Source organism: Thunnus thynnus, chromosome 8, assembly GCF_963924715.1.
Source record: "Thunnus thynnus chromosome 8, fThuThy2.1, whole genome shotgun sequence".
NCBI classification, from domain to species: Eukaryota; Metazoa; Chordata; class Actinopteri; order Scombriformes; family Scombridae; genus Thunnus; species Thunnus thynnus.
Window position 1 is genome coordinate 12,928,068 of NC_089524.1, and position 235,390 is coordinate 13,163,457.

At 38.8% G+C, this 235,390-nt stretch overlaps 7 protein-coding genes and 2 long non-coding RNA genes across 21 annotated transcripts; 4 read left to right on the plus strand and 5 right to left on the minus strand.

The window, feature by feature from the left end:
* Positions 1-3,572: 3,572 nt before the first annotated feature.
* mpv17l2 (MPV17 mitochondrial inner membrane protein like 2) lies at positions 3,573-8,931 on the plus strand. Its single transcript, XM_067596609.1, has 5 exons — positions 3,573-4,175; positions 6,041-6,202; positions 6,595-6,671; positions 8,260-8,388; positions 8,596-8,931. The coding sequence occupies exons 1-5, from the start codon at positions 3,986-3,988 to the stop codon at positions 8,692-8,694; spliced, it is 657 nt and encodes a 218-aa protein (XP_067452710.1). The 5' UTR covers positions 3,573-3,985; the 3' UTR covers positions 8,695-8,931.
* A 2,251-nt stretch (positions 8,932-11,182) lies between these two features.
* Positions 11,183-22,155, plus strand: LOC137187594 (protein CIST1-like). The gene is made up of 4 exons (XM_067596610.1): positions 11,183-11,345; positions 16,279-16,644; positions 17,965-18,128; positions 20,469-22,155. Exons 1-4 carry the CDS (start codon positions 11,285-11,287, stop codon positions 20,511-20,513), a joined length of 636 nt encoding a protein of 211 aa, XP_067452711.1. The 5' UTR covers positions 11,183-11,284; the 3' UTR covers positions 20,514-22,155.
* Positions 22,156-23,350: 1,195 nt separating this feature from the next.
* LOC137187590 (3',5'-cyclic-AMP phosphodiesterase 4C-like) lies at positions 23,351-141,351 on the plus strand. 8 transcript variants are annotated; one of them, XM_067596599.1, is made up of 18 exons: positions 23,351-23,532; positions 34,001-34,048; positions 43,015-43,223; positions 119,153-119,344; positions 120,032-120,073; positions 121,387-121,423; positions 123,516-123,589; positions 123,673-123,722; positions 124,009-124,121; positions 126,751-126,844; positions 131,444-131,616; positions 131,709-131,807; positions 132,069-132,233; positions 132,371-132,470; positions 133,397-133,551; positions 134,471-134,593; positions 135,190-135,372; positions 135,716-141,351. In XM_067596599.1, exons 2-18 carry the CDS (start codon positions 34,034-34,036, stop codon positions 136,322-136,324), a joined length of 2,433 nt encoding a protein of 810 aa, XP_067452700.1. In that variant the 5' UTR covers positions 23,351-23,532; positions 34,001-34,033; the 3' UTR covers positions 136,325-141,351. The 8 variants fall into 8 exon arrangements, with proteins under 8 accessions (XP_067452700.1, XP_067452701.1, XP_067452704.1 ...); XM_067596600.1 differs by lacking the exons at positions 23,351-23,532; positions 34,001-34,048; positions 43,015-43,223 and adding an exon at positions 48,714-49,070; XM_067596598.1 differs by lacking the exons at positions 23,351-23,532; positions 34,001-34,048; positions 43,015-43,223 and adding an exon at positions 83,649-84,392.
* LOC137187597 (uncharacterized) lies at positions 71,416-76,376 on the minus strand. Its single transcript, XR_010929244.1, has 3 exons — positions 76,321-76,376; positions 73,282-73,454; positions 71,416-72,100 (listed from the first exon to the last, which is right to left on the minus strand). It is a non-coding gene; the product is annotated as an uncharacterized lncRNA (long non-coding RNA).
* Positions 141,352-141,518: 167 nt separating the features above from the next.
* Positions 141,519-147,355, minus strand: LOC137187592 (gamma-interferon-inducible lysosomal thiol reductase-like). The gene is made up of 8 exons (XM_067596608.1): positions 147,266-147,355; positions 146,610-146,917; positions 144,997-145,185; positions 144,831-144,902; positions 144,660-144,749; positions 143,209-143,361; positions 142,443-142,511; positions 141,519-141,668 (listed from the first exon to the last, which is right to left on the minus strand). The coding sequence occupies exons 2-8, from the start codon at positions 146,760-146,762 to the stop codon at positions 141,609-141,611; spliced, it is 786 nt and encodes a 261-aa protein (XP_067452709.1). The 5' UTR covers positions 146,763-146,917; positions 147,266-147,355; the 3' UTR covers positions 141,519-141,608.
* On the plus strand, positions 147,282-189,341 carry LOC137187596 (uncharacterized). Of its 3 annotated transcripts, none has more exons than XR_010929243.1 (5): positions 147,282-147,369; positions 147,941-148,302; positions 187,062-187,143; positions 188,929-189,001; positions 189,237-189,341. It is a non-coding gene; the product is annotated as an uncharacterized lncRNA (long non-coding RNA). The 3 variants fall into 3 exon arrangements; XR_010929242.1 differs by lacking the exon at positions 147,282-147,369 and adding an exon at positions 147,493-147,774; XR_010929241.1 differs by lacking the exon at positions 147,282-147,369 and having other exon boundaries at positions 147,493-148,302.
* LOC137187591 (phosphatidylinositol 3-kinase regulatory subunit beta-like) lies at positions 150,434-176,317 on the minus strand. The gene is made up of 10 exons (XM_067596607.1): positions 168,151-176,317; positions 167,444-167,549; positions 167,090-167,188; positions 165,339-165,519; positions 163,827-163,952; positions 163,273-163,415; positions 162,910-163,086; positions 161,207-161,278; positions 160,770-160,931; positions 150,434-159,270 (listed from the first exon to the last, which is right to left on the minus strand). Exons 1-10 carry the CDS (start codon positions 168,272-168,274, stop codon positions 159,081-159,083), a joined length of 1,380 nt encoding a protein of 459 aa, XP_067452708.1. The 5' UTR covers positions 168,275-176,317; the 3' UTR covers positions 150,434-159,080.
* Positions 177,255-186,661, minus strand: LOC137187595 (GTP cyclohydrolase 1-like). Its single transcript, XM_067596612.1, has 6 exons — positions 179,328-186,661; positions 178,828-178,937; positions 178,423-178,478; positions 178,285-178,316; positions 178,114-178,198; positions 177,255-177,845 (listed from the first exon to the last, which is right to left on the minus strand). The coding sequence occupies exons 1-6, from the start codon at positions 179,587-179,589 to the stop codon at positions 177,716-177,718; spliced, it is 675 nt and encodes a 224-aa protein (XP_067452713.1). The 5' UTR covers positions 179,590-186,661; the 3' UTR covers positions 177,255-177,715.
* On the minus strand, positions 187,562-222,734 carry kank3 (KN motif and ankyrin repeat domains 3). Of its 4 annotated transcripts, none has more exons than XM_067596596.1 (13): positions 222,644-222,670; positions 213,595-213,726; positions 200,446-200,520; positions 198,863-198,947; positions 196,471-198,267; positions 195,966-196,068; positions 195,517-195,741; positions 195,148-195,238; positions 194,472-194,691; positions 193,629-193,771; positions 191,532-191,732; positions 189,255-189,356; positions 187,562-188,300 (listed from the first exon to the last, which is right to left on the minus strand). In XM_067596596.1, exons 4-13 carry the CDS (start codon positions 198,897-198,899, stop codon positions 188,241-188,243), a joined length of 2,979 nt encoding a protein of 992 aa, XP_067452697.1. In that variant the 5' UTR covers positions 198,900-198,947; positions 200,446-200,520; positions 213,595-213,726; positions 222,644-222,670; the 3' UTR covers positions 187,562-188,240. The 4 variants fall into 4 exon arrangements, with proteins under 4 accessions (XP_067452697.1, XP_067452695.1, XP_067452698.1 ...); XM_067596594.1 differs by having other exon boundaries at positions 198,863-198,951; XM_067596597.1 differs by lacking the exon at positions 213,595-213,726 and having other exon boundaries at positions 222,644-222,734.
* Between the last annotated feature and the right edge of the window lie 12,656 nt (positions 222,735-235,390).

Here is a 235,390-nt window from a genome sequence, read left to right on the forward strand (position 1 = left end):
ACCATAATCCTACCAGCTGAGGTACCTGCAGACCTCAGCGGGTTTTCATGACTCAAAATCAATTTGTTTTTAATGTTGTTTCTTTGTTTTAATTAGTGCTTTTTCAAAAAATACCAATGTATTGGGGTCCTGGGGCCCCCAGTCCAGTGGTTGAAAGAAACTAAGTACATTTACTCAAGTACTGTACTTAAGTACAATTTTAAGGTACTTGTACTTTACTTGAGTATTTCCATTTGATGCTACTTTATACTTCCACTCCACAACATTTACTTGACAGCTTTAGTGACTTTTCAGATGAAGATTTGACACAATGAATAATATAACAAGTTTTTAAAATACAACACGTTGTTAACCTTTTTGGCTTTAGGTTGGGAACCATTGAACTAAACTAGCTCCACCTCCAGCAGCTACAACAGTAACATGCTGCTTACACACTGATGCTTCAGTATTAATAATCTAATGATGTCATATATAATAATATATCAATCAGAGGGATTAAACAAGTACTTTTACTATAATACTTAAGTACACTTTGCTGCTAATACTTGTACTTTTACTTGAGTAGGATTTTTCATGCAGGACTTTTACTTGTAATGGAGTATTTTTACATTGCTGTATTGGTAAAGTATCTGAATACTTCTTCCACCACTGTCACAGTCAAAAAGGGGCAGGGGGAGGCAGTCGGTAGTCCTTATATGTTAAATATGTTGGCAGGATGGATGAGGGATAAACAAATCTGTTTTTAGTATCGATCTTATGTTCACTACCAGACCTGAACCCGAGCGCTAAATGGTTGTATTATGAAGGAAAGACTCAGTTCCGGTCTACCTTAAACTCCGCCATCTTTACGCAGCCAGCAGGTGGGCGGGGTCTCAACGGTCGTGTGGAAGATTGACAGCCCGTCTGACCAATCAGAAGACGCGCTGCAAACTGTCCTGAAATATTCCTCCTCAAATACTCAACCTGTCATTTATTATTGATGAGCGCTGCCGGGGAGACTGAATAATTGATTAGGAGGTCAGCAGTAACCACTGCTGCCATTTCCACCCAATAACAGACACTGGTCTTATGATGGTTATTGTAAAATATCACCACAAAAGAATGTCTGTGTAATTTAGTAGAAAACAAAGGAAATCACAAAGTCACTACATACTTCATGTTGAGTAACACATGTTGAAGTGAGCTCAGAAATATTGTGGTGATATATCAGATAATATTGTTAACTACTTTGAGTTATAATCTGTGAAGCAACATTATAAGAATATGCACAGTTTCTATCTGTTACTGGTTCACTGAGAATAAGTTAGCAACCATTTATTTGCAATGCAAGATCATTAATTACAGTAAGTAAGTACAAAAACAAAGATCTGGAAATTAAATGCAATTAATTAAGCATTAAAAGACCTACAGTATAAAGGCTATTATAGTATTATTAGCAGTGGTGGAAGAAGTATTCAGATACTTTACTTAAGTAAAAGTACCAATACAGCAAAGTAAAAAATACTCCATTACAAGTAAAAGTCCTGCATCAAAAATCCTACTTAATAAAAAGTAAATAAGTATTAGCAGCAAATTGTACTTAAAGTATTGTAGTAAAAGTAGTGGTTTGGTCCCTCTGACTGATATATTATTACATATGACATAAATAGATTATTAATACTGAAGCATCAGTGTGTAAGCAGCATGTTACTGTTGTAGCTGCTGGAGGTGGAGCTAGTTTGAACTACTTAATACATCTAGCTAGTTTAGTCCAGTGGTTCCCAACCTAGGGGTTGGGCCCCTCCAAAGGGTCACCAGATAAATCTGCAGGGTCGTGAGATGATTAATGGGAGAGGAAAGAAGAAAAAACAAAGTTCTGATTAACAAATCTGTTTTCAGTTTTTGGACTTTTTCTCTAATCTTTGATTTTTGGTGAAATATTGGATCATTTGAACATTTATTGAAATGAAACCATGTAGGAAGCTTAGAGGGAAAAATCACTATTTGGTGGAGCTGTTAACAACTAATAGACATCTGAAATGTGATCCCGACTACACACTGCTTTTTGTAAGACGTTAAAAGCCAACAAGGTTGGAAACCACTTGTTTAATCTTTAACAAAGTGTTGTATTTTAAAAGCTTGTTATATTATCCATTGTGTCAAATCTTAAAATCTTCATCTGAAAAGTAACTAAAGCTGTCAAATAAATGTAGTGGAATAGGAAGTAATATCTTTCCCTCTGAAATGTATTGGAGTGGAAGTATAAAGTAGCATAAAACGGAAATACTCAAGTAAAGTACAAGTACCACAAAACTGTACTTAAGTACAGTACTTGATAAATGTACTTAGTTTCTTTCAACCACTGGACTATGGGAAATAGGATGGTTAAAGGTTTTATTCATTAATAATTTGCAGCAATAACTGAGAATAAACACAAAGAGGAGCCCCACCTAGACAAACACACACTGGTGGACAGGAAACAGCTACATGCAGTAAAATATCATCAATCAGCAGAAACAAGTGAAAAAACAAGTTTTTTTATATTGTTCTGAAGAGGTTTTCTATAAAATTCTGTTGAAAAATAAAAAATGTTTTTGGATTAATTGTTGGTCATCCCTAGAAAAAAAGAGAAGAAAAACATTAAGTGGGGAAAAGAAGTGCATATTGTCAGAAGCTGTTGGTAAAATGAAGAAAAAAGTAGACGTCCCACTCATTTGGCGCCCTAAGCTTCTGTTTTCTTATTTGCACAGTTGCTTATTTACACATCCTACTGTGCAGTTAAAGAGCAACATTATCATTCATTGAGAGTTGTGTTTCTGGCCAGCTGGTGGATAAGTCCAATATCCACTCTCTTTTTGCTGTTTTTGGCCTCTATCTACCAACTCCTGAGGGAAATACCGGGCTCTTTCGCTGCTAAAACGCTCCACTGTGTTCACCAGCTAGTCGCTACCTGTGTCTGTCTGCTGTTTGCTGCTGAGCAGGTAGTGTACAATGGGTTTTACATTACATATTGTCATTTTATACATTGTGATAAAAAATATAATTTACAGCCGCTTTAAAGCTGGAGTGCAGGACTTTTGTTTCCCCCCTCTGGCAGTGAGAGTAAAGGGGGGCGCTGGGCTGGGCTATTAACACAGGTATGCAGCACGCTCTCATGCTCACACCGAGAGAGGGGTCCGGTCCACGTATTTTTTTTTTTTTTCGCAGTCCACCGCCCACCGAGATTCGTCCCTGTATTCCCGATGACCAATACACCACTGGTCGTACTGCAGCTGTAAAAAGCTGGATAAATTGTTTTGAGCGTCACACAACCCCCACGGAATGATAACATTTGGAAAGTCTAGAAGAGCCGCACGATTAACGGCCAGCGCGGGAATGTCGCACCTGACATAAGATTTAAAAACTCTGTATACTGTGAAATACAGAGAGATTTATCTGGCGGTGATAAGCTTAATTTGTGTGAACTCGTTTGGCAAGGGCTTGAATGTGACGGGCATTCATTTATATGGAAAAGTTCCGCACTGCAGGTTTCAGTAAACCCTAAGTACTTCTGTGTAGATTGTATGGAAACTGTCTTTAAAGCGCTTGTTCCTCCAGACCAGCAGGCAGCGCTCAAGCATTTGTTTCCTCCTTAAATCCGCCTCAGATTGTCCTTCCTGTTATCATTGGTTTGTTGCATGTGTTGTCTGACAGAAAGAAAAGAGATCATTGTGAAATTTAATGTTTTTTTGTGTGTCGATACTTATCCCAGCGCCTGTGTTGTGTCACAGAGAAAACGGCACTTTAGGCTGTTGTTACCGGCTACAAAGTCGGTGCAGCCCGGCGGCTATTTCTGGTTTAATTTAGCTCCGGTGACACTTATGTGACACCAGGTCAAGCAGTTGCTGAATGAATCGAAACTTTGAACCTTAAAACACTTTTTTGTCTGTTAAATACCCCCTCCAGAGAGAGCCCTAGAGGTTGTGTCTCCCGCAGATGACAGCGCTCTCTTCACGGTCCAAACATCATGTTTCACCGGGCGGGCAAAGAGTTTCTGGTCCGCATACGGTTCTGCTGGCGGCCGCTGTTCCAAGGCCGATACCTGCTGCTCACCAACACTCTGAGCGGCGGAGGTATGCTGGCGTTGGGAGACATCCTGCAGCAGACCCGAGAGACTTATAAGGACCCGGTCCGAGTCCGGGACTGGAGCAGAACAGGTGAGCCAGAGACAGAGCTACTGTAGGTGGAGACGGGGTGACGTCTTTATCACAGTGTGGGAATGGTACCTGCAACCCTGGAGGTGTTGGTGCCTTGTCCCACTCATGACCGGAGAGGAATCAGTATCTGATGCTGTTATAGTTTATTTTTTTATTTCTGTGTCATGCCAAACCCACATGAGATTACAAGACACCACTTATCAATTAATTTCATGCAAAGTTAAGTAAACAGACAAACGCTTTGCCTTTAAAACAGCAGCAGTTCTCCTCAGTACACCTGCATACAGTTTTTCAGGTACTTGGCAGGCCGGTTGTTCCTGCATCTTGGAGACTTTCCACAGTTCTTCTATGTATTTAGGTGTCTCAGCTGCTTCTGTCTCTTCATGTAATCCCAGACTGACCCGATAATGCTGAGATCAGGGCTCTGTGGGGGCCAAACCATTTGATGCAGGACTCCTTGTTCTTCTTTTAGGTGGAGATAGTTCTTTATGACTCTGGCTGCATGTTTGGGGTTGTTGTCATGCTGCAGAATAAATTTAGGACCGATCAGATGCCTCGCCGATGGTAATGCATGATGGATAAGAATCTAAACATCTAAAGTGCCTAAAACTTACAGTAGTATGTGCCTCTCTCATGCAACCATTGCTTTTCCTTTTAAGATTTTGCATTGATAACATTCAAGTCACATGAATAATTGATTGTTTCTGTTAAAAAATAAAAATAAGTAAAGGTTCATTTCAATTATTCAATTTTTATTTCAAACATGTTAAAAGAAAAAGAAATATATAGGCAAGAAAACAAGACAAACAAAATCATCAGCAAACATATATCAAAATCCATGTTAACAATTCAAATAAGGCAAAAGTTTATAAATAAAATTAGCAGTATGAGCATTTACTACACTTAGCCCATGTTCGTGATTCACAAAGACTGTTTTGTGTAAAACAAGATATTTCCTCTTCATCTTCACCCCCTTCAAAAGATGGCTTGTGTAGTTCCTTCCTATTTAGTATTTAGTCATATGAACGATATCAGATTCCTAATAGTGAAGAAGAATATAATATATATAATAGCTGCATCAGGATCTGGGTGTTTTACCACCTCTGTAAAACAATTTCATCTGGGAAATTTCCTGGATTCATGTTCAGCAGAATTTGAACAAATGGTGCAAATAGATTTAGTCAAGAATTCAGTTTTTTAGTGAACAATACTTCACAGTATCATCTAGTGTTTTATCAAACCCTTATATTTAGGGAAGGAGCTGTGCAGTAAACAGGATCTGCTTTGTGTCAGTGTCCTGATTCATCCCGTCACCGTTTGTTCTGTGACCAACTCCCTTTCTAACTTAGTCGACTCACACAGTGAGGAGCAGAACGGTGTGAGTTTTCAGTAGTTCTTTAAAAGAAACACATCGCACTGCTCCTCTCCAAAATACAATGCTTTATTTTCCAAATCTTTTCAGCCATCTTCTCTTCTTCAGGTTGATGTTGCGGGTTTCTTTCAGTTTCTTTATATGTATATATGCAGTCCATCAAGTGACCTTATAAGTCAAAGTATCCAAAAAACACTACAATAAGATCTTCAGAATAGTTTTATGAAGTACAGTATCTCCTCTTAAATGATAAAGAAGGTTCACAAAAATACAAATGTCCATAAATTCAATATGGGCTGCAGCAATGAATCAATAGGAAGTTTTATACTGTTTAAACCAAAACTTTCAAGACATCGCATACTAAAATCTCCTCTATATCTCTTAAGAAAGAATAATGGCATATTGAAGATGAATCGTGTAAAGCATTTAATTTTCTATGACCAACTCACAAACAAGAAAACGTAATTTTTCTCATTTTCATTTCCTCCTGAAGGCCACATGTTTGTGGTGGGCTGCTCTCTGGGTCCATTGATGCACGTCTGGTACAAGTGGCTGGACAAAGCATTCGTGGGAAAATCGATGAGCACTGTGATCAAGAAGGTTCTGACGGACCAGGCGATCGCCTCGCCGGCACTCGGGCTGTGGTATTTTTTAGGTAAGAAGGATTTCACAGTTATTGGTGCTAAGCAGCCAATCCACTTCCTCCTTGAGTGCACACAAACACACCTCAACATTTGTCAGGGTGTAAGCACATAAGCAGTGTCTCTATGACACACTCACACATAAGTCAGAGTGTACAGAGTCAAAGGTTGGACTTAAGGACGTGGGTGGGGTAAAACAAAAGACGGTCTATGTCAATATAAGAGGTGGATACTGTTCAAAGGTCAACTGTGATAAACAGTTTGGATTTGACTGTCGTTTTGTTTGTGACCGTCATTCGTGTTTTATAAGAGTTGGACACTTGTCCAGCCTCTGACCTTATCTGAGGTTGGTTTAGATGAAGCGTGGCGCTGACGCACAACTGACTGTCATCTCTGTTTATTGCAGGTATGAGTGTCATGGAGGGAAACACTTTATACGATGGATGGTTGGACTTAAAAAGCAAGTTCTGGGAATTTCTGGTGGTAAGTGCACATGTCAGAGTCTGACCTGCACATCTGGAGCAGCAGATAAATGCACATGTGATAAAATGATCACATCACAAGTTCTTCTGGGGCGTTTTTACATTTGTTACTGTAAACCAAACCTGACTATCTTGTCTGTGCTCGGGTCCTGAAAAAAAGAAAAAGCTGAACGTCCAGACTTTATTCAGTTTTGCTCAGCTTTCCAAATGTGATGAACTACATTCCCCTCTCACCCATTATCTTTTGTATTTTAGGGTCACATCAGTGCAGTTATTCTGTGCCCTGAGAGTCCAAACGGCAGGGACAACACATAACACATACACGCACCCTCTTACTGCACTCTTTTTGGTGCAGTAATCATCACCCCCTCCTCTCCTGCAACTGTAAAATGCCCAAATAATGATCTACTAACTGTCTCCCTCTCAGTAGGTTTCACTGCTTATTTGTCTTGGTAACATGAATTTAACTCAGATTTTGCCGATGCAATTTTAATGTGTCCTCTAAGGCATTAAACTAAATAAAATACATTAATGCAAAGTCAGAAATCAGCAGGTTATAGTAACAGCTATCTAAAAAATAATCCAGGACAGCTCAACCGCAGTTATAACACTTATTATCTTTGCTGTGACACGCTGTCAACAAATTTTCCCTTTGAAACATAAATCAACAAAGCCGTCAATATAAAACATTTGACGCCTTTGGTATGATGTAATCATTATGTCCACTCCTCCTTGTTCCTTCTTTCTAGAGACACATCAGCATAAAACTGTTGATGCTGTCTGTGGAAGAGCACCAAGCTTGAAACACTTTGCAGTCCAGAGTAGCTACTACTTCCAGCCTTTATAGCCACACTAGCAATGTGGCTGTAGGGACGACAGTGTCAGTCAGTCGATGCACCACTTTAGTCCAGACTGAAGTATCTCAACTATTATCTCATGGATTGCTATGAACTTTTGTACAGACATCCATGGTCCCCAGAGGATGAATTGTAATGGCTTCCCCTGACTTTTTCTGTAGCGCCACCATGAGGCTTGTGGTCAGCCTCATGAAATGAGTGAAATGTCTCAACAGCTATTTGGTGAATTGCCATGAAATGTAGTACAGATATTCATGTCCCCCTCAGTTAATGCTTAATGCTTCTTCTAGCACCATCATCAGGTCGAAATTTTGTTTTGTTCAGTTGGTTTGTGACTAAATACCTGCAAAATTCCTTTTTCATTAATTAATGTTAACTGTATTTATTAATGACCTTGGAGACTGTGTCCTCTTACTGTGTCTTTGTTTATGTTAAGGAAAATAGTTTCTTCAAAGTGGTGGTTTCCTCTGAATCAGCTGTTTCTTCTGTCAGTCAGATTTAGAAAAACAGAAAGCTCAGGTGCTGGCCAGTTGAAAGTGAGTGTTAGAGCAAATACAAGCTCTCAGTTACAGCCAGTGTTGACCAGTGGTTGGCTTGTGGCCTGTGTTGATTTCCCAGCCTGCTCTGCAGACACAGCAGACTTCTCTCCTCTTGCCACAGTTTCAACAATATTTGCACTGGGTAATCTCTCCTGGTTTGTTTATGCTAATCTGTGTTGTTTCTTGCTGGCAGGCGGACTGGTGCGTTTGGCCTGCGGCTCAGATGATCAACTTCTACTTTCTCGCACCCCAATACCGCGTTGTGTACGTCAACACTATCACCTTAGGGTGGGACACCTACCTCTCCTACCTCAAACACAGAGTAAGTTGGCTACACAGGAGATTATGGGGACATTCTGCTCAATGTTTCTCAGATAATTTTTCAACATCCTGTAAGCTTTACATGCTGAAAAATACATACATACATACATATAATTTTTTAAACCAGTTGTCTGCTTGTTCTGTAGTACAGAAAGTGAAGTGATATTGATTGTATTGATGTGTGTATTGGTGTCTGTTGTGTTGACAGGATGACAGCCAGCCCTCTGAGCTGGTATCAGACAGCAGTACTGTGGATGTACAGCAGGAAACGCTGCCACAGTCCAAACCTCTGGAGGAGAAACCTTAGAAACAGAGTATCGACAAACTGCTCCTCGCTCAAGTTTAAAACTGCTGCATGTTTCTGTTCAAACTCAGAGGAGTTGTGGATGTTTAAGTTGAAGTGCTGGAACACTTTTCCCTTCATGTTTGTAAAGTTTTAACGTGTCCCTGTCCAGTTTGTCTGTTTATTTATGCCTGAAGGATGTCCATTCCTGTAGGAGACGCATTCAGGGATTAAAAGCTGTTTCACTGCCTGTCATGCTGATGACTGTGAACGTTGTTTGAATCCCAACCTAGTTATGAGTGTAACTCTCTCTGCAACCAGACATTCAGCAAGGCAAATCCAAATTTTAGTAGTTGACAGTGGTTGTAAAGGGATGCTCATAATGCCATCCATCCATCCATCCATCCATCCATTTTCCACTGCTTATCCAGGACCAGGTCACGGTGGCATTAGACTGAGTAAGATACCCAGACATCTTTCTCCCCGCAACGCCTTCACGCTCTTCCAGGCGGATCCCAAGGCGTTCCCAGGCCAGGAGAGATATGTAGTCCCTCCAGCGAGTTCTGGGTCTGCTCCGGGGTCTCCTACGCCTCCAGAGGGAGGCGTCCAGGAGGCATCCTGACCAGATGCCCAAACCACCTCAGCTGGCCTCTTTCGATGAGGAGCAGCAGCTCCACTCCGAGCTCCATCCCATAATGGCAACGGACAATTTATCATCCAAAACTCTGATAAAAGTTTCCTTAAATTTCATTATTGTGGGATTTCTCATTCAGTTTATCTCTGCTGAAAACAGCTTCACTAATCAGCTGATGTGTTTTATGTGTTAACCTGTGAAAACTTTGCCTTAACATGGAGCCCAGTGCTGCGCTCTCTTTTCATGCCAAATAACTTCTGTTGTTTAGCTTCTTATCCCTTTTAAGATACCTATAAAAATTATCGCATGATTGTGATTATCTGCTCAATGAAAATCTGCTAAGTGATTGTTGTAAAATATAAGATTTTTTATATTTTTATCATATCCAAGAGTCCTTAACTGCAGGTATGAATTTGATTCCTGACTGCAGATGTGAATTAAGTTTATTTCTGCGCAGTAGTTTTACACTAGTGACTGTAAATGTAACCTAATGTATATTTCCAGCAGATTATTTATAAATGTGAAAGTATATTTAGTTATGACAGGTTTGAGGATCAATTAGTTTATGTGATGTTTGGAAAAAATAACTGCACTAAACGGTGTCAACCTGAAAGTAGAAATCTGTGACACACTAGATATCTTTGTTATTTTATTGACATCTGTGGCGCTGCTACTGTGTTCATATCATAATAGATTTACAATAAATATGATCTGCCAGTTGTCTCCATAAAATATATCATCAGCATTGCAATGTGTGTAAAGTATTGAAAAATAAGCATACATCTAGAGATCTTCAAATAATTCTGAATGCTGTATTTGTTTTATTGTTTTATCAATTTGGAAATGAGAAAATTAAATGACTTGAAAATTGTCAAATAATATAATCAAATTTAACAGAAATTCTGTTTTCAAAGTATGTGATGACGTTCTTTCAGTACCTTGTATCCTAATTACACATTTTCTTCACAAGTCTGCAATTTTTCCCCAGAAGTTTGGACAAGTGGAGAATAAATACATATTTATGACTCTTCATCTTTATGAAAATCACATTTGTTACGCACATTGTAGAATCTTTAAATACAGATGTTACAAACTGCGAAACACTTCATGTCTGCGATAAAGATTGCATCAGGAAAGTGAGAAACCATCCAGGAAGTCTTTTTTTCTTCTACTCTAAAATCATTTTCTGATATGCTTATTTGTACAAGCTTGATTCTCTTTACACAGGGAGGACGTTCAGTTCTTTGCACTTAATGGCTCACAGTGTGACACGGAAATAACAGGAAAGTTTGAGACCCAAGAAACTCATCTTAGCTTAGAATTTGTGTTATCATTGCAAGTATTTATGCCCGTCCAATGTTGCAAGAGAAACGTTATAGTTTGAGATAATTACTCCGTATGATTATACAAATTATAATGATACATATATAATGATAATCTTAACTTTTAAAGGCAAGTTTATTTGTGCAACATCTTTCAACAACAAGGCAGTTCAAAGTGGTTTTACAGAAGACATAAAAAAGGCATTAAGATGAGACAAACACAAGATGATAAAAGAAGACAAATCGTATTACAAATGTAAAAATAGGAGATAAAAATACAGATTGAACAAGAGGATAAAAATGACTGCAAATAAATAAGATATTAAAGCAGTGCACAGTTTGGAATTCGTACAGTTTAGAGCAGAACATTAATATCACTTTAATTTATTGTAGTCGGTTTAGAAATAAAACCATCTCTGCCTGAAGCTGCTTATTAACAGTTGCAGGGACGGAGCTATAGGCAAATAGAGTGTTCAAACATTGACCAAACAGCTTCAGGGATTTGATATGCAATGACCAGACCTTTAGAGCACTCCTCCTCAGCCATTCAACACATCCTGCTGTTAAGGATGTAGTTTGTGTGTGTGTGGTGTGTGTGTGTGTGTGTGTGTGTGTGTTAAGTTTGATGATATGACCGCCAGCCCTTTCCTTTCTCAACATGCCTGCAGCGATGCATCTCACTGTGCTGATGTCCCTGTTTGCAGTGACAGTCTGTACGAGTAAGTCATCTTTTCACATTTTTACCTGTTAAACTGTTAAACGTTTGTTTGAGAATTTGCCTAAAAGATCTTTAAAGATGCAAAGTTATGCAAACAGGAAACTTCCTGCTATGAGAGGGAGATTCAGCAGGTTTCACTGAAGTCGTTTGGTGCAGCTGTTTTCTCTCACTACACAGGAAAATATTGTATTTACTCCAATTTTTTACATGTAAAACAGCAATATTGGCATCAGAGACATTAAAAGTTAGAAAACATGCAGCCTCGTAGTAACACAGAAGCCTTTATATTCAGGCAATAAATGTATGTGTTACTGTAAAATAAGTTTGTCGTGTCGTGTCAAAGTGAAATATGCTTCTAGTAAACTGGAGATGAAGTTAAAGTAAATGGGAAGGTCACACCTGGGTGTTAACAAATATTTGATCTGCGGAACTGATCCTGAGTTGAACCTACGGTGGCGTCTACTACTTCTACAAACATTTTTATGCTCAGTGCATGTTCACAATGCCAGCTGACCATCTGCTGTCTATCTGCAGACTGTTATTTTTGCTTCATTAAACACGCCGCAGAGTCAACAGCCTCATCTGATCCTCAAGTTCAACTGTCTTAATGACACAAAAAGGAGAGACGAAACATGACAAAACGATCTCACTCCGAGCTCCATTAACTGTTCTGGAGCTTCTGATCATATTAAATGATCTGAGTTTGACAGTTTTAATGGAACTGTAAATGTTCAGATTTATATGTTGTTTTGATAGATTAGATTTTATTTGGAACACTTTAAAGGGGAGATATTATGCACATTTACGGGTCTATATTTTAATGGTATATCTATTGGTGTATCTTTGCATGATTATGGCTGCACTGTGTATAATCAATGTGTCAAATTGTGGCCAGTTTGTTACAGGGATAGTCAGTGTCTATAATGTGAATTCCTGGATATTCAATGTTCATCTGCAATTTTCTGTAGTGGTTCCAGTAATATTTGTTGTTAAAATGTACTGAAGTAGCATCACATGCCACGGTGAAGCTTCGTTTGAGTAAAAAGAGAAACGGTTATAAATGCACTCATATCTTGGGATGTTTGATTTGAAAGAGAATTTATTTTATTTCTTATTCTAACTATTCTAATTAGCTCTTTCATCAGTTTCTATCTGTGGATGTCCCTCATGCCTCTATGCACCTTGCATGAGGGGCTGCAGTGGAAATTGTAACTGAAAGTTTTGACAGCATTGGTTGCCAATTCAGGAAGCTTATCTTTTCGCCCAATTACCGCAGTTACAGTCAAAACAAACGCGACTGCAGAGCAGCAACCTGCACTAAACTGATATAACAGCTACATGAGTCACATGTTTTACCTGCAAGACTCGTGTTTTACTGCTGTTGTTCATCATTTGTGATGTTAAACCGTCAAAAGAAACAAAAAGCTTCTCCTCGCGTCTCTCCTGCCAACTGCTGACAGCGCTGCCAGCTGGTAGAGGAGGAGACGGCAGAGACACTGGTATATGTCTGTTTAAACAGGAGTTTAGCCGACTTCACTGCATTTAACACCGGAGCTGAGAGTGTCAGAGCTCGGAGCAGAAACACAGTCGCTCTGCATTCTGCTGCTGTCTTCCACTTCCATCATCTCACGCCCATTCATTTTGAAAGAGCAACGGCCAATGGGGAAACTCCTCTACTCGTCTGGCCAACCAATAGTGTAACTTCATCACTCACTCACCCAGGGACAACCACCTATATAGGGCTGGTCCGTGGCTGTTCCAGCCAAAAAACTCCTTTTTTATCTTTACTAACCCTTTATGCAGTCCAGCCTCCGTCTGAAACAGGCTGCCTTAGCTCCTGTCTCTTTAAGGCCCCCCTCCCGATGAGTCCACTCTGTTCTGATTGGCCAGTTCTTGTAAGCTGCCCCTCAGGACACATCCACTGGCTCCAGAGGCTTTGTCAACAAACCATGCAACACACTATAGCAGTAGGATTTCACTACTTCTTCTCATTCTTTACTCGAAATGTCAACTTCTCAAATACATCCGTAATATGAGAGTGGACAAAAAACACACTGGAACAACCTTAGCAACCAAGGCTACACAATGGGCAGCTGTTTATGGGCATGTGTGTAGAAAGAAATGTCAGAAACGAAGCATTCAGAGCAGGTTGAGGCCCTGACTTTTGACTTGCAGGAAACATTTCTACATACCTTCACCTCAAGTTTTGGAACTTTGATCATGTTGAACATACAGTAGATATCCAACATCATAACAGTATATAAATAACAGAAGATCACAAAAGCATAATATGTCCCCTTTAAGGCCTTGTCATCCTTAAAGGTTGAGGGTTCAAAGTGTAATGGTGAACTTGACAAAACAGTCATGCTCAGTTAACATCCACTCTTACTCCTATTCTGGATGACCCAGACTTTCTGCCAGGCTGTCAAGACCAGAACAGAGCCAGGGGATCTAGACTTTACTATACTTTCAGTAGCTACAGCAGTGATCTGGCTCACAGAAATGTGAATTTTTTAGATACTTATAAATCAGACACTTCATCACTAAAGATACCACTTTAACAACCAATAGTGCCACCTCACATGTAGAGAGGGCCTTGTCTTCACAAGTATCCAAGAAACGCATTAGTGTATTTTATAGATCCCTAATTTCCAACTCGTCTCTAACTTCCCAAGCTACGAAGCAAGCCTTGGAGAGAGACTTGGGCATCTCTATTGACGACCTAGACTGGCAGGAAGGACCGATACATGCTATGGAAATATCTATCTGTAATCAAACCAAATCTACTCAGTTCGGAATTGTACATTGCACACATATCACACCTGTTCTAAAAAAAAAAAGGATGCTGATGCGTCTCCACTCTGCTACATTCACTGTTTCTGTTCATATGTAAAGCCACAAAGCTCTTGGTTTGGTATTATGGATGAATTGTGTGTTATTTTTGGTGTTACAATGGAGGTAGACCCTATGTGCCTCCTACTTGGTCTTCCAGATGGTCATATTATAAATATCAAACACAAGAGGTTATTTAATTTATTGACTTTTGCTGTTAGGAAGAATGTTTTGTTCTTTTGGATCAAGGATGTTGCTCCAACAAAAACTTCAAGGCACAATCTTATAATGGAGTGTATCCCCAATGAATACATCTCATGTATGCTTCACTCCTCAGTGGACGCTTTCTATAAAGTTTGGTACCTTTACTTAGAATATTTTGGACCTACACCGTCATCTTCCATATCAGAAAGGGTTTCCTAAACTAGCTTAGCCTGTTTCTGTACGTTCTTTTACTGCAAAGCCAGTTTTCCTGTAACTTTTGTTTGTATATTTATTTACTTGATGTTGCTTTTCTCTGTTGTAGGGGATGGAGAGGGTTGGGGATGGATATAATAGCCACTGTTTTTACTTTTATTTCTTATTCTTACCTACTCATTTTATTCGTCATGCCCTGTCTGAGCTGTTTTGTTCTGTGTCGTATATGAAAAATTTGATAAATATATTCTTGAATAAAAACCCATATCCATACATAATAAACAGTGGGCCTCTTCATGACTTCAAAATATTGTTATTGACACAAATCTTTTCTGATCAGATTGGCCAAATTATCATTTACCTGTGTTATTCATCTGGTAAGTTAATGAGATGTTACAAGGTCATACTTATTGGGATTTATACAAGCCTTGTGTTCACATCTTCATCTACTGTAGATTTATGAAGAGTCATGTTGAAGATTTGATGTCAGCTATAGGAGGGAAAACTTCAGCTTTTGTTACAGAGCCAAATGTTTTTGTTGGAGGGCCGGATTTGGCCCACGGCTGCTATTTGCCTACCAATGCTCTAGAGGATAAGCAGCAGGATGGAAAATAGATGGATGGATAATACATCCAAGTCTACAACCCTGAAGCTGAGTTTTTATGAACTGAATGACATCCGCAGGAGCATTTAAGTGTTTATGGAGAAAAAGTCTGTTATCCCTAATATTATAAGGGCTCTCAGAGATAACACAGTGTTGTGCTTAAAGTATATCCACATATCTTAGTGCAAGATCAAAATAAAACGTTATTAAATCCAAGCAGATCCATGGTGAGGGTGTACGGTGGATGAGAGAATGGCATGAGGGTGAAATCTGTTAAATTGAGAGCATGAATTATTAAATTGAGAACACACATTTGGTATTTTTTTTCTCTGTGGCCTTTCCTGGGCTCCATAGAAAACAAACAACAGATTTGGATTAAATCTGCAAAATCTCGAACAAAATGTACCTAAAAAACACATAATTGTATAATCTGAAACCAACTGGAGCAAGCCAAAATGTTTCTGACTGCATCTAAATTGTACACCTCAGTGATCTACTGTGGATTAAAACTTTGACCTTTAAATACTATCAGGATCCAAAAACTCGAATTATAGCCTCTGATGAATTTATGTATTTTTGATCGATAGACATCATTATAGATTAACTTTTGGGCTGTGTTTTATCCTTAACTTTGCTAATCATCCCTACTTAGATACAGTTGCTATTCATATCAAGCTTTACGTTCTGGCACAACGCATGTATGTAGCTAAATGATGACGATGGCAGATTTACCACTCGAAATTCTTAGTAATAGCTGAAACAGTCGACGCCTCACTCAGATAGTGGTAGATGAAAGTAGACTTCTCATTTCTAGCTGCACCGTCGGTTTTGAAATGTCATCAGTTGGTGGCAGATTTTATCAGCTGTAGCTGTCTTGACCAAGTTCAGTACTGTGTGGTTTGTCGTGAACAAATACATTTACTCTAAAGTGGAGATGAGCCCATGATTCCCAGCTACACTTTAAGTTAATAATATTACTTTTGTTTTCTACCTTTAAAAAGCCTACAGACTCTCCAGCAGATTTATCTTGATCAGCTGTGGGTGCTGTTTATAGATTTTAATGCTGTTTGTTCTTTTATAGATAATTCCTCTACGACTACACAGGTGACAGAGATAACCACAAGTGCTAAACACCTCACCAGTGTGGTTTGGAAAAATGATACCAATTCATCAAGAGTGAAAACCTCTGACATCACACACACGCAACCACCAACAACTCACCAAATTTCCACTGAAGTTACTTCAGATAAAGTGTCATCAACACCTCCACCCTCCACTTCCCTACAAACATCAAACGGGACTGCGGTAACACATCCCAGCCCCCTTCCTCAGACGACAACCACCAACCAGACGTCCAACGAGACAGTTTCCCACAGATCAACAGTCCCAGCAGCCTCTGCATCACCCAACGTCACTGCAACCACCACCGTAAACGCAACCAGCCAAGGTCAGACCACTGCTGGGGCTGAGGGTTTATTTCTATTCTGAATCACAGATCAAAGAATAAAAGTGCAGCATCTAAAATCTCTAAAACATGACAGTTGATAACTTACAATAAAATGAATGAATCTGTACATAAAGCTTTTCTTAACACTAAACACTGCAGATAAAGTTTAATTTACAGTGAAATGGTGCTTGAGCTGTGTTTGAGCTGAGTTTCATTTCTGTGTATCTCACAGGCTGCAGTTTACATATTTACTTTAAAGCTGCAATCATTGATTTTTGGCAACTAGGGGGCAGAAGATCTTCAAATTGGCCACCAGACTTCAAAACAAGCTGTCTGTTCTGTCTATAATCTCATGAGAAGAGAGTGTGTTTCGTGTTTTGTGTTTCGTGTAGGTGTGGCATGCAGCAAGTTATGCACATTTCCAATAAAAGTTTTTTCTGAAAGCAAATATGAAACTGAAAACAGTATTGGAAAGCACATTTTATGATAGTGATCTCAAATCAGGAAATGATAAAACATCATAAAGGTATTGTAAAGATGAATGAGAAGAGTAAAAAAGAAAGGGGATTCAATTATCATTCTACTTGGCTAAATTTAATCTTTATTTAAAGAGGGAGTCTCATTGAGATTAAGATCTCTTTTCCAAGAGAGACCTGAGAACAAGACACATTCATAAGACAAGAACACAATCAGCAGACAGAAACAATACAACTACACAATTAACAAGGAATCAATAAAAACAGTTACAAGAAACATAAAAAAACATCAGACAATAAAGCTTGAAAATCTCCAAGAGGAATGTAAGACTCAAGTTTGAGGGCAGTTTGCAGTTCATTGTATTGAAAAGGTGCAAAGTACCTGAAACCAGTTCTGCCAACATTAGTGTGAACTGCACTGTGATACAGAGGGTTTAACTGCTGAAGTGTTGATGGGGCAGCATGACAATACACACACAAACAATCACTTAACAGCTAAAACAAGAAGATAATAAACAGACAATACTCCAACAAGGGCATGTTAGTATAAAAGATGGTCACAGATCTGATGAGATGTAAGCTAACAGTTAAACAGCAACTGCTATGAAATTATGCCAGAGGAGGTTGCTATAGCAACAAAATATTCAGCTGAAACAAACTGCTGTGTCAATTGTGTAAATTTCCCCTTGGTTGTAATATACTTTTCACTTTTTTGAGTTCCTCCAGCAAGAAAAGTTGCACCTTCTTTCTTCTGCAAGACTGATCTTTTCTGAAAGGCAAAATGTAGTTCATCCAGTTTGTTGATTATGTAGGAAGGTAAAGTTTTTGTTTGTGTCACCCTCAGCTCTTCCACATGAGTGGGAAAAAGGCGACTTGGTGGAAAATCCCGGTCTCGTTGCCGTCATCTGCATCTTCTGCATCGTTCTCATCCTTGTGCTGGTGGTGGCCATGGTGAAATGTACCCAATCACGGAGGTCCAACTTCGAGAGGCTTGAAGATGTGCCGATGGTGAGCTAGAAAACATGAAGCTGATGTTTTTACCCAGAGTGCCTCACACACCATGCCCATTTCTAGACTTTACAAGGGACATATTATGCTCTTTCTGGTTTTCTGTTATTTATCTGCTGTTATGTTAAATGTTAAATCTGTGGTCAAAGTTCCAAAACTTGTTGTTAACGTATGTAGAAATGCTCCCTGTGAGTCAAAAGCCAGGGCTTCAACCTGCCCTGAACACTTCGCGTGCAACAGGTTTTTTTCTACCTTGTCAATGAGCTGACGTCGGCTCGTCATGCATGCTCATAAATGGCTGTCCGTTGCGTAGCCTTGGTTGCTAAGGTTGTTGCTAAGGTTTCTCCACGTGTTGTTTGCATCGTCCACTCTCATATTTCAGATCAGATTCCGCCTCAAACATGTAACGATGTATTTGAGAAGTTGACATTTCAATTAAAGAATGAGAAAAAGTGGTCAAATCCTACTACTTTAGTTTGTTTCATGGTTTGTTGACGTAGCCTCCACAGTCGGCAGAAGCTGCCAAGCTGGCCAATCAGAACATTGGGAGGGGGGCCTTAAAGAGTCAGGAGCTTTACAAACAGAGGCTGAACTGAGGGGCTGCATAAAGGGTCAGTGAAGATAAATAAGGAGTTTTTTCAACTGTAAATCATGAAAAGATATTCCACTATATAAATATAGGAGGAGACAGAAAAAAGTTACTGATTTGTTTTGTGTTATTTTTTTGTATGTCATGCAATTTTTCTATAATTGTTTGCCACATTTTTGTAGAATTTTGTATAAACTGCCGGAACGCTTGAAGATTTCCTGCAATTGCAACCACATTTAGCTTCACATATCAGCTCCTACAGTGATGAACACCAAGGACACAACGAGACTAAGGACCAGGATCAGAGTTTGTAGATACAAAAAAATTGAAATTCACAATAATCAATGATATAACAAGAGTCTAGTGATCTTTAGCCCTGTCTTGTGTGTGATTTATCCATGATATTCCCACCAGCAGAGGCCGACACTGGACTGGGGACTGTGATGTATCCACAGCAGAATATAATCAAATCTGACCAAACTGTGACTCTTGCTCTACCTGATGAGCTTCACAGGGAATTGAACTTTCAAGCATGGCAGTGGATGAAGGCTGGCATTTAAAACACACACACACAACCGTCATGTGTCACTTCCCTTCAGCACTGAAGGCAGTGGTTTGCTGCTCATTCTTTTACGTAAACAGGAAGCCTGACTGGATTCTCAGTGTGAGAAAAAGTCTCAGAAGTAGGACAGAGTGTGGTGTGGTGAGAGTGTTGTGACTAAGCACTTTCTTCAGAAATGAATGCTCATTATTAGCAGTTCATTAGTGTCCTGGAGTCCTCAGGTGTCCTATCAGGTGACAGTATAATCAACCATCAGGGCTCCAACGTGTCAAAAAGTGATGATATAGAATATTACTACAGTCACCAGCTATCTATAAATCTTTATTGCTGCATGCACGGCTGTAGCTGCTGTAAAAAGCTTTAAGATATTACAACAGAGCGTTCTACATATGGACATGCAGTACACTGCAGCATGCACAGTACATGCCAACAATATGTGGGTACTAACAGCAGATTTTGCAAACTGAGCAGGTGATGATGAGCAGATAACTCGCAGGTTTCATAAATGATAGAACAATTGCATTTAAAAACACGGGTGAGGGACTGGAATATTAGAGCAGGTCTGATAATAAGGTTTTGTTTGGTGGGTGATGAGACCGGAAAAAGTGCATGTTACAGCCGATGTTTGTGTTTGTTGGTGAGTTATTGTGGTTAAGTTGTTAAGTTAGTTTTCTTTCTGAGTAAGTACGGAAAGAAGAGGGGGGGGGGGGGGGGGGGGGGGGGGGGTATTTTAAAAAATGAAAGCAAATAAAAATGATTTGTGTCCTCCAAAACAAAGAAAAAGCTAAGGTAGTTTTATTTTGTGTATCTTGTGAAATATTTCGTTTTCCCTGCTTGTGTCGCTGCTGCAACAAGAATCAAATTTGTCTTCTGGTCACCATTTTAACATTCAACAAGTTGACATTTGAAAGCCATAAACACATTTTTTGTCTCTTCCAGCAGTTTCTCTCAGTTTGTTTGTTGTTGGTTCTTAATGTTAAATTTAATCAAATTTGTCTAATGTATGATGGCAAAGACTTACGCTTCCTGTTACCCTTAATAGAGAACGGATGAAATCAAATAAAAACATTAAATACATTCTTGCTGTAAATGTGCCACTGCAGCATCTGACTCTCTGCAAAGACAGGCATTGTATAATAAATTACTTTTTTGTCTTTTATCACTTTTGTTGTTCTTTTTATCTCTCCAGGGCAAAATGAATGAAGAGTCTCCATTTGCTCATTACTCAAAGTGACAGAGGGGACTTCATGAGTCCAGGAGGAGGCACAAGTCTGACCCTTGTGGATAAAAAACCAGCAGTGACTCCAACGTCAAACACAGGAGAAGAAAAGTTCTTGTTTCCCCTTTCAGATTCTTACTTCTTCATTTAGCACCTCTATCGTCCCTTTTCAGTGACAGTGGGATATTTCTGCCTCTGCTTTGACCTTTGACCTGCTTAGTTGGCTGCTTGTAATTTTGCTGATTAAGGCTCTAAAGCTCAATCAACTTTTGCACTAACTTGTCCTCTAAAGTTTCTTTTGAGCCTGATGCTTAAAAGGTAAAAATATAAATGTCACGTTTCCCAAATCGACCAGATGTACTGAATGTCCTCATAAGCACTTTAAAATTCATGATTGCACTCAAACAAGTGATATTACTGACAAGAGTATAGTATGTATATATGTAATGGATGTATAGTAAGCATACTTGCAGATCTGTATGTAAAATTAATGTTATCTGTTGCACAAAGAAACAACTTTAATTGGAAAGTACAAGTAAATGTGGAATATGACGTATTAATAACATCTTCCTTGGCAACACAAGCTGGATTTGCTAAATTAAAAAACTAAAGAAACACATCAAGAAGCAAATAGAAGGAATGTACTGTAAAAAAACTGGAAGTCTATAGACTGAACTCTTGAAAATGAAAAAAACCTGTCTTTATTTTAAGTTCATAATCAATATGATTGAAGTTTTGATGAGCAGATAGTTGGACAGGCTGGCTCTTCTTCCACTGCTTGTTGCCGGCTCGAGACTTCAACAGTTTTAGTTCTACAAACAGTTTTCAGAGGCAGAAACAGTCTCATTATTTGAGTTTAATTTCAGTGGAAAGAGACAAAAACAAATGTTCATAGAGTTGTTCTCGCCAAGAAATATTAAACAGCCATGTAACAAAGGAAAGAGATAAAAAGTGGAGAAGGGTTATATATGGAGGATTTAGACATACTGCTATTATTAAAGCCAACGGTACAGTTTTAAATGGTCGTATTTGCCTTGCAGGTTAAAACTCGTCAGACTCGACCTTTTGAAAAAAAAAACAACTCATATTTTGCCAGTTTTCCTTCTCTGCTTTTTTAGCTCCTCTGAGGTATTTAATCTCAGCCAATGAACTCTGCCTTTTATAAATGTTTGCAGACCTGACACTATAGTCGGCAGAAACCTGAGAAATCATTGCAGTTCACCACATTTTAATCATAGCAGAGTCAACGTAGTTTTCACTCTGTACAGTTTTGACACACAAGTCTTCCCTATGATGTGATAAAGCTGCTCTGGTCCATTTATTTCAACATGAACTCCATCAAACCCCGGTCATCCAACATCTCCAATTGATCCAATGACTGAAAGACACACAGCTGACTGCTAATCAAGGATATTCTGACTAGATAACATTGATATTATATTGGCAATGTAATTTTGCTACAGTCCAATGTGTTTACACTCAGTGGACAATGTAAAGTCACTTTTGTTGCCCCTTTTTATTTTGTTCATTCATGGTTTAAAAAATCTGGATGATCATCATATGACCTCTTCTGTGTGAATTAAACAACTTCAGACTGACGTAAAGTGCATAATTGTTTAAATGTTTTAAATACAATAAAATTAAGATTTCCCCAAAATATTGTATTGAATTTATTGTATTTTATTTTTTCCCATATCTTCATTGCTGTCATCATTTACTCATCTTAATGTTATGCCGACCTTTAAACCAGCCAGTAATCGGGAAACCACCCAGCACACACCCAAAACTGCTGTCTGATGTCTTGTCACAGTTTAGCACGTTAGATGACTCAGGCTCCAGAGACACGGTTTGATGGTGAGGATTACCCAAAAAGGTCAGAGCCAGTACGACATGGACTGGATGAGTGTGTGGTCTGGCTGCACTGACTTTGGCCTGAATGTAACCTCAGTACTAAGACACTTAAAATAATCTGATGTTCCAGGGAAGACTGGAAAACTCTTTAGTCTTCTTCTATGGTAATAAACTGAACATCTCTGGCTTGTGGACTGTTAGTCGGGACGAAAGAAGACATTTGAGGACGTCACCTTGGACTCTGGGAAGCAGCGATCAACATTTTACACCATTTTCTAACATTTTACAGACCAAACGAATAATCAAGAATCAATAATCAACAGATTAGTCTATAATGAAAGTAATCATTAGCTGCAGCCCCAACTATATGGTAATTTTTTTGTATGTCTCTTTGTTTGTTACTCTACACTATCTTGATCAGGTCTCTCTGGTCAAAGAGATATTGTATCTCTAGAGGCTTCCTGATTAAATGCTGCTTACACATTAACACATGTAATTAATAATAATCCAGTATTATAATATGTTGCAATAATACAACATTCTGGAAAGGGCTGCCCTTTATAATAAGTACTTTCACTTTTGACACTTTAAATACATTTTGCTGATACAATACTTTAGTGAAAACTTTTGCTTAAAATGCTAAATGCAGGACTTTATGATGGAGTAATTTCATGTTATTGTATTGGCACGTTTACTTAAGTAGATAGATAGACTCATTGAGCAAGTCCATAAATAGCAGCGAGAAGGTCAACATACAACAAAATAAACAACAGATTCACAAACCTATTTGACCTAAATGAGTAAATAAATTACACATAAACAAACAAACAATCAGCGGGACTGAGTGTCTGTGAGGTGTCGTGTCCTTCTTCTCTCTGTGACAGCAGCCAGGTCAGTGTTTGGCAGTAAAGACGCAGCTGGAGCAGCAGACCTCGTGGCCGGCGGGAGTTGTTTACGTCCCGGAGCTACACTTCCTATCATGTGACCCGTTCGCAAACGTCACAGTTACGGCGGAGCCATGCAGCGCTGCATGTTGCAGAGTTTGAAGTCTAACCTAAAGTAACTCACCTGCAGCAATAAAAAATGGAAAACAGCGATAACCGCCGCAGTGTTACCTGACTGACCAGTTCAGCGGCATTTTTCTTGAAAGAAAAGCCTCGAGAAAGGATCGACGGCCCCTCCGGTGAGTGAAGTCTTTAAAGACTTATTCAGCAGACTTAAACATTGTGATACACCGGCAGATGCGCTTAATGAGACCGTGGATGTCTTTACACTGTACAGCTTTCCCTTGAGAAAGTTTCTGTGTGCGGGTTAAAGTTTTTTTTTCTCCTGGAAATGTTGGTGAAGAAAAAGAAAAATCACTGATTTCACTAAGTAAGTCTTGTATTATCCCTACAGTATTAATTTAAGGACATAAAGCAAGTATTTGACACTCAACATGGATCTTTATATCACAATTAATGTAATCATTAGATTTAATAGTCTGTTAGTGTTGCTTTACAGCATTTTTTCCTGTAATACGAAATCATTTTTCCTGTAGTGCTCCTGTAAGGACTTGCTCGGAAGTTCCTCATAGTATTCAATGACTCACCTATCTGTATTATACCCTCAATAGTGTTTAGCATAAGAGTAAAGCTGTGTGTACTCAGTGTGAGAATGAGTGGTTTCCAGTCTGCATTGTTTTGTAATGTAAGCAGCAGTGTATCTGTAAAGCTGTTTGTAATTCAGCTTCATGAGCAAACCAACATGGAATGTATTTCCCCAAAATATTTATCCGATCCCTCCTCCTGTCTTTATCTCCTTCCTTCCTCCATATCTGCTTCCTTTATTCTGTCTCCTACAACCCCCCCACACAGATAGAGACGGTCTCTGCACAGTTTGACATGGTCTAATCCCGTTTCTTCCTTCTTTCTCTTTCTTTTCTTTTGTGTATTTTCAGGGGAAGAGTCGAGGATTTGTCTTAACAGTCATCAACAATGTTTATCATTTCTTTTGTTTGCTTTTATCTCTGTTTTCTGCCTGACCCCCTTTCTCTCGCACACACGCACAACATTTTCAGAATGAGAAGAGGAATACTGCGTCACATCTGTCAGTAAATTTATATTCCAGTGTGCAGACTCCACTCTGTTTTCTTCCTGTTGAACTCTTGACCGGGATTTGTTTTGAGTTTGCTTTAAATTTTATGTTTCATTTTCTCTGAGTTTAAGTGTCCCTCTTTGCTTTGCTCAAACGCATTTGTTAAATGGAGAGAGCATAACTTCAGTCTTCTAGTCTGCAGATTCAAACCAGTCACTTTATAGACAGTAAAAACTGAAGGTCTCCAAAACGACGATGATTGTGATTGTTGATCATTTCTCGTTAATTGTTTCATTTTTAAGTTACTTATACTGATCTACTGTAGTCACCTGTTCTCGTGTCTAAATGAGTAACAAATAGTCTTTTTTTTGGAAAAGGTTTGGATTCATAAAATAGGAATGACTTTTTTTGATTCTTTGATAAATATCATAACATATTTCTACCCTAAAACCCTTTTAGCTTTAACGATCAGAAGTTTTGAGTTTTGAAGAGTTTTTGTCAGACTAGCTGTGATTGTGTCATCTCTTTACCTGGAGATGCAACAGGAAAATCACCAAAACTGGAGTTCATAATGTAATTTGGTGAGATACATAAAACTGGCAGAGTGTTAACTTGTACCTGCTGTGTTGACTTCTACATACAGCTACAGCGCAGTTACATAATCCTGCAGAGAGCCTCTAGCAGAAAAAGCTGTGTTGTCAAACCTGTTTCTCTGACTCAGAAACTTTGGGAATCTATCAGTGTCATCAATTCACAAGAAACACATAAACTAAGTATGAAAGTACTGTGTGGGTCCATTAGATGGCGTACTGCTCCTGCACTGAGTCGTCTCCTCCTGCTCTTATCGTTCTTCATCATCTGAAGCTGTTTAAGCTGCAAACATTTGCAGAGTCAAGACCTAAATCTGCTTTTGTCTGTCTGCATTAATCACTTGTAATTTGTCAGAAAATATGCAATTCACTTCTTAAGAAATCACTGGTGAGAGGAGGAGACTTTGAAAAGGAAACTAGGCTTCTATTGACAAGTGACTGAAATGCAGACTCTATATTTCAGTTTTGAAATATATGATAGTAGCTGCATTATGTCTGTGGAAGTGTGATTGCCAGTTTTGAGGGTTGGTTGTGTTTTAATGCTGTCCAGTTGCAAAAAATATTGTCATAGCTCTTGCATTTACAAAATTCTTTGCAGTACTCAGGTTGCAAGTACAGTAAGTGTGTGTGTGTGTGTGTCCCTCAGTAATTATCATCCAATTAAACTGAAGGCACTTTATCCTCTGTTTGCATGAGTTTGGCTACTTACCGTAGCGAGTATCACTCAGTCACTCAGTATGAGCTGGAAGGTGTGGGTTTAGTAAAGCACTTTCCTGTATAACGAAGACATAAAATACAAAGATATCTGGTCTCACTGAAGGTCAGACATTCTCCGTATAGTCTTAAAATGATTTAATCTTAAACTTGTACACACAAAGTTTTATTTTTCATGGAGCTTTTCCTGTACACAACCTCACCATTAAGATAAAGCTACATTTGTATGAGGTTTGAGTTCAGTTCAAATTCTGTTTATGTAGTTTAGAAATTTAAATGAGTGCAGTAGCTAAAGGTTACAGAAATAACTGTTTGAAATGTTCACGCAATAGTTTGATATTTTGGGAAAGATGCTTATCAGCTTTCTGGCAGACAGTTAGATGAGAAGATTGATGCCACTCTCATATCTGTACGGTAAATATAACGCTATTGCCAGGAGACAGTTAGCTTAGCCTAACACAAAGACTGGAAGCAGTTGGAAACAGCTAGCTTGACTCTGTCCAAAGGTAACAAATCCACCTTCCAACACCTCTGAAGCTCACTAATGAACAAGTTATATCTCGTTGTTTTAATCCATACAAGAACTTAAGTGTAAAAATGAGAGTTGTGGTTTTTACAGGAGGTTATGTACTAACCAATTGGTCAACTTTTTTGAGACTCAGCTGGTTGCCCGAAGACCTCACAGTGATGACAAGACTTCTTTCTCATCTAACTCTTGGCAAGAAAGTGAATAAGCATGTTTTACAAACCGTCCAATTGTTCCTTTAATATCATATCAAAAAGACTGGCGGTAACACATATATAAATAATGTAATAATTCACAGAGGTTTGTGTGTGTGTTTGAGAGAAGTTGGGCAACAATTTTCTCTCATATTTCCCCTCAGTAGATTTCTTGTTTCACAGTGAAGCTCTTGGACATTGCTCCAATTCTTTGCATGCCTTATCAGCGTCGGTCTTAACAAGCCTATCGGCTGTGCGTCACTACGTCGACAGCATCACAAGACACCTTACTTTATGATGGTTGATTGAACTGTTTAAGACAAGGACACCGCTGCTGTGATAGTTAATCATTACAGACCGAGGGGGTTCAACTCACGCTACACACTGTGTGACCTTTTGAATAACTGTCGCATGAGATGATATGCACTATATGATGCTATATAATAGTGATAACATGGAGTTCAGTCACAGGCAGAGCAGACGGTCACACTGAGCCTGCTAGCATCCTGCTACACAACACAAGAGCCACAGACTCTGAACAACAACCCACATTAGCTTTCCTGCTAAACTTTCCTTCTTATCTAACTTATAAACATGAAAACACGTCTTGTCCTGCACCTCAACTTGTTGAACGAGTCACTAAACAAACAAACATTCAACTGGGGAAAAATGCACTGATAACGTCAGTTTGCTGGCTAGATAGGTAATTAGGTGCTCAGCTGCAGCACATTAGACAGCATGTAAACATAGCTGCAAATACTCTGGTCCTTACTCATCACTGCCACTGCTAATAATACGCTGTCTGCCCATGACATGTAGACACCTGTCTCAAATCAGACAGGGATACACCCCTCCAGGCGCTGAGAGGAAAATGAGCTTTTCTGATACTCTCCCAAAGACCTTTTCTTTTTCTTTTAAGAATAAAAAACGATTGACAAAAAATTCATGACAGAAATGTTCACTGCAAAAAGGGATTATCAAATGTCTAACTTCAAGAAACTCTGCATCACAGCAGTTAAGTGTCAGCTCACGACAGAGAAAAGACAGGCTGTTATTATTATAAGAAATGAAAGACTGCCACACAAAGAAACTGACCAGAATTTCAAAGTACTGATGCATTGCAGAGGCTGACACATGAAACAGGGAAGAGCTCTGATCAAAAGAGGTCTGGCAGACTGTAGTGGAGCGTATCAGGGGGCAGAGGGTTTCCAGGCTCACTAGAAAGCTAGAAAGCCAAGTTATTTTTTTCTTCTTGGCAAAAGAAAGACAGAACACAGCAATGCAGTGAGTTTCAAAAGATAAAAACATAAGAAATGATTCACATACTGTAGGTAAAACTAGAAGACTCTCAGAGAGCACAGACCTCTGCCAAGGCTACACAAGCCTCCTTATTTGATAATTTATTGGTCTTTTTCATTTAATTTTGACTCGCCATACCAGGAAAAACACGTCTTACTAACAATGGCTCCATTCTATTCAAGTGTCCCAGTAAGTCAGTACAGTGTGACAGTGAGCTGGCATGCACAACACATAAACTGTATACAAAGATGGGCGTAGCGAGGTCTGATGTCACACGTTGGTTTACGCTGGAGCCAGTTTGAAGCTCAGAGTCGGTCATTGTCAGCACCATCTTTTTCGTTTGGAGCCAGGACCAGGTGTTGCCTTCCATGCTCTGGAAACATGCAGCACTACCTCGGACTGCAGCGAACGCTAGCTTAAGTGGGCTAACATTAGCTACTTTAGCTAAATTGTACTAATACGGCAGGTATCATAATCAAGTAACATTAAATATACAGAAATGTTGTGACAATAGTGCGACTCAGTGTGAGTCTAGTCTCGAAATCTGTTCCCTCGAATAGTTTTCCCTTCCTGTTAGAATTATGTTTCCCTTATCGCCGCCTCCATGGTTGGAGTTTGGGCTTAATTTGTTGTTAGGTATAGGGATAGCAGAGATAACTGGTTGAGGTTGGGGATAAGGGTTGGTGCAGGTTAAGGCAACAACTTCAACACAACACCAGAGCTGGGAGAGCAGCGAGCAAGTGTCACTGTCTCTTCAGAAATGTTACTAACAGAGCAGTAATTTCCTAAATGACCTCCAGTACACTTATTAGAGGGAGCCAACATCTAGTGACCGTCAGTGTCATTGCACTTTAAGGTAGTTCTGCATTAGCTTCAGCCTCAAGCCATGGTAGTTGTTTGTACCTACTGTGACAAATTTTACAGTATTTTGATGTGTCTGAGTCCTCCATGCAGTTAACGTCATAACTCAAAAGCAAATGGTAAAATATTTTAAAAAACACACTCTGTGAATGTAAAGAAATACTTGGATCTCTAACTGGATCCTGTTCCTTTTTCCTTTACCCATAGCCTGAATGTCCTTGAGAGATTCTTATTCTGAGATACTGTGCCAACTCGTAAACAGAGAAACAAAAATGAGTGAACTCAGAATTCAATTTGGTGGTAGGTAAAAATGTGCTGGTTTTGCCCATAAAGCCCAGAGGCACAGTGTGTTTTTGTTTGTTAAATACAGATTAAATCTTAGAAACAACTTAAAGCGACTATAATGCTCCTATCTTTGTAAACACTAGACTGTGATACCAGACCTGATAAAATAGTTTCCTGTTTAGAGTTATGATTTATAGGCTGTTGTGGTCTCAATGCAGTTTGTTTGTCCCATACTTCAAGATTTTGCTAGTGCTCTTCAGTGTATGAGCATGCAAAAACCACATACTATTTCATCAAATTCCACATTTCAAATATGAAAATCCTTGGATGAGCAGACTAGGATTTGCCTCCAGAATGTGAACAGCAGGTCCTGTTTACTGCTGTGCTCGATGAACAGCGCAGGCTGAATTTCCACTGATTTGCATGTTTGGTTAAAGAAGCAGCAGACAAGTGATGAGCAGCATAGACACATACTTTGTTCCACAGAACTGTTTGTGGTGAAGGAAAACAACAAAAATGTCACACATTCTTGAATATAACTGATAAACCTGGCAATATACTTGAAGACTGACAAGCGCAGCAGCAGCAGCAGCAGCAGCAGCAGCAGCAGCAGCCAATAGAAATCAACTCACTTGGTGCAAAAAGGAAACATGATAACATTTTGTTTATGTGGACGATAAATCAAAACCCCAGCTGTTTTTGAGCAGGCAAGTTGTAAGATAACGTATGTAGGGACTAGAAAAAATGGGCTTATGCACTATTTGCACCAGATTCATATAAAGCTGCAGAAATGCACAGATCTGTTTCATATAAAAGAAGAATAAAGTAAAACAAAATACATTTTGCGCATGTGCATAAGCCTCATTTTCACACCCATAGTTCCCCATAAATAGACGTAATAAATCAACTGTTTGCAAATAAAGACCTTTTGTCGGCTCCACTGATCTTTAGATCTTCAGTGAAAGAAATGACAAAAAGAAACTGCAAATGTCTGCATCACATTGGCAAGGTTATTTTATTGATTTATTAGTTTATTTAACAGGAACAGTACACATTAATAAACATTGCTGTGAATGCAGCCAAGAGGCAGTTTTTTATCTGTCGTCTCTGGACAACAACAACAAAAAAACAGAATATAAGATTTAAAATTACAAAGTTGTTGAGGTCACTTATAAGCATTTAGAGCAATATTAATGGAGGATATTAATGTTTGTAAAAAATACACAGGACATAATACTACATTGTCAAGTTCTATTTAAAACATGGGACACAGAAATACATACAAGACTTGCAACTCCTTCTCGGACAAGCGATTACACACAGCTAAAGATATTTATAGCACTCATACAAACACACATGTTCCTGTAAACTGTCATCATTACACCTGAAAAACCCCTTTCAGTATAACACAATGTAATTCATATGCATCACAAACCACAGCCTCCAAAATGACTGTAAAGTATGAAACTGCTTCAACAAAAACATTATGAACATTATAACCTTCATGAAGGTAGGATTTATCGCAGGGCTGTTGGATTACACTGCATTAGTTTTAGCTTGATGTACCAGATTACATCCACATTCAATCCTGTCCCCCATCTTATTTTTGTACTTCCACATCACCATATTAGACTCAGCTCGCTCTAGAAAAAACGCATGAATGCATGGTCTGAAGTATGTGCGTGCTGTACTCACTGCACGATCTTTTCTGCATGTTTATGTCTGGAAAAATTTATATGAATCCTTATTGTACATAGTACTAATCTCTACATCTGCCTTGAGGTCTTACAGTGCCAGATGAGGATGCATTAGAGGAGGCCAGTGAAAGGAAAGAGATAAAATGTATTGTTTGCAGCAGAGGTAAAAAAAAATGGCAAAAGAAAGCACAGGTCTGCCCTGTGTTAACAGTCTAAAACATGTAAAAGCATTTGGTATTGAGCTTTCATCAAGTTTTGTTTGATCAAACAGTGTCTGGTAGCTTGATGTAGTTGCCTGAATAATAAATGTGTTGGCAAGATTTCCTTGTTGAGCTTCATTGTTAAATTTACACAAGAATACAACTGAATGGTAGATTGAATGGACTATTATGACTTAAGGGCATGTTTAATAATCTATGAACTCCATTGACTCCAGTTGACTAACACTGAAATTACAACCAACTGATAAGATTGATTCCTCTTACATGAATCTCTGGCTCAGCTCTTCAGCTCCTGTCCCCTTGAGCTCCTACAGGTTGTAACTGACAGAAATGAACTCAAACTTTGACAGCAGAGTGTAATAAGCTAATGATAATGAGAGCAGAGACAACAGAAATAACCAGTGAAGTGGCAATGCTGTATGTCACCGTGCAGGATACTGGAAGAGGAGATGATTTGTTTGCTATGTGATTTAGTTGAAGCAGCAGGATCAAAGACACAGTAAGAGAAAGAACATTTTCCAAGTTCTAATCCTGTTATATGCTAAATATATGTTAAAATGTTTTTATTTGAGTATGTTTATATCAAAATCCCTCTTTTTTTCTTCCTGTAAAACATAAAACTTCATCTTGAGCTTTGGCCGTATACATTAATTTATCCAATCAAAAGTCTTTTGTGGCGACTAGCTAACCACACCCATCATATAATGGGGCGTAGTAGCTGGCAGAGCAGTATCACATATGTGTTTGGTTATCGGTTGCCAAAATCTTTGTTTACATTTCATAAAGAGTGTATTGTGGATGTCTCTCTTGTCCTCCTCCTCCTTATCTCAATATCGCAGGTGAGTGGAGGCCAACAGTCGCCAGCAAGTCCAAATCAAAGTCATACCTGCTTTTTATTGATCCAATCACATCTGAAGAATTGGATGTTTTTTCTTGTAATTATACCCCACCCACATACTCTGTTGAAGATAAAGACGCTCTAACGCTGCATTTGATAGACGTTGGTATTGAGGATGTGGGGGGCATCTAATTAAAGATGCTACTGAGTTGCATTGTGGGAAATGTAGGATCCCGTGTTTTTGAAGCTTTACTGCATACAATTGTGAGTCGTCCAACTTTGCGGAAATGCAAAAAACACCAGAGTAGCTTTGGTAGTTCGGTCCCCAGCTCCTTCTGTGTGCATGTTGAAGTGTCCTTGAGCAAGACACTAAACCCCCCCAAACCTTCCCAGATAGTAACTGCAGTCGGCCAGTGTGAGAGTGTGTGTATGTGTGGATGAATGGATTGTATTGTGAAGCAATTTGTACTGATCTCAGGCTAAATAAGTGCAGTCCATTGCCCATTTTATGGTTTATTGTCCCTCATATGAAGTGCTAAAGTATGTCCATGTCCACTAATTTAATTTGGCTTGAAAGACGAGACAACACATTTTTTCCCTGCTGTCGAGTTTGTGTAGTGATTTCTGTTTAATTGCATTAAATTTTGCTTTACCACTGCATCTGTATGGTTGCTGTCTTATCAGGCCGTGTGGGCTGAGTTCTGCGGGCTATGTGCATGACTTGAAAATAAACAAATCAGTTAATCAAAGCAACAAAAGTGCTTGTGTATTTTTCTCGCCAGATAAAAAGGCTTTTTAGCCTCGAGGATGCCTTCATCCACCATCACTGAGCACATGGAAATGCCAGCTGGTGCAGAACGTTTTGTTCATACCAGTCTCCTTTATTTTCCCTTAAAGGACAGGTTCACAATTTTTCAAGTCCGTCTTAAAGCAACAGTCAGGTGCCCATATACACACTGAAAGAGGTTTTCTTTGCTGTCAATTTGTGCAAAAATGCATTTAAAAGTTTATCTGAAGCTTATATGAGGCTTCAGCAGTCGGAGCTCGTCATTTTAGTCTTTTTAGCCTCTTTGTGTTTCCCTGTTGAGCTGCGGTGGAAGTATAGCAACAAAAAGAGGGACTTTGGCACTAAAAAGATAAATGTTGAAAGATATCTACTTGATTTGACTCATTTGGACGACTGAAGCTTCATATTAGCTTCAGATAAACTTTTAAATACATTTTTGCACAGGAGGACTGTGGATTTTGGCCCCATCACTTACATTGTAAGTGCATTATGAAGGGATCTGCTAAGGTCAGTATGAACAGGAGGGATGATTACAGCAAGAAAAACCTTGTAGGAGAATAAGCCTAAGTCTTTATTAATATAAAATCCTTGTTTGGTCACCACCTTCTATAAGAAACCTTTAATATCCAGGAGAAACATCAAAGCTTAATTTTAATTCTTAATTTGATCAATTAATCAGTCTCATAACCGTCAGTTCTTTTCAAAACAGTGATCTCAGTCTGTTGCAGCCAAAAGAAACAACAACAACTTCTTAGGATAAATGAAGACATTTATTAATAGCTAAACGTCTTGAGGATACATGATAAAGCATAAGATAATAAAGAAAAAGAATAATGAGGCCTTTAAATGATAATAAAAAATACAATAATAAAGAAAATTGTTTAGAAATAGCCCACTGGTGAAGATATTCAGCCTTGTTTCAGGCTGCACTGGGAAAGTCTCTCTGTCGGCTTAACTCCCAGTTTGGCTGTACTGCTGTTAGCAAGCCGCCGGGTATCTGGTTCAGGCATCGTTGCTTTCTTTAGAGCAACGCTTCAGTTTGAGTTGAGGATTTATTCAGTAGTGGATAAACTCGACGTGACTTCAAAAGCAAATACTATTCGTAGAAACATGAGACTTAATGTTACAAAAAAACTTAAAGATTAAAATACATGCAGACTTTGTCCAAAAACAAAGAAAAGAGACGTCTTAATAGAAGAATTTTGTCTCGGCTCATGAGTTTTTGGAGGCCAGCTTAGAGAAGAAGTTTGCTTTTATCAGTTTGGACGAGGCAGGCAGAGTTTTGGGTGTGTTTTAAACATTATGCGCTGAAGTTTTGAGGAATATTTAATTTATTTGTTTGGGATTTTAAGGTGTAACTGTGTTTACAACCTATTTCAATGTTCATTTGGGCTCCTGATTATTGTTTTAAGGCAGACTGGTGAACCTGAACCAGCTGAACCGGCTCTACTGGTGTACTGCATAATGATCAACTTGTTATATGTTTGGACAAAACTGGATTATTAAGAATGATGAACATCATTTCAACACCACTTCTCTTTGTTGTTTTTTTCTTTGTTTCAGCTGCTGTCTTGCTGCAACAACTAACCAGCATCAATGTCTTGGCTTGAGGTAAACGAGAGTCATGACTTCCCTTCTTACACACACACACACACACACACACACACACACCTCCTACCCGCCTTATCATATCTACAGTTTACTTTAGTGATAAGACCTATGCAAGATCCAAACCCAAGTCTGACTCTGCAGCTGTCTATCACGTCGTGTCGCTCTGTTTGATGATGACTCAGTTAGGAAAGTTTTATCTTGACTCCAGGGCTTTGTTCACAGTTCATAAAGAGACAGAGGACACGCACTCACACAGACACACATATTGCACATGCGCACACACACACACACACACACACACACACACACACACAGTGAGTTATCATAAACTAGACACATCCGTTGTTGCGTGTCGAAAAGCTAGAGGCATTTTAAAGGGGCTTTTAATTATTTTTTTCACAGTAGGGTGAAATGGCTTCAAAGACTGTTCTGGTGAATTTGTTACTTATTAGGTTGCAAATGCAGTTTCAAGGAAATATATTGAAGCTTATTCTACTTTTGCAAAATAACTCTTTTCAAAGTAAGGTCCAAAAAGTTACAATAGTGTTTTCAACGTCTTGGTCTTAAATTGTTTATTGTGAGATTAATACCTCTAAAGATTGAAAATGGAGGTTACAGTTTTTTTGTTACAAATGTTTGTACACACTGTAAAAGTGACTATTAAGAAAAAGAGTTTAAAATTAATTTAAAATGTCAACATATAGCATGGATATTCTTGCACAAGTACAGTATGTTTAGAAATCTCAGTTTGGTGCTGAATAGACTGTGAGTTAGAAAATTAAAGCAGTGTTTGTTACGTAATGTTTGCCTGAAGCTACTGTTTCATATCAATATCTGAAGAACATCAGCAACACCAGAGTTTAGAGGACAAAGTGGATGTTATCACCTACATCAATCAGATGCAGACACTGTCCATTTAATTAAACAAATGACCATCCTCACTGTTCCCAGAATGTATAAATATGCATGCCTTTGCTCTGAACTTGTACAACAAAGCACAAGAAAAAAGCTCTGAAGTCAGTGATTCAATTTTCACTGCCCCCACAAAAAAAGAAAGTGCTGTTTCCCAAAAAATGTCCCTTGCTGTTACTCAGCATTTCATGTAGAATTTTAAAATAGAAAGCTGCATTTTTTAACATCTTCTCAGTGGACGTGGCCTCACTGCCTTATTGCCTCTGAGCTGCACAGGGAATTAGAGCTGTAATGATTAGTTGAATAATTGATTAGCTGCCAGCTAATAAATTAATCGCTAAGTATTTTGAGAATTGATTAATCTTTTTTTTTTTTTTTAACCATTTTTAATTTTTAAGAAAAAAAATCCAAATTCTCTGAATTCAGAATATTTTCTGGTGTTTTTAGTCTTCTATGATAATAAACTGAGTATCTTTGGGTTGGTCAGGACAAAACATTTGAAGATGTCACCAGCTTTGGGAAACGTTTTTCACCATTTTCTGACATTTTATGGACCAAACAACTTATTGATTAATTAAGAAAAATAATTGACAGACTAATCGATTATGAAAATGATCATTAGTTGCAGCACTACAGGGAATTGAACTACTTGCAGAACAGATACTTTATAACAGAACTACTACACCTTCTAAACCTGTTAAATAATGTGTTATTCAATTTTGAGTAAGCTTCAGAAAGTCCATAAAACCAGAAATTCAATTAACATTCACCATAAAATATTTTATCTAAGTTATGATTATATATTTGTACAATAAAAGCTTGAATAACATAAAAAAGCGAAGAAATGCATCTGTCTAAGTATGACAGAGGGCTGAAAATAAAGTTGGTTGATTTCTGAAAGCCACTTGGATGAAAAGTGCAGCAGTGTTACCTTATCTCAGCTTTACATATGTGTACTTTTAATCATGTGCAGACACGATTGAGAAACTGACAGAGTGTCACCATAAACCCACAGCTGCTATACAAGTTTAGCTTTTTGAGCGTACTTTGGAAAAATTCATGAAAACATTCTGTTTCTGCTCCTGCAGAGTTAATCATGGCACACACACCTACAGAGAGAGGTAGAGGGGGGGTGAGAGGGAGGGGGGTGGCGGACACGGTTGATTGGAGACAGGCTCTATTTATGGTGCAATGCTAATCATACTCTTTGCACCCCTGGGTGTCATTATACATACAGGTGAATGTTGTCAGCTTTGCATCAGAGGAGCAAGCTTCTTCTGGCTGTCTGCCCCGCTCACGTCACGTCACACATCACACACACAGTGGGGGGGTTTGTCCAGCGTGCTTCACATTATGATGAATTAATATTAATTTTCCCAATTAGGAAAATAGCAGCGGGTTTGCTCTCATGAGTTCATAGAAGATCAGTGTGTCCATGATGAAATGCTCTTATCATCTGATTACATCATCATGCTGTTAACTGTCAGAGCTTGTCTGTGTGCCGCGGGTATATACGCTGTATATATTATATGTGTAACTGTGTTTTATGCATGTTAATACAGTATATAGATGAGTGTGTACATGCTGTGCCGAGCAGATGGAGCTCAGTGGATTGTGGGATGCCTGCGATGTTTAACTTTGGATGCATGTCGGACCGTGGTCAGAACAGCGAGATGTCTGAGCTGCCACTGATCTTGCTGTTAGCACATTTCTCTCTCTCTCTCTCTCACACACACACACACACACACACAGAATACTAGGTGCTTTGATTTTGCTTTGATTTGATTTATTCACACATATAAAACATTACAAATACAGTATGTACAGTTTTTTTATAAAGTGGATGTGCAGGTGAGGTAAAAAACCCGTCTAGGGCTAAAACCTCACCACAACTTAAAAATTTAAATCATAAAAAGGGGGGAAAAAGAGAAAAATTAGAAAACAAACACTTAAAAAGAAACAGCTAAAAAACAGCACTTTTGCATCCTCTGATGGGTTAAAATCTCCACAGTGAGATTATCTGTCACTCAATGGGGTTTTTTTTCCCTTTTTATTTGACCAGGATGTGTGAACGCACTGCAGGAGCAGGCAGGCTTTAGCTCTGTCTGTAACAGACAACACACAGATTGGAATTGTTAAGCAGTCCTCTGTTGTGTACTGTGAACACAAAAGGCTGAAATATAAAAAGCATTTTATGAGTTTTTCCGATGAGGATTGGTAGAAGGTGTTTAGAGCCAAATTACAGAGATCTGTCTAGTGACACAAGCGACTGTAGAGAGTGACTGCAGTTGAGGGCAACTGTAACATTTACACAACAGGCAAATCAACTGATTTGCAAAATTGAGAGAGAAAGAATCTGCAGAGAAAAAGATTTATCAGATCATAAATCCAAGATGAAACATGCAAAAACAAACTGTCGTAATGGGCATAAAACTGAGAACGAGGCTTTCTAGAGAAGCTACAACTGAACTGAATTGGCTGCTACAGCACATTATCCTGCTGTTGAGAGTGGAGACATTAGATCATCTAGTCACACTGTTTATTTATACATGACCCAAAATACACAAGAATTTAGACAAATACAATTCTATGTCTGTATTATTATTATTATTATTATTATTATTATTATTGTTATTGTTATTGTTATTGTTATTATTATTGTTATTGTTATTATTATTTTAATCATACATACTTAATAAGCTTGTTTTTCACACATTCCCTGTTCTTCTGTCCGATGCTTGGCCATCGTTCTATCAGCTTTTTGGTTGTTTTAACTGCGTAGTTTACTAATGCAGGACAAGGTTATTTAGCTGACTTGCTACAGTAGCTTAGCAGAGCGTGAAGGCTCTGTGAATGCGGCTTGTGCTCACATCTACACTGCGCCCTTACACTTGCTTATTTATTTTTTTCTAAATAAATAATGATAAAAACATAAAAAGAAAATGTGTTTTCTTCGCAAAATTACTATTCTGAGTAAAAGGTTTGTTTCCCAGGTTGGGAACCAGTGAGCTACAATATTTGTTCATAGTTTGAGAATAGAAAAGGTTTTTAGCTATTTAGAGCATCAGGGCTTAACATCCGGCGTTGCTGTTAATCTCTCAGTATTATACAGGAGGGATTTATTTCAAGGATTGTGATTTTACACTGCACTCAGTAATCATGCAGGGAGAAATCAATTATAAAAGAGGCACAGACTCTATTTTTACTGGCAGAAAGGTACATGAGAATAAAATGTGGTTATAGTTGAAGGTTTGAGTGATGTGACTGTTATTGTCACACAACTCATTCATCTATACTGAACTGAGCTGCGATCTGCCATTACTCAGTGACATTTGGGGCTTGATTCGCGCTGTGTCCTGCCACACTGTGCTGAAAATACGACAAGCACTTTAGGAGAGCGTGTGAGTCATAAGCATCAACACAGCGCTGAACTCTTGATTAAGGGGAGACGCGTGGCGAAGACGAGTGCTGTCAGCCCACTGGATTTTAGAGGCAGAGGCCTGCTGAGCGTTCGCCATCCCATCCGAACACACACCAGACCCACTGCTTCCATCTCATTCTCACTTTCTGTGTGTGGCATGGTGGGAGATCGGCCAGGTGATAACACAGCCAGCTGCTTCCTCTTGGCTGCTGATTGGCTGGACGAGAAAGTGTCATTCAGCTGAAAAAACATGTTGAAGCAACCCAGATATGGTGCTGCTGAGAATGCAGTTGTATTGTGTTGTTATCAGGTGAAAATGTCATTCTGCCAAAATGTCGACTTTGGAAGAAAAATAGCAGATCAGTGGGAGTTCTTCAGAAACAACAGTGTACAGCTCACACACAGAAAACCTATTTTAACCCTTTTAAGCCACTTTTTTGGCTTTTTAATTTGCGATTTTATGTTAATTTTGGCTGTGTCAATGCATACGGCATAAAATTTGACAAGGGTGTAGATTTTTTTGTCCAATTTTGAAAGTTCAACCTCATTTCCTATAATATGTTCATAATAAACTGTAATCAAAATAATGATACTCAGATCCTTAAGGACAAAAATGCATTGAAACCCATTAAAACCTTAATTTCACATTATTTTGATATGTGACATTTCAATAGATTATGTTATAGATGCAAAATATTACAGAAGGAAAAGAAGCAAAAAACATGGATGTTGGTTTGTGATTGTGGAGAGCTCTTTGTGTGTGTGCATCTCTGCTAATTAAAGACACGCAATTTGAGGCTTTTGTGCTCTTTGCAGTTTTCATTATGGACCAATCTGTGTGCTGAAATGTGGAGGAAAGCATGAAACAATGAAAACTGCTTTCCTCACTGCAAACAGAGTGAAGGGGGGCTCTGGAGGAGAGAGCCGGGGGCAGAGCCGGGGAGCCTCTGGAGGAATAACACTCAGTCACACCAGATTCCTCTCTGATCCTGAGCTGTCTACCGGCGGGAGGAGAGCTCAGAGTTTGTTTTTTGTAAAACTTTTGGGATTAAAAAGTGGATTTATCTTAACTCTTAATTTCTTTTCATCCATGTTGACTGCTGACTGGGGGGGGGGACAGAGACGTCACGGATGTCAGCATTGATTTTGACCATGAAAATAGGGTTAGTTGTGCGAAACTTCGCAAAAATAGAGCCAGAGCAAGCGTTTTTTCAAAGAAGCGACTCATCACTCAGCCTGTTCGCTGACATATGGAGCAGGTTAAGACATCTTCATTGGGAAACACTGAAATAATCTGATGTTCATTCGCTTGCTCACCTGTTTGCATCACGTCCAGTTAGGAATCAGTGTTACTGTGAATCACAGAGAACCTCCTGCATCTTTTTACTGCAAGTGTTGCAATGTAGGGGCATTTGAGGGGATACAGTGATTGGCGTCTTAAAAAGAATGTAGGAGGAGGGTAAAGTGGGGGCCCCCTACTTCCAGCGCCAGTTCAGCCATTGTTAGAAGACATTAAATGTCTTGAAAATCGTGGTATTGCAGTTGACATCAAAGGTCAACTCCATTTGCCTCTTGACAGCTGACAACCTTGCTTGTCATTCCCTTTGTGGGTATTTAGAGACTTTCTTGACTAATGTGTTTTGTCACTTCAGCTGACAAAAAAGCTGCTCAATATGTCTTTGAAGAAGATGAGCTTAAAAAGTGTACTAAGGACGGTAATCAACAACATGTAATGCTGAACGATTCCACTTCCACAGGCATCAAGCAGGACTCTTGTTTGAACACACTTAAATACTTCCATGTAACAGAGGGTATTTGTGTAAAATTCATGCATGATGTATTAGAAGGTGTTGCCCCTTTGGATATAAAGCTGCTGCTGCGACAGTTAATATATAAATGAGGACAAACTGTCTACATTGGAGCAGCTTAATGATAGAATATTGAATTTTGATTATGGCTACATGAACGAGAAGAACAAGCCATCTGCCATCTTAGAACAAATGAAAATGCTGTCAAACAGACAGCCAGCCAAATGTGTTGTCTCCTCCTCTTTTTGCCACTCATGCTAGTTGACCTAGTTAGTAGGCAGAGTCCACACTTGAAACTGTTCCTTATTCTCAGAGAAAGATGCAGTATAGTTGATAATAGACCACCATAACATGTTGAAGACACTAGTTATGGTACATGAGGTTTTGAAAGTAAATACTGTCCTTTGAAACATCAAGCTCAGTAACTTTAAAAACATATCTAAAACACTGGCTTACAAGAAACAAATATAGTTTGTGAAGCTGGAAACATGGGAAGCCACTTGAAAGAGAAATATCAGTTCCAAATGCCTCTCTGGTCATTGTAGGATCTTTAGACCTCAGTGAGCAGCTCCTTGAAAAGTTGCATACAGAATGAATCAAGATCTTGGCATTTTAAGCATCATGTTGCACACACAGTTAATGTGTTTGGTCAGACCTATAGAACAGTTCTTCAACTTGCTTGATGTTGAGCTTTACAGTTCATCAACTCAAGGTCTACTTAGTTGCTTGTTCCAGAGCTTTGGGCCACATCACAATCTCCCTCTGAGCATTTTTAGGACTTTTTGGCTTAAAATTTGAGCTTGACGGTTCATTCTTGGCCTTAACAAACCTGACCTAAACAACAGTTTACATAACAATCTCAACTCAAGATTCTCCGACAAGTATAAATCCAGTCGTTCAGATACATAGTGAATTTATACACTCAACACTTGGAGGGCACAATCTTCTGAGACTCAGAGAATTTGAGATGTAAGACCTGAGCTGCATCACTTCAACAATTCAAGTCACTTTAAATTCAAGTCAGCAATTCCAACCTTGTGGAGTGTAATATCTAATAACCAGCATAAAACTCCTTTGTTTGTACTAACTTTGAGAAATAACCAAAGGTGAGACAGGTGGAGACCTTTGAAAATCTTTAGATCCACAGGAAAAAGCAGGATCGATATCCAATAGGATCAGAGACGAATAAAAGTCTGAGACAACAAGTGCGTGTTATAGCCTGAGGTGGACAGCAGGCCGCTCAGTCATGTTTGGTTTTTGACGCTTAACAGCACCAAGAAGGAAAACGAGGCTTGCTGTTGCAGCTTTGAAGATGGCAGATCAATATCCATCAGCTCTCACTGAACCACCAGGTGACGACTTTGTCAACTCTACCGAAGCACAAATTACATAGAAATAGAAGCTCTGAGCTGCCGGGGCTGAGGCCAAAGTGGGGGTAGATTTTTTGGGGGTGTTTGTGTTTTCCTGGCTGTCTCGGTCTCATGTGACACTTTTTAAATGGGGATAAGTCATCTCGGTGTGGTCTTGAGTAATGTTTATACAAAAACACAGACACAAATAGGCAGACTCAAACAGGATTTACCATACCATCATTTATCAACCAGACAAAGCTGCTGTCTCTCCTCCTGTCGTCTTTCACCTTTGAAATCCATTACAATGCATCAACGGATATTAGCCTAAATTGATTTGCAGGGAGAACATGCAAAAAAAAAAAAGGCCAATTTAATGCACAGAAACAAAAACAAACAAACTACTTAGTGTCAGATGTGAAAAATGTTTGTGCCATGCCTGCGGTCCCCAAAGGGCAGAACGTGCAGACACCATCAAGGTCCCTGAATACCAGATTATGCATTTAGATTCAGTATTGCTGTGTCAATTCTCTAAAGTATTCGTTGAATTATTTCTAATTTATACAGAAAAATAATTTCAGCATTTGGCTTGTTGAGGCAAGAGTGTCATGAATCTCATTTGGACTATTAAATGATATATATACATAATATATTCACCTGTCAGTTCTGATGTTTTGCATACGTATGGTAATTGTAACTGATTATATGCTATTGAATAATTCTGTGGGACATTCAAGTCTCATCTCTAATGTTTTATTAATGGACTTTTGAGTAATTTGTGTTTAGTGCGCAATGTACTTGGTGGGTACATTGTGCGGTCAAATGAGACTCATCTATATCATACAAATTAACATTCAACATCACATTGAATTGTATTGTGTTACAGCACTGTTTGCAATATTTAGTCTAAATACCCTCACTGATATAAATTGGGTGGACAAAATGTTACAAACATCTTTAAGTATAATGTAGAGCTGCAACTATTAGTTGATTAGTCAAATAGTTTCTAACTATTAAATTAATTGCCAACTCATTGTTTTGAGTCCATTTTTAAAGAAAAAAAGTCTAAATTCTCTGATTCCAGCTTCTTAAATGTGAATATTTTCTGGTTTCTTAAGTCTTCTGTGATAGCAAACTGGACATCATTGGGTTGTGGACCGCTGGTCGAGACAAAAGAAGACATTTGAGGACGTCATCTAGGGCTTTTAGAAACACTGATCGTTGTGTTTCACCATTTTCTGACGTTTTACAGACCAGACAACTAATCAGTTAATAGAAAGAAAGCCCCAGTATAATGCAATACAGTTCAACAGCATCACAAACTACTGCCTCAACTTTTTTTTCTTTAAAAAGTTTTCAACAAAAGCTGAACTTGTGGCCACTGATTGTATATTCTGTATTTGTTCCAGCTTTTCACTGAAGCTTTGTAACTATTGCAGCATTACATTCATATCTTCCCTCTCTGTCTCTCTCCAGGTGCAGGGTCGTCGGGAGTCTCTCCCTGCAGCCAACCAGGCGGTGCGGCGGCGTATGTCCGGGCCGTTGATGCTTCCTCCGCTGTGGAGGAGACACTCCTGCCAAGAGCGCCCATGTGACGCCCGGCGGTCGTCAGCAGCTAACGGCCTACCACTGGCCCGTCTGGAAGTACTGTACAGCCGAGCACTGGCCAGTCATGATGAGCAACGGTCAGTTAGTTTCTTTCTTCCTTTCTTTCTATTCTTTCCTTTTTAATTTCTTATGATTGTTTTTCTGATGTGTGTGAAAGCTGTTGTTGTTGCTTCACATCACAACAAATGTCAGTGTGGGTTGTGTTTGTGTTTTATTTTTTTCCATACACAGAGTGCTTTTGGTTCTTCTGCTATTATTATACTGCTGACTATTGGCACCACTCCTACATTATTTGAGAGGACAACCCATTAGAGGAAGAATCTTGCTTTTCAAATGTGGCTTGTTGAGATTCATCCAGCACATATAAATGAATGGATGTTGTTTTTCTTGTTGGAATTCATCTTGGGAGTTGCTGTGGTGTGTTTGGTTTTGATATGGAGCATCTGCTGCTCTGTGTAACCGAGACAAGTGATTTGCATTCAGCTCAACATTAAAGCATTTGCAAGAATATTCAGCTGATCAATCGTTCTTTCTTTCTTTCTTTCTTTCTTTCTTTCTTTCTTTCTTTCTTTCTTTCTTTCTTTCTTTCAGAACAATCCCTATTAACTGCATATTGTGAAGGATGTGCCTGACTTAAAAAACCGTACTGGGTGTCTGTTAGAGTTCAGCAAGTCATTTGAAAGAAGGATCAATATCTCGGCAGAAAAAAAAACAATAATGGTCAAAGTGTTGAACAAAAGTAAACTGAGTGGTCGGACTGATACTCAGTGGAGCTCATTTGGCTCTCAGTGATGAGGTGAAGCCTGTGTGGAGAGAACTGTACAAACCACCATCAACTAAGAGGGTTGGTGACTTAATGTGGAGAGTTTTACACGGGATTGTGGCTGTCGGTGCTTTGGTTCCATTGTAAATCATAATATTAATGACTGTTGCAGACAATGTTCCACGTTTCATCTGTTAGAAAAGATCTTCAGGATGTTTGGAGAGGTATTTTCTCAGTGTGTGTTTATTTTGGGTTATAAGTACACTCAAAAATGTGAAAGTGAAGTGCCAGCTGTTTAACTTTATTTTGGGACAAGCAAAAATGGCTATTTATGTTAGGAAGAAGAAAGGGAAAAGAATGAGCTCTCTTTGGATTGTGATGCAGGAAGCATTTTTATCAGGGTGGTAAAAGCCAGATTAAGAGTTGATTACAGATTACAATGCGATTAATAATGTGGAAGAATTCATAAATGTCGGGTGTTGTTAGGACGTGTTTTGCTCTGCTTTCTTTCTTTCTTTTTTTATTTATGTCTTTCTGTCTTTACCTTTCTCTAAGGTCAGTGGTGCAGAGTCGCCTCAGCTCATTATCTCTGAGTCTCTTTCTTGTATCTTTGTGTTTGGCTCAGTCCAGGTGGACGCCAAGCGAGCAGCAGGGTTTCTGTCTGAACAGCTGAAGCTCTCTGAGTGACAGTGAAGGCAACAGCACACACATGCACGCGAAGTCGGGTTGTATGGTTTCGGATGATAATGAAAACCCTCTTCTCTTTTTCAAATGCCTGGTAATTGCAGCAGCAGGAAGAAACCTGGCACTGAAAGGTCATACAGTGGGTGTGTTTGTGTCTGTTTGGCATCTACTTTATCTCCTCTCTCTGACCATTTTCATTCTGAAGATTTTGGTAACGTCATGTATGTGTGTGCAGTCCAGACATTAATAACAGAGGGGTGAACTCTTTTTTTTTCACAGTGAAAAGGCTTCTTGGATAAACAGCTTGTTAGGTAATCATCTACCCCATGTTTTTTTTCCCTCACAGCTGGATAAACACAAGTGGGTTTGGTGACATTCAATAATTTGAATGAGCCTGTGTAGCTTTCCTGTCACGTTGTAAGCAATTAATAAAGACCTTCATACAATTTACTGTAACCTAGTAAAGCTAGCAGTACTGGACATTGAACAAAACCTAACAATGACCAAACATTTACATAATCAGTCATGGACTAAATAAATACTAAACAAAACCACATTATTGAGCTAATACTTAGCTACCAATTTGCCATCAGTTTTTGGAAGGAGTTAGATTGTGTTGCATAGTGTAAAAAATTAAATTTAAACAGTTAATGTGCGTGTGTTAAAATTAGGGCTTCAATTAATGATTATTTTTATTATTGAGTGATCTGTCTCTTATTTTTATGACTCATCAAGTTATCATAGTCTATAAAATTCCATTGCCTCTCCATACATGACAGAAATGTTAAAGTTGTCTCCGTTATGAGCCTCTAATGGTCGCATGAGGTCAGCATGACTTTTGAGATGTGGGATCCCTGTAGCTAAAAATGCTTTGAAGAGCTTCTTATATTATTATATATATTATATGGTGCCAGTCTGAAATCAGCTGGACAGGACTACATGGGAGCAAACTAGACACTGAATCTGGACACTACTGCACTTGGTCATCATCAGAGTGTTACTGTTGTTGCTTTTTGTATAATTACCCTGGACTCAAAGCAGTATTGATAGTTATCTTGGTAAAAAATTAAGTAAAATAATACATTTAATTGTCAGAAATGTGTAAAAAAATATCCATTACAATTACCCAGATCCCTATAAGGGAAATGTTGAATTGTTTTGTTTTGTCCAGAACCCAAATCTCTAGTGATACTGTGATGGTTTCTGCCTTAGATAACTGATACCCCTTGCCGATGTGGATAAAGCCCCGGCAGACGGCTGTCCTCTACCTCTGACCTAGGTATCAAACGGGTTCTCAACATCTACACGTGAGACCACCTTAGCCTGCATAGGGAACCAAAGTCCAGCTTGGCTTCTATAATCACTAGCTGTCGTTGAATCACTCCAATTCAGGCCTATTTAGTCAGGAATGCCTGACAGCTAGATTACAACGAAAACGTGTGGGTGCAAGTAGGTGTTGGAGGTTTGAAAGCGGTCCAAGATGGCCCTTTAACGGACTATCTCTGGAGGAGGCCCACTGTGTTGGTTGAGTGCACTCGCCCAGTTTTATAGGGTGGCTTCAATGTGCATCTTTTGCCAATTCAACCTTTTAATCAATTATGCTTATTATAAGTTCTACACTGAAATTATACCTCTATCACAGGTGCATCAGGTTAAACACATCTAGACCTGTCAAAACTGTTAGTTAATAAACATTGCATATTTATCCTTAGCAATTTCCATTATAAATTTTCAATATAAATATCAGCCATATCTCAGGGGGGCGTCTTTCTTACCTTTAAGGGCTAACCAGAAGACCTCAGAGATGAGCACAAGCCAGGAGCTTTGGTTAGAGTGTATAAAAATACAAACCAGTTTTATTTGGCTTTTTAAAAAAATGAGTATTACAAAATGTAAAAAGTAAAATACAAAAACTTGAATGTGAAAGTTAAAAAGGAGAAAAAAACCCTTTCTAGGATTTAAAGGAGTCAAAAAAGGCCAGAAGGCAAAAAAGGGCAAGAGCCAAAACACAAAAGAGGCCTAAAAGCAGCAAGCCTCCGAAAGCTAAAAAGGCAGAAAAAGCAAAAAAGGCAGAGAGAGCCAAAAACGAAAAAGCCTTGAGACTCTCTGGCCTCCACTTTTATGTAATTCTTCTTGAAGCATCTACATCTAAAAATCCATATATGTGCACCAACCAGAACATCAGCAAACTTTTGGATAATATTTGTTTGCTTTGCACAACACAATTCTTAAAAGTCTGACAATATAAGATATTTTTTAACATTTCCAAGACCTCATGGTTAAAGGTCAAGGATGTAGAGTGTCTGTATCAGGTGCGGAAACCACAGCTCGCTTTGCAGCCTGACTTCCTGCTGATCTAAGCAGGTCTGTTAACTTGCACTTGCACAAAAGCTGCACACTTGCACAAAAGTTCAGTTACACGAAACAAGAATAGTGCTCCTCAGATTTGGCATTGATTCTACAAGTCTCTGAACTCTTCTGGAGGGATGAACACCATTCTTCCAAAAGATATTCACTCATTTGGTGTTTTGATGATGGTGGTGGAGAACGCTGTCTAACACGTCAGTCCAAAATCTCTCATAGGTGTTCAAATGGGTTGAGATCTGGTGACTGTGAAGGCCATAGCATATGATTCACATCATTTTCATACTCATCAAACCATTCAGTGACCCCTTGTGCCCTGTGATCTGGGGCATTGTCATCCTGGAAGAGACCACTCCCATCAGGATAGAAATGTTTCATCATAGGATAATGGTGATCACTCAGAACAACCTTGTCTTGATTTGCAGGGTCCCTTCCCTCTAAGGGGAGAGGTTGACCCAAACCATGCTAGCAAAATGCCCCCCAACAGCATAACAGAGCCACCGGATCCCCTCACTGTAGGGGTCCAGCATTCAGGCCTGTACCGGTTTTCCTTTAATTTGTCACCTGTCTGTATATACATACACACATATATACATATCAGAATCAGAATCATCTTAATTGGTCAAGTATGTTTACTCATACAAGGTATTTTACTCTGGTTTAGTGACTCTAAATGGACTTACACAAAACAACAACACAACAAACTTCAGAAATATACACAAGGAATGACCCTAACCCTGACCTGAAACCATTTCTGTAGACGGTAAACAGGATACAAATAGTGCAAAGAAGTGAAGAGTGCAAGCAATGCTGAGATAAATATTAAATGGTAATAAAAAATGATGTTACTTTATATACATAGTTGGTGGCTATGTACATTATATACAGCCTGTTCATATATACAGTAATGAGTGAAATGTATTGCACAATTTAACATAATTTGTAGGTGCAGTGGATTTGATAGTGTGTTACAGGGTTAACTGTTCATAAGTGTGACAGCAAGGCGGAAGAAACTGTTCCTGTGTCTGGTGGTTTTGGCACACATATACAGTACTGTGCAAAAGTTTTAGGCACTTTAGATGTTTAAATTCTTATCCATCATCCGTCACAGAAGAACAGAAACTTGTTCTCCAAGATGCTTGGAACAACCAACCTGCCAAGAACCTTGAAATACTGTGCACAAGCGTACCAAGGAGAGCTGGTGCCATTTTTAAAGGCAAAGTATGATCACACAAAATACTGATTTGGTTTAGTTATTTTCTCTTTACTGAACTTTGTTTGAAGCTAAGTGATAAATAAAAACTATACATAGCATTATGTTTGAGAGCATCTTCACTTTCATTTTGGTGCCTAAAACTTTTGCACGGTACTGTACATACACATATACAGTATATATACACATATATACATATATACATACATATATACATACATATACATAGGATAGAGGGGTCACAAATCTTGTTTTACAGTCTGATGGCAGCGGGCGCACCGTTTTCCTCTTTGTTGGAATAAGAGACCACAATAAAAGATAAAAGGGAGAGACACATAAACAGAGGAGATACGAGAGAGAGAGAGAGAGATAAAGTAAAGGAGGAGGAGGAGGAGGAGAGAGAGGCATAGAGAGTAAAAGAGGAGAGAGGTAGAGAGAGAGAGTCGGTATTGACAGAGAGGCAGAGCAGTTTCAGCACTCGGGCTCGTGGACAGCAGCACCACCATGCTGCGCGCGCTGCTCTCTGTCAGTTAAGGGGTTTGAAGCGCGAGGTAGTTTCCTCCTCAAACTCTCAGACTTCTCTTCTTCTTGCATCGATTATTTTATTGTCATTATTAGTATTATTTGTCACGGTTTGAAGCCAAAATTCGTCAAAAAAAGAAAGCAGCAAACTAACCGACAAATAAAGTAGAGAAAGATGGAGTGTGCCACGCTGAGCAGAGAGGGAGCGGGACTCGCCAAGCCACCCAAACATCTGTGGCGGCAGCCCAGGACTCACATACGGATCAAACAACGCTTCAACTCGGACACCGAGCGCTACCTGTGCCGCAACCGGACCCTGGAGAAGCTGCGACCCGGGTTGAAGAAACCCCGCATGTCCTGGCCCTCTTCGTTGAAACGGTAACCCCTTTCCCCTCCGAAGTGTCTCAGCTCACCGCAGGTTGAATTATTACACTTTAAATCAGTTTCTACATAATGAAAAAGGTCCAAAACTTGACTAACTGACCGACTGCAGCAAGATTTTATGTTACTTGGTCATGTTTGATGAATTAATACAGTAGGTGTAGCTCTGTGGCTGCCTCATGCTCCCCAGAATTAAATGTTTATATCATGACATGTTAAATATGAAGGAGAAATTATTCAATTTGATCATTTTGATGGACAGAGATCATAGATTCAGGCCATCGCAAAATCTGACAAGAACTGACAAAGTATAAATTAGACCAAATATTTGATATAAGTCTGCTTAAAGGGCGGTTCACAATTTTTCAAGTCTGTCTTAAAGATCCCCAAAAATCCACAGTGTGTCCACACAGTCATTTTATGCAAAAATGTTAATCTAAATCTTGGATATCTGCCACATTTACAGTCTTTTTAGCATCAAATTCCCTCTTTGTGTTTCCTCGGACCGTGTTTTCCTGTTGAGCTGCAGTGGAAGTATAGTAACAAAAAGAGGGACTTTGGCACTAAAAAGACTTTAACATTGAAAGATATCTACTTGATTTGACTCACTTGGACGGCCGAAGCTTCATATTAGCTTCAGATTAACTTTTAAATACATTTTTGCACAGGAGGACTGTGGACTTTGCCCTCCTTCACTTAGATTGTAAGTGCATTATGAAGGGATCTTCTAATGGTCAGTATGAACAGGAGGAATGATTATGGCAAGAAAAAACTACTTCATTGTTCATTTGGGCACCTGATGAACCCGTCCTTAAATTACAGCACTCAGCTACATTAAATAACAAAGAAGTATTTTTTCTTATGGTTATGAAGATGCTATTTTGGAGTTTTGTGTGATCTGCATCAAATCGTACACATAAAACTGTAGCTTAAAACCTACCACCAGACCTCTACAGTCTACCTTCATATACACTGTTTAGGTGAGACAACTTACAGTAGACAAAGTTGAACAATGATTTATGACTGAATGTCTAGATTTAGCTGTTTTCATAGTTATGAAATATGACTTGGGTCATCAATCTTTCCTGCCTGTTGTTATGAAATAGAAAAAAAGTCAAAAACCTCCTGATATAAGAGATACTTTATTAATCCCAAAGGCAAATTTAATTTAAGTAAATTTAATTAACTTTATCTGAGTCATAAAATGATCAGAGTCAGGAAGACTCCCCTAAATGTCATTATGTTTATTGAACCACTAAATCATCAGTCAAGTTTGTTAAAATCTTTAAAACACCTGCTAGAAAGTCTTCAATCTGTCACATAGTTCATTTTCCAGATTTACATCTCTGTAAATGCAACAAATTAAACCAACAGCTTTGATTTTTTTTCAGCTGTGTAACAAAAATAAAAATGGATCTCTCTTGTGAGGGATGTGTTATCATATATAAACCTTTTTAAAATGTGTGAACCACAGTTTCACAGTACATGCATTTCTAAACCTGTGTCTTCACATGAACCCTCATGTTCACAATATTTCTCCATATATGCTATTTAAGATATATAAATGTAAGTAGCTTCCAAGTTTAACATTTTCTACACTCTTTAATCACTCAGACTGTATTATGTGTGTAGAATTTTACAGTCAAGTGAAATCTAAGACATTATTTTTCATACCTGTATTGCGTCCAGTAGTCAACTCTAGATACATTTTTCATTATTTTACACATGATTTGGTGTCTTTGGAGACTTTTATCTTTGAAACAGAGTTCAGTATGTTGAAAGCCATGAGTGTTTTCATTTATGTGTTTGGGGAGTGGGGTGAAGAGTCACTGATTCCCAGTGACTTCTTCTCATCTGTCATCTCAGTCAGTCTTCCCACGCTCCAATTAGTCCTCAGTGAACAAAAGCATTAAGATGGTGTCTGTTGAGGAAATTTTGCATAAGATCGACCCAATAATTTGTCACCTTGGGAACGTTTCATTACTAGATGTGTTTTTGTCAGTAGGGCAGAAGGCTTTATGAGAGATCAGGTTCACATGACTTCAAATTTTAATGCTATTGAAGGGCTTATGGAGGGTAGAGGAAAACACAAACACCGCCATTTTTGTGGTGTTTGACAGTGCATGCTTGGAAAATATGAAATTATGCAATTTCATGCAATTTACCTGTTAATGCAAGTTCAGAAAACATGCAATAGCAGAATAATTTTGTTCTCTAACTGTTGAAATTGATTGGATTCCCAACACATAGCAAAATAAGGAAGGCTATAATTTCATTATGGTACCGGAGGGTGTTTTGGATTAAAAGCCTACAAAAATGCACACTGTGACTGAGTAGGTGTCTCCTGAAGGGGTTTTATTTTATTTTGTTTTATTCTGTGCACTATGAGGGATGATGGAGGAGATGTGAGTGATGGTTTAGCTAACCATGTACTGCCCTGTAAACCTCATCAGTCAAACTGATGAAGGGCTCTGATTCCTTCTCCTTCAGTTCTGCTTTATTTTCTCATTCCTTATTTGGTCAAACACAAGCACTGCGAGGGAAGAGAGTGATGGCCGGTGTTCGTGCTTCAGCTGTTTTTGTGGCATTTTTACACGTTTTAGTTTGACAAACATCCTTTCTTTGAGATTGAGGATGTGATTTTAAAATTAGAAAAGAAATGTAAGGAAATGAGAAGGAAACAGCAAAAAGGAGTAAATAAAATTAGTGATGCACTGATCTGACTTTTTCACTCCTGATCTTTATTATTTTTGTTCATGAAGTCAACTGTCTGTCATTAGGAAAGAGAAACATAATGACCACATTACTGTGTATGTAACAGTGTGTGAATCATTATCCGTTTCATAAAATTCATTTATTTTATTCATTTCATCAGTGCGGTGCCTCTCACGTCTGTCTGCATGACACACATGTCAGATCACTCTGTGGTTCGCTCCGTGGCTGCCTGCTGCTACACTAATCAAAACTTTGGTTTAGTCTAATTTTCGGGACAAACAGGACAGGTTTCGGAATTCAAGACAACTGCTCGTAATTTGGGACTGTCCCAAATTTTTCGGGATGTCTGGTCACCATAGATAGCAGATAGGCCCATTGTCACCCATACCTGATCCAGCTATTTAAGTCAGTATCGGACCGATATCCGATATCAGTATTGGTGCATCTCTAAATAAAATTCATGTTTTACTACGGTTATATGATTCTTGGTGAAAAATGTATTTTAATAACTATGGGTTTTGTGGAAACTCATTTCGTGGGGCATTTTTATCTCGGTTTCTATGTGGACATTTAGTGTTGTGGTAATTTAAACTCTGATTCAGACTATTCCCACCTCAGCACGATTATAGGGAATCACTGCTCATCCTGTCATTGCAGTATCACGTTTTTAACGGCAAACACTTGGCCAGTATCTCTACAGTATGTTTACCACAAAAAAGAAATGGAAAAGCTTTAATAAAAAAAATGACCATAGAAGAATCTGTGATTGTCTGCTGCAAAGTTGGACAGGCATGAAAACCGCTGTCAGTTCAGCTCCGCTCCTCAGACGACACTTGCTGTCAACAAGTGATGCTGCGGCTCATCTCACCTCAGAAGCTTTTCACACACAAGCTGGAGTGCTGTTTTTGTCCCCTGACAGTGCTATAAGAAGATAATTACCAGGAACGGTTTCACTTGAAAGATTTCTTTTTACTTGGGAGAACATGAAAGGAAGAGGATTTTAAAACAATGGAAACTGCAGTGTGGTGTTCATCAGTATCGAGAACCTGACTTTAACATGGGCCTCGTACAGTATTTGGTTTGTGTATTGATGTACTAGATGCTGGATTATGTTTACATTTGACAGCCACCTCAGACACGTCTGAGGGTGGCTTTCAAAGGGACAGTAAACACCTCGTCTGGCTTGTTCCCAGTATCCTGACATTTAAATAGCTTCTACAAGTGTTTTTTTGTTGTCCAGTGTGTGTTTACTGTCCTCTGCAGTTGGTTTGACTGATCAAATCAACAGTGCACTTTGGTCTTTTGGTCCCAATCTGATTACAATCTGATCATCCAGAATCCATTTTAGTTAGTCTGAGTGTATTTGTATAACATTGTTGGGTGTGCATTGACACATGAGAGCATTAGCTCATCTTACTGGTGATTGTCGGCATTTAACCTTTTGTGGGATAGACACACCTCTCTTTTGGCTCCTTTGCAGGTACATATCTCCACGTACAGAGGAGTCAGGAGTGGTTGCTGATGCAGTAACAGTTGTTCCTTTGCCTGTGCTCAACAGCTGAACAGTTGTTATCAGCCCTCAGCAGCAAATTAATCAACGCTTGCACTGCTATTTCATTATTTTTCATGATCGAATGTGCCCCAATAAATAATATTAATTTGTTATTTCTGCACAAAGGTCATACACAAAGCATTTGCTTTAATTTTATGCTTGTAGATTTCTGCGAGGCTGAAGTTTTGTCATAGTGATATTAGATAATCTCGCTTCATAATTCAAATCTGAGCAGAAAAGGACATTAGAGCTGCAACGATTAGTCCATTAACCTCTAAGTTCTGAAATGTGAACACAGTCAAAATTCATTTCATTCATGATGAGGAGTCAGAGATCAAAAGGTACTATAGGGATTGTGTAAAGTTTGTATTTTCTGTTTAGACTGAAATAACAGAGTAAAAATACATCGATGCAAGTTACATGGCTGAGAAAAAGATATTTTTTAGGGTTACACACAGAAGTGAAATAAAGTAATCAAGTTGAAAAAGATTCAATTTAATATGTAGCAGATTAGAGATTCTGATCTGAGCCTCGCGACCACAACAATTTGATATGTATCAGATCTTTGTCTTCTAGATTTCATGAATAAAATGCAGGCAACCGCAATATAGGAGAAGAAGAATATACATGCACTGATGGTGAACGTGTGAATGCACCAGTGAGATGATGCAGTATAATTTTATTGAGGTGCGTTTGGATGTCACTGAGTGAGTGTGTGTGTGTGTGTGAGAGAGAGAGAAAACAAATTATAAATAGATATAAAAATAAAAATGGATGGTCTGAATTTACTGACATCCACCTCTGCAGAGTTGAACGGGCATCAAAAAACGCTGTCCAGTTACCTCGGCTTCCCAGTCAAGGCTCACCTTTAATGTCAGCATACAACCATGACTATATCACATCAGTTCTTTCCTGACACTACCTTGAGTCTTGGCAGCGTGAATGCCATCTGCGCTGACTGCCCGGCATTGAATGATGACGGTGGAAATGTAAACACATCGGACTGTAGGTGGGAATAAGAGCAATGAGTCAGCCAGCATTGTAGGCACAAGCGATGACACCACTGGCGCCGCTTTTATCCTTTGCTGAATACATTTTTCTTTTTTTGTCCCAGAATGACACCGACTGTGTATCATTTCAGATGACTCAGATCAACCTTTAAAAATAAGACATCCTCAATAGGTGGGGTGAAAATGATGTAAGACTAAAATATAAAATAGGAACAGTTATGAAGCCACTAACTGGCCAGTTACATGTACATGAGGTGAAAACTAGAGATGGTGATTGCTTGACTCACTTTATCAGTAATTCTTATCTTCTGTGGGGAAACCTGATGTTTCAAACTGCAAGTTTGTTGAAATTATATTTATATATGTATTTATTTAAGATGTTTTGGGAAATAAGTCACTAGACTACAGAACGTTTAATGTCCTTTTTTGATTGAATAATCATAATTGGCCTATTTCACAATACCGTGAGCGCAAAATGGATGTTGGAAAAACCTTCTTCCAGTTACAGCACTAGCTTAACTTGCAGCCTAAACAATGGCAGAGTTTAAAAGCAGTCAGGCGTGTAGTGTTAGACTTTCCACCTGACGAACATTTAAAAAGGAGATGGATTTTGTCCATAATTGGAGACGAGGGAGCAGGATTTTCCATGAGGAGAGGCAGAACTTATGTGTGTGCCTTTCACTTTAAAGAGGATGAGGTCTTTACCCACCCAGAGTCTGGTCACAAATATTTGAAACCACAGGCTGTCCCTTCCAGATTTCTGTGGAATAACTGGGGAGAAATGAAACCAAGCCAAACACAAACAGCAGAACAAAGTGGTTGTCATCAATAATGTGTGTGCTGTGGTTCTTATTCAGCTGTACAGCTACTGTTGCTATGGATACTGAGACAATACCTTTTTAGCACAGGTATGAAATGAGAACCATCTGTTTAACAGGAACAATGTACAATTTAACATTAGCTATTTACTACTTATTATTTTATGTACTTACCCTGTGCTTCCTCACAATTTCTTAGTGATCTATAGCATCTGGCCCTAATTATCACTTTCCCTGCAATAATATTTGAGACTGGACATGTGAACAAACACACAAACGCATAGTTGACAAAAAAGTTTTTTTTATTAAAGCATACTTTTAAGATCATCTAACTCTTAACAGGAAAGTGCTGAACTAGAAACTAGTTTACATATTAGCTAGCTAGCATAGTACTTACCTTGATAATCACAAATGAATTACTCAAAAAAGAAGTTGTATCTGTCGTCCAACTTTGACCTTTTCACACCTCCTTGAAATAAGACAGACAACATCTGCACTTGTGATAATTGGCAGAGAAAGGAGAGACTGGGAGAAAATACGCTGTTCAGCGTCCGTAGTAGCAGCAGTAGTGGTGACAAATTCCAGTTTTGGTCGCCATATTGTGAAATAGGCCTATTGTAGCCAAGACAATTTAACAATAACATTATTTCAAGATCTAGTTCTTATTTTGTACATTTGTACATATTACTTATATACTCATTTGTTTTCTTCATTAGGTATCAGCATATTGATAGGGAATCATAGGGAACAAAAAATGGCACAGACATGTTTGGAGTAAATCTGAAACAGTGTCTCCATTAAATAGTGTGTCCACCAGTGAGTAGAAAAGTTTATTTTTCAGCAGTAAAATGTCCCACATAGTACATAATTTAGTTATCATTCTAGTTCTATATATAATACATTAAATTTAAAAAATGTTTATGGTAGGTGTTCATGTCAAGAACAAAATCAGCTGATATATAGTTATTCTCAAATATCTCCGTATAATGGTATCTGCCTAAGAAGTCCAATATTTGTCATGCTGTACTTATTTTTCTTATGCTCTTGTATCTCCTCTATGAATGTGAACAGCGTCGACAACATTAGACTTGTATTTAACGTGCTCACGTCTTTTGTCAAAAGAATTGTACTCTGAAATGTGTCCTGAAGTGCACAGAAACACACAGAATCCTGCAACACTGAAACATTTCCTTTCTCTTTATGTTAAAGCAAAATTACACACTTGAAGAGATCAAAGTTAGTGGAGCTATTTACAGGTATTAAATACTGTAGTCCTGCTCATGTCTGGTGCTGATCTCCTTTGTCACTGTGTTATGAAGGAGCTGTAATTCCAGTTTCACATGCAGCTGTAAAGTAACACTCCTTGTCTTTGTATATTTTCTTTTTGTCGCTGAATCTAATTCCTACTTCATGTTATCTGCTACCTATCTATTCTGCTGTTTTAATATGCGTAGCCTCAGGCATGCCGCTGACAGGCTCATAAATGTCACAGAGCATGTTGGCAAGGCCGATGGGGCAGATGCACACTACAAAGTGAATGGTATTTCAGGCTTGGCTGCTCTACAGGCTGAATTACAATGAATTAACAAGTGGTGGTTCACTGTCTTGCTCAAGGACACTTCAGCAACACATGTTACTGTTGATGGAGGCACGTCGGCTCTTAAGGGGAGCGAACTGATGGCCTTTCAGTTGCAAAATGTTCTCATGCTGTCTGGAAGTGTCTGTGCTCCCAGGTTGTGAGAAACGAAACTGACCGGTGGTCAACTTGAAATGGGAACAGCCTGCTTCGAAAGCACCTCTTAACGCCAGTATGGTGAAAAATTACACCTGTTGCTATGGTAGCCCATCTGTTTCCCAGGGATAATAGCATAAGGGGGTCCCCACTAGGTTATCAGACAGGGGTAGGGCAACTATTGAGACAGAAAAACTGAACGTTATCCAACCAATCTCATGTTAACAAAAGACACAAAAGCATGTCAGGATTGGCCGTTCGTTCTGGGAGGATTAGTGAAAGCTAATGTATTAGTGTGTAATGCATAGCTACATGAGGTGACCCACAGATGTCAGTTGTTGTGTGGATGTTGCTTTTATCAAGATGCAGTACTAATATACGGCATTTAATGCCACTGAGACCACTGCAGAGAGCACTGCACTGAGACTTTGCTTTAGGTTACATTAGGCCTTGGTTACATAATGTATTTTTTTGTTTCATTTGTGTGTTTTATTAGTTCTGATCATGTTTTCATTTGAGTTGTGCTGCTGGGTTGCTTTTTTAGAAGATGATTCACACCTCAAAATACAAATATTTTAGCATGAGCTTCCAAAGAAAGCTTGTAGCTTGTTTATAATCACATTCTTAAGAAATCAGTACAGTGTGATTCATAAAAATAAAAACATTGCATTAATGTTGTGAGTGTGCTACTTTCTCCTTCTCCTTCATGTCTACCTGTGCACCTTACTGGAATAGGTGTGCAATTTCCTTCAGTTCCTGAGAAATCAGCACAGCCAGTGTTATAACTGTTATCACACTCTATCCTGCCCTGATGAACGATTTTATATAAATAGTGCTTTTGTTGAGTTTCCAAGCATTCAAGTGCTCCTTCCAGGAGGCTTGAAAAAGGGTCGTTATTTTAAAGGTGAAGATGAGAATCCAGTGACTAGAACATTGATTTATTATTATTGTTGTTTATTGAAAAGCTGACAGAGGAAACACGAAGCTGTCTCCACCTCTCCACCACACTGTCAGCTAATGACAATTACAGAGGTCCAGAGGGACACTGTTCAGTCTCTGAGTTTGTTTTTCAGTAACCATTCTTAGCCAGGACGCTGGGGACTGCTTTCAGACAAGGTTAAATACAAGCTAAATAAAACTTGAATATGGCGCTACTTTGTTAGAAGGGCTCATAAATGTGAGCTTTGATGATAATCAGTGATGAGTTTCATTTTTATATCAGAAATCACCACCATATTAAATACTAATATTCAGTGTGTTTAAAGCTCACTATTAATGAAAAATAGTGGGGTTTTTTCTTTATAGCCCGGGGTTTTACATATTCATGTTAAATTGTTGCCCTCTGTCAAAGCACAGTGTGTTTTCTGTCTCGTGTTAATTATGTTCTACATACAGTTTAATACACTGGGTATATACTACATACACAGATATAGTAGCACATATACGTTAGAGGTCGACCGACAGGATGTTTTACAAACTATTGGAATCAGCAGAACTTGGCTTCGATAGGCTGATGGCTGTGCAGCCTCCATCGGTCACGCAGAGACATACATCACCGTTTTGCATTAAGGCTCCATACACAAAGTCAAGGTAAGGATTTCCCTTCCATTATAACGCTCAGGCGCAGCACCCAAGTGTTTTTTCACAGAGCCTAAGTCGAATGAAAAGAAAAAAACTATGCTGAGAGTTTTTGTGCCTTTTATGGTCTCGCTGATTCTCTGTCCTCTCCTCTGCTCTCTGCGTTTGAACGAGGGCAGGGCTGAGTTAGTGAACAGCAGAGCAGATGCAAGGGAGCAAACAGTGACGTGAAGTTAACTCGAAGGTTACTCGAGTTGACAACAGCTACGCTCATTACTGTAAATGCAATAAAACTTTCACGAGGAGAAGCCAATAAGTAATTTATCAAACTACCTGTACAACAAGCATTTAGAAAAGTGATATTTCCACCTGCTTTGTAGTCTAACTGTTTTAGTTTGCCAAAAATCTTAAAATTTTCCAAATTCTTGTAAACTCTTCCCTCTACCAGCGGTACCTGCAGGCAGTGAATCACATCAGCAGCTGAAGGAGATATTTCCAGTGAGATATTATTGAGTGTATATAGTGACTTTGCTGTTGCTACTCTAGAAACAATATTCAGTAAAAATATAAATCAATTCTAATCCTGTTCTGAATTTATTCTTTTTAAAAAATGATAATTTAAAAAAAACCCAATTCTTAGTAATGAAAAAGAACCAGTGAGAGTATTGATAAAGAACCAGGCCGACAAGAGTATGGGTAAGATAAAGATAAAATCCTAACGTATCCGTCCTACAGGTGGTTAGTGGCTTGTGGTTCAAACCCCTCCACTATAAGCCTGTAAGGTTTTGTTAAATGTAAGACTATGACTGGATCACATACAGCACAGTACATTCAAGAGACATTTTTGGAAATTCTGGAAAATCAACACAGACCATGTGGTTCTTGCTCTAGGGGATAGTGGAGCCAACATGGTGAAAGGCATGAGGCTAACTGAGCTTCCAGACTTAAGCTGTACTGCTCACTCTACAGCTTGTAATCAACAATAGCCTTTCCAGCCAGAGAGCTGTGCTGGACATTATTACCAGACTGAACAGCTGTGCGGGTCACTTTGGCCACTCTGTACTGGCCAAAGAAAGGCTGGGAGCAATTCAAGAAGAGCTTGGCCTCCCAACACACAGCACCGTCCAAGCTGTTTAGACTCGCTGGAACTCAACACTACACATGCAGCAGCGTGCACTGAACGTGTGTGCAAGCAAGCATGGCCATATCAGCTGTCAATCTGCTGCACAGTGGGATATCGTGTTAAATTTGACTGATACACTGGAACCACTTGAGGATATGACACTGGAAATTAGCCACTCAGTCTTCTGCCTCATACGTAATCCTCAGTGTATCTGTTCTGAAATTGATGCTGCAACAGGAAGCAATCATCAAAACCTTGCAGAAGCCCATGCCTGACAGCCTGACAAGGCGATTCTCCAAGACAGAGGACACAAAGTGTTTGGTGTTGGCAACTGTCCTTGATCCCCATTACAAGGACAAGGCCTTCACTTCAGCAGAGACCATAGAGAAAGCAAAAGAATGGCTGAAAGAAGCTGTACATGACATGGCAAAAACAGTTGAAGTGACTGGTGAAGCGGAAGATCCAGCAAAAAGACAGAGTCCAGACTGATCCCCCTCCAAGTCTTGTGGACAGTCTGTATGCTAAACTTCTTGGAGCTTTGAAACCCAGCTGAAAGAGCCAGTGGTTGAGAGGATTACCCGACCTTTGGAGTGGCGGAAGAGAAATGAGGACAGACTTCAAAGACTTGCTGCACTGGACGGAAAATATCTCTGTCCGCCACCCTCCACCGTCCCCAGTGAGAGAGTGTTCAGCAAGGTCAGGATCCTATACGACAAGTGGAGGAGCCGCCTTTCTGGAGAGAAGTCAGACAAGCTCTGTTTCCTCCATTGTAATATCAGGCTTCTCAACTGGAATGACTGATTTTCAGGGAAAGAAAAGGCTCAAAAAATAAAAATGACTTAAAGTGACTTTTTTACATACTAGATTTTTTACGGGTAGTTTGTTGTTCGGTTGTAGATGTATATATTTAAGTATTTATTACTTGGATTACAAGGTTTCTCATCTTCACATAGCGATAACATGACAAATATGATTTACGTTAAAGGGAGCTGTTGCATTAAAGAGTCTTAAGAGGTCAAGATGTATCTTTTGTCTTATTTGTTCATGAAGATGTAGTTGACCATTAAGTTCCTTCAAACAGACTCATTATGCGTAATGAATGTAATTTATCCTCATGAACAGAGAACGGCAGACGCTTTGTTTCCCCCTTCTTTTTGTCTTTGCTGTTGAAGGGAGTTGCACAATCAAAATGTTAATCAGATGACGTGTAATTATTTTCCAAGAAAAGCAACCAGAAATCCCAGTTCATTGGAAAGCACTGACTTGTTTGTTAGTCTGATGTGACAAAGACTGATGTAATCCTTAAAAAGTGGACATTGCCAAGTGTTTCGCCTAAGATTGTTTTCAGAGGGGGTGGAAGGCCTACTGAAAGTACTAGTGTTGTTGCTAGTAGGGATGAGTAGACCTATCGTTAGGATTTCATCGATACTACTACTCTTATCGATACTCCTTATCGGTTTGGTTCTTTATCAATGACTTTGAAAATCTTTTAGATAACACTTAGCTATGCTTTCTGTACTCCAACACAACAATTGATGATGATATCAACTCAGCTCTTGTGAGATTTCAGAACGACGCATCTCCTCAAGTGATACTTGGTTAGACACAATATCAAACCGACCGGATCAAGCGAAAAGTAAGGAAAAAACTAATGTTGTTGCTGCCTGAGGTTGTTCAGGCCAGTGGAAAGTACAAATAGCAACACAAATGTTTTCATTCTGGAGATCAAACATTTCTCTTTGAACTTTCTTACCACATAGCAAATATAATGTCAGCTGTTTTCTTCTCTATAATTTAATACGAATAGTATGCACCTCTTGTGCTGAGCCTTCTAATGTTTTATTTTATGTAGATTAACTTTCAGCCTGGCATACATAATAACTAAACACAACAGTGATATAAACCCACATCCATTTAAAAAATGTGTGTTGACTTCTTGCTCTCTGTGTCTCTGTGTTTTTGCCGAGGGCTGGTTGATTCGTGCAGAATTGACAGTGTTTACTCGTTTCCCAGGCAGACCAGTCGCCTGTGGCAAAAACAGGTCAGGCGTTCCTTGGAAACTGCTTTTGCTGCCTGCTTGATAAACTTGTTTGTTGATTTTACTCAGGATGTGATGTTTAATGGCAGTCTGATGCCCTGTTATACTTCCATGGAATACATTTGTCACTGCCTTCCTCCCTGCAAAAGAACAAAGCACAAGAAAGTGTGAACGTTGAAAATTGATTTACCTTAAAGCTATACACTGTGAATGTGTGCAGAAACACGACTCATACATTATTCATCCACAGATGCTGAGCAATGACTTTCACTCGTCTTTCAACAATTACTTTTGACGCACACAAAGACAGCTGTAATTTGATTTGGGCCATTTTTTCAAATGCACAAAAAAGGAAATCGGATGTGCATATTTCATCACGTTATATGCCAAAAAATAACACGACAGATTGTCCCATCAAACCTTTTATCTTTTTCCATCGTCTCCCTTCATTTGGTGCTAAGGAACAGTAACTTAAGAATGGAGCTTCATTCTTGTTCCTCTTGGGAACAGTATGTGTGACAAAATAATCTCAACTCCAGAGAGAGCTGGACAATAGCATCCAATTATTCTGATTTATTATTTTGTTTAATTATTCAGTGATGTGATACAGTCACATTGTATGGTTTTAAACACTTATAGTTGGATTATTTTTTCAGATTGACTTATGTTTCAGGCTTTTTTCTTCTTCTTTTTTTTGCTTGACTATACTTGGTCAGGGCACATAATGTATATATATCTGTGTTAGGGATCAAACTTATGATATATTTTGAGCAGCCAAGTCTTGTCAATGCATAGGCTGCTCTGTCAAACTGATCTGCTTCCCAGTTAGTCTTAATTATGAATATTATCTTATCATACCTCGTGCTGTTTACTCTGCGTTTCCTACTGTTTACATATCTTACTGTTTATACTGCTACTAGTGTTCACACTGTATATATCTTATTGGATTCATATCACTCTGTTCATACTGTTCATTCTGTTAATACTGTTCATATTGTATATATCTTAGCATATTCATACCAGTGGCGGCTGGTGACTCAAAAAATTGGGGAGGACAGGAGGAAAACCAACATGGAATCTTACAACAAACCCCATCAAACTATATCATTGTCCCACCTGATGAAATCGGAGGGGTGGGGGGCAATTTTATATGCCAATAAAACAATTTGCTTGAGTGGTGAAAAGGCTGCTTCTTTAAAGACATTTAGCATATTGTTTCAGTGCTGAATACAAGAAACAATGAACACTAAAAACATTCACAGATCTAAAAGTGTAGGTTCACATCAGAAAGTATTAATGCACATATCAAATACATGACTTACACACTCTGATCTATATGCACGACATACAAAATATAGCCTAGTCTACAAAGCTGACATGTTAACACCTTAACAATAGGGGTGTTAACATGAACACAAAACTCACGGTTCGGATCGTATCGCGGATTTGAGTCACGGATCAGATCATTATTAGGATCAGCGAAAAAAAAGGGGGAGACAAATAAAACTTTGTTTTCCATTTATTCGTCCTTCCATGGATGTATAAAGAGTCCTTCAGGCTGCTACAACTAGCTAACTGTTGCATTGGCTAACACAAGGTGCTATCTACTGCTGCTACTCTGCCTTACAGTGGAGAGAATTGAAGATGAAATCTGTAAACTATCATTGGACCAACTCGATGTCAATATTGCATTCTGGTTGTTGATTTGTAAGGGAGGACAGCCTCCTTTGGAGCGTCATTTTACGTGTCATGGCCAATCACAGATTAGCATGAAAAAAAAAGAAATACATTAAGTCCAATGTAAGAGATCCCGCCCTGCGGAGGACAGCAGGCTGTCCTCCTCTTTTCATTGTGTCAGTACTTGTACTCTGTGCAGTGACAATAAAGTTGAATCGAATCTAATCCAATCTAATCTAATCTAATCTAATCTAATCTAATCTATGAATGCCATATAAACAGGAAATTAAAAATATTAATGACAACAATGTGAGGAATATCTTTTGTTATCTCTCCAGTGGCATCCCACTCACAAGAGACAAAGTGAACTGCATCCAAATGGCACAGACGGCCAGTTCGATCTGAACATCAGCCAGGACTGTTGCCTCACAGAAAGAAAGTCCAGCAAGGTCCTTCATTGTAGAGCTCGCATGTCGTCTCTGTCTGATACCTCCAGCAATTCCAATATTATTTCACACTAAAAGACAGTTCAGTATTAGGAAAATCAAACTGGAGCTGGTCTCTGGGTGCTGCACTGTGACAGTCACTGCTTCTAAATCAATATGATGGGACACCTTTGCCTGCATTTGACTAATTAAACTTAGCCTGAGGCAACTGCTGGTATGGAATAGAAATTACTTTCTGTTTATCTAATGTGCACAGAGATTTAAGAAAGGGGAAGCCTGTAATATAAACCAAGATCATTGCTCATTGTCGTGTGGCAATGTGCCATATCTTTCTGAGTAGCAAGCAATCACAACAGCAAATAGGGTTTCTTATCCATCTGGCAGCAACACAGCAATAGCTTGGTGATTGAACACTACAGGAGATGAGCAAAGCACTTCTTGTCCATGTGTATACAATGCTCACTGATTGAGTCAAGGTACAAAAGCTCAGAGAAATGAATGCAGTAGCTCTTGATAAACCTTGATAAATTACCAAACAATACATAGTGAATAGAATAGACATTTGTATTCCTGCCCTTGCAGTGACCTTACTCTTGTCAGAGGCTGAAGCATCAATCTGATTTCATTTGTTCTAGTGCTCCTCAAAGTGGTGAGACAGAGGGGAAATTGCACTTTGCCCTTGTTAATATTTTTCTCATGTCAAACTATAGAGCTCTAAAATGGCACACACCTGTGCCAATAGTTCTCCAAATTGCTGTTATATTAAAAACCTAGATTATCATCAACACTACCACAAAAATTTCAGGAAATAGATTTAGTTATCATGCAAAATTCACTTTAGAATTTATGATCAGCTTTCCGTATCTGCTGGTTTCATAATGGTGGCTACAAAGTCACTGAACGTCCCATATACAGTGAGTAAGAATGAGGGCGACACTTGTCACCACCTGAAGTCATGACAAAAGAGAGGATGCAAGCTAAAGGCAAATAATGAGTAATTTATATAAATAAAAAGTACAACAGTAAACACAAAACAAACTAAGAATATAATGGGATGTGATTGTTAGTAAAGTCAGTGGTGAGGGTGCGTGTATGCATGAGTGTAATATGTGTGAGGAAAAGATGTAGGATGGCTGAAAACAAAGCAACAATGTTCCAGGGGGGAAGAGAGCCTCTTGGCCAGAAATGCCGGTCACCGGGTGCTTCCAACTAGGATGATCGGCTCACCATCATCTGGGTTCCTGCTGCATTATAGAAACAACAGACAGACTATAAGAACAGGCCAAAGGACCACCACACACTAAACTAAATTTTAAACTTTTAAAATAATTCATGGACCACAAACTTCTCTAAAAGTAATATTCCTTTAACCGTAAAATGAAAAACAAATAAATGAAAAGTGGAAAGTAGTGGTACAGTACAGTAAAAAGAGGACCTTGTAAACTGATGGTACATACTAGAGGTCATCACAAGTTTGAAAGTTTGGAGCTGATTTGAAGAAACCAAACCTGACATGCATGAAAAGAAGAGACCCACTGTAAAACTGACCCGAGGTTAGTCAGACCAAGTATGAAATGGACACAAGGATACAATAATTAGATCCAATCCAGAATGTGGTTGAACCGAAGAGACACAGAACACCAACAATGGCGACCGCGTGATGCACCACCAATTAAAGAGCCGCCTCAGTCAAAAAGAGTGAAATACATGTCATTTTGCTCTGCACTTCACAGTCTCCATTATCTGTCTCACCTCATTTTAATCTTTTGATGGTTATGATGCACCATGAGATTGGTGCTAATAGCGAGATTGCTTGTATCTCTTCGGGTATTAGAGATATTGGCTCAGCAGAAAAAGAATGGGACTTTGCCCAGACCTGATTAGACTGAATATAATTTGGACTCTCCCCGACTCGAGTCATGGGTCCTGTGAAGTCATCTAGTGCTTAACTGTATTTCTGTTAACTGTACAGCATATATAGACATTAATCATTTGACAGATGATGCAAGAGGTGACAAAGTCCAAAGTTAACACAGTAGCATCTTTTATATAATACATTATGTTACTCTAAAATTAACATAAATTTGGGATTGTTGTAATGCTTTGAATTGGTGTCAGAAAGATATTTTCAGCTAATCGGCTATGACCGGTGAACGGCCTGGTCAGTCTGATATATCTGATTTTTTTGCAGATTATATTTTCCGCATTAGCTGCACTATGGTTCACGATGCATGCACAGCTGCTGTGGCACAGACAACACACACAACATGCACGTTGGTGTGGAAGTTCTTCAGCGTGAGTGAAGACACAAAGCTCGTAATTTGTAATACTTTAAGTCCAGAATAAGCAGTGGAGGAACAACCTTGAAAACATTTGGAACAACTAACTTATTTAGACACTTAAAAAACCATCACTGTGGTGAACATGCCCAATTTCAAGAAGAAAAATGTAAGTTATTTAAATAGGTAATGAACATACAATTGAATTTCAATTGTGTATGCTGTCGATTATAGTTCTTAGAAAGAACTATAATATAACTAAAAGAAGAAAGAAAGAAAATATATAAAGAAAGAAAATTATTTTTCTTATATAGAAAGAAAATTGGAATCGGCAGAAATCGGAATCGGCAGGTCAGATATTTAAATCGGAATTGGCCAAGAAAATTGAAATCTTCTCTATATTTTACTCCTGATTTCACAACACAATGAAAGTAGCCACTATGGACAACTGTAAACCTTTCCTTAACCTCAACTTGGCAGGATTTGGATTTACAGTTTTAATGGCAAAGTGTTTATTTGCTGCCTAAAGACAGTAGATTATACACACGAGTCTACAGTATATACAGTGAGAAGACTACAGAGGATAACACCAAAAAAGGATAAAGAAGACTAACTATATTCTTCATACTGACAGCAACATCTAGCACTGCGAGACGCATAAGCAATTTATTTAAATGCAGCTATTTTTGAAGTACTTGCCGCTCCACCTGCCGATTGCTTGTTGGCAACAGGTTAGTCGCCTTCACCCCCCCCCCCCCCCCTCCCCCCTCCCACCACCACCACCACCACCACCACCACCTCACACAGAAAAAAAAAACAAATCTGTAATATCTGTAATTGCTTTAGTTTGACCAGTAATATGAGAAGCAAGGACAACAGATCCGTTCCAGGAGCAAACAGGAGGCGGTAGCCATAATGACCCTGATTCGTCACATTGATAAAGATCTGTTGTTGTGTTGAGTCAAGGGGAATCTCAGTAACGATTAGTCAGACACAAGCAAAGAATGGGATTCATCTTGTTGTTTAAGCAGGAACGCCTGGCCATCTTGCACGGCAGCAAACAGTCATCTCCCTGTTGGTGTTATAAACCTGTTACAGCATGTTAATCATCGTCACATTATTGCCAAATTATTTGAATTATATTAGTTTACAAGCCAGAAACAAATGAGATCATGGTGGAGACGGTTAGTTCCTCCCATCTCACGTCTTGTGTTGGTTTTCTTTTTGTCTTGTAAAACATATTTTAAAAGGAAAAAGGTGACATAAGCAGCAGAATATTGGTCTAAATATCTAAACTTAAGTACTACTAGTGAAGTATTACAGTAATAACTTGTGTCTCTGTGCTCTATTGTGAGACCAGACTATATAAAGAGCCAAACACTCAAACGTTAGCATCTTGTTAGTAATAAGCCTGTTATGAATAAATTACTTCTTCTGAAATTGTATCAGAAGATGATTAACTCACAGTAATTTGAGTATTTGAGGTTAATTTGTTTCTGTCTACACAAAAATAAGCTTGTAGTATGCACACACGTCCAAACTGTGGAGGGCAGGTGCTGGTCTGGAAGTGAGCAAATGTTGAAATAAACGGATAAACAGCTCACACACTGCAGGGCTCTGCTGTCCACTCATAATTTATTGCACCATGGTGCAGTAAACCTCAGTGCAATAAATTATAAGTGGACATTGTATCCCTGCGGAGCTGTTTATCTCTTTATGTCTACAAAAAATTTAAATGGTTTTTGGAACCAGTTCTCGAGTAGCTACTGTTTAGTTTGTTGCAAAAAATATGACGCTGCCCTGTGCTACATTATACTAATGTATCAAAACAAATGTGTATTAACTGTTGTTGTTGTTGTTGTTGTTGCTTAGGGCTGCAACTAATTATTAACTGATTATTTTCATTGTTGATTAATCTGCATATTATTTTCTCCGTTAATCATTTAGCCAGCAAAATGTTGAAAAATAGTGAAAAAATAGCATTCACAATTTCTCAGAGGTCATGTTGATGCCTTCAGCTTAATTGTTTTGTCTGACTAACAGTCCAAAACCAAAAGATATTCAATTTAGTGTCATATCATAAAGAAAAATAGCAAATCATCACATTTGAAAGGCTGGAAGTGTAGAATTTGTGGCTTTTTTGCTAGAAAAATGACTGAAAAAATGAATTGATTATCAAAATAGTTGCTGATTAATTTTCTTTTGATCAACTAGTTGACTAATCGTTGCAACTCTATAGTTGCTTTATGTGAAATTGCTAATGGCTGTCTGTGTTATAAGCTCTGCACTTACAGTAATCAGAAAAAACTGTAGCCCTTTGCCTCAAGAGATTGTGTTAATGTGATTAAAGAAATAATTTATGTTTTCATTTATTCCTAACAGAATTAAGGCTGTATTAGGCAAGATTTGTATGTTAAAATACACCCACCTAAGCAGCCTAAATCACAAACTGTTGCTGTAAAGGGAAGGGTGCGTCGTGTCCCTGGGTTGAGATGCTGTTGATCAAATCTAATTAAGTTCTTATCTGTATAGTCACGATTTGGATATCTGATAAACACAAAAATAGACTGTTAAACTAAAGAGCAAAATTTAAATTCAGTTGTTATTAACTAAAAACCATTTTAACATGACGTGGAGTATTAACAACATATACAATAATGACACTCTGCAGATTGAACACAAATTACTGAAACCTTTCACCGAATCAGCTGCAAAGAGGAAGCAAATCTTATACATGTATTTTGAATCTGTATGTGATTAAAAGGTTTATGGAAATCCAAAAATGAAGTTTTGCATTACATTGTGCTCCTGCTGATTAGTGTCAGCTAGCTTTTGTCACCAGAAAACAATGTAATTTCTTGAGGGCTCTTCATTTGATGAGCAATAATTAATCTGTGTGAATAATAATTCAGCACTGTCACGCACGAGTTTGTTTTCTGTGGATTGTTTCTTATCTCTGGGAGAGGATCAGTAGACGTCTTCTGTTGTCTTCTTCCATGATTAGTTGCCAACTTCAACTTATCTGTATCCCCTCCAGAAGCAAGCTGTGCCACCATACAGAAGGTTTCCTCCCACCAGTGATATGATAATGATAATAATCATAACAATAATATTCCACAGAAATAATGGACTGAATGACATTAAACTGAATTAATTTCACAACTATGACAGACTATGATTTGATCATGAGACAATGATTACAAGGTTCTTCAGAGACGACATATTTCCTGCTTCTCCGTCCCTGAATTCAACTGCGGCTGAACATCAGGGTCAAAGTCATCGGCTTTGAAACGGTCCATGAGCATTTCAAGGGAGCTCAGGTAGCTAATGGGGAGTAGATTGCAGTGTCTAACCCTTTAGGTAATGGCTGTTTGTGTCTTGTAGGATTTTTCAGTCTTAGGTCTCTAGAGGGAAGTCTCTCGCTTTTCTTTTCACTCATTTACACTATGAGGTTTTCAGGTGCCACACCACACACAAACACACTATACTGTAATCCCCTGAAAAACCAACACTCTCAGTCATAAGGTGAACCCGGTGAACTCAACAACAGTCTAAACAAATAGCTTTTCTTAAAACTGAGCCATGAAGGAGGAAGGAAATACTTCAACCCTTTGATAGGAAGTCGTCTCTAATCTTGATTCATGAAGTCCTCTTTTCAGTGAAATCCTGACACTCGTTCAAGTCACAAAGCTTGAAAAATACTGGATGCACTCCATCTGGCCTTGATGGCAAAGGCGGGGATAACTGCTTAAGTGGCAGCAGCTGGTATGTTGAGTCCATGGCAGAATATCTATCACATGTTGAGCAAACAGTGGCCGGTGGTTTGGTAGAAACTGTGGTTATGTTCATTTTTAAGGGCAAGTTGTACCAAGGAGTGCTAGGAAATGGTAAATAACAGGTCGGGCATCAGCCAGAAACTCAAAATCACGAGTTTGTTACTGAAAAGAAGTTAATTGCATTGGTGGCCTATTCATTAGCTCATAGAAATGTCTCCAATAACAATTAATTAATTGATTTCTTGTTCTGGTTTTACTAATTTTGTCATCTTTACTTCCTGGTTTAAAGGCTTGGTAATAAATGTTATGTTTTGTCCTTAACACCGACTTAGGCAAATAAAACAACTTTGGTTAGTTAACTAGTATGATTAGATAAAGGTTAAGTAAAGTTTTGGTCATTTTTTACAAAAATTTAAAGGTCACCCCACTGAAAATGAGTACTTCCCTCTCAGAAGACTTTCTACCCGTAACATCCTTCACTGCAATGTTTCATATGACCCTGTAATGTTTTGAATATGAAATGCACACAATGCTAATAAACTGTGCCATATAACAAATAAGATTAATGTAGAAACCTTTTCCCGTTAATGTTACAGATGTCAGATGAAGAAAAATAGCACATCAAGCTTTTAAAATGTCATGGTATTTCTTAACTTTCATGGGAGAGAAATTGCCGATGGAATAAAAATCGTTCTCCCAAAAGGCTGAGAACCCCCTAATGCTCCGACCTTTTGGTGACAACCAGCCTCTCACCCAGGGTCTTCATACAGCATGGGGAACAAAAGTGTGACCTTCTGGTTGAAACATCATCAATGAACCGCCACCCTTGGGACTGTCAAAAGGTTTGCTCATCCCTGAGTTCCCCCTTGTATTGGATTAGCTCTTCCTCCCTGCAGCGTCTTGTGAATGGATGCTTAACCTTTCCTGCAGTTTGTTTGGTGTGAATAATATGGAGAGAGTATGATACTAGTCTCTAAGGAGAGTGTTTGCAAAAATTGTAGTTTTGAAAACAGGATGAAATTTGATAGATGGAAAACATCACATATGAATGAGATTATAAGTTAGACATTCACGATAGACCAGTACCTGGCGCTCAAAGGCCTCAGTAATTCAGTCAGGTATGTTTTGCGTTACATACCTTGTTTTCTTATTTGTTTTCTCCACACAATTTTTTCCATCCTACCCAAGATTTAGGCCAATCCTATGTTTTGTTTTGCCTTGAATTGGAGAAGCTTAGATAAATCTTATAACTGTATTTTGAAAAAGTCACATTTTAATGACATTTTTAAACCGTCTAGTGCATATTGTTTACATATACGATGACGCATTCTCTTGAAAACTTTCCCAGATAACTTGAAGGTTGTCTGGACCACCTGTCAGGCTGTTCTCAGTGCTGCCGATGATCAAACATGTAGTGAAGCAGGGTGGAAACAGAAGCATATTGGACATGTGTAAATGAAAACTCCTCAGCTTTAGTAACACATACTGGTGTTACTTTCCTCACTATCCAGTGTTGAATTATTCCACATCCCCTCCCAGCAGCGAAGAACATATGCAGTTTCTAATTATGGCAAATACCCCAAAGTGGTCCAAATACTGTTCGATCTACAGCAGATCTAATAATTCAGGTCTTCTGAATTTAAGTTACTAAATAATTACTAAAAGTGACTTAATCTTAATGCTACAGTGCTCAATGTTTCATGGTTAACATTTTACCTGGTGTAGAACAAAAAAATGCCTTGACTTCAATGTGATTATTTAATTTCTTCACAATTAATTTATGTTACTAAGCACTTTCCTGCGGTATTGTGATAAAAAGCCACCCTTTTCACCATTTTGTGCTGAAAAATTAAGCACAAAAAACTGCTAATTGTACAGAGAACAGTCAGTGTTTGAATGTTGTCTGTGTATGAAAACTTCAGACATAGGACAAGACAGGCTATAACACGTATCAGTCATATTTTAATCAAACAAATTAAATCTCAGAAATGGCCACAGAAATGTTTTAATCTACTTCCTGGGCCACTGAATCTGTCCTGGTGCCAAACTGAGGGGTGAGGTAATGAAAACGTTGTGAACATTATTGATTGAGAGGTTTTCAGTGCAGGCCGTTTTTGTTCTTTTGGAGCCCAGCCCATCTTTTCTCACCAGGTGATATGTTTTCATGGAGGTCTGACTTTCTGGTCAGCTGAGTGGGGCTTAAAAACCGCCTGGTGGATTTGGAGATGCTGGTAGTGGGAAGTCGATCCTCTATCAGTGAATCACAGATGGATATCTTGACTGCTGTGAAAAACAGAAGAGCTGTAATGTGAATTTGTGGTTTAAAATGAGATAGGTTAGGTAAGAAGTATATAATAGGATGAACACTGACTGCATCACTTGCTAAGGCAACAAAACATCACATTTTCAAGTCGTATAGCTTTGCAGAAAAGGCCTTTTTTACACTCTTAGCGCTGCCTTTGTAGAGCAGAGCTGCTGAGAGGCTGACACATCATTAGGACAGAGGGTGTTAACATGGGTGTCATGTCTTACTGCAATAATATTCAGAATTTGATTTCAGTATCATAACTTTTATAACACTTTATTAACAAGGCAGGCTGACAAAGTTCACACTCTGACAGGAACAGAAGTACATAGTAGTATTTCATGTTATTGTATAATATACGAGAGGACAAAATTATGCTGTATAGTTCAGTGGAGTGGTGTGAGTGTGTCCCAAGTGTGAAACACTTCTTGCTTAGAAAATCACTTTTACTGTCCACTATTATTATGATCTTGACTCCAGGACACTTACTTAAATGCTAAATTACACTCATTGAAATACGTCTGTCAAGCCTATGTGAGGCAGGTTCATGACCATAAATGGCAAAAACAAAACTAACTGCTGTCAAATGGTGCAGAAAGAATCAAAGATCACTTGAAAATATGCCTTCACAAAGCTGTGATATCTTAACTCACATCTTCTATTTAAAATACAAGGGCAGTAGATTTAGGGAATGGCAATTTAGCAAAGGGATTGTTGTTTGTCTTTTTCCTAGGGGATGATGTCATCTCTCATCCCCTGTCAGACTTGACCCTGAGAATAGTGACGACTCGACCGTATCAGACCACATCGTCCACGTGTTGTTTGTGTTTCCCTTCAAACCTTTGTGACTGTTTACTTTTGCCTCTTGGTTTTGTTAGCAGTGTTGCCAAGGAGTGTTTGTTGATAAAACCAACACGGGAACAGTTTCTTATAAAAACAAGGCAATGTTTGCAGAGCAGTGCTTTTGTTCTTTTCTTTCAACAGCAGATTGAGTCATATAGAGTAAAATTGCATCTCCATCTTCAACTTCTGTTTACAGTACTTTTTTATTACAAATGCATTTAACAGCACAAGCTTAGTGGTTGCAGCTTCAGAGGCAACCAAGGACACCAAGTGGAAGTAAAGCCTCAGCAGACGTCCTGTTTGAATAACAACATACTGTTTGCCATCGAGGAGCTCCCGGTTGCCTAGGAGATGCAGCAGACCCTGACAGACAGTTAGATCTGATGCAGTGTGATGAGGGATAGGATGGCTTTTTCTAGCTGACAGTCAGGCCCCGGCATTCATTAGCAGAGCCACATCACCCAATCCAAGAGTTGAGGTCAGTTGAACCTGTAAACAATTGAGACACATTGACGGTGCTTATTCTACTGAAGCTTGTTTGCTAATAGACAGTTTAGTAAAATAGGACACAATTTCTATTAGAATGATGTAATGTAGTTTTGTATTGTAGTGTATAGATGAACCCAGGTTGAAGGCGGAAGTAAACTAGTCATCATTACTGCAGTGGCACCTGACCAGTAAACCGTTATAACACTGTAAAGGATCCACCTTTATTAAGAGGTCTGTCCAGGAGATCATGTACAGCTGGTTATATGATGAAACTTGTTGAAACACTACACTAATGAAAACATAAATTTCTGCCAAGTCCGTTCCACCAGATGCCACTAAATCTTACACACTGCACCTTTTAAAATAAATGTTAGAATCTATAAAACAGGGATCAGTAAAAACTCAAATAAAACATCTGCTTACACAGGGTCCAGCGATGATGAGCGCTACATAGCATTTCTCTTGCTAGAGACCCTTTCCTGGCCGAAATTCCACTTTCCACCATCATGTGTTTCCATTTTTTTTATTAAATTATACATTTCCGGTCATTACAATGCAAGAAATCATAGAGTTTGATGATTTAAATCATAAACCGGCATGAAATTCATGCTGGGTTTAATTAGCTGCTCCAGACAACACTTTTACTTTCATACTGTGGAGGTTGACAGAAGCTTGTGTCATGATTAATTTCAGACTAGTGCTTTGAAACTGAATAACTTTCACAGCCACGCAGGCTACCTTCATCTGCCAATACCCAAACATCTCTGCTTTCACTGTACAAAATATGTAAATGTGTCCCACTCTGCCACAGCAGTAATGACAGCGAAACTTGAGAGTTAAACACATATATCAGCTGCCAGATTCATCTATTGCATCATAAACCTTTGTTTTTAAAATTGCTAAGCACAGTCACGACTTTCATGCACTAACAGCATTTGTTATTTGATATATGACATGATAAATGCTTTGGTGAAACAACAAAAAACAACAATTCTAAGAGCTGCCAACAGGTTTCATGAGAAACATGGACAGCTCTTATATATGATTGCTTGTCTTATTGGAGTGCTGTACTTCAGGCTTATACCTCAGAAGGGTGGCACACTGTTTTTTATATTCATGGGAAAAACTCAGAGAAGACTCAGAGAAATATTACTGTTTTTAATGTTGTTTTTCTGTGGCAGAGCCTGCTGCATAAATCTGCAGCTAAGAATGTTATTAGTGTCAGTTGTGATAAAGTCCTCCACACCCTGAAACAGCATAATGCAAATCCTTTTTTTTTTTTTTTTCAAAGAAATTACCAATTAAGGCTTAATGAGCTGAGACGATAACTCACAACTACAAGTTGTAGGCTGTTAGTTAGTTGTGGGAAGCGGTATTTGGTTGCATGATTAACCCTGTGTACAAATGTCTGTCAATTAAAAAAAAATCAAGTTTGAATGAATGATAGCAAACATGTAATTTGATTAATTATTTACTACATTAATTATTAATTAACTACATTGTATAATTGATGTAGTTCTATTCATTGTTGGTACTTCTGCTTCACACGAGTGAAACGCTGGTGACACATGACTGCAGATTTGTTGTTTTGATAATGTTTCTGTACGGCAGTTGGAATTTTTAAAGGTAGCAAATGGCTTTACTTTTACCCAGATTTTTCCATCTGTGGTGTTGAACCAAGCAGCAACTACCACAGCTTAAGGCTGAAGCCAACGCCAAGTCTCTTAAACTGCCGCCGACGGCCGCTAGATGCTGGCTCCAAAAAATCCCAAGCTCCAATTGACTCTCATTCAAAAAGCGTCAACCTCTCTCTAGAAATACTAAGTCAATAATTTAGTCATTATGGTCTCAATCTAAAGACTTATAGTAGCTTTCATGTCTGGCTCGTGGGCATTGATTGACAATTCACTCACCTGCTGCTCTCCCTGGTTCTGGGACTCTGAGTCCTGAGTACTCAGACGGAGTCGGACTATTGTTGCAATATTTCTGTAAGTTTAATGTTACTTGATAACGATACCTGCCCTGTTAGCACAATTTAGCTAAAGAAGCTAATGTTAGCCCAATGTTACCCGCTCAATGTTCCCAGTAAGCTACCGATTGTTTTGGTTCAAGTTAGCGGGGCGTGTTTCACTTTTTAAACATACTTTAAGTTTTTGCAAAGGAAAAATACATAAAGGTAAAGAGAACAGTTTCAATAAAATACATAATTAACAATAACAATAATAATACATCAAGATAATAATACATATCATCAGCAATAATAAATACAGGGCATAAATTACAATGTTAGCAAGGTCGGTGCTTTAACTTTTTAAATATATACTATACTATCATGCTAAGTTTTGCACAGGGAGAAATTATATATACATACAAGTAAAGAAAACAGCTTCACTAAAACACACAATCAACAACAATGACAATACAATCATCAGTCTTAATCAGTAACATAATAAAACATCATCAGCAACAATACATCATTAATAATAGTGATAAATAAATTTACAATGTTGACAAGTGCCAAGATCTGAGTCTCTTTCGTCTGATGTCCATTGTTCTTTGTCTTTTCAGTTCAGTTACTATTTGTTTAAAGACAACATCACTTGTAATAGTGGCTTGATGAAGGACAACAATACACCTTGTCTTCAAGTGTGTTGAGACTCAGCAGCCACACATTTCTCCATTTAGCGTCTGCAGGTTAGGCTAACCCATTGTTGCTAACTTAAGAGCTAACCCCCTTCACTTTTCCAGCAGTTGGGGAAACAACAGACGTGACTTTTCTTAGTCTTGACAAGCTGCAGGATTTATTAACTGACACACTGTAGTCTGTACTGTACATTTACTGTCAGATTGACAACTTACTGCTAACCTTTTCCTCTGCTCCGCTCGCATTCACCGCCACTTTTCTGCCGCTCGCTCTCTCGCTCAACCACTCACTCACTGCCCTATTCCTTAAAAGGAGCTAAGCTACCAAGAGTTTCTCAGGCAACAACACAGACGTTAACTCACGTTTCAAAACAGCGCTGCTCAGAATCAAGTGGCGTTGTTTTTGGCATTTAAAAACATTTTTTTGGCCTGGTGGGGGGTTCTCGTTGGCTCTCGTTGGGAAACACTATGTTCTACCTCATAGATCCTCACAGTGCACTCAATCTTCATCAGGAAAAATTGTGAGGCGGTAGAAAGATTTTGTTTCAGATCACTGCTGTATTGAGACTAAACATTCAGTGTTGTGTTTCTTGTGAATTTTCGATTATCTTTAGCATCATAATTGGTTTTCAACCCTGAATGCTGACTGCAAAATATGATGAATGAGTCATTTTGAATGAACAGTAACCTTTCGCAGCGACTGTCCTAAATTAATGAATGACTAATCCTTAATTTAATACTTTTAGCATGAAATCCATGCCTCACAAATGGAACGTTAATCTAAATATAAAAGTGCTCAGTTTGAATGTACCAAAGACTTAAAAACCATTTCTCATATTTTACCACTCAGGTGTGCAGTGAAGTAAAAGTGCTGAAATATTTTTGAAATTTTGTCTTAAATTAGTGTTTAATATTGATATTCTGTGGTGTTAGTTCTAGTCTATCATTTAGTGACCCAAACACAAACATTTGAACATAGATGAACATAGACGGATATAAATGGGGGAATGTGATCTGCAGTCATTTGACCAGCAGGAACGTGTCGACAGCCTGCTGAGAGTCTCTACAACATAGGATGCTGGCTTTGATCCCAGCTCTTGGCCTTTTCCAGAGGAAGTTGTCCAGAATGAGCCTCTTCATGTTCCTGGCTCTGCTTCCCCAGGAGCTAGCTGGGACTTGATGGCTCCATCTGGACAGGTTTACCATCACTCTGTGCATCTCTCTTCACTCTGAAACCTAATCATATCTGTTTTTCCTCCTTTACCTTTTACATTTTCATTACAATGTAGGTATTTAACACGTATACTTTTTTCAAGTTTATCAGCAGATTTATCCTAGATCCTTTATTTATTCCTAGATCAATGTTATGAGCAACTAGTAGAAAAGGGTGCAACAAGTATACACAGTAGATGGAACATATACATTTTCTTGTGTTACTATGTTAAAAAAAATCCTGTGTTAAAGTGTAAATCTGGTGATATTTTATACTTATTGTCATAAATGTGTATGAAAAGACTAAAATTAGCATCATATTTTTCCTAATAACAAACATTGCCTGCATAGCCAAAGCTTGGCATGCAGTAGTTTAGGTGAAAAGTGGTTCTCTGTTCATCTTCCAGCTATGTGCAGCTGAAATAGGTGTTTTTTTCTGAACAAGGACAACAAACTTTTGAGAAAAAAAGAACTGGAACACACTGATAGATATGCAACCTTTGATAGTGCAAACAAACCAACATTTTAACACCACTGTGTCTTCATCAGAGCCAAAATGGACAAAGACAAATAGGCAAGTACAAAAAAAAAAGGCAAATACAAATATAGTCAACCCCGAGCAGGTGTACAATTGTCATAATTGGATAATTGGTTGAATGATAATTGATCTAAGGGCAAGAGGTGCCATAGCCAATGTCCAAGTGCAGCACCCTAGATAGCATATGGAAGTGGGCCACTTCAGGCAATGATGTGGCACTGCTAGCCTGTAAAATAGCAACTATGGCCCAAATATCCCATATCAAATGTGGGCCTTTTTTGGTAAAGATGTGGTGCTCTCAGGTATGTGTATTCTGGATGTGGGCCAGTTCTGGTTTATCTGGTTTGTTCTTGGTTGACGTATAGCTTGCTTGTGGCCCAGATCTGGGAAACAGGAGCGGTTTGTGGGCCGGATGAAAGTGCCAAAAGTGTCGGGTGTGGGCTGGACCTGGGCCACAGCAATTTTGCTATCTGGTACCCCATCAAGCATCCATCAAATATAATCGTTGAGACATAGTTCAGCAATAAGGCTTGCCCGATTGCCCGAGGCGAATAAAATGCCATGTTGGGCTAGTAAATCTAGCACCTTGATATAGTTTATTGTTCTATGGATTTCCATTTTTATCCAAAAATTATAAACTTGCCAAAATACAGGTTGTTCTTAATCCTTCTCCTGTTGGTGATTTACTTTTGGTTGGTTTATATGTTTGCCTGACACTTAAGTTACAGTGCATGCATGTTTAATTTTAATTGATTCTTATTAATCATTTCATCAGTGTGGATTGCAACACCCATAGTGGCTGTAATTGTCTTTGGTTATGTGTCTCTAACTCTCAGTTCCTTATAATGAAATTTGGGTAAATATCCAGCGATAATGCATTATTTCTTTTTTTATTACTGATTTCATCTCATTGGATTAGATATCTTGGAGTTCATAATTGGAATAAGCTAATTGTTGACTGTGGGTAGCTATGATTCATGTCGCTTTGAAAATCAAACTTAATATCGGATATTGTCTACAGTGACAGTATTCTCTAAACAGATGTGACTGCGGCAGAGACAGTAACAGCTGCCAGAGGTCGCTAAAAGAAGCCGTTTTGAAGCAGCAGCTGAATCGTTACTGTTGTTTTGTTTTTTTAACATATGTTTATAGGCATTTTTTTGTCTTTAATAGAGAGCTGATAGTCGAGGCAGGAAACAGAGAGAGAGAGAGAGGGGTATGACATGTAACAAAGGTCCCAAGCTGGAGTCGAACCAGGGGCATTGTGGTTGTTTGTGCTCTAACCATTTGGCTGCCAGGGCGCTCTGAACTGTTATTGTTTTAATACTGTATAATCGATTCTTACAGTAGCTCCAGTAGATATTTTGTGTATTGTTAACTTTTGGGGGGTGCTAACCTTTATTTAAATTGTCAAAATGTCTGTTCATCTGTGCTTTAAGACACACACTCACTAATGGATGTTCAGATGTACATTTTTTAAATGCCACCAGTAATGAAACTCTCTGAGAAAACATTAATAGATAATGCTGTAGATACATCTTCGCAGTGAAAAGGCTGAATTTGATGGTTGTGCTGAAAAATTTCTTTGTGTAAGCAGGATGCTGTAATCAAGTTAATCTTGTGTATAAATTAGATTAAGCCATTTTCTCCTTGATGGAGTGAAAGTATCAGTTGTTCAGCCTCCTTCCCTTTAACACCCTGGCATCTGTCATTCATCTTGATGAACTCTCATCAATCATAAGACTGCCTAGACATACAGTCCTGTATTTAGTCTGAACAATGCAAAAAAGTCAAAACATGTTTAAGTGTTAAATTGATTTAATCTGATTAGATGCCCGTTGAAAGGTCAGTGGCAAACAAGATTAAGGTTTTAATAATATGAATTTTAAACATAATGACCAATTGTGAAACCAGCAGCGCCCATGTTGGCCCTGCTATGAGGCTCAGTATCATTGTTCTTTCCTTGAGAAAACCAGGGCTCATGCTGGTATGCAGTGATGCTGTCGGTGTCGTCAGTTGGCAGCAACACACATCAGCTGCATCATGTAGTATTGCGTTATTCGATGGGCATTATTTGGCACACACCGGACCTTCCAGACTGAATGTACGTAGCCAGGATGTTCTGATGCAATAAGCAAACTGATAAAAGAGCCGTTTGTCTGGACAGTTGTTGCAACACAGGAGAGTGGGACATCATAGCGTGCTGAGACGCTTCCAGGCTTACATAGAAAACAAAGGGTGTGGGTGTTTTATCCTGCATCATATGCTGCCAGTGTGTGTTGTATTTAAAGCTGAATATAACTTCCATGGTGGGTGAAACTGAACTTCACCATTTTCCGAACATTAAAGCTGCACTGTGTTTTGTTCTGTTTTATTTTCGTCATGCTTTTTTGTTGTTGTTGTGATTTCCAACTCTTTGGCTAAAGGCTTCACTTTGAAAACCACTCCCAGCTCACTGCTGGCCACAGCTACAGGTCTCATTCATACAAAATGATTAATAGGAATGGGAATATATAAGATTTTATCGATGCCAATGCCATTAACGATTCTGCTTATCGGTCCGATTCTTTATCGGTTCCTGATCGATTTTTTTGTGTGGAAAAAAAGTAGGCCTACACAGGTTTTCAGTGTTAATGTAACTGTTTTATCATCTCCACTGTATCAATGACCTTGCATACTGATGAATATATGAAACATAACTGATAGTTCACCGCATTAACTAATGAATTAATTAATTTGAAAGCATCTTACAATCTCGTGCCTGTATGAGAAGAACAAACTGAGGGCGAGGCAGAGTGCTCCGCTGTGTTGTCAACGTCATGTCTCCAGCAGTGGAGAGCAGCCTCTCTGCTGCGAGACGCTGAGCGGGCTCAGGGTTTCTGAGTTATTTTCTTCTTGTTTTCTATTCTCTTTTCTTTTTCTCACCTCAGAGTTGGTTTACGTCGTTTAATGCTGCAGCGTGTGTTGGTCAGCTGGTCTCATCTTGTTTGTTACTACTGGAGTTCCCTAACGTTAGTCTCTGTGTGGCGGCGTAGAAAGTTCACAATATAGTTCACGTTCATCTTGCAAAGGTAATTATTTAGTCATTAAATCAAAACATGCTGAAAACTGCTGCCTTATTTGAAGATGAACTATAAGATAGCCAAATATAACTGTGGTGTGTGCACGCTGTAGACAGTCTGGAGGCTGTTCTGTCAACACGACGTCTGGGCATCGATAAGAGGAAATGATAAGCTCAGAGGCATACGATCTGATGGATTGGACAATTTGGAACTGGTTCTCGATTCCCTAATGGTTAACACTCCAAAATGTCCCGAGCATCACTGATAAGCAAAGAGAATTAGCGTGTTTATTGTGAAAAAAGTATGTAGTATGTAGCTTTAATCATCTATCTTTTTTGTTAAGTCTGTATCAGAAGAGTATTACAAGTTTTGTCCTTGAAAATTCTTTTTAGGTTTTTCATTGTTTTTGTGTTGAACTGCTGCCTACTTCTAGATCCACTTAAATCCAAATAACCTCAAATATCCTATCACCTACTGTGAAAGCATTGGTCTCTGTTATCCACTCCACTGCAGCACCACTGCAGCACCTGAAGGGTCATTCATTATGGAAGCTCAACGGCTGAAAATACACACACTTTAGAAGGAAATCTCTTTTTATTAAAAACACAGCCTTGAGAAAGAGCCTTTCAATAGGAGCTTCTGCTGGCTGAGGAAGAGAGAAATGAGTTTATTAAATGATGTTGTATTTATGTAGTTAGGTTGTTTCCATCCCTTTTTAATAAAAGTGCTTGGCTGAGTAGGTGAGAGACTCTATGATGCAGTTACATCTATGAATACTGGAGCTTAATGGATAAACCAGTATGCATACTGTCAACTCCAAAGGCTTTCAGGTATCTAACATGGGTTTGCTGGTGTATTTAAAAATGAATTTGTGTGTGTGTGTGTGTGTGTGTGTGTGTCCCACCTCAACCAACACTGATTGTGTGCATATGTGTGTTTGTGTTTGATCTGGTGTTGGTGGTGGGAGGAGGAACGGTATGTGACTCAGTCGAATAAATAGTTCCACATATCCCAGCATTAGTCACTAAGAAAAGATATGGGATTCATCTCCTCGGCTTTTCTCCCCACTGACTCATAATGGCAACATTTGATTGACTGGGCCCACGCAGTCTACACTTTTTTGTGTTTTGAATTATTTTTTTTTCCCACTCAGCCAATATTTCATTCAGTCATAGGCCTAGTGGTAGACTGTGTTAGCAGATGATGTGGACAGTTTCCAGAATGAGAGGTTTAAAAGGCGCTGGGGCCACCTTACTGGACATACTGTTATGATGCTGTAAGCTGCTGTGGATAAATGTTTGACCAAACATCATAAGAATAATGTTCTAAAGTCAAAATCCCACAGGGTGATTTGACATTTTGTGATCCTGAGTTTATGTCATGCTGGTATTTCATGTTAGTGTGTTTGTGTGTGGGCACCATCTGCTGGTCACATTTGGCAGCACCTCAGACAACAGCTGTGTTTTTGTTAGAGAGCTCATTGCAGTGACCCCTCCTGACCCTTCCTGAGTTAAATCAGTACTTTGGCAGTCGGCCCCTCGGGCTGAAGAGCCCTTCTATCTCACTACTTTAAAGCTTCATTAAAATGGATGCAAAGTGACACAGAGACTTTAAAACAAAGTGAATGAATGTTGGGCTTATTTTTAAAATTTACATAAGGATGTTAAGATACTTAGCAGAGATAACTAAAAGGTAATAATTGCGGGTTTGTATTGTATTAATCACATTACTCAGCCCTCGATGGCACTTTCCTATTAATAAGAGTTATTTAACCTATAGGTTGTTAACATTTTCTGTTCTAAACACTTGGTGTATGCAGCTCTCATGTTACTGTGATTGAACAAACAACGGCAAAGCACCACCCACAGAAACTTCATCAACAAAAAGGCATTGTAGTCCCACTGTTTGATTGACAGGTGATCTTTGATAATTGCAGTGCAGAAACTGCACAGCAGTGAACGTCTTAATAACAAAGAAGGTCAGAAAGAGATTGAAAAAAAGAATGAAGATCTTGCATGAAAGCATGAAATAGTTTAAACACTTTAGATAACGGTGATGGATGAAGCAGTTAAAAAGATTTGAGATGTGGCATATCCTTCATAGTTTCTTGATCTGTTTTCTGATGTGGGGGAGGGGTTGTGAAACTGAAACAGAAATGTTTATTTAACCACTTCTTACTAAAGCGTGTGTCTCCAGATCACAATTACAGTGAAAATATTCCAGTATAAGGCTCATGTTTGCTTTTTGCTGCTGCCATCTTAAGCCTGTCAGTGATAAACATGAACCTGTCCATTTGATTTTTGACAGGAATAGACATGTAAGTTACATTTGAGGTGTATGGACTGAGGTCATGAACTGTTTGTAAGGAAGGGACTACTTGTATCCACAGCATGATACTTATCAAGGGAAATGTTTAGGTACAAGCAGATTTAGGACTTCAGTTTGTGTATTTTGGCTGAATTCACAAGGTTTTGTTTTGGGTAGAGGCGATGTGGGTCAAAGATGAAACTCTGCTTGATCTCTGTTTTTCCATCACCCCTCAGCCCCCTTGGGAAAGAACTATTCACTTGAGATATGAGTAAAAGTTTAAGTGACATTTCCAGGGTTCCTCTTATCTATTATCTCAAGTTGGCTCTGTTTTTAGACAGAGTCGGGACCCGCTGACCAGCATAATGAAAATCTATCTTGGCTGCAGCCTCTCAATGCAAAACAGCTCTGGCATGTGTCTCCACAGGCAGAGCTGTGTTTGTGCACCGATGGGCTGAAGAAAGAAACAGATGTAAACTGGTGCGCTTGGCGGTTGCCAGTTTACTTCTGCTTGAAGGGAGTGCTGGACACAGCTAGACACCCGTGGAACGAGCTAACAACGCTATAATTCAGGCCTGGCCATATATAGGCAGGGTTCAGAGCTATGTAAACAGAGCTTCCTGCGGAGGGGAGGGCTCACTCCCTGCACTCGTGTCCGTGTCCATCAACGGAGCCGGCAGATAGCTCTGTTGAGAAAGGTGATGAAGATTCTAACGCCAGAAAGTAAAAGTGGATTTGAAGAATTTACAGACTTCCACAAGCGCCTCCGAGTATGAAGTGCGTCATTATGAAATGAGCTGGAGAGAGATTTTATAAACTCCCTCGCGGAATTTTATGCTGCTGCTTTGAGATGGACCACCTGGACTACCTGTCAGCATCGAGAGGGCTGCACAAGAGATCAGCGTAAGACGAAGGTTTTGTTAAACCCTTACACGGCAGCATGAGTGAGGCCTTCTGGGATAGCTTTGAGGAGGCTCATTCCTCCCCACTCAGCAGCGGTCTGCCTATCAAACTGAAACCGCAGTCAACCTCTAGCTCGCCCTGTGGATCCCCCAGGATGTCCCCCTGTGGCTCTCCTCGAATCTCTCCCCGTCACTCTCCCTTGCTATTCCGCAGGCTCCTGATGAACCGTAGCATCGCCCTGCAGAGACGCTTCACCCTGGCACACACACCCAGGTACTGTTAATGATATAGAACAGTTTGGGTCACATTTCATTAAGAGAGTTATGTAACATTTGTCCTGAAAATTTGTCATCTTCTGAGGCTTTTTGACACTGTGACTCAGCTGAATTTGTGTAAACTCCTAGAACATGCATTTGTTTCAGGGGCTGATAGGTAATTGGGGTTTGTCCCAGTATTACAGAAGTTGCGCTTTCACGTCATCAAAATGCGTGTCATGGGTTTGCTGTGGCAAAAAAAGCCCCATTGTCTGACGAGAAGGTAACTGTGGGAAGTCATGATTTTGTTGACGTCGGGACCGGTGTCATCTCAATGGACCCTGTTGTTCCTGTTATGAAAGAGAGGGTGTTGTTTCGTGCCTTAGGTGTTCAGCGCTGCATTCAGCAGGCCTGGCGCAGGTCAAATAATGAGGAGAAAGGATCCTATAGCAGCAGATCGACTGCTTGTCTTTGACCTGAGGTTGCTGTTTAGAAAAGACAAAGCTGAGTTCAGAGGGATTCAAGATACCTCACCACAGTAAACACAAGGTTGACGTTAAATGCCGCACTTTCATTTATTCACTCATTCCTCATGACTGAAAACAGGCAGCATGTGTCTCCTTTACGTCAGAACAGATGGAGCTGATTAAATTTGTTCAAGTTGCCACAATGTTTAAATAGAATTTTTTATGGCTCAGATAACGTGAATGGTTTGAAGATATCTGCTGAACTCTGTGATGTATTGTGATATGTGGAGATTATTAGTCATTTCAGAACCGAAAGAGCGACTTTATGAAGTCATTTTCTGATTTTTAAAATTGAAACTAACCATACCAGTGAAGGAAAAAGCAGTGCTGGCGGGTAATGACCTAGGAAATAGATTTTCCATGTACACAACCATGACCGGTAGGTCATTTAAGGAAACATAGAGAAAGCTGCCTGGAAGGAAATCACTCTGCTGTCTAAAGCCCTTATTTGTCAGTCTTGGCTGTAAACACCATTTAAAAAAAATCTATTTTTAGGTTTATGAAAGTTTACAAATCTGCCACTGTACACTGGAAAATTGTCTAATGAGCTTTAACAACGTTTTGATATTTTCCATAGACTTGCTCACAGTGTGCCATTATGATCTGAGTAATTGCTGCTCTTACAGACAGCTGTTTCTTCTTAAGAAGACTTTAACACCAAGAAATAACGGTTTCCCACAGCTATCTCAACAATGTTGTCCTAAGTCATTTGATTTTATTAACGTGCTGTCACCATAAGGCTCAGAACTTCTCTTTCATGTGGCTGCAAGCTGTTTGCAACAGAAATGTTGTCTTATTCCTGTGGTTTTCACTTTAGCCCTCCTTTAGTTTCACATGCACACACACAAGATAATAATGAAAATAAAAACTGAGGCCTTTATGAGCCTTTGAAAGCACAGAAGAACGTTGATATTAGAATATGATATAGTGTGATATTCCCAGTACAATTATGATTTATAAGCCCTCTGGACAACCTCCACACAGACACAAAAAACATTGCACTTTAAATCTGTTTACTATATTTACAAAAAACTACCTGCCGCTGAAACTACATTAGTAAAAATTAAGCTCCAGTATTCGTAGATGTAACTTAAAGCTATATTACTCTCTTGCACTACAGTCTCCATCTCACAGTTAACACTGTCCTCTTGTACTAGTGTCTTGTTTTACAGTTTACATTGTCTTTGCACTACTGTCTTATAGTTTATATTGTTTTTTCACTACAGTCCTCATCTCTGTTATCTTATGCACAGATTTGTTCAATTTATGTCCTTTTATGTCTTGCACTGTCCACCTGTTGCACCGTAGGCTCCTGGGAAACGATATTTCACACCAAATACATACTTATACATTTATGAGTGTGCTGACAATAGAGTGTGAGTGTTATTTTGGTTACATGCACAGAGCCAACCACAAACACCACACACACTTTTGCTTCTTCTCATCTCTCTTCATTAATACAGTTAATGCTCCAACCTGCACAACCAACACATTCTTATTAAACTATAAGGACAAAAGCTCCCTTGCCAATCAAAGTTACAACCGACTTTCAAAGAAAAGTAATTAAAATTAACCAAATCTCACCAGGTGTGTCAAAGAGTAAAATCAAGCAATTATTTTATCCTGGAAAATCTAATAAGCAAGTGGAGTGCAATAAAGACTTGAAACAACTGCAGGAAAGTCTGTGATGCATACTGTAGCTTGAAGTTACGCTACCATGGTCAGGGATTCAGTTACCTGCAATATATTAATGTATATTGAATGCACATGGGTCATATTTACTTGGATTTTTTTAGGGAAAGTCATCACAATCTTTAAAAAAGCTCTAAACTATAATTGGTGATGGTAAAGAGCACATTTTAAATGTTAAAACATATAATCACTCACCTTTTTTCACAAAAAAAAATAGATTTAGAGACTTAGAGAATGTGGGCATTGTCATTTTTGCTACAAATTTACATAATGCATATATCTATTAAATATGAAACCCAGGTGCGTTTGCCTCCCCCCCTCCACTCTACACCCCTAACTGTTTGCCTGCCTGGCTGTGTGCCTCTAATTGCGTAGAGGGAGCAGGTTGTAAACACAGCGCCCGCATTTACATCATCCATCATGTGAATTTCAGTCATGTCATCTGCTGCCTGCTCATGCAATCTTTACACTTCTCAATGTTGTCAGCTGTTCAGGGCTCAGATAGTGTCCTCCATCCCTTCTCTGCACATACACACAACCAGTCCAAACCACTTCAGGGCGCATGTTTAGATTCAATTCACGCTCTGACATCAGCCTGTTATCATCACCTTTGTCTTGTTCCTGCCTGCTGTTTCAATATGTATTGGTTTGAGATAATTCTGCAGATGGAGCCATCTGTGCTGAGCTGTGATACCCATATTGATGTTTTGGTGCTTGTCGTGTGTGGTTTTAAGTGAAACCAATTCTTCCACTCTGCCAGTGCTGCTGTGTAGCTTAAATGGTCGAGAAAAGTGTTAGGTATTAATTTCCTTCTGTGACCACACATATAAAACCACGAAAACATACAGGCTGTTTAAAGTTGCTGTATTTGCATAAAGTTTATTTGTTGGCATTTTTGCCTGTATTGTGACTCAGGACTGTGGACAGGTGACATGAAATGAGGGTCGATAAACGAGGGGTGACATGCAACAGAGGTCCCCAGCTGGACCCGAATCAGGGACATTGCAATTACATGGTCAGGCCAGTGGAACAATCTCAATTAGGCAAACTTAATTTATGGAGCACCTTTAATACACTTGAGCTCTTTATAAATACTGTAAGCATTGTAAACACCCGTTTTTTGCACTGTTTTTTAGCCAAAATGCTAAATGCTTGCTTCACAGGTATTATAAGAATGAAAGAGTAAAACCTGGTGGATAACAAAATACTCGCTTAGGTCAAAGATTTATCTTGCCGTGAAGCTCTGGTAGAAAAGGCCACAGATCCAGATGTCCTCAGACTATTCATATTAATATTATATTTTAATTCTTTTATTTCAGGCTCATAAGTCAGTTCATTTATTCTAGTATTACTTTAGTTTATTGTATTTATAAGGCACTTCAAATATTTGCACCAACCACATGATAAACAAGTTATACCAAATTTAGAAAATAATAATTTATACAGCATCCTCTTTTTAGTTTGCAGCGTTCACGCGGTGCTTAGGGAAGTGGTTGTAGTGACTTGTGGTTTGGTGACTGTTGTCATGCAACAAGTGTCCCTCTATCTGAAGCTGAAATGTTTGAAACTTTAAAGGCACAGTGTGTAAGATTTAGTGGCATCTAGTGGAACGGACATGGCAGAAATGTAATATAATATTCATAAGTAAGTTTTAAGTAAGTAAAACTTAGTAAGTAAGTAAGTAAGTAAGTAAGTAAGTGCATAATCCCATGAAAATGAGAATCGTTGTGTTTTGGTTACTTTAAAATGAGCCCTTTATATCTGCATAGAGAGCTTCCCTTCCACGGAGGCTGCCATGTTGCACTGCTATGTTTCTATAGTAGCCCAGAATGGACAAACCAAACGCCGGCGAATTTCGCAGTCACTGTAGCTTCTCCTATATGCTTGGAGGGGTAAGACGAGGTGTATCATTTGGTTGCAATCTGATTCCTCACTGCTAGATGGCACTAAATCTTACACAATGGTCCTTTAACTACTCACGGCTAGAAAGACAGGCTGTGTCCTCTCCGCTGGAAATAATGTGGAAATAAAAAGATGATGCCACTGAAGAAGTTGTCCTTGCAATAAAAAACAACAGATATATTGGAAGGGCCTTATTCTGATGAGTCATTTACATGGTTGATTTAATCTAGAGCTGGGTGCCCGTCAAAACTGTGCTGTCAAACCTATAGCATGGCTCATGCTGTATCTTTAGTGGTGAGTCATTTGTGCCAGTTATACCTGCTTTAATAACTCAAAATATACTACAGTTCAGTCCAAGTGTAAGACATTTTCCAGAGCTCTGTATTTGCTTAGGATAAAAATCTCTAGAACATAAATATTCGCTCCGGGGATGACATAAGAAGATGTTGTCATTTACAGCAACATTAAACAAATATATTGAAGACTTTATTTCAAGCACATCATTTTGAAAGCTCTGTATTGGTGAGATCTCACTTCTGTTTCCTTTAGGTTAAAACGGTACCAGGTTTCAGATGGAGGATGTGTATGTGTGTGTATAGCAAAGTGGGGGAGGGAAGGTGGAATAATCTCACCTCTGAGTCAGTAGTTTATTGGCTGCAACACCATCCTTTGTTTTAGCTTCTTACTTATCATTATACAATGTGTGAAAAGTTAATGAGTGTAGAGAACTTGTGAAACATATCTTCACACTCCTCACTCTATCAGACTTTTTAGATACAGAAGTAATAAGGCTTTTCCTTCCTGCTCTCTATCTAGGGTTTGACAAACAGCAAGCACTGAATATGGTGCTTTTATTCAGTTTTAAGTGTTCAGTTCATGTGACACCAAACCTCTTATTAAAACCGATAGATACAGCATCAGTCTAACCAAAGCAGAGGATGAATGTACACAGTGATTCCTATCATTTCAGACTATTCTCAGAATGAATTGTTTGGTCATAAAGTTTATTCATCATCAGAACTCATGGTATACCATAAAAACTTTTTGGATTGTTTGGATTTCTTTAGTACTTTTGTACATGCCCTTCATCCTCCCCCCCCACCCCACACACACACCTCCTTTCCACCCTGCCCAGCACCAACTCTAACAATATCGCCCTGTAATTATGTAGCTGCAGGGCAGCAGAAGGAGGGTGTTGGGTCAGGCGCCCATTGATCTCACGTGTCAACGAAGGCTGAGCCAAGCCAGCTCTGCCAGACACAAAAACACCCGGCAGCCACTCAGTAAAGTCAGATCTCCCTTTGACAAGTTGGGACACACCAAATGTTCTTCTGTAACTGTCTAAATGTATCAGTTTGTTTAGTCCTGCAAAGCTCAGAAAGGGTTGAAGAATCAGCCTGTAACTTGATGCCAGAACTTTTGTGTTGAGCTTTTGCATGTCCGTCCTGGCATTGGATACCCTGCAATAGTACAGACTACTCGACAGCTCCTGAGGACTGGGTGGGCTGTCCTCAGCTCCCACAGCGACCTCAAGGGACTCTGCAAGCTCTCACACTGCTGGAGGGAGAGGTCAACCCTTGCTGACGCTACCCTGCCGTAGCAAAAACTCAACCCTTCCCCTTTTCTGCAAAGAGAGTGAGTGACTGACAAAGAAGTGCTGTAACAAAGCTACTACTGAAGATTTTTAGACTTCTCTGCAGATCTTTTCTTTTCCTCTGGACAATTTGGAGCTGCGCTACTCAAGACCCTTTTAGGAATGCAGTCAAAGTCAAGTCTGCGATTAGTTTGGGTATTTACAACAACAACAAATCAGTGAGAGAAGACAGACAACTGTGGCAAATCTTTCAATGCAGCTGTATCTTCAGCTACAACAGCTCCCTTTCTGCTCCTTCCTTCTGGAGAGACTAATTGAATATCACACTCCAGTCAGCCTTGTTGAGGCTTGCCTGGGACATCAGTGGAAGAACTCAGCATTCCTCAACGGTTTTTCCTGCATCCTGAGGCACTGAGGATTAATCAGATCCGTCTTCCATTTGCCTGTATCAGTTTTGTTTTTCTCTCTTACCTGGAATCCTGCTGTGTGTTTTGGTTTATCGCAGAACAAAACCTCATGGAGTCAATCCAGACCCACCCGCTGGTTCATAGGGAAAAGATAACAGACTGAGCTGTAAAAGTTCAAGAATTTCCATAAGAAGCGCGGTTCAGATGTGCAGGTTATTTTCTTTGCAGCCTGAAGTGTCTCATATGAGTCAGGAGTTCAAGGGACAATGAACAAAGACCTCCGATTGGCAAGGAAAGGGGCGCCAAGTGGTTTCGGACACGGTCGGAGACACTCGTGCTTGGGGTAGGTTCTTAAACTACGCATCTTTTCGGCACTCATATTCATGAGAGGGAGTGTTCATAGAGGCTGCGCAGCACAGCTACCTGCATGGCTCACAGACCTGCAGTGACAGTTACACTGTGTGGTTTACAGCAAAATACAAAGATAATATACTGTAGATGGATATTTTTAGTCATATCTACACAGTAGAGTATACATTTAATAAATAGTTATTTTTGATAATTCATGTGTACAGCATCTTTCACAACACATGGATTTTGAAAATTGAATCAGTGATTAATTTATCATAAAATTACACAGGAATAGTAAGTTTGCTGAGGTTTATTCATTCAGCAGTTATATTTATGATATAACGAATTGACATTTAAAAGTTTAAATACAATGCAGTTTGGAGTCAGAAAATGTTTAAGCAAACTGAAAACACCAGTTGTAAACATACCATTTTGCACTTGCTTCTCGATCATATGGAAAATAATCAATTGAAAAGGTTGATGGACAAATTTCTACACTATTACTAGCAGAAAATGTTGAGCAGTTGAGCAACAGAAAGGTTTTGCGACACTTGTTCCTTTTCTTCAAGAAACCTTTTTGCTGTTCCTTATCTAAGTCTCACTGTTGTTATATTGTTCTCCATCTACAAGACATTCATGGGAAATTTAGGTAATCACTAATGCCGTGTTCTTGTTCAGATGGCAAAGATTCCCATGTTTACGACTTGAAAATGTTTATGCCATTGGACGACTCAAGATAGTTGCAGAGTTGGTCATGTGAGGTTTAAAAATACTGACGATATACCTCTTTATCCATTGACTTTTTTATAAGCTTGAATGACAAACTGTGGCTGACCCCGGGCATCCGTATTTGTTTAATTTTCAGGTACTTCTGTGATAATATTACAAGTACCAGTACCATATATTAATTATAGCTGAAGTAAACAAGGCAGGTTAGGGTTAAATTGGTTTATCAGTGTTTTGAAAAGTGTATTTATCAGATTGATCAAATCTAACAGTAGAAGAGGATGTGATGGGGAAATGTTCTACTCAGGAACTGTCATAATACTCATTTTATAGACAATGCCCATTGTAAATATACTGTATGAACTGCAGAAATGTCAGCATGGGTTTGTGAGCTGCTCTGCACCTTAAGACAGAGGCCAATATATGACTCAGTGGTTCTTGAGTTGCACTGTATTTCTGTTTGTAGGCATTTTACCCAACAGCTATTGAGAGGAAGCAAGTCTTGTTTGTGGCAAGTTTCATTCAACAGACTTCCTGTTTTCACTGAAAGTCTCCCGGAGACATTTTTTAGCGTGATGACCCTGCGAGAAATGTTGCTGACTGAATGCAGAGCACTGAAATTAGTGTTAGACCATCTGGAGATGTTTGTGTTCAAGCAGTTTAAAAGCAGATGAACATCCAGCACAGTTTACATTCCTATGAGTGCTTTAATTTGAGAATGATGCATTTTTCTCAGAGACTGTGTGTATGAGTGTATGTGTTGTTATTGTCAGTTGGCCTGATACATTGTTATCAGCAGATGGAAGGTATTGGTGGATACGTAGTCCCGCCTGTTGTTGCTGATGTCACAATGAGGAAGAGACTCATGTTATGCTGGTGACAAACATAAACACACACATTTTCTCTGCATGTTCCCATTGTACGCATGTTTAAATGTGTTTTTATGCATTCCTGTGTGTTGTGTTTTATGTGTGTGTGTGTCTGCTTGTGTGTTCACACCTGTTCCTGTCCTCCCAGTCCCAGTAAGCATCAGGCCGGGCTGGGATTGGAGGGCACTGCCCGCCCAGCTCTCTGCTCTGCTCTGCTCTGCTCTGCTCTGCTGCAGGGTCAGGGGTTGACTCAGCCTCTCATCCCACATCCCAGCACGAATGCAAACACATGCTACACTTTCACAGCCATCACTTACAGCATGAACTATACTGGACACTTAAAGAGGAAGGAAACTACGAATGATAATTTAATTATTTTCTTCCCTGACAGAACTGTCCTCGGTGTATAAGTCGACTGTACTGTTGTTAGTTGCTCCTGCGGCTGAAACATTTTTATGTTAAAGGATATCATACAAGCTGCTGTGTCCAGGAATAGTTGGTAGGTTTGAGTTTTGCATTAATACTCAAAACTGCCAATTAAGAGGAAGATAGAATGATGCAGTTTTACTTTTAGATATATAATAATGCTGTATGTGACTGGATTAGTGTGTAAAAGTACTAAAAATAATGAGGAAATATCATTGTTCCTGATGAAAAAGAGAAGTCTGCTAAAGTGTATTAAGTTATGTCTTCTCTGAAATCCTTTCTGAGCTGAAATCTAACAGCAAGCCACAGCATAACACCTGACTGCTGTCTAAACCTTTTTGTTTTCCTGAAACAAGCAAGTTTTGCGCATTGACAAGATGGTGTGGTGTGAAATTTTAGCAATCTTATCTGGCAACTTTGCATATCTGTCAAACACAGAGTCACAGACTAATCTGGTGTTGTTGATTTTTTAAAATGTATTCAAGTGACAGGAATATTCTTAATGTTACCATATCATGACTTGGCAAGTTGTCAGAGTGACTCACGCCCCTGTTAACACATGACAGAAACATGTAAAATTGCCAGAAGACTTAGATTAAAGTGCATGTATGAGAAGGGCTTTACACTCTCAGAGCAGCCCAAACATTAATCCCTGTAACTCCTCAAGACCATATTTCTTTACAGTGTTTAACCTTTCAAGTCTGGCTGTCAGTCAACCCCTATATTTGTCTCAACTTACTGTATCATTCAGTGCACTCCCAGTAAGAGACTTTTTTTCTTACCCACATCAACCACAGCTGAGTCTAAGCAGAGCAGGAGTGATAAAGGGGGAAACAATAACACAACAGACCCCCAAAATAACCCCCCCTAGCCGGGAATAGTTCCTCAGCCTCGCCAGCCTGGCTGCACATAACACGTGATTGTGACATGTGTTTCTTGTTTCTCGTGTATAGACACACACACACACACACACACACACACATGCACGCACGCACACACCCTGCCACAGCCACCCGTCCCAAAATCCATATTGATTGTTCCACCAGAGAATTGCTGTAGATACTTTTAGGTCATGTTGCCAAATTAGGTGTTGTGTTTTACCAGCAGTGGAAAATCAGTTGATAGAGGGTCAGGTTTGAACCAGTTTTGCTCCTCAAGTTGAGATGTGTTGTTCAAGAAATTAGATTGAGGTTTAACGCCTGAAAAAGGAGTGGTGTGTCAGCCAGAGGTTAAAATTTGATAACAGAAATATTTCAGCTTTCATTGTGTCTCTTTCTGACATCTCCTATACCATGTTTTCAGTGTTGGAGTTTTAAAAATAAGACAAAAAAACAGTAGTTGTCATATTATTCTTTTTAAAGTCTTACGGTTTCTATTGTTACTGTGGTAATTAGTACCTTGCCTTGTGTCTGTGGTTGTGTGTCTGTATGTTTCTCCTTCCATGTGTATAAACATACAGCAGTTTCTAGGCACAGAGTGACCTCTGCTGGGTAGTCAGCTCACCTTCAGCTGCACTTACTTTACTCAATATTTGCTAAATATCAACATTGTCTGACCTCCCAGATAAAACTTGTGTGAACTCTGTGAATCTGGGTGTTGTTGGAAATGCTTTAGCATGCTTAAGTCAACTAATCTTGGACTAATAAAGATTAAAGCCAAAAAAACAACAAAATGAAAAAGACACTACCCTCTGAAATAACACAATCTGGTCAACTGCAACTCCAGGTTGTGTGTTTTGTGGGAGGCAGAGGAGAAAAAGTATGACTTGAGTCCTGCAGGAGGAAATGAACATGAGTATGAACTAAGCAGCAGCCGCCTGACTGACTGTTGAAGCCAATGTGGAAGATGTAATAGTTCCCCTAGTAGCCACAACTTCCTGGCTTGAAAATACTTTATAGCTACATTTAACACCATTGCTGACCCATGACAAATATTGGATTGGAGTGAATTTTCAAAGAAATAAAAATGAAAACTTAATTTCATAAGGTCTCATAGCACTTTTCATGTCTGAGGTCATATTTCCATGAAGCCGGCATGTATAAGAATGAATAATTGTTACTGTTCACACTTAGTTTTATGAGTATGTTTACATGCACATTAGTATCCCAGTGTTGAGTCTTATCCTGGTTTTAAACTTATTCGGGATAACGCATTTATGTGGACCATTATTCATACCCCTTTATAGCCTACATCATCAGGGTCCAGGTTTCCGATCATCTGCGTCATGTCTTGATTCCACATTTCAGCCGCGATCAGAAACTTGGATAAGGTGCCACAGTGTCTCGGTTTCTATCAGAATACTTCAGCAAGCATATCCAGGTTTCTCAGGACAGGATTAAGGGCTTAGCCAGGTTTTTTATGTTTAGATACACAAGTCATAACCAGGTGAGATAATAGTGCACGTGTAAACGCACTCAATTTTAATTTCACAGACGTTATAACCATGTTGCTGTACACTTGGTGAAATGAATGTAGATTAACCATCTGACAAAACACTACAGAAGCCGATGAGGTGACTTCATCAGCCACAGTAACAACCAGCTGAAAGAAAACCTGCAGACTGCATGGTTGGACGTCTCTGCAGCTCAGTGTGACACCTCACAAGTTTCTCCACAAGGTGGTGCAACACTCACTCTGCTCTGCTGTCTAAATCACTGCAATAGAGAAGAAAGTTTTGCCAGTTCATAAAGGCAGTCACACCCACTGTGCCTGTTCAATTATAGAGAAACTCTGAGATATATTACTGTTTTTAAATGAAGAATTAAGTAGCAGTAAAACATAAAGAAAGAATAGGCTCATTGTTTTTCGCCCAAACTGTAATGTTGCAAAACTTCAGAACAGAACACTTTTGTTTGAACCTTCAAAAACCAGGATTTTTAAAAAAAATTTTATTACAGGACACTCACATTCTAGTTAAATATATCTTTATTATACTGAAAAATGGTCACAAGCATTACTTTCGGTTATTTTTCAGAACATTGTGGTTCTGATGTGAATGTACAGCAGCCAGAGGAGATAAAGCAAGTAAAGCCTGAAAGAAAGCATAGTCAGTCTCTGAGTAGAACATACTGTGTAGTATAAACATATCTCATTCAAAGGAAATCCATTATTCCTTTTGAAGGCCAGAGCCTAAAGCGCTGTTGCCTCATCTGACTGTGTTTATGCTAAATTTATCAACTCTTGAAACTCTCTGTGAGGTTGTGTAATACATCCCTATAGAAAAGTGAACCTAGACTGACTGATAAGTTATATTTGAATACAAAGTCAATATAACTTTGATACCGTATATCAGTATATACATGTACGCACTTACATGTGCACTTTCTCACACTCCCATAAAACACACATGCATACATTGCTCCCCTCCCTCGCAGCTTATTCTCATTAGCAGAGTTAATGTTGTCATAGGAGCCAGCAGCCAGCTGGGCCGTAGGAGCCATTTGGCTGGTGGATTTGGTTACACAGCGGCCTCACAAACACCTCATTCTCAGCGAACGTCCACCCCGGCATCTGTTTCCCGGTCCAACATGTTTCACAAGCATGTTGCACAAGGAGGGAGAAGAGCACTGGTGGGAGGGGGTAAGAGGAGTTTTAGTTTAGGTTAGCTAAGAGGACAAAATTCAAAACACGGTAAACATCTGAATATGATATCAAGAATCACAGCATGATGAACTAACAGTTCTTGGTATTAAAAATGTCCACAATGAAAAAGGAGGCGTCGAGTTGTGTTACAGGTACGTGTATATGTGTTTTGATTAATTATTGTATTGATCATTCAATGTATGTCTTTCAGTCCAGTGGAAATATTCACTAAATATGTATTTGGGGGTTTTAGTATTTAGTAATTTTAGTCATTATTCTCTTTGTTGAACATAAATCAGTTCCAGCAAAATTAACAAGAAGTCATTTTTGTGAGACTTTTCATGACCTTGTTACGGTGGAGGGGTTTGCATGTGCTGTAACATCTGTTAAGGTCTCCCAAGGCAAAGTGGTCCCAGGTAGGGGGCCAGTCAAAGGCCCTGTTTACACCTGGTATTAACATGGGTGATCCATGGAGCGATTCAAGAAACTTAAAGATTCAGTGTCCTTTGCAAATAGTCACCTCACCGAGAACAGGGGAACATGAGCCTGGTGGCTTTAGGCCTACAATGCACCCGGTTGTCCTCAACACCTTTGAGGTTTCGGTACATTGCCAAACAGGAGTCAGGTGAAATCAGACACCTTGGAGGACTGTAGGGTGTGTTCCAACTATTGGGGTATTACATTCCTCAGCCTCCCTAGAAAGTCTTATGCCAGGATCCTGGAAAGGCGACTAAGTAACTGTATCTCAGATTCAAGAGGGGCCAACTTTACTCATGCAAGGATACTAGACGGCTCACGTCAGCCCGTCTGGTCTGCTTTGTTGACTCGGACAAGGCTCGTTTCACGATTGCGTCTCTCACAGTGTCTTGTTTGGGTAGCAGTAGGAACATGAGGTGGCGGAGCCATTACTTAAAGCCATTATAACTAAATCAAGAGCTGTGTCTGCGTTCTTGAAAGCAAATCAAGTGTGTTGTCAGTTGGTGTTGTGCCTTCTCGCTGGTTTTCTGGGTGTGTGGAACGTCCAGTTGGATGACATCTCTGCTTACTGCAGATGATGAAATTGGGCTATGAAGTGAAGTCAGAAGCCAAAAAAATAATGGAGAAAGTTCCTTCTCCGTGTGAGGACACTCAGGGTCTTGGTCATGAAGGAAGTTAATGCAACAGATTGGTGCATCATCCACAGGAATGTTTATTATACCAGACTGACGTGAGAAGGAGTGAAATGTGGTTTTAGTCTGATCCAGTCCTGCTGAAGGTGATAAAGGAGTCAGTGTGAATGAATACACACAAAACACAGTTCAGGATAATAGTTTGATAGACGCTGGGATGTAACGGCGGACTAATTCCATTTGAGCCAGGAAGTAAGCTTCTGTTTCAGCAAATGTCGAGGAATCTTTGCCTGATGGCCTCGCATTTTTTTCATATTTCTGAACAACTGAGCCATCAGTGTATCGTCCCTGGTCTGGCACTCAACCTCGCTCCCTCTATGAGCCCACAGCTGGTACCATCTGATATCACCCAGCTGATATAAAAATCAATAGCAGATTACAGTGACACATGACCAGAACTTTGTTAGAATTTAATGAAAAGTTAGTTTTACATATACAGTTACAGTGAATATAAAGACAAGAACTGTGTCTAAAATTTACATAAAAATAAATAATTCCTTTGAGCTTTAATCACAGCTTTGGACTGTCAAAGGAATCTGGTTAGTTCAAGCACATTTACGTGACGGCAGCTGGTTTTTACCAACCACCAGCGTCAGATGAGGCTGAACTTTCCCGTATCCCCTCCACAACACCACTTCTAGTGCAGTAGGTCTTTAGCCAAATCAGTTTGCCTGTCTCATGTCTGACGTCTTAAAAATCCCCTACCCCACCTTCTCTCCCATGTGCCTGCCAACACGTCCGACTCGGCCGCCTGCCCTCTGTCTCAAAAGACAAATATTTGCCTGTGATGTCGACAGCAGCTAGCTGGTCAGTTGATGAGATCATCGGGTCCAGTGAGTCCATCATTCCCTGTGGTGAGACTGAGTCGCGCTCCTCTGTTGGAGCTCAGAGTCGACCTGGGAAATATATGATTACACCTGTTATAGGTAAAAAAATGTAAAGTATGTGGTTGTTAATTTGCCTTTTATGAATTTGAATAAATGAAAATAATAGAAAAGGTCATGGTTTAGCTGTGAAGATGAAAATCTGAGGGGAACAAAAATGATATATATAGTAAAAACAGACGTTCATGAATGAGTTTGCACTTGCTGTGAGCTTGTAACTGATACATATTCATGAAACCACAGCAGTAACTGACACATTAGAGTCTGAATCCCTTTTTTTAATCAGATCCACAATGAATTCATGCTATCATTAGTTTCAAAGGATTGATATAAACATTACGAAACGATACAACTTTTATTGTCAGTTTGAGTCCTTAGGCAGTTCTGTTCGAGAGGTTTACACACAGATTAAACATACAGTTACACATATGTGATCCTTTTCATAGACGTATAAAGCACATCAAACAGTCGTGACAATCATCACATTATGACCTCTGGATTCAGATCTCAGTTAGCAGCACACTGATCTCGGTTTAGCAACAAGATCAACTGATGTATAAAAGGATTTTTCAGCCTGTTGTGTTTAAATTGACGAACTCAAAATCTCCTCCTGGCAGACAGAAGTTGGTACTCTCTGTTTAAAACATGCGAGGAGTCAGAAAAGATGCGGTTAGCAAGTCTGAGCATGCTCTTGTTGTGAGTTACTTGGAGGCAGTGTGCCACGGGTTGGCCATTAATCTTTGCACAAATTTGGATTTGATTATACAGTTTAGTTTTAAGTTTCGCACATAGGCTGCTGAGCCAGGCCGTACTGCAATACACTATGACACTCTGAATAACTGATTTAAAAAACAGAAAAGTAAGCTAGCAACTGGCTCCAGAAGATTTGAGTCCACAAAGAAAGTAAATGCGCTGCTGTATCTTCTTACAGAGTCCATGATAGCGTGGCATCTATCATAACACCCAGGTATTTGTATGAAGAGACTTGTTTAATTTCTACATTGTGATTTATCACTGGAGGCAGCTGACAGTCAGGAGGAAGGCCGAGAATAATTTCCTGTCTTATTAGTATTGATAATAAAGAGTATTTTTGTCCCACCATTCAATTAGCCAGTCAACATTACACTGGTACAGTCTGGGGTCATCGCTGTCAGTCAGCAGAGATAATAAAGTGAAATCATCAGAGTATTTTAAAAGAAACTGGTGGTGCAATCTGCAGTTTACAATGTAAACAGGTGAGTTAATGCTTCAATGTTAGTCCTGATCGGAGAGGAAAGTGTATCATTTATCTTTACTAGCTGGATTCTGTTTGTGAGAAGAGAGTTGTACCAGTAAACGAGGTTTAGATTGAACTGTAACTGAATCATTTTGGACAGGAGTAAATCAGGCTGAATTATATTAAATGCAGATGAAAAGTCCAGGAAAAGAGCTCTTGCATCTGTTTTAGGTTTGTCGAGGTGTTTGGTGATTAGATGCACAAGCGTGACAACTGCATCTTCAATGCTGCAACGTTGCTTGTAGGCAAATTGAAAAGAATCTTGTGTGTTGAGGTGATTTCATAATAACAGATGTAAGTGTTTCTTGGCTGAAAATCATTGTCCTCTTTAGGATATTGTTTTTTGGGAGAGGTTTAATATGAGATGTCCTCCAAGCTAGTGGAATGGTATGAGTGTCAGTTGAAAGATACGTTGCCAGACAGAGTCTGAGGCCTTGCCAAAGGATTTAAAAACATGATCACTAAAGCTGAAGTAGTATGATAGGGTTGAATTGTGGTCAATGATTTGGTTGCGATGGTTTGAACCAAAAAAAAAAAAAAAGATTGTAGAGTTTCCTATTCTGTTGAGAAATGAATTTTTGAATTGTGTCTGTAAAGTGTGTGTGTGTGTGTGTGTGTGTGTGTGTGTGTGTTTGCTGAACCTGTAAACAGTTAAAACATCCACAGGAGGCTCACTGTCTCAGAGAGTTTCCCTGATAAGAGTGAAGAGTGCAGGTCTCTCTCTCTCACACACACACGCTGCACACATGTACAACACATTTACCTCATACTGTGGATATACATTACCACACACACTCTCTCTCTCTCTCTCTCTCTCACACACACACACATCACATGCAAGAATATGACAACATGTGTGTGTAAATCGTGCACTTAGATACACACTCATACCAGACTTACACCAGTGCATACATAGCATACCTTTACAAACACACCAAATTAAAATTACACACACACACACACACACACACACACACACACACACACACACACACACACGTGTTGCAACTACTACAGCCACATTTGGCTGTCCGTAACCGCAGACCCCCCCACTCTTTCTCTCTTTCACACACGCGCGCGCATAGTTCGTGTCTTTTTTAAAGACTCCGTCCATGTGCCTGGAAGGAGGAGACAGACAGAGAGAGCCATAGAGAGACAGAGGGAGGGAGGAGTGTATCTTCAGAGAGGAGACTTAGTTCAGCTCTGAAACTCCTCAATCTGGATTTGAAACGAACCTCGTCTTTAACTCTCCGCGTGCAGCTCTCCAAACCGCATGAAACAGTAGCGCATCGCTGAGGAAATGACTCTTTAAAAACCCGCACTGCCTCGACACCCCTTCCCTTTTTCACTCTCTCCATGTTTCGGACTGGAGGCATGTTGCTGAAACACACCGATGAGGGCTCTCCTCCGTCTGTCCGTGCGTCAATGGAAACCCGGCGCGGTGTGAAGGGAGAGGAGAGAGCGCACAAGAGCCGAGGAGCAGCAGGGCACCAGGGGGACGAGGAAGACGAAGATTAGCGGAGAACAAACCAGAATAGGAGCCAAAAACAATCACAAACATGAGTTTACCGAATAACTGTGTGTATCTGGCCCCCTCGGTCCAGGATCGCTACTTCAAGGTGCGCAACGGGAATATCTGCGGGTCTCCGTGCGCCGTCAACCGGCCCATCGACATCGTGCAGAAGCGCAGGCGGTAGGCCAGATGTGTTTTTAATCCAGCTGTTACTGTTGCAAACTCGAAACACACTGCTGTCTGTTCACTTTTTAACAAAGTTTCACAATTCTTCCAAATAATCATTATATCTTTACTATAATATTAATCATATTATTAATCATATATAGAGTAGGGAACTGCATGTAGCACTCAGTAGTGAGTTTTATCATAATTAATTGTCTTTATCTCCTCTGTTAATATTCCTAAAAGAGTGGACACAACACCATGAAACATGTAGCAACTCAGTACAGTAGCCCTGCAACAGATATGTGAAATTCATAATGATCGATAATTTTGGAGACACTGTCAGAGAAGTGTTAAATCTCCACCTTTAATGTTTTTGCTTATAACTTCATTTCAATTATTGAATTAACTTACCTAATTATTTTAATTAATTTTTACATGTTTGTTTTAGCAGCACTAATAGCTACAGCATATGTCATCAAAAATATTATTTAAATAAAATTCGTATTACATTATAAGGTGTTCTTGGTATTGTTTCCACTCTCTCCACAATATCTTTGGCACTCAACACTGAGTTCATAAACATTTAACTGGCTAATATATTAAGTTACATTTGTGACCTGTTACACTGCTGCTGCAGGGCTACTCAGTACCTATCAGTTATTATTATTATTATTAATGTATAACCTCTATGATATTTTTGTGGCGACTCTCATTACAGACCTGAGAGATATTTTTGTAATTTTTGGTATTTTTTCCTCTAAAATATTCCAGTAATATTCTGAAAGAGATGTTTCTGTGTTGCTCAGCATGTAACATTTATAGTGACCTTGTATTTGTATCTCTTTATGATATTATTATCATTCACACTGGACTTACTGTACAGTACTTCTCAGAGTTAAAGCAACCTCAGTGTACTTAATGATATTTGATGACATTTTTATTTCATCTCTTATAATATCAGCATTATATTCTTACATCATCCTCCATCTGCACGACTCAGTGGTGTGTTAATAGAGAACCGGCTGGTATTTTCACTTTTGATAGTGTCATTACAATATTTGATACGTTTAATTTTCACAAACACCGGTTGCAGAATTAGTTCAAACCTTTTCATTGTTGTGATTTTTACAACAGTAGTGAGGTCACAAAGAGGCGACATTTTCTGGATTGGCAACATTTCAAGCAATGACGAGTAAGACGGTCAAGGGTCAGAGGCAGTAACTTGCAGGTAATAGATTGAACAAATCTCAGATCAAAGTCTTTTTAATCTCGGGTGTTAGAATAACATCTATAGTCAGCTGCCCTCTATCTGCCAGGTTTCCTCAGCAGACATAATGCAGTCAGACGGTAAAGTTGAGGTCAGACTGACCAAATCATCCGAGTTTGGTTGTTAAGTGCTGCTTTATTAGTGTAATGGTGACTCAGACAGAATGATGTGGTTGTAGAGGAAGATCTGAGTCAGGATCATCTGAATCCGTGTGTGTATTTGGTGAAGCTTTTAGCGAAAACACAAATATTTATTCTCTCACTACCACTGTGACACTCACCCTTTAATACCCTCCATCTACTGCGTATCTGCAGTCGGATCTTTCTGCTTGTTTGACACACTCTTCAACACACGTAACAGAATGCATGCACTCGTTCACAGCTTTAACCACAGTTTTTCAGCTGACACTATACTATAGTCATTCAGGAAGTCTTGTGTTTGTTAAGGATGGGTTGCAACCAGTTTTATGTTGCATTCATGATGTTTATCGTTCTTTTTTCTCGAGCTGAGTGAGTGATGTGACCTCATGGAGTGAAGTTTTATGTGCACACATAGTCAGAAGGCTGAAAAGTATAATATTAGTACAATAAGACGAAGCACAATCAGAGTTGTAGCCTACTTGCAGTACTCCTTAGTATCTCCTACAGATACTATTACTACTAGACAATAGCTGCCATTTCAACTGTTTCATCATGAGAGAACATTAAAGATATTGATTAATGATTAAGTAACAATGATGAGAAAACTGAAGTTATATAGTTCATTCAGCCTCATGTACTACTACAAACACATATTTTTTATTCTCAGCAGACGAGTATACCTGAAAGTGGCTGCTGCCTTAGGAGTCACAGAAGGAAATATGACTAATTTTGCAGCCGGCCTTTGAGAAAGTCAAGACGACGTCAGCCTGTTTGGGCGGGGGAGGGGGATCAAAGTGTCTTTATAATGTCAACCCACCAATAAAAAGCCTTCAAAGGGAGATGGCTAATGAACGCTGAGTCGACCGTATTTATAGGCCTGATGGATCAACCACATGTGTGTAATAACAGTCAGAAAGCAGCGGAGAAAAGTAGAGCGCACACTGTAATCGTCCAAATCCCTTTAACCCTGCACCCTGTGTAGTTTCCATTAATCCCTAGACGGAAACATGCTGCTGCAATCGTCATCGTTTTACCTCATGAAGTTAGAGGTTTACAGTTAGTTTTGGCAAAACAGACGTTCATGTGCATCTGCGCAGATATTTAGCTCCTGCTTTAAGGTTTGTGATGTATCTGATAGTTGTCTCTTCTCAGCTCAGTTTCCTCATACTACTCAGTTACTCACAGTGCCATATTATGTCTTTTCTCGTCCTCGTCCTCTCCTGTCTCGTCTTGTTATATTTTCCCCTCGTTTCCCCTGCAGTCATCCTGTCATATTCTGTCCTGTCATTAGAGTAAGGCAATAAGATCGTATATCAGCAAGAGTTATCTGGTGAGTGGACACTAAAAAAACTAGGTGCTGGTCGTGGCAGTGGAATATATTGAAGAGAAGATGACCGCACACTAAGGTCCAATGATTTAATTACATAACCGACATTGCGATCACCGCTTGTCAAATAAAGCCTTATATATGCGTCTCACACCTGGTATTAATCCACAAAGGGCTGCAACTAATGATTATTTTCATTATCAATTAATCTGCCGATTATTTTCTTGATTAATAAATTAATCGGTTTGTCTATAAAAGGTCACAAAATAGGTAAAAAATGCCTGTTATAATTCAGAGCTCATGATGTCGTCTGCAAATGTCTTGTTTTGTTTGATCGACAGTCCAAACTGAAAAGATACTCAGTTTATTATAATGTATAATCACATTTGAGAAGCTTAAACCAGCTATTTTCTGGTATTTTGCTTTAAAAAAGTGACCAAAATCATTATTCAATTATGAAAATTTGAATAATCGACTAATCGATTAATCACCTAATCGCTACAACTCTAAATCCACACTCAGTGACATCAACAATAAGTTACAAGGGTTCATCTGAGTTCATCACAGTCATTGAACATTAAAAGTTAAGATAACACATCAACATTTCATTCCATATACATTTTTTGACATGATAGCTTTTGGATATACTCCCAGCTTTATACTCCTCAAATGTTCAGATAACTAAGACAACAATCTTAAAGTAAGAGCTACATAGAAATGGACCCATGGGCCTGTATTTATTTAGGCATTACAAACAATATATTGTTAGGGGCCCCAGGTTTACATTTTAATAATAATGATGAACACAACATTAAAAGATCAGTTTAACAAAAAGGGGACAAAAGACATAATTGTAACACTATATTTACAAAACACAACCAAGTAGGCCTGTTTAAGTCCATATCAGATGTTAATGTATAATATAATAAGAGTTCTGATTAACCATCACTGTGAAGATCAGTCCAAAAGAACATCATAATACAGAAATTGATTAATCAGTATATACAGTATGTTTAATTAACAAGAAGCATTTAAGATCAAATTCAGTGTTGAGCCCATAAGTTGTTTTTAACTGGTGGATCCAGTAAGACAATATTTACCATGAGACAACATATATTTGTCAATTATCAGAGAATTTGCCTTGCCGTTGATACTATTGGCAGTTATCAATGACTGAGTATATTAGACCATTGTGGACAATATTGAAAGTACCAGGAGATTAACTTTTTTGACAATATTGGATTTTGATATGATTGGATTGGAGCAATGTGACAAAGTACCTCAATTTCTCAGGTTTTTCATGTGCTGGATTAACCAAAACCACACCTGGTTTTCCATTTATTTAAAATCACATAAACAGTGAAAGAGGATTTTATATTGTCTACTCCTACCTTTCATTCTTCTCCCAGCTGGGGTTTTTTCCATTATTGCTCTTTTCATCAGCAGATCTGTATTCTCAGTGATGATGATGAGGACTGATGTCAGACTTACTCATCAGGTTTTACCCCGACCCCGCAGTCGAGATCACTGATGTCAGCTGGATATTGTCTCACACAGTGAGAGGAGGAACTAACAGCTCATCAATCTTGATGATAATAATAACAGAGATTATGTCGCTACTTATATTTATTCTGTAGTCACCAAAGTTGCTCTGCACCATAACATCAAAGTAACTCAGCCCTATAAGCAGCCATAATAGGTTGTTTAGTAATATTTTAATATTTAAATACAATCATTTTTATTTTATTCATACTTTAGTTTAGAAACTATTTAGATTTTCTTCATATGAATAACCGACATAATTTTGATGATCATCATCAACCACATCCTGAGCTATAATCACGTTTTTCAGTCCATTAGTAACATTTTTTTGTGTGTGTGTTTGATGTACTACACGTAGATTAACATGACTCAATAAATTAGAGCTCTGGTGGGGTTTTTTTGTTTTTATATCAGACAGGATTTAATCGCTGGGGTCAGAGGCGTTTTGCTCTCAGCATATTGGTGACAGTCATGATGAAATGTGTCGTGTACGTGCAGCCTCGTGCTCTTCGCTGCTTGTGAATTGACACTTTAATATGTCGCCATTCGTAGTAGTTTCACAGGCCTTCGCTGAGTCTAATCAATTGGTGTTTTTATAAACATCTAATCAATGTTGAAGAGTCAACAACAACATTTTCTTCATCGCCATAGTTAGATTTTTAAAATTCTAGCTGTGTGTTTTGGCAAAGTGTGAGCCAGTTTATATTTTGTACTTTTATTTAATATCTTAATATTTGACAATTTTGTATTCAGTGCCTTAAATGTATCTTTGCTCTCATTCTTATCAAACTTTTCTATTGATGTATCTAATAAGATTTGAGCAATAATGTTTCCAAAATTCTGAAAATGGCCTTCAGATATATATGTTTTTTGTCAGGGTTGAAAAGTATCTGAAACAGCGCTTGAGTTTTCTCTCCGGCTAAACATGGTGCTGAGGCGGTGCCTTTAGGTGAAGGATGGCATGGGGATCAGCGTTGCTAAGGCTTACTGTGTGTTGGAGGTCTGAGGTTTGGCCACAGTGGAGTAAATGACTGCAGCTCTTTATATTTGGACCAGTTTTTAAGTCAGAACCTAACTAACATGAACAAAGCTGCTTAATAATAAATCCTAGGTCAATATTTTTCACTGAAAGGCTTTTACTGTTTGAGTAATGAGTACAGAAGGTAGGAACAGCATGGGATACATTTTAAAAAACATGATAATTAAGTGAATAATTTACATAAGAAATTATCAACATTTGCAGTGTTTCATTCTGTCGATCTTGTCAGACAAAAAGCTCCATCATATCTGGACAACAGTGAGTGGCTATGGAGGTTATTTTATGTCTTTATTATGCAATCAAGCACAATAGGTTTGCAATCAAAAAATAGGTTTGAGAGCAAAACTATCGACACTGTGATCAAAAAATCTTTTATTGCAAGTAAAATAAATTTGTGATTGAAATGCAAATCCAAAACTTTTGTTCACAAATCCAAAAGTTTTGCTTGCTGTTGAGCTGAATCTCGTGGGCGGGACCTACGCTGAAAGATGTAAGACGCGTCTCTATTGGCCAGTCTTGATCGGAGTGACGGCTTGGCAACATCCACAGTTAGTAAACGAGAGGGAGTTTTGAAATCCATGGAGAAGACAGAGCTGAGTGGAGATGACAGAAATAAATGTGGAGGTGTGTTTACACATAACTTCCGTCTTAGTAATGGCAAGAATGTTATGTTTGAACTGGCGCATGTCGATTGCTTTTGTTTAACGATCTGTGATGTCGTAATAGGTTAAAAATTTTATAAATCACACTTTTATTTTACTTTTAATTACAGTGTCGATAGTTTTGCTCTCAAATCTATTTTTTTATTGCAAACTTTTTTCTGTTTGATTGCATAATAAAGACACAAAAGAACCTCCATAACTGGCTGAATCTGATATTTCAATTAAAAGGCCAAAATCTGAGTGAAATATCAGTTTAACCTGTGTAGTTTCCATGCAGGTATCGCCTGACTTTTCGTGCTGTCTGTCGCGTCCCTCCAACCAGTTCAGCAATGAGATCTGACCTTTGATGGTGTCACAACAGGTTCGCCAGCCCTCTGGGCCTCAGCCCATGTCAACACTAAAATGTGACGCACAGTTCACTCTACATAAAGTCAAAGGTCACTGCAAGCTGGCAGCATGTTGCAACATAATGTAAATGAAGAGTCACGTCAGTTCTGACAAGGCACCGAAGTCGTGAGTGTGAGTCAGCTGTGAGTATCACTGACAGTATCAGCGCTCTCATTACGGCCTCCTGCAGCTGGTTTGACTCCACTCACCTGTGCTGACAGTGTTGATATATTTCTCCCTCCTCAGACTGCAGCTCTGTCTGCTTTAGTTTATTTTTATACATGTCACAGTCATCTCATGCCGTGTGTATTTTGTGTATCCCAAATCTAAGTGACATGTATCTGTTGGGTTCTGTTGAGGGGCTGCAGCTCTCCACACTAATGTAATACACTGACTCAACCTCAAGAGCAGTACATATTCTGCCAAAATAAAAGGGTTTTATCCATCGATTTAAGTGTTTCTCTCAGCACTGGGAGATGACGTGTAGAGTAGCTCTGAATGAGTAAGTATGCTAGACGGAGAGTCTGGCACAACTTCACCTACTTCCAAGGTGGAAAATGTGTGTGAGTTTTGACGTTTTTGACTGAGTATGGTGGCAGGAAAATGATAATGAAAATATTTTTTCAAATTTCCTCGCTATGGATTTAAAAATCATCAGACATGAACTTTGTTGCTCATCAGTGGCTGGTAAAGTAAAATATCTGCTTGCCACGAATGATGTTTATCCACCAAAATGATTCAGCCACATCTTATGGTCTTCATCAGCTGATGGTCTTTGCTTAGTTGTCATCATGTGTCACAGGTGGTCGTATATCGGAGGAGGGATTGTAGCCCCTGTCTATGTTCAAAGATGTCTCCTTGATCTTTCTCCAGCCGTCTACTGATTCCTAGCCTCGTCACCTTTGACCCCTTCCCAGTCAATGCTGTGACGGCTTTCAGTCATGTGGTCACAGAAAGCTGGCGTTCATTCAGTCTCTTGTCCAGGGTTTGCTGTTTTACTGATGTACTATTCCCAACAGCTGTTACATGTGATGTCATGATGATGTCATACACCACTCCACTTTTCCTCTCTGGGGTGTCCTTGTCTCTAGAGTGTACCGGCAGAGATCTTAAGAAATAACATTCAACATTTATTATTGTATACATTTTTCTAGAAAGATTAATAATTTCTGTATAAACAGTTCACTGACATTGTTATTATTATAATCTAACAGGTCAGCGTCATTAAATGATTCACAACAAACACATATTACAGGAATCTGCGCTTCTGCGAATAACAATTTTGACCTCAGATGAGGAGTGACAGGAAGCGGTGACGTGGGGTTGAGGAGTGACAGCAGCGGTTCACTGGACTTGACCCCAAATCGTTGTTAAATCATGGTTGACGCCTCAACCCGCTGAACCGCAGGACGCCTCTGCTCCGAGTCCTTGGAGTCTCTCCGCTCCGTTCCTACAACAAACACGCCTCAACAGAAATCCCACTGCGTCCACAAGTTCAGCCAGCTGGTTTCCGGCTTGTATCTTTTTAGCGCGTTTCATAGCATCCTTTGTGCTCTACTCTCTTATTTGGTGGAAAAACAGAACTGCAGTGAGCAGAGCACTGGGCCGGGAATAATTGCAGGCCTGCGAGCTGGTCGATCGGCATTGCAGTGACAACCATGAAACCACAACTGACGTCAGCAGACAAGTGTGACTGTGTTTGTGTGACTGTGTGTGTACTTGTGTAGAATATCACTGCTAGAATACTGGACTGAGTGTTATTCTGACTTCTCTGTGGCTCCAGGGATGATGATGATGATCAACTGAGGGACAGATGAACACTTTACAAAGAGCCTCTGTTCCATAACGGTGTAGCAGGATTAGACAATAGTGTTTTTGATGGACTTTTTACACAATACAAGTGAATGAGGAAATAAGGCATCCGCATGCATCCTGCTCCTGCGCAGTTTGTCACAGGTGAACCTCACCTACACAGACTTCAGGGCTGCGCCCACACAGCAGGATGCCAGGTAGGGAAAGACCGGGGGTTGGACGGGACTTTATACAACTTTAATTTGTTTTGAGAGATGACAAAGACACACCTGGAGAGAGAAGATGCAGTGTTTGTATGTGAGTGCTTCAAAGATTATTATTAGAGTATTAAGTTTGTGCAGAGATTAGAACAGTAATGCCAAAAATTAAAATATGAACACAGAAAAAAATCGTGTTTTGCTAAACTAAATTTGGAAAAGGAAAAAAAAAAGTATCTCAAGTGTAATTTTACGGGTCGGACACCTGATATTGTGCATGCTAAACAATATGTATACATTGTTAAGTAAAATATGTAAGATATAGATACAAATTAGATTTTACTTTTTCAGTTTTCATTGGGTAATGTAACCTCCTCCTCTTATTGTCGTTAATGATAATAATAAATAAGATTCTGAGTGCTTTATATGAACTAAGCACCTTAAAACAATTAAGACAAAAAAGGCAGAAAAAGACTTTCTCTTCCCCGATATCTCCATCTTGTCGTGTCCCGCTGATGAGCAGTGTGATTGGCTGCTCCTGGGTTGCCCTCAGCTAATTGGAGGAGGAAGTGGCACAATCTTGCCTCACCGCCGGACTCAATCACTGTATACCGAAAGGCGCCAATTAGTGCCATATGAACATGATTAGAGGAACACTCAGCATGGCCTGTTGCTGGGCAAAGACAGACTGTGTGTTTGTGTGTGTGTGTGTGTGTGTGTGTGTGTGTGTGTGCGTGTGTGGCCTGAACTTGCCTGTCCAGTTGCGCACCAGTGTGATGTAAGTTTGTTCGATTTTCAGGTCGATGCTGGAGCCAAATCTAGATCTCTACTGCTGGGGCTGTAATCACAAACTGCCTGTGTGTGTGTGTGTGTGTGGTTCTGGGTGGTTCTGGCCCAGTGTGTTACCCTCCTAACCAGTTTGTAATGATGTTAATGCTGATCAGCCACTGTATGGATTTTTGCCCCGGCTGGAAGGACAGAGGTAATCACTGCCCATAGACTCCACGATCAATACCCGTCCGGAGGAGTGAATCAACCTTTGAGGCGTCCTGCACTCCAAAAATTTAACCACTTCAGCACTACATCAATCACATTTATATTTTAAGGACCATTCTGCTAAAAAGGCCACCTTTCTTTACAGGTTTTTGTCATTAGTAGTCTGTCCTTTAACCGCAGTAAAACAGTTCAAATATCCAAGACAGCGAACACATAACCTGATAAAATATCTCTGAGCTTTACGTTGAATTATTACCAACCTCTGCACTTCCTGTCAGAGGAGAACAAAAGAGCAAATATAATTTATCACTGTATCACAAAAAAATGGCAAATGTCAGGTTTGCCTGTTTGTTTTTCACAAGCTAAGATCAAAGGTTTCTTTTTAGACTTTTTGCACTAAGCTTCAACATTCATACAAACAGAAATCCTTCAGAGACACAGAGACCAGCGTGTAGACCTGGACATAAAACAGACCAGAATCCAAGGCAGCAAGGCTACTTAGAGTTGACTTACTGTTTCTCAGCCAGGAACACTCATATTAAAATTAAAGGCAGAAAGTTTTTGCTGTACTCTCAGCTGTCAAAAGGTATTCTGGGAAATGTAGGAAATCATTGCTTGAAGTAAAACACTCAGACAGCAACATACAGTAAATGACCACTCAGTGTTACGGCTGCTAATGACGCATCAGTCCAAAAACTATTAATATATGAACAGATAATGAGGAAACAATCAGTTGATAGATTAGTGCATATACAGAAAATTAATCAACAACAATTTTGATTAAGTAAAAATGACATATTGTAGTTCCAATGTGTCAAATGTGAGGATTTGCTGTTGATTTCTCTTTTGTATCATTTTTAATTTAATTTTTGGGGGTTTTGGTCCGCTGGTCGGACAAAACGAGCAATGTAAAGACATAACTTGAGCTTTGGGAACATGTGTTTGGCTTTTTAAAACCTTTTTTTTCAAAATTAGTAATTCTAAAAGTATTAACATAATTCTACACACATAATGAAAATATAATCAACATCATTAATGTTAGTTGCAGCCCTAATTGAAACGTTTGCAGTTTGTCTCATTTATAGTATTACAGTAGTGTATTTGACAAAAAGAGATGTTAAACTGTAACTTACAGATGCCTGGACATGACTTGTGGTGAATAGTTGCACAAGTACTTTAGTTTAGTAGTTTCAAATGACTTTTCCACAATATTCAACATGTAATAATGTTTATTCAGGTTGCAGACAGTATCTGATGTGGATCAAGGCCTGTAATAGTTTAGCCCCCCACCCCTTGTTTCTTGCTTTCTCTCTCTCTCTCTCTCTCTCTGTCTCTCCTCTTATGGCAAATCAAAACAGAGGTCCGCTGTTTTCAAAGGCAAGAGTCCTTCCTCCGCCTGTAGGTCAAAGGTCACACAGAAAAATAATAAACACAGCAGCTGGCTTGACTTGACGGGATCTTCTCCTCCCCTAAGCTATATTTAGAGAGACATGAGCTGCTCTGAGATCAGATGTTGGTGTTGGACGAGGAGTGTTTTGCTGTGTTTTGACAGCGATCCACAGTGGCTGGTCAGGTGGATGGAAAGAGCAGCTGGTTCTTCATGGAGGTGTGGCACTCGGTTTCAGTCCAGGATTTTTGTATACAACAGTGGAAGTAGTTTTAAAAAAAAATATGAAGATGATGCTGTAGACTTCTCTGCTCTTTACTATAAATAATAAAAAAACAGAAATTCAACCAGTGCTATGAGAACTGACCCAAGGTGTGACGTGAAATGTACCAAAGACACCGCTTCATTAACAGAAACCAGCTGTTACAACAGCGGCTGCATGATAATTCAAAAGAATCTGATATCTCCTAAACAAATGCATAATTCTTCAGGGTGCTGGTTGCAGGAAATGTCACAGCGTCCAGAGTGAAAAAAGCATCCAGCACGGCAGAAATTCTAGACCCAATTTAATCATAACAAAAATAACGAAATCACTGCAAATACAACGTGTACAATACACGAGTTTTGCATCGCCACAATAGTGCTGGGAACTTGCTTTTTCTGTTCAAGGTGAGAAATGCAGACTTAGAGTCAAGCATGCGTAACAAATTTCCTTTGATGCAGTACGGTGAGAAGAGCAGCTTTTAGTCGTTTTCTTCTGTTTTCCCACCGGAACTTAGTGGAGTGTTTTTTTTCAGTTTCTGAGGTAGATTATCAGTCACATTATCTACGTCTTTGAGCCTCTGTGACGGCTTGAATTCTTGCTAGTTATTTCTTTTATCTAACAGCTTCTAAGAAGTGTATTTTCTGTATTATTTTTACACTGTTTCAGGCTGAACTCAGCTCGTCTAGTCTTCTTTGTTTATCCAGTGAAGCTCTGCACTGTATTCCATAAATTCATTCACTTTTTGTCCAGTCGAGCAGCTGATTCCTAAATGTGCCTTGCTCATTTGTATCTTAACATTTATGGTGATTTTAAGACTGTGAGGTGTGAAATAACAGTTGGACCTGGACAGTTTGATATTGATCAATCGGCTCTTCAGGAAACATGTTGCTGATGTGAAATAACAAAAAGGCCTGTTAATCGTGTGCATGTATTTCATCAGCACCGAGTAAACGTATTAAGTTACAAAACAATGGAAAGATCTTTTAATAGAAGAGATTGTGTCTGTGATAAAGTCTGAAACTTGATACACACAGATGAATAACTATTGTGCTGGTTCCTCTCCCACACTGCTGCCCAACATCTCCTCTCTGTGTGCAGTCATGAAGACGTAAACACACACACACACACACACACACACACACATACACACAGCGCTCAAACCACACTGTGACAGTGAAAGGAAAGATCTGTTTGGCATGGTGCTGTATGGGGGGGAAGTGGGGTATTTTTTCTGCTGCTTTCAGATCAAATATACAATAGGCTTGAGGTGTAAAGCAAACAAACCTTCTTTACTCCCTGAACTCTCTCACTCCCACACACACATACACACACACACACACACAATGATATTGCCTTCAAAAGCTATTTAGCAAAGCCTTTATGCTGTTTTTAGCTCATTTCATTCATTTAAAATCATTAGTTAATTGAAGATCTTTTCTCGTCTGTCACACACACACATGCACACACACACACACACACACACACACACACACACACACACACACATATTCATAAAGTGTTCCCTGGTCTGTTTTCCTCCTCTCCTCCTCACCTCTCGCCTCCTTCCTGGTGTGATGTTTGAGGCCCCTCGGCCAATTCCCACGCTACGAGGAAAGAAAACAGGAGGGAGCATGTGTGTGTATGTGTGTGGGTCGACCTTTGACTCTGGGCCTGTGTCATCTCCCAATCAAATAACATCTGGCCTTGACTGTTATTTTCTGTATCACTTTCACATACACAACAGTAAGTTGCTTAAATCCTTCGGCCCTGGTTCCCATGAGCACACCACACACAAGCGTACACACACACACACACACACCAACTGGAACTGGTCATGCTTGGCATTTCCCATCATGAGGTTTTAACTTTTTGCCCCAAGACTTACCCCAAAAAGCCTTTCTAAGAATGACTTAAAATATCGCTGCATCAAGCAAATGAAGGCGGCTCTAACACAAAAGTGAACACACAGTAACTCAAATGAAAAGCATCCTTCCAGTGACTGTTTTAAATGAACATAGTGTCTCTTGTTGAAAAACTTCACTGTGTTGTGGCTGTAAATCAATTCACTAACATTTTAAATCAAAATGAAGAGTCTGATGAAGCTGATTTGTTTCCAAATATGGGTGATGCCTTGGAAAAATGTAGAAAAACAGTCACCTCAGCAATAACTGTAATCCCAGTTCAATCTCAACACTAAGCAATGATCAAATGGAAACTTTCTTGATTACCACGTTTAAACTGCAGGCTTGTATTTGGTTTCAAGAAAAAGGAGGGAAGATATGTTGATGAGGTGCAAACTAAACATCCTGGGAACAAAAGCAGAGGTTAGGATGTGGGTGTTAAGGGACGTTTATGTGTGTGTGTGTGAGAAAAGTTAAGTAAAACAGAGTTAAAGAGAGAAAAGGGAGCTGTCATTTACGTCAGAGAAATGGAGAACAATGCTGGAGGCAGGAGACAGACCAAGGTCAACGTGTTATGTATGCTGTAACTGAACAAGACGCCAGCCTGCCAGCCTGTCTGTCTGTCTGTCTGTCTGTCTGTCTGTCTGTCTGTCTGTTTAAAGGGAGGATGCCTGTAGTAACAAGTTGCAGAAGCATTTGCTTAACAAGCAATGCCAGTTGTGCAGGTGACACCAGTATTAAATAGTAACAGAAAGAACAATTTAGTGGTAGAAGTAGTTGTTTAGTTTGGTTTCGGCAATTTTACAGTTTCATGATGGTCTGAATGGTTACTGGGGTTTTTCTAGAGATTGAAAAACACGGACTGGTTAGGCCCAACTAAACTTTACCTTATACTTCCGAACAGGGCGCACATTCATGTAGACTGTTTTTTGTCAGTAGAGATTAACTTTTATTTGTTCTGACAGTTTTGTTAATTCTTTAACACTGCAGCAGAAGCCTAGTGGACGATCAACGAGCCATATTTTGCTGTGCGTTTGTCGTCCATTTTTAGCAGTATTGTCAGTTTTACCAGTATTGGGAGGAAATAAAACCACACACAACTTTTACAACATTCATCATCCAATCGTCCATCGTATTTTGCATATTCATTGCTCCAGCTGGTTTATAGACCAACTGAATTGGGAACAAGGACGGGAAGGATTGAAAAAGAGCCGATTACAAATTCAAAATGCGTATGAGTCCAGTTCTGGTACCAGATGTGAACTAAATTATATCTCAACTAGATCTAGACTCAGTACAGATAGATCAGGATAGATAAAAGACTAGATTTGAGCCTTGGGGGCCTCGTTAAGGTGGACTGATTCTATGACATCCTGTGTTTACAGGAAATGTCTGTAATCAGTTGAGCGTGAGATGCATTATCTTGTCTATCAAACAAATTTGATAATTTTGTTTTAAACACATAATTGTCTGCTGTATTAACACAGGACAGATGCAACAGTGACAGTTGTTGCAATACCTTGTTTCCCTCAATAGTGGGAGCCGTCTCCCTACTGTTTTCCGTTGACCAGCAGGATGTACCAGTAACCTACAACTGCTGAAAAGCTCAAGTTCAGTCGTGATTTTCAGTCTGTGGAATGCAAAACATTATGAATCTTGTTCTGCAATGAAAAGCATAAAGATAACTCTAAATACATGAACATTTTTCCACAACCATTAGTGGCATTACTTCATAATTTATGTATAGTGGTCTGTTGTTCAGTCATCTCTATTTGTATTAATCATTGCAGCCTTAAATAGCAGGCAGAATTTAATATAGAGAGTTGATTTGAAAAATAAATATTAATGTTTTCCTGTTAGGGCCATTCATCTCTGATGTGTGAGCCTTGAAAATCTAATTTTATTGTTCGATTACATTTTTGTAAAGACAGTAATAGATCCTGAGTGAACCACTGAATAGGACTGTAAGGTGACTTTGCCTTAAAAAAAACTGCTAACACCAAAATGAATTTCATAAATCTGTGCTTTAATGGAGAGATGTATCGTCCTCTTATGGTCTACCAAGGTTTTTTTCCACACTTATGAGAGGAAAATCTGAAGGAAACACAAGTTAAAAGAGAAAAATGTATTAAAACTACTGACATGGCAGATCCATAAAAAAAATAACCCGCCTGACTTTGAATCTGAAAAACAGTTCAAATTCACGACTGACAATATTTATCGCTCACACGTCACAAAATGGAATGATTTGCTTGAATGAACTCAGCACCAGCATAGACCATCTGTTCGATCTTGGCAGAGGCCAAGTAGACTGTCAAAATGTCCTTGAGCAACACATTTGAGCAACCTAACTGCTCACAGGGAGCATCAGCTGAATAAAAGTTCAAAGGAAAATGCTGCAAGGTGTGTTTGAAGACTTTGCTTTTTTACTAGGAGTCGTCCTTAAAACAATTTAGCATCTCACCAGTGAAAATCCCTCATATATGTAACCGTGAGGAAGAGGAGAAATCATCTGCACCCTGCCTTGGGGGAGACGGGGGTGTCGACGTAAGCTCCCTCACAAGTCTCTCAGTTCCCCTCTTTCCTGGCAGGCAGATCTATTTATAGCGTCTGACGTCACTGGTCTCCTCTGATGGAGCCTCGTCACGGCCGACTACACTGAGCCAGGGGGAGGCGGGGGGTGTAAAATAAGGTTGGGTGAGGTGTGGTGGTGGTGGTGGCAGTTGGGGTGTCATCATTGAGGTAAGCCCTGCTGCAGCCCAGCCCCTCTCTGCCTCGTCACACCAATCAGGTGCGAGATGGCGAACCACATCACAGTGCTGGATACAGCCTTCCTGAACGACCCCCCCCTCCTCCCTCCTCCTCATCCTCCTCATCTCTCTGACTGTCTCTCTCTCTCTCTCTGCTTCTGTGAATTGGGCCTGTTTCATTCAGCATCGATTGCATAATAGCCATCTTTCATTTATCAGACACTGCTATTGCTGGAGCGCTGCAGGCAGGTTGAGCTAAAAATAGACACAGAAGCAACCTTAAATTGCTCTGCTGGCTCGCTCTGTTTTCTATTGTTATGACCGGAGAAGAGAGGAGCGGCATAACAAAGATGAGAATGAACCTAGTTGATAAAAATACACAAAAAATTCCCTTGAAATTGCCACTCATAATCATCAGTAGTAGGAGGATTCGTTATTTTTTATAACGTAGGAGACTTGCAGAATTTACGTCATAGAAGGTCGCTAGTTTCAATTTTTCTCATCAGGGGGATAAACGGTGCACTCTGCTCCCTGATCAACGAGTGTCAGAGTGTCCTTGAGCAAGGCACACCCCCACTGAAGGCATGTGGAAGGTGGTGAGGCTGGAAAAAGTGCATGAGGATTAACTTCCTCTACTACTGTGTCACCGCCCCCGCTGTCTAGAGCTCAAAGTCAAGTTCTTCTCCATCCCCCCCCCCCCAACCCTTCTCTGTCGTCCCTCTGTAGTTTTATCTGTTTGCTCTTCTGTGGTTGCACAAACATATAGTTTGGTTCAAAAGGGGGAAAAAAAGGAAATTTATTGAATGGATGTGAAGACTCACTGTTGGTACAACTGAACCCTGTAATTCAGACCCTGCAGACTGACCTCATCCTGATTGGAAGGACTTTAAGAGGGGCTGAATCAGGGTCGAGTCTGGCTGTGATACGGTGCGGTTACAGGAGTTGGACTGAATCCAGCTGGCAAAAAGGCGAATGGCTTTCACTCGACTCATTTGTTTAAAAGCGTAGATCATATGCATTATATACAGTAAATAGAGACCTTTGTTTTTATAAAAGGTCGCCTTTAAATGTGGTAGCAGTGATGGGGGGGTTTGAGGGGAGGTTTTTATGGGTAAGTAGCTCTACTGACGTAAAATGCATGAAGTCAGCGTTGACGTCATACGGAGATAACAGAGGGAAAGATGTGTGTGTGTGTGTGTTTGGTTGTGAAAAGCGAGTAATCACAAGGTCACCTGTTTTAAAAGACGACCAGGTTAGAAAATGTTAATCCTGCTACCAGCTAGAACTTGCTGAACTATGCAACATGAATATTTATACACATCCTGTTCTTGTGTGACTTTATGATTTTATCTGCTTCGTGTCTGTCGTCACCGACCTCATTGTGATCGTGTCGGTGACGCGGTTTAGGATGTTTTGTTTTGAGGGTTTTGATGAGATGCTGATTATTACGTACATGTTTTATTTGAACCGAAGATATGGCAAAATACTTCTTATAAGAGTTTCTTTGAAATGTTTTCTTTGTCTAAATGACTCCAGTCAGTGTTGCATTCTTGATCTCTATCATTAAAGGGTATTTTTACATTTTACAGTTTTCTTATATTACTTGTTATGTTGTTTTTTATTGTACTCAGCTTTTTTCTTGTGCTCTGCTTTTTGTACTTGTTTTGATTTCTTTATTAACTTGATGGCTGCTTTTGGTAAAACACATGTAACATTTTTATAATATTTAGTCAAGAATTATTGGTGGCAGTTGCAGTAGTAGTATTTTCAACAAGAGCAGTAATAGAAGTAAGTGGCAGTAGTAACAGCAGCAGTGGTCGTGATAGTAGTATTAAGATCAGCAAAGGTTGTAATAGTAGTAGTTATGTTAAAATCAGTAGTTGTATTAGCAGATAAACCTGGTTCCAAACCTCTGAATCACATCTCCAGTTTTTGAGATAATGAAACAAAACAAATAATGAAGTGAAACAAAATGGTATTTATGTATTTCTTCTTCTCTCTTTCTCTCTCTCTCTCTGTAGTTTTGATGTGGAGAATGGCCTGTCAGTGGGTCGCAGTCCACTGGACTCTCAGACTAGCCCGGGTTCTGGTCTGGTACTTCAGGCCAACTTCCCTCACAGTCAGCGCCGCGAGTCCTTCCTCTACCGCTCTGACTCAGACTTCGACCTTTCGCCCAAAACCATGTCCCGCAACTCGTCCACTGCCAGCGACCTGTGAGTACTTTAAAGATGTTATCTGTATCATTTCAACGCCACGTTACTGATGACGCATTTTTATTGTAAACAAATAGAACCATTATTTTTGTGTGTATTTAAGATGTTAAATAATAATTTACTTATTTGGATCCACACTAGGTGCTGGAGACCAGTCTTTCATCAGTAGTGAACCTCCACACTGAAAAATAAATGTATTTGTTATATTATATATTCTGAAAATGCTTATTGTTGTTCAGCCCAATTACACTGAAGCATAAATGAGGAATTCTGTCGCATTGTGGATCTAATTTGGTAATGAAACATGGATGTTTAATTTTATGCCTTCTTTCAGCCCACGCATACTATAAACAGTTATTGTGGAATTTATTGTGAATATTTATGTTTGTAAGCTGATCCAAGATCCTATTTACATTCTGAAAAATGCATTTTTGGCATCTGGCTTTAAAGAGGCTTTTGGTAGCAGAGCTAGACTTGGTGAGTGTAAACAGAGCAGAGCAGTCAGTATTTCTAACTCGAGGATGTCCAACTAAAACCAAATCTGGATTTTAGCTCACAGCTAGTTTTTCATCCAGTTTCTGCCTGTTTATACAGCTAAAGATTTCTCTGTGCAGCTAGCAGTCTCTTTGAAGCCAGAGTGTAAATGGGGCCTCGACCACCAATAGCTGTCGCTCCTTTGTTTTGAAGGGAGGAGGGATTGAAGAATTGGGAAGTCAATTGGCTACCTCGGTGAGACAAAGTGTGAAACTGCTGTGATTTTTCTGTCTCTTTTGGCTGTGCCATGTTGTCATGATTGAAACCCACCTCCCCCCACTTACACGTCACTTTTTCAAGACCCCAACCTGAAGAACATGCCCTGGATGCTCAACTCCAAAAAAGTTTTTTGAAAAGCCAAAACAGTCCCAGCAAGCATTTGACAGATGGTGAACCCAACATGTACCAGTATGACGATTAAATGACACATTAAAAATAGACATAGAAATGTGTTTGTGATATTTAGGCTTCAATTTCACAAAACAATGAAAAGACAATACAGGTTTTCAGTGCTGACACCATCATATCTGCAATTATTCAACATCAAAATGTTTGCTGGACTATAAGCCATGAGGGATGTACAATTTGATGTGAGTCTGACTCTGTCGCTGTACTTTCCACTGGCAGCATGAATTTTCTATGAAGTCTAAATGGTTATGAGGTGCATGTCGTAACCCTGAAGCTTCCAGAGAGCTCTACCTTCCCACCAGTTGCCTTTCCCACCACCCAGCGCATGAACACTGCTCCTCACCTGCACATACAGTAGTTCTAGTTATAAAAACATATCTTGGAGGCATACCTTGTGTAAGGGAGCAATAAAATCTGCATCAAGTGATTTTTGACCACATTTGAGTCAAAGAGACCAAAAACATTCACAGAAACACAAGCCTGATGTGTAAGTAGGCGAACATTTGACTACTTACACATTCAGCAGAGACATCATCATCTTATTTGAGACATCAGATGGATTAATTTTGTCTTTTTTGAAAAAAACTAGAATAGTGAGCTAAAATTTGTCATTTGATTCATAGTTAATCCTTAAAATATCACATAATACAGGTTTTATCTTAATCGGTTGAGTTAAACTTCAGTGGGTGGATGCAATACAAGTGTTTTCTTGCCAGTAACCAGTGTCTCTTACTTCTTGTCTTTCCCACTGGGTTCAGTTTTATTTAAACTTATTTGAAGCAGTGGCTCTGTTGCTCTGCCCTCTGAGGTTTAACTCAAATCTCCTCATGAAGTGTCTCCAAGAAATATTTGTATAACTAATAAAATCTCCTCTCCCTAAATCCAGTGTGATATTTGAGACCAAAAACGGGTCTCAGCCAACTGGAGATTTCCTCTACAGTCCTCACTAAGATCTTAATGACAACAAACTTGTTTGTTTGTTGTCATTATTTGTATGTTTGTGTTTTGAGGATGTGGAACCTTGTGTCATTTCCAGACCTGATCTGTCCCCTGGCTTTTTCACTAGACGATTGTTTTGTGTTTGTCTGTGGTTTTTGCAGGCATGGAGAAGACATGATAGTGACTCCTTTTGCACAGGTTAGTAGTGTTTACACATCCTTCAACACACAACTTTGTGTATTTCAGATATTTCCAGAGTTTGCCAACCACTTGCCTTAAATCGAAATAATCTGACATCAAAAGTGGGCGTTATCTTTGGGTTGTGGACTGTTGTGGACAAAACAAGACATTTGAAGACGTCATCTTGAGCTCTGGGAAACAGTGATCGACATTTTTCACCATTTTCTGACATTTTATGGACCAAAAAAACTAATCCATTAATCAACAGATTAATCGATAATGACATAATCGTTGTTGCAGCCCTAATTACCACCATGAACTGCTGAACGCTGCTGAACTGAAATGTTAGAGGCACAGTTCCACAAAACATGTTTTAATACGTCTGATTATGTGAAAATTATATTTCTATTACTTGAGAAGGGATTTCTAAAACTAATGTTTGAGCTCTTCTTGTCAGTGAACCAGAGCAGCGTCTCGTCTGTAAAGAAGCTCAATGTAGAACCTACAAACCTAGATTTGCCTACTTCTGATAAAAATGATTGATTAGATTGATGCGTTTGTCCGTCCTTAGTGTGCCTAATAGATAGCCTCATGGTGTGCAATAATCATCTGTCAGTTGTCAGTGTTTATTTGTATAGCCCAATATCACAAATCACAAATGAGAATAAGGAAAAACACCCCAAAAAGCCCTTTAACAAGGAAAAATAGGTTTGCAAGCCTCCCTTTACAAGGAGGATATTGATTATTACATTATTTATATTATATCCAGGGTTGTAAACTCCTGTTGACCCTGCTCTGACAAACTGATGAACCTTCTATGGATGTTTGTTTATGAAAATTTATGAAAAATGCAGTGATGAAAGTTTTAACGTTGCCAAAAAAACTTTGGTGTAGACGCAGATTAAGTTCATGGACTGACTGCTACTGTGCTGTATTTGGTCTGTAGCTTTTATAAAGGAGCACTTGTTGTTTCCAAGGACAGATTGCATTTAAATATACAGCAGAGTTTCCATTGAAACTAATACTTCATAAATGTAGGTGTGGGTCTGCCCAGACTGTCCACACGTATCCTCACTGGTAGTTAATCACCAGTTTGAGAAATAGGAGATGGTTCATTTTTCACAGAAAACACCCACACACATTTTCTTTGTACTGAACAGCTTGTTCTGAGTCTGTGTGTGTGTGTGTGTGTGTGTGTGTGTGTGTGTGTGTGTGTGTGTGTGTGTGTGTGTGTGTGTGTGTGTGTGTGTGTGTGTGTGTGTGTGTGTGTGTACGTGTGCTTTCCAACACAGGCCTATTAACACAATCTGTGTACATGTGATATTTCCAAACCAATATCCAAAATCTACTTTTGACCTGCAGGTGGATTCATTTGCAATAAAGTAATTTACCTGAACCATTCTTACTGCACATATTATCAAATTTACTATACAACCTGTTAGCAGTGTCGTATTATAAGAAAGCATTGAAGTGCCGTTTCACAGACATTTAGATATTATTTTCTCAAAAGTGACCGTACTGTGTCACTAAAAATTAGGAAAAAAACACACAACGTCTCACTTACTGCTGAAATATTTATTCGTTTACGATGTTTGGGTCACATAAAGGTCGAACAGTGTGAACAAGTGTGTGTCAAATCTCTAACTAGAAGAACAAACGTCAATTCTGTGGAGTTTTAAAACTCAAGAGAGACTCTAACGTGTCTGTTTTCTTACATTTGAGATTTGGAAACCAGACAGATTTGATGATCCAACTCAAACAGAAGTATCTGAGTGACATTTGATTTAAAGACATTAAGGTGTAAAAGTCCTTCAACAGGTGCAAGTTGTTCCTGCGAAGTGTGAAGTGATTTTTAAACCAGTTCTCTCACACATATTGAGGATTCACAGGAGAAGACCCAAATTAAAACCCAACCCACAAGTCAATCTTGCTTTTTATTTGTTTCCTACTTAAATTGATTTTTTTTTTCATCATTGAACTACTTGTGTGAGGCAGTAATAATGATGTAGTTCCTAATTTTTCTAACATTAAGGCAAACATGTCCCATTTGTCTCCATCTAAACTTATTCATACACCTCCAGCACTCACTTGTTTCTCTTTCTCATTGTAGGTTCTCGCCAGTCTACGAACGGTGAGAAGTAACTTTGCTGCTCTGACACATCTGCAAGATCGTGTGGGAAACAAGTAAGAACAGGAAAAGAAACTGGATGAGTAACTTGTTGTTTTCTCGTTATTCTACTAACACCTCATCTGTTTCTTTTTTCCAGACGGCCGTCAAGCAGCAACCAGCCGTCCATGTGTAAGCCATGTCTCTCAGGTCAGTGCTGATATCACCTCAGATGAACTCTGTTCTCTTCAATAATGCCAACTGCCTTTATCACATAGAAACTGCAAAAAACTATCATGTTATTGTCTTTTTGTGGAACTACTGTGAACATGAAAGATGTACTTGTTAGTTGTTAATTTAATGTATGAAGGTTATAAATGTTTTAAAGTCATCAACCAGGAGCAATATAACACCTTTAAATCACTCAACATATTTGAGATGTGGGTGTTTTCACGGCTTTCCCACCTCTGACCTTTGTTTGCATTTGACCTTTCAGAGGAGCCGTACCAGAAACTGGCGATGGAGACACTAGAAGAGCTAGACTGGTGTCTGGACCAGCTGGAAACGCTGCAGACGAGAAACTCAGTCAGCGAGATGGCATCCAATAAGGTGAGACGACTCAATCATACACACTTCACTGATCCATCGATGGGGTCGGTGATGTCATGTCCATACGTTTTATTACAGGTCTTACGCGCTGTTACAGACACACATGAAACAAGTTTTGATTTTTCAACCGGACAAAATCAGTCTGACATGATGAGTGACACCTTCATACAAAAAATAATCTTCTGTCTTTGCATCAGCTGTTCTTCATAATTTTTGCTTTTCTCATGGCTTTTCCAATAAATAATTTTGATTTTAACTTTCAAACTACTGCTTATATTTTATTCATAAGCTCTGATTCTGTAGCTCAATGGTGCAAGTTTGGAAAAAAATCGTTAATGTTGAGTTGTGTGTAGAAACCTTCAGATCTGAGTCACATTTAGGGGAAAAATCTGATTTAAGATCTCAGTGTGAACACGACCAAACACTCAGGTTCATGAATGGCGTCTCCCTCCACTGAAAGAGTTAATCAGCATCCCCTCACTTCCCTCCATCCCCGCTCCTCTCCACCGTCTGGCTGCTACACTCAAACCTCCTCCAGCTCCCACTCAGCCAATCAGATCCCTCTCCTCCACCCAGCCCCTGAAGCCAGACAAATCTGATTGGACAGAGAGGGGGGACCAGCGTGAAGGGCGGGGGAGGGGGGTTCCTCACAGCCTCTCCCTCGCTCTCTCTCCCTCTTTAGGTTTCCCATTGACAGTGTGTGACTGTAGTTGGATGAGCGACTGCAGTCACACCCTTTCTCCCCCGATGGTAGACCACATTCCCCGTTCTCCCCCACCTCACCCCACCCCACGCTCCCCCCTCAAACCCCCGCCCCCCTCCCTCACCTCCAGGACAGCACATGGGAACTTTTATTTCCAAGCGGACTTATTTCATGTTCAAACCGTCTCTGCTGAGCGTGGAGATTACAGCCCGTCACTAAGAAAGCAGACTTGTCTGTTCATCGTTTTGGATTTTAGCGGCTTCTAACATCAACATGCGGGGGTTGACATGCCTGCGTCGGCTCTCTGGGTTTGTCTGTGCTGGAGACTCAGACAGGTGAGCGATGGGGAGCGTGGCTGGCTCGCCTTGTTTACATCGGGATTTATTGATCGGCAGTGCAGGCTTTGCAGGGGGCTGAAAACTTAGTGAGCCAGCCTGTCGGATCTGACTCAGGACCGTTTCTACCAACGGGCTGAATGTGATTAATGTGTGTGTGCCTATGCATGTATGAGTGTGTGTGTACGAGAAACAGAAACAGAGGAAAAAGGGGCAAACACTTGCATGTTAGAGGGAGAAACTGTCATGATTGTTACAAGCTGTAGCAGGTTTATAGCAGCAGAAATATGTTACATGTAATTTGGAATATGTCATGTGTATATGTGAGAAATAGAGGGAGGAAAAAACCAAAGAAAAGCCTGATAGAGTGATTATATTAAGGAGCTACAGGAGAAATAAACTAGATAATAAACAGACAAAATATGGTTATAGCTACAGGATTATGTTTCATGTTTTTGTGTGTGTCCATATGTGTGTCACATAGTAGCCGTGCAACCACTGCAGCATCACTCTGTCACCCAGATCTCCTCCCTCCCTCCTCGGCCACCACGTGCCAAAACTGTTACATAATCAGTGTGGAAGCTACTGCTGCGATAAAACTCAGGGGGAGACACTGAACGCTTTTGTTTTTAAAAAACTTTTTTTTTTTTTTGGAACGAATGTAGCACTGGTATTTCTTCATACCAAAAGTGCAGATTTTTCCCTGATGTCTGCAAACAGGCAGCATTGTTGGATATATTAGAGCTTATCTAAAACATAACAAACATGTAAAGACTGAAATAAATGTGCTGTAATGTTAAATGACACCAGATCTGTCGACCCCAGTGTGTGACTACTGAGTGGCTGCAGTGTTAAATTTTAAAGTACAGCAAACCAACCAAATGACATGAATGCAAATACATTATTTACTTAATTGATGAAGGTTGAGTTAGGTGCAGCCTGACCAGCCTGATCAACATTTTCCAAACAGTAGATGATACAGGCCATTTTCAACAATGTAAATATGTTTTTATCTCGGTCGCCACCCACTATATGTCTGAACTTACATAAAATTGATTGTGCATATGTATTGAGATTCTATTTTTCTTTCTATTTGCATATAATTCTGCACCTTTCTTAGATATGTGTATAATATGTATTTGTGTTTACACTTTTTTTAAAACATTAGAATACAAAAAACACAAAGTTATCAAAACACAAATAGGAAATTAAAAGCAAAGTAAGTAGAAATATGAATCTGAAGGTGTCTATAAAAGTGAGTTATAATTGTTTATGCAGTGAAATTCCAGTGGAAAATCCCTCCCAACATGTTTATCCCCTACAAGGAGGGAAAGGGTGACAGGGACTACAGAGGGATTATGGGAAATGTGGTCTTAGTTTGTAGAAACACAATACTTGTTGTCTCCACTGTGGTCTCATTATATACAGTTTACATGACAGTATCGGAATTAATTTCACGGCTATATTCATGTTTAAAAACACATAGACCTTTAACCCAGTTTGTGTATTTCAACATGTTTATTTAAAGTTTACCTGGACTAACCACATCTTTGTTTGTTTGTGGTTTTTGTGGGGGTTTTTGTCCACACAGTTTAAGAGGATGCTGAACCGTGAACTGACGCAGCTGTCAGAGACCAGTCGCTCAGGGAACCAGGTGTCAGAGTTCATCGCCAGCACATTCTTAGGTGAGTTTTTAACACTGATAGCCAAAGCATTTAAATCAAAAGTCTTAATTAATCAAAACTTTTATAAAGCAATATGGCAGTACAAGGCAATTTGTTGTATATTTAATAGAACAAATGTGCAGTCATGTGAAAGGAGTGTCCTCGATCCTATTTGTATGAGAATTAAATTGTTTTCACCAGCAAACTGACAATTAAATTTAGTCCGTGCAGACAAATATTACAGATTAGTCTCTCAGTTGCCAGTTTATTAGGTACACTAAACTAAACCCTCAGTAACACACAGTCTAACACGACAGTCCCGCCATAAATCTTACTCTTCGTGAACATCATAATGTTCAGATTAGGGCTGCAACTAACAATTATTTTCAAAAACTAAATTATAATTATTTTCTTGATTAACTGATGAATTGTTATGTCTATAAAATGTCAGAAAATAGAGAAAAATGCACATAATTATTTCCCAGTGTCAAAGGGGATGTCTTCATATGTCTTGTTTTGTCCGACCAGCAGTCCAGTATCCAAAGACAATCAGTTTACTGTCATGTGTGACAAAGAAAAGCATTAACTAATCTGAGAAGCCAGAACCAGTAAATTTGTAGCATCTTTGCTTCAAAAACAACTAAAACAATTGTACGGTATTTTTTAAGGCTGCTGCTGTTTGAGGTGCTGTTGAACTGTATTGAATTGTACTGAGACGTGTTTCTAATAAAATATATTAAAATATCATCTTGTGCAAATTACGTTTTGTATCATCTCAAACATCAGTCAGTCAGTGTGCTGCGGTGCTGCTCAGCTCTTCTACAGTAACAGAAAGAAATGGATTTGTATTATCGGATCAACTGACTTTATTGACTGTACTGGCTGTCCGTTGTATTAAATTATCATTACACCCAATTCAACATTTGTGAATGTCATCCGGCATTCTGTACTATAAATGGGACAGAGAACGAAGATGAAGATCACTTTGCTTGTTTTCTGTTGGAGCAGATTTTCAGCAAATGAATATTTATAAAGGGCAGGAAGAGTAGAAAATGAAAAAAAATGGAAAAGGAAACCAAGAAGGAGGATTTTTCAAGAAAATACAAAGAGGGGATAAATTTATTGAAGGAATAAAAAAATGGATCAGATGGAAGAGGAAGAAAAGGAACTAAAGAAGAGAAGAAAGGAAGAAATGATGTCTGAAGAAGATTTTTCAAAAATGAGAGGAGCGGTTTCTTTTTGAAGGAAAGGAAGTGAAAAAGGATGATTTATGAAGAAACAGGCAGAAGAGAGTATTGCAAAAAAAAGGAGAATTTCAATATTTTAAAGGCAAGGAAAGGAGGGAGGAAATGTTAAAAGGAGGAAAGAAGATTTTCCAAATTAAAGAGATGAAGAGAGCTTGTTTCTAAAGGAGAGGAAGGAGAAGAGGACTGTTTCTTAATAGGAACAGATGGAGAAGGTGAGGATTTTTCCTTCCCTAAAAGAGAAGGAGGCGCGGCGACAGACAGCATTCCCGGACACATTGTGTGGCGTTGTCGTAGCAACAGGGTGCAATATTATTAGACGGCATGTTGCATCAATAGGAGGCTGAGTCTTCAAGAGCTCTGCCCGTCAGGATGGAGGTCCAGCCGAACGAGGATGGAGCTGTCAATCCGACGGCGTTTTGATATGAGTGCCTCGGCTTCGATTGGAAATGAACACCATGGCTTTGGGTGTGAGGAAGAGGAGGCACTGTGAGAGAGGTGAGAGGGGCCAGACAGCACCTCGTGTGACACCACCACTCAGGTCGCTCTGTGTCCTTATGGTGGCGTTTATCTGGGCTCAGATCTGGATATTACTTGATTGTTCCTACGTGCTGATAAAAACTGTGGATGGGAAATACCGAGGATGATATGTGGACGTGAGGTAAAGCTGTCTGATGTATTGACCCTCATGTGGCAAAATGGGGTCATTACTACCTTGATTTGTACAAAAACTGATGAGTCATTTTCAACGCAACTGTGCCTACTGGGAGAGCGTCTTTGTGTCAACAAATCATATGGAAATTATGTCGATTTTGTCGCTGGAAACTTTGTTTTGGTGATTTCCATGATTCTGCTTAAAGGATCGCAGGCTTCACTGTGGGCAGAAAAATCTCCAACCTGTAGATGTGATGAAACCTCTTCAAAGCTCCTGAGAAGCTGACAGGTTTTACCCATCAGCCTTAGCTTTCTACTGCTGGTATTCTGCACCTCCTGTCATATAGTCAGTTCATATACATCCTGCTCTACACTGATGGTGACCCACAGGAGTGATGTAAAGTCCTGTCGTCACAAGGCCTTCAAATCAAAATCTGACCGCGACTCTGTTACTTTGAAAAGTAGCACGAATGCATGAGTGCATGGATGCGTCACCCAAATCAGAGAGACTGCTGTGCTGAAATAGTGATAATGACACATCTACTGTATCTTCATGGGTCTTTGTCTAAGACAGAGGTGGTTTTAGACAAGATATGTATGTGAATCGACTGGTTTCAGATCACCTTTAATGTTATTGCACATAACATGTTATATTTGTCTATATCAGCTGTATGTGAAACTGCATGAAATGTAATGTTTGTAGTACTTAAGTGTTTAAGATGTTAGTAGTGAGAGTGTCAGTAACACTCAAAAGTACAACGATAGCTCTAGAAGTTCAATGGTCGTAGTCGTTACTTATGAGATTTGTATGACTGGTAGAAGTAGTTGTAGAGCTGTACTATAAGTAATAGTAGCTGTAGCAGCCACTGGTTACAGTGTAATACCTGTAATTTCAGTATTTCCAGCACCTATAATTGTAATTGTATAAAGGTGCTGGAAAAATGATGTGTTAATAGCATTATGACAGTACAGTTGTAGTAGTTGTAGCAGCAGGAGCAGAAGAAGTTATGATAATATAAGTAGTAGTACTGATATTTGAGTAGTTGATATTGGAAGAATTGCCAGTAGTTGGAGCAGTAGTAGAGATAGCAGCCAGAGTCAGTTGTAGCACTAATGGTAAGAGTTGGTTTATGGTCAATAAGAACTGGTTTGTGTGCTGCGTTGTCCAACCACATCAAAGTCAAAAGTGTTCACAGTTGTTCCAAACAGCTACATTCGAAGGCGAAATGAAAAGCTGTAATATAGAGACGTAATATAGTTTAAAATACAGGGATAATGGCGCAGACAATCTCACCTGGAGATCATTCGTAGTGTTGCACGCTGTTGTTCAAATTAAAAGTGAGTGAAATGGTCTCGTATGTAAAAAGAGAGCTAGAGAAAGAAGTTAAAATCCTGACAACTTTCTCACCTCTGCATGGCTGGCCAATCACAGTGTGAAGTGGATGTGAATGACTGATCGTCGGTTTCAGAAAGTTACAGAAACAGACCTTCACAGCTCCCCCTAATCCGATGTCATAAAGGTGTGAGGGGCGGGGGTTGCACATTTGACAAGTAGTTCTGACAGAGTACACTGGTGCCTTTACAGTAGTAATTGTACTGGTCATAGTGGGATTAAACACATATGACTTCTGCTACGACTACTGTATGTAATAGTTTTATCTATAGATCACACAAAAACACTCTCACTGGCGCAGAACACACCCACTTACAAGTCAAGACAGACCCCTTCAAAAAAGGTTATGGTTGATTTAAGGCAAACATACTGAACTTTTCTCTGACATGTCATGAAACTATTTGAAATTGTTGCCCGCCAAAGCCAGAGAAGGTTCAGCTGGGGAAGGGTTATTGTATATAAAATAACTATTCAAGAAAAGTTAAAGAAAAAGTTATATTTTGTTCAACTTCATAAGATGCTCACATGGAGAACCTGATGGTCTACATACCATGTAACCACAGCGCCCCCCTCTCTCTCTCTCCCACCCTCATTTCCTATCTGCTTCTCTGCTAAATACAAAGAAAGGAAAAAATGCCCCAAAGATAATGTGAGAGTACCAGTAATTTATCTGTGTCAGAGTCACTGGACTACTGGACTGCTGAGGAGACAGAAATACTACAGTATCTTTAATCTGAGACTCACTGACATTGCCACAAAAATTCAGCAATGAAGTGAAAATCAAGTCTGCGTTTTTGTAAGTTGTATGAAGATGGACGTTCACTCTTACGTTCCCATCACAGTTCATTGGTTAAAGTTAGGTTGGTCGTTTCTTTTAAGTTATCTGCAACCACAGATACACTGTGGCGGCATCGCGTTTCACAAATGTCTGATTCACAAATTGCATTTATGTTTGTGAGTCCAATGAATTGCAAGTATGATTTTTCATTTGATTTTTGAATCTACTAAATGAATGCAAGAGGAATTTATCTCATGTCGCAAATTTTGTGAAACAGGCCTCAAGACCACATATATATTATAATATATTGGGGCGACCCAGTAGCCTACTGGGAAAGACACATACAGTACCACATACCACCTAACCACAACCTTATACTATACCTCTCTCTCTACCCCGTTGTTGTCTCTCTACACTTTCCAACGTTAAAATAAAGACCAAAAATATGCAAAAAAGTATGCTAAAAACCCCTTTCTTTAAAAATCTTTAAAAAAAAAAATTCTATTTGATTTTTAAGGGTACACATTTATGTCTGTGTGTTCACATTGCAGAGAAACAACATGATGTGGAGATCTTGTCGCCACCTGCGAAGGAGAAGGAGAAGAAGAAGAGGCCGATGTCACAGATCAGCGGGGTGAAAAAGGCCACACAGAGTCCCAGCCTCGCATCCACCTGCATCCCCCGCTTCGGAGTCAACACCCCGCAGGAGAGCATGCTGGCCAAGGTGGGTCCATAAACACAAACAGAAACACACACATATACACACACTCACACAAAAAAAACATGTCTTATATATGTTGTGTTTCACTTCTGCAGGAGATCGAGGACATTAATCGTTGGGGTCTGGATATATTCAAGATAGCAGAATTTTCCGGAAACCGCCCTCTGATGGTCATCATGTTCTCCATCTTCCAGGTAGAAGAATCCCTCAGCTAGAAATATGTTCACTCCACAAAAGAGGAGAAAAAAGGAGGAGGAGGTCATAATTTCAGTATTTATATATTTAAATTACCCATTGTTTGCACCAGGAACATTACAACATTATTTTATAAAATGTGAGATTACTACAAACATGCTGTTTCTGTCACAGATAAACTTGCTTTACGTGGTCATTAGGAGGAGAAAATTTGTGGTTGTAGTGACTCATATCTTCTCTTTCCCCTTTAACCCTGCTAGGAGCGTGACCTTTTAAAAACTTTTAAGATCCCAATCGACACCTTCATCACCTTCATGATGACCTTGGAGGACCATTACCATGCTGACGTAGCTTATCACAACAACATCCATGCAGCTGATGTGGTGCAGTCCACCCATGTGCTGCTGTCCACCCCCGCTCTAGAGGTGAGCCGTGGACCCTGTTGTTACTTTGAAGATTATGGTTTTCATTGATTTTGGGATGCAGCACTTAACTTTCTATTTATTCAAAAGTATAATATATCAGTATAATATAAGTGTTTTCTGTTCTCTGTCCATCTCAGGCCGTCTTCACAGACCTGGAGATCATGGCCGTTTTGTTCGCTAGTGCCATCCATGATGTCGACCACCCAGGGGTCACTAATCAATTCCTAATAAACACCAGTACGTCCCTTCATCTTTCTTTTCAACATCTGCCACAATCAGCACACTTCAGAAATGTCCCTAAATTAATTTTACGAGAAATGCAGTTTTGTTTTTTGTTTTTTTCTGAAATAAATGAAAGTGTCAGAAAACTTTTCCAGGATATTTTATCCCTTTCAGTCCCAGATCAAAAACTGCATTTTTGTCCTACTTCTATTTATGTGCCTCTCTAAAAGTCTCCTCATAGCTTCAAATATGTGTTTCACATTTTCTTTTTCAGAATAAAAACAGTTTCAAAATGAAAGAAATATTTGGTGTGAATAATTAGTGATGAACCCACAGAGAATTATCAACTGACTGAGCAGTTTCTCTCAGCTCATTATACCATTATAGTGTCTATTAGCTCTTTTTTTGTTTGTTTTCCAGCTCATAACTTTACGGTTTTGGTTCACTCTCACCGCCATCAACGTTGTTTACCAGCAGCTGTTTTGAGCAAACAATCTCTATAATCTACTTATACATTACTTGCCCACCAACAAGCAAAACAGAGCTAGAAGGAGAGTGAATGTTGGACTCACATTTATGGTGGCCAGAAACACGACTCTAAAGGAATAATAAGGGATAATGTTGCTCTGTATCTGCCAGATGTGTAAATGAGCAGCTGTTGGCTAACAATCCATATCAACTTAAAAGGTGATAAAATGTCAGAGTTTGGTTTACAACCTGTTTCCGCTTCCCTCAAGTGGCCAAAAAAGTTACAGTTATTACAAGTTATTACAGCTTTAAGTTGGCCCCTACATTCTTGGCAGTGGATCGTGCTGTACCCATGTCGGGTCTGGTTTCGGACAGTGTGTTGCAGGATCTAATGTAGATCGGGCTACCATGAGCACTGATAAAGATAAATAAATGGGAACTATTTTTAACAGCTTCCACCTTCACCTCCTCAGGTTCAGAGCTGGCGCTGATGTACAACGATGCCTCTGTGCTGGAGAACCACCACCTCGCTGTGGGATTCAAGCTGCTCCAAGAGGATAACTGTGACATCTTCCAGAACCTCAGCAAGAAACAGAAAGAGTCCCTCCGCAAGATGGTGATCGACATGGTAAGACTGCTCCACTTTTTACAATGACCTACTGATATCATGTTCTGCATGTGCTGCCGCTTTACAGTATTATGTTTCATTACAGCCTTACATCAGCCTTACTGTATCTGTTAACAGCCTACTTTCAAATGGCTGCAGGTAAAAAAATAATGTCTGGATGGAACGAATAAAAGTGGAAAGTTAGAGAGTTGAGAAAAAGGCAGAACAAAGAAGCAGCAGAAAAGGATAAAACACTGCAGCAATGACAACGAGTACAAATACAAGTAACTTTTTAATCTAGCAAGAACATGCAGAACAATCTTAGTCCTTAAAAAAAGACATATCAAAGTTTTTTTGTTAAACGTTGCTGTCATGGCTTTGTGTTACATGTTTTTAAGTCTGTATTATTTAAAAAGAAAGATACTGAAATACATCGGACAAAAAAAAAAAAAGACTCCAGTGGGACCACCATGTCAGTTGGTGATGTTGACAGTGGTTGTTGTGGTTTCATGTGTGTGTTTTCGTCAAGAACCCAAATGTTTAGAATTGCAGTGGAAAACCCGAGAACACCGGCCAAATCCCTGCACCGCTAAAGCTGAGAATAGATATAACAATGTGTCTTTGCTTTGTCGGAGTCAGATTTAGTGACCATAATCTGAGTTTAAAAGAACGTGTGGAAATGAAAAGACAAATAAGCACAAACTGTCACTCAACACATTCAAAGATATATTATATATCACTTCACATGCTATTCATACTCCTGTATCCTTCACTCAGCTCCAGCCACCATCAAAACCTTCAGACCAGTTACAGGCCAAGAGTTGCCTTTAGAAAAAACTGGAAAAAGTACTGCAGCATGAAGCATAAACACTCATCATCTCTTTGGAACAGAGCGGCTGAAGATGTCTTGTATCTTTTATGTGTGTGTTGTCCTCATTAGGTGCTGGCCACAGATATGTCCAAACACATGAACTTCTTGGCAGACATGAAGACAATGGTGGAGACCAAGAAGGTGACGAGTCTGGGAGTTCTGCTGCTCGACAACTACTCCGACCGCATCCAGGTTAGAGCAACTCCCCGCTGACACTAAACATAAGAACATTCAGTAATAGTGTGCACTTATTACTGACGCACAGTAATTGATAAATACATTGTGACTCAACATATTTCACTTAAAAATACAGTTAAATACAGTATGATGAACAGCACAAATTTTACATAATTGTACATTGCAAACTGGATTATTATTCTGTTGTCATTTTTAGAAAATTTAAATTATTTTCAGCTAAAATAATCAAAGTAAGCACTAAATAATAAGCAGGAGCTCTCAGACATTTACAGCAGTGTGTGCAGCTGTTTGTTCAACCAGGGAATTGGTATGAAAGTGCTGCCACCTACTGGACACATACTGGTCATTGCAACTACAGTATACAGACAAGCTGAAGTATTACATTGTGGTGTTGTTGTGGTTTCTGCAAAATGAGGACAGAGTTCAAATAAAATCAGCTTAAACTGGTGAACATCATACACATGATACCAATTCCGGGGTTATTGTTTTTGTTGAGGTCTTGAAAACAGGATACAGTACAGTACATACAGTACAAAAAAGCACTGAAAATTAAATCACCGACGGAGTCTGACTGAGCATGTCTCCTCCAGGTTCTGCAGAACATGGTCCACTGTGCTGACCTGAGCAACCCGACCAAACCACTGGAGCTTTACCGGCAGTGGACGGACAGAATCACGGTGGAGTTCTTCACACAGGGAGACAGAGAGCGAGACAAGGGCATGGAGATCAGTCCCATGTGTGACAAGCACAATGCCTCCATAGAGAAGAACCAGGTAACACCCACGGACACACGGAGATAGAGAGGAAATAGACAACGATACAAATAGAAGAGATTTGGGGGTATTTCTGAACCTCCAGGACAAAACTGCAGGCCCTAAAATTATATTTTTTATACTTCCTGTCATCCCCAACACAGAATAGTGACAAAAATAAAATCATTTTTACACCCTTTTATCCCGCTGTCCTGTCAAATTCATCCAAAGTGTTTTCTTAAATCACCTAAATAACATCTTAGACATCTGGACTAGCATTATGTAGTTGTTTGTATTTTTTATTTGTGTCATATCTGTTAATCATGTTAATTATTGTCATTATTAACGTTATTCTCATGACTAGGTCGGGTTCATCGACTACATTGTCCACCCTCTGTGGGAGACGTGGGCGGACTTGGTGCACCCCGATGCCCAGGACATCCTGGACACCCTGGAGGACAACAGGGAGTGGTACCAGAGCATGATCCCCCGCAGCCCCTCACCCTCCAGCCCCGAGGAGCTCCATGCCGAGGTGGGGCCCGGAGGAGGAGCTGTGGGGACAGGAGGGTCCGTCCCTTCAGGTGGAGGAGGAGGAGGAGGAGGAGGGGTTGGAGGAGGTGGTGGAGGAGGAGGAGACAAGTTCCAGTTTGAACTCACCCTGGAAGAAGAGGAGGAGGATGAGGAGGAGGTGGAGTCTGACCTGGAGAGCCCCCTAGAGGATGACCTCCAGTTGAGCGGGGAGCGACACCGGGACTCCTCCTCCTCCCCGTCTCTGTCTCCGAACCCCCGCAGCAGCAGCAGGTACCGGCCCCCCTCTCCTCACCCGTCGCGGACTCTGAGTCTGGCTGCCATGTCGGTGCGGAGCCCCCAACCCCACAGGACACTGGCCTCCCCAGGGCGGGAGGGCACCGACAGGGACAGAGACCTGAGCAAGGAGGGCGACGGGGCTGCCTGCCTGCGTATGGGCACGTAACAACCAGCACAACCTGCCCCGCCTGAGAGACATGAGCGCTGGGTGTAGGGAGACGAAGGCAGGGCAGGCCTTTACCAATAAAGTCTGTAAAATCACCACAGTCCCTTTACACTGGAGAACCCTCTCTGGAGAACAGAGGGACGTTCCCCCTCTGTTTTATTTTATTTTTTTCAGCAAGAAGAATCGTTTTAGCCTCTCTCTGAGCGCCTGATAGGCGTTTGTGTCCTGTCCTGCTTTGTTGTAGCTTCATTTGGGAGCATCCCAGACAAAGACTTCTGCATTTTAACTGGGAAGAAGAGTTGAGCCGAGACAAGAACAAAAAGTTAAAGGAAATGTCTTCCTCCAAAATAACTGTTTGTGACATTCGGACATGAGCAGCAAATGAGGATCGCAGCGGTTTGACAGGGTCTTGGAAATTATTTTGCACCATAGTTTTAATTTAGGATATGAAATTATTGAGTCTGGTTGAAAGAAGTGAGTATGATGTCTTTGTTTAAGCCTTTTGAGAATGATGTGAGAGATGAATCATTTTACCAAATACAGGATGCAGATGTGCAGTGAGAAGATCGATGGACCTAAACCTCAGGGTATGAAGAGAAACATAGATCTAATGTAGCACCGATGTAGTGGGTACCTCTGACCTGACCCCTGACCCCAAACCAACTGTCTTTCCTGTTTGATTTACCTCCAAACCAGAGACAACTGAGACTTTGTTTAACCACTTTTGTCTCTACATTTAATTAAAACCCTTTAATAGAAAATTTGGCAACTGAAGCAATCAAATAATATATATTTAAACCAGCTTGTAGCACCACAGAGATTGAACACTGAAGAAGACTGTGCCCAAGTCTCACCTGTTTAAAATACAAAAGACACCACCTGTATGATTAGTTTGAGCCTTATTTTTTTACCTAAGATGATTTTTAACGGTGTCGCTGTTTAAGGTTTTTGATTTTTGAACAGTTCTTCGTTGTACATTGGCTGGTTTTGTCTGTGTTTATGTGCTTGAAAAGCATTTTTTTTTTTTTATCAGGGTGCCTCCGGTCCGCAGTAGCACTTTACTGTCTCTGCCGTTTAGCTCTTCAGTTCAGTTACAAAGGGCTTCACCCACTGTAGGCCTACTGATCACACAAACACAGTGCAGGACGTCTGACTCGAGGTACCAGGAGGCTGGGCAGGAAACTAACTGACTGACTGACTTTGAATTTCACAAACGAGTGCAGCATCTCAGCAGAGGATGTGATGATTGAGCTACTGATATTTGAAAGATAAGACTCCATCTGGTTTTTGAGAAGCTTCAGATACTGAAAATTCTGCGATATTTGCACCTCAGTTTCCTGAGCAAAGAGTTTAAAGTTCAAATGTTTTTCACTAAGAAAATTACATCAGTTTGCGGCACAAAGAAGATCTGGAAAAGAGCTCTGTGCACACTGATCGATACCAAATAAAGGTGTGATCAGATTTGTCAGTTTAAAAAGTAATCCAGTATGGCTGCACCTTCCTCTTTGAGGCAAATTGATAACTGCAGCGTTTTCTGAAATGATGTCGTTACTGCGCTGCGTCCTGCGATGACTTCAGCCTTTCTGAATCTACAAAAGTTCTACAAAATCCAAAGAATCTACACAGTTGTCGTCATCAGAGTCTCGATGCCTCTTTTTAAATGCTCTTTGCATCCTGTGCTGTTATGTGGTGGAATAAGTGCTGTAACAATAAGGCTGGCAATATTTCATATTTTTATTATTGTCAACAAATCTCATGAAAAGACCGAAACCAACAAGGTGTTTGTCCTTCTCTCAATACTTTCCAGCTTCCTCAGCCTGTCTGTGGCTCTCAGCCCCAAATCTTTCTTTAAAAATGGGTACAAATTATATACTTTTTTATCCTAAGAAAAGGATAAGCAATTTCCTACGGCTGGTCTCTGTAGTTTTTAGCAAACATTGCTCAAACAGGAGCAGTGGTGCATTTGTTGGGGACTATTTTCAGCTGTGGATTTAGTGTTCTAGTGAATATTTACAACAGCAGGACAGTGGATTGACTTAAACTGAAACAGTGTCTTCATTCATCGTTATTTACTGAAGGAACATGTCATCCAGCGTAACAGTGTGGCTCACTGATGTGGTTTTAATAGTTTTTGGAGAATAATGAATGTCTTTGGTGCAGAAAAAGAGGCTATTTTAAACTTTTGCTACACAGACAATACAGTACTTGTTAGAAAGATCAGGTGATCTTTTCATGGGATTTGTTGAGAATAAGAAAAATATCCTTTAACCAGGCCTTAATGTTATGTGTTTGGTCTCACCTACAATATGATGAGGGCAAAAATTTTATGTACTGACAGGAGCATGAAGGCTTTGAGTGACACTGTTAAATAGATCTAGGAGCAGTTTAATTATGAATAAACAGTTTGCTCTTCTTTGCTCAAATCTTAAAAGAATCTGAGCCTGAATGTTCCTTTTCTACAAAGACTAGAACAATTTAAATTAATATTTTTACACAAAAGTATTTTAAATAAACAGATTTTTTTTTTTTGTCCAAAGTCAGAAGGGATCTCACTCTTCCAAATAAGTCACCAGGTGTTAATTTCCCGCCCAGCCGACTGGTACTGATGTCGAGACCACAAGGAGCACAGTTTCAAAAGTTGCTGACAGAAATGAATCGCCTGTAGTTCAAACATTACAGATCGTGTCTCATCAGGTTATCAAGTCTCATTTGGTAGATCTAGTGCTCGACTGGGATAACTGTGTGCCATAAGTGTTGAAAACACACAAACACCTGCCAGCCTACGATGCTGTACATTTTTACACTAGAGATTTTAACCAGATGATTGTATCAAAGTCATTGACTTTATAGTGTTAGTTTTTACGAATGATAAATGTTAACAGTATTTAAAGCAGACAATTTATTAGATTTTGTGCAATTTAGGAGCCGTCTGTTCAGCCCTTTCCTAATCAGATAGCTGAGACTTGAGAATGTGTGTAGTTTCAGGAGTTCATGACTCTTTCTGTACCAAGTACATGTTCAGTCTAGATCAGTGTTTGTTGCCGTCACTGAGGTAGAAAGACCAGGAAGCAAGCAAGCACTACACAAGATTTGATGCACTTCCTGGTCAGACAGTAGTAGAAAACACTAGTCTTACAGTATTTCATTAACTCAGCTAGTAAGCTTTATTGATCAGCCTTACATGTGATAGAGGAGGTTGGAGTGTTAAAGGACCAGTGTGCTGTTTTTCACATGTCGAGCCTCAGAACGTCATTCACTCACTTTTCCCTTGAGATGTTTAAAAGTTCTTGACAGTTCTGGGAAACTGGAAAAGTAAGAAAACTGCTTATTATTTCCAGGCCTTAACAAACACATAAAGTAATGTATTAGTGCCATCAGAAGAAACCCTTTTATATCTGAACTGCCAAAAGTTTTCACTGCTGGTTTTAGCTTGACAACAATCAATTTCTGATTGTTCCAAAGAGTTTTGAAAGAGCGTCAACAGCCAAACATCTAAGAAGCTTGTCGACAATTAGAGGAGAATGGATCATGTTTCTCTTGACAGCAGTAACATTGTGTTCTGTCAAATAACACGTATTTTGATCTGCTGTCATCTCAAAGAACAACTGTTTGTTGTAAAGATTAATCAAATAATCAGCTACAGCTTATTTTCATGTTTTGTTCATTGCAAGTAATCTGTAGTTTCCAGTGTCAAAATTCATCACAGATGACCTCAAAACTCTTTAAAACTCCACATGATGTAAACGCCACGAAAATGTCAAAAGCTTCAGTCTTTTAGATGGAGACATCGATTTCCTGACATTATTTCTAGTGCCATCTTGTGGCCAAAATGTCTGCTCTCAAACAATAAATATTTCAGTCTAGTAGGCAGGTTGCTTTACTAAAAAGATTCATGCTTACAAGTGTGAACAAGAATGTTGCTAAATTTTCTTTAGCACCAGCCTGATATTACAGTATGTGGTGTAACATCGCAGCTTAGAAGGGCTTTACACTTTTAGTCTTTTAATAGAAAGCTGTTCTGTCAGTAATCCAGACAGATATTTTGTGTTGTGTTGAGCTCTGGATTTGTTTCAATTCTGACTCGACATCCCCCCCAAGTTAGTTTAAATTTTACTAATGTGTTCAATAAGATGGAAAAAGGAACTCAGACATCAAGCCTTTGAAATATATACAATATATGTATAATGTATGAAATATTAAGGCACTCTAGTTTAAAAATCCTCTTGCTTCTTAAGATTTGTTTGAACCATCTGTTTTTCCCCCAAAATGTAGGTTTCTTTGGTACAATTTATTTAAAAAAAAAAAAAAAGTGAGTTTAAGAGTAAAAATCTTTGACATTTTTATCTAAACAAAATTTGGTGCTTACCTCCGACTGCTATAACACATTAACTGTCTCAGTTAGTGTGTAATAAACTGAAGCACTTTACCTGACTAGAGAAAAGTCATTACAGAAATGAACAAAGTAATTAGTCAAGCTCGCCTAAAAAAAAAAATCACATCAGTGAGGCGTTTTCATCATATGGGATTATTTTACTTAAACAACTTTACTTTCAGATGCAACAGCAGCACGTTCAGTTTGTATCTCAGTGATGAACGGCGGTCTGAGGCGTCACTTCGGCACGTTAAATTCAGCACTGCGGCTCCTTACAGGAGGACATCAGTGCCATACAGTGTTAAATGTTGACGAGCAGGAAAGTCTCCGCTCTCGCTCTGTTATTGTGTTGCGCTGATGCTGCCACCATTAATGTTCATGCCGTCTCGTTTTCTCAGCCTCTGTGTTGTGCAAACTTCTATAAAGATATTTATTCTTCAAACATGTCTGTCGAGACAAAGTACTGTAAAATAGGACATTTTAATTTTATGTTCTGGAGCCTAAAAATCAAGTATACTTTACAAGTATGTATACATCTGCCACTCCAATGTTTTTGTCAAAGAAAACTATTTTTGTTTCTCATTTTAAGCCAAAAGAGTCTCGGGAGTTCAGGGTGTTTTAAGTGGAAAATGCCAATAAATTATTTGGAAATTTATGTCTGGCTGGTTATTTTGTTCATTAGATGAGTTTATAAAACTGTTTTCAGTGATAATAATTTTAGTCAAAACCAAACATGTAAGACGAATCAGATTTAATCCACTTTCACATCTGATCCCCAAATACAAAAAGAATTATTTTCCTTGTGACACAAAAAACACACTATGATTTCTGTATGAAGCTAAACATGTTAGTATGAATTTAATGATGTTATTTGGCACATTATGCATATTACAATCTGCAGGAGACGACAGTTCAGCAGAAGCTTCTGTCCAGTCTGACCGGAGCTCCAGTGCAGGCTGGAGGCTTCACGCCCTGAAGAGATTAAACACAGAATACAGTCACATTCCAGCATGAGACAGTACACAGAACAATACAGCTTAATAATAAATATGGTAACAAAGAATCGCTTCATTCAACGAGTAGAAAAATATGTGTTTATGTGCAACTGATAAAAAAAAAAAAAGTTGATTGAAAAATTTGAGGATTTTTGGGGAATTGAAAGTGAGAATCTCAACCTTGTAAGAAAAGTCATATGAACATGAAATACAGATTCTAGAGACACACTGATTTCAATTTTCTTGGCCGATTCCGATTTTCTTTGTTTAAGAATTTAATGAGAGATATTTATACACTGTCTAAGAACTATCATTGACAGCACAAACATTTTTGTAACTTTTCTTTAATGGAATATTGAAATGCAACTATGTTCATTAACTATTTAACTTACATTTTTCTTCTTGAAATTAAGCATGTTCACCTCAGTGATGGTTTTTTAAGTGTCTGATTAAGTTGTTCCACATGTTTCCAAGGTTGTTCCTCCATGGTTTATTCTGGACCTAAAGGTGGCTACACTGTCTGTGCGCACGACGTGAACCATAGTGCGGCTATGTGCGGAAAATACGATTGGCCCCGATCAATCTCATATCCAATTTTTTGCCAGTCACTGGTCATGGCCGATTAACTGAAAACCGGTCGATTTTGACTGGTGGCCGATCGATCAGTGCATCTCTAACATATTCCTCAAATATCTCAGTACAGTTACAGTAACAAGAAAAAAGAACAAAGAAAAATTAATCAACTTATCACCTTGTAAAGTTGGCAGACTAAATGGAAAAGGGACGACATGGCCTTGTCCTCCATCTCTTCTGTGTATTCCTGCAACACAACAGTTGGATTTTTACTCCTTTACAACTTTTAGCCCGCATTAGTCGTCAGATTTCCTTCATCAGCAACATGTGACTACAGAGGAATCCAGAGGCAGAGCAGCTTGATGACCAGTTTCTCTTTCTGTCCAACATTTCCTCGATGAATTCAAGACTTTTAATTCCTTCCATCATTTACAATCAACAGAAACTAACTTTTAGTTGAACTTCTGACATCATGAAGGCCGTTAAGCTGTTTACTTTTACTACAATCACTTCTGTACTGTTCAACTTTTATCAACTTGCATCACCGAGGTTTAACTCACCCAAACAGGACTAAAAAAAAGAGAGTTTTTGCATATGTGCTCTATAATGATCTTTCAACTATTTAATGAAATTTGAAATTGTCAGTCAAATCTATACAGTGTTTTCTATTAAAATACATTTAACATTCTGTTTGTCAGTACATGTCAAACTAATGAAAAGGTAAGTGTGAAGAAGTGTGTTTATCTCTTGTATCATCAGGTTTAAACTGTCAAAGAGAAGTTTGATCAACTTTTCATAATCAGACCTGATATTCAGGTTGTAATTAGAATGTTTTGAGGGTTACAACTAAGAACTGTTTTTAACTAACAAAAGTAGATATTATTTTACTTCTCTACATCACTGTATATCCATCCATCATAAGTAGTCCAGAACTGATGTTTTACCCCATTGAAGGTGACCCAGGGGACGTGTGTGTGGGCAGGGTTCAGAGCTCTGGTCATGACAGCGTTGGCGTGCATCAGCTGGTAGCCCAGACCTCCCTTCACACAGGAGTCAACTCTGGTCCAGGAGACGGAGGGAGCATAGAGCTGAAGACACTGAGACCACAGGACAGAGTCAGCAGCACAAATGACACATACAGAACATTATGATAAAGAATATGAAAGCAAAAGTCTTCAGTGGTTTTATTAACGCTTTTAATTAAGGCCAAAATTCCCAAATACCGTCACTGCTAACTCTGCTGTTGGTTTGGGGAGGATGTTAACAAACGTGCTACATCTGCAACACATGGGGAGGAAGTAATGTGTTGCAGGTTCACACCATCCCTCACAGTGCCGCCCTGCTCTGTGACGATATAGGAGGATTCAAACAAGGATGTAAACAACGCCAATCCTTTCTACTAGACTCACAGGTCAGTCTCCAAATGCTTCACTTACACAGACTGAGTTTTGTTGTTAAAACTGGATGGAAACAATCAGAGAGAGAAAAAAACAAACAAACAAAAAAAAAAACCTGCATTGCTGAACCAATCCAAAGTCTTTATGGTGGCCCCTCATATTGGGGCAGTGATATGCAGTTCACTACAGCAATGTCAGGGGTGCAGGTTTGTTAGCGGCCATTCAAGCAACTACTGAGCATTTAGAAATCTCCAGACTTTGGTAGGTGGAGATCTGACTGTCTGGTATTGTGAGACTTTGTTTCTTCTACCTGGAATCCTGATCTGAGGTCATGTGTGAGAATTTTGTCCCTGTGACACAAATGTGTCTTAAAGCAAAATCAATAGTGGAATTTAAAGACATCTGACTCAAACTTTTTACTTTAATAATTTGGCCAGGTAATTTAATTAAGTAAAAAAAAAGTACGGTCTGTAATGCTTGAAAAAAGGAGTTTAAGTCCTTTAAACTTACTTGCATTGGCCTTTATAATCATTCCTATGACTCTGCACAGCTACGATAATTATAGAAGTCAGTTTTACAAAGCTGTTGACAATTGTTACAAACATTTCTGACATGTTTTGCATTTATGTTCACCTGCAAATAATTTGTTTAAATTGGGAACTTTTTTAAAAAAACTTGACAACAACAACTTGTGTGCACTGTGCTGTGGATCTGCAATGATTAGTTAGTTAATTGTTTAGTTGCCAACTATTTTGATGATCAGTGTATCGTTTTGAGTCATTTTCACACATGAGCAAACAACTGCCGACCCACAGAAGGTAAAGAACCCACATCCACCCCAAAGACACAGACACTCCTTAATAGCCTGAGAAAATAGAAAGTTTTCAGTTTTCTTTTGAATGTGGACACAGTTGTGACTCATCTCAGATCATTATCATCTTCACAACTATGCAGATAAAAAAAAAAAAAAAGCAAATATTTTTCCTGTAGATACTCACAGGCTGGGTAGCGTTGAGGACATTTGCGGCTGATTCCATGCAGTAGATGATCTGAAGTGCTGAGTGACCCGTCAAATGGATGATACAGGCCTGAGGAACAGATCGATTCATTTTGCGTTAATGAGATCTTGTGTGATAAAGATAAAAGCTGACAGAACTACAGCGCCGAACCTCTATCATGTTTCCTTGGCATTCAGGCTCTCCGTGCTGACAGGTGAAGGGAGAATTTGCTGATGGAAGCTCCTAGAAGAGAAAAATGATATTTTACAGTGATACAGATTTTCTTCTAAACTGTCAGTCAGACTTTATCTGTAGTTACAAAGAGAGATCAGTGCACCTTCGCGTTCCCGTAGGGGACCAGTGTGACCGTCATGATGTCCTGCAGCATTGTCCAGGTGGGGAAGAGCTGCTGAGTGATGAAGACTCTGCAGGCTGGACACAGACTCTCGTAGTACAGAGTGACAGATACTGGAGGAACCGTCTGGTTTGGCTTTATGGCATTTAACTCCATACACTGCTTCTGCACCTACACAAGAAAAACAGACAGATTTTTCTCAAATGTTGAAACAAAACATTTAAGTTTATAGTGATAGAAGAGATTTCTGCACACTTAGATCTATGCAGCGATTCACTTTATTTTGAATCAGAGCCCATTCAGAGCAAACATGTATGCATGTATGGTCTGATGAATTAAATCTCTTCTGTCAGTTTGGACTCATTGATGCCTCCAGCACCTTTGCAAAGATTTAGCCAGCAGGAGCGGTGGTCATTCTGCAGCAAGTATAAGTTAATAAAAAGGAAAAAAAAAAAAAGCACACTATCGAAGACTGTTGTGTTTTGTTTTTTTTAGCCCTTTCAGTTTATGGTCAGACATACCTGCCACAAGATTTCCTAACCAAAGATTTTCCGAACCAAACGACTAATCGATTAATTGAGAAGATAAACAGATTAATCAATAATGAAAATAATTAGTTGCAGCATTATTTTTATCCAAATGCTGATGTAAGAGTGGACCAGATCCCACTTGTGTCCAAGAAAAGAAGTCAGTCAACCGTTTATTTTACAAACTGCAACTTGATTAATTACTTAAGAAATGAAACAATTTTGATTAAATTAGTTTCTTAAATGTGAGGATGTTTTACTGTAAACGGAGCTTCAAGGGTTTATTTAAGATATAACTGACAGAGCTGCCGACTTGTTAAGGACATTTATATACACTGTAGAATAAACAAACGTGATTATGAAGAATTTACAATAATAATCTTTAGGTGCAGCACTACAGTTAAGACATAGCACATAATGGTGAAAGTTGTACACCGGTTTTCCCAACATCCTTCAGCCATCTTTAAACTGATTAACTGTTTGTGTTATTTGACCCAAAGCTGCTCCGCCAGTCACATGAAGAACCACTGGTGTTCAATTTCTGAAGCATGACTCTCATTTAAGCCCAAACCAGAGAAACTCTGAACTTCACTGAACTTAATCTCCCATGTTTTGGGATGAGAGTGATCAACAACAATCTTTAGTTCCCCTTTTCTCAGAGCAAATGGACCTACCTAGTTTTTTAAAATACATTTTGTAGTTAACAAGGACATAAATTCTCACTGGAATCAAATTAAAAAGCTTGTAATTGGGTCAAAAATAACCAAAACAACAGGTATTTGGCTCCTTTTTCAGTGTACTTATAGCTGTATAAATCACCTTATATTGCTACAGCATATTACACCAAACATATCAGTGTCTTTATTCCAATTATTTAGCTTCCACATCATTAATAACAATAATAATAATAATAATACTTTTGTCTTGTTTTTAGCTCTTCAGCCCAGTTTCTGGTCACGATAGTAATGTGATTTTTTTTGCTGTAACGCTTACTATTAAATGAATAATCTTTAAAGAGTAAACTCCACTGACCCTGTAAATAGATAGGAGTGTGTTTATTCTACTCACCTTGCACTCTATTGCTATTTCCAGGGAGCGACACCACTGTGATGGGGGATAATGGCAGGACGGTTTGGGATGAGACTTCCCGTAACTTCTCCGGTTGGAACAGAAAAGTAAAAACACCGCCAACAGTCCTGACAGCTTCATGTTTAATATCATGAGAGAAGTCCGCACAGCACCGAGAGAGGAGACGACTGAAGCTGCTCCTCCTCAGAGCCGCCTAATGAGCTCCATCATCATCATCATCAACAGCTGATTAACGCAAGGTGTGATGGACTGCTGCTGCCTTCAAGGAACCCCGGACACTCCTGCTTCTGGCTCCAAATGTCAGTGAAAAGGAAAAATACAACCGTAAATTGATTACTTATACTCACAACAAAGGCTCCTCTTAAAATACTAAGTAATATTATGGTAGATTGGCTCCCTCTGTTGGTCGCACATGTGCAGAACAGTTTTTACAAGCATTTACATTTAAGCTTTTTCGTGAATTTAAATGTTCCCTGTCAGAAATAAGCCAGCAAATGTCTCAATTGTACAAATTCATGTAGAACAGGCTCAGATTTTACAAGCCCCAATAATAAGTCCCTATTAAGTTTACAATATGGTCACCTTGTGACCCCAGGATAGTGTTTTAGCTTTTTAAGAAAAAAAGATAAACAAACCGTGAAAGAGACTGCCTTTTGAGGCGAAAGCTTAGGGTGAAAGGCGAAAGGTCGGTGAGCGAGGAAGCAGTGGGAGAAGCGAAGAGGACGTGCGCCATCTTGAGGTGAGTTTAGCTAATTTACAAGCACTCAGGTGGAGGAAGTCGGGGTTTTGTTACTTTACAAACGCCTGAAATCGATGTGAAATCTCTTGAACTGTCTCTGGAAAGTGCACCTGCCCTGCGGCTTGTTTTTTTTAAAATTAATATTGTCAATATTCAACCAATAAGCAACTTTATCGGTACAGAATGTCTCTTAACGGTTGCGTCGCTCAACTGATAAACAACCGTTAAGTTAACGCTAGCTAGCTAACGGTCCTACACCAGAGCTACCTGGACATGAAAAATAGCCCGGAGGTTTCACGTTTACTTTATCGTTGAAAACTCTGGGACAGGGAGCAACTTTTTGGAGCCCGAAAACAAGCAACTGTGTTCAAGAAAGCGGCTACACTTGCACTTGCTCAACGGCGGGTAAAGTCAGCTCCACCGCCACCGGTGTTACACCGTATTTCGTGACCCATCAGATTCTGTGACCTGCAGTGTTTGAAGAAGTAGTCAGATCCTTTACTTAATTAAAGAAGAAAGAAAGAATTTTACATCGTGGTATTGATACTTTGTACTTTTTCCAACACTGCAGGTAACAGAATCCGATAGGTCACCACAGTACAGTACAGTATAACACCGGCGGGACAGGACAACAAGCGAAGGAACCTGGACAGCAGCGGCCCCATACAGACAGGAATGGCCAGAGAGAAGCTACGACGACTACTAAAACAATTAATGGTGATTGGTGGCTTAGTGTCAGCTTGGCTATCAACTGAAGTATTCCTGAATTATGAGGCGCAGTTGTGGACTTCAAAATTTCAACAACCACAGTTTAAAATCAACGGTTAACGGTTTTTAAACGGATTCTGACCAGCCAATAAGTTCGAGGCACTTCGGTGACGTCATAGTTGTACAGTTTGCATACAAAACTGTTCAACAGAAGCTCTTCTAAAGGTAAGACTCATTTTCCATTAACTCTGCTGTGTGATACAGTTTGGGAAGTGATATTAAGAATATTGGATTATTTATGGTTGTCGTGTACATTATACCTTCATCTCTACGTTACACTTTATAAGTGACACTTTATAAACAGCACTTTATGTGGTTGTATCTTGTAGTTGCACTGTAGCTTTAGTGGACGATGCTGAAGCTATGACTGTGTTGAACGACCACTTCTCAGCATATGCACTCATACTTATGGAAAGGCTTTGGACATCTTACTAAAAGCCTTAACGCTGTTTAAAACCCATTTTTAGATTTGTGAAACATGTAATTTATGTATTAAAAAGACGATTTAACCATTCAGACATCACTAGCAAGCAAGCAAAACTTTATTTAAATAGCACATTTCATTCCAGGTGGAAACACAATGTGCTTCACAGAGCGTGATCCACCACTGAAGTTGCAGCCACTCAAACTATGTAGATATTGTAAAAATACAACATCAGACAAGAGTAAACACAGTTAAAACAAATACATAAATAACAAGACATGACGTGAGTTAAAAACCATTAAAGTCAGAATAAAATAAAATAATAATTAAGACCAGCAACCTAGACCAGTGGTTCTCAAACTTTTTCACATCTGATTTTTGACTTTAGATGTTTTATTACAGAAAGCATATGAAACCTGTGACCAAAATAGTCATACATTCTGTCATTGTGTTACTTATGGATTGATTATAGTGAAAAGAAATTATTCTCATAGTTGCTGGGGACCCCTGGAATGGCCTCAAGGACTCCTGGACCCCACTTTGAGAACTACTGACCTAGACCATTTAAAAACGCAGCTAAAAAGGAACGTTTTAAGTTTAGTTTTAAAAGATGATAGTGTTGGAGCACATCTAACATGGTTGGGTAAGATGTTATATGGAACATGAGAAACCTGGTTATTCATATCTCTTTATACATGAATCTAACAGTGTCCAGGTTTCTAATCATCTGTGTGCAGTTGTGTCTTGATTTCTCACCATCTCAGCCTCTATTTTCTGTACCCACAAAGAAAGTTCAGAAACCTGGAGAGTGTGTTTACATGTGTTTCTATTGGCGTACTCCAGGTAGCATATCCAGGTTTCTCACATCTAGGATAAAGCCTTATCCTAGATAGTAAATGTATTATGTGTGCACTAAACGATTGCTTGTAAAGCCACTATATGTTTAATGTGGTATAAGGTGTTTTCGATCTTTATAGAATTGATGTGTGATATGGTATTGATATGGTATATGGTATTTAGAGCTGCAACGATTAGTTGATTAATCAATTATTTGATTGTCATAAAATTGATTGCCAACTGTTTTCAGAATCAGTTCAATCGTTTTGAGTATTTTTTAAGGAAAAATGACCAAATTCTCACATTCCAGCTTCTCAAATGTGAATATTTTCTGATTTATTTGGTCTTCTATGATAGTAAACTAATTCTTTGGGTTATGGACTGTTGGTCAGGACAAAAGAAGACATTTGAGTATGTTACCTTGTGCTTTGGGAAACATTAATCAACATTTTTGGACATTTCATAGACTAAACGTCTAATCGATTAATCGAAAAATTAAGACAGATTAATCGATAATGAAAATAATCGTTAGTTGCGGCCGTAAGGGTGTTAATGGTGTTTCAGTGAAAAAAGAGTGTGTTTTGTGGACACCTTGGGACACTAAACTGTATTAATGCAAGACTGTGGTATTTGATGATCAAGCCTGCATTTTCTGGCCTGGTCTTAAGTATTCTTCTAGTAATTCTACATTACTTTAAATCAAAAGCTTGCAGAGAGTGATCAAGGTCTACTACACCTGCAAAACAAGGAAGAGGAAAAAGGAAGCAGCTGGTAGATCATTAAAAAATTAACAGAGGTTTTATAGCCCTTTTGTGTTCATTTGTTTTTTGTCGATTAATGGAAAAAAGATTTACTGTTGATCACAAATACGCTGTGTAACACAATTTTTTCACTCTTTGCATTTAAAAAATTGAAAGAACAGCTATTATCGTGCTCCTACAAAGTTATCAAACCATTAAACTATGACTTAATTGAACACTGCCTCAATGAAAAAGGATTGCAAAAATCAGTTTATCAATAAATAGTCACGACAACTGATTATCATCTCAACTTTATTTGGGGATCTGAAAGTGCATACATGAACAATGATGTTCTGAAGTAGGAAAGAAGGGTTTTACACCAACAAAAAAGGTTTTAAACTATCAGATTTCTTCAGATATTACTCCTAAAAGAAATACAGGCTACTCCAACATCCAATTAAGGACAAAAAGCACAATGTCACTGCATAATTGATGCAGTAAACAAACATTTACAATGAAAGTATTTTCTCACAACAATAGGCTATTAACTAACTGCAGCTAAATGCTTTTGATCAAAGCAGAAAGACAAGTCCTTACAGCTACAGTGGAAAAAATAAAAGCCAAAGTTACAGAAACACTAACATGTTTAACTTTGTTGAATGTGATGCAGTGACAAGTAGAGGTATTTGATCATATGCACAGCTCAAGGTGAAACAAAACTCTTCTAAATATAACAAGTCCCTGGATTTCAAACATTTGTTGTAGTAAAATGTTGATAGTGAGATTTAAAAAAAAAAAAAAAAAAAAAATTTTGCAGTGTTCCTTTAAGAAGACCGTGGTTCTGTTCAGCAAATGTGACTGCTAGATACCATCTTGGCATAGAAGAAAGTTGATGGAGTTAGTTAATCCTTTGAATGGTAGCCAATCATCTACCTCTTTCCTCTTAACCCCATACATAACCACACCAAACCAATACAAGACATAACCTTCCCTAAACTTACACTTGGCCATCTCTTCTCACCAAACCTACAGTATCTCTACCTTCTATATCTACATACCCAGTCCCTGAATTTAACTGTATCTAACCTCATACCTAAATATCTACCATCTCTTTATAATAACATAACCCTGTTGTCACACTGAACACTGATCTTGAACAATTCGCAAAAGCCTGTACAATGGTTGTGTTCAAAACTGTGTTCAATGCAATTTTTTTAAACATTTAGTAATGCAAATGGTTTTTCATTATTTTTTACAATATCCATGCAAGGCAATTCCAGTACAATTAAGTTTAGCCAGCTAAAACTATTTGGTTAAGGTTGGGGAAAGATTGTTGTCATGTTTAAATTTACAAAAAATGATTGATGGTCTCCAATAACAGATCAGTCAAACACATTACATGGCCATCCACTGCCCTAGCTTTCACACTATCACCCTTGGACCTCTCTATACAACTTCCTGCATTACCACTGAACATTTACATTGGACGATCATATCGGACTTGTCCTGCAGAATCGTCCAATATGAACATAATGAACTGTGCATAAAATACATTCCCCTTCTAGGAATCAAACCAGCGTCACTACCACTAAAACCATCACTGTTACATTACACCACAGAACCTTACAAACAAAGCTATCTTCTTTTAAAATAAACACATCCTTTCTCTCATTCAGTCATTCCTGCGTCTTGCAATATTAAGCCCTTCAATCAACCCAAGTAAGTGGACTTGGTTAACCAGACAGTCAATTAGAAAATCCTTCCTAAGGGTTCTAACTGGTGCTAATTTGTTTGAAGCCAATTTCTACACCAGATACCGGTTAGACTGATCTAATCTTCTGTGCCACAAATTCGTTGCATCTAGCACAAAATAGCTATTGCTCCGAGGGAAGAATTAAGCTTGTTGACTTTAAACCTCCTTGGCTGGAGCTCAGAAACAGATGAAACAAATTCAAATAATTGAGTGTCATCAATATAATTTTTTCTTTCATTTTGTCATGAACATGGCATTCATGATGTTGAAACTTTAGCAATCTACCTACATAGCTTACCTAGATGGATTGAATACCTAGTCACCCTAATAAATAGATCTATATATCTGGATAGATCTAGATAAATATTTGTAGAAAACTACAAAACAGCACAACAGGTAATGATGGTAATGGTTATTAAATCAGGGGTCATGAGGAATTGGACAGAGAACCTCCCAATATGACTTCTTCAAAATGCCGAACCAAATTTTTGCACCAAGCTTCTTGCCAAAACACGCTATTCATTATTTGAAAAACTTGCAGCTGAAAGATGATCATGACACACATTTCATATATGAGACAGTTATAAGATATGAGACACCAATTGTTTTTGTACACAGTAGTAATCATTTTGAAATGCATTTTCACAATTTCTGAGAACTATTTTGTTTTTGTTTGCACAGTGATGAAACATTAAAGTTACAAAAAGAGAGTGATAACAGAAAAGAGACCAAATTGTGTACATACAGTTTTAAAAAAATACAAAGTTCTCTACTTTACAGAACTAAATACTCAATAAAAATGCCACCCAGAAACAAATACTTTTTCAAAATTCATATTAGTGCGTTATCAGTGCTACAACATATCAATCTCATCAGCAACTTATCCATATTTAGCACCACCACATTTCCACCTGCTTCAGTAACAGGTTGGATGTGCATGAAGACGGTCATAGTATCTCCACCTCAAATGAGATACTTATGTGCAAATGCTATGCTCTAAATCTAAACCTCACAGAGCAGTGGTGTAGTCTGTGATGTGCAGGTAAATATGCTGGCTACAAAATGAACTGGGATATGCAACGTTTCCTTTTTAAAATTCACAATATTAAATAAATGTGTGTTTCAAATTATCATCTATTCATTGCACACACACGCAAACCCCAACCCCCCCCCCCCCCCCCCCCCCCCCCAAAAAAGGATACAATAATAACAGGGACAGACTATGCATCCTAGAAACTCAACAAGCCTTATGTAATTTAAGTCTTTTAGATGCATCCATCAATGTTTACTGTATAACAAATCACTGTAAGATAAAGGAATTTCAATAATAAACATCATGTAAGACCAGACACAAAGAGGCTAACAAAGATGAACACGCAACAGTCTGAGGAGAGTATGTGTCACACAGTATCCCCTCTATTTCCTACTAGACCGCACTGTCCTAAGTCCTACACACAGGAGTGTAGTACTGTTTGTCCATTAGCACTGAGTATTAAAAAACTGTATGAGCAACTGACAAAAATTTCAGATTTTCATTCTAGATTTAAAGAATAATTACACTCAGGTTTTAAGTCTTCATTGCACTGCCATCTAGTGGTTGTGGCACGCTCTGTGCACAAACTGTGCAATATAGCACTTATTAGAAGATTGCAAGACAACGTCACAGCAGCATGTGGTCATTAGCACGACTGACCACACTTGACCACAACCAACATGAAAGTTTTTCCATTTGCTGTGCTAAAGAGGACATCACAGTACCACTGTGGTACCGTTTGACCGATCAACTCAGTGAAGTGCATTTGAGGAAAACTACAGCACTGAGTGCTTAGCACCAATGATGGCGACAAAGCAAAAAAATAAAAAATTTCTCAGATTACGTCTAACAGAACATACATTTATATCTTGTGGTGGTAAATTTAAATTACCTGGACCAGTTTCAAAACAGTGCCCGGTGTATGTCCATATTATATTTTGTAATTCATATAATTCCTGGTTAAACTTTTGCACAGTGATGGCATGACAAAATCAACAAACATTTACACAGTTTCACTACTACAAAGTAGGAATTGGAAACAAACTTTCCAACTCCCTTCATGGCAATAAACATAACAAAACTGAACAACTTCAAGTGTACCAGGGTGCAAAATTAACTTTTTTGTCCACCAGCCAAATGACTAGTGAATGTTCAAATTTAACCAACCATTTTGGCTGGTGAGTGAAGCAAATCTATCAGCCACTTGCATTTGGCTGGTGGCTGGTGCTAATTTTGTGCCCTGAAGTGTACACAATGAGCAACAAGCACAACCTGTTTCACTAAAAATTGCTAAGAGGGAAGTGCATTTAACGTGATATTTCACTCAAAATGGACTTACTCTCTGTAGCCTTGAAAGGTGGCTGGTAAACTACCCACTCTAAGCATCCACCTTCAAGCCGGCAGAAAATTGGCATTTGATACTAAATAGATAAGTAGTTTTTGGAAACAAAAAAGAAACTTAAAGATAGAGAGAATATATATGTATGTGTATATATATATATATATATATATATATATATATATATATATATATATATATATATATATACATTGCAATTAAACTAGTGACAAAAAAGTAAAATCAGTTGCAGTTACTCATATATGTTTGACAGTATTTGACTACCCTTAAGCCACTTTTCCACCGCATGGTACGACTCAACTCGACTTTACTGGCTTGGAACTGTTCTTTTTTGGTTTTCCACAGGCAAAAGTTGTGGATAGTACTTGGTACATGGTACTTATTCTGGTATCACCTCTGTCAAGGTTCCAAGTGATACTAAAAGCTGACGTGAAAACACTGCAGACCATTGATTGGTCAGAGAGAATTGTCACTAGAATCATTTGCATGACACAGGACACCTGATGTAGGATTTCCTATGATGTAGCTGCCGTGACAACAGGCTACATTGGAGTACTATTTGCAGTGGAAAACGAAATCCAGAAAAGTACCTGGTACCAAGAGCGAGTAGAGTCAAGTCAAGCCGAGCCGGTTCCATGTAGTGGAAACACAGCATAATTGACAATGCTACACTTAATGACTGCTGTAGTTTTTTCTATAAAAATAGTTTGAATGATTCACTATAATTCACAAGCACCAGTTCATCTCCACTCACAAAACACACAATCAAAGAGACTCCCTGTTGAGAAAACCTGCTAGCCCTGGATAGGTCTGAAATGTAAACACATTTTGATTCAAAAATGAGATTCATCATTATAGACCATCATTCTGATTATGCCTCACACTTAAGAAAAAAATAAATTTCATCCTCGGTATGTTCTGCTACTGTTTACTAAAACTTATTATTTCACAGATACCAACAAACATATTAGAAACAAATGAATCCCAAGGTATATAATCATTTCATTACATTCTATGGTAATAATCTGTGTTTGGTCCACAATGACTGGAATCTCACCTTGTTAGGTTGTAGTTTACTAACTAGCAAAGCTAACTAACATGCTTGCAAAATTATCGTTGCGAAATATACTGTATGTATACTTTTGAATACTACATATAATTTTGATACACAACACTCGATGTATTTTATTTAGTTTCCCGGTGAAACTTTTGTTTTTCTTATTTTCTGTTCAAAACTTTATGTAAATACAGCTGGTATTTTGGCCAAAATCATTGGTAAAGTTTCATTTCTGTGATGTAAATTCATGGTGGCAGCTGCCAGGGTAAATAAACTCTGTGAAACCTACTTTTATAAAATAATGAAATAAATGAAATAAAATACAATGAAGAAAACAGTTATGCTTCAATAATAATACTCTCCATAAGGGTTCTCAATTTATGGTAGCCTTGTATGTTGTCTGTACCCATTGTGCTAATGTAGGGGACAAGACATCAGTCCTGAGTCTAAAGTTCTGTTCAGACAGGACGCATTTCAACTTATCTGGGGAATCTTCTTCATAAACTGCTAACATTTGGATATTTGTTAAATTGACTGTTTGGGAAACAACACCGCCTGCACTAACTGTCCAGTGGTCCAATTCACACAAATGACACAATGTGAAAATTCCCTTCGTTTTTCTGTCTTAAAGATCCCCTCCAGACATGAATTAAGACATAAAAATAATCGGAACAATAATGTGTCTGATATGGTTTTTCTGTAAAAAAGTATAACTACCACTTTAAAATCCTTAAAATGACATCTACTCCTTCTCCCTCATTAAAAATTCCAGAATCTATGAATATGCAAATATGTTCATAGCCGCACGCAGCAGTGCAGCAGCTTCTCTGGCTCCTGGTTATGGCATAAAGAGTGTTAGGGACTCGTCTCTTAACGTGATTTTGCAGATAACACGACGGGTCCAAGTAGGCCAAGAAGGTACAGCCAAGCCAAACATTTGAACATTATCAACAACTCGCCTGCCTAACTTCCACCAAAGCTTAGAGCAGCACTCAGCAGACTGCAGCTCCTGAGGCTCTGTGGCAGCGGACTGACGTAGCAGACTACAACGGCTCAGAGGCAAGAGGAAGCGGTGTGCATGGAAGCAGAAGAGGAGTAAGCATGCTGGTCTGTTAGCCAATCTAAAAGCTAACGCAACCAGGCCAGCTATTCCATCACTCTCTCTGGTCAATATTTGCTCACTGGATAACAAAATGGATTTTATCCGACTGAGACTGAGCATTCATTGGGAGATGAGGAACTGTTGTGTTTTTCTCCGCACGGAAACTTTACTAACAGCAATATGCCGGATTCGGCTTTTTTGACAGGTTGCTAGTCCTCCGTGCAGATTGGAATCAGCTCTCAGGGAAAACCCGAGGAGGTAGACTCTGCATAAAATTTATCTTTAATTATACATGATTGGTTCCTTAGATTTGTGACTTATGAAATCCTGCCTTGACAGACTCTGTTTTTTTTTTTTTTTTTTTAGACTGTCCTTGGTACGCTGCAGTTCAGTTTCAAAGCAGAAATGCTCAGCCATAGCGTTGACTGCTTATTTCGCTGCTGATATGTCTTGTAACATTAGAAAAACACCACATGGATATGTTAACAAGGTTAAAAACTTGATTTTCACTGGAGGGGCTCTTTAACACACCTTAATACAAACACAAATATGATGGCTACAACAGAAGCACTTAAAGGCACTTTTCAATCAGAACCGGAGATCTGAAAGACCTGTATATTATCTATATACTTCAGGCTCCAAAAGTCCTATCAAAGCTCCTGGATCATTTACTGCAACCCCAAGTCCTCACAAAACCATCGAGAAATCAGAAGAAAAAAAACAAATATAGTCTGATTCATCAAAGACTATCTGAACCAGATTGATACCTTGCATAAAAAGTAAGAAAATGTTCTTTTTTAGGATTAATATTCCAACTATTTGCGATGTATACAGCACACAGAAATGCTTTCAGTAGTTGATTGTGCCTCATATTTGCTAACACTTTGTGTTTCTGGATGAGCTCAAAGTAACACAGACTACACAAACTTTACCATGATTGTCCCATTTTTCTACAACAAAAATTGTACTCAGAATAATTTGAAAGGTGCTATAAAAAATCTACACATAAGAGCTTAAATACACCCCAGAAGTAGAATCCATGAAGTGATACAAGCTTTACATTGTCTTTCTTCTAATAGTCTGAAAATATGTGGAAACATGCAGGGTGAAGAATTAAATGAGGTTCATTACCCTCAAGTGCTTTAATTCCTGTGAAAATCCTATTGTAAAAACTATCATATTTACAGATGTCTGTAAGGAAATTAAATTATATTCATAATCACTGACATAAGAATGTTTAACTTTTTTTCTAACCAGAAACATCATGTGAAATCAGGTATGCTTTCTAAGAAATCTCTGTCTGTGTGTGTTTGGATTTTCTTGTTTTGGATAAAGTGCTGGTGTGTCTATTCAGTTACTACGTTACCCATAATGCACATGTGCTGGGTAGTGCAGAGTCCCATCCCAAGCTCAGTTTCCCAGAAGCACTATAAACACTGTTGCACATATTTATATGGATTTGTAATATATTCTGTAAATTGATGCAACAAATTCACTTTTTCAAAGCTGAAAAAGTGACCTTGGCTCAGAGCACTGGGTACTTGCTGAGTACTGTCTGGGTTGTTGGACAAAAATATTTTACAAATGTTTGAGGTAAAAGGCAAGAGTGGCCAAATCTTGAGACAAAGACTTTGAAAATGTATTAAAGTGTAAGTCTCTACTAGATTTTGGAAGGAGTGAAAACATAGCTGGACTGGCCTCTATAGGTTGTGACCACACCTAGCTGTGATGTGAAATGGTGCTTTAGTGCCACAGTACAATGCTGTTGTATTATTAGACTGGGTGAAGCTACTCTTAAAGTATTTATGATTTCTTGTGCTTGCCTTTTAGAAGAAACTCAGAAAGTTGTGCAGAAACAGTTACAGTCTGGATTAGTGGATAACTCCACAGTAAACTGTACTGACATTTCTCTGCTTTGTTTGTTATTATAAAAGCAATCAAGTTATTATCAGTATCCAGTTAGATACAACTATCCTGTGTTGCCCTGATTTTGTCATAGCAAATCGATGCACTGTTAAGATTGTTGCAACTTTCATATTCATAGGTTTGGGAAACTCACTGGTAACAGAATTAGTGTTGTCATAATGAGGCAAAATTTCAGTACTACCTCAGTACAGCTGCAAAAGATTCAGTTCACTTTTGAATTCTTTTAACACTAAGTATTTAATCCCAATTGTGTTTTGCAAGCTGCATGTGCAGATGGAAAGTAAATGGGATCTTTAATATTAGGAATAATAGCTTTAAAAAGGAAATTATATAAGAACAAAGCTGCAGACTGGCAGCTAAGAACATGGCAACAAAATTGAACAATCCACAGCATTTCAGACAATGACAGCGACCTAATCATCCATAAAACTGCTGTGGAAAAGCTGGTTAAAATCTGTTTAAAATAACTCAGCTAAGCATTTCAGTGACTTTTGCTCCATAATGCTTTTTTGTTTGCTGTGACATCATACGAATGTAGGATTTTAGTTACCCAAATGTAATCACTGAAATTGTTACAAAAATTCTTGTATGGTGACGACACTAACCAGTACTCTGTTCGAGCTTGATAACAGTGTCCATACGGGTGCATCCTCATTGCGAATACAGTGAAACTTTGGGAAAGTGCCATCAGGGTGGCGTGCTGGTGTTTTCTCAGCTGGGCTGCTGGCTGAGAGCAGGCCAGGCCAGGGTTACATTCAGCTGCTGGTTGTGTTGGATTAGGGATGTGTGTCGATAGTGGAGGACCAGCTCTCTCAGTGAGGAGTACAGGTTGTAGGGCTCAGCAAAACCATACCCTGTGGCTGTCCTGTAGATCACACAGTGCTTCACATCGCCGTCCACACTGCACAAGAGGAAACCTGTCACTTTCTGCGCACAATTACCATTTTAAACAAAATGTATAATAATCATAATAATTTGGGCATGTTTACGGTCGTTTGGACTAGGGATGGGCATTTTAAGAAATTTCCTTAATCGATCATTTGGAAAATTAGCAATCAATTATCGATTTATATTTTTTTATATGTATTAAAAATGACTATGGCAGAAAATACAAAAGAAAGCATGTTTTTCCTCAATGAAATCTCTATTCCAAGAAGAAATTATAGACCAACACCAGTCCTCTTATACAAGGCAGTTAAGCTGTTAAACAGAAAACAAAACAAAAAGGATATGTGTCGCGCTCGTAAAGGCAGCGGAGCCCGAGGCTCTGAGCCAAACCTCGCAAATTAACAAGCCAAAGCTATGGCGCTCGTGGTAAACACAATTATTAGACACAATTCCAAAAAATCATAAATCATATCAAACGATAATATGTAAATTAAAAAATGTAATATTATCTAGTGCTGACAATTTTTACCTCAATGTAACTTGAATAAATCCAAAAGGCACGCAGCCGAGAGAATAAAGTTACTACAGCCTACGGATTCTTGTTGAGGAAGATGAGCATGTCAGCGTGCTCAGGAGTGAGATGCTAACACATCCTGGCGACAGCTAATTAGTCTAGCAGCTGAAAACATCCACAACCCGACGTTGCGGGGATGCAGAGGTATTGCCCGCTGTGCATTGCAGTCCTCTGTGCTAACACTGAGGTGATGGTAGGTTGAGAGGAGGAGGAGGATTCATTAACCAGTGTCGGGTGTATGTTGTTCAAGTGATACATCATTGGGGTCGTTGTTGTGTTGTAGGTATACATGGCATTGCAATGTTTACAATGAGCTTTGTTGTTTTTTAGCTCGAAATGGTCCCACACCAAACTTTGCCTTGCTCTCTTCATGTTTACTTTCGTCTAATTTCTACGGCAGCCCGCCGGCAACTGAGTATTCATTTTCCCTCTTGAATTTAAATTGCACCCCTGGCTGGTTGCAGCATGTAGTGAAATTCATTGCAACTTCAAGACACATACATACATACATAACATAATTTGATACGAACGTTAAATCGATTTAATTCCACGTGATCAAAAAAATTCTTAACGATCAATCACTGATCATCGATTAATCATGCCCATCTCTAGTTTTGACACCTAGGTCCAACACAGTAAAGGTTATGGCTTTAATTTGTATCGCACCCACATGTGCTAAAAATATGTGCTTTCATGGCACTTTGACCATTTGGATAAAAACCTGTGATTCAGACAACGTCACATTCAAAGCCCTAATACAGCAAAAGGTAATTAAATGAATGTTGAAGATTTCATTGCACATAGATTATGTCAACGATCATGTGATCAATTAGGATAGGTAAATCGGCATTTATCTAAGTTAAAATGTTATGAATTGTACCTTTTTTTTTTTTCTTTTTTTTTAAATGCCTAAAAGAAACAAATCTAAAGGTACTCACACAACAGAGCAGGCAAACGAGCCTCTCTGAGTTTGACTGTCTCTGATGAGAAAGGTGCCGTCTCTCCTCCCCCTCAGCAGCTCTTCTGCCTCCTTCCGTCTCATTCCTCCAACAAACCAGCTCCTCTCCTCCAGGTGGGTATCATCTGCCAGGGTGTATGGGCTAAGGGAAGTTGGGAAGATGGTTGTGTTAGATTAGCTAAAAGAAACATTGTAAAGCATAAAATGCTCCATGTTCAGTGCACATATTTAAATATCCCTTATCTCATGTCTCTGCAGATATATTTCATGAACTGCTCTTTACCTGCCGATATACAAAGCATGTTTCATACTTGATGCACCTGAGATTAAATTTCCAAAAGTGACATTCCTGTACTTTCTGCACTTCTCTATTTTAATGAAAAAATTCAGTTGACCTGGATAAACGATAATACTCACTCTTCTTCTTCATTCCTGATACTGAGCCAGTCATTAATCTCACTCTGCCTGGTTCCTTGCTGAGTGAGCCAGCTGTGACATGGACAAGATAGTGTTAGTGCACTGCTGCAGATTTAGTAGAACATGCTTTAAGTTGGCCAAAGTCAATTCTCACTTTCAATAAAACTGGCTATCATGCTGAAATTTTCAGAGAGGACACAAAAGGCTTTACTAACAAGATAGAAGAGCTTGACAGAAAACATTTGAAATCTATGTCTAGTGAAGTGGGGCGCTGTTTTGAATATGTAGTGGTCGAATAATACAATGCAACAACACACTTAAGTCAAATAGCTGAATTGAACTTTTTTTTTTTTTTCTAAAGAGATGTTGATCCATTATAGTAACATCGTCATTCTGTCATCATGCTATTAGACCTTCAGTTTTGCTTTATTTGTTGAAAAGTTACAGAACTCATCCAGGTAAAAACACTACCTGGCAAAACCAAGTGGGTAGTTTCAGGTCTGAAAAGTGAGGCCAATGCAGAAGTGCCTTAAACCTGCATTCTCTCAAATGGCCAGCAGGGGGCGACTCCACTGGCTCCAAAAACAAGTCCTTTTGTATGGAAGTCTATGAGAAAATGACTCTTCTTCTCACTTGATTTATTACCTCAGTAAACAGTTTCCCAATGAGTTTATGGTCTCAATCATTAGTTTCAAGTCTTCTTCAATACATCATGATGTTCATTTTGTAAATTCTGGTCCCATTTCATTTAAATTTGATGATAAAGCAGGGTATGTTTTAGGACGTGGCTATGTTGTGATTGAGTCTAATTAAGTCTCTACCAACATGGTGTAACCCCAGATTCACAAAGCATAGGTTTAGCTGTCGCTATTTCAGTGTGTTTTCAGCTCATGAAAGTTAATTGTAACATTTTGGTGGCCTAAAAAGTCTTGTTTGGTTGTACTAAAAGACCCTCTCAGGAGTTGGATGTTCAGTTTTTCCGGTAAGTACATTTTTGTTTTAATGGTTTTAAGCCTGTTTTTGGCTAGCGAAAATTAGCATTAGCATGATCACAGTTAACCATAGACTGCAATTGCACCATGCTAACCAAGCTAGCAGCTGGCATTAGGGTCAGCTCCACCCTCTTGTCCAAATATGGTCACTTCTCATCACTTCTGCCTCCAAAAATCCAAGATGGTGACCGTCAAAATGCCAAACTTGAGGCTTCAAAATGGGAGTCCACAAACCAGTCTATGGGCGAAACCCGAAGAGAACACATCTGCATATTAACATTTGCTGAAGGCACAACAGGGACAAGCAGGAAGTTTAGCTCTCTTTCCATCAGGCTCATGATCAAGCTGAGCATACTGGACATTCACAGCTGTGGCATCATGGATGAGAACAGCTGATTGTTTTTTTTTTCTATGTTTACGACTCAGCTGTGTCATTGATGTAAGTGATAAGCGTTTTTGAACTGAACGTCAGAATGAATTTCATCTCATGTGAGCTTGTTAGCTTATTAACAAAAGTCTTATTAGCACATCAGATTTGCACTATGGTTTGCACCCGTCACCTGGTATGTAGTCCTGCTTTATTTATTTTTAATTTTAAAATAGATAAAGATTTATATCACTTTATATAATCTGTATGGAAAACACTTTACCTCAAATATCCAAAACCACAAAGGTTTCTCTTAAAGAGTACTGCTGAAGGTTTGAACTTACAGCAGGTATTGATCTCTGATCTTCCTGAGCTGCACAAGGTCGGGCTTCAGGCTGTTCATTTTCCTGTCAACCTCCATATGAGCTAGCACCTTCCTTTTCAGCTCTTCCTCCAACTTCTTCTTGCTGTTGTGGATCTCTTCCACACTTGACTGCAGCTCATCAGAGTTGTTTTGAATCCTGGGAGTAGGGAGGAGAGGAGGAGGAGAAGGAACAACAGTAAACAATTCTAAATTTGCTCAGCTGCTGTGAACATGTTGAACGGGCGTGGCCAGCACTGAGTAGTTTTCATTGTATCAAAGTAAGTAAAATGAAACACATCAAAAGTATCTCAATTGTAAACAGTGTAGGTATTTGGAAGCATACTTGTCAGTCTCTGTACTGCTGTCTAATGTGAGAAACATGTCGATGTATTCCTTGCTGTAGCGTTCTTGGGTTTCACACTGCTCCTCGAAGATCCGAATAATTTCACTGAAAGCCTCGATGGCTGTCCGTTTGGTCTGCATTTCCTGTGAAGGAGAGGAAACAGTCTTACTTTTACATTTAAGGCTTCACAGCCAATGCTTTTAAACAGTAGTATAGGCAGTCATAAAATATGCTTTAAAATTCCATATTATAACATTCAGTATTACAAAGTTTTGAACCTATTTTCCAGATAGGGGATAGACAAAATCATAAGGTCATTGCGTTAGTAACTAATTAACTAGAAATGTAAAATGCATTACTTCTTGTGTTAGGAAATAGCTACTAGACGCTCAAAGTTAGAACAGCACATTAAAAAACTTTGTGAACTGGATGTGAAGAAGTTGCTTAATGATGTTGGGTAAAGCCATATTGCTCTTACCCAATAAAATCATATTGTAGAAGACCACAGATTTTCTTGGTAAAAAAGTCTCTCAATGTTTGGGATGCTGCTGTACCTGTGACGTTTGGTTAAACTCTTCATACAGATGGTCGTACTCTTTGCTCTTCTCTTTGTATTGATCCTGAAATGTCCTCAGCTGTTCTCCAACTGCATCAGTGTTAACTTCCATCACAACCTGCTGCTGCACAGACAAGAACGTAAAAGCTATTCAGAAGAATCCAGAAGTCCAGTGTTCATATGGCATATTTTTTTATCTTAACTAATATTGCAGAAGGTTTTGTCAGGTTATTTCCACTTAAAGTGTCTGAAAATTTGGCTTGAAATAGTAAAAATGCATATATGTTATCAAAGTTTATTTTCTCATTAAACATCCACAAAAATCTGAGTGACAATAAACGTTCATAACTATTAGAAAACCCAGTTCAAAAACAGCTCATTTTGCTGTTCAGATCATTTCTCTGATGAGTGGGTTTCCATGGTGAAGAGTCGTACTTCTAACTCACTGAGCCTCGCCTCCAACACGGTAAATATACAATATATATTACATGGACCATTATCACTAAAGGGGGCAGAGGAATAGTTAAACATAAGACACTCCGAGCAAGAGAGAGCAGAAGCGTGAGAGGAAGAGGGGAAGTCATCGCTTTTCCAGTGGCTTTTACAGTGGGTGTTTTCATTCAGAGTACAATTAGTGCAACGGCAGGCACAATAAATTTCAGTTAGAAACACTGTTACATTTCTATGTAATTACTGCTGATAAATCAAATGAGTTGTTTGTATAACAGATTGCAGCTAATGGGTAGTAACTCTATAAACAAACATTTTTATATCAATGTGTTAAGAGTTACTCACCTATAATCAATTTTTTTTTATACTTGCATTCGTACATTCAAAAATATGCCAAAGGATTACACTTTATGTAAAATAGTCTATTACTGTGATTTTAGACTATTAAAAACATCCTTATCAACTCATACAGGCCAACAGAACTAAAAGTACAATTTTATTACTGTAAATACAAATGAAAAGGATGCATGTTTTCATACTGTATTTTGGTAAAACTGTGTTGTGAATGCATTGTTTTGAAGCACAGCATTTCAGTTAAAAACTAGATGCATTAAGTTGACATCTAAGCATTTAATTTATTCACTTATTTTATCCGTTCCCGTATACGGCTTGGTATCGAACCTCAATTTATTTTGGTCCTGAACAAGATGTGCCCGTAGTAGTAAGTATTGAAAACTGTTCAGAATATAAAGCCTAATTCTTGACTTGCTTGTGTCAAACAACATTTAACTTTTAAGAACTTTTTCTTCTTTTGTTAAGAAAGGTTTTGTTATCTGTCCTGAAGCACAGGGTTCGTATTGGCACTGATATTTTTTTTAAAAAGTACGATACCAAGCCTTAGCCATGTAAAATGTCATCAAAAGTGTACAAGTACAGCAGGTCAGCATTATTTATGGATGGATTCAAATCATAGCTGCAACAACATCTCCTTCTTCCTGAATATTGTTATTATTATTTGTAAGAAAGCACTCATGCACAGCCAGAAGCCTTGCCAACCTACCTGCTGGTATTTGGAGATAGGGTAGCGTAACCGTGTATCCAGTTTAGAGTTATACTGGGCCAGTGACTTGTTCTGGTAATACTGGATCAGGTCCACCACAGAGGGGAAGCCCAGTGGCTCAGAGAAGCCGTACTTCCCCTCATGATGGAAGATCTTTATCAGTCTGTTAGATCCATCTTTTCTGCAAAGATTATAGGATAACTGTTGTAAAAAGCTGCCAAAAATACTCCCATTGAAAGCCTGTAAAAAAACCAAATTATTAAATGTCCTCCTCCTCCACATCTTTATAGTACCAGTGCAAATTTTGAGCTGCCACCATTGGTAACTAACCCCCAAGCTCTTAGTAGTTAAGTTTATTGTCTGAGCTACTTCTATTCAGATGACAGTTCTCATTTTCAGTATGTTTTTTCTCTATGACATCCCTATACACTCAGTGCTTTCTGCATTTTGAAGGAAATTGTTATTCAACCACCTGTCCCCTCAATCCAATATAGTGCAGTGGAGCAAATAGAAGTAAGAGGGTTTTTTTCCATACGAAACCAGGAAGAATAGAGCTTAGGTAAAGCTTCATCAAGAAGACAATCTATATCTCTCCTGTCCTCCTCTATTCATTGCCCCACGTTATGCCTTTTTCACATCTTTTAAGATGGAAGGTACAGTATCATTTGCAAGGATTTCTTTAATCAGACAAATCAACATTTCTCTTATGTTTGTTTTACTGTAAAGCTTTTAATAAGGATATCTAATTAGATAGTCCTCTGTTTACATACAGCAGTAATGCCTTTATATGAATCTGAAAAAGATTTTCTCATATCATGTATCTCATATTTTCTTCATATGTTTTCCCTCACTTAGTCTGTCCCAATGTACTCCTCTCTCTCTCTCTCTCTTGCTTCAGTTTATTCTGTACATAGTGTGGATGTAAAAATTTAAAATGACATTCCACAGATTTAATGTTAATTAATTTATCTTAATTTTATATGTCACTTTTGTGAGTTAAACATTTTGACTAGCTGAAAATTGCGGTGGCTACTAACTTGTAAACATAAGATCCTAAAATGGCATTAGAATGCCATGCAATGCAACTTAATTGTTGTGCTCCTATGTGGACAAGAGCAGGCAGTCAGCATCATGCTTGTGGGATGAGTGCGGGATAAAATAGGAGAGGCTTTTATTATTAAGCTTAAGTGCACATATAAATGCATTGTTTTCAACACCTGAATTCAGCCCTGCGCAGACCTCTACCTGGAGGCCAACCAACACAGTGTCATCTCTCAAGTGCTTTGTCTACATCAGCTGCAGAGAGAAAGCAGCAGGTCAGTTGCTGCTGTCCTCCATCGGTGTCTAGTCCGGCAGTGAATGGACTAATGCCCGTAAATCAGAAGAAAATAGACATGAAGCCTAAAAACAGCTTTGGGTCACAGTTACGCATATAAAGCAAGTATGAAGTGCAAGCCGCTACACAGATGGTGTTGATAGCATTGATAAAAGTTGGAGCCAATCTGACAGGGTATTATGTTGCTGACTGCTGGAGTCTCCGCCAAACTCTAATCAACAAAACGTTATATCTGTAAACTAGTCTGTCTTGATTCAACTAAAATTAGACTGAAACCAGGAAATGTATAATATTACACTCTGAAACCAGTAAAACTAAATTTAGACTTTCATCCCGAAAAACTAAAGTTAGACTTAGAAACCACTAAATAACTGACCTGTGATTATATGTATTCATAAGTTACACACATAGTTACCTCAGTGTCAGAGTATATTCCCCCTTAACTCTACTGGAAGCATCTCGGACCAGGAATGTGCCATCAGGGGTGTTTCTCATCATCTCATTTACTTCCTCTCTGGACAATCACAAAGTATATTGAGGTTTCAATCAGTTTATGTAGGAGGAAAACAACTCAAAAGCAAAAAAAGACGAGAGAAGGTGAGCTACAAAAGCCTAAAAAAATTACAAAGTGAAACTAGCTCTTTGTGACTGGTGAGCACAAATGTCGATTGGGTTTTTACATTTAAGGCATGAAACAAGAAGAATTGATGAATCTTATAACCAGACAATATATCAAGTTATCAACATATCCGATGAAAACAGTCAATACCTCGAGATGTTGCCCCAGTACCACTCTGCATCGGACAAATGGTTGTCATCAGCGCTGAAGTCACATGCTGCCATAGCTTTGGTTATGTTGTTCTTGGGTTGAAGCTCTGACCACGGAGGTAATAGCCAAATAGAAACAATTATCAGAGAAAAGACAAAAATACATAAGGTTAAGTCTGCAATAGTGCCATTTTCAATAAAGATGAAACTGAGTCTAAATTGAGGTTATTCTTTTAGAAAGGTTTTTTTTTTGTTTAGTTAATGCTGACAGTGTATGTCCGTGTATCTGGATACAGTCAGCATTGTTAGAAGTATCAGGATTCGTTTTCTTCATCACAAAGAAACAGTTTTTTGTCATCCATTCTTGTTCAGTATAAAAAAACCTCAGCAGAGTGAGATAATCCATCATAGTTTCCATCCTTATATCCTTATTGGACTCATTGTGTAGCTCCTGTCAAACCACCTTACAACAACTGGAAGAAAAATAGGATCGTCCTCCAAGTAATAATCCCTCAAAGAAGCTCTCATTTCGAAACTACAAAACACGAGAGGCAGTAAATGGGCTGACGGTTACTGGTAATAAAACAGGTTGTGCTAACAATCATCAAGTATTAGCAGATGTACACTTTACCTTAATTTTGAGCAGAACCGATTAATTATGCTTCAAAGGATCTGTTGCACTTTGAACAAGCAAGACAAAGAGAGTACCTCCTTCTTGGGTGTTGTTGGTTCTCAGGGCAGGAGACACATCATCGTTATCAACGGGCGAGGAAAGGTCCTGCAGGAACGCTGTCAGAGTGTGAGACTGAGCCTCGCTGTCGTTTTGGCCCATCTCCGGCTCCAAGAACTCTGCAACATCAACCGTAGAATGACCCAGTGTTACCCACGATGTCAGTTCAGACCAGGCTGTATGTGGCTATCTGCTTTTTGTGTGTGTTACGCACATACTGCTGGCCCACTGACAAGGACTCCAGAGAGAGATATCGTTGTGTTGCTTAGTCTTGCACCATGTGGGAGACTCTGTCCAGACTAGTCTGCTGACAGGTGACACTGTCTGACTGCCTAAAATACCAGAACTGGCACTCCTCAACGCTCAGGCACACTCGGCCAGACTCAGTACTGCTTAGTGCTCGACCTCGCCTTGCCTCGCCTCGCCTCGCCTAACAAACAACAGCTGTCTGCAGCGAGATGCCATGTCGGCCTCAAGGACTTGGGTTGATGTACCTCTGCGCTTGTTTATTGTCTATGTTTGTGTTAATGTGCCATTTGGGAAGCAGGGAACGGTGAGAGCCTGTCTGTCAGGCATTTTCTGAAAGCATTACATTTAAGTGTGAAATGTTTGTGTATACCAGTGTGAGGCTACGCTGATACATGTGAGTAGAGCAAGGCGTGCTGTTAGTAGTTGATGTAAATCATCCCTTCAACACTTGTAATGGCATGCATGGAGATGCATTAAATTGCTGCTGCGGACAGAGCTGTATGTTGGAGGAATCATACGTATGCTGTTGTAAAATTAGAAAGGGCGTGAACTCATTAAGCCGCTGCCTGCATACATTGAAGCTCTGTCAAAACTTGCCTGGTAGTAAAATTGTTTTCTTCTACTAAAGCTTGAATCTAGGTGAATCATTCATCTCACCAAACCCTTAAAACCACATGATCTCAGCTGCCACCATTTCTCTGGGAGTTGGTGAAACTGAAAATCTCTCTTGGATTCCAGGGTTTTATAATACTGTAACTTAAAAAAAAACATACAAAAAAACCCCTTAACATTTTGTTAATTGTGCTTCCTTAGTGCTTTGGACTTGAAGAGTGCAGTGTACGCCCCTAAAAGTCAGTTGGTTCTGTAAAGAATGAATGTGTGAATTTCAGACATTCACACATTCATTCTTTTAAGATCCTCCACTATGGACTGCAGGCATGAAAATTAAGCATAATAGGGTTAAGGTAGATAAGTTAAGAATAGTTCATTTTTGAGGGTTGACTGTTCAATTTGCTTGATTTATTGGTTACCAAAAGACTTTTGTTTCAGGGCCAAATTAACAGTTGATATAACAATTATAATTGTTAATTTATCAGGAATTGATTTGCATTTACATATACATACTTTTCACTGACACTTTTAAACCAAGTAAAATGCAACAGTGCAGTACATTTCAAGCCATCAAAGGTAAAGCGTGTAGGGCTCAGAGGCATACTGCACTGACAATCATGTGACCAGACCCAAACCAGATGTATCAATCAAAATTAGGTCCAGTTATGATGTTTTAAAATAAAGCTTCCTGGACAAGTTGGTAAAGTTTTGAAATTTTAACAACTTTGGGCTACTCTGAAAGTCCATGGTCATAACCAAGATGAGTCAGTTAAGCCTTTAAATTAAAAGTTTCAAAAGTGAATACAGAGTAGCAAAGTTTCAAAAAAATGTCTACCCATTTTAAATTGTTATTGCAAAGTCTTGTTTTTTTAAATTTTACTTTGAGAATATACACACATAAACACAGAGGTGCAGACCAGTGTGAGTTTCCATTCAAGTCCATCAAAATTAAAAACACATTGCACAACTCGTCTCCAGTACACCATAATGCTTTATTTACCAAACGTTTTCCAAACGCTATCTTGCCTTCATCAGGGTGGTGAGGCCGCTTATATACAATTACTTGATTCATCAGATTCACATGTTGAATCAATTAATTGTATATAAGGGAAACAGTGTGAACCTTTTTTTTTTCCACCCACCCCTATTTTTTTCATGCCCAGCCTTAAAAGTGCTCCACCTGCCAGTGAACTAACATTTTATGCTCAAAATGAAACAGGCATTTTATTTCCAAACCCCAGATGCCCAAAATAACTCCCTTCACTTTGCTACTCTGTTGTAAATGCATGATTATCATCTACTGTTTCAATAATTGCAGCGTTGATTTTGAGAGACCGGTGTATTTCCTGTAAATAGGACCATGATCCAATAGAGCAACAGTCTGTTGTGGCCTGTATATTTTCTGTGATGTTTACTGTTTGGGCCTATCAGTTTTCTCTAGATCACACAGCAAAACAGTAAAAACCACAAAACGGACACAGATGACATAAAGAAGAAATCAGCATCAGGTGAATTACTTTGACCTCACAGACAGGAAAGTCTAAAGCCTCGTGAAATGTAGCAGTGGTTTGGTTTGTTGTGGACTTAACTCTAGATATAGGCCTGATCAAAACTCATATTCCCACTGAATTTTACATTATAAGCTGCCAGCACTGATTAGGAGGGAAATCTCAACACATAAAAGAGAGAGAGGGTGCTTGTGCAAATGGAGCTAATAATCAACATCTTTTGTTATGACATTGTGTATCAGTCTTTCTTTCTTTGCTGTGATTGTTCAAATGGATCACAGTTGCTATTATCAAATAGATCATTATTTATGTATTGATGTGTAAAAATGCTGTAGATAGCATCTTTAATTTTACCTTGATCTGCTGGTGAAGGCTCAGGCCTTATAGCCATGGACATGTCTGTCAGCTGTTGTGATTGGTTGAGCGGTGATGACATCATCAGAGGACATACAGAGTGGGGCTCAGGATTATCACCCATATGGTTGGTGTTCTCGTTAATGACCACAGCCTCGTCCATGAGATGGAGGGATGCTAGTGATGACGTTGGAAAATCAGCTGGCTGGAGCTCGATGTCCTCTGTCCAGACACGGAAACCCTCGTCTGCCATTTTCATAACAAAGACTGAATAGTCCAGCTAGGTTTTACTGAGGTGGTGAAGCAGCAGGATGCTAGGTGCCACAGTGCAGTTGATCACATATTATCAGCTTACAGTTACACTCATGGCTGAGGACAGAGAGGGTGACGGTGCAGAGTTCATGGCTGCCCTGTGTTGTGGAGGTGCAGCGTGTTCCTCAGGCTGAATCCCTGGTTTAACCACATGATGGAGCAGTACGATGACATTGTCAGTAGATCTTGTTTTCAGTTTTATATACTCAAGTGCTGGTCTGTTTCAGTCATTTGCGTAAAGGGATCCATACCTGGATCCACCCAGTTGCACCCAACCACAGTTGCTTACCGAGCTGCTGGATGTTTCAGTGCATGGCTCATAGACACCTTGACAGTAGTTGTTGAGCTATAAACCTGCTGGAGAGTGATTGCCCTATTCTTCCTCAAGGATTCATGCATCACCTCATATAAGAAAACCTAAAACAGAAATGGCATAAACAGAGTCTGAGAATCAGTTCTTTAGAATAGGAAGATTAGCTGTATTTCTTTCTTTTTTTTTTTTTTTTTTTTTGCAAGATGTTAAATTTTCAGTTTGGTTTAAATTTTGGCCAGAAATTTCAGCATCTGGCCAAGGGTTGAATAAACTATATTATTTGTATAAGCCCTGTATTACCCCTACTGAAAAAACTGATACTGCTATGGGCCAGTGAAACCTTTGTTATATGTATATGTATATGTATATATGTGAAACCTTTATAAGACTTGGTGCGTAATGTGTTAATGCTCCATATTATTGAAATTTGTCAGTCCAGACACTTTTAGATCCTGGTCCTGCAAAACAGGTTTAAAAAAGATGTCCCTGCTATTTCTGAGCAGGCTGGGTGACATGACTGGAATAAATACTATAATAACAAGAATATAATATACTGTAATATAATATACTGCACTCATCAAGCACTTTATTAGGAACACTTGTGTAATCTAATGCAATCCAATACAACAACTCTGCCATAAATTCTCCTTTTACGAAGCTTATACCTTTTCAGTTTTTGTTGACATTGTCAGAAAGGTGATAATTCTACTCTATGTTTATTACTGAGGTTGTAGTGGGTGGTCGTATTGTACATTATATTGGAAAGTTTTCCTAATATTTTGTCTGCTCCATTAACATACATAAGGGGGTGGTACATGAGGTTGACAAACAGAAATATTGATTAATCACGTAGCCCTAATTACTGATATTTTTTTAGCGCTGAAACTCAGATCATGAGGAATATAGACTAAATCCTATCCAGAAACTGGATGTATCAAGCAGAAATCATACTCAGGTAGTAATAATGATTATTCCACAGATTTTTTTTCTTTGTTACAACTGATGAGGAGCTGCCAATCCTTGACAAAAAAGGAGCTGCATTACAACAGATCTCAGAAAGTATAGAGAAAAATGAAATTACTTGTACAATAGACAAGATCCACTTTAATAGAATAACTGGACACATTTTTAAGCAGATTACTGGTTACAATAAAAATCATTTTTGACCAGCACTCTGGACCTTATAAAACATCCGGAGAAAAAACATATAATTATGATCCTCACTTGTAAATTAGTTCTCTCTCAAGGACATCTTCATCCCAAAATATGATCATTTTTACTCCTCAAGTGTCACCATTGAAAGTTAAAGGGAAAATTCACTGAATGTAATGGCCAAGAGAGTATAATATATTGTCTTTGTTTTTTGTCTGTTACTTTTGGGGAAGTCTGGGTCAACATTTCTTTTTTTTTTTTTTTTTTTTCTTTTTTTTTTTACATTCTGTATAGTATTATGTGATGAAAACCATTACATGGTAAAGAATTCAGGGGGACTGCAGCTAAATCCTCTTCCTCTCCTTAGCATCTGGGATTAGTCAGCGGTTTATTATGCTCCTATACTCTTTACAATGTGACATCTTATCGAAGGGGTGAGAGGAGGGAGTGTCATCTAGCTGCTATACGAGAGAAAAATTATTGTATCTTTATTTTAATCAAAATTTATTTAATCAAATATCTGATGTTTTTGCAAACATTATTGATTTGATCCTATCTCAATAAATAAGGTTTTAACAGAAAATCAAGAGGACATAGTTGCCATTTGTGAACTTCAACTGAAAAAAAACAAATCTTCAGCATTGATTTTAAGGTATCAGAGATATCAAAAAGCTTTAAAAATGTTACTGATACTGATTACATGACAACTCAAATTTACTTAATCTGTATCTGTGTTGTCATTAGACAGATTAATTAGATCGGTTTGTGTATATAAAAGAAGCATACGTTAGTATCTAAATTTACTGAGTGATGCAACATTATAGATCGGAAGTCAAAGCGTTGAAAATGGCGTCAGCAATGAAACATTTCCAATGGTACGCAGTTCGATGTTGATGGCACATTTTGTCCAGTTCTTGATGCAGGATGATAAAACATTGTTTTGAATGAAGTCCCGCAATCTTTATCAGATAAGCCTGTTTTCTCATGTTTTAATACTTTTGTCCTAAAAAAAACTTACGGGACACATCCATCTTGGACGACACATATTTGTGTTACTTTTCAACACAAGTCATTGATAACCTTATTTGGTATTACAATGTATGTATAAGTCAGAAAAATGTGCCTTCCCAAACTAGATTGTCCAAGTCAAAACAAACTAAATGGTGTTTGCTCATCTCATGCACTGTTATTGGATTGGTGGATCCATAAGGAAAAGCACTGGGCAAGCACAATTTAAGTCGTCAATCCAACATCCAACAGATAATGCTGAAGGTATCGATTCTGCAGCTGGTGACTGTCCTCCTAATGTATTTTTATTTGGTTTTTTTTGTGGATATTTGTTGGTAATCTTTTATCGATCAGTGATCAGTGCATTCCAAAAACGGGACGGCTGACATACGTCATATTTGCCTAACGCCTTCAAGCTTTCCATCGTCCCGTACCTAAGCTTGGAATGGCAGAGATATCAAGGCTAAACATGCACGAAACTTTCAAAATGGCAACTTCTGTTGTAGATAACATCCAAACAGCCTGAAAAAAGGAAACATCATCGGGAAACTCAGTAGTTCGGGACAGTACGCACCTACCTGGGCCAAGACAGAAGGGAGCGGGCGGCAGGGGAAACCAACGTTTCATCGACATCCATGAAGCGGCGAAGAGACGTGGCTGGACGCACACGTGGCTCTGATCAAACCAACCACCGGCCTCGGTCCTCACGCCATCCTATGTCCCTCCACCCCCCCCCACTCCTCCTATCCCGTACCGCCTCTTCTCCCGTGTCCTCCATCTTTAAAAATCCTCTCCACTTGGTTGTTGTCCGTCCCCTCTGAGTGCCACTTTTTCCCACGATGCCAGTCCTCTGGGTATTTCCTCTCTTCTCCACCGATACATCTCACGTCTCCATGAAAATCAAGCCTTTTCCAAGACATTGCCCACTTTGTTTTTACTTTTACATGCCAATGCACAGGAAAAAAATCCACTTATCTGTGAGGTTCAGTATAAAAATGTACAAAAATGTGCATAAATATGAAAAAATCTATTTTAAAAAACTGCAGGTTTTAGAGTTTATGCAGGGAAAGGTAAAAACAGCACTACTCTTCGCACCGTAACTCTTTTTCACAGTTTGAGAGCACAGTGTGGCTGCACAGTGGGGGGACAGAAGCATGAGAATGAGTCGGTGGGAAAAAAACTCCAATATAAATAAATAAGGGAAGGATGCCACTGTTGCTATACAGAGCGAGGGGCTTAGTGGTCTCCTGAAATCCTATTGGCCGGCCTGTTGCCATGTGCTCGGGAATCAGCAGAGATGCTGCTAACAAATCAAGGAAATGTTCTAATATTAGACTGTATGTATCTAGGCAGCGGGAGCCCCTGACCTCTCAACTCTGCCAGCGTAACGTTCCACTTCACAGATCAGCATAATGAAAGAAGTGGTGTGGAAGTAACTGGTTAAAAAAAATGTTACGACACTGTAGACAAAACAGCAGACACGGCCCCCCCACCACCCCACCTCCCTCCATGATATCCCAGCCAGTACAGTTACAGTATCGGACAGAGCAGGAAAAACTGATTCATCATCTTTTTGGATATCTGCTATTTATGAAATAGAGACACGTGTTGTTATTTTAGTGCCGTTTGGTTCTCTTGACAATTTGTAGAACAGATTTTTTCTTCTTTTTTTGGTAAAATTTAACTGATGAAAAACGACCTATTTCTAGCAAGTTCTGCTGTTATAAACTAGGTCTATGCATAAAAGATGCATAAAGCATGAGCACGCTGGATATTCCTCTGCTGATATATTTCTGCCCTGTACCCTGTGATTATATTTTATGAACAATATTTTGTCATACATGATTATATTATGATTTTTATGGTAAACTGTCTTTTTATGTGTTACACATTTGATATGGTGATTTAATATGTATTTCTTCTAACAAATTTGCAATGCATTTCCAACACATTCATCAAAGCTTCATACCAAAACACCATGGAAAGAAAATTTGCTATATATTAATCTTTTTATATGTTTGCACAAATCTTTGTTACAGATTCATAAATGTCCTCAATGCCTTTCAAAGGCTTTCAAAAGGTGATACTATAGTGCCCAGGAGATCTGTGCACCTTTGCTATAAAATAATAAATTGATTGATTACCATAGTCTCAATTCCACTATGCTTGTAGGCTTCTCAGGCTGTCAATCAAATAAATCTTGAAAGTGTTTTGAACTAAACTAAATACTGTTTCTACCTGTAGTTCTTGTGTTTGATGTACCAGGTGATGCATGTTAGATGGGGTAATACTGTATCAGACTTTTTCATGTCAGTAATAGGGTTAGGCATATTGGAAAACAGATGAATGAATGAATAATCTTTTTTTTGTGTCTTACTTCATTCGTCTTTTATGTGATTATTCAAACACATTATTCAGCAACAGAAGAAAAATTCCAATATGTATACCCCCAAACATTTTATAGAACAATTACTTTCTATTAAGGTTTGGTCATAAGTCTTACTCAATAAATACATTCTCACACAAATGTCAACAAACATAGACAAAACAAAGCTTGGACCAAATGATCTGCACATTGTAAAACTAATACAACTCAAATTAAAATATATTTTAAAGCATCATCTTCATTTCTAATTTCTAACTATTTGCTGCAAAACATGTAGAGGAAAGTAGAGAATGAAACATTTCATTTTTTCACCTTCTGCTATTACTCAAGTGATATTCACAGATCCTCTAATCTAATCTAAACCCTCTATATCTTCCATTTATAATATGTAGTGGCAATATACCACATCTTGTATGTGCACAGTAATCTCTTACTTTAAAACAGATTGTAACAGATTGTGCCGTTGGTAATCTCATAATTACTCATTTTGTGTGCAGATGATCTGGTTATATTATCTTCCTGCAGTGCTGGTCTTCAACAGCTGTTGAGTAAACGCTCCCAATATGGTGGTGACTTTTACATCATGTTTAATGACATGATGATGAGGTATAAGGAGATCCGAAATTTAGTGCTTCTCGAATTTTACGTAACAGGCTTATAAATACATTTTATTTCTTGGCTGCTTGTGTTTGTGTATCAGTACAAGAAATGTTGGAATGTTTTATTGTGCTGTGTATTAGAGCTGCAATGATTTAATTAGTCGATCGAGAGAAAATTAATCGCCAACTATTTTGTTAATCTTGTTAATCGCTTTGAGTCATTCTTTAAGAAAAAAATCACAGTTCTGTGGTTCTAGCTTCTTAAATCTGAGTATTTTCTAGTTTCTTTAGTCTTCTACGATAGTAAATTGAATATGTTTGTAGGTTGTGGACTGTTGGTCGGGAGAAAATAAGACATTTTGGGTTGCATCTTGAGCTTTGGGACACAGTGATCAACATTTTTCACACATTTCTGACATTTTATAGACCAAAGAACAAATCAATTAATCAAGAAAATATTTGTCAGATGACTCGCTAAAGAAAATAATTGCAGGCCTACTGTGTATGTTTTTAATGTGATGGACTACTGTATGTTTTATGTTATACTGAGATATTTATCATAAATTAAATTTAGTTATTAATGATTAATTGTATCAAACCCTATGTAAACTATGATCCATTATCCTGACATTGCTGTTAGGAAACTACATGTAATACTATCCAGAATAACTGGGGCACTCACTTAAAAACATAAAAAATAAGGATAAACACAAGGGAAATAACAATAGCTTTCCATTTATTTTTCCATGTACATTTACATTGTAAACATTTACATGTAACTATGACATAAATTAAATATTACGATCATTTGTTAATTTAACACTATGTTGTACAGAATTCACATTCCAATGGATTTTTTGTGAGACATTCCAGTAATATATATTTAAACATACAAAGATACCAGCTCAAGAAAGGCTGCCACCAACCCCATAAAATACACCTTTTCACTGAAAATAAAACCGGCAGAGATAAAGAACACAATGAAATCAAGTATAACTAAGTGTTACTTGTTAAAACAATTCCCTCTGTTGAACTGCTGATAAAAACGACTCATTTCTTCATTGTGAGGGCAAGAAACTCCTTCCTGGTCTTGGGATCATCGTTAAATGTTCCCAGCATGACACTTGTAACAGTACTGGCGTTCATCTTCTGCACTCCTCTCATCACCATGCACATGTGACTGAAATGCACAAAGGAGGATTTTAAAGTTACCATGAAACCCCAAAGGTTAGCTTTGTAACTCACAGTGTTGAACTTGTATGACGTAAATGAAGGCACCCTTGAAACTATCATCTCTGTTTAACTATCTTTAGCCATCTTCATCATGTTATGGTTAAATATACTGAGTTAGTTATCCAGAAGAGATTAAGGAAATTTAAGTTCCAGCGGTTTCTTAAAAAACATTTGATCCATGTCTGAAATGGAGGCAACAAAAGCTGAATACTCACACAGCCTCGATAACTACTGCCACTCCAGCAGGCTCCAATGCTTCAGAGATAGCTGAAGCAATCTCTTTAGTTAGACGTTCCTGAACTGTAGAGAAAACAACACATTAAATGTACTGCAGAAAAAACAAAGATCATAACAAAAGAAATAACTGTAGTGAACAGTGTTTTTACCTTGAAGCCTCCTGCTGTAGATCTCAACAATTCTGAAAGAATATAAAAAATAAAAATTATGAATCAGATGTTGGTGCGTGCGTGCGTGCGTGCATGTGTGTGTGTGTGTGTGTGTGTGTGTGTGTTGTTTTTACGTACCTAGCAAGTTTGCTCAGACCAACCACTTTCTTGTTTGGGAGGTATGCTATGTGAGCCTGAAAAATTGAAACAAAGCAAATATGACTTAAAGCTTATCACAGATACATTGCTATCAGCATGTATGTCAGCAGGTAAGTACCAAAGGGTACGGTTAAGGTAATTGACAGGTAACACTGACAAAATTAAGTGTAAAATGTCATGCTCAGTAGCACATATTTTGGTCACGACTTTTAAATAACTAAATATAAGTGATCCTTCTCAAAATGTGTGTTTAAAAAATGAGAATTAGCCAGTATATTTTTTAATCAGATTTTTAATTCTCAAATATCAATATCAGTAATGGCCTCAAGAATACAGCATTGCATTACATTAATCCACAGTTCAGGACAGAATTTATTAAATTACCTTGCCAAAGAAGGGCACCAGATGATGTTCACAGAGAGAGAACAAATCAATGCCCTTTACAATCACCATCTCCTCATGGTTCTCATCAAAGATAGCATCGTTCATGATATCTGTGTGGAGATTAAATGTTAGCTTTACAGTCTCTCTTATACTGGAGCAAATACATTATATTAAAAGTGACAAAGTGACCAATGTGTCCATTAGTTAGGACCTAGAATTTAGCATAATAGGACGATTGAAACTTTAATGTTTCGAAAAATGGAAAATGGGAACAGGACAACTCTTTATAATATAGTGTAGCTGTGGGCCAGAAAGTGTATAATTGCCATATTGAAGTTTTCTTTGTTCTTTGAAGTGTTCTTTTGCCCTTCTTTAAATGTGTTTATGGTAAAATTTCAACTCACTTTTTCAAAAATATAATATGGCAAATGGCTCATGTGAAAGTATTGATAAGCTTTTGTCATCCGAAAAAACAAAAACAAAGAAAAAGCTGTCCTCACCTTGGGTTGTTTCCTTGTAGCCTTTGGTGAGGAACTGCATGGCTTTGGCTGCACGTAGTGGTGTACGTAGAAGTCCCTCCCGTTCGACATCCTCTCCAAGCTCACTCAGTACAGTAGTATAAGCTTTCTCAATATGAGGCAGTTTTGTTGCATCTACAGTTTCCTTCTCTTCTTTGCATAAACTATTTTGTTTAGACTCAACACGCATGTTCAGGTACTCTGCAACTACTCCATTCATCTCTGAAGCATGGTGATACTCCATTCTGGCTCTTAGTACTACTTTCAGCGAAAGACACTGCAGGATACAATTAAACAGGCCCAGTGGTACGCTGTTGGCTCAGTGGTCTCAAAAAGGACATCCCCTTGGTTTTTAAAGCCTGATGTGGAGCCGTGAGGCTACAACATCACTGAAGCCTCAAGATACCCATGAAGGAAATAATAACATGTGAATAATTTCCCCATTTGTCGTCTCTTGCAGGCCTTAACCTTCCAGACAGACAAGGTATCTAATTACCACATAAATCAGTTTCAAAATTCTCTTGCATATAATGCAATGAAGCAGCATCTGACTGATCCTGTGATTTGAGTTTAAATACCTAGAAGTCCCATGCTCTGATTTGAGGTCACAGAAGACTAGTCTTGAGTGCTCGGAACAACCGCCACTCACATGCAATCCTTAACATTCTTCTGGAGCCTTTGTCTACATGGACCAGTGAAATGAAACCAAATGAGATTAAGCAGAATTCTAAAATACAGCCCTCGACTGTCTTATGTTTCATGTAAAGTTTTGGATAAGAGTATAGAGTATTAGGAATAAGATGGAAAACATAAAAAGCAGGAGTCTAAAAAAAAAGTTATGAAAAATACTAGAGCTGGAAAAATTAAATTCTTCATGCATGGTATCTTCATCCCTTTTTTGTTTATATAAAGGCACTACTGCTGGCAGAGCATTTTAGAGTAAATATATTAAAAGTAAATTAAAAAAATGTTTTCACACAATCTAAGTAACCATAATCAAATATAAAATAACCAAATAATGGATGTATTACTTGCATGATAGTAGCCAAGTGTGACTGTCACCAGACTAATTGTACTCCTGAAAGCTGCTGGGATAGAACTGTTAAACTGATGAGTCAAAGGACATTTGATCAAAACTTTAAAACTCAGTTTCCTGTTTAATAAGCCAAACAAAAAAATGTTTTTTGCATGTGGACTATATGTGAAGCATGTCAGAATATATTTATATTGGTAGTAAATACTTTAAACTGAATACCTGTGAATGTCTGCTATTTGTGACTGTAAAATGGACAACAAATGGAAAACAAAAAATTAGTTTAGTTTAAGGCTACAACTAAAGATTATTTTCATTACCGTGAAATCGACAAATTATTTACTTGATTAACTGATTAAATGTTCTGTCTGTAAAATGTCAGAAAATAAAGAGTAGAGTGTCCAGCACCAAACCAAGATAATAATAAAAATATAAATAAAAATAAAGATAAAGTAAAACACTGAGCAGCTGGCCCTAGATATCTGCACTGGATCTCTGGATGAGTGAACATATGTACAGTCTATAAATATGTACACACATAATCAATAGTCTCAGTCTATCAGTAGATATAAATGTACACATATGAATAAATATGAGTCCATGTTAGAGCTGCGTTGGTATTGATTTTTTTTTTCCCTTACCATGCAAATTAGCGAAGCCATTCAAACCATCATGATAACCGCCATAAAAAAAAATAATTTAAACCTCAGATGTTATAAAATAATTGGTTCCTAAATACCATATTGGCCAAAAGGAAACCCTGATTATATGACGACCCCCCTTTTCCAACACTTGCAATAATCTTGCTGCTAATACCATGGAGCAGCATTTGACTGATCCTGTGATTTAATTGTAAATACCTAGAAGCCCTGTGCTCTGATTTGCAGAAGACTTGAGACCGATTAGATCAGAAGTCAGGGTTCAGTGACAAAAGAAAAGACCTCCACATATTTTACCTGGGTGACATCAACATAACCATTACGCCACTTTTTGCCCTGAACTTAAATCTTACCCATTGACATTAATTGCTTCTGCAGATCATTGCTGCATTAACATAATTTCAAGACCATATTTCTTATTTATTATTTAAGTATTAATTATTAATATGTTTAACCTCATCGTCTTTTAAAAACCTTTTTGTTCTCTTTAAAGAGATACGTATAATTGGTCTACATGCCAAATACAGAAAAGGCAAAGAGAAAACTGAAAATACTAATAATAGGGATTCTAGGAATAATACAATAGTTAGGGGAAACCAAGAATTTCTAGGAAACAAAACTGGTCACTTCTTCGAAACAAAATGGAACATAAAGCAGGAAGAGCAGAACACAAATCATGTAGAACTATGAAAAATTAGTATGAAAATTTAAATCCTGTTTACCCACAACACAAAGGGCTATTTAAGCCTTGGGCTTCACTGTGATGAGGACAGTCAAGTGAACAACTATGTATGTTACAGACTCTTTGTTCCTCTGTTTTTCAGACATTTCTAATGGTTTCACCTCAAAAATCCCACTGTAAAGTGTGTTTTTGGCTATAATGCAAACACATTTGACATGATGAACTGTCCACCACACAGTGCAGCATTTCCCGTACATAAGCTCTACTTGGGCAACCCGCCCGGGTAGATAAAATACGAATTCCAATTTTTTTTAATCAAGATGCAAAATTGACATTTCACAATGCGCACAGACCAGCAGACCTTCAGCCCTAGAAATACTTCCAAATATAAATAAAATATAAATATAATAATATAATTTCAACACTGCTTACTGCAGCCTCAGTTTGTGCCTCACACAGAGCTGCTGATAGCGTTCCTAAGTCTGATAGTCAACAGAGAGGCAACGTTGTGCTAATAACCCAAAGATTTATTCCTTTTCTGTGGCAGTAAACACAACACACAACCCACTGATGAATAACTGTGCTATATTCAGAGCTTAACAAGATATTCAGATCTGATGAGTGACGATGGTAAGCTAAACATTAACATGATAAACAGTGGGGCTACGGCTACGTGCTGACAGTCCCCCACAGACACACACACACACACAAACACAGACACACACCGGAGAGCTGTAGTAGAGCCGCTAGTTCAGCTGCAACACAGGTAACACAGAAACTTTTACAAAGGGCCATGAATGTGCTTCTAGTGACCGTCAAAGCTCTAGCGCACTCTCTGTGTTTTCAGTGCAGACACAGAGAGTCTGACAGCTAGTGTTGTCGTTTGCGAACAAAACAATGCACACACACGCATATAACATTACTGTACTGACAGCCAGAGGGATACACTCACTGAATGCAGCGCGTGTGTGTGTGTGTGTGTGTCGCTGCTAATCTCTATATAATAAAAAAAATTTTTTGAATCTTACCACCTTTCATAGTTTACAATGCTTTGTGAAACCTGCAATATGAAAAAACAGATGGCTGATACTGTCTCAGATCCTTTCACTGCAAGGGAACGGTGCGTGTTCAGTGATTTGTTCACTGAGTGTACACAGAGAACATCAGCCCTGGGTGATAGACAGTCGCTGAGCAGCTCAATCCCACCCCTCTCTCTCATCCTCCCTCTCATGTCTTGAAGTCTCAAATTAGGAAGTAGTACCAAATATTTTATTTAATAATTAGATGTTGCGAAAATATACATGCTATACATAACAGGGTAGGACTTTGTTATAGCAGCTTTCAGTTTGGAACAGTATCTTTATCCAACTAAATTCTCAGCTCACAGGCTTATCCTTAACGAACAACCACTCTCAGATCACCAGTTAGCGACCCGAACTGAGCGCTTGGCCGTGTTTCAGTTCAGTGAGTGGGACTATGCAGTCAGAGCTCCGGTCAAGCACTGAACAATTCGGTGAATGAATCTTTTTAATGAACTGATTCTAATGATTCAGTCTACTGTAAAGAACTGCTTTGTCCATAACTACTGACAGCAGCTGCTCATGGCTAGTTATTTTGCTTGTATTTCTTCTTCATTTTTGCCTACAATTGCCGTCCATCTGACCAAAAAAATGTTTCTGTGTAAGAATTTAGACATTCCAGCTGGCAGTGTTCACTTAATTTCACACTAGTCATAAGTTCAAAAGGTAAACATAAAATAATTTATTATTTTGATTCTATGGTTGGTTTTGCTTATTTTTTTGGATTACATGACTTTTGTATTTGTATCCTCTAGGGGTTTTCTAAATCTCACCTGCACAATTTCTTCTGCTTTATTTTACAGTGCAAATAAATAAAATAAAATAAAAAATAAAACGTAATGCACTTATTGAAGTCTTACAGCATTTTTAAGTTAAACAGGTGTGTAGCTCTACAATCAACACACTTTTCTATGCTTTATTTGTTTGCTCAGACAGTGATCATCAAGACCAGTTTCACCTTCAGTCAGTGTTCATTAGTGTTGTGTTCACAACTTGTTTCTGCTGCCCCCAAGTGGCCACAAAAATCTGTTAATGCAGGTTTAAATTCAATGTAAGGTGTTAACATGAGTCCCACTGATACCCTTTTGATTTATGGTTGAGCATCAGATTTGACGTTGATATCATCACCAAACGCTACATGAATGTATTATACAAGATCAGGCCATATGGTGCTTTAGCTATATTACCCACAGAAACTGTGTATGTAAAATTTTTGAAGAGGCCCACGTCAGCTACAACATACAGTAGCTTGCGGCTTGTCCTCGCAGCCTACACACGTTGCCTCTATAGATATAGTGTAAGCCCGTAACGCAGAAGTATAAATCCAGATTTAAACCTACATTTAGGTAGAGAATTACTGGTGCAGGAATTTGAGATTGGATGATGTTGATTAATTTTGTTGTGATGTGTATACATGTCCATGTCTGTGATATTGTGATTCTATGTCATACTTGGTCATGTTTCTGTAATACAGTCAACTCATGGCATGCGATATATAAACTGATTTAAAGTGTCAAACTTAAACTATGATTGTGAACACACAGAATCACACTGGACAAAATTGGATCATATCCCATCTTTGTATGATAAACACAGTTTAATGCAATACCATACATTTTAAAAGTATAGAATCATAAAAATACACATACAGGAACATAGGAATCATAATATCTATACATGTACACAATGTGAAGCACTATGTATCCACTACATTAAATAAATATTATCCGTTATTCATTTCACTTTTTGGTAGATATTCTTTGTATCTTCCTTGTACCAATTCCTGGTCCCAGTATGACATTTGAAACAGTGCTGGTGTTCGTCTTCGGCAAATTTCTCATCACTATGCACATGTGACTGAAATGCACAAAGGAGGTTGTTTAAATGATCACAGATGTCTAAAGCACGTTCATAATTTACACAGAATCTATTTATTATTATATCTGCACTTGGAGTCATAAAAGTATTGACAAATCTAGATTGCCACTATCATCTTAATTTCTACACTGGCTTGTGTGCTAAGAAAAACGCTGTCCTCACCTCAGGTTGTTTCCTTGTAGCCTTTGGTGAGGAACTGCATGGCTTTGGCTGCCTGTAGTGGTGTACATAGAAGCCCCTCCCATTCAACATCCCCTCCAAGCTCACTCAGTACGGTGGTATAAGCTTTCTCAATGCAAGACACTTTCTCATTGAAGTGAATGGGATGGTCTGTTCGAACTTTCAACTGGAACTGTATGTGTCCGCGTGGATTTGAAAGTTCAGTTAAGCACAATTCTTCGGCCCCAGACTCTTTATAAGCACTTAATATTAAAGGACTCAGGGAATGGGGACAAAAAAAAAATCCCTCTACACACCAGTGTGACACTGACCAAGAATTTCAGGATGTTCTCAGGTTTAAGTCCAACCAGCTTGTGTTTGGGAAGCTGGTTTAGAAAATGTAAGATAAAGGACAGATGCAGATGAACTGTGTACTTGACCTCAGGTGAAATATGGTCTTGATATTCCAAGAATATCAGTAGTAATCCTGTTGAACTAGAATGTCTGGTGGAGAGTAACCGTCACTTTAAAAATGTTAATTAGAATTATGCACAGTGACACACTTGGAAGGTGAAACGATCATCAGTCTCTTTGATGCAGAGTTGCAACTCTAACAAAGACGATGTCAGTTGACATAATTCACACTCCATTGTCCACATGAGAGCATTTGGCACAGTTAGCTCAGCCAACTCAAACAGCTCTTTGTTGTATCTTCTCTTTGTGTTGTGGCTGTAAAATATCTAATTTTGCATACTCTGTTTCCACAGTCTTGTATGTATTTTCCTTTTGTTTCGAGGACACTTTTCACATATTTACCACATTTGCTTTACTAGAATTTTGTTATGGATTTCTTCTTATAAAATCCAGTATTAATATAAAGCAGTCCTCATTGATTTGCCACATTATCTGCATCAGCCTAGATAGCTACTACTGTATGAACAGTATGACAACATCTCTGATAGTTGACACATTATATATCGTTATTATTATTATACATGTCACAAAATATATCATTATTATCACCCATCTGTAGCCTAAACATAATCATAAAACACCTTAATCATGCTCTAGTTGCTATTAGCAGATAGTGTATGAAAACTCAAGTCACTTCGTCCCAACAAAAACCACAAACTAGTATATTATTATCACGTCTTGGAGTCCAAGACGTGCAGTTTAGTATGCAGCTTTGATATTTGGTATCATTTGAAAATGATAGCATTAAATTTAGGGCTTCTTCCCAAAATCTAAGATTATACATCCTCTTCACCATCAGATTGAAGTTCAAATGCTGTCTAAAAACAAGCAGCAGTACAAAAACTTGAATTTAAAGCTATAATATGTAACTATTCTGCATTAAAATGTCTAAAAACAACTAGACCTATGTTATATATTTTGTTTAGTCCCAAATGTTTCCATCAATTTTCAAACCCAGAGAAATCCTTAATTTTAATCAAGGTAACAGTCCGTTTCATTTGGTCACCTGTCAATGGCGTCTACCAAAGAGTATACGCATACGCATCGGCCTTGTGGTTGTCTGCCAGATACTGCCATGAATTGACTTTTCAGTTTTAAGCCACTTTTTGCAAACTTTTTAGGTCTTGGTCATTTTTAACTATATCTTTTAACCTGATGAAGGGTTTAGTCATTGGACGTCTGGATCTTAAGTTATCAGAGAAACACACCAAGCAAACTTTAGCAGCAGCTCCGCTAGCAGCCCCCCTGATTGTCCTGTGTCCACTGAACAGTGTTGGAGAAACACAGATTTTTTTTTTTATGTGAAACTGCTTTATTCAGTGTTTTTAGGTTTTAATCACTGTGTCTGTTTGTTTTGCAGAGGAGACCTCTGTGGATAATTCGACTCCTGTTAAAAACATCCTGAACCATGAACACTGGAGTAATCCTAACCCAGCAAAGCTGGTTGTTTAACAATTAAGACAATAACTCCCATGATCCAACGCTACTTCACAACATCATCAAACTCTTTCTTTTGTCATTGTTTTGATTGAGAGACCCCTAGCGGCTGAAATTACATATTGTGCATTTAAAACTAGATCAGACATTGAAATCTGGTCAAGTGATGACTCAGTGCTACACACACATTACAATACCAGAAAAATGTTTTAATGCCCCAGATATACCAGGAAGTTCACTTACTCCCTCGCGATTATACAATTACAATTATTTATTTTGTTGTGCTCTAACTACTGTTCTTGTGGGTCTTTTCAGATACCTTGTCTTCAGAATTCAGGTGAACACCTCCATACTTCACAGCACATAAGCAGACGAAGCGTGTCTCTGCTCAGCCCAGGTAGGACTGTATGTCACAAACACCTCGTCCTGTTTGTCCTGCAATTTTACTATCTTAGTCTATTTCATACACCCAACATCTACAGCAAGTCTATCCATCCTAGAGGAGGGATCCCTCCTTTCTTGCTCTTTCTGAGGTTTCTTTCATTTTTTTCCCTGTTAAATGGTTTTTAGGGAGAGTTTTTTCTCATCTAAATCAAGGGTCCAAGGACAGAGAATGTTGTATTACTGTACAGAGTGTACAGTCCCATGAAGCAAATTTGTGATATTTGGCTATACAGATAAAATTACCTTTACGTAATTCACACAACTAATGTTGCTTACCTTTTAGCTAGCTGGTGAAACTGTGGTGAGTTTAGATTGCCTATCTATTTGGAAAACAGTTTGTAAGGTTAAAGAAAAACATCCATTTTGCAACATTTATGTAAATATGTTTATTTCAGACATGAATATATATATATGTATATATTTATATGAACATACAATAAACAGACAGTTAGTGCAGACTACGGAGGCAAAGAGGTTCACAGATCAGTTAGCCAGGGCAGGACAGAAAGGGAAGACTAAAGGGCAACACACACACCGGCCACGCCGTGTCATTTGATGTCCATAGCACACACCTGACCCTCCATACAGGCAGAAGTTGTTAAAGTATAGTAGCTGGGTTCAGCCAATCCAAGGAGCAACTGATAAAATAGTTGCTTTACTGGAGTGTCGACACTGGGAATTAGGAAATGCATATCTTGACAAGCATGTACATAGAAAACAGTGGGTGCATGTTTTTTGATGTACTTCATATACCGCAGCTGTGTGTTGCCCTTAAGAATAAAATACATTAGTGGAGTGCAAATAATAAATGTAAGGTCTAATCTCCTGTCAAGTGCCGGAGACCTCATTTAAACATGCTAGGAGCTCATATTAGTCAAGTATATAATATAACCTTTCACAACTTTTATGGAAAAATAATATTCTCATATTAACAATACTTATAAATGCAGGACATATGGCAATATATAAATACATATATATTTAAGTAAATTCCAGTGGAGCTTTTCACAGCTCAGATCCAGTTATGTTTGCTGGTCTGTCCGCCTAATGTCACTCTGCAGGCCAAGGCTTGTGGGTGCTGGTGGGGCTCCTCGGGGCCTTCGGACTCCCCTGAAAGACAATGTGAACGACAGGGCTTATTATTCTGTAAATGAATATAAATTGTTGAGTTGTTTAAAGGGTTTAACTAACTTTTAACTAGTAACTAATAACTAGTGTGCAAGAAGCCTCTATACAGATACTAAATATAATATAGATACACTATTACTGTTGACTGTTAATAATCAGTATATTCATTTAAAAAAAAAACAGTCTTAATTGTATTCACATTGTAATTTTAGATTCATTTAACATGATTAATTAAAAAAAAACCATACAGTGGTAGTAATATTTTACTATTTAGATAATAAAGTTGTATGCTTCCCAAATAGAAAACAATCCAAAGGAGCTTAGTAACACCTATAGGGGGCAGCAGTGCACCTCTGGTCAGTGTTGCCCACACCCAAACTACAGCCTGGAGCTCTGCTGTGGAGTTGACCCTACCCACTTTAAACACAAGAGTCATTTCTCACTGTACAGTTATGTTGAGTGTGACCTGCACTTAAATCTGCTGATTCCCCAGCAGTTTTAAAGCTGGTAGCGTTCACACTTTACAGCTTGTGACCCACAAAAATGAACCAGTGCCAACTAAAAAGTGAATTCTTGACTCCAACTGCTGATATTTATTCATCTTTTATAGGCTGTTAAACCTGAAAAAACTGCACTGGGGAGTTTGCATCAAAACTAAAAGGTAGCCACCCATTCGTTATAAGGTAGGTCATTTTATACTGGGAGAGTGTTTGTTTGACTGGTTTTGCAGTACGTCTCTCTTTTACATGTATCCTTTTATCTGATATAGCTTACAACAAAATTCTTATTGTATTTTTTATGCAAAATTACAGTCACCTTAAAGGTCAAAATGTGACTTCCTCATCCTCACTGACTCAGACTATGTAGATGTTCCCTATTTCCCTGAATCAAAGTCTTGTCTCTGTTTGGGCACATTAGATGGGAAGGTGGACTCACCAAAGCAGTCTGGGTCTTTGCATAGTTCATGTGGGCGTAGAGCAGCACAGCTGTGTCGTTGTGAGACGCCTCCAGTGCAATGGACAAAGCATTGCTGCCATCCTGTAGACAGAAGGGAGGAGGAAAGAGAAAGGGAGAAACCGAAGCAGAGATAAAAGAAGGGAAGAGGGAGAAAAGTGAGTTCATTGACCCTGAAAACACGAGAAAGACTTTCTAAGTAGAATAGAGAGCTTTACAGTTAGAGATGGACCATGTGATCATCATTACGCATGGTTGTTCCTTTTTCCAGCCACTTCAACACCCTCTGTATTATAAGACTATGGCTGTCTAGATGTTACATTGCTCTCATGATGGATGTCGGCCAGTAAATAAACATGACATTCATCCAGCCTTTATCCTCAGCTTTTCTTTGTTCTTGTAATTGTACTTTTCAAGCTATTAGTAATAGAGTAATAAAGGCTTTATATATTGTTGGATTGGATTTTTCCCCTGTGAAATGTCCTACTTGGTACACTTAGTACATATCTCAGTCACAAGTTAAAAAATAATAATTTTGGTACCCTTATCAAAACTGTCAGCCAATATATATAATTATCTTTTTTTTTTTTCTCCATGCCCAGATATCTATATTGGACTGACTGACCTGCACACAATTTGTCCGTTCCACTCTTTGCCCAGTGTAGCTGTAACTTCAGAGAAACCATAACGCTTCCAAACAAAAGGCCTAAATAACATTGGAGGCACTTCCAGTTACTCTTTGCATTCCCCATATGAGCTATACATCCAGAAGCTAACCTGACTAGCATGGTCTAGCTAAAAGACAACAACTGTGGAAACCTCACACATTAACCTCTATGTTCTACACATGCCAAGATGTAGACCTAATAGACAGTATTCAGCTAAATCAACAGAAATGTTTTCATTGATGGGGTATACTGAACTAGAAAGTCACATAGCAAACAGCTTTGGACAAATCATGAACCGTTAAACCCCTAGTTAATAAAATACATGCAATGAGAATCAGACTGAAAAAACTGGCACTGCACTCCTTTAAATATGTAACACCACTGTGCCTTACAGTCACGATTTGTCATGCTGAGAGCAGCATGTCAAATCATGACTGACCGCTCCCCCCACCCTGCAAGTCCACCTCTTGGTCCAGCTGTGCTGTGCTGCAGTGAAACACAATCCAAGAGCAGCCTGCACTGAATGGCCAACTCATTATGGCACAGATGTGAACAATCAAATATCTCTCTGCCTGGCGGTTCTTCAAGCATCCAGACCAATCCAGTGTAAAATCACTTTAAAACACAAGGCAAGTACAGATTAACAAAGAAGTAAGAAATGTCAGAAGCAGCAATGAGAAGAGTTTCTTCCCAGAGAGAGATTTCTGCTAGAAAAGTAAATAATCTGCGGACATAATGGTGGTAAAAATCTAAACAATTTGTGATACATTTCAATTGGTTGACAAAATGATAAATCTTGGGTATGATGGATTCTTCAGAGTTTAGAAATGATTCCTCATTGACTTACTTTTTTTTTTTTTTAGGACAGGACATTTTTTGTAAACTAACAATTGCTTCTGACTTGTGCATGGGTCATGTGGTGAGATATGCAGAGGACTGCTGCCAAAGCCTGCAGGGCATTGTGTCTGAATTCTGCAATTCTGCAGTTGTGGCTTTTTAATTCATCTCCTGGGGGCTTGTGTGTAGTGCAGTGATTGTGTTTCCTGTAAACAACACTGATTTGAGGGAAGGACAGAGAAAACTAATCTGACCGTGGCTCTTTAGCTTTCAGCCTGTCTTGCTAACTGAGAAAAAACGAAAGAACAGCAAAAGGTGGTGACAAGAAAAGGAAACTGCATAGACCCAAAAAAAAAAAAAAAATTCCCATGAGGAGTCGTTTCCTGAGCACAGATTAAGCTGAATCCCAGACGTGAACGCACTCAGATGTTTTCAGCTGTCAGACATCCAGCAGTTGGCTCAGAGTAAGCAGGCATTCAGACTGAAAACAGCCCTTCACTAAAATAACACCGGGAGCTGCGTTGGTGGGCGTGTTGCTTCAGGTACTGATGAGACATGAATACGATGCAGGAAGTCTGGTTTGAGTTACAGATCCATGATTTCGTAGGTTTTATCAGACACCAAAACACTGCGGTTTATAATACTTAAAGAAAGAATTTTACAGCTCTGGAAAATTATCACGATGGTAATTGATTTATCTTTTGTTGCAATGATTGTGAGGTTAACAGAGTAAACTAAAATGTAAATGTCTTACATTATCAATGATGGAGATGTCGCAGCCAGGCTGTTCCAGGAGCAGCTTGACGATTTCAGCTCGGCCATGTTCGCTGGCACACATCAGCGCCGTAGATCCCTCATCGTCCTGCACGTTTACGTCGGCGCCACACTCCAGCAGTGCCCGCACCATCTCCTGCCTACCGTGACTAACAGCTAGCATCAACGCTGTCTGGCCGGCCTGCAAAGGTAAAGAAGTATAAAGGTAATATTTTCCAAAAAGAATGCAGTTTTTAAGAGCCTGTCAGATGGGTTAGCCTATCCATTAACAGTAAGATTACCACCTCCTAACAACATAAACTAATACCAATCCTCCTGTTCCACTATCTGAAACAATGGGAATGAGGAAAGTGCTGACTTAAACTATAGAAATGTATAGTGTGTACTTTTATCTATACAGAGAAAGTTTTCTATGTACTTCTTAGCACTGCACTACTTTATTTTCTTATTTATAGCTAAATGCATCCCAGCACAGTGCATCCAGCCTTGTGCTGTACAGCTCCTCAGAAACTGTAGTTGCTTCAGAGCATTTCAGTTATTATGCAGCAGTCATTCATTCACTCAACCTACATTTTCCTTGTCAGTTAAGGGGTTCAAATTAGTGGCCTTACCACAGCAAGCCTGCCCCGCTGGCCTTTAAGGCTGCTGCTTCCCCTCAACAGTGCTCACTGTTTATTATAGCATGGAGAGCAACTAAGTGTAGGTATATAAAAAATAATGCATTGTTCAAGAAGTCAAACTTAGTCATAAAAGAGGTCTCTAGAGGTATAATCACAAATGGGTCCTTAAATTTTGAACTTTTTAAAAAATTGAGTCACTAATTAAAAATAAGTTACATAAGTATCTTTTTCAAATGTAATTTAGCACTCCCCAACCCAAAAGCTAAAATTAAAACAGAACAGAAAATAGTATGACTTAAAATTCCTGACTCTAAAATTTCATTGCGTGCCTTGTGTTTTGTTCCCCACAGCAACAATAACAAGCATCAGTAATTGGATTTATAGTCAGTGATGCTATAAATTCAGAGTCCTGTGACTTGGCAGTGTGAGAGTCTGTCAGGTGCTTTGTCCTAACACATACAGTACACAACCTGATTAAATCAACCAAAGAGCCACTCAAAAGTCAACAGATTCTCACAGATGACTTGTGTGTCACGTTAGGCTACACGTTTCCTTAATCAAATTTAACCTATAACACATTACTCCTCATGTGCTCTGGCTCTGAATGTAGTACTTCATTACAACACAGGAAATGCTCCTTACACTTCCTCCTTTAAATAAGCAGGGAACAAGGAGTGGTATTATTCCCTGAACACCTTTTTTTTTTTTTCTACCATCTTCAAAACAGCTGCAAGAATAAAGTAGATATTCATTCAAAACTATTTTTTGTTAATAAAAACTGACAAAGTCACATTTAACTTTTACTATCTATGACTGTAAAATTGTAAAAACTAAAATGTTTGCAACAGGCACACACATAACCACACTATAAACCAGGAAAAAGATTGAAAAGTTAAATTAGATTCAGCAATGGAATGCTGCAAAAACCCACTGTATCCAATGCTAGTAAAAGATCTTTAGTGACTCATTCACTTATGTTACAATTTTTCATATTTGTGGAATTGATTCTATGTCTGGTTTTATATAATATGTTTTGTACTTAATAGTTTAATGTGTCCAAATCAGACTAAACTCATTTAAGAGGGCCAGCTGAGCCATTGACTGACTCTTGTTGATGTATTGCTTGACCACAGAATCACATGAGCTCTTTGTGTTCTTTGTGGACACAAGTCATTCATATTTCTGCTTTTTTGTGAAACAAATATTTTCATTCACACTTTCGAAAACCAATCCAGCATGTACTCACTAATCTTGTGTTTTAAGTTCATGTGATTTTTTGACAGGCAGGGCTTGCATAACATAAATGACACGCATATGACAGGAACGACTGTGGTAAAGTGACTGTGGGAACATGGAAGGAGGAAGGTTTTTAAAAAGCTGGCTACGAGCTGCAATTTAGAAGCACGAGTGTTTAATACAAGAGCACTGTGAACTCTGATGGACAGATGGGGACTTGCCTGGCTGGCTTTGGCGTTGACATTGCCCTGACTGAAGAGCTTCTTAACCACAGCCATGTCATCCTCCTCCTTCACTGTAGAAAGAGCAGCCAGCATGATGGCCGTGTAGCCCGCCTTGTTCTGTTTATCCACACAGCACATGCCTGTAAGGAACAGATGTTTTTTTACTAAGTATATAAATGCACACATGTACAGTACATATTGCTGCTAGCATGCAATATGCCACCTGACAAGTAGAGAAATTGGGATTAGTTCAACATTAGTTATGTATGTAGAAATACATACATGAATCACCTGAGTTCTGTACCGGGATTAAAGATCGCAACTTCATTATGAGGACTGCGACTGGATCCACCTTTTCCTGGTCAAGAAATAGCTCCAATGTAGAAGCCAACAGCTCTTAAAACCACACTGTCTCCTTTTTCTATTTCTGCATATGTTTAACACACAAGATGCCAATAATTCGTCATTGGATACTTGTTGGAGTGAACATTTTTTTAGTTTTAAAAGTGCTGGGCTAGCTGTTTTCCCCTACTTTAAGTCCTTGTGCTAAGCGAAGCCAAATACTTCCTGGACGAGTCTCTGTCCTGAAACTGACATCGGTTATTTAATGAATGTTCCATTAATCACCATTTTTAATATTAATACGGAATCAAATGAAAGGTTTCTGCCAAACTCACTGAAAATAAACACCAAAATCACCAAACACAAGTGGACATATGCCAAGTAAACACAACACTAGCACAATAATGGGTTGGATTATTGACTATATTGTAGTTTTAGCCTGTAAGGTAACAGAGTGTATCCTTGTGGATCCTTATCACAGAACTTTCGGCCACTGACCTGTGTCCAGCAGCAGCCCCACCACACTGAAGTTGGAGTGTGAGACACTGTAGTGGAGAGCTGTGTTGCCGTTGCCATCGGTCATGTTGACTACATGCTCCAGCAGCGTTGCAGACACCTCCGAGAATGCCATCAGGTAGTCCGACACCCGCGACGGCTGAGCCATTTTGGCACTGGAGATGCGAAACCACTCAAGCTGGACGGTGTGAGTGCTGGAGAGCTAAAGGTAAAGTCATCCATCAGTATTCATTGTGAACAACTGAGCAGAACAGAATCTGAGACATGCTGACATAAGTTTCATGGATCTATTGTCAACTTGCTACTAGTATGAGCTAGCGTAGCAGATTATTATTAGGTAGTGTATATACTGTACAGGGCGTCATGGGTTTACAGTAACCCAACATTCCACTGGATGTTGAGGGAAGTCCTCCTTTTTACCATCTGCTGTTTAACTCAACAATGATACAGCGCCTTTCCTCAGTCTAGACTCCCCTGCTATTGTTACATGAAGCTCTTATTGTTTCTAATTAATGTTTGCTGTTGCTAAAAATATCCCTAACTGGTACAATGCAGTCCCAGAGCTTTCATAAGCTTGAAGTAATTACAGTATAACTAGACATTACATTTTGCATTATTCTGGTGATAAAATGGTTTGAAGAAGCATGCAGGGACGCACCACTTCCTTACTCTTCAGTGTTTTGATGTCATCGTTCAGGTGATTCTTCAGAATGAGGCAGGCTTCACGCATTTTTGAGCTTAGCTCAAACCTGTGACAGACACACAATTCGTATAAAGTTGGTCATTTTTGATTTCTGTGCCACACAAGACAGTACAATAGCTCACTTTGTTGAAATAAGTTTCCACTTCAATATTTAAGGGGGAAAAAAGCCACATTAAATCCCTTTTGACAATAAACTGTTAAAACATCAAAGGGCTGGGTGAATACTTTTTATAGACTGACATTCTTTTCTGCTTTCCAGCATAGTTTTTTCTGTTTTTAAGATGGTAGTATGTATTTATCTTGACTATATTAGGAACAACATACTTCTCTTTCACACCATCAGATGAATAATTTTCTGCTCTCAGAGTTTCCTCATCTGTGTCAGTTTCGTCCAAGTTGACGTTTCTTTCCTCCTCAGATGTTTCTTCCTCCAGAGCAGCCTCATCCTCCTCTGTACTGTCCAAGCACTCGCCTTCTCCACTTTCTCCAGAAGAACTCCCATCTTCTTCCTCCTCTTCCTCATCCTCTTCACTTGATGTGGACTCATACCTGGAAGATTCAAATATTAGCTGGAACTTGGCTCAAGTTGTTCAGTTCACGTTTGTAAGCACTTGGCTGGCTTTCTTTTCAATTAGTGAGGAAAAAGAAGTTTACATTCTCATCAAGGCTCTGACCTTTTGGTCGCAGCGTTGATGCCAACCTCTAGACCATCTGCCGCCCCTCATTTTATTTTTACTGTAGTAAAAAATAAAATTAAGTTTCATGTTACTCACCCTCCATTTAGAATGCCCACAAACTGAAGGCTCTTCTTGCCAGCAGTGCGATTTTCCCCCAAGTTACTCCCATCCTTCCTCTTCATGATAGATTTCAGCATACCTGTTGCCATACAGGAAGCAGATGGACCAAACAATAGTTCAAACAAAGAACACATACCTCAAACATGATGCATTATGTAAACAGGTTTTCTCAGCCTTTATCATAAGAGGACTATACCATCAACTATAATTTAAGCAGCTCTACTATGAAAATACAACATATGTCCCAAATTGTTTTGAAAATGCAGATACAAATTCCTTAAAGTGCCTAAAAATTTGGAGATTACCATGCATTCCTCTGTGAAAATATTTAATTTGTGACTGCACATTTTTAAATTCATACCCACTGAATATAGTTTAACAAAACAATCTTATGTCAAGGTCTACTGACTGTCCTTGAAAGAAAGCATTTGTTTCTGTCATGAAGGAAGCAGTTCATATCGGCAATTACTGTAGCACACACCTGTCTTGGTATTGCTGGTAGCAGTCGTGTCTCCTTGGTCTCCCTCTTTCTTCTCAGCCATACTGACCACTTCTTCTGGCGAGACTTTGTAGTCAGCGATGGTCAACTGTCTCTTCTTTGGCACTGTAACTTTCTGCTCCTCAGTCTTTTCCTCAAACAAATTCTCCCATTGGCACCCAGTGCTGACCACTGCAACAGGAACTGGTTCTGCTGGTGTCACTACAGCATCAGTCTGAGTGCCTTGTTCAGTCTGATTTGCTATTAAGCCCTCACCTACACTTGCATCGCTCACCTCGGGACAGCACAAGACTGCAACATGCTTTAACTCAGAAGTCGATGTCTCTACCTGGGCATTTGTCATGACTGGTTTGGCGAGAACACCCTTTTCAAATGTGACTTTGGACATTTTCTCTTCAACCTGGGCTCTGAGAATTCCCAAGTCTTTGTCGGCCACACTCAGCCGGTCCTCTAGAGCCACAATTGACTCCTGCTGGAATTTAATGGTGTCCTGTAAGGTGTCCATCTCCCGCTGTGTCTCGGAGGTCAACCCAAGTAGTGACTCCATAACCCAAACCGCAGCCTCCTCTGTCTCCACTCTGGCTTGTATTCCCTCGTCATGAACCAGAGTGGCTTCTGTTCCTGTGCCTTTCTCAGAAACATTCACCTTGGTGCCCTCAGAAGCATCTTTCACACCGTGTCTGTGGTAGAAAACAACAGAGTCCATTGGCATATCGTCCCCAACTGCCACTGATTTCTTCTCAACAACTGAAACTTTCTCTGGAGTTTTTAATAAAACTTTAGGTGAACGTTCTGCAGCTTTCTCCTCCATCCCCTCAAATTTCTCAGTCAGCTTTTTCAGCTCCCCAGATTTTCCAAGGCCTTTGTGACCAGGTGAGGTTGGTGAAGTTAATCGACTCTGGATACTGGTGTTGGTTTGAAGGGTCTCTGTGGTTTGGGTGGAGGACTCTGAAGACGGTTTCTGCTGCTGGGCCGCCTCCATGGCTACTTTCTTCTCCTGCAGTGCCAACAGGAGCATGTCTTTCTCTGCACGAAGTTTGGCCACCTCTTTCTCAAGTGCTGGAACGCCCTTTACCCGTTCTTCCATCTCCTTCAGCTGCTTCAAGGCTGTAGCCATCTGCTCTCTAACTGTCTGCAGCTGGCTGGGTGGGATTGGAGTCATTGTGGTGCCAGCAGCTGGAGTGCTGCGCCCAGAGGTCTGAGGACTAGGTTTAGTCCAGCTACTCTGCAGTGGCTGAGGTGATGGAGAGGTCAAGAGCTTCTTGGGAGGATCTCCAAGCTGGAATCGCCCACCATTCTGGTGCTGGTGGCTCTGCTCCTGCTGTAACCGCAGACTGGTTTCAAGAAGAGTCCGCTCAACTCTGGGGTTGCGCTGTGGTGGAGGGGGTGGCACTTTGGTTCCGGCAGACAGTGGAGGAACACTGAGGAGGGTCACAGGGGAAAGAGAGAGCCCTTCACAGGGTGCTGACCCAAGGCGGTTGCGTGGTGGCGGTGGAGGAGGAGCTCTGCCATCCTCACTAGCCGGGGATGCAAGAGACTCTGTGGAGGTCCAGCCACTGGTGCGCCCCCCCACACTAGGGCTCCTCTGGGAGATTTTGTGCCCCCGTCCAGAGCGGCGGGATGTCACTGGTGCACGGCGAAGGTTGTGCCCACTCTCTATCTCTTCTACATATTTGAGGAAGTCCAGATCAAGCTGGAAACCATACGGTGTTTGGACGGAGTAGGAGGCTGGCTGGTTAGCCTCTTCCTGACTAGAGTAGAGGAATGGAGAGCCCAGATCTGTAGGGGAAAGGACATGTTACTGGACAACATGGCTACATTGATTGTACTTAATTAGTCCTGCTGATACAGCAGAGACAGACATATTAAAATAGTACTGTTTTACAAAACAGTAGAGAAAATAGAACTGTTGTAATATAAACCAAGAGATTATGTACTTTGAAATATACTTGTTGTAATATAAACCAACCACTTAACTTGGTTCATACAAAAACATTTTTTTGCTTTAGTGTTAACACAATATATCCAATATAATCAAGACACTAGGTAGTTTCAATGTTTTCTGGTATATTGAAGCTATTCTAGGTGTTTGATGTGTTAACAGTACAAGCAATGTAAAGACACACAAAATGATGTCATATCTTTTGTTTCTTGCGGTTTTAAGCTTCCTTGACATCTGAATAAATCACTGTGGTAAACTCCACCAATCTCTTGCAGGTTAAAACAAGTTGATTTATTACAACAACTGGAAAGCTACAGTAGGTGTTGCAACACTAAAATCTCACAGAGTACCCAAAATAGAAAGTACAAAATAAATTTGGTAAAAGAAAAAATGACTTAATCTTTTTAAGAACATCTTCATGCAGTTTCTTACCAGGCAGCTTTGGGTTAACTTGGACTGACTGAGTCATTTTTCAAGACTGGGACCTTTGAGCACACACACAGCTTCAAATCAACACCTGGCTGAAGAAAACATACAGTGACATGGATGCATTATGTTTTGACAACAACAAGCAAGGAAAATACTAAAAATACTGCCAGAAGTCAGTTATTTATATTGTCAACAAAAAATGTAGGTCACCTTCTGACTTGCTGGAAGTATCACAATGTGATTTGATTTTACATTATTAATCATTCTTTAACCACAAACATTACATGCTTCAGATGTTGGCCATCAACACATTTTTGTCAACAGGAAACATCTTTAAACTTTAAACAACAGTACACCTTCTAAACAACCCAAATGGCTCCATGCTCTCACTTTAACAGCGCACATAGATGCATCTTTATAGGAGTTGCAGACTTTCTACAAAGTACAGGAAGACCTGAAGAAGTTTGTGTTTTCATATGGCTTGTTAGCGCATGTGACAGCCTGTGACTGAATCTAAAGGAAGGTGAATTCCTCTTTTAGAGATAAAGAGGTTTTGTTAACTGAATCTGCTGTTTGCTTTTCTTCTTCAGAGGTGTTGAAGGACACTGAGCCTGACATCATCCCAACCTCTGAGCTTTTTGTGTGTGCGTGCATATTCTACTGTCAAGCTTTGGACCTCCTTAGATCTCAATGACTGTAAGAGCTATTACGAGCCTCTAGGGTTGAAGATACATGTCTAAAGCGCAAGTACGTGTGAGTGTGTGTGTGTCAACATTTCTGGCACAAAGTGCGGATAGAAGTCAGGGAAAACACCTCAGAACAAGCCAACAACAAAGAGCTGAACAGTGTCCAAAAACCACAACACAGCTGCTCCATTAACAACAGCATCACACCATCAAATTCTACTGAAAAACTACAGAATCCATCTGCTGACCGCTACAACCTATCATACGCAGCGATTAAAACCAGAAAAGATTTGTGAACCTGAAAAGTTGTCCAGGAGGAAATGTGTACAGTGAACTGAATTAAGTATTATAAGAATTTAAAACTGCTCTATGCCTGAAATCAGGTATCATGCCTAACCTTGCATACAAACTGTTTCACTGGGAAATCAGTGTTCATTTATTCAGATACACATATGAGAAAAGCAGAAAACTAAAATTGGTTTGAGACACAGTAAAAGGGTCTTACAACAAGCTGGATAGTATTGTTTTGGGACTTGAGTTTGAGTTTTTTCTGTTATTCATTATCATTAAGATACAAACATGAACTAAAGTTGGGGGTTTTTAATTTTCTATTCAGCTATAGTAGCTATACTTGCTCATGTTAACAACCTGGTTTTCTTCTTCTGTTTGTTCCAAACAGACAGGAAATACAAGATACTTCCTGAGCTGCGGGAAAGCAGGAAGGGAAACTTTGCATGAACTAAACACTTACTGGATATCTGTTATACCATTTGAAGAGGTGTTAATCTAAATAACAATTTGATAGATTGCTACTTCAAAACAAAAATAATAAATGTTTAAAGAGTACACCCAAAGATTCTAACAAAGCAGTTTGTTTTAGCCTGTAGAGGAAAAGTTTACCTCTCTCAGCCGCTCAGTGAATGATTCATGCAGCTGGAGATTAGGCTGGTTCCCTCCTCCCTGCTCCACACAGCCCTGTGAAAGAGAGAAAGAGACCATCAGAGCAGTCCAAACATAACATCCAGAGCACACCACGATTACAGTGCAATGGCACATTGTTGGGTGTCAAATTGAATTAAATGTGTCGGGAAACATGACTGAACATGAAATGCAGATGCTTCGATACAGGGCTCACTTAATAGTTTAATGAGGATGAAAATTGCATGAATCATACAGTATGTTATGGCCTCTACAGTCATCAGATCTCAATCCAACACTAAATGAGGGAATATATTTTGGAAGAGAGGCGTTCGTCCCTCCAGTGGATTGCCAAAGACTTGGAGAATCCCTGAAAGGAGCATTCAAGCTGTCAAGGAGGCCTGAAATGGCCCAAAATCTTACTGAAAAACCTGATGGTAATTTCTTTTCTTTTTACACCCATCTGTTTACCATTTTAGTGAATCTGGAGCAGATTCAGTAGTTTGTACACCAATTTGGTACTTTAAGCTCCAATCTCTCCAGCTATGGCTCACCAGAGGATGACTGGTTGCCTGGCAAGATCACAGTGACGACAAGACTGGAAAAGTTCCAGCACATAAGCCCCCCATAAAAAATACTTTTAATGTCTACGTTTCAGTTTTTGTATTGATTTAATAAATTAAATATAACATAATTAGTGAGCTTCAGAGGTGCCTTGGACAGAGCCAGGCTCTGATATCACAGTTACCTGTAACGTACAGAATGTGCATCCACCTGCACCAGTAACTATCTCAGGCGTGTGGGTTTACAAAGAAAATTATAGGGGCTGCTGTTTATGTGGGTCGTATAAAACCAGTGTGTTTTGAACGTAAGACTAGTTTTCCTATAAAACTCAGTTTCTGTTTATAATATGTACAGCACACACAGATACACACACGTCCTCCGTCTTTGAAATATGAACACACATACAGTCTCAGATACAGTAACTTGTGACCCACCACACACGCACAGAACACCTCATACATGCAGTCATTCATTTTGTTTGAAACATACACACACAGATGTGTTTTCCAGCCGCCTCGGGCACATTCCTACCACATGCTGTTGCAACACGCCAGTCGTCCTTCTAGCTGACTGACTACTGATAACCTATAAACACACACACACACACACACACACACACACACATCATCTGTCAGCTCAGACTGCTGCAGACAGATCCTTTATTGTCAAAGTAAAGACCACAGACAAAACACTAATTATCACAAATTACATTATTGGCTACTATGGATAATGGATTAATTACAATTTACAGCCCTCAATGGAAAGAACAAAAGTCTCTAAGTGATAACAGCGTTTCTGCACAGTATCTTCTTATCAGCCATTGCTCTGTTTCTTCTCAGTCTTTGTCAGTTTCTTCTCTCAGGACAGACCGCAGTAAACATGATGCTCACTGCCTCGACCAGTCACACACACACACACACACACAAGTTATACAAACGCTAAAAGGTTTTTTAAAAGGAGTGACCTTACCTTGATGGCCTTACTTTGGTCTAAACAAGAGAGAAGTAGTCAACCGTACTTTGAGTTTTTATATTTGGTTTGTTTAGGAAAACAGGGACAAATTACAAGCTAACCAGAGCTTATAAACAAGTCACATGACTCACAGGTGGTTTGTTTATTGGGCACTTTTAGTAATCCAGCCTGGTTAAAGTTAAAATTAGTCTGACCTCAGTTTCTATAACTTTAGCTCCTTAACTGGGGTTTTTTTTCCTTTTGTTCTTCTACCACATTTGTTAGAGCTGGGTTGGATTCCCCTGATGTTTTTTTTGTAAAAATCCAGGTATAGTTTCAGTCCCAATGTGGTGAAGTCTGTGTTTGGTAAGGTCTGAGTACTGTTATAATACAGCAGTGCCATGGTTTGTATCAATGACAACAAAGTATGTGTGTCTCTGAACTTAAAACAACAAGCTTGTGTATTTCTGGTGCGATTTTACTGTGATATCATTATTACTGGCACACAAACACATAAAGCAGGGCGTCATTTCTTCTAAACGTCAACATTAATGACTGCTTTCAAGGCACTGTGTAATTCATTTTTTGATAGTGACACTAAATTTAACATTACAAGGAAAGCCAAGCGCATGTTTTTCTCCCACTTTGACCGATACTGCTCACTGAATAGAAACACAGACTTTTTCCTCAGACATTCTGCAGAGTTCAGGTGGCATCATTTAACCCTGGAAAAACTTGTTTTCACCACAAGTGTGTCCATATACAAATATTATAGTCTGAAGGATGAATTGTTGGTTTTAGTAGTCCAAACTGACAGCACTGAAGCTATTATTTTATCATAAACTTTTCTTAGACTGTTCGAAGATACAATTAAATCCACATCAAATCCATAAAAAAAACACTGCAAACAAAAATATGGCTGCTGTTAGAGGCACCACAGTGTATATTGCTGAGAAGTAGAGCATTATTCATAACATTTAATTGGATTATGTGTTGCATAGTTGATTGTTAAAGCAACAAAATGAACAGCACACTCTTTATACTCTCTCTGCTTTACTCCTCTTTTCCTTCCCACATCTATTCTTATTTCTTTCTATTCTTCTTCCTTTTCTTTCACTTGCTTTTACTTCAGTTTCTCTTGTTTACACTCCATATCTCCTTAAATTTCCCCTCTTCCTTCTTTTCTTCCCCCCTCCTTACCGCTCTTCATTTTTACCCTCCTCTCCTCACATGACTCTCATTTCTGCTCTCACCCTCTTCTTTCTCACCCCCCACCTCTCCACACACACACACACACACACTTCCCTCAGCGCCTCTCAAGTGTTGCTGTTTTTTCTCTCTGATTTGATGACAGACAGCAAATTACAGACTGCAGGGAGAAGCTGCATTCCTTCCCTCTACACCCCGAGCACTGACCAGCTGAGTGCCGAGCTGTCGAGTCACACACACACACACACACACACATACACACAAATATTCATGTACATACACACACTTGGGTGCCAACACCACAAATGAAAATTCAAACACGCACATGCCAGGAACAAAATTATAAAAATATCCAACACAACAGATAAGCATCAAAACAGAAAACACACTTTATATTCACACAAATATTCAACAGTCTGATTTACTCACATGTATGAATCCACACACACACACACAGTCATATGATCCCACACAATCAGACAAAGACAATATTCACAGCTACAAGTTTCAGTGAACTCATTGTGAGCAAACCACTATAATTTTGTAAATGCCTAACTGGGTTCTATTGTGCAAACTGCATTGTTCTTCAGACTGATGTCAGACATCTGTATTTCCATGGCGACTAATTGTGTTAACATGACATTCTTGATTCAGTTTCAATGCAACATGGCAATCATAACTGCAGCAGCTCACACCCAACACTGCACTCACATCATTACATTACAGGCACTTTGCAGTGAGTGAAACCACAGAATAATCTTCATGCTTTGCGGCGGCGGCGGCGGCAACCGCCAATAAATATTCCTACATCACACATATGTGATAGAGGATCATCATTTTTTAAATTTGATCAGCTCGACGTGTATTTTATTGGATAAATGATTGATCTGGTTTATTACAATTTGAGAGTTATAGGTCTGTAATTTCTGAATCCTTTCCTAGTAATTTCCAAGAAGTTGTTGGAAAGAACTATGTAATTTGGAACTAATTAATTGCATTTAATTTCTAGAGTAACCTCAAGAGTCTTTTAACATGCAAAAATGTGGAATTTGTCTACAGACGAGCATGTTGAGTAATGAGTGAATGTTTCCTTGGCTTAACAAAGCAATTTTCCTTTTAATTAGTAGCAAATAAAATTATAAGGAATTTAAATCTGTAAAATAAAGTGTAACCTTATTTCCAAAACTTTGGTTTTCGTTTCCATTGATTGAGATATACATACTCAACAAAGCAATAGCTGAGATCTGGGAACACGGTATCATTGCTATCAAGAGGTCAGATAATGAGACAGGTTGTAAACAAGCCAACACCCACATTATCAAAAACTACTTTATTTGAATGTTTAACACAAAGGGAAATGTTGCTAATAACCCCCATCTGCATGGGAAAACTACAGCCAATATGGCTGGTCAAAGTTAAACCAGAACGCCTGTAAACTGTAGCTTAATGGATTTTTACAACAACAGTATGGTTAATCCATGTTTTCCCTTTCAAATAACTTTGGGTAAACTGTGGGTTTTTTAAAAACCTGTCTGATTGTCTGACTTCTTGCGTTTCTTGCTGTCTTGGACTTCTTTTTTGCAATGTCATCTGCATTTCCGGCAATTAACTTGTAAAACTTTTTGTCCACACAGGGTCGCCGTGTTGTTGTTTGCATTTACTGTTGTGTGACTCTGATGTTTGAGTTTAAAGTAATTAATGAAAAACAGACATACAGAGACTAAAAACTGAAAAGAGCATTGACTGTTTTATGGTTATTTATTTCTGTTTTACAACATACAGTAACTGCCATGAAACTATCAGCAAATAAACAGTCTCTAATCCCTCACCACCACTTTCATTCACCCCCTAGCTATCTCAACTGCCTCTCTGCTTGCTCTCTCTCTCTGCTTGTTTGCTTACTTTATCTCTCTTTTTTTTTATATAACTAGTCCAACCCTTCTCCTTTACCCAGTATTTCCTTGCTTTGCCCCCTGAACAGGGACTTTTTTTTTTTTTTAAACATCTGGAACTTTCGGACAGAAACTGAATTTGATCCCTGGTTCCTCCAGTCAAAACGGAGGTTTAGTTGCTGAGTTTTGAATGTTCCTTCAGTTGAAACGGCCTGTGATTGAGTACAATATCATTACCACCAACAGCAATGATGGCCAGAACTACTCCTGGCACAGCTGTGGCTCAGGAGGTAGAACAGGTCATCCATTAATCACATTGTTGACATTTCAATCCACGGGTCCTCCTATCCATATATCGCAAATTTGAAAGCACTTTTTCCATTAAGTTAAAAAAAAAAAAAAAAGCACTATTTAAATGTAGGTCATTTCCAAAAATGGAATTATGCTTTAAGTCATATATGTATACTGACTAAAACTTCTTTAGTAACAGTTGGATCAGTCTTTTAACAGTCAGAGCTGCAAACAAATGAGCAGCTCACTTTACATTCAAAACACAGCGCTGCATGTTTGTCATCTAAGATTCAATGAACTTGGCGTTGTGTTATAGGAGGCCGATTTAAAGGAGCAACACTATTTATTTCTACAAAGAGAACTTCACACGGATTAGTACCTCTGTGACATAAAGTGTTTCCTTGAAAAATGGCAAATACAGCAATTTGTGACTGATACAGTTTTTCCCCTCAGGCAGAGTAGGAACATGTGACGAGTGGAGAAGTCCCATGTCGTCTCAGAGCAGACTTGCGGACGAGTTATTAATGAAGAAGAGAACATTGTGTCGTCCTGCAATCAGTCCGCTTCATGGAAGAGGAAATGTTGTGCTGGTTCGAGGCTCGGAGCCATGTTTTGAAACGGTGACCTCAACTCCACCGCCACCCTTTTCCCGACAAGGGAAGCCAGAGAGAGAGAAAGAGAGAAAAAGCGGCACAATCTGACTGACAAGGAGGGGAGGGAGTGAAAGCCAACATCCTCTCTCACTGACAGCAACTCTTACTCTATCTGACTGTTTTACATGAGAAAAAACCCATTCAGAAATCTGGACACACATAGAGACGCACACATAAAAAGAGACACCACAGATACAGGCCTCCACCCTTATATGCATACCACACATGCCCACAGACACACTTGAATTACTAAACATGTGAGGACTTTAACTGGTTTTATTTCCAATCCCCTGACTGAAACATTTACACCAATTATAATTCCAATCTGAACCCAAAACTCTGACCATGCCCCGCAGTTATTTTTCCAAATGTAGTCTAAAGAGCTGAAACGATGAACTGATTAGTCGTTAGAAAGAAATTTTACAACAGTTCTCTCGTTCCAGCTTCTCAAATTTGACAATTGGCTTAATTAAAATAATCGCTAGGCACAGCTCTTAACATTTTACTGATTATAACCAGTTTGGGGGGGGGGGGGGGTTAGCTGTTCAGGAGTTTTTGATCATATCACGTGATCTTCATCAGTAAAAGATAGCTACGAAATGGACCTTGGAGTGAGATTGTTCTCTCATCTTTCATTTCCAAGGTCAAGAACAGACTTTGAACTTCAACTTTTAAGCCAACATGGATGAGAAGTGCTCAGAAAACAACATGAAATGCCAACATCTATATTTGCACGACAACTGAGAAAACTGATCCTTATCTGAAGGATGAAGATCATGTGATATGATTGAAAAGCTCCAGAACAGCTACTAAAAAGGACCTTGAACTGTTATTTCCAAGGTCAAGAATGAACTCTGAACCTCAATTTATGTGTCGCTTTCTGACAGAGGAAACAGCGTCAGCAACCTTTAACTCTCATCCCAGTTCATCTTAAATTTAAACCCAACTGCTAATTCTGAACTTAATCCCTTGTAGAGGCGAGGAGCCGCTAAATCATCTTCATACTGAGGAGATTTCTTTAAAGTCTTTATCCTTGTGTGGACATTTAGGCCTAATAGATACAAACGCACACTCAGGAGGGCCTCTCTGCTGCTGGGATAAATCTGCAGTTTCCTGAAGGGAAGCCCACTACTCCCCCAATAAATCCCCCTCATCACAACGCACACACACACTCCTCCGTGCCCCTGTGGTAGACCTCCCATTGTCTCCCAGTAGGAACTTGGGGGGGTGGGGGGGAGGTCCTGCCAGGAAACCCATCAGGCCGTCCTGAAAGCTGCTTCCTGGAGGCAGCAGGAAAACACCGGGGAGAAGACAAGCAAAAACTGAGAGCTGAACAAATAGAGCCAGTGTGACATGAACACACAAACACGCACACCGTCAAGCAGCCAACAACAGCACTGAGAGGCCGTCATCACATGATGCATCACACTGAGGTTAGATAACGTGTTATCATTTTTGGCGAGGACTCAAGTGTTTTGTGTGCACCGAGGCTCACACAAACACACTTTAACATTGTCACCTCCATCTGTTTACAGTAGTTTGCCACCAGTTGCTGTTTTCTGTCTCCAATCCCTTCAACATAAATTACACACTGACGTCACATCGCTTACATCTTGTGTGTCTCCACTGTATACAGAAAAAAATCCTTTTTTTTTTCACCACAATCAGGTTGACTTCAAACATCACATGCGTCCTGCCTCCCCTCCCTCTTCCTTCCAGATTCTCCAACAAACACAATCCAGCACATTCAGTCTCCACAATGAGGCATTATGCCTCTTTGGTGGCGACGCTGTTTTCGAAAAGTTTTGTGAGGCCTCGTTGTTTCTCTCCATACCAGCCCTCCCCCCCTTTCTCCCTCTCCCAACTGTGTCCAGGTTCAAAATGTCATGAGTGAATTCAATAAAGTCACTGGGGAAGTCTAACGCTGGGTGAGTTTGAAGATGAAGAGAAGTTGTCTGGCAGCAGAGCGCTCAAGGCTCCCACGGTGGATCTGAAGCTGTTGAGTACCAGCTGGTCGGACTCAGTGTCTGACATGAAGCTTCACATAAGGGTTAACAGGATCAATGGATGCTGACATCCAGTAAGATCTTTAAAAAGGGAAAATCCCACTCTGAGCCTCCGTCTATGTCAGATCTCTTCAGTCTATTCAACTAATTTGAGGAGTTCCATGATAAAATACTTTGGGCTGCCTCAACCTGTCTCATCTTCTACTTCAATTAGCATTTTTCTTAGCCTGATAACCATTTTGCTTCACTGAATGCTTCATTAATCAATAGTGACAAAGTGACAAAACAGCCTGACTAATGTCAGGAGCGGTTAACTTGATATTTTTTTACAACAATTAAAGAAATTTGACTATTTTTGTAAGCCAACTTAGTTGATCACATCTATGCTTGTCACCATTTTTTTTTCTGTACTGTTCTTCATGGAAGTAACTAGGTAGATGTTTTGGAAGATGAAGTCCCTTTTCTTAATCCTGATGAATCAGAGATGGGGGAACATCTGGAAGCATGCTATGATCGCTTATGTTTCGCAAAAAGCCTTTAAGCGTAACCCAAACAATCAGCAAGAATTGTTGTTTCAATGTCAAGAGGGTGTGCAGACCAGTTCTCATTTTGACTCCCATTTTGATATTTTTCTAGTCTTTAAAACAATTAACATTTTTAGTAGTCATAGTCTACTTAGCTCTCGTTTATATTTAGTCAGTCTAGTAATTAACAATCATATTATCAATAGGAAAAAGACTATCAGTCACCACCAAGCAACTTGGTCAGTAACAGGATAACATTTTATGCTACCAGGACTTCTACTTGCATAAATAAATAAAAACAAGGATGTCCCACAGCATCCCTCTAGCCTCATTTATTATGCATTTATCAAGCTGAGTGCGCCTAAAGGGATAGGTTCACATTTTTTCTGGTCTACTCTCAGTACTCATGCCTAAGTGCACAGTACATTGAAAGTGTTATCGGTCACTGTAATTGATCCTGCACTCCATATTGGCTGTGAGGGGATCAAAAATACAGCACAAATACATTGTAAAGTTCAGCTAAAATCATTTAAGTCAAACAAAATGAGGCCTTCTGATTTAAAGTTCCTGTTTTGTGTTTGTCTCTTAATGCAGCTCAAGCAAAACAAACACTGACCGAGGAAACAAAATGGGGGGATTTCGCACTTAAAAGACAGCAACTTTGGAAATATCTTACAATTGTCAAACATATTTTGTTATGGATTTTCTCTTTAAAGATGGAGAAGGGATCCATAAAAACTCTGCATCAGTTGGGAAAATGGCACTGTGGTTTTTCAACCAACTTCAGGATTCAAACATGGATAACCACAGAACCCAAACCTGGCGGGACTTGAATGAATTCTTGGAATAGCAACATTATATGTTTCTTTTTGGGAACAATGATGTTGGCATCAGTTTGAAACTTAGAGAGCTTCAAACTGCACACGGCTTGTATTCCAGCAGCAGCATCCAGTCAGGCGGCCGAGGAGGTCCCATGCCTGACAGCTTGGTGCCCCTCCCTGAAACAAAGCAGGGCTCTTTAATCGAATTTTCCCCAATTAGCCAGTTTCCAGTTCTGATGTCACGTTGCATTTTGGACCAAACACACCTTGTTTTCCCTCTGTGGTGAGACACAAACTCTCCAGGCCTGTTTTTCCAATATGACAAGCTGAACCTTTGTAAAAGCTGAATTCATAAAAAAAAAAAATGCATTTGGCTCAAACATCAGCAGCCTTCTGCTGACTGATTTTCCATCTTAACTGTAGTCTTCTCTCTCTGTTCTCTCATTTCCTTTTTCTCTGATCACTTAATTTCTCTGTCTTTTCTAGCCAAGCAAATAACTTCTAACATTTCTAAAACACAGCTAAGTTGACCTAGATATCTGGTCCCCAGATATGTGTTTAAGAGGAGACTGTGACCCATTTGTCTCTTTCACAACAGTAGCAACTGGAGCCTCCAGATGTTTGATTCTCATAACTACAGAACAAGAACAGATGTCAGCTGTTGCTGTTTTCTGCCCAGAAACAACTGAAATATGTGTCTATTATCATGTTATTTCCTTCACTGGTGGAAAATTATACCAGTTCAGCATCTCTTTGATGGAGAGGGTCGGGGTAATGACAAGGCAGTGGATGCATGTAGGTCTTTTGAAACACTTTGAAATGTTTCCCAAAGCCCCTTCAAATCCTGTGAATACACCTTCATCAGCATGAAGCTGCTCACACTCTCCCCTGCTTTTGTGGAAAATACATGTTTGTGGACTCTAATTCAGTTTCCATAATGCACTGATTCAGTTACCTTTTCCAGTTCAGGCTGATTGTTACTCCTGCTGTTGCACTGAGATGCAATTTGATGTCTACCAGGCATAACAAAACTTAATTGAACATAAATGCCATGCAGTCGACTCCAAGACGATCTGCTGGATGATTTATCCAAACTGAAAAGGGAACCCTTTTCATAAAGTTTGGCTTTTACTCAGTTGTCTTCTGTTGCCTGTCATGTTATTACATTTATTCTGTCCCTTCGGTTTATAATTTCATGGTTTAACTTCTTTGTGTTTGGAGTTTCATTGCTCTGGATCATTTTCTCAGTATTCTGCACATTTCCAGGTCTATATTTTTAACTGGGGCTGTACTGGCACATCTTTGCATGATTACAGTTCAAAAAACTATCTTCTACTGGTTTTTTACGCAGCCCCTAAGCTCAGCCTCTGTCTAAAACAGGCTGTTTAAGTCTCTTTAAGGCCCCCCTCCTGATGAGCCCGCTCTGTTCTGATGGCCAGCTTCGGGAAGCTGCGTCATGGCCGACTTTTCAAACAAACCATGAAACAAACTATAGTAGCAGGATTTTACTACTTTTTCCTCGTTCTTCACTCGAAAAGCCAACTTCTCAAATACATCCATACATGTTCAAGCCAAAATCCAATCCGAAATATGAGAGTGGACAACGCAAACAACACATGGAGAACATTAGCAACAACATTCGCAACCAAGGCTACAGAACGGACAGATGGTTATGAGCATGCACAACAAGCCGACTTCAGCTTGTCAGCAAGGCAGGCCTCAGAGCAGGTTGAAGGTTTTCTTTGTCTAACTGTTCCTTTAATAATAGTAAAAGTCTTTTATACGGCTGTGTCTCAGGAGGTAGAGCGGGTCGTCCACTAATCGGAAGATCAGCAGTTCGATTCCCGGCTCCTCCAGTCCACATGCCGATGTGTCCTTGGGCAAGACACTTAACCCCAAATTGCCCCTGATGGCTGTGCCATCAGTGTATGAATGTGTGTGAATGATTAGCTTCCTCTGATGGACAGGTTGGGACCTTGCATGGTAGCCCCTGTACCCATTCAGCGTATGAATGTGTGTGAATGGGTGAATGTGATTTGTAGTGTAAAAAGCGCTTTGAGTGGTCGGAAGACTAGAAAGGCGCTATACAAGTACAGTCCATTTACCATTTTATGTAGCAGCACATAAAGTGCTTTACAGAACAATTAATGAACCTTAAAGCATATAGAACAAGTAACGAGATAAAAAGGCATAACCTGACACCCCAGATGGTTTGTTCCACAGAAACTATGTAACTGTGACTGTCCTTGGAAACTGTTTGGAAAAGGGCAGGTACTTTCAAAAAATACTTGGCAGGTGATTGGATGAACCATCTGTCCATCACCATCTTACCTTGCGAAGCAGCTGGATTCGCAAGATTACGCAAGAATCCTCATAGGATGACGACTGGTCCGAACCAGCGGTGGTTTGGACGCAAAGCGCATAACTTGAAGCCTGACAAGATGGATTCTATCGTGATCTCATGATGTTGTGATCTCATGAATCCAGCTGCCTTGCAAGGTAAAAAAAAGGCATGAAACAACATGAAAATAAGATTAAACAACAAACAACAAGGAACAGACCTGATTATAAAAAAGAGTAAAACATACAAAAGGTTTGACTGTTCACATTTCTGCAGTTGTGGCTGCAGTGAGAACTGAACATAACAGTATTGGTGCCTCATTCTGCCTTCTTACATGACTTCATTGAGCAGGGGTGCTTTTCCAGAGGCACCTCAGTGCTAAACCCAACATTTGTTCCATTATGAGCCAGTGAACAGAGGTGATCTGTGTTCAGCGATGGTTTTGGGAAACCAGGCTCAGTTCAAGGCCTTGTCTCACTTTGCCCTCAGAGACGTTTCTCAGGCTTCAGATTCAAAAAGCAAAAACAGTGACAGCAACTTCGAGACGGCGTCAGAGAAAGTTGGAATATAAGTTCAAACTACAAGGAACGTCTGACTTCAGTGTCAAACAAAACTTTCATTGTGTGATCCAAAAATGGAAATTGGGTTCAAAGGTTTGCGGGATCACAGTGACATGCAGTGTTTCCAAAAGCAGTCGTGGTTTGGTTCTTCCAGAGAGAAGCGGTCAGTTTGGCAGAGCAGGAAGCTGACCTTTGTGGTGTTCAGGCCACAGCAGTCTGGTCCAACTCAAAACTAGTCTGGTACCTTCACAATTTTACCAGCTACAAAGCCTTTTAGGGTAAACTATTATAACCTCTAAATGATCATATGTTGCTTGCCAAATGTCTGGTAGAGTAAACAAATTCACCTGATGCAGCCAAAATCTAGCAGTGTTTGGGTTAGTTTGGTGTTTTCCCACCATGATGTTAGAGCACAGAGTTTGATTAGTGCCTCTTTCCCAAGCACTGCCAGTACTTGAGATGACGTGGGTATTTTTAGCCCTGTGTTTTTCATTCAGTGTTTCTCATGCAGAGATGATAGCTGCAGGCTGAGCGTCTGATTGGCCCACAGTGGGAGATCTCACAGAAAATCATATAAATTATAAATTTGCATTATTTTCCTGTGTTTTCCCCTCCCAATTTATTTTACATTTACACAACATGACATAAAGGAGTTCAAGAGACTCTCATTGATGTAACATTATATACAGTAATTTACAAAGTTTTAGAGGATAAATCTGATGATATTCTATATTTTTCTTATCATCAACACCACTCATGAAAAGACCAAAACCAACAATGGATTGATCCTACTTTAACCTTGTCCAAAAAATATTAAAAACACATCAGTGGGCCAAACCCTTGCACTGGGTGACATGTTGCTTCATAACAATGAACATGAGCTCTGTAGTTTATTTTAATTTAATCCTTCAGACACTGTCCTGCTGCTATAAATACTCACTAGTGCCAAACATGCATTAATCTGCAGATGAAAATAGTCCTCAACAAATACACCATTTAATCCTGTTTGAGTAACGTTTGCTACAGTGTCCAGCTGTTTTAGGAATTATTTAGCCTTTTGTAAAAATGAAAGTTGAATTTGTGACATTTAAGATTTCTTCAGTAGGAATGAATGGACTTGGGTTTGAAGGACACAACTTAGACAGAAAGTCAAAGTATTGAGAGACAGGTTAACACATTTTTGGTTTGGTCTTTTCTTAGGATTTGCTGACGATAACAAAAAAATATAGAATATCACCTGCCTTATCACCTTTTAAATATTTACAAATGTATTCTCATGAGGTTGCACCATTTCTATGAAAAAAAGAGTTCATGCTCACCCTCAGAGTTTGAGATAAGGAGTCCACAGCCTCAAGCTCAAGCTGACTATAGATGCATTCAGAGACGACCTTTGGCTAATCTTCCTTTTCCATGACAGCAATCAGTACATGAAGCTCACTTTCAGCTGCTACCTACAGAATACAAGGTACAAGGACCTGTTATCTTGAGATCACAACTTAAACATTTTATTCATCATGAGATTTCTGTTTTCTTCTCAGCGCCACTTACCCAAATTATCTCATTATCTTAAGATATTATCAATGATTATTGTATAAAAAAGCCAATAACATGGCCAACATGTTATCTCCAAAGATTAAACACTATTTTTCTATGAACACAGCTGAAATATCACCTCAGTTCAAGATGTGACATCCAATGTGACAACCTCATATTACTGATAATAATAAAAGTCTGACCGAATTATAATGTTAGAAGGAAAGATCACGATTGAGTTCATCCAAAGGCTAAGGGGATCTTTAGAGGATTTAAAAGATGTCAGATATCTCCAAGTAACAACCAAAATTCAAACTCAATCTGTAGATAATTGGCTTAAAAATTAAATATGAACTGAACAACGGAGCCACTCGTAGTTCTAATAAATTTCAAAGTGTCTACAGCTGCAAATATTAGTTGATAAACAGAAAATTTAATCTGCAACTATGTTCACAATGGACAAATAATTTAAGTATTTTTTCAAGCAAAATCTCTCCAGTTTCTCAAATGTGAGAATTTGCTGCTTTTCCTTGTCTTGACACTACAGTAAACTAAATCTAAACTAAATATCTTTCAACATATTTGGGTTTCAGACTGTTTGTCAGATAAAACAAGATATTTTAAGACGTCATCTTGGACTCTGGGAAATTGTGGATGACAACTTCACTACTATCAAACATTTAGTGAACAAAACTATTATTCTATCGCCTGAAAAACATAACAAAACAGCAGATTTATCAATTATGAAAATAATTGTTAGTTGCAGTCCTAAAAGTGTCTCGCCACATGTAAGAAATGCTGGAAACCATGATCTAACCATGTCTCCCACAGCTGCCTTCATTGTACTATTAAATATTTGTGTATTTCCCATTTATTACATTCTGCTGTATACAGTTGTGTTGTATTGTAATGGCTCTGTACTTCCTGTCCAGCTTCAAGCCAACTTTGGTGCCATTGTTTTAAAATAATTGTAAATGTTATCTGCCACAAAAAAAACAATAAACTAAGACAGATGAATCAAATAAAGACAAGAGCTTTTCTGCCTGTTAAAAACTAGACTTACATAGAAAAATGGCAGCTACGTCTCTTCAAGGCTGAGCCGAACCTCTGAAGAACTTCTCCTTTCAGGAACAATTTGGAAAGTCACTCCAATCAGAGAAGCTGACATTAAGTAGAAAGTGCCAATTTCCATTTTCAGAGCCTGGATGCCTGCTAATTATAATGAAAGCCTGCTGCTATCAGGTTCCACACAGGCCAAACACTTAAAACTAATTGTTGCCTCAGGAAAAAAAAAAAAAAAGCTTGAATTTAAAAAGGTAAACAAACCTCTGTGACTTTCATCGAGCAGAGAATGAAAATGTTTGGAAACCTTTAAAAGGTCTCTCCTGGAATTACTGCTGTGATTGTAATCAGAGGATATCAGCTTAATGCTTTAATAACAAACCTACATTGCAGCTAAGATTCCTCCTTAAACTTGCAAAGAAATGGCTCCACTTTTAACTGAAAGTGTTAAAGCTGGCTGAAAATTCAGTACAAATGAATCCAGTGAGGTGATGTCAGTAAAGTGCATACAGCACGCTCATGTTTACCAACCTGCCTGGTCTGCGATGATCAAAAAAAAAAAAAAAAAGGTCAAATTCACTAATTGAAAAATTGTTTTTGGCTATAAGGCTGTTGAATATGCCACTGGGTGCAAATGCTAGTTCACTCTCTGCAACCTGACCTCTGTATCTACAGCAGAAGGTGGAGTTCACACTGAAGGAGATGTGCTTGATATTATCCTGACAAAGATTATCCATATTGAAATGACCCCAAACAAAGACAACAGAAGCTGCTGCGTTCACATTGTATGGGATGGATGGGTGGTAGAGATGGGAAAGATTCTCATGTTTACGATTAACAAACGTTCTCATTACCAGACAATTCAAGACGGCTTTTGGTCATTGACAACATGACACTAATACTATAAAATTTTGGCTCAATCACCTTTGATGACAGACTTTGGCTGACATGAGACATCCATATTAGTTTAACTTTCAGGCACTTCCGTATATTGAAATGCCAAGTTAGACATATAGTAGCTTTCAGGGAAGTCAAGAGTTTCTCAGCTGTAATTAAGACTTCAAAGTCGACATAAACTCTCTTTGCAAGTCAGAAAGTATTGAGAGACAGACTAACGCATTGTTGGCTTTGATCTTTTCTTAGGATTTGTTGACAAGAACAAAAATATAGAATATCACCTGCCATATCTCCTTTTAAATATTTACAAATGTTTTGTCATGAAGTTGAACCACTTCTATGAAAAAAAGAGTTCGTGCTCAGAGTTTGAGATAAGGAGTCCACAGCCTCAAGCTCAAGCTGACTATAGATGCATTCAGAGACGACCTTTGGCTAATCTTCCTTTTCCATGACAGCAATCAGTACATGAAGCTCACTTTCAGCTGCTATCTACAGAATACAAGGGTGGCCTGTTATCTTGAGATCACAACTTAAACATTATTCATTATCTCGAGATTTCTGTTTTCTTCTCAGCGCCACTTACCTTAATTATCTCATTATCTTAAGATATTATCAATGATTATTGTATAAAAAAAGCAAATAACATGGCCAACATGTTATCTCCAAAGATTAAACACTATTTTTCTATGAACACAGCTGAAATATAACTTCAGTTCAAGATGTGACATCCAATGTGACAACCTCATATTACTGATAATAATAAAAGTCTGACCGAATTATAATGTTAGAAGGAAAGATCACGATTGAGTTCATCCAAAGGCTAAGGGGATCTTTAGAGGATTTAAAAGATGTCAGATATCTCCAAGTAACAACTAAAATTCAAACTCAATCTGCAGATAATTGGCTTAAGAATTAAATATGAACTGAACAACGGAGCCACTCGTAGTTCTAATAAATTTCAAAGTGTCTACAGCTGCAAATATTAGTTGATAAACAGAAAATTTAATCTGCAACTATGTTCACAATGGACAAATAATTTAAGTAATCTTTCAAGCAAAATCTCTCCAGTTTCTCAAATGTGAGAATTTGCTGCTTTTCCTTGTCTTGACACTACAGTAAACTAAATCTAAACTAAATATCTTTCAACATATTTGGGTTTCAGACTGTTTGTCAGATAAAACAAGATATTTTAAGATGTCATCTTGGACTCTGGGAAATTGTGGATGACAACTTCACTACTATCAAACATTTAGTGAACAAAATTATTATTCTATTGACTGAAAAACATAACAAAACAGCAGATTTATCAATTATGAAAATAATTGTTAGTTGCAGTCCTAAAAGTGTCTCGCCACATGTAAGAAATGCTGGAAACCATGATCTAACCATGTCTCCCACAGCTGCCTTCATTGTACTATTAAATATTTGTGTATTTCCCATTTATTACATTCTGCTGTATACAGTTGTGTTGTATTGTAATGGCTCTGTACTTCCTGTCCAGTTACATGCCAACTTTGGTGCCATTGTTTTAAAATGATTGTAAATGTTATCTGCCACAAAAAAAACAATAAACTAAGACAGATGAATCAAATAAAGACAAGAGCTTTTCTGCCTGTTAAAAATTAGACCTACATAGAAAAATGGCAGCTACGTCTCTTCAAGGCTGAGCCGAACCTCTGAAGAACTTCTCCTTTCAGGAACAATTTGGAAAGTCACTCCAATCAGAGAAGCTGACATTAAGTAGAAAGTGCCAATATCCATTTTCAAAGCCTGGATGCCTGCTAATTATAATGAAAGCCTGCTGCTATCAGGTTCCACACAGGCCAAACACTTAAAACTAATTGTTGCCTCAGGAAAAAAAAAAAAAAAAAGCTTGAATTTAAAAAGGTAAACAAACCTCTGTGACTTTCATCGAGCAGAGAATGAAAATGTTTGGAAACCTTTAAAAGGTCTCTCCTGGAATTACTGCTGTGATTGTAATCAGAGGATATCAGCTTAATGCTTTAATAACAAACCTACATTGCAGCTAAGATTCCTCCTTAAACTTGCAAAGAAATGGCTCCACTTTTAACTGAAAGTGTTAAAGCTGGCTGAAAATTCAGTACAAATGAATCCAGTGAGGTGATGTCAGTAAACTGCCCACAGCACGCTGTTTACCGACCTGCCCGGTCTGCGATGATCAAAGAGAAAACAGAAAAAGATCAAATTTGCTAATTGAAAAATTGTTTTTGGCTATAAGGCTGTTGGATACGCCACTGGGTGCAAATGCCAGTTCACTCTCTGCAACCTGACGTCTGTATCTACAGCAGAAGGTGGAGTTCACACTGAAGGAGATGTGCTTGAAATGATCCTGACAAAGATTATCCAAATTGAAATGATACCAAACAAAGACAACAGAAGCTGCTGCGTTGACATCATATGGGATGGATGGTAGAGACGGGAAAGATTCTCATGTTTACAATTAACAAACGTTCTCATTACGGGACAATTCAGGCAGCTACTAGTCATTGACAATATGAAACTAATACTATAAAAAAAATTTAATGACAGACTTTCAGGCACTTCTGTATACTACAGTACCAAGTTAGACATATCGTAGTTTTCAGGAAAGTCAGAGTGTCCCAGCTGTAATTACGACTTGGAAGTAGACGTGAACTCTCTTGGCAAGTTGGAATCTTGAAATTATGATAGCTCAGATATGACATGAAAGCTGCATAAAATTTACTGGAGGAAAACTGTGAATGAGATTAAGTAATAGTAGCTCTGTGAGGTTGTGCTAAGCTAAATGCTAACATGTTCACAATGACAATGCTAACATGCTGATGCTAAGCAGGGATGATATTTACCATGTTCACCATCTTACTTTAGTGTGTTAGCATGCTAACATATGCTAACAACCTACATTCATATTGAGAGTTTAATGTCTTTACCAAATTTCATGGCGATCCATCCGATAGATGTTGAGACATTTCAATAAAAACCAGGAATGTCAACCTCATGGTGGTGCTAGAGGAAAGATAAGGGGATCACCAAAGTCAGTAGGATTTATCCTCTGGAAACCATGAATGTCTATCCAATAGTTGTTGAGATATTTCAGTCTGGACCAAAACCTTGCCCTCCCTAAACCCATGTTGTCCAAGTCCTGTGCAGACTGCAGCGACTGAAGCTCAATATGAAGCTTCTTTCAGCAAGTCAAGGCATGCTATTTTTATTTTTTATCCTAATGCTGTTGAGTCCAGCTTTCTCTTTGCTCACTTCCCCATGTCACCACAGTGCGTTGAGGAACTGACAATCTTGAGGTGCTAAAATTAAAACCACTCGTAATGCAGCTAAAAATGGAAAACGACGGCATGTATTTTATCAAGCAGCAGGACTCTGCATGAGCACACAGACCAGAATTTAATTCAATTTAAATATAATAAGCCATCCACCATCTGCTCCAAGTCATAAACAGGACAAACTCATAACATAAGAAGGGAGTTTGTATGAAAGAAAAACTAACAGCACGTATATATTCCTCTCAGTAGTGCCAGAGAGGAAACGTCCAGAGTATCTCAGTGTTGCACTGACCTCCTGGCGCCCCTAACTGAACTTATAGAGCATCTATTTTTGAGGTGACGGCAGTAAGTCAAACCCCAGGGTACAGTTGCAGAAAGACAGTTTCCCTTGAGAAAGCTCCAGAAAGTTGTTGCAAGCTTAACACTTTAAAAGACAATTCCAGCACGAGGTTCTGGAAATGTAAAATCATGATTTTATTTCTGTTTCTTTTGAACAAGAAGTTCAACAAGATTCCGCATTCTTCCAATGGTTATTCCCCAAATCAGTCATTTAATTTTCTCTTTTTTCCCCCCATAGTTACTCCCAAAGGAATATGAGGGCTACACCCAAATCCAGATGCACAAACCCCACAACACAAAAGGAGCAAGCAGTTTTTCTACTCTGAGCTCATCACACTTCCATAAGGGTGAGTCCAGTCTCCCCGAAAAGAAAACTAATTTCAGCTGTGAGTAATTGTTTGAGTCACCATTCAGACTTCATCACCACAGCTGAAGGGTTGGAGCGTTGATAAACTGGCAAATAGAAACTTTCACCAAAACAGTCAGGTACAACGCCGGCTTCACTGTTGGTGCCGCACCAATCCACCTGTCCATCTTATTTTCCCATTTGAAAGGGGCCAGTAAACTCTGTCAGAATTGCTTCTCAGATGGTTGGATGGCTTCGGACACCCCCTCCTCCCACACTTTTCTGACATCAGATGGAGGGGGGGTAGTGTACGACCATTTCTGTAACTTTCCAAAAACCAACGATCCGACATTCTCACCAACTTTAGCTATGATTGGCCAGCTGTGCGGCGGTAAGAAGCCAAGTCAAGTCAATTTTTATTTGTTCAGCCCAATATCACAGGGGGCTTTATAATCTCTACAGCAGTGCAACATCTTCAATCCTCAGACCGTCGATTCAAATAAGGAGAAACTCCCTTAAAAAAAACTTTCACAGGGAAAAAAACAGGAAGAAACATCAGGAGGAGCAGCATAGCAAGAACCAGGGTTTGAACTTCTCTAGCTCTCTCTTTTTCATTCTTGACACAACTATTACATTTACTTTTGATGTGAATAATCAAGTGCTACACCATGAATGCCTTCCAGAAGAGACTATCTCAAAAATGTGCCGTTATCAAAGTATTTAAACGATATCAAGTCTTCCAAACTCTCTATAATGACTTCTCTCTCCGCCTTCACATTAGCCGTTCAGAACACCTGTAAACACTTGATTTCCAACGTAGTCGGACAACATATTGTTCTAACTGGTTCTGGTAGAGCTCAAACCAACTCTTACTGTCACTCAAGGTACTGCAGCCCCATACTTGGAGTTGCTGACCCTCATCCCAGCTGCTTCATACTTGGGTGCAAACCACCTGCACAGTTTGTGATCGCAGTCTGATAACGCCAACAGAGCGACAAAAAGCAGTAGAGATGCAATCCTGAGGCATCAAACACGGCTTTTGCCAAAAAGACTGTTGATATTGGACGATTCTGCAAAACCAAAGATGACATTCAATGACATTTTCTTCACGTTCAATGCCACCATTGCAAAGTAAGGTTTGGGAAAAGATTGTGGTTACAGAAATCGAACTATGGTGAAGGCATGTTTTAGGTGAGGAAACACTTGAGTAAGGTTAGGGAAAGATCCCAGTTACAGTTTAAGAAACAAAAAAATGTTGGATTGTAACCAGATGGATTATAAAAAGGCACACATCACTTCCTGTGTTAGCACTGGACATAAATCCAGAGCTGGAAATGTGTCTAATATGAACATAATTCGTTGGGATACTGGCTGGTGCAAACACAATAAATTCAATACTTTGGAGTGTACTGAGAGTCTCTTCCTGTTGTAGTTTTTACTGCAGTGTCCTTTCTCATAGAAGACGAGATTACCTTTTATTAGCCTGCTATTTTTAAATCAGCTACTGCACTTCCAGAAGCACAAGCAACAAGCAGCCATCAGATCCTCCAACACTGTCAAAACCTATCAATCCGTCGTGTTAAATGTATCCCAGGATTCACCGCTGAGGGTAGTGATTTCCTGCATTTCCCATTTTAAATCAGATGAGGCCTTTTGCTTCTAGTCTAGAAAGGGTTAGGAGCTCCACGTCCTCTAATCCCACCCATCATGGCCTCACTTTATATTTTTTCTGCTGTCAAACTTCTCTGCAGCTTATGAGATATCTGGATGTGATCTTTGGTGCAGGTCGTGGTCCATCAGATGAAACATGACGACCACCAGCAGAGGCACCAGCTGAGGCTGGCCTTGATGTGACTCACTGAACATCTGAACATCTAACGGATTATAAAGTCTGCTCTGGTAAACTAGTGAGGCTGAGATGATGCACAGTGTAATAACAAACAGGAGATCAAAGTATCTGAGAAAGAAAGATATTTCTTGTAAATCTGCTCTACATACTACTAGCAAGCAAACAAACTGCATTCATAAAAAAACTGGTTACAAAATGCTTTACAGGAAGAATAAGACGAAAGAGATTAAGGAGACAGATTGAGCTGAATAAAGTGTACAACTCACTAAATAAAAAAATCAAGAAAAAGCCAATAAAATCCACTTAAAAAAACAAAACAGCTTTTTAAAGATATGCACTGATTTTATGAGATGTTGTTCCAGAGTCGAGCAGCAACAACAGCAAAAACATGATCACAAAAGCACATACTCTGTCTTTATCTACTATTAAGATCAATATCTAAGATTATAAATCACAAACAGTCACACTATTATAGACCAAAACACCACTTTGTATACAATCAAGTTGGATTAAAGTATCAAAAAGGACTTTTAGGCAAAAGTAGTGGTGGGGTGGGGGGTGGAGGGGCCTTAATATTTTAAGGGACTTACAGGATCCAAGAAAATTATTTAATATGTCAAATATGATTGAGAAAACCCCTAAAAATGCATAAATAACCAGTATTAGCAGTTATGTAAGTTTATAAGAAGCCTACATAGACAAAGTAAAATTCCAATGACTTTATAACTTAAAACTATGCTGAGATTATTATCAGGATTATCATTATTATTAAGATTATGGTAACAATAGTAAGAGTTTAAAGCACAGTAAAATTATGAAAAAGACCAACAACACAGATTTACTGAAGCCAACAACGACAAGTCTTTCCTGCTGCACGCTGCAGAGACTGTAACATCAGCTGTGATCAATAATTTACTCTAATATTTAAAAGCCACTGTGAACTAAAACACACGGACCGCAAATCGTTTTGTTGTTTGTTCAGAAAGTCAGGCAATAATCATTCAGCTAATCAATGCGTATCAATGTGTGATGTGAGTTGATCGATCCCTCGGGCAGTTTCTTACCTCCTGGCTTCTTTCCGTCCAGTCACACTGGAACTTGTCATGACTTTCGGAGAAGGTAAGAAAAGTTTGGGAGGAGAAAAAAAAAATAAAAAAACTCAGCAGTGACGTCAAGTTTCAAAAAATGTAAAAGGCCATTTCCGGTTTGTGGCTTTCAAAATATAACTTGATTATTGCGCTGGTGTATTTTGTTTGTGAGAAAACTGTAAATGTCCCCAATTACGTTCAGTTTTGATTGATTTCTGATTTCTATCAGCAATGTTTCCATACATGTAATATGTATTAAGTCTAGTAATCACTATTCCGTTTTCTCCAGAAGTTTTCTTTGGATCTTTGGATGGATTTATCTGTTACTTTTATTGTTGTTATCTATTCTTGTTGTTTGATAGTTCATCAGTGTTAACTGGCTTTGTTAGTGTAATTGTTTTCATTATAGCAGTGGTCCGGTAACGCCCAGGGGTCCTTGAGGGGGTCCCCAGCAAAAAGGAGAATCATTTATTTTCCCTATAATTCCATCCATAAATAACACAATGATTGAATGTATGACTATTTAGGTCATGGGTTTCATACACTTTCTGTAATAAAACATTTAAAAGCAAAAATCTTATCAGATGGGGGTCTGTGGTCTAATTTGTGTCAGTTTAGGGGTCCTTGACATGAAAAACTTTGAGAACCACTGGATTATAGCATCCAGAAATGGTCTCAAGCTAATTGGTAGAAAATTAAAATAGCATGGCTGTGTAGTTGTATCACAGGGTTATAATGTTCAGTGCTTATGTTAGATGCTCATTGTGGAGAAAATACTCACAATGACTTCATCACATACTCTTTTATTCCTAGTTTTATTTTTTCTAATGTTGCTCTGACTAATAGGTTGTATTTGTTTGCTATTTAACTTTAATTGCATGACAGTCAAATGTTGAAAAAACTGGCTGGTTGTGTTTCTTTTGGCCTTAAAAAGTCGAGAAGGCATGAATCTGTCTTTAACGGCACATCTTTTATTTAACTAACAGAACTTAGATCAGTGATGTTGTCCTCTCAACCTAATTTTGCTGTATGCTTCTTATTAAAAGCTAATGTTGAAAGTATTTTAAGTCCTATATTTTACAGTTTACATACATACATTGGTTGTTTTACTTAAATAGACTGTTTTATACTTTAAAATACCACACCAGCCCACACACTACGCATATCATGGCTTCTTTTCCATTTCCAAAGATAATATAGAGATTATTTTTAAATATAATTCTCCTACCTTGTCTTGTTTTTCACTACAACATGGAAAATCCCCATGCAGAGATTTGACATTATGTTGTATCACCAGAAAACATTCTGCAACCGTGTCAAGAAAACAGATGTTATTCAAATCTGTGCAAGTTTGTTTTACACTTTAGTGACAAACGGTTGCCTGTTAGGAAGGAAAACAAAAAATTGAAAATCCACATAACAGAAAACTTTGAAAAACAGTTAGCAGTAATGTGAAGTAAATCTGACATGACATAACTTGACTAAAACATGCATGGTCCTTTCACTTCATGTGCATTTGTGGCATGGACCAGCACTATAACTATTCTTACAGACTATTTTATGCTATTTCACGGGCAATTGTAAAGCTGTATGAACATCATTTCTGTTTAATACACTCTCAGGCTACATGTTAGCTTAGCTTTAAATGCATACATTTTGCGCTTATTTTGAAGGTAGACTAATATCTTTTCCGGTGATATTCTGGACAACTGTTGCGTTTAACGCAGCTTTCTTGAGTTTGCCGCTAATCACAGCCTGACGGAGTCAGTGACAGACAGCTGAATACTCCAATCAGGATGGAGATCCGAGCAACTGCGTGGTGACGACAGAGAGAGGGGCGGGGCATGTTCACCAATTTGGTCAGATGGCGCCAAAGTGACAAGATGCCTCATTATATTATATTATATTATATTATATTATATTATATTATATTATATTATATTATATTATATTATACTATATTACGTTTTCTTCTGTTTTTCACTACAGAGTGTCTGAGAGTCTGAACATGTAATATAAATTTGATTACGCCAGTAGTCTGCTCATATCAGAGACAAGCAACGTCTCTCCTGTTTTTATAGATGTTTTGCGGTCTGTTAGTCCAGGCCAGCAGAGACAAAGCTCTATCTGTTGATATAGAAAGAGACTAAGTTTACAGCAGGGTCAGTGATTAGGTTCAACCATGAGCCAGTTTTTAAAGGATTTTTTTATTGCGGGGCCATTAACCGATGCAGTGGAAACACAGGCCTATGTGATTTGTTTATTTCTTTTGATTCATTTAAAAATAAAATAGATTTATAACACTGTTAAGAACTGTACCTGAGAAAGAAAAAATGCCATCAATACACCATTTTTGTTCGACTGCCAACCCATTGTGTTCGTGAAGAACAAATCTCTTAGGGTCACACAGGCTGAAGTTGTTGGATTACATAAACTTTAATTTCTGGTTGGTTTATTAGATGTCAGCACTGTTACAACTATAGTATATAGTATACAGCGTGTTACAACTATAGTTTTAATGGCTCTCCTCATGTGAGGGCCTTGTGTTTATTTTGTTATCTACAGTAGATTTGTGAAGAAGTATGTCAGAGTTTTTATGTAAATTATTTGCCCACCACTGGTTTACAGCCTCACAAACTGCATTCTCTGTCATCCAGCAGCTGAGGGCGCTGTTGTCTTTCAGGTTGAAGGTTGTCAGAGGAGCTTTGTTACTGAGACCAAAATGCAAACCACTGTTTCATTTTATTGACGCAACACACATCAACCTCTGTGGAAATGGTTTTAATAAAGTAATTAACAGTATTGTTTATTTCAAAACTAACAGGGTAATAACATGTTTGAAACCAAACTAATGAGAACTGTAAATTACTAGAACAAGCAATTATAGGTCCATAAAAAGCCCAAATAGACAAAGTAAAAACCAAATAGAACTTTAAAAAGTAGAAATTACAAGTTTCTGTTTCTCTATTACAACCGCAGGAGTTAAATACACAGTAAGTACTACTAATACTTACTACCAGGACTTATAGTAGGTACTACTTAGTAACTACTATAAGTCCTGGAAATATTACAGGAACATATAATAAGAGATTTGAAACCAAAATAATGAAAACTGCAAATTATTGGATTTTTTTGCTTGAATCATTTTACTTAAATAAATATATTTACAAGAAACAGTCAGGATTCACACACAAAGTTCATCACTTGAATTCAGCAGTCATGATGTCATCATTCAGTTTGTTATCAATGGCAAACAAGTGAAAATAACCCACTTATCTAATCATAATCACATGTTTTTATGTATCTAGTCTAGAGGTGTGAACACAAATGTTGCAGGCATGAAATTTTCTGTAATGTTGCCTTTCAGTGTTATCAAGGTTGAAATTTCATGTAGTATGCTGTTATTACTGGGCCTGACTGTGCATGTAAATACATTGTCTACTTTCAAGGTGCCCGATAGTTAAGTTTCAGTTTTGTTTGTCCCTCTTTCTCCCCCATTCAACTTTTTTCACATCAGTTTTGAGGTTGTTTACATACATTTGTTCAAATATCACAAACATTAGAAAATGCCACTTTCCTCATCCAGATCTGACCTATAAACAATAACTGCTGCTGTGAGGTCTGACTATTCAGCATCTGGTTTGTATCTGTTGCTCTGGGAAACAACATAAACCAGCAGAGAAACAGGGACATTTTTATTTAGTTTCCACTGACTCTGGCTGAAGCTTTTTACTTTAAAATGCATTTAATAGGGATTATATTCAGTTGATTTCTTCTATCTTATTAAACAGAAATGATATCAGCTTTTATTTAGATGGAAATCTCAATAAAAGCAACATGCAAGTGCAGAACTGTTTTAAAAATGTCCATTTTGCTATTTTTTCTTCTTTTTTGGAGAAAAATATCATATTTTAAAGTATTTTTCTACTTTTTGCCTCTTGTTTGGAGTGTTTTGAGGGTAAATAGTCAAGGTCCACTTACTAGCTGTTTCCTTAGCTTTCAACCCCATTTTAAAGGTCTTCCTCCCAGTCTTCCTCAGCAGATGTAGGTTGACCAAGGAGGTCATCCACATCTGATGCCAAATACCATCTTTAAACAGAAAAATCGGTTATATCACATCCTGTTATAACATGACTGAAGCAAACTCCAACTGCGAAGATGAGCCCCAGAAAAAAACTAGTAAGTGGACCTTGAGTTCAGATTTTTCATATTGTTCCAACAGACTCTCCACTCTTCCTCTGGACTAAGTTTGACTTTTTTAATGCCAAAAGTACAAAATGTCTTTAACTGAAGTTGAATCTCTGTGGATTTCACAGATTACCAAAGAGTGAAATGAGAACAATAAAATCCCTGCAGCACTTTAAGATTAGATTTCATCTTCAATTCAAACTTCCTGTGCTGGGAAAACTGGGATTTGTATGAGAAGCAGCAGCAGCAGGGATGACTGGTACTAACATAAAGTCAACTGACAACCACAAGTCGAAGTGAATGAAACACTGATGGTCCAGTGTGCAGGCGTGTTACTCTGCAGAGTTGTCAGACAGGAAGGCTCGGCTCTCCGGTGACCAAAGAGAACAATGCAGGGATTGGCAGGTTGCTGTGACCCAGCAGAAACAACAGGACACTGTATAAATGAATACACAATCAACGTGACGCTGTCAAAACACACATCCACTGGACCCAGGACAGGAAGAGTGATGGGTTCAACAGTTTAAACCTCTCTGGGGTCGAACCGTCTCCGCCTGGAGATACAGATACGTATCAATACATCATACTGTAGCTGCTCTGTGTTCATTTAGAAAGACCTGGATCATCACTTTGTAAAAGTACTTAAAACCTGATTACCATTCAACTAAATGTTCTACTGAGGAACCGTAAAATACTGAAACCAGTCAAATATTTCCACGGAACCACCTCTTTCACAAATGTCATGTCAAAAGGTAAAAAGTTGCTTTGAGTGATCATTTGCTCACTTGTGATCAGCAGCTCAAACAGGTGTGCTGGTCAGGTGATGAAGATCAGCACAGATGATCTCTTCAATATACACGTCTCACCTCCAGCCGTTGACCTCTGACTGCAGCTTCATCACACTGACGCTGGCTGCAGGCAGGGAGACGATCATTTTCTCTAAAATGTTGCTGCTTTATACATGAAAAAACAGCAGCAGTATGTGTGTGTGTGTGTGTGTGTGTGCGGGGTCAGAGGTCAACAGCCGGCTAATAAGAGCTGCTGTCACTTTTCTGTGGGTAAGATTTCATTTCACTTAAATCAAAGTGATCATAATGGAACATAACTGGAAGACACAACAGTGATAAATGGAAGTTGTGACACTTTATAAGCCTTTATAAATTTAATAATATGCTGTTTATAATCAATCAATTTTATTGGTTGCCTGCAAAAGAGCAATACCTAAAAATGCTTTGAAGCATTAACAGACTGAAATGTATCACCAGGAACAACGAAGAAGTTACAGCATTATATCTGGATCAATAATAAGATACAATATGGACATTTAGACAGTAGAGTAAGAAATGTCCACTTGATTCTTACAATTTGTTGATCTTTCTTTTTTTCTTTCTTTTGTAAAATATCTTAAAAGCATCCCAAATAAAAAGTGACAAAAATAATTATCCACTGATTCCAACGGAGCAACTCCTGCAGTCTGTCAGGTCAAATAAATCAAAAACAGATAAATTCTTTACAGAATATTTCTACTTTGTGGTATCAGAACTTTTCCTTGAGTTGATGAATCTATTACAGCTGCTTTCATGCTACTTAATTAATATTCGTTATCTACTGGCTGCCTCTCAGCTCCTGGTACGACTGCTGAATATGTCCTTAAGCACAAGGTAAAATATTTCAATGTCAAGCTGTTTGCCTCCCACCGAACACGCAGCGGTTTGTATGCAGATGGTTTTCTGATGAACTGTACAGATGGAGGAAGTTTTAGTTACATGGAAGCAGTGAGACGTTTTATGGCGTCTTTTCCTCCAGGTTAGCCCGACCTCTGGCCCAGAAGGCCACACTCACAGTGAACTAGATCGGCCCCAAGAGACAAACCTCATCCTGCCCAACCCTGATCACTTATGAAACTTTTACTGCTGTCAGCTAAACTCTTCCTCACTGAATCTTGACCTTTTACCTGCAAAAACAAAACACATATTCAGTCACATTAATCCTGAAGAACAGACACGGTGGTTTTATTAATCCAGAGTAGTTTACTGGACAAAGCAGAGAGGAAATTAAGTGACATGGAAGAAAATTGTCACTTATTATGAATAGTTTAGTTAGCGTCTCAAAGCAACTGAAATATCTAGAGCTACAACGATTGATTAGTTTGATTAGTCAATCAAAAAAGAAAACTAAACTGCAGATATTTTGATCATTGATTAATTGTTTAAAGTTGAATTTGTTCAAGCAAAAATGCCAAACATTGGCTGGTTCTAGGTTTTCAAATGAGAAAATTCAGTGTTTTTCTTGGTATTACATTATAGTAACTTGAATATTTTGGGGTTTTGGACTGTTGGTCAGACAAAGCAAAACATTTAAAGATGTGATCAGTATTCTTTATTGTCTTCTGATGTTTTTATTGACCAAACAAGTGATCCATTAATCAAGGCAATAATCGTCACATCAATCGGTAATGAAAATAATCGTTAGTCTCAGCCCTACATCTAGCAAAGATGCTGGACGTTCATCACTGTGCTGAAAGATTTGATAATACTGCTGCCATTTGCTGCTTTGAAGTCAGCTGTGTGGTGAGAATAGATGCTGAAAACTGTGTCTAGAAAGTCACAAATCAAGTCTGGTTTTAATTACAGACTACTGACCAACAACTATCATTGCCAGCAGATTTTTATGGTCATTTGTGTTATGAGACAGTAAAGCTATTACTCATTACCTCTCAAAGTAACGTAACAACACTTCACTCAAGGCCATGTTGATAAGAAACCTTTTGTATACGTTCAGGTTGTAAATTTATTGTTCTTCAGCATTAACACAGATCAGACACAAACACTAAAGAACTGTTTGCCGTCCCGCCTCATTTAATTGTTCTTCTTTTTATCTCACTATAAACTGTGTTGGCACAAACGTCATCATTTTTCCTCCAGATGCACTGTGGGAGTCGAACACCCAGTTCTCACCATTAAAAAGGGATGGCTGCTGTGATTGAGAGCTGGCGCTGTTGCTCTCAGTGAGTCATTACTTCCATGATTGAGACGGTTTTATTTAACAGTGAACACTGACAAAGCCAGGAAATTATCACTGTGGCCGCTCTGTGTTTACCCCATACAGCTGTGCGAGCGGCAGAAAATCTTAACTAGCAGACTTTCAAAGATCTCTCTAAACAGGCAACATTTTGGGTTATTCAACAGGAAATTCTGTCTGTAAATATATGGATGAATTGCAGCTAAAACTGAGCCAAAGGAGATACATCAGGTCATGGAAGATGGATGTGATTTGGATGCATTTGGATGGATGTCATTATGGAGGATGTGGTAACAAACACTTGGCCAATTATACATCCAAAAAACACAGAACAATATCAATATTGTGTTTCTGGCCTGTGTTTTGGTCTCCACTGAGTTGCTAACCTTGGCTGTCAGCTATTTAGTGCTGCACAGGTAGCGTACGCGCTGATGAGAGCCGGGAGAGTGAACCGAAAAAAGTAAAGTCGCAGCCGTAAAACAAACGTAAAGAGTTAAAAAGATGCAATAAAGCTCTGTAGGTGAAGGTAACTGCAGAGTCTAGTGATCACTCTGTGGGCTCAACACCATAAGTGACTCCTCTAATATTATATATAATTTGTAATAAGTGATTTAATCCATCATTAATATAAAAATATAGATAAGTGCAGATTTAAATAGAGAAAACTGCATCAGAACTAGAACTTATTGCTGATTTGGATCCAAGTTACATGACAAGTGCAGCTAATCTTCCTCATGTCCACATGAATGTTATTTACAAGACTTCAGTGAAAATTGTACATCTAACATCCATACTGACAATAAGACTCAACCATACTAATGACAAACACTGAGATAAAACAGCAAAACACTACAAAAAACAGCTCCAAATAGTACTATCACCTCTGAGAGATTTGATCACAAATCACAAATACAGGCTGGACACATATTTTAACAAAAAATATATTTAAGTACTTCAATCCTTGTGTGAAGATATATCAAAATGCATTTTATTATTTTCTGAAGTCAATGCATCTTATGATGAATATTTACTGTCCATATGGGGGCAATAAGTTACCCTCAGATGACTTGTAAAATAATGATTTCTGTCTGAAATAAACAAGTTTCTGGAAAGTTTAGTTATGATGATGTTATTATAATACACAGTACTCATTCTCATTTTTATACTTAAACGCACAATATGTAATTTGTGGGATCATGGGAGTTGTCAACAACCAGCTTCTCTGTGTTAGGATTACTTCAGTGTTCATCGTTCAGGATGTTTTTACCAGGAGCCGAATTATCTGCAGAGGTCTCTTCCTTTCCAAAACAAACATACACGGGGAATAAAACTGTAAAATTGTTTGGAAACTGAATAAAAGTCAATTTATGACAGTTTCTGGTGTGCAACTACAATGCCGATGTATTTCTTTGGGTTTGAAAATTGTTGGAAACATTTTGGATAATGTAAGTACACAACTCAATAAAACATATAACATAGGTCTAGTTGTTTTTAGACATTTTAATAGAGAATAGTTACATATTATAGCTTTAACTAGATAAACAATTATTTATCGTCATTGTTTGTCTTAAGGAACAGAGTAGTTTCCTCTCTATTATCTGCTCACAGGTGACATTTTACACCTTTTATTTGTGTCTATGACGCTTCATCATCTATCATCAGTAACTCTCTCTGATGTCTGTGATTTAGAGCCGATTTTACTGTTTCAGTCACTTTGAGCCTTGATGAGCATCAAGCTGAACTGCTCGTGCTGCATTAACATTTAATGGTTCTCTGAAGAAACCTTTGTACATAGTGACCAACCTCAGAGGAAAAACAATGGTGGAGGCCAAACACCAGCAGCTCTTTATCAGAACAATAACCTGTAAAGTCATTTCCCCACTGAGCGGCGACTGGTACGGCTGCTGCGCTGACAGGATGGAGATAGGAGGATACCTGTCCGTCAGCTCAGAGTACGCATCAAAGTCCAGAGACGCTGGCAGGCAAACATGTTTTCTTTACTGCGGGTTTCAAGGATAGTCCAGGCAGGGCCAAACAGGAAGAAGTCATAAACACATTTGCATCGGTTTCAAGGCCTTCAAGTAAAGAATCAGTTGTTTAGTGTGAGAAAAACATTTACAAGTAAAGTTCGTTTAAGACGTCATAAAATTAGGACTGTAACTAATGATTATTTCTCACTATTAATCTGTGGATTCATTTTTCTATGAATCGATTCATCATTTGTTTTGTCCAACCAACAGTCCCAAACCCAAATATATTAAATTAACAATGTCTTCGAATCTGTAACATTTTTGCTCGATAAATGACTCAAACAATGAATTATCAAAGTATTTTTTTCCCCCTAATCAACTAACTGACTCATTGTTTCAGCACATAAAACACAAAGGAATAATTAAAGCTCCTCTAATCAATATTTTTATATAAACAATGGTTCACATGACTACCTGTAATGTCAAAGGTGTCGCTTGTAGTGATGAGCCCTCAGAGTATTATCATCAGATTTTTGGCCGCAGCACGCAGCAAAAACTCACTGTAAAACCTGCTGTACGCTACCAGGCCAACAACAATCAGCAGGCAGATAAAGTTAGCAACTGGCTGATGAACATCGTGGAGTGTTTAGCACTTAAAAAACAGATGTTTCCCTCACAAGATGGCGGAGACCAAAAACAGAGCTAAAAGAGGATTCAATATTGGATTTACATTCACCAGACACACGACTCCGAATACATGCTGAAGTTGTGAACACGGTTTTCTTCACCTGCTGCTGCTTTCAAGTGGCCAAAAAATATAAACAGAAATATACATGTACTAGATGAATGTCAGTGTATTATTAAATGTTAAGTATCCATGTCTAATATAATGGAGGTTCATCCTACAGAACAGCTGAATGAAAGCTTGTGTGAAATTAAATTTATTGCAATCTAATGTTATTCATTTGAGTCCAGTTTTAGTAGATAATTTTAGTGTCCCTTGAATGTCTTCACTTTTCTGATAGAGGCTTTTCCACTTTAACAGAGAGAAGAAAGCAAATGTTAGCGTGATAAAAATATAATGTATTGAAAATCAGTACAAAGTATCAATGATCAGCAACAAATATCAGTAAAAGTTCCTCTGAATTCATACAATAGATGGAATTAAAGGTGCCCTGCAGAGTTTGTTTGTTTTTTTATATTCAGTGTAACGTATTGTCTGGATCCTTGAGGTTCCTCATTCATAAAACATTAAACCTGCATTGTTTACATCCATGTTTGCTGGCGTGTAGAATGACAGGAATGTGTATTGCCTCACCCGTGTGCATGTGCAAACAAAACAGGGGCCCACTGTGCAAACATTCATCATAAACTCCACAGGGTACCTTTAAGCTGTCACATTTTAAGCATTTGAAATTCAAAAATTTACATTTGACATTTTTATTACCTAAACAAAAAAACATGACTACTTTGTGGAGGATTAGGACTATGTAAACGGTAAATGGACTGAACTTATATAGCACCTTTCTAGTCTTCTGACCACTCAAAGGGCTTTTACACTACAAACCACATTCACTCTTTCACATATACATTCATACAGTGATGTATCTCGCCCATGGACACTTCAAACTGCCAATCTTCTGATTAGTGGACTACCTCCTGAGCCACAGCTGGCCTTTCAGGTTTAAGGTATGTGAAAACAAACAAACATAAAAACATTTCAATGAGAAAAACAGAAAAAGAAGTCTGAATTATTTTATCATAATTCAAAGATCAATCTCAGAACTCTAAATAATTCTTTCTAACTCAGGAAAGTTACTGAGTGAAAATCCAGAAATCACTAATCAGAGGTCTTTCTATGTACACGTGGTTACTGATGCAGTCTTTTTCACACACCTCGGGATTTCCTCCTGGTTTCTAGGTAAAAGGTGAAATGTGTAAGAGAGTGATATGACCGGACTCACAGCAGCGGTCACGGACAAGCAGAGCGTTAAGTAATGGGATGGAGGGTGCAATGAGCCACTGAAACCCCATGTGAGTAAATAGACGTCTGGTTTGGAACTGAGGTTAATACCACTGCAAAAAAAAGGTCAAGCTGGGTTTATTTTAAGAAATAGAGCAGAGTTCAACAAGTTATTTATATTTCATTCAACAAAGACACTCAGAAGTGGTTAGTTTAGGGCTGTCGGTTTACTTTCATTGTTTCACTTAATTATGTTTAAACTAAGTACCAGGACAAATTTTTAAAAGGTAAAAAATCAAATTTTAGTGTTTTAATTTAATTTAAATTACTGACATGGCAGGCAAATGTCATGAGATGAGTTTAGATGAACCTGAATCTCTTCACAGCGACATGAGGAGTCTTGCTTCCAGACTTAAATGTTAAAACAAGATGTCACACAGAAATGTGACATATAAAAAGTGTTTTTCCTGAACGCATCCTGTGATTTAATGAAAACTTGTCTAATAATAAGTCATGCTAGTGTCTCTTTGTGGCTTTAATACTCATTGTAAAGAAAACCAAACTGTAAGATTGATTAAAGTGGAGTTGAAAGTTTGTTAAGTGTTTTTGATTCTTAGCTGTTCTCCTCAGCTCTGTGGCGTCTTTCAGCTCTTTGTTTTGGTTTTCTGACCCATAACTTAACTGTTTTTGTTTCACTCTCACTGCTCTCATCAGCGTCGTTTCCTGATGCAGCAAACAGCTGTTTTCTTCGTACCCAGCACCAAACGACAGACAGAATTAGCGACCAGCTGATGAATACAGTGAAGCTTTTAGCAGCTAAAGATCCAGATATTTTAAAGGAGTTGGTGGAGACTAAAACAGGAGTGAATATTGGACCAAGTGAACAAAAACACAACTCTAAATACAAGCTAAAGTAGCTCTCCGTCTGGTGGATTTATAAAAAGGCAAATAACAAGTTCACCATAACAACTTTAAAAGGTGATAATTTGAGAGTGTTGCGTTTACAGCAATAAAAAATCATTGCAGGTTTAAGTAAATGTAAAAGTTGTGGTGTTGATGAGTGTTGATCGAGCTGCTAACATGCTCACAATGATATTATGCTGTTTAGCAGGCAACGTGGTCACTATCTAAGCTCAGCGCATTAACATGGTAGCATTTGCTCACATACAAATTAGCACTAAACGCAGCCGAGGCTGATGGGAATGTCGTAAGATTTGCAGGTATTTGGTTATAGATCAAAGTACTGGAAAAAATGATCATTTTAATGGCACTAAAGGAAAAGTCAGTAGATCACTAGAGTCACAAAGTTGTCTGTCTGGGAACCATGAATGTCTGAATAAAGTTTTTAACCTGTTGAAATATATCAAGTGAAACTTTTAACCTCCTGGTGGTGTTAAATTCAAAACATCAACAACGTTATCAGGACTCCCCTTCTTGGAAATGTTTGTACAAAACTTCATGGTAATCCATCTGATAGTTGTTTAGACAGGTTACTGTAGGTCAAAGTGGCTAAAGATAGGAGCTGCATGAAAAGCTTTATCAGGAAGAGAAATTAACGGTAACACTTTCTATGACGCCCAT

What these genes read in the sequence shown, in the direction of transcription:
- mpv17l2 (XM_067596609.1), top strand. Translation starts at nt 3,986, where the DNA reads ATGTTTCACCGGGCGGGCAAAGAGTTTCTGGTCCGCATACGGTTCTGC. An exon ending in CCGGGACTGGAGCAGAACAG is followed by an intron (nt 4,176 to 6,040) that starts GTGAGCCAGAGA and finishes TTCCTCCTGAAG; the next exon opens with GCCACATGTTTGTGGTGGGC. An exon ending in CGGGCTGTGGTATTTTTTAG is followed by an intron (nt 6,203 to 6,594) that starts GTAAGAAGGATT and finishes TGTTTATTGCAG; the next exon opens with GTATGAGTGTCATGGAGGGA.
- LOC137187594 (XM_067596610.1), top strand. Translation starts at nt 11,285, where the DNA reads ATGCCTGCAGCGATGCATCTCACTGTGCTGATGTCCCTGTTTGCAGTG. An exon ending in CGTAAACGCAACCAGCCAAG is followed by an intron (nt 16,645 to 17,964) that starts GTCAGACCACTG and finishes TGTCACCCTCAG; the next exon opens with CTCTTCCACATGAGTGGGAA. An exon ending in GGCTTGAAGATGTGCCGATG is followed by an intron (nt 18,129 to 20,468) that starts GTGAGCTAGAAA and finishes TTATCTCTCCAG; the next exon opens with GGCAAAATGAATGAAGAGTC.
- LOC137187590 (XM_067596598.1), top strand. Translation starts at nt 84,157, where the DNA reads ATGAGTGAGGCCTTCTGGGATAGCTTTGAGGAGGCTCATTCCTCCCCA. An exon ending in GCAAGATGGTGATCGACATG is followed by an intron (nt 133,552 to 134,470) that starts GTAAGACTGCTC and finishes TGTCCTCATTAG; the next exon opens with GTGCTGGCCACAGATATGTC. An exon ending in ACTACTCCGACCGCATCCAG is followed by an intron (nt 134,594 to 135,189) that starts GTTAGAGCAACT and finishes TGTCTCCTCCAG; the next exon opens with GTTCTGCAGAACATGGTCCA.
- LOC137187592 (XM_067596608.1), bottom strand. Translation starts at nt 146,762, where the DNA reads ATGATATTAAACATGAAGCTGTCAGGACTGTTGGCGGTGTTTTTACTT. An exon ending in AAATAGCAATAGAGTGCAAG is followed by an intron (nt 145,186 to 146,609) that starts GTGAGTAGAATA and finishes TTTCTTGTGTAG; the next exon opens with GTGCAGAAGCAGTGTATGGA. An exon ending in TCCTCAACGCTACCCAGCCT is followed by an intron (nt 143,362 to 144,659) that starts GTGAGTATCTAC and finishes CTGTGGTCTCAG; the next exon opens with TGTCTTCAGCTCTATGCTCC.
- LOC137187591 (XM_067596607.1), bottom strand. Translation starts at nt 168,274, where the DNA reads ATGGGCCAAAACGACAGCGAGGCTCAGTCTCACACTCTGACAGCGTTC. An exon ending in CAACAACACCCAAGAAGGAG is followed by an intron (nt 167,550 to 168,150) that starts GTACTCTCTTTG and finishes CTCCGTGGTCAG; the next exon opens with AGCTTCAACCCAAGAACAAC. An exon ending in TCGTTTGCCTGCTCTGTTGT is followed by an intron (nt 159,271 to 160,769) that starts GTGAGTACCTTT and finishes CCTCTTGTGCAG; the next exon opens with TGTGGACGGCGATGTGAAGC.
- LOC137187595 (XM_067596612.1), bottom strand. Translation starts at nt 179,589, where the DNA reads ATGGAGTATCACCATGCTTCAGAGATGAATGGAGTAGTTGCAGAGTAC. An exon ending in TGGTGCCCTTCTTTGGCAAG is followed by an intron (nt 178,479 to 178,827) that starts GTAATTTAATAA and finishes TCAATTTTTCAG; the next exon opens with GCTCACATAGCATACCTCCC. An exon ending in CTACAGCAGGAGGCTTCAAG is followed by an intron (nt 178,199 to 178,284) that starts GTAAAAACACTG and finishes TTTTCTCTACAG; the next exon opens with TTCAGGAACGTCTAACTAAA.
- kank3 (XM_067596597.1), bottom strand. Translation starts at nt 198,899, where the DNA reads ATGACTCAGTCAGTCCAAGTTAACCCAAAGCTGCCTG. An exon ending in TCTGATGGTGTGAAAGAGAA is followed by an intron (nt 195,239 to 195,516) that starts GTATGTTGTTCC and finishes TGTCTGTCACAG; the next exon opens with GTTTGAGCTAAGCTCAAAAA. An exon ending in GGGGCTGCTGCTGGACACAG is followed by an intron (nt 193,772 to 194,471) that starts GTCAGTGGCCGA and finishes TGTTCCTTACAG; the next exon opens with GCATGTGCTGTGTGGATAAA.